General features: G+C 40.4%; 2 protein-coding genes and 2 pseudogenes across 2 annotated transcripts; 2 read left to right on the plus strand and 2 right to left on the minus strand.

Moving 5' to 3' along the window:
• Positions 1-33074: 33074 nt before the first annotated feature.
• On the plus strand, positions 33075-35803 carry Sp8 (Sp8 transcription factor). The gene is made up of 2 exons (XM_041639071.1): positions 33075-33193; positions 34221-35803. Exons 1-2 carry the CDS (start codon positions 33173-33175, stop codon positions 35709-35711), a joined length of 1512 nt encoding a protein of 503 aa, XP_041495005.1. The 5' UTR covers positions 33075-33172; the 3' UTR covers positions 35712-35803.
• A 5758-nt stretch (positions 35804-41561) lies between these two features.
• Abcb5 (ATP binding cassette subfamily B member 5) lies at positions 41562-173591 on the minus strand. The gene is given in 35 exon segments (XM_041638802.1): positions 41562-41665; positions 54084-54270; positions 55518-55549; positions 55552-55620; positions 55623-55647; positions 58868-59074; positions 60678-60878; positions 62724-62869; positions 67594-67598; positions 70429-70569; positions 71352-71452; positions 74761-74967; positions 90796-90879; positions 96641-96718; positions 97043-97144; positions 98335-98413; positions 98415-98476; positions 111405-111545; positions 120208-120369; positions 125000-125067; positions 125070-125103; positions 125106-125171; positions 129914-130107; positions 130901-130903; positions 132915-133044; positions 136515-136625; positions 136911-137024; positions 141717-141745; positions 141748-141869; positions 141942-142133; positions 145993-146047; positions 164380-164530; positions 171517-171576; positions 173236-173352; positions 173448-173591. Coding segments are annotated over 35 exon segments (3723 nt in total).
• A 98118-nt stretch (positions 173592-271709) lies between these two features.
• On the minus strand, positions 271710-275889 carry LOC121438550 (annotated as a pseudogene).
• Positions 275890-280563: 4674 nt separating this feature from the next.
• Positions 280564-281648, plus strand: LOC121438644 (annotated as a pseudogene).
• Positions 281649-288358: the final 6710 nt, after the last annotated feature.

Here is a 288358-nt window from a genome sequence, read left to right on the forward strand (position 1 = left end):
AGCTGTGTCTAGCATAAATTTGAGATTTTACTGCAGCCGAGCTTTGTGCAAACCCTTATAATCTTAGCCCTACCAGAGTCTGAGAATGTGTTATAAGGTTTGACAGGAAACATTTGAAAATGTACTTATGAGGAGAAAGGTAACACAATAAGATTGTTACAGACTGGTTAGTGACATGGCTCCTTCAGGGTGGCAGAACCTTTCTTATCTCTTGGTGAGCTTAAAACCCAGGGAACAGGAATGCTGGCCAATCATCATGACCAAAGTTGCCCAAGTCAGGATTGTAGGTTTATATCCATGCCAAAGAATAGATAAACATCACAGACAAGGAGTGAGCAGAGCAAATAAAGTAGATATATTAAGGAAAAGTGAGAAAAACTCTCAAAGGGAAAGGGTTATTCTGAGAGAGACAGCCTAGGTTGGAGGCCTTCTATGGATGAGATGTATGTCAATAATAGGATGGACATCAAGGTAATCTTCATTGAGATTGCTCTTTGCATGCACTGCATGCCAAATCAGTGTGGATATTTAGCCCAACCAGAAGGGTGACTAGATGTCACTCACTCAGTCAAGAGTAGTTAGGAGTCATGGTTTTCTTTCTCCCTCAACTCAATTTTCTTGCTCTGTAGGCTTTTGGTCCAGGCAAGAACCTTTTTGGGCTATGTGACTAGTTTATGTTTTACCCTGTGTCCTCATCTTGGCTGCTCATGGAGAACTCACTACTTTCTCAGTACTAAGAGGTGTACTCATCCAGGTGGTAATGGCTGCAATCTCAGTACTTCAGATGTGGAGTAGAAGGGTCCCAAACTGGAGACTAGCCTAAACTTCATAGTGAAACCCTGTTGGAAAAAAATTAGGAGACTGATTGAGGATAGATTAATATTCAAATTGATTTATTCAAATATTAACTAGTAAATGAATATATTATTTTAAATTTAAAATGACAAGTAACAGAATAAATTATACTGGTTCTTTTCAATCTATTTCAAACTCACTGATAAAAGATATGTAAAATTCTCCAGATTAACAGTAACCTCATTGACCACAAGCATAGACTCCCTGTGGCTTGGGGGACATGAATACAAAGAGTGATGAGTTTGCACATTTGATTTGACATGACAATGTTGTGGTTAATGCAAAACCACAATGTTCATTGACTTCTGGGGGTCACTTTGTAAATTCAAACTGTTGGCTTAAAAGCACAAGATGGTCTAGCAGAACTGACTAACACTAGTGAGAAAAGAACTTCTGAGGGTCTCTCTCCATCAAGTCTTATGAAGTACTTAGCCAGAATCAAAAAAACACAGCCAGGGATCTGCTAGCAAGAATTACAAATTGGGATCATGCTGGATTTTTTTTCTCTTTTGAAAGGCTGTTTTTTGATTCTGAGGTAGGTAGGCTCAATCACTTTAATCTAGTATCTGTGTCTTGGAATTTGATTGCTGTGGGTTTTGTGATTTCATTATAAATGAGAAAGGCATTCAGTCATGTTGAAGGAGAATATTTATATGGAAATAGAGGATTTTTGCATTGACAATACCTCTACTCCTGGGACTGAAATATATATGACTTTCTGACTGCTGCACTAGGCTCTAAAAAGAAAAAGAAATTTGAAAGAACCAAAGACAGTATGCATTTTGAATATTAATGTTCTTCCTATCTTAGATTAATGTTCAAGATGGAACAAGAGAAGCATAAGAAGCACTATGTCTTACATAAATAACTCCATGTTCATCCAAACCATTATTTTATCATGATTATTTAAAGAACAGTACCCTGACTGAAATATTTCACTGAACATAATTGCCTATAATCCAAGTGTTTAATTAGCTTTGTTTTCTAAAACCTCATGTCTGGTCTAATATTAAAAATTAACTTAGAGATTGATTTTCCAACATCAGACTCAGAGGATAGAAATTAAAAGTCTTCTGAATATCAAAAACTGCCAGAACCAGGACAGAACTTTAACTGAAGGTTCACTTCAAACATGTAGGTCCTGAACCCATCATATTCATGGTCCACTTACTCTTCTTTGTGTGAAACAAGGTGATGTATGTTAGAAGAGAAGCAAAGAGGCATGAAATGCTGATGCTACTCTTGAAGAACATTCAAACAAACAAAAAGACAGACAAGACTTATGAGAAATTATTGATTTAGGCTTCTAAGTGGTCCTGCAACACTTTTTTTTTTTGACTCATAAGCATCATTAAGACCTCAGTTCATTTCAGACTTACATGGAAAGCAATTTCTTTAAAACTCCATCAAACACTCTTTTAAAAACTGCCTCGGACAGGAGCAGGAGTTAAGTCTCAGCAGCTGCGATCATATACTGTTCTTGCAGAGGACACACGTTCAGCTCTTAACGTTCATGGTACAACTGCCTGTAAGTCTAGTTACAAAGAATCTGATGCCTCTAGCTTCCTTGAGCACCTGCAATCACATGTACATCAATACATAGACAGTCACACTTAAACTAAGAAAAATAAATCTTTCTTTTTAAAGTAGAATTGCCTTGTGGTCTGGTGAGATAACGTAGAGGGTGGGGATACTTGCCCTAAAGTGTGAAAGCCTGAGCTTTCCTGGGACACACAACGTGGAAGGAGAAAACTGACTCCTACAAGTTGTCCTCTGATTTCCGCACAGTCTGTGCACTCCCCATCTCACCCTCACAATAGATAAACATGACAAATTATTTCTAGGGATAAAGGGCTTATTTCGACTTAAAGTTCCAAGAGGAATCCAGTCCACCCTGGAGGGAAAGACAGGGCAGCAGGAAGGGAAGGGCTGAGTGGCAGGAACAGGAGGCCGGCTGTTCACAATGCATTTGTACTTAGCAAGCAGAGAACAATGGGCACATGCTGTCAGTAAGTCAGTTCCCTTTTCCAGGTTCTACAGTCCAGGATCCCAGCCAGGGCACGACACTACCCACCTCAATTAACATAGTCAAGATAATCTCCCTCAAGCCTAGCCAGGGCCCCACCCTCTGTTATTCTAGCCTGTCAAGTTAACAGTTAATACTAGCCATAACAAACAGTAATGTGCACAAGCCCCCTTAGTAGGACTCTACATTCTGCCTCAGGGATTCATAATGGTTCATGTTATTTCATCTTCACAACCCTGTGAAAGTAACTGACACTACTATATCATCACTTCACAGAAGGAGGAGATTGGCACTAGAAGATCAAGATGAGCAGGAACTGTAGTTAATTGTCACACCGTTGCACACCTGGATAAAATATCCCATCTTGAAGTTTTTACATCAGAGATATGTGAGAAGCTGCAGTCACTCCCCCATGTCTCTTCATGACACCCCAGCCTAAAGAATTCATGGTTGCAGTGGACAGGCCAGAGTAGCACATCCTAACTCATGAAGAATCAGCATGGGATCCTTAAGGAGATCCCACATTCCTCCTGTTTACAAAGGTGCAAAACTGTAGGCAGAGGTCATGTAACACTGTAGAGCAGTACACGACTTGTATTTCTCAAGTGTCTGCATGAACTGAGAGCCAGAAAATTAAAGTCAGTCAGCTGTTCAATTAAAAGTTGGCCTCTGGAAGGAAAGATGCCAGACGTGGGCCACGGAGAAGAACGTGGACACTGAGTGCACAGCAGATGTCCCTCAGGAATAAAACAGGACAACGCAGCACAGTGCGGGAAACACTCAGAGATGCACAGAGAATGCTAGGGATTTCAGATTTCAAAGACTGTGTTCACCATGTGTCTGCCACAGACTGTGGGGAAACACCTGGACACGCATGCTAAATTCTTGAATTTTATAAAGTATAGTATATATATAAAGTATATATATTTTTTCATATCCTAATAGTCATTGCAGAGATCTTACTGCGCTGATTTAAACTATTTCAGATTATGGTTATTAGATCACTGTTGCTGCTACCTTCCTTGCCTCTGCTACACATGTGGTTTCCTATACTTTGGAAACACTGTATAAGGGTTGTTTTTTTGTTTTGTTTTGTTTTTTGTTTTTTTTTTTTTTAAGTTTTTCGAGACAGGGTTTCTCTGTGGTTTTGGAGCCTGTCCTGAAACTAGCTCTTGTAGACCAGGCTGGTCTCGAACTCACAAAGATCCGCCTGCCTCTGCCTCCCAAGTGCTGGGATAAGGGTTGGTTTTTTTTCTTTGTAATCTTACGAATTTTTATCATTCATTTAGAAGCATTATCCCAGGGGATAAATTGATTTTTACCTGACTTTAAAGACCCATAAATTAAAAAGTAAAATAAAAAATAAAAATATGATATAAAGTAAGTTGGCCTCTGGTTCCAGGAAAGTGGCTCAATGGGTAAAGGTGTCTGCTTAGGAACCTGACAACCTTAGTTCAATCTAGGGGACCTGTGTGGTAGGAGACTAGAATGGATCCCTACTGGCAATCAACACATGTACAACAGTAAGTACATGAAACACACACACACACACAAATAAAACTTTAGAAAAAAAAATTATTCAAATCCAGCAAGATAATTGTCCTTGCAAGTAAAGGTCTATGCATTACGATTTACATGATAATGCATAGGTTTCATGATTTACAGTAAGTCGACAGTGATTCCTTTGACTGAGATAACATTACAGCAATGTGAATTCAGCACAAACCAAGCTTTGTGTTTGTGTCTATTTGCGTCTATATGCATTGTAACTCTTTATTGTGAATCTGGGGATAGTAAGTTATGGCTCCCAGCCATGAGAATGAACAACCAAACTGCAGGGCATGCTCAGCAGCTTAAGTGTATTGTGTATTTTTGACTTTTGGTATTTTCAATTTACGATTGGTTTATTGGGCCATAGTCATTCAGTAAGCAAGGTAGCACTTCTATTGTCCATGTGGTGGCGTTGAACATGGAAACAACAAGGGTGCTGCAGTAGTTGCACACCTGTAATTGCAGCACTGAGGAGAATGAGACAGGAGGATTGACAGTTGGAGGCCAACCTGGACCACACAGTGGAATTCCATATCAAAAGAAAGAAAGGGGGGGGGGGGGCTGGAGAGATGCTGCTCAGTGGTTAAGAGCACCACCTGTTCTTCCAAAGGTCCTGAGTTCAATTCCCAGCAACCACATGGTGGCTCACAACCATCTGTAATGGGATCTGGTGCCCTCTTCTGGCCTGCAGGCAGAGTACCGAGAATACTGTATATATAATAAATAAATAAATAAGTAAAACGCTTTAAAAAAAGAAAGAAAGGGAGAAAGAAAGAAAAATAAAAGAAGAAAAGAGATATATAAAAAGAGAGGAAGGGAGGGAGGGAGGAAAGAAAGGAGGGAGGGAGGGGAAAGAGAAAGGGTCATACATCTGGAATATGCTTATTACTTTATCAGCCAAACTTATGCTGATATTAAAATGATGTAGTTAAAAAAAGACAAACAACACTGAGTTCTAGAACAGAATGGAATGCCTTCCAAAGACATGAGTTATATAAACTATAAGAAAGTATGCATCTTTTTCATCTGACGAAAAGATAATTTGTCATCTTTATCAAGTTTCCATTAATCTACCTATCATTTATCTCTCTATGTACCTATATCTAATAAAAGGGCTGTCTAGTATGGGGTTAGAGAGATGACTCAGTGGTTAAGAGCCCTGGCTGTTCTTCCAGAGGACACAGATTCAATTCCCAGTCCCCACAACTGTCTGTAAATCCAGTTCCAGGGGATCTGACATTTTCACACCAATACACACAAAAATACATATATACATACATGTAGTACGAAGTCACTTGTTTGTTCCCAACTGCTCAGCCCCGAAATAACCACACAGAAACTGTATTGTTTAAATCACTGCTTGGCCTATTAGCTCTAGCTTCTTCTTGGCTAGCTCTTACATCTTAATTTAACCCATTTCTATTAATCTGTGTATTGCCATGTGTCTGTGGCTTACCAGCAAGGTACTGGCTTGTCTGTCCCCACTGGCAGCTACATGGTATCTGTTGAAGGGAGAACAGGGCCCCTTGGCCTGGCCACCCCAACTAGCTTAACCCCCAAAATTATCACACAGAAACTGTATTTATTTAAACACTGCCTGGCCCATTATCTCTAGTCTCTTATTGGCTAACTCTCACATATTAGTTTAACCCATCTCCATTAATGTGTATCGCCACTTGACTGTGGCTTACTGGCATGAGTCTAACCAGTGTCCCTCTCGGGCAGGAAAACCATGGTGTCTGCCACACTGCCCTTCTTCCCAGCATTCAGTTCGGTCTATTCCACCTAAGTTCTGCCCTATCAAAAGGCCAAGGCAGTTTCTTTATTCAACCAATGAAAGCAACACATAGACAGAAGAACCTCCTACACCAGGTATCTCCACGACTCTGCCTCCTTTCTCCCAGCATTCAGTTTAATTTTCCCGACCTAGCTCTGTTCTGCCCTGCTATAGACTCAAAATAGTTTCTTTGTTTATTAAACAATGAAAGCAACACATATACAGAGGACTTCCTACATCACATACACACATACATTTTTGAAAAAGTGCTATCTAGTAAAATTTACTCTTTGGATCATCAGAAACTAGTCACCTGCTCTTTCATAATACATAATTAAAATAGTTATTAAAATTTGTTCAGTTGTGTGGCATGGTAATGACTCAAAATTTACATGTTTATGAAAATTGAGCTGGGTGTAACAGCTCATACCTTTAATCCCCACTCTCAGGAGGTAGAAGCAGGTGAGTTTGAGGACAGCCTTATCTATATAACAAGCTCCAAGTCAACCAAGATACACAATGAGACTTTGTCTCAAAAGGAAATGAAAAGAAAAAAGAAAAAGAAAGAAGAAAAGATGGAAGAAAGAAAAAAAATAAGGAGGTAGCCTAGCATGGTGACCCATGTCTTTGACCCAAGCACTGGGGATGCAGAAACAGACATTTGTAATTCTTTGTAAGGAAGACTCAGAGAAATAATAGTTACCATTTAGTATATACAGACAGTGCAACAGCCATTTCATCTTGTTTTCTCCTTATAGTTACCACAGTTGACTTTACAGGACAAATTAATATATAGAAAACTAAGCTACTGACCTATATCCGTGTTCACATAATCAGAGGTTCCACTTACTAAACCTTAGAATTTTGGATTGCATTAAACTTTACAGCTAAAGAATTAGAGTAGAACAAGTAAGGCGTGTTGGAAATTGTTCCACTTATTAGTGCAGCTATTTCTGAATAATAATAATAACTATTAGTATTTAGTAGTAGTCTGGTAGCTCTTGAGCCCCCAGACTGAGTTTAGCCCTCTGAAGAGTAACAATCTGAAAATAATGCTTTGATTTGAAAATCCTATAAAAACCTTTACCCAGACTGGGGTAGGAGTGCTTGGCTTTGAGAAAGCCCGTGGTTGAATCTGTCATACCCTGGCCCTCATAACTACCTGACTCTTCTAGAAGGAACAAGCTGGCTAGAAAGGATCAGGTGGTGGGCAGGTGTGGTGGTGCATGCCTGGGAGGCAGAAGCGCGTGGATCTTTGTGAGTTCAAGGCCAGCCTGCTCTATGTATTGAATTCCAGGACAGCCAGAGCTACGTGCCAGAGACCCTGGCACAAAAAAAAAAAAAAAAAAGAAAGAAAGAAAGAAATGGGGGTAGGGGATTAATAGAAGATCAGACAGCCACTGTTAGACTACCCAACCCATGTTGTATAAGCCAATGCTATAATTCCCTTTTGAACTATATATTCATCCCATCTGTTCTGTTATTCTAGAGAACCCTAACTAACACACCCTAATATATAGGGTGTATCTGGTATCAACCCTCTTTGTCTCATCAAAATTTCACTTCTCTCATTCCCAACCTTGCCACCAAATCTTATGGCTTAAATATAAGCAAAATTATAACATATAACCCCATTGATAGCCTATGAATAATATGGCTAACGATTGTGGGTTTTTTTTCTTTTTGAGGAGAAAAGAAAAAAGAAAAGAAAAGAAGAAAAGAAAATACAGGCTTTCAGTGTGTAGCCCAGGCTGACTAAACGCAGGCTCCTTCTGCCTCAGTGCTTTGGGAGCATTGGAGTTAAATAGGATGGTTCGTTATTGGTAAGGCACTTTGTTCAAATACATGACAACCTGAGTTTGATCCCTTAAACCTACATAAAGGTCAAAGGAGAGAACAAACGTCATGATGTTTTCCTCTGACCTCCACACATGTGATCATGTACATACACACAACAAAAGTACGGGTGTTGAAATGACTGTTATTTAAACAGATGTACCAAGGTCTTTTAAGTATATGGTATCATACACACAAAAATGTTGTCTTTAAGAGTTGACTGAATTGTTTAATACAGAAATAATAGCACAAATAATAAAAACAAGCATTCATGTCACAAAATAATAACACAAATGTTGGCTGTCTCCATTCACCATGTGAGTCCCAGGTCATCAGGCTTTTTAGCATATACTTGCTGGGCCATCACACCAGCTCCTAATCATATATTTTTGTCTTTCTTTCTTTATGACCCAAATATGAGAAACCTTTAAATCTTCTTTAAAACTTTGCAGCAGTAAATATTTCTTCACTTTGGATCCAAAGGCAAGAGACAATAGACTTCCTACCAGACCGTGTCTAGAAGTCAATCCATCAGGCTGTATCTAGAAGTCACAGTAGCTATAATCCACCAGGCTGTGTCTAGAAGTCACAGTAGCTATAATCCACCAGGCTGTGTCTAGAAGTCACAGTAGCTATAATCCACCAGGCTGTGTCCAGAAGTCACAGTAACTACAATCAAATGAACATGCTCACAGTTGATCAAGGGGCCAGAATCTAACTATCGTCTTCCTCACCAAGGTATCTGCTGCCCATTTCCTGTGGTTTGAATGATGATACCCACAATATTTTCTCTTTATCTTCTTGACTAATGTGAAATAACTACAAGACCAACATTGCACAATTTTTATTTAAGTGATAAAATGTTTAACTTCAGTCAAGATAGTCTGCTTTCTGTTTCAATGATTATCCAGTATGCTTTCCTGCCTACTTTGCCTAATGTCATGTCTTGGCCATACTTTTTCTACCCAACTTTAGGTAATTATAGACAGTGTTCAGCTCTTACCATTTGGTGCTGTATTGGGTGTCTTGTGTGGAGTGTTACTGAATATCCTCACCATGTTGCAGGGCTTTCATTTGGTAAAATCCTACCGTTGTAGGTAGACCTACAATGACAAGAGTTTTGTTAGAGACTTCCCATTCAGTAAAAGAGATTAAGAAACTGAAGATCCTTGTTGGTTGACACATTTTAGGGCAGTACCTACACCCCTGCCTCTGGATATGCAAATCTGTAGGTGACCTCTTTCTCTAAGTATGGATATCATCTGTAAGTTACTGTCATAAAAGGGAATGAGATTCTCTCCTAGGGTTATATACATTTTATAAGTACATTATGTAAGACTCCACATTGCTAATAGCCTTGCTCTCAATACTTTCTTTACTGGCTTGATGAAAGCAACAGAGGCATGACATGGGACTGTTGCAGTCTGTAGCTGCTGGACAGCAAACATACAGGGCCATTAATCATATACTTGCAAGAAGATGAGTTTGGCTAAAATTCTCAGTGATTGTCTTAGACAGGGATTCTATCCTGTCAAGCCTTTAGACACCATTGCAGGCCAGTCAATATTTTCATTTCTGCCTACTAAAAACCCAGATATGCCACACTAGAACAGAAACTGAGGAAGTAAAAGTAGGCTGTTCACTGGACAGTGGTGGCTCATGCCTTTAATCCCAGCACTCAGGAAGCAGAGGCAGATAGATCTCTGGGTTCAAGGCCAGCTTGGTCTATACAGTGAGTTCTAGGACAGCCAGGGCAACATAGAGAAACCCTGTCTCAAAACACCCCCCCCAAAAAAAAGTTTTTTCAATTGTGAGTCTGTGGTAACTTCTTAAATAGAATACAAATGTATCTTTATTTTTGTAGTGATCAAAAGAAAATGTGAGTAAATAGAAAAATGGGGAAAAAATAAAAAAATAAATAGAAAAGTGAGCCAGGTGGTGGTGGCTCATGCCTTTAATCCCAGCACGCAGGAGGCAGAGGCAGGAGATCTCTGTGAGTTCAAGGCCAGTCTGGTCTACAGAGTGAGTTCCAGGACAGGCAGAAAAACACTGTCTCGAAAAACTAAAAATATAAATAATAAATAAATGAAAAATAAACAAAGGGAAATGTAAAATAAAGTTTTTTTTTCTGGGATTTTACAAGACAGTAAACCTATGAGGACTTGATGAATAATGTTCCACAGAAAGACAGGAGTTTTGCAAGTGATGCCCTTATTGTTGGTTGGAGTACCTGACTCTGACTTTTGCACTGGTGAACACTGGACTGTCATTGATTAGAAAGCTTTTAAGAGCAGAGAAGACCTTAGTATGGAGAATATCAATATTTGCCAATGATACCCATACAACAATCACTGTATTCGGTATTTCCAGGACCCTCCTGTGATGCCGAGATTGTTTGGCATCATGCTTGTGCAGTATTGATAATAACATGCACCTTGCTGTATTACTCAGCCTCACTCCACACAGGACAAAACAAACACAAATCGCCAATGGGCATGCCTAATGTCACACATCCACTTGAACTAACAGGCAAGATTTGAACTCAGAGCTACAGAGTCACATCATTTCTGAAGCAAGGGTTATTTTGGGAGCTGTAAGTTGAGGCACAGGCTGGGACCTTATCCTGGCCATGAGCCATCACTAGTGTAGTGTGCTCTGGTGGCAGAGGTGTCAGCTATCTTAATTCCTAGAGAAGGGAGACAACTTTACAGAAGTTTCTCCCAGGTGAAGCTTTTCAGGGCTGTGTCTCCCCCTCCCTAACCTTGCTGGCCTTCCTAACAGGTTGATTTTCAAGATAATTTTTAGTACTAACCCTGAGGAGAAATCTGAGCTCCATAGTAAAGCACCTATTACACTGGATTCCTACACATTTTAATCATAAAGATGAATACTACTGAAGATCATCCCCCTTTGACTCCTGATATTAGATTTCTACAAAAAAATCCTCAGAATGAGTGGATGGCCCATTGCAAGCTCAGGGATCCAAGTTTAGGTCCCCAACATCCACATAAATAATAATAACAAGTGGAAGACTTGTATGACAAGAACTTTAAATCTTTAAAGAAAGAAGTTAAAGAAGACACCAGAAAGTGGAAAGATCTCCCATGCTCTTGGGTAGGCAGAATTAACATGGTAAAAATGGCAATCTTACCAAAAGCAATCTACAGATTCAATGCAATGTCCAGCAAAATTCTTCACAGACCTCAAAAGAACAGTACTCAACTTCATATGGAAAGGCATAAAACCCAGAATAACCAAAACAATCCTGTATAATAAAAGAACTTCTGGAGGCATCACAATCCCTGACTTCAAACAAGCTACAGTACTGAAAACAGCCTGGTACTGACATAAGAACAGACAGGAGGACCAATGGAACTGAATCGAAGAACCAGATATCAATCCACACATCTTAAAACACCTGATTTTTGACAAAGAAGCAAAAAATATCAAATAAAAAAAGAAAGCATATTTAACAAATGGTGCTGGCATAACTGGATATCAACATGTAGGAGAATGAAAATAGACCCATATCTATCACCATGCACAAAACTCAAAATCCAAATTAATCAAAGACCTCAACATAAAGCCAGCCACACTGAACCTTATAGAAGAGAAAGTGGGAAGTACACTTGAACACATTGGAACAGGAGACCACTTTCTAAATATAACCCCAGCAACACAGACACTGAGAGAAACAATTAATAAATGGGACCTCCTGAAACTGAAAAGCATCTGTAAAGCAAAGGACACAGCCAACAAGACAAAATGACAGCCTACAGAATGGGAAAAGATCTTCACTAACCCCCACATCAGACAGAAGTGTGATCTCCAATATATACAAAGAACTCAAAAAATTGGTCATCAAAAGAACACATAATCCAATAAAAAAAAATGAAGCACAGACCTAAGCAGAGAAATTCTCAACAGAGGAATCTAAAATGGCTGAAAGACACTTAAGGAAATGTTCAACATCCTTAGTCATCAGAGAAATGCAAATTAAAACAACTCTGAGATTCCATCTTACACCTGTAAGAATAGCCAAGATCAAAACACTCATGACAACTTATGCAGGAGAGGATGTAGGGGTAAAGGGAACACTTCTGCATTGCTGGTGGGAATGCAAGCTGGATGTCAGTGTAGCGATTTCTCAGAAAATTAGGAAACTAACTTCCTCAAGACCCAGTAATACCACTTTTGGGTATATTTCCAAAGGATTCTCAATTGTGCCACAAGGCCATGGGCTCAACTATGTTCATAGCAGCTTTGTTTGTCATAGCCAGAACCTGGAAACAACCTAAATGCCCCTCGACTGAAGAATGGATAAGGAAAATGTGGTATAATTGCACAATGGAGTACTACACAGCAGGAAAACAACAACATCTTGAATTTTGCAGGAAAATGGATGGAGCTAGAAAACATTATTTTGAGATAGTTAACCCTGACACATAAAGACAAGTATCACATGTGCTCACTCATAGGTGGTTTTTAAACATAAAGCAAAGAAAACCAGCCTACAATCCACAATCCCAGGGAACTTAGACAACAATGAGGACACTAAGAGAGACATACATAGATCTAATCTACATGGGAAGTGGAAAAAGACAAGATTTCCTAAGTAAACTGGGAGAATGGGGATCTTGGGGAAGGGTTGAAGTGGGGAGGGAGAGGCCAGGAAGGGAACAGAGAAAAATGTAGAGCTCAATAAAAGTCAACAAAAAATTAAGTATGACAGTGTATGCTCTTATAATGCCAGCAGTGTGAGAAACAGACACAGAAGGATAACGTGCTTGTCAGCCAATCAGACTAATGGAAATTAGCCAGTTCCAAGTAATGAGGTGAAGTGATAGAGTTGGATAGAGCATTCTCCTCTGGCCTCTGCATATGTGTCCACGGGCACTAATGCCCTCACATACACAAATAAGAAAACCAATAAATATAAAGGATCCTCTGTAGTCAGTATATGTGAACTCTATGAAAGGAATTTAAGGGGACAAAGGACACCATTTGTGGGAAATGTAGTGGTTGAGAGAAGAAGACATGCAGCATGGCAGCTTGGTGAAGGAAGTGGGGCTTTGCTTCTACTGAACTAATAGTCATTTTTCTGCCCAACCAGACTGAAAACAGTTTGTTGGCCATGTTTTAAAATACCAAGACTTGACCCACAAAAGGGGGGTCTTTACAATTCCTAAGGAATTGTAAGAGCAGATCTCAGTGAACCTAAATTATTTGGCAGCAGTCCAGTGTGAGCTATTCCATTTATGTGCATATGGCCTTTACTCATTGATCTAACTTGCTTCTTTCCTATTGATATTTGAGATGTTCAACCATTACTAAAGACCTACGGGAATGAGCTAGAGCAGAGTGTCTCTTGTAACCTCTCATGAATACACCAAATAACACATCCTTAGTTCATGGCTTTCCAGTTTACCTACAGGTTAGTCATCTACCAAGGCTCTGATTTGTGTGTGTCTGTGGGGTGTCAAAATTTCCACATGCCAGACCACTTTAATCAATATCTAAGAGTCAATTCCAGATGCCAGGATTGCTCGAACCCCAAGAGAAAAATGAAGTTAACAGCCAAAGTTAAGAACTACTGAAACTTGAAGGGTGAAGCCAACGGGTGTGACAGGCAGGCAACACATTCACACATTTAAGTCCATATCAGCTGTGTGTCAATGGCCAGATAGCACCTACGAGATTGTTTAAAATAATGATTATGGTAAAACACCAAGGACCAAACTTAACAAAATGTTAAATTAGACTCAGTTTGGTTCAAGTTCAATGTTTTCCATCTTCTTTACATTGACAAATTGAGCTTCTAAATAATCAAGGACTACTAATTTCCCCCAACAAATAACAAGCAATTTTAAAGTCCCATTTTGTCATCTCTCTCTTCCTCATGTACCTTCTGTCCTTCCTTCCTCTTTCTCTCTGTCTTTCTTTCTCCTTCTTGTCTTTCAAAAGGAAGTGGGTGACATTGAGAAGCTTCACACATTGTAAATGAGCACTTTACCATTGAGCTTCATTTCCAATCTCCAATCCTACAACTCCTTTTCTTATTAGATTTCATTCAGCATTAATTCATTACACCTGTTCTGTTATCAGCGTGCAGGGGGACTATATATGCAGAAATTATACCTGTTCTGTTATCAGTGTGCAGGGGGACTATATATGCAGAAATTATACCTGTTCTGTTATCAGCGTGCAGGGGGACTATATATGCAGAAATTATACCTGTTCTGTTATCAGTGTGCAGGAGGACTATATATGCAGAAATTACACCTGTTCTGTTATCAGTGTGCAGGAGGACTATATATGCAGAAATTACACCTGTTCTGTCATCAGTGTGCAGGAGGACTATATATGCAGAAATTACACCTGTTCTGTTATCAGTGTGCAGGAAGACTATATATGCAGAAATCTTAAATTCTGCATTATTTATATAACTAGGATTCTTGGGTAAGCAGGTGCACAGGGGAAAAACAAAAAATCTCAAAATGAACAGATTTTTCAAATAGAAATTGTCTTCAAAATTATTGTTTATCTAATTATTTGTGTTTTCTATGTCTTCCTGGGAACCTGGCTCACTGTCAAGTGGCTATGAAACATACTTCATGAAACATGACCTCATGAAACCTCCCCGTGGAGTGACAGAAACTGCGGGACTTAGAACTACCATAGCTCTTTTTCATCTGGGGTGGTCACAGACAAATCCAAATACACACCACACAAAATGCACACACCACATGAAACACACACACACACAAACCATACTCAGATGAAATTTGATCTGCATGATACCAATTCCAACTCAAAGCTGGAAAATTTGGCCAGAATTCACTCAAATAAAAATCATTAGACTTTGCTACATTCCAATTCCTGTGAGAAGGCTAAAACAATAGTGCTGAATTCATAGAACTGGCTACTTTTAAACACAAAGGACTCTGCTTATGTCCACAAGTCTTATTTGGTCAGGCAACAGATTAGTTCCTATTTAGAAGGAAACCAAAATAGAACCTTCTGGACTGTTCTACCCTCTTCCTTTTCCTAACTGCTTCTGTCTATGCAAACACACCAATGTGGACATAAGTTATGACTACAAATTGACATTATTGTTTTATTAACAAGTGTGATCCAGAGTAGAATAATTAAATAGGAACACATAGTAAAAATCAACATTTCACTGACCTTTTAAACTGAAAAGTTCTACTCTACAAAGGGGAGACTGATGGAGGAAGGTCATTGGTTAAAAAAATAAAGAAACTGCTTGGCTGGCCCTCATAGGTTAGAACACAGGTGGGTGGAGAAAACAGAACAGAATGCTGGGAGGAAGAGGAAGTGAGCTCAGACTCGACAGCTCTCCTCTCGGGAGCAGACGCCTCAGAAGAGATGCCATGCTCCGCTCTCCCGGGCAGACGCAATTCAGCTCCGACCCAGGATGGACATAGGCTAGAATCTTCCTGGTAAGCGCACCTTGGGGTGCAACACAGATGATTAGAAATGGGCTAAATTAATATGTGAGAACTAGCCTAGAAGAGGCTAGATAGAAATGGGCCAAGCAGTGTTTAAAAGAATACAGTTTGTGTGTTGTTATTTCGGAGCATAAGATAGCCAGGCGGCCCGGGTGCTGGGGACGCAGCCCTGCCACTCCTAATACAACAGAACGGCACCCAACGCTCATATTTCAAAAGGAGACAATACAATTACATGATAGTACTTGTATGGGCTTGCTGAATGTGAGATGAAGCCTTGGCTGGCAAGTGATTCTTCTCATCCTTTCCACTTTAGAGAAGACTGAGAAGAGCAGAACGGCTGTAGTGTCTCCACTGAGATTCAGTGGGGAATGGAGTGACAGATGCAGGGCTCATGCCCCAAAGTGAGCAGGCTCTAGTCCCCCACAAACAAAAGAAGGTCACAGTCTCAGAGTCTCATTTATTTCAATAACATGTTTTAAAGCCAGCTGCCTTTTTACATATAAGAACCTGGTATAAACCAGTATTTACTTACCTGTTCTTGAATGCCATCTCATCTGATTAGCCAAGTAAACAATGTCCCCTACTTTATGACCATTAACTTTATGTTCTATTATACTCTGGTAAGTATATACTGCATATAATTACTTTGTACATTACTTCAGTTCTTGTCTCAAGTAAAAATTCCTCTAGTTTATCTTAAGATGACCATCAACAACCTCAAAAGTAGGGCTGGGGTACAGTGGAGAAGTAGGACACCAGAACACCTATCTAGCATCTGTGGAGCCCTCACTTCAATCCCTGATACACACAAAAAGAGAAAGCATGAGAAGTAGAATTTTATATCTTAAAAATACCTCATATTTTCCCCAGGATTTGTCTGGTTTCTGCTATTGCTTGTGGGAGAATGGATCCCACAGCCTAGCACTGCTGGGTCCCTCCACTGCATTACTCCTCAGCCCTCGATTTCTTGGCACAGGGTCTCCCTTGGTAACCCAAGCTGGTATGGAATTCATGAGTTTGTAATTACAGCTAAATGTGTCATCTACATAAAACACAAACAAACAAAACCATTCCTGGTTTAACCAGGTATGACTTACTCCCAGAACTGGGGAGGCAGATGTATGTGGATCTCTAAGTTTGATGCCATTCCTGGTTTCTATAATGAGTTCCAGAGCAGACCAGCCAGAGATGCATAGTGAGAATGAAATCAAAGCAACCCCCAAACTCTTGGCCTTGTTGGCTTTGTCTTCTAACAGGTCACTATTAATAAACCCATTGAGCATGTATTGTGTGGTCTCCCACATGCTGTCATGGCAACTTCCTGTGCTTTTTTTCTTTTCTCACTAGGGACTATTCGTATCTTACAACTAAGTGTGACTATTGCTTAAGTGTGTCTAGAGTAGATGCTCAGTAGTATTTATTACTGAGTGGGTCCTCAGAGACTTCTGTATAGTTGGCAGGGCAGCAATATTTTTATTTTGTAAATAAGCAAGCAGGGGCTTGAGTGGAATCATTGATCCATCAACCAGCCAGCGGCAAAGCACCGACATCATTGGCATTAGAAAGAGAGAACAGCTTTGCTAGTTTATAAGTTGGCGTCCATTTCATTCATAGCACATAGTTTCTCCAAATGGATGGAAAACTTAATCGGTTTTAGATAGAAATATGTTAATTACTTTTTGAAATATGTAAATTTCTTTAAGTTGATCAGTAATAGTAAATTTCTCAGGGCCAGGAACAGTAACCATTAGCAATGGTCAGAAAGCATGATTTTTCCTTGTATGTGCTTCCTAGATTTTATAAAAGACACAAAAAATATGTATGTATATTGGCCAAGAAAGCAAATGTGAAACTATCTAGGGAACAAGTGGACGATCAGAAGGGTGGGTAGAAATATTTACCATGTACTATATACAATGGAAATTTAAAAATTTAGGCTCTTAATGCATTTTATTTAGTAAAATAAGCAAACTTTCTAAGGAAGAAGGAGGAGCATGAATTCAGTACTCAGGGGAATTAGGCGGGAGAATAGCCAGCTCTAGGTCATTCTGGGCCGGATAGTATGGCTATTAGTGATTTCTCTATTGCTCTTCTAAAGCACATGACCAAGGCACCTTGCAGAAGAAATGGTTGATTTGATTATATGATCCCAGAGGGTTCAGAGTCCATTATGGAGCCAACAGCATATAGGACAGCAGGCATAGAAACTGTGGGTTAATATTTTGAACCCCAAGTAGGAAGGAAGTAGAGAGCATTCAAGTTCAAAATTGCCCCAGTAACCAACTTCATCCAACAAAGCCACACCTCCTAAACCTACCCAAAGTGTTCCACCAACTGGGGACCAAGCATTCAAATGCTCAAGACTATGAGGGACATCTCATACAAACCCCCACAAAGACTCTATCTCAAAAAACAAGCAAGAAGTGATGATAACTCCAGAGGCAAAGGCACCTGATATCAGGCCTGACAATCAAAATTGGACTCTCAGACCCACTTGGCAGAGAGAACTGATTCCTGTAACTTGTCTTCTGACCTCACATGTGTGCTGGGATACACATGCACACACAAACACCACACACATGCACACACAAACACCCCCACCACCACTACCACCCCCTCACACACAGGCATGCATACACAAACACCACCACCACTACCACCCCCACACACATGCACACAGAAACACCACCACCACCACCACTACCACTCCCCACATGCACACAGAAACACCACCACCACCCGACATACATGAACCACCACCACCACCACTACCACCCCACACACGCATACACACACAAACACCACCACCACCACTACTGCCCCCCCCACATACACACACAAACACCACCACCACCACCCCACAGACATGCACACACAAACACCACCACCACCACTACCGCCCCCCACATACACACAGAAACACCACCACCACCACTACCACCCCCACACACATACACACACAAACACCGCCACTACCACTACCACCCACAAACACATGCACACACAAGCACCACCACCACCACAACACACACACACATATGCACAACAAACACCACAACCACCACCACCCTCACACACACACATACACACACAAACACCACCACTACTACTACCACCCCCACACGTATGCACACACAAACACCGCCACCACCACTACCACCCCACACACACATGCACACACATAATGTAAAAAAAATCTAATTAAAAAAAGAGAGAAAACAACCAAGGTACACTATATGGCATAGGTCTATAATAACTCTGCAGGCTGAGGCAAGAGGATTGCTGTGAGTTTATGACCAGCCTGAGCTACATAGCATGTTCCCATTCAGACAGAGCTATTCAAGATCTAGTCTCAAAAAATAAGCAATAACAACAAAAGCATAATTTATAATGTATTATTGTTATGATGTATTATTTTATTACATATAAATATGCACTGTAATTTGTTTGTACATGTTAGATTCTAGTTACTATAGATGAGATTCTGGTTAACCAAGCCACACCATAGTTCTTTAACAAGCTTAGCACAATCATCATTTTCTTACTCTGCTTTAAAATATAGTTTTGCGGGATGAAAAAAATATTGAGCTACTGAAGGAAATATTTAAAAATGTGAACTACATAAGAATAAAAGAAAACATTAAAATAAAGTGAATTCTTTGGGGAGGTTGTTTGTTTTGTTTTTTGAGACAGAGTTTCTTTGTGCAACGGCTCTGTCTGTTCTGGAACTCGCTCTATAGACCAGGCTTGCCTGAAATTCACAAAGATCTGACTGCCTCTTCCTTGAGGATTAAATGTGTACACTACGAGACCTGGCTAAATTAAACTGAAATAATAAAAATAAGAGTGAATTAGACCCAAGGATGTAATTATGTATATAAAATAATTTGATGCTCCCATTAAATTTTACATAAGGCTGTATGAATTTCACACCTAACAAACTGCAAAAATTCATCTACATTTATTTAAAGATGGGCTTCAGCTCCAGGAATACCATGCAGTTTGAAGTTGGTTTTTATCGGAAGAGAGAATAACGCTAATGAGTGACTACTAAGAGCAGCACAGTAATTTACAGAGGTAAATACCTAATTACATCTATTTCCCAAAGTGGGATAAATCACACCTTAAGTTATATAATAATTTAAGGACTTGTACGAGACAAGAAGATGTACTTGATATTCCTCAACTAATTACTTTTAATTAACATGTCTATATTATAAAAAACATATGAGAATATTTTAAAATTAAAAATGGAAAAATATTCAACGCAAGAAGCATATGGATCTGTACAGCTAGAGGCAACTTACCATTGGAGAGATGAGAGGTCCTCCTTCCATTTCCCCATCAAAACTAAGTCTAGACATTCATAATTACACCAATTAATTGGCCATTTTGGCTAAATTATGTAAATTGTCTACATACACTTCTCAAAGTGCATAACTACCAATGCTATTCTCACTTTGGTCAAGTCTGTACTACAGAGCAAAATGAAGTGGATAATTTAAGGCAATTATTCTGATACTTTAGATCAAACATTAATTAAGGTAAAAACATAGATTTCTTTTTTTAATTTGGATTGAAATATAAATGTTCTGCTTGCATGCCAAGAAATGGCTTTTTAAATTGTTTTTGAAATCTGATTATATGGCACCTTTGTAATCAGAATTTCTAAGTTTCAGATAACTCTGATACCTACATTATAGTATAGTATTTTATAGTTATTTATACCATTGTTTGCTTAAATCTTATTTTCTAAGTTCATAGACAACATTGATAAAATTTATTGATGTTCTTAACACAAAAGTAAAGTTACTGGAATGCTTTTAAAGCTCAATGAATAGAATGTCAGAAGGCATTATCTACAGTAGCTTTAAGGCTATACAGAAAACACTCTCTGGGCAGGACTCACACACTGTCCAGTGTTGCTGAGAGGTCTAGAGATGCTCATGAATAAATAAGCCATCAGATCCTTATATCTAGCCAGAGTAAACAGCACATGACATTATCTGTCTGTCTGTCCGTCTATTATCTATCTATGTCTATGCCTCTATCTGTCTATCTATCTATCTATCTATCTATCTATCTATCTATCTATCTATCCATCCATCTTCTATCAACATTCAAGCAATCACAAACTGACAACCAGAAGCTAAGGAAATGTGTTCTTTAAAATGAAATATTTCCTTGAACCATTATTTTCAACTTTTTTGTTGCTTTGAAATTTATCAAAATAAAAAGTTGGCCAAAAAGTACATTTTTAAGCTCCACATAAAATAGCTAATAAACATTCAGTACCCATCAAACCCCCACAAATATGATATGCCCAGCACTGAAAATTCTGCAGTCCTTCATTTCTTAAAATCATACTGTGAAATCTATACTAAAAGATTCTTTCCAATAGGCCTTAAGTGAGCTCTTTAAAATATCCCCAAGGTTTCCCATGAAGGGTATAGTTAAAGAGCATTCCACTTGAGATGCTAGCCTGAAAGGCCCTATAGAATTGCAGAGTATCATTATTAAGCAAATGTTCCTGGGCCCTTGGGTGGTTCACTTAAAACACATTTCACTGTATTGAATATTCAATGCCAAAAGCACAGTGTTCAGTGTTAAGATTTGCAATTTAAACCCAGTTGGGAGAAGTAAAAGGTCTTGTAATTTGCCTATGCTGTATTGCATTGATGTAGTAGCTTTCATTGATAATTAAGTTCCAAAAATATGAGTTAGATTGCGGGAACAATGGGGAAAGCTAACCTTTCCATTACAGCTTTAGCTCTTGACTTCTTGTATTTAAGATTACAGATGCTCCATTAAATCGACTTTGTGTTTAATCTCCTCTTGAAAAACAGTGAATGCAAGTCCCCAACTTTCTTCCCTTTGAGAGGACCCAAGTATTTGACAATGAAAACTACAAGGCTCAAACTAGATAATTAACACCACCCACAGGGGATAGAAAAGTTCAGTGAGTCTTTTTATGGATAGTTTTTCCCAACTAAATCTCTCTGGGTTGGAATGTCAAATTATATTTCAAGCTAGATTTTCAAAGAAAAAATTTAAAGAAACCAGATTTGAGAGGATAGGGGTGTGCTTAATATGATAAAATCAATTACATTCGAATGTAAAATCGTGCTTTTTAAAAATAGTTCATTGAAATCACTGACATTTGGTAATTTGCTGTTTTAACACCTTTTAGGTCCACAAAATAATACAGCACAATACAAACGTGCAAGGCATAGGATTGACTAAAAGTTAAAATTTATAGAGCAAAAGACCAGAGATTGTCGTTAAATAAAAAAGGAAATCCGGCCTTGTGAGTTATGCCTGTAATTCCAACCACTACGGAGGCTGAATCAGGAGGATCGCAGCAAGTTCGAGGGCAGTCTGTATCAAAGAAAACCAAAGTTACTTTTCTTTGAATCTACACATAGGTGCTAAGACCCAAAGCTCTGATCCTGCTCTTGAAGTGGGGAGTAGCATGTTGGACAGAGGCCTCCATCTTAACTGAAGCAGGAGGATTACCTCCAGCTTTTGGTCAGTCTCAAACTGTTTCCGCAGGGAAAATGAAGTGGGTTCGCCTGCAGTTGACCTGCAGGAGAGTTAATCTTCAGTGGTGAGATCGCGGGGCGCTCTGGTACCGGTGGGGTCCTCGGCCCACCTCTACCGTGAAGGACGATAGAGAATGAACAGTGCAGCGTGCTTACCAGTGCCTTGCCTGGACCAGCAGCATGGGTAGGTAGAGCGTGGAAACGTGGCAGAAATTTACATTACCGGGAGATAGCCCCCAAACTTAAACTGACCCAGCAACTCGCCTAGTAATTGGAATAGCCCTATGGGCGACGCTGATACATAATTCCGTACATAAAAATCAGCACCTCACTTTTCAAAATGAGCCTTTAAGTCCCATCAAGACCCGAGAGGGAGGTTTTAGCCACAGTGGGTTCAGCTATTGCAGGGGCAGGGAGGCCCGTGGCCGCCTGACCCGGCGGCGACCCCGCGCTCGCACCCCCACCCCGCGCCCGCCTCCCGGGCCGCGCGGAGCAGGTGTCAGGTGGGCGGCCCGGGCTCGACGGCTCCTCCCGCGGCCGCGCGTGCCAGCCTCAGCCCCTCCCGCCCCGCCGGCCCCTTTGTCCGCCCCGAGGGCGGCCCCTTCCCGCCCGCGGGGTGTGCGAGCTCCCCGGAGGAGGGTCGGAGGAGGGCCTGGGAGGAGCGGGGAGGAGCGGGGCGGGCGGCTGAGTGCAGGGGTGGGAGCTGCGGCGCACCGGGAGAGGAGCGGCTCGGTGACCCTCGCCGCAGCCGGTGCGCAGCCGCCGCCCCGGGGCGCGCCGGCGCTTCCCCCTTGGCGGTGTCCGCTCAGCACGGCGGGGGAGCGCGGCTAAGCGGAGGGGAGGGCCGAGGGAGGGCCGGGGCGGAGCCCGAGCGGCAGCGAGCAGCCCGGGGCGCGCGCCTCCGTCTCTCCAGACGTCGGAGCCCGGCTGGGACGCTTGCGCTCCCGGCCTGGGGAACGCGGCTCAGGAAAAGGAGGGAGGGCGAATCTGCAGGAAAGAGAGCACAAATGCTGTGACTGCCGGGGACGCTGAGTATTCGAGGTGTCTTTGAAGCGATCTTCATCCCAGGCTCTGGCCGACTGGCCGGGAAGCCTAGACGACCCCGTCTGAAGCTGTCACACTTCCCTCGACTGCTACATTCTCCACCGTAGGCCATGGCTTTCTCAGGCGATGGTGGGAAAAGTGGCCTTCCAGTCACTTTCACTCCACTCCCCCAAGGTCCGCAGGCGGCTGAAGTTGACTGCTCTCCTGGGACGCTGCTGCAAGGGAGACTAGGTGGCTGTCTCCCGCGGTGAAGGAGACAGGGAACTTGTCTTCCTCTTGTACCACCCCATTTCCTCTCCATCATTAGAATCTTCCAGTATCTTAGACATAGCCTGGAAACTGCTAGCCAGGTAAATCGATACAGCAAAAACGTCCAGGTTCACAGGAAACGGAAAGTCGGGTCTACTGTGTCAGGCACTGGGACAATTAACTGCAGGAAACGCGGCTCCGGGTGATTCTCTGTGTGCAGGCGTCCTCACTGGGCCCTGCCCTGGGGACACACAGCAGCTAAATGCCTTGGATACACTTGGTGTCCAAATCTTTCCCAAGAATGTGCTATGGGAGAAGAAAATTCTGCTCATTGTCGCTTAAGCAAAAGTGTACTTTTGACTTGGTTGGCATTTTGCCTAATACGATTATTTATGAATATCGAAGACATATAGTGAAGTTTTAAACAGCATATGTTAATTAACTATTTCAGTTGTATTTGATAACGTTCATTAAAACACCAAATGGATTAACACATATCCACTCAGTGCCCTAATATCGGTCAAGAAAAGAACAGCACAGGTAGCTTTTAACTTAAAAACTTGCATATGTTGGTTTGCTGCGGGCTCTTGGCTTGCTGCAGCCTTGTTTCTGAGGCTACCTCCACCTGGTCAGTACATTAGTTCTGACAGTTACTTCCCTTTCCTCCTCCTGTTCTCAAAGACTAGGGGATTTCATAACCAAGGGAGACAAAGAATGTGAGTTTGTTACTGTCCATATGTCAAGTGTACAGGCAATGCATAGCACTGGTGACAACATTGTGTTTGGTGACAACTGATTTTCCCTACCGCACAAAGGAGTGGGGGTCAGGGGAGATGTCCAGGTTGGAATATCATTGAGGCACCATCTATAGAAAAACTGTCCTTAATAGCCACCCTTTGAAAGTAATGGACACTCCATTTGAGGGCTGTAAATACCACGTGTGGACAGAAGAGCTGTGGGTCTGTGTTCTACAAATGTTTGCTCTCTTCAGTATTGATCAAAGACCAATGTGCCCGCCTTATGAAGCTGCATTGGACAATTACAGAATGACAATAATCAATTCAACTTCTTTTAGTTAATGAATCTTCTCCCCCCCCCCCCAAAAAAAAAGAGCTAGGGATGAATTGTGAAAAGAATGGTTCATTTTAATAAAGACAAAAGAGACAGAAGGAGGAATGATATTGGCTGTGGCCGGTTAAGTGCAGGCAGTGCTTGAAAAAAAGTTTGATCCTCATTCCCTCTGCATTTCTGGGCCTTAGTTTGAATTTAAATGAGACAGACTCCTTTGGTGGCCAGCAGGGGTTCTTATCATTTGAGACAGGGAATCTTCTGGGCTAATGTTGATGAAGTGGGTGATTTGAAGTGTTTGGAAGAAACAAAGTTTCAAAACGTAAATCAAATTGGAATAATTGGTTGAAGATGTTTTAAAGTTTCCAACATTCATTACTTTTCTAATTGATAATTAAGAATGAAGATTGTATTTCCTCTTAATATGTAACCACTGCTTAATACAGGCCTAAAGAAAATCAAAAACAAGAAAGAAAGGAAGGTAAGGGAGAAAGAAAGAAAGAAAGAGAGAAAGAAAGAAAGAAAGAAAGAAAGAGAAAAAGAAAAAAAATGAATAGTACCTCTGTTCTCTCTAGATGGGAGGTTTTTCTTCTGGGATTGGAAGGGGGAACTTGGTTCTGATGATAGTGGAGTCCAGTGCCCTTGAACCCAGTGGTTGTAAAATTTCCCTGATTTGTGTGGATTTAAAAAAACAAAAAAACCTTAGCATCTCTTAAAGTGGAGAAGGTTGCTGCAAAATGAGTCCCTGTGTAGGTGTATACCCTGTTGCCTGGCTTTCAGCCCACGAATTCTAAATTCAGATAGAAAAGAGCCTAAGGTGGCTAATGCCTCTCTAAAGAGGTGACTGTATAGACCAAACATCAAACAAAAGTAACCCTCTTTGCCGGCAGGACAGAACTGATGGAAATAATCATTTGGATCCCAGTTTCCGTCTAGATCTCATTCAAAAGCAAAACTGTTATTTCTTTAGGAGGAGACAATATGAGCTTGTGGCCCCTTGGACCAATAAAATCAGAACTCGCTGACTGCAGACTGAAAATATCCTTAGAGAGTATCTTGTGCCAACACTCCCATAGAGCAGAGAGGATCTGCAGACGGGGGGAAAGGGAGTGAGTGCCCACCTTAGTCTGGTGGGGGGCAGGACTCCTGGCAACAGATCACCTTGAGATGTTCAGCAAACGTGCTGAAATTTCAGGCTTTTATGACCAACACAGATACCAAATTCTCCTAGGTAGTTCTCACGTTTGATTTAAATATGAGAAATGCCTACACAGCCAGAGAAAGGGTGGGCTCTCAATTCCCATCCCCTGAAGGTCATTCACTTGAAGCAAAGCTAGTGCCACACAGGTGCAGGCAGCAAGTCCTCCTGGATAGCTTTGGGAGTTCTGTTCTCATTTGTAGTTTACAAATCCAGTAAATTTCCAAGAGTTTGATGGTGTTTTCATACACTTCTTGCACTGTCAGCTTTCTTCCAAAATTAGGTCTTCCTTTCCTCTTGGCTTGCTTTACTGAGAAACATGTGCACCCACACATCTGGACTCTTATGTGGGTAGGAAACACTAAGGAAAACAAACTAGATTTGAAACCTAATGAAGATAGATTTTAGTTAAAAGTCCAAGAGAAGCCCAGAAGCAAACATTTCAATATCCTTCATACACAGGCAGGCTAAATATCTCCTCACAAGAATCCCTGACCCTCGTGTCTTATAAGGTGACTCCTCATATTCCCATTTGAGAAAATAAAAGTCAATACAAGGCTGTGCCCAAGTTTTTTTTTTGGGGGATTCAATATTCTAAGCAAAATATGCTCAACAGATGATAGTGGAGATGAAGCCAGAAAACAACTCCAGCTTTTTAAACTGCCAAATGAGACATAAAGCTGCATTGTAAAAATCATCTGGAAAACAGGTTTTCCCATTGAAGTCGCTATGTGTTAATTACTGTGAGCTGGAAGGCTGGAGATCGAACGCCTGGAAGCCGACTTTCACCCCGCATACGTAAACGGAAAAAGTGCTGAACGGCAGCCAGAGGGCTCTTGCCTGGACTCATTGCCATGCATGCCTCGACATTAATATGTGTTCATGGAGGGTTCGTACAGTACGAGGTGTTATTTCCTTATAAAGAAACACCAGGTCTCGCTTTCCATTCTTCTTACAAAATTATTCGCATTATTTATGCTACATTGAACGATCTAATTTCTTCGTGATAGTCAGCTAATTGCTCTGGCAGGTAATTAGAAGCGGTTTACAACGCAAAGGGCTTTTGCATTGCCCTTCGGATTATTAAGTTGCGCTGTAAATTATACTATATTTGCTGGGGAAAAATTCTTTTGAGCAAGTTCTCTTCCTGCGATCCGAGATGAAATCACCCCCACCCCTCCCTAGCCACCGCCACGGCCACCCCCCTCCCCTTTTCCTGGACTCAGAGTCGAATGATTCTAAAGCACGCGATTTTGTTCGTGTTCACTGGGCCGAAATAACGTGGCCATTATGGCCTGAAATGGGCCAGGTTTGAAGCGAGCTTCCTGCGCGCCTGCAATATCCAGCAGGCATGTGGGAAAAGAGCGGCTTAAATGGGGACATCTGCTCACTGCTGCTCATCTTACTCGTACAGCCAGGTCAGGTTAAGAGAATAACCTGTTCACCACCTTTTTTCTTGTTAATAAGACTATTAGAAAAAAGCAAGAACATACACACAACAGCACTAATTGACTGCCATATAAGCAAAGAATCACGTACACACACACACACACACACACACACACACACACACACACACGGTAGCAACAGCTACAAGAGAAACTGTAAAACATAACCACTGAGTGATTTAGGCAGAAAGGCACAGAATTTCCTGCAGAAAAACAACCCATGACAAAAATCTACATATGTAAGCTCAAAAAAACGCTCCCTATAGAAATGGATTTGTACAAAGGATCTGAAGAACTCATTTTAAGAAAATTAAGCCAAAAGTAAACTCCAGAGACCATTTTCTTGCTCGGGTTTTTATGTATTTTGGAGTCCCCACACTTTTTGGTGGTGGTGTTTTAATCTGTGCGATGAGACCAAAGAAGCATCCTGGTTTGCCCTGTGTTTTAGAAAGGGAACTGTAACCCTGATCACAAATGCCCCCATTTTCCAACCGTGTTCTGGGATATGAGCACACGTGTGATGAAGCCCAGAGACCTAGAGCAGCTCCTAGATTATTTGTAATTAGACACTATTCCCAAAGTAACATTTATCTTCCCGAAACTGCGATTGCAATTGTCAACCGTCTGGAGGAAATGCGGCAGGGTGAGCTGGGAGCATTGCTTCTTCCAGGAACTGAACAGAATGAAGAGAAATCAATAGTGCTGAGGATCAGGATTTAGTAGTTTTTAACTCTGCATGTTAGCTGTGAGAAAGTAATGTATAATATCAAAAGAGAAAACAGCCCAAACAAATCTATTTCAGAAAAAAAAAACCCACAACCCTCTCATCTGAATATCTAAGCTGCTTTTTTTATACACCAAGCTTGCACAAGAACAGTAACACCATCCTCCACAAACAAGCAAACCCTCTTCCTTATAAGTGTTTCTTTCATTTACATGATGAAGAAGGATGGGATGTTGTGGAAGTGATTATCAATTTCATCTATAGGCTGGGAAAGATGAATCAAAAATAAATCATAGACTATATGTCTGCCTGTAGAACTAGAGCAAGGCCACACTAACATGGTATGAAAATTTGAGCACATGTGGAGACAATAAATAGGAAGTGTGGGTTTTTTTTTCTTCATTTAAATAGGTTATACACAGATAGTGGAGGGCTGGGGAATGTATCTTGGTAAGTTCTCTCTCTCTCTCTCTCTCCCTCTCTCTCTCTCTCTCTCTCTCTCTCTCTCTCTCTGAACCTAACTATTTGTTAAGACGACTGTTTGATTGTTTGATGCATGGGGAGAAGCCCTTGTCTTCTGACTATATGCAATTTGAATTAGTCAGCTAAAAAGGAAATCAAAGTGCATAATCCTCTAGGTTAAACCGGTAAACATTTTTTTAATTATAAAGTGTTCCTAACTTTGAATGCTTTAAAATAACAGAAAAGAAAACCTACAAATATTAAGGAGAAATGGAAGAATATATCGAGTTGATTCAGAAAAAGACAAAAAGCAAAGAAAATGCTCTTTCTCGTTTATTCAAGAAATAATGCTTTGTAAGAGTCCCTGGGGCAAGTAGCTCAAGAGTCACGGGCGGCTTCGCTATGGCCAACAAATGCATCCAATTAAGCGATGCCAGGAAAGTAGGGACCCGGCTGTAAATGTGGCCGGACAGTTGAAACCGAATAACCTCACTAATAGGGGCTATTGTTCAGCGTGGAAGTTCCCATTTTCCAATCAGGAAAATACAGCCTTCTCTCAGCTCCAGCCGACTGATCCCTTCCCACCTACGGCTCAACAATCTGCCACCAGCGAGGGGCTTTTATTACGTCCTTTCCCAGGAAATGTCAGGCAAGTTCTTAAGTAAAACCACCCGAAAACAGGGATGGCCTGTGAAGGGGGCCCTCAGGAATCCACAGGTCCACGCCTGGCCAGGCTTTCTTTTCAACAGGAAAGAAACTTTGACCATAGAATGCCCAGTAGCCCTCACCTATTCCCACCTGGCTCAGCCCTCTCCTCCCGTGGTCACTGGCGTGCTTGCCCGGCTTCACGCTTTATCTAGTAGCCCTCTGGTTTCTGCGCCAGGTGCCCCACACTGGGGAGAGGGCGAGGCGGTTCCTTCTTGTCTTGCCTGCCAGGGTCGCGCCGCTGGCACCGCGCTCGCTTGCTCGCTCGCTCGCGGAGGACACCCGCGGGTCGGCTAGGCGAGCCGGGGACTCGCCGCCAAGTCTCAGGCAACTCCTCCGCCAGCAGCTGTCTTAATCCGTACCCTGCAGAGGTACGCGCTCAGTTCTCGCGCCTTCTCCCACTAGGCTTTCACTTGTCTTCCGACCTCCGCGCCCCCCGCCCCGTCCCTTTTCCCCCTTTCAGCCCATGTTTATGTAGACCGTACTTCTATTCAAAACTATATTTGTTGTAAATGCTTTGCCGAACAGTTGAAAGCCTGGCTAGCTTTGATATTTTCAACTATAAATCTCCATTTGTACTTGGTGATTGCAAATGATTAACTTGTCTCGGAATCTACACATTTTAATCTATTAACCAAGAAACAGAGGCATATCTCACTCCTCTTTCTCCGGAAAGAAAATTCAGAGATCAAAACCTCTGATTTGATCTTCAACCCCGCCTGCAAAAAGACACGCAAACCACCATCACAAAAAAAAAAAAAAAAAAAAAAACCCTCCCTTTCTCTGCTCCATCTAAAGAGATGGTGATGTATACTGTAGCCGCAAGGTGTTAAATATACTTGAGCAAGTAGTTCCCGGGATGTAAATTAGGTCCTAAAAGCTGTTGTCCAAATCGAAGAAACAGAGAAATTAATCTGGGAGACTATCCATCATCACCGGTAATAAAGAGAGAGACATGGATGAGACAGATGATATGATTAAGGGGCTGTGGTCGTTTTAATTAACTTTTTGCTGTCCTGTAATGATCAAACTGGTCACCAGACCCGGTCAATAAGCATGTTAATATCAAACAAATAAAACCAGGGATGATTAAAAACCTCCTGGTTTATTAAATTTGAAATTCAAATGAAATTTATGCTGCAGATGCATACAGAATGCTAATAGATTCTTATCTTTATTGATAGTGGATCCCACAAGTTCTCAAGGAAACAGCACACTGTGCACTGCTATTCCTTCCAGCACAGTAAGCTTCTCCTTGGGTAGGGGAAACTTGTCATTGATGTCTGGAAATCTGCACTTCCTGTATTTCTTCCTCCTTTTCTCTAAACATCTCAGTTATTACAGTACAACACTGCAAAGCAGTGAGCAATTCCAAAACAGGTGAACTCAACTCTGCCCTCAGTGGCTTAAACAGGCTGGCAGTATCTGTCATGAGCTACATAGAGTTCTCTTCCGTGGTACAGGATTCACGTGTGCTGGGATCACTTCTCCAAAGAGTGGAGGAGTGCCTTTCAGACGAGTTTCATTTAAAGTAGAAGCCAGCCTGTGAGTGTTTTAACTTGACAGCCTCATGATACAAATATTAACCGCTTCTTGGGGGGGGGGGCAAAAGATAAGCAGGAGGAAGTGGAATGTGTAAATGTTGATGTGTGTATGTGTGTGATACAGTATACATTAGTGACACACTGGTATATATTTTACTAATGAAAGCTGCACATTACATTACAGAGTCCCCTAAGCTGAAAGCAAACCTCATACAAATGGAAGAATCTAGTATTTTCACTGAATTCACACCAACATTGTGACTCATTGTCATAAGAAGAATGACATGTGATTATAAATGCATTTATACAAATGAAATATTTTAAGAGTTAGCTTAAAATTGAGTAGCTCAAAATTGTAGTCACATGATGCTGAGTTTTTCTAATTCCTGGCAGTTTTGAGGAAACAGTAGTTAACGCCTCTGTTTACTCTCATGATCAGCATTTAACTTTTTAATAGTCTTGCCTCTTTCCCTTCCAGAAGCTAGGAGGATAAATAGCTAAAGTAACTATTCTCATGAAGGAGTCCTCCTTCAAAGCACTTCCCTCCACCTTTGAGGATGGTGGTATTGATTAAAGTTAAACCCCAAATTTGAACAACTATATATTAGGTTCTTAAAATGAATATCATTATAGAAGGAGACCAAAGCAATGAAGTTAATTCTCTTTTATTTGTTAAACGGAGTTCCCTCCTTCCCCCACCCCTTCCTCCTTCTGGGCTGGCCTGTCACGCCTTCTCAACAAGCTAAAATCATTCAGAGGGGCTTGCAGGGAGAAACACAGCATTTATGATAAGCATCAGGCTTCAGAGAAAGAAAGCAGTTCATTAATTTACTTCACACTTACTTCAAAGTATGTGGATGTCCCTTAGTCCCTTAATCAATAGATGTGCAGTCAATACCTGCATATGTGGAAAACAGGTTCAGAAATGCAAACTCCTGCATCACCAAACATCCCCCTCGACAGTGCAGGTGAAACTTATGCAAATGATGAAGCTTGATTTGGACTTCAGCAAAACCCAGAAGGTATTTTTTAATATCTTTAGAAGCTGCATGCAATACATTTGAGGAGAGAGAGAGAGAGAGAGAGAGAATCTCCCAAGTAAAAACAGAACAGTTCTCTCGAGTACTCACATTTTAATCAACTCCCTCTTAAAATTAGACTTCTGAGAGTTTTCCTAACAGGGTAAAGCAGAAATTACTGTGGTTTTAAAAAGCATGAATATTCAACAGGACTCCAAGGACTGGATTTTCCCTTATTCTGGTGTTGGCCTTTTTGTGGTTTAAGGAGTTTGATTGTGATGACCAGCGAATTGTAACGACACTTCTGAAGGCAATTAATATTAAAAACAGCAAGCAAGTGACAAAAAGGCAGCAAATTGGAAGGAAGTGCACACGATGCCTCAAGCACACTCATAGATGGTGTTCTCAAACTACCGACGCCACTGAACCCGAGCCCAAGTTTTGTCAAAAATTCACTTCCATTCTTACATAAATGGAGCCAACAGATTTCAGTCACTCTGATTTCTCTGTCAGAAAGGCACAGTGGGGTTTCCTGTGAAAACTTCTAAATTGGGTAAAATGCTCCTCAATTTCTCATCCAATTGGGTGGGGGGGAGACACACCCCTTATACCTAATTCTTTTGTAATTTTACTGCACGCTGCGGGGCAAACACACCTCCTCCAGGACGGGCACTTCCAAAGCCACCTCGGAAAAGGGAGTAAGGAGTGACCAGATCAAAGTAACGACTGGAAGGCGCAGGCTCACACATGCCCCACACCACCCATTTCTCAACCTTTCAATTTTCCTATCTGGCTGAACCGTCAGGAAATGGAGGGTAAGTATCAAGATTTTCTTCAAAACTATACTGATAGAGTCCAGGAAGCTAAGAAAGAGAAAAATCACTGTATCTTTTATGTTCAAGGAAGCAGAGAAAGTTAGTAATTGAGGTATGGTTTGGGAATATTTATTTACCCAGCCTCACTCAACTTCGCAGTCAGTTTCTCGAGATCTTCAATCTCTCAGGAACGTACACTTTATTGTATTGTTCCTGTTCCCCACCCCCAGCTTTGGTGAGCGCGCGCGCACGCACACACTCCTCTTCCCTCTCCATCTGGAGCTCACAGTCGCACACCCACTCTCCACCGACACTTAACCCGGGATTGAACGCACTGCCGCTCCCGATTTACTAGGCTAAAGGGACTCAGTTACGCTACACACTTCCCAGCTCTGTCCCCTGCCCCTCTTTGTCACACGCTCAGTTACCCCCGCCCCCCATATACACTCCTCCGGTGCTTGCACGACGTCTGCTCGCCCCTTCTTGACCACGTCCTTGAGACCCTGACCCAGTCACCCCTCCGCTCTCTGTACTGCTCTCTCCGGGGATGGGTCACACTCGCGAGCACTTTGCACGCGCGTGCACACGCACATTCTGCGACACTCTCACCCCCTCCCGCCGGCGCCGATGACCTCACGGCGCGCGCAGCGCGGCCCGGCGAGGTTGCAGATTGGTTGGCCGCGCCTCCGCGGCACTTCAAAGCCGGAGAGGGAGCTACAATTGTGGCGGAATGGGCGGAACTGATCATTGTATTGCACACCTCTAAAAAAAACACTGCCTCTGATTTATCAATATAAAAAAGATCCTCTGAGAGGAGGAGGGCGCTTCTGTGTGATGGCAACTTCACTTCTAGGGGTGAGTCTCAGGATCTTCTCTCTCTGGTTTAATTAGTTTCCTTTTATTGCCGATTGGAGGGGGTTAAAGTCTCCCCGGCCAGGCCACGGGCTATCAGTCTTTCTATTGAGAGCCCCCCCCCCCCAGCCCCATACAAGTGAGTTCAGAGAAAAGAAAGAGGGGGGAGAGGAGGCAGAGCTACTTTTTTTCAGCACAGGAAAGGTTTGGAGGGCATTGAGACCCGCCACCTCGCAGCGCCCGGCCGCTCCCTGCCCGGGAGACCGCGTAGCCCCTAAAACACTCGATTTTGGAGGGGGAACGCGAGTAAGTTTTCTCCCTCCTGGGCATACTGCGGATTTTTCCCCTTAAATTTTTCCTCAGCCCGCCCTGTATTGCAGGTACGTTGAACTCGTCTTATTTCTATCATTGTAGATACACTAAGAAAGAAAGAAAGAAAGAGAGAGAGAAAGAAAGAAAGAAAGAAAGAAAGAGGAAGGAAGAAAGGAAGGAAGGAAGGCTGAAAAAGCGAGTGAGCCTTACAGTTCGGCCTCTTTGGGCCCGGGAGAAGCAACCAAGGATGGGTTGAGGGGTACTGGAACAGTATTTTCAAAGCTCTCTCCGGATTGCAGAGTAGCGATCTTAAGCATTTAAATGCAGGCCAGTGATTTCCCCAGGTGGCACGGCCAAGGGAACTTCTCCCGCCCCAGTCTGGACTTTCTGTTCGTTTGATCAAAAGCGTCTAGGGCTTTGTGCACACAAGAGTGTTGTCTTAGGTGAGAATTCTTGTTAAACTCTTCTTTAGCGTGGCGTTTTGCTCCGGAATTAGACGCCCCAACCAAACTTGTTCCCCTCCTGTAGAGTAGGAGGCAGCCTGGCGCCGGGGCAGCTGGGGGTGTCAGGTGAGTTGGTGGCGGCGTGCCGCAGCTAGAGATGGGGAGCAGTGGGGCGTCTAGAGACTACTAGGGGACTAATGCACATTTCTTCCCTCCCCCACCGGTCCTTTGCCCACCACCCCTCCCCCATCCCTCTCCTCCGGTCCGGGTCTCAGGAAGAACCGAGGTTGGGATCCACTCCTCTGGCCATGCTTGCTGCTACCTGTAATAAGATCGGCAGCCCCAGCCCGTCTCCCTCCTCCCTGTCGGACAGCTCTTCTTCCTTCGGTAAAGGCTTCCACCCCTGGAAACGCTCTTCGTCCTCCTCCTCCAGCAGCTGCAACGTAGTGGGTTCCAGTCTCTCCAGCTTCGGCGTGTCTGGGGCCCCCCGGAACGGCGGCTCGTCCTCCGCAGCAGCAGCGGCGGCGGCGGCAGCGGCGGCTGCCGCGGCCCTGGTGTCCGACTCGTTTAGCTGCGGCGGTTCGCCGGGCTCCAGTGCCTTCTCACTCACCTCCAGCAGCGCCGCAGCCGCGGCCGCAGCAGCCGCAGCGGCCGCCTCCAGCTCGCCCTTCGCCAACGACTACTCAGTGTTTCAGGCCCCGGGCGTCTCGGGGGGCAGCGGCGGCGGGGGCGGCGGCGGCGGCGGTTCCGGGGCGCACTCACAGGACGGTTCCCACCAGCCGGTGTTCATCTCCAAGGTGCACACGTCGGTGGACGGGCTGCAGGGCATCTACCCGCGCGTGGGCATGGCGCACCCGTACGAATCGTGGTTCAAGCCCTCGCACCCGGGCCTGGGCGCCGCGACCGACGTGGGCTCCGCGGGCGCCTCCAGCTGGTGGGACGTGGGCGCTGGTTGGATCGACGTGCAGAATCCCAACGGGGCGGCTGCGCTGCCTGGCTCTCTGCACCCTGCCGCCGGGAGTCTTCAGACGTCGCTGCACTCGCCGCTCGGAGGCTACAACTCGGAATACTCGGGCCTGAGCCACTCTGCTTTCAGCAGTGGCGCTTCCTCTCACCTGCTCAGCCCGGCGGGCCAGCACCTCATGGACGGCTTCAAACCGGTGCTGCCAGGCTCCTACCCTGATTCGGCCCCGTCGCCGCTGGCCGGCGCGGGCAGCTCCATGCTGAGCGCCGGGCCCGCGGCGCCGCTGGGGGGATCCCCACGCTCGTCCGCGCGCCGCTACTCGGGCCGCGCCACCTGCGACTGCCCCAACTGCCAGGAGGCTGAGCGGCTTGGCCCCGCTGGGGCTAGCCTGCGGCGCAAGGGGCTGCACAGCTGCCACATCCCGGGCTGCGGCAAGGTGTACGGCAAGACGTCGCACCTGAAGGCGCACCTGCGCTGGCACACGGGCGAGCGGCCGTTCGTGTGCAACTGGCTGTTCTGCGGCAAGCGCTTCACGCGTTCTGACGAGCTGCAGCGGCACCTGCGGACCCACACGGGCGAGAAGCGCTTCGCCTGCCCGGTGTGCAACAAGCGCTTCATGCGCAGCGACCACCTGAGCAAGCACGTGAAGACGCACAGCAGCGGCGGCGGCTCGGCGGGCTCCAGCGGCGGCAAGAAGGGCAGCGACACCGACAGCGAGCACAGCGCTGCGGGCAGTCCGTCTTGCCACTCCCCTGAGCTGCTGCAGACCCCGGAACCCGGTCACCGCAATGGCCTGGAGTGACTGTCGCGCAACCTCCCACCTGGCCCTGTCGGGCTCGTACGCCTGGCCCGGGCTCCAGAGTTGGCTCACCGTCTTTCGCTCTCTCCCCAATTCCCCGTTTCCCCTTTCTCCGGCTTCGCTCTCCAGATTTTATGAAAGGGATGTGGACAGTAAGTAAGCCCGCATTTGCGGCTGGAGCCCTGGCTCTCTCCTGCAAGGTGACAGAGAGTTCTTGCTCAGTGGGAACCCGCTCCTCCAGCTCCCGGCCGGCGGAACTTCGAGGGGGCAGAAGCCTCTGTAGAACAGGGTGAATGGGGTGTCTGATAGACCCGCCCCCGGCCTCTGCAGCGGCGGAAAGCTCAGTGCTCTAGCAGCTTGAACAGAAGCTGCAGGGAGGGAGAAGCCGAAGGTCGGGCAAAGCACCCTGCCCGGACCCCCGAGTGCGCCCCTTGTACCACTGTCCCACTTTGAGCACTGCCCTGCACGCAGGCCTACTGCACCCTGACCGGGTTAGCAGAATTTAGCTCTCCCCACTCAGTTCTGCCTAGCTCTTATGCGTCCTGCGGGTGAACCGCTGCGACTTGTGCGAAGGGAAATCAATGCCGCTACCGGTTTTCATCTCTGCGACTTTTTCTTTCTTTTTTTTTTTTTTTAAAAAAAAACAAACTGAAAAACTGAGAGGAAAAATAAACAAGCAACCTTCCTCTTGGCTTCCCGTTTAAATACTTTTTCTCTGCCTGTGAGCACGTCTTTCCAAACTGCTATTACCGGTCCAAAAGTTGCTTTGGTGGCAGTAACTTCTGGGGTGGGGGTGGGAGTGAGGGTAGGTGTCTTTTTCTTATGCAAAAATACCCCCTTTCCGGTGAGAGCAGATTAACCGCCTTCGTGTTTGTCCCTTTCTACCTCGTTTTTTCACCATTCCCGAAAATCTTCTCCCAATCTTTTTTATTTCTCCCCCTTTGGGTTAGTTCAACAGTCAATTTATCTACTCATTTCTGTAAATTATTGCAAGTCGTTTAATATTTTCGGATTAAACTTTTTTTGTGTTTTAAACTCAGACGAAAAAGCTATCGTTTATTTCAGATGAGGCTGCAGTTTAAATGCCAAAAGAGGGAAACAGTAAATAAAATTGAAATTCTTTGTAAAATATATCTGAACCTAATGGTTTGTACAACTGAAAAGTCGTTCTAGGTTAGTTTCCCATTAGACACGACTCTGCCGCTGTGAGGTGTGAGGCACATTGTCCAGGAGACGATTTTGTATAGTATTTTTCTTGTACATTACTTCCGGTAAATATTTGAAAATATATTGAAGTAAACTTGATTTTTTTTCTTTTTTTGTCAGAAGAAAATATTAAGAGTTATTCCTGAGGTTCTGATGAGCTGCAGGTTTTTTTGAACTCAATTCTGGAGGTGCAGAGCCACACCCGCACTTTTCCCGGCCTAGTTTTGCTCGAATATGAATTTAGATAGGTATCAAGCTGTAACTAAGACACTGTTTGATAAATGTTGGATGACATTTAATTTAATGGAGCATGTACTTATTTGCATTTGCTGGCAGTCCAGGAGTAGTTAAAGTGAGAGTTCTTCTATACTTCATAATAACGGGGTCTGGCAAACCCATGTATTAAATAAATTGTCCAAGTGATACTCGACTAACTTTGGCCTTTGTGTATTTCCTAAAGGTGATATTGTTAACTGTTGACAAACACTTCTGACACTACATTTAAGTGTTGTTTGCAGAGTCTGCAAACTAACTATTCATTGTAATGTTGAAATAATTTGGATATTTCACATTGAAATGAAAAGCCTTTCTCTGGAACATTTTAGACTTGCATTTTAAATGCATGAAATGTAATTGATTTATTTGTAATATTTTAAATGGTATTAATAAACTCAGATAAAAGACTAGGTCAGTTAATTTGTATTTTTTTCCCTTTTAAAACTATGGGCATTTGCATTTTATCTTCAGTTTTATGTCTAATTTAAACAAAATATGACCCTGTTTTTTGGTAATATTTAAGTATTTGCCTTTAAGATAATATGTAGATGAAAGGTCTATTTGGCAAAGTTGTGTTTTCTTTGTTTACCAAGATAAAGATTATAGTGTCTAAGATATGTAATTAATTATTTACCATTAGATTTAGCTCATAGCGTCAGGATTTATTGATCTCTTAGAACTTGTAGTAATTTACCAAACAATTCAAAGAGATTTTATGTTGCTGCTTCCTTCTCCGGCTTCAGAAGGCCTCAGGTTGTTGGCCTTTGATTGCATTTAGTGTTTAAAAGGCCAAGACTTAACATGAAAGATCAATATATCTAAAATAAAAGCATCATTTGGAGATCACTTCTGTTGTTAGGAGGCAGAGGAGGTCAAGCTATCAAAAGCTTGTTTTTTGGCATTCTGTCATAGCTAAAGAGTCTGCAGAGGTAAATATTAGTAGATTCCTGTTGAAATGAGTTATCTGTTCTTTAAAAGTCTCTAAACAGTCACCAAAGAAAGGGAAGGTTAAACCTTAATCTATCTACGAGGCTATTGTTCAAAGGTGTCAATGATGCCAATAAAAAGCATTGTCTTGTTATGTCTAAGTGCATTTAAGCAATGAGTGTTCCTTGAGCCATACTTTGAAACATAATATACTTTAAATGTTGATTGATGTTATATCAAACTATTTCACTATTAGATTAATATTATTTTGAATCAAACTGAATAAAAAGTTAGTGTGTTGAGATTCTGCTAAGTTTAGCTTCTTTCTTTCTGTTCACATACTCCTCACACTCAGTACAGTCTTGGTATTCATCTTGAATTGAAAAAATTTTCCTAGAAATTTATGTAAAGTTATAATACACAGAAGTAAAAAATGCAGCGGATTATAAATCCTATAGAAAGTCTAACCAAAAGCAATCAGGTTTGTAGTTCAATATGCTGTATATACTGTTGGTGTCCAATCAACAGAGTCTTCATCCAGCTGTCCACTCCACTCACACTCAAGTCCTTGTGGTCAGAGATAAACAAGTTAATTTGATATTTTGGGATACTGTGGCTCTAAGAAATGTTTGCTAAGGAAAATAAAATAGTTTCTGTCACCTTTTTCCTAGGACACAGTTTAAGTGTTTCTTTTTTGTTGAAACTTGCAGTAGCTGAGGGATGCGGAGAGGCCACTTCTACAGTTAATATAAAGGCAGGTAAGAGGCCAGCTGCTTGGTCCTTTCATAGGAATGAATATTTGATTGGAGAGGTGGATTGTCTGAGAAATGATTTCTTTGGGGTGCAGAAAGCAGGGCTTATTGTTGTCTTGTAGGTGTTCAAACTTTCACTTTCTTTTCTTCCCTCGGTTTAGCTTGAATTTAGTTTAGTTTTATTTATTTATTTTTTATGTGCGGGGAGCAGTATTTCTAACTTAGTCTCACAGAGTGAGCAGAGTCCTCTTTGGGGCTGAACAACATGTGTCTTTGGGGAGGAAGGAAGATGACACACAAAGGGGGTTCTCTTCTGTGTGCTGATAATGGCTAGAAACTCACTGCCATGAAGCCAGAGAGGCTGTCACTTTGAACCAAAGGACAAGCTTCCGGGCTTGCAGATCAAGGTAGAGTCAAACTAGCTGTTGACCCAGAGGTCAGGCCGGCCTGTGTCAGCCCACCCTCCAGAGTCTCAGAAGGCACTGCCCCCTCCCCAAGGACTGGTGCTATTCAGCCCTCCCGGTTCCTCCCTCAAGCCTTCCCCAAGCTTGAGTCTGAACTTCCCCACCTTGCCTGCTTTTCCGCTGACTTCTTTATCACCTTTCTTTTTAGACGAACTTGTTCACTTAGGTACCTGACTTAGGTGAAGCTAGACTAAGATATTTTATGTAGGAAGCCTGATTTAAACCAATGTGGTAGTTGGTCTTCCACAGGAGTGATGCTGGAGACTGTTCCTGGGCAGGCTTGTGTCTCCACTGCCCTTTTCCCCTGTCTTGGTGTAAGGACCCACAGCTACCAAAGCCCCGCAGCAGGCAATGAGCGGCCCTTGCATCTTAACTATTTCAGCCTACCGTTTTTGTCTCCCCATGGATCTTTTAGTCAGGTTATTGAATGACAAAAAAAATATTTAAAAAATGAATGTTTTATTTGTTAGAGAAGATTACCTCACAAGTCAGAGGATAGGGGTGGGGCGCTGGTAATTAAAGCAAAAACATTTGGGGGAGAAAGTGTAGAATTAAATATACCCAGACTGCCTGAGATAGTAGAGACAAATACTCATTTGTGTTTCATATAAATGAGGCAGTGATTTGATCCCACTATCTATTTTTAATAAAGTGTGGTTTTAAATTTTTCTGCCTTGAACAATGTTGCAGGCATTTCTATTTCATTTCTATCGCTCCCCCTACATCACTAAAATAACTACGTATTCTAATTCTCTATCTCCCCTCTGCCCCCTCCACGCTTCTCTTTCAAAATAGCCTTAAAGTTTTACGACTGACTTTCGAGAAGAGATGTTGTGTAAGGGGGTAATGGAGTACTCTGCGGATTCGTGGCGCAGTTCTCTGAGGCCATCTTCCAAAGGCTCCGCTCAGCACAATGGTTGCTGTTATTTAAAAAACTAAGATGCAGAATTTGCTTGCGCCTTTATTTCCTGCTTCCGGATTAGGGGAAAGCCAGTAATCCCTGGGTGTCCTGGACCTCAGCCCCCTTTTTCCAGGGGAAGAGTGAGAGGCCACCACGTAGACTCTCTCTGGGAACTGAACTTTGATTCGCTGCTTCAGGGGGAGGGAAGAAGTCTATTTTATTTTAGTCCTGGACGCGTGTTTAATTTAATTTAATTTTCTATGGGGTCTCTTGGCAGCAGGGAAGCAGCCTTCTACATTAGTTTTGGTTCCTAAGGAGAGTCCTAGAACCCTGGGGACAGCGTAGGGGCTCGAATCACCTAGCCCTGGGCATAATGCCTTCCTCACAAACGCGTCTCCTAACGTTAGTTTTAAAGCTCGAATGCTTGGGTTCTTGTTTGAAGTTCACTTGCCAGTGTGGCTGCTCAGGCCGTGAATTCTACAGAAGGCTAACTGGAAGTCAGTGTGACCTATGCTTTACTGAGTCCCTCCGTGTTCCTGGGGTTCTCTGAAAACAACCATGGGAGCCGGGGAGGAGTTCCCAGCCCTTTCCTCCGCCACCCAAGGCTCAGCTTGGCCTCTTCCGTCTGCAGGCCGCTGCCCGGAAGATACCTAGCCGCCCCGGGAAGGCTCCCGGCCGCCAAGCTGCACTTGTGCCGACTGCTTCGGGGTAGCGGTGGAGGCCTAGGGTGTCAGTGGCAGTTTTGCCGGGGGAACCTCTGGGATCCCGCCGCACACAAAGGCTCCGCGGCTGCCCGAGCCTTCTGCGCGGACAGCGAGCGCCACCCTGTGCCACGAGGCCGCTCTGCAGAGCCGGGGCCTAAGGCTCCAGCAGCACCTCACTCCCCACTCCAAAACCTCTAAGTCTGGCTCAATGCGAAAATGTGCTGTGCTTTTTTGATTTTAGGAATCAGTTTAGCGTCTAGGAGAGAAGAGATTCGGTGGGAAGATACAGACTCATAGGACCTTGAGCAGAACAACAAAACTTTTCTTAAAGCGTTGTTCCTAAAACTCAACCATCTCTTTATTTCTTGCTTTTTCTCTGCTCTCTCCCTTCTAATCTTTGGGCCTCTAGGTGCTGGGAGGCGGGGTGGGGGTGGGGGCTAGCAATCAATTTTCTTCAGGCTATATCTTGGTGATAATTTAAAGGAGACCAGAAGAAGATCAACCACTTTGAAAGAGCCCTCTAAGGGTCCTCATTTGGAGAATGTACCTGCAGCCTGCAAGCTATCTGAGGGAAGGAGCTGGCATTTAGCAAAACTCTAGGCCCTCTGTCATGGGTGTTTGTGTTAACTGGGATCCACTCTGTATCCTTGACTGGTCAAGGATGGCGCCCTCAGACTGAGTGAGGCTTCTTCTGGAGTACTAACAGGGAACGCTCCGGGATGCATACCTGTGCAAGACAGAGCTCTCAAGGTTACTCCATTGATTTCACACGGACAGCGGAGCAGCAGAGAGTCTATATTCGGTGCGCAGTGTGCCCAGCGCAAGCAAAGCAAAAGAAAGCTAGTAATGCAGCCACCAACAGCTCTAGAACATAATTGGCAAGTCCCCCTACGGAGCACCACCCTCCTCCCTGAAACCAGCTGGTGGTGCGAGCTCCCCGCCCCCACCCCCACCCCCGAGTCCGGAAAGCCCGGAAACACTGGAATGCCGTGTTCTCTCACCCTATTGTGCCTAGGTGTTGCAAACCACTGAAGTACAGAGCTTCGTGCTTTGATCTCATGGCCCTGCCATTCTGTAGCACAGAGGGGTGGGTTTAAATTAAATTTCTTTTTCTGCTGATAAATTCTAATGGGCCTCGAAAGGTGAATAATTATGCAGTAACATTTCATGGGTTGTTGGAGTGGGAATTCCCACTGCGCTGTCACTAGGAAAAGAATGCTCAATGCTAAATGAAGCTTCGCAAGTAAGCCACAAGTGTCTTTCAAGACCCCTGCCGATAATCCAGGCCATTTTTACTTTTATCTTTCTCGCCTCTGCTAAGCAGTGTCATTTTTTTCTTACATTCAAGGTTTTTTTTTGTGATTAAAAATATTGGAAACAATCAATACTTAAAAGTTTTTTTTAATCAATACTTACATAGTTCTTGAGAGTAAAAAAAAAAAACTGTGTTGTTGATTAAACCATGACAAACACATGACCTTGGCGAAAGCTGAGGCAGTGTTCTGGCAAAGGGAACACACCCAAGCTGAAGGGCCACCTGAGATTTGCCCTCACACTAGATTTAGTTCTGGCTCTCCCTTTTTTGCTTTTATTTTTGGGTTTGTTGCTGCTGCTGCTTTGTTTTCTTATTTGCAGAAAAGTAACCATTTTTTTAAGAGGTGCCTGATCACTAGTTTTGTACCCACATAGTTCAGAAGTGGCTTCTTCACTGGAGAAGGTGTAAACGAAAAAACACCTTTGTTGCTCCAGGTTCCCTAGCTGAGGAGGACTATATCTTGGGGATTTTAATTTATATTTAATCTTATGCCAAGCTTAATAAAAACTGTCAACAGTTTGGACACTGTAAATGTAGCATGGCTATTTAATATCAAGAGGAAAGCAGTCCCTAAACCTAAAAATAAAAGAACTCTAAATTTGTCATTTAAAGCACAATGAAGCCTTTCTTGTTTTTTTTGTATTATTATTATTATGAAAATCCCTGTTCTTCATTCGCACCAGCGTTCAATTCCGTACTGTTTTCCTTGTTTAGTTTGTGTTCTTTAAGTTTCTTCCCTGAAATGAATTGAACTCCCACAAGCATCAAGATTTCTAAATCAACACATAGAAATCAGAGCCTGCTTATCAAGGTTTCGCTCCTCTCTTGGCAACCGTTTGAAAGGCCCAAACAATGAGTTGATTTACATTATGCTCACTTCACCCCGAACTCTGTGCAAATGCTGGATACTTTCAATAATTCACCTTAGGTTATCTTTATGTCTGTGGGGAACCAATCCTTCCAGCTCTCAAGTTTTTGGCCACTGCATTTTAAATCCTGAAATAGAAGAAAGTAGAGTGCCTCCGCTTCGCGGAGTTCAAGTAATTGACTAGTTCAACTGAAAGGAAAAGGTTTGTACTGCCCAATTTTGCACCCAATTTAATGCCCCCAATTACATGGGGACCCTGTCATCAGGTTTCCCACCACTTCAGGAAGCTGGGTCCTTGCTTGTATGTTTGTTGATCAGTGCTTGTTCCCCCTGCATACCTATCCCTTAGTTCAGCCCCACCCCCTTCCCTAAGCAGGTTCTTTCCCCATTCAATTTAGCCAACAATGGCCTTTGTAAAGGAAGGAACTTTGTGGCTGGTGGAAATGTATTGAAAAGAGATTTTTGTTGCCTCTTACATTTTAAAAGGATCGTTGAGTTATATCTACTCTAACTTGTTAGATATGCGAACTCATCATCTGGGAGAAAATAATTGTGTAATATTATGTCTTACCTCAACTTTAAATGAGCTGTATTAGGTTACACACATACAAGACACTTCCCAAGTCCTTGGTAAGAAACACACATACATGACACTATCCACGTCCTAAGTTAGTACGTTACACACATACATGACAGTTTCCATGTCCTCAGCAAGTTACACACATACATGACACTATCATGTCCTCAGTAAGTTACACACACACATGACACTTTCCATGTCCTCAGTAAGTTACATACACATGACACTATCATGTTCTCAGTAAGTTACACACATACATGACACTATTATGTCCTCAGTAAGTTACACACACATGACACTACCATGTTCTCAGTAAGTTACACACACATGACACTTTCCATGTCCTCAGTAAGTTACACACACATGACACTTTCCATGTCCTTAGTTAGTACGTTACACACACACATGACACTATCATGTCCTCAGCAAGTTACACACATACATGACACTATCATGTTCTCAGTAAGTTACACACATACTTGACAGTTTCCATGTCCTCAGCAAGTTACACACATACATGACACTATCATGTTCTCAGTAAGTTACACACACATGACACTATCATGTCCTCAGTAAGTTACACACACATGACACTATCCATGTCCTCAGTAAGTTACACACACACATGACAGTTTCCATGTCCTCAGTAAGTTACACACACACATGACACTATTATGTTCTCAGTAAGTTACACACACATGACACTATCATGTCCTCAGCAAGTTACACATACATGACACTATCCATGTCCTCAGTAAGTTACACACACATGAGACTTTACATGTTCTCAGTATTGACATATTTAAGACAATATCATAGTTTAAGTACTGTATTAATGACTGCAGATCACTAAAGCCACTTAACAAATATTTTGAGAACAGAACATTGTGTGTCCTGTATACACATTTTATAGGAGGCATGACACATTTTCTTTAGTATGTTTCAATGAAACGTGTTACCAGTGACATGTGTTTATTTGTGTGTTTTAGTATGAATACCCAGAAAGTCAGATTATTTAAGTTTTTCCATTCTTAAAACTCTACTTGTTTTGCAGGGAGGTTACTTCCACAAAGGTGTGCTGAGTACCGGTGGGAGGGAGACAGTGCTTATGTCTGCCACTTCTTCAGTTATTCTTTGGTCTGAAGTTTGGGTATGTTAAAATTTACTTAAAGGTGAACTATTGGCTATGGGATCTTAGGTAGTATACAGAATTTCCATGGTTCCCCTCACCCAATATCTTATCCAAAAATTTTAAGAAAATTTATCTAATTTAAGTCTATAATTTTATTTCATGTGTGGACAGCCAGATTAAAAACAATCTGTCAGTGCTGGGCAGTGGTGGTGCACACTTTTAACCCCAGCACTCGGGAGGTAGAGGCAGGTGGGCCAGCCTGGTCTCCACGAGCTCTTTTCAGGACAGCTAGGAATGTTACACAAAGAAACCCTCTCTCAAAAAAGACAAAAAAACAAAACAAAACAAAAACCTGTCAGTATTCCTTTCTTTTTCTTTTTTCTTTTGTTCTTCCCTTTGAGATAGGGGTCCTGGCCATCCTGAATCTCACTCTGTAGGCCAGGCTGGCCTCTAACTTAGAGATCTGCCTGTCTTTGCCTCTTGAGCAGGTGCTAGGATTAGAAGTGTGCGCCATCACTCAGCTATGGTCAGTATTCTTACTTTAAATAATTAAATGTACATCTTTAGCAGCATTCTATTTATAATCTATATTTTAAAATTTTATACTTCGAAAGGACTTATTTTCCTTAATATTAAAATACAAGCAATTTAATGATTTCATTTATTTCTTCTTATTTTTTGACTTGATTTTTAGGTTATGTTTGTTTTGGAAATTGAGTTTGTCAGAGTCCAAAAAAGGTTTAAAAATTGGGCCTCTCTTTTTTTTCTGTCTGTCTCTCTCTCTTTTCTTTCTCTTTCAGTACAGGTTAAGTTTGTCTTTTATATTTAAAAAATTGCATATATTTTTGTCTTGTTCAATTAAGATTATAGAAAAAAATAAAAAAAATTCTAGTTAGGAAATCTTCTCATTTGACTAGATTTCCAGCAAAACACTAGATAGTGAGTTAAATTTGAATTTCAGGCTAACAGCAAATATTTAAAAAATATAAATGTACCTTCCACAAAATTTGGATCGTGTTTATACTAAAGTTGTACAATAGACTTTTTAAAATATAAAAGTTTGATAGAAGCCTTGACTTTTTATTTTGCTATTTAAAACTAATTTTTAAACTAGAACTGAGATGACATCATGTTCCCACTTCCTCCTCAACCCGTGTCTGTTCTCCTCCCCAGCCTCACTCCTCAACTTCCTGACCTCTTCTTCTTTAATTGGTATGGTTTATATCGATATGCATGGTAAGCAGATATATCCTGGGGCCTGATATGTAAACTTCTGATAAACTTTAGAATACAAGGAAGGCACAGATTACTGTAGGATAAGAGCGTTTAAAGATGCGAGGTAGAAATGGCCACATTGCTCTCCCCAGGAGGACAAAGCAGCTTCGACTCCAGCAGACAGAAATTAGTTTCAAGCCACAGCCTTTATGACTGAAAAAGCATGGGATAAAACCGGACTCTCTGAACTTGGCGAACAATGAGGGCTGATGAGAAGCCAAGGACAATGGCACGGGGTTTTGATCCTACTTCATGTTCTGGCTTTGTGAGAGCCTAGCCAGTTTGGATGTTCACCTTCCTAGACATGGACAGAGTGGGAAGGACCTTGGACTTTCCACAGGGCAGGGAACCCTGACTGCTCTTTGGACTGGAGAGGGAGGGGGAGAGGAGTGGGGGGAGGGGGAGAAGGGTGGGAGGAGGGGGAGGGAAATGGGAGGCTGGGAGGAGGGGGAAACTTTTTTTTTCCTTTTCTCAATAAAAAAAAATATGGGCAAAAGAAAATTCAAAAGCAAAGATAATGCTTGTTTTCAAAGTTTATGTTTAAAACTCTTACCTAAACATTTTGTATATAAACTCATTGGTTTTTGATTTTTTTTATTTCTTGAATTAACAAATTCTTTTTGAGATGCTGATGCAGGCTGTGGATTTTCCCTTAGAAAATACATTTCTCAGCCTTTAATTCCAGCACCCAGGAGGTAGAGGTAGGTGGATCACTGTGAGTTTGAGGCCAGCCTTGCTTATAGAGTGAGTTCCGGGACAGCTAGGCTACATAGACAAACCCCGTGGTGAAAAGCCAAACCAAAAGCAAAGCAACAGCAAGCAAACACCAACATGTCTCCTACACTCTCCGATGCCTGTCAGGGACCCACTGGGCTCCACCGGGGAGCGAGCATATTTGTATGCTGCACTAAAATGGGACTCATTTCAGAAGTATTTGTTGGACTTGAGTCAAGAAAAACTTCTTTAATCGCTGCTTCAGTATTCCACCTTAACAAGAATTAATGCAGAGAAAGGAGGGTTAAATTTTGTCTGACTACACTGTTGGGTTCTGGATCTTCATCAAAGAGAAAAACTGTGAAGTACTACTCAAGTTCAGAATAGGACTGAATGCTGGGATTTCCATCGCTCTGACTAGTTCTGGCTATGTTGGGTTTGTGATATCATTTTTCAAATGCTTTAATTTTGTGTAGGTTAATGTCATAAGATTTCTGCCAATATATGGGAACATGCCAAGTCATTCTGGGCTGTCACAATTGTACATCCCAATTAAAAAACAATTGTAGCACGAATTATAGAAAACAGAAACAGATATTGGGGTTCAACCTGAAGATCAGAACAGCAAAGCAGCCAAGCCATTGGAAAGCTCTTACCTCTAAGAAATCTTCAGTCTGAAAAAGAGAGTTCCTGTCTTCTCCTGTCCTATATTCCTCTCTAGTGCTGGGATTAAAGGTGTGCACTGCCACCCAGCCTCTCTGACTAACTAGTGTGGCCACTGGGATTAAAGGTGTGTGCCATCACTGCCTGGTCTGTATGGATGACTAGTGCAGATGTTTTACTCTCTGATCTCCAGGCAAGCTTTATTTATTAAAATACAAGTGAAATATCACTACAAAAATTTTTGTTATTTGAATCAGTATTTAGCAAAGTGTATGTGTGTACATGTGTAATGCTGGAGATAGAATCCTGGACTTAGTACATGCAAGTCACATGCTGTGCATCCACAATGCTTAAGGCAGTATTTATTTTAGAATATTTGGAAAACCAGTCTCAGCAATCCAAACCTCAGTAGCACCTGGACTGAGAGCGGAAACTCAGTTGAGTTGTGGCCCTTACTGTCACTTTCTTCCAAATCTTAGCCATTGTTTTACTCAATATTTATGCTTCTACTTAAAAGACACCCTCCCCCAAATTCAATGTTGTAAATCTGTCCCTTAAAAATAATTTTGTAAGCCTTTTACTCCTGGTAGGGGACCTGTGGGCATCTGTTTCCTTAGTGCTTCACTTGTTTTCACAAGATTGTTATCAAGATCTGATTTAGAGGAAGGAGGGTGATGATGTAACTGGGCTTCAGAAAGAAAAAAGAGGTTAGGATAAGACCCTGAAAGTGAAGATAGCAGAGACGATTCAAAAGTCTGAAACAATCAGTGTAAACATCATATCTAATATCTCCATGCACTGAACACTTGTGACAAAGACTGGGAAGCCTGAGGCCTTGCTGGGTATCAATGTTGGAGGCACTGTATTTCTAACTCCCCTGTGTTCCAGTAAGGATGGATAAGAAAAATGTGTGGAAGGGATAGAAAAAACACGCTTCCACACCAAGATGTTAACCAAAGATGAAAAGCATAGGCTTTTGTTCAGAGATTTGTGCTTTGACTGCCTAAGGAAAAGGCACATCAAGAAAGAAAGGAAGGAAGAAAGAAGGAAGGAAGGAAGGAAGGCAGACAACAAAACAAACAAATAAAAACTTTCCATCACAGTTGCATCTAGGAGGGATGTTAGGTTAGCTGGTGGGATTCCATTCAGAAGGGATGTTGGGTTAGCTGTTGGGATTCTAAGCAGAAAGGATGTCGGCTTAGCTTGTGGGATTCCAAGCATGAAAGATGTTGATTTATCTTGTGGGATTCTAAGCATGAAGGATGTTGGCTTAGCTGGTGGGATTCCATCCATGAGGAATGGTTGGTTGATTAGCTGGTGGAATTCCAAAATTACTCTAGCTTGCGTCAAGCTGACATCAAACTCCCAGCACAATAAGGTTTGAGTTGAGCCAAGGCACCTAGACTCAGCCCTCTACTGAGAGCATCAGGACTGTGAGCACACTCTTCAGGCTCCAACAGAGTCTATGCTGCTAATCTTATGCTCATACTAAGTGCCAGAAAACTCCATTTTACAGTTCATTCTGCAATTCTTAGTGTCCCATGCATGAATTTTTCAGAAGTACTAATCAGTCATTTACTTCTTCTCTGCTTCTTTGAAGATTTGTTCTGTCCCATGCTGGGAAATCACACTGGTCTTGCTGAGTTTCCATGCCTGTTGTTCCGTGAATTCCGTCTGTCTTGTAGAGTCAGGCTCTTTGTTAGTCTTCCTTGTTATGATACACATCTCTAAGAAACTGAATAGTGCTGGGTCTTGGTGGCACATGCCTTTAGTCCCAGCACTTGAGAGGCAGAGGCAGGTGGATCTTGGTGAGTTCGAGGCGAGCCTGGTCTACAGAATGAGTTCCAGGACAGCCAAAGTTATACAAAGAAACCCTGTCTTGAAAATACAGAAAAAGAATTTTGAAGAGTAAAAGAATTTATGAAACTGGTACAGTCAAATTTGTGCTTAAACTAAAGCTTGGGGACTAAGAATTTGCACTCTTCTCTTATTTAGGGTTTTGTGAGAATTCGATGATGAAATATGTCTTTCTTCTGTTCCTAATCAGATTCCTAGAGTGTATTTCATCATTTATTGTCTGAGCAATGTCCTATAGCCTCCCTCCTCCTTTCCTTTTCCCTCATTATTCCCTTTCTTCATTTTCTCTCCAAGTCTTTGCTTCACAGTCGTCTACAACATTTTGGTAATTTAACAAACATCAACCCTTTCCTAGAATTTCTCCTTGACTATCAATTGAGCAGAAGGGATTTCTTAGCCATGTACATTTGTGGTTTGTAAAAGTTAATTAATTTATTTATACTCATGCTGTATGTGCATGTACAGCTGCACACCAGAAGAGGGCATCTGATCTTAGTACATATGGTTGTAAGCTACCATGTCATTGCTGAGACTTGAACTCAGGACCTCTGGAAGAATAGCAGCCAGTGCTCAGTGCTCTTAAACTCTGAGCCATCTCTCCAGCCCCTACACTTATGGTTTTAAAGTGAACTTTTAAGTTTCTATAATTATTATTGATAGGGAGATTAGGTTTGCCACAACACGATCATATCTTTTACTCCTATACCTCCACTTTAAACTTTCTACTTCCTCCCTGTGGTGGTCTGAATGAGAATGCCCCCTATAAGCTCATATATTTGATACTTGGTTCCCAGTTGGTGTAGCTGTTTGGGAGTTGTGGCCTTGTTGGAGCAGATGTGTCATTGGGGTGGACTGTGAGATTTCCAAAGACTCATGCCATTGCCCCTGAGTTCTCTCTCTGGCTCAGGGTGTGAGCTCTCAGCTATTTCTGGCTCCACACCTTCATCTGCGATTGTGGAATGATTAAATGTTCCTTTGTTGTTGTTATTTGTTTTATAAGTTTCCTTGGTCATGATATTTTGTCACCACAATAGAAAAGTAAGTCAGTCCCTTAACTGTTTCTTATGGGTAAATTTTCTAGACAGCCTATAGTGCCACTTCACAAATTCTTTTGGAATAAAAGCTCAAACAAAAGACAAATACGCGAGTTGATGTTAATACGGTACAAATTTCATGTGGTCATATGACATCTCTATGTTCCATGAGAAACAGAAATATGCAGTGTAGAAAGTCAGTTCGTTTGCTTTGGCCTAAGTAGAGTCAACAGGAAGGCACACTACAATCTGAGTAAGAGGTGGTAGGGCACACTGCTGTGACTACATCTCTAGATGTTTCTGCAGTGTGTCTTCCCTCTCTGGACACCTTCCACGTTGAACCTAGGGCTTTCTTGTCTTTTTCAGTGTTACCCAGTGTTTCATCTTTATGTCTCTTACTTCATAATGATATCCGATCCCAAAGGAAAAGGAGAAGCAAGTAGCTGAAGGTCTTCAGACAAATTTGAACTAAGACGAGCCTAAATAAGTGAGAGGCTGTCTGGCAGAAATCAGTCTTTTTCAGGTCACAAATCCTTACAATTAGGAAATATGCCTATTTTAGTTACTTTTCTATTGCTGTGATAAAACACCATGACAAAAAGAGACTTGAGGGGACAGGGGAAAGGAATTGTTTCAGGTTACACTTCCATATCACAGTGCATCACTAAGCAAAGTCAAGATAGGAGTCACTGAGGCTGTGGAGGAACACTGCTTACTGAGTTGTCCTCAAGGTGTGCTTGGCCTGTAATCTGCTTTCTGTTACAATTCAGGACGGCAACAAAGACAGCACTGCCCATAGTGAGTCCTCCCACATCAATCATGCATCAAGATCCTAATAGGGACATTTTCTCACTCAAAGCTCCCTCTTCAGAAAGGGCTCTAGCTTATGTCAAGTTGTTATAAAACTAACCTGCACAAGTGACCCATTATCAACCTGATACACAAATGCATCACTATTCAACTATAACCTTTCCTTTCTTGTTCACTCTAGGATTTCATAAAAGTATCAAGACCTCAATATAAAACACATTCCAAACGTTAAAAGTCCCCATCTTTAAAACAAAGTCTCTTTAAATGTCCAAAGTCTCTCTAAAATTCTAAAGTCTTTTAACTGTGGACTCCTGTAAAATAAAAATTGTAGCTAAATACTTTCTCTTCAAGAGAAAGAGCAAAGGCACAGTCCCAGTCAGCCCAGATCAAAACCAGGATCCAGCAGTGTCAGGCTCAGCATCAAGTTTCCCGGACTCACCGTCTTTTTTTTTTAATTAATTAATTTTTTTTAAATTAATTAATTTATTTATTAAAGATTTCTGTCTCTTCCCCGCCACCGCCTCCCATTTCCCTCCCCCTCCCCCAATCAAGTTCCCCTCCCTTGTCAGACCAAAGAGTTTCTTTCCCTGTGGGAAGTCCAAGGACCTCCCACCTCCATCCAGGTCATCCAGGTGAGCATCCAAACTGCCTAGGCTCCCACAAAGCCAGTAAGTGCTGTAGGATCAAAAACCAGACAGAGACCCACATTGGAGCACCGGACAGAAACCTCAAGGTCCAAAACAGGAACAGAAGGAGAGAGAGCACGAGCAAGGAACTCAGGACCGCGAGGGGTGCACCCACACACTGAGACAACGGGGTTGTTCTATTGGGAACTCACCAAGGCCAGCTGGCCTGGGTCTGAAAAAGCCTGGGATAAAACCGGACTCACTGAACATAGCGGACAATGAGGACTACTGAGAACTCGGACTCACCGTCTTATAGACGCCAAAGATCTTGAAAGAGTGGACGCAGCGCACACAGCACTTCCCCTAGGTTTGGGGAGTGTAACTCATGGCAATTCTTAGAAAGAAAATATTTAATTGGGGTGGCTCACTTGCAGTTTCAGAGGCTCAGTCCATTACCATCTTGATGGGAGCATGGCCGGTGCAGGCTGATGTGTGCTGGAGCAGGAGCTGAGAGTCCTATAACTTGCAGGCAATAGGAAGTTGATTGAGACACTGACTGGGTGGTATCCTGAGCAGAGGAAACTGCATAGCCTGCCTCCACAGTTTCTGTCACACTTCCTTCAACAAGGCCCTACTCAGCCCAGCCAAGCCACACCTCCTAATAGTTCCACTCCCCATAACATTATGGGGGCCGATTACACTCAAACCACCACAGTTCCTTAGCCCAGTTTTAAATTTCTCCCCGTTCTTGTGGCCCTGGCACATTTGAACCATCAGGAGCTTTGACTATCTGCATGAGAGTTGCACAAAATTGTGCCATCGACATCCTGTCACTGCAGAGAGAGGGTCTCAGTAGTCACTCCTGCTCTCTGAGGGTTTATAGTGGTTGCTGAGTATATGTGTATGTGTGTGTGTGTGCGTTCACGTGCATGTGTGTGTATACTTGTGCATGCATGTGACATTTTTGTCAGTAGGTAAATTGCCTATACTCTTGTAAGGAAACCCTTCCCCCCACGTTTCTGCAGACAACCCTTATTACACCCATGGTGTAACGCACAAAAGGACATGAAACTGGGAGGGAGTTCCTTCAAAAGAGCAAGGGGATCAGCAGATAGGATGGATAAATAGGGCATCAGGGAGTGAATGGGAACAAAGTGCATCCAGGTACAAAAATGTCGTGAGGAAATCCATTACTACATATAACTAATATGTCCTAAAAACCTTTAGAAAGAGAGGAAGTAAAGATGTCCTTATGTATTTAAGTGGAAAACATGACTCAGTTAACTGATATTGCCATTTATATAGAATTTATAAATCATATGCTACATATTATTAAGTACATATAGATTTAAATAAGCTGTTTGATAACAATACAGAAAAGCATTTTAATTTCTCACCCATAGTAGAAGTACCTTTTATTTTAAGTAAGTATTCACACTTCAGTAAGCCAACACCCAAAGTTTGGAAGGGAATCTTTAGGAAGGACTGTATGAAGTCTGTATTACCTGGGACAGCTTGAGCCATCTTTCCTGTACAGCTCTTTAACTCCCCACCCCTGCCCACTGAGGGGCTGTTACAGGCCAGGGCAAAGGGAGACACAAACAGTATGCTGACATGCTACAAAGCTCAGACTTCCCGAGGAAAGATGCAGCAGTCCCCCAGGACTAACCAGCTGCATCCTATCTTTCAGCTAAACTCTTTCAACTAGATGATGTTCTCCCCAATTTCATCACAAAACTTTGCCACAGAAATGCTCATATTCTGCATAAAACTGTTTACAAGAAAATGTGTTAGGATATTTTTATGAAATGAGAGATAGAGGTACCTTTTCCAGGTCAACTTTGTAAACTCAGTCTGTCTTTTTTCTAATTTTAAATTTTATTTTATGTATATAGTGTTTTGTCTGCACATGTTGATGTGCCTCACGCACATGTCTGGTACCCACAGAGGCCAGAAGTCGAGTGGATACTCTGGAACTGAAGTGGTGGTGCTTGTGAGCCCATCATGTGAAGGCTGGGAATCCACCCCCAGCATCAACTTCCTCCAAAAGAACAGCCAGTGCTCTAAACCACTGAGCCATCTCTCCAACCTCCCTGATTTGCTTTTCATAATCTGGAGAGACACTTGAACAGAACAGTCATGTACAAGAGTGTCAGGATTCTAGGCATAGACATTTGCAGTGAGAGACCAGAGCAGACCAAGTATTACTAAGTACTCTTTACATTACATAAAGATCAAAATGCATGCAAGGCTGGTAACTTCTGTGCATACCCTGTGCAGCTACTAATCCAAAGTATGTGTCTCTGTCTCTCAGGAGCTCCTCATGCGTTCCCTGCTCTTTGATTTTTCCATTTTGTAGAACTATGATCAGATCTGCATTCTGTACTGTGGAGAGTCTGTGAGCCACCACTAGGCAGGTCCTCCCTCTCCGGGCTTTTTCAAGGGCATGCTGAACCACCTGGAAAAGAAAAGGACCAAGTGACTGCCAGTTTGGAGCAGATGTTCATAAGTATGCCTAAGCTCAGCCATTAAGGTAATCTAATGATATTTTTTGTTGCACTTGCTTATTCTCAGAGGAAATGTCAAAATGTGGTGGTTTGAAAGAAAATGGGCTCCTAAGGCAGTGGCGCTATGTAGGGCCAAAATTATCTCAGAGCCTGTACCTTGGAGGCCCATGAGACAGAAAAAAGCCTGGCTCAAGTTCAGGGCCTATACTCTGAGGCCTGTAGGGCCAAGAAAAGCCTGGCTCGAGTTTGAGTGAGGATGAGACAGCAAAAACTAGGTAGACATTCCTCTAGCCAGGGGAGGGTATGGCTGCCTCTCATAGGCTGGAGGCACCCTTACATCACAGAGTGTCCCTTAACCTTTATAAGCAGACACTCACAGTAATAGACTGAGTTCCTGCTTTGACTCCACTCCCTATTGCATCTGATTGTCCTGCATTGTGGGGCTGCAGGCATGGGCAGATAGCACACTCACATTTCCCTGGGAAATAAGGAGGCTCAGAAAGCCTAGCAGCACCGTTAGGAAGTGTGGCCTTGTTGGAGTAGGTGTGCTATCATTGAAGGTGGACTTTGAGGTCTCATGCATGCTCAAGCCGCACCCAAAAAGACAGACCACTTCCAGTTGTCTGCTTATCAAGATGTAAAACTCAGCTCCTTCTTCAGCACCATGTCTGCCTGTATGCTGCCATGGCCCACTAAAACGATGGACTATAAGCCACCCAATTAAATGGAGAAAAAGTACTCAGAAGAGGACTGGGTTCGAAGAGCATTATGACAGCAGGTGTAATTGGAATGGTTATATAGGTAAGGAGATGGTCCAAAGCTCAATGGCAGGATTTCCATACCTGTGCCTCTTCGCCACCTTGTTTTGTTCTCACCACAGAAAATGTGGGACAGTAGGATAAGCAGAATGGTCTCTCTAGAGCAGTTTCTTGCTTCAGACACAGACTAGTTGGTTTCGTACCAATTGAGAAGAAGTAACTGAAAGAGGACATCTTCCTTGAATTTTCTTGACTGGACATTCAGATTTAAACCCATTTTGATAGGAGAGAGATTCAGAGGAGAAAGCCTCTTCAGAACCTGGTTGCTTGGCTTCAACCCTCTCTCTGCCATCTCTGGGACTTCATTTACCCAAACTGACCTTGGTCTTCATGATATTGCCCACTCCCATTTGACATGAAAAGACAAAAGAAGGTGGTACCTTCTCGCTCTCAATGTCAAGGGCTGAAGTAAAATTTTTGGCTTTCGGAGAAGAGCCCTTGCAATAGCCAGTCTTTGTTTCTGGCTCCCAGAGAACTGCACTCTCTCAGTCCAACCTGAGTGTTGTATTTCTGTCTCAGGAACATGCCATTAACAAATAAAGCACTTTAGCAACTGTGGGAGACAGACATTTAAGCAGTTCAGATTTCTCTACTCTTGAAAAGGGGAGTCCCAACAACAGCTGAAATCTATTCTAGGTTCTTTCTGCACCCCTGACCTGATCCCCAGAAACAAACCTTTGCTGTTAGACTTCTCTAAAGGAACTTTCTGACTTCCTCTCTAGTCTCTCCTCTCTTCCTTTCCTTTCTTTCATTTTCATTATTGAGATAGAGTCTCACACAAGCAGGCTGGCCTTGAAGTCTCCATGTAGCCAATGATTGTCCTGATCTTCTGACCCTCCTTTATCACCTCTTGAGTATTGGGATTAGAAGCCTTGAAAACATTCTCCGTTTATGTGGTACTGGCGATTGAACCCAGGACATTGCATCCTAGGCAAGCAGATTACCAAGTGAGCTCCAGCTCAAGTTCTGACAACGGAAACCTCAGAATTAAAGCACAAGAGGAAAAAAGTCCAAAATATTTAAAACTACCAGGCAAAGCATGAGGTTTCCTCTACGAGCATGTCCGCAGATGGCAGGATGCAGCCCTTCCTGGGTATGTGTCTTCTGCAAGTCAGAGAGGCTGACATTTGTGTCCCGCCCACACCGGATGCTCAGGATCACTTTCCACCCCTCTCAGTGTATCCACAGTGTTCCTACCACTGCTTCAACACGAACATCTGTCCTCACCAGGGGCCGTTCTCGTTCTTCTGCTTTTTCTCTTTTTGAGCCAGGGCCTCGAGGAAGTCAGTCTTAAACTTGTTGTGTAGTTGAGACTGCTCTTTAGTGCCCCTCCCTCTACCTCCCAATGCTAGGATTATCATATATAGGACCACACCCACTCCCATAATGCTCTATGAATTCCTGGAAAAGCAAGCAGAAGACTAGCTTTCTACTGCTTCCCTATCTCTTTAATTTTAGTTAATTAATTAATTAATGTTTATGGTGTTGTGCCTGCCTGTGTGTCTGTAAACCACACTGTGCAGTGTTCTTGAAGGTCAGAAGAGTACGTCAGATTCCCTGGAACTGGAGGTTCTCCTAACTCCCTGTCTCTGTCACTCCATGTCATCACTTACATTGCCACTGAATGAGTAATTATCCAGATCTAATCATTCCTATACACAAGCCTTCAGGAAGTCTTAGCAACTATTAAGGGTAAAATTCCTTTGCTTGCTGGACGGTTAGTCTTGATTACCCACTAATCTAGACAACACGTGGGAAAGGAGTCCCAGTGAGGGATTGTTTAGATCAGGGTGGCTTGTGGGTGTGTCTTTGGGTTATCTTGCTATTTTAACTGAGGTGGGAAGACAAACCCACTGTGGGTGGCAGCCTCCCTAGGAAGGGGGGCCTGTTATGTGAGTAGACAGAGGGACTTGAGCACCTTGGACACATTCTTTGTTTTCTACTCTTCACTGTTCAGATAGATTCCTTTGGCCTTGACTTCCCCAAGGTGGTGGGCTGTAACCTGGAACTGAGAGCCAACAAATCCTTTCTACCTTAAAGCTTTCTTCAGGGTATTTACAGAAGCTGAAGGAACCAGACTTGCTATTTAAGTGTTCCATCACACCGCCACACACTCTTAAATGCTACACTTGTGTATCTTCTTTTCCCTAGTCCAACCCCTTATCTAGATCCATTCTTACTTATGACCTTTTTGATGTACACTGTCTTGGTGAGTTCTGGGATTCCAAGTGTGAGTCCCCACACTGGGGACCACATCAGTCGTCTCTGTCGCCATCCCTTTGCTCAGATCATATCCATGGGCTCACAGCAAAGAGGGTTCTTTGTGAGTTTCAGTGATTTCTGTATGTGTAGGACTGCACTCTGGTTGTCAGTCATCTTCCACAAGCTCAGTGCTTTGCAAAGAGTCAGGCTGAGTAGCTGCGTGTTGAGTAATAAAATTAATTCCAAGCTGTTTGTGTAGGGACGAGGAAAGGAAGTACAGGTTTTGAGCTATGAGGACATGGCAGACAGGTGAGTACAGGCATTTGAAAGAAAGGTAAAATAAGTCCTCAGAAACTGATAAGATGGCAACCATTAAAATGGCTAACTAGTTCCTGAAGGAATAAGATCGCTAGAATCTAGCTGTCTGGGAAGAGTGCAGTGCCTGCTGTATGTGGAGCTTTGTCATAGTGAGGATTTCCAGAAAAACTAGCCTTGTCTTTCAGAGTTTTACATTGATACTGAGGTCTTATATTTAGACAGATGTTGAGATAGTTTGTTTGCTTTAGAAAATCTATTCTTGGCCAGGAGAGGTGCCACATACCTTTAATTTCTGCACTTTTGAGGCAGAGGCAGGTAGATCTTTGCGAGTTCCAGGCCAGTCTGATCTACATAGTTAGATCCAGGTCAGCTAGAACCACATAGTGAGATCCTGCTTTAAAAAAAAAAAAAAGCTTCTGGTAGTGGTGCCCACCTTTAATTCCAGTTTCTGGGAGGCAGATGCAGGCAGATCTCTGTGGGTTTGAGGCCAGCCTGATCCAGCACAACCAGGGCTACACAGAAAAATGCTATCTTGAAACACACACACACACACACACACACACACACACACACACACACACGGTGTAGGAGTTCCTTCTGTTTGTGTGTTGCTTTCATTAGTTAATGAATAAAGAAACTTCCTTGGCCTAGTTGATAGGATAGAACATAGGTAGGCGGAGAAAACAGAACTGAATGCTGGGAGGAAGAAAGCTGAGTCAGGAGAAGCCATGGATCCTCTGTCTCAGAGGCGCCGGTTAGAATCTTGCCAGTAATCCACAGCCATGTGGCGATACAGAGATTAATGGAGATGGGTTAAACTAATATGTAAGAATTAGCCAATAAAAAGTTAGAGATAATGGCCAAGCAATGTTTAAATTAATACAATTTCTGTGTGGTTATTTCGGGTGTGAACTAGCTGGGCGGCTGGGACGAACAAGCGGGCCCTCTCCATGAAACACACACACACTCTATCTGAAGGAAACACAGTAAAGTTCAGAGAGACACCATGTCTTTTAGTTCCTACCATCACCCGAGGCAGAGTGCAGCACAGAATGACGTAACATGTGAAAGCCCAGCACATTAATATGTGTGGCTATCAGACATGGAAAAAAAATACATGAAATTGTCAGGTTTGCTTTTTACATCTAACCTTGTACATCAAATAAGAACTCAGCAGCTTTGTGGCTCAGGATTTCATCTGTTTTCTTACCCTGGGGATGCCTTCTATGAAGGAATGGATGTTGGCTGCATCTGCGACTTCTTTGATTTCCTCTAAGGGCACCATGCGGCTTCTATCACCATAGGCGATGTTCTCAGCGATGCTGCAGTTGAAGAGCACAGGCTCCTGGGAGACAACGGCTGTCTGGGAACGCAGCCACTGCACGTTCAGTTCCCTTACATCAACACCATCAAGCAGCTGCAGGAAGAGACTGGAGACTAGTTTGGTAAGATTCAGCAGCCGTGTCATATTACACTTCATGGTATTCACACATAAACACATAATAACTAGAAGCCTAGGAATTCAAACTATTTTGCGAAGTGTACATTGCCAAAGGATGGTTCATAAATCACCCGCTGGCCAGCAGCGCTCAGCTGCCAGCTCATTGAAAGGTTGATTCCAAACATACACTTCTAGAAATGACCACAGAGATTGGAGTTTATCTAGTCCTCTGTCTTGAAGTAAAATAAAAAATGATTAACCTCCCCCTTGGGTATAGCAACACTCCATTACTGATGTCTAATAAGAGAGTTGGCACACGTTGATAAGCAAGTCCACCTGTAGAGATGGGCACACTCCCACAGTCAGCTGTTGATGAACATGCCTTCTGTGTGCCCAGGACTCTGGGCACTGAGGAAGTAATACAGTGCAAAACTCCCTGTGACCATGATAGTATATATTCTAGCCGACAGCCATTAATTACACCAACAACTCAGAAAGGGAAGGTGATATGAAGACAGGGTAATCGGACAGAGATAGACTGAGGCAGAAGATGTTTAGGATGGCCATGGAAAGTGACTTTGAGATGAGACACAGGCAGCACTTGAGATACAGTGAGTAGGTGAGGGGAACCGCAGTAAGGAAGAAGACAGAAGTTGGGGAGATGGATATTCAGCACTCAGTGAGAGGCATGAGGAGAGGAAGTTTGGAAAAGGAGGTAGGGGCCAGACAGTGAAGGACTTTCATGGTGTTAAATCTTGCTTTTGCTTAGCGGGGAATCATCCTCCAATGGTTTCAAGCAGGGAGAGTGTATATGTTACACTAGACGCCACCTAGTTCAAGGGAGTTTTATGTACTGCTCTGCTTTCCAAATGTTTGTTGATAATCCATAATGGGGAAAGACTGCAGATTATAGGAGGATAGGACTAGCATGACAGCCTGAACTATAACTCTCTGAGGGAATAAACGTTGTGTGTATGAGAAGGGGAGGAGGGTGGGGGAGATGCAATAGTGGTGAGAGACAGTAACAGGGACTGGAACACGGGCACACAAGATCCAGTAGACACAAACAAGGTAAAGAAGGTAATCGTCGGGTTCAAAGGAGGAGGAAATCATTTCTTTTTGAGATCAGGACTCTCAGCTTAGTGGAGATTAATTGGAAAATGCCTTAGCCTTGCAACAGGTCTTGATAGATGGGGGAATCAAGGCCAGTGAGATCATCCAAGGGGTGGAAACCATTATCAGTCTTAAGCCAGAAGGGGTAGGGAGCAGTGATACTGTATGAAGAAAACCTGGCTTTCCTTCACACCCATATTCCAAAAGAATCCCACAGCTTCTAAGGTAAAAATCATGGTTGTCAGGAAAGCTCAAGACACCGTGGGTCATTTGTACTTAATTTCAAAGTCCTCCCCGCTAGTTTGGATCTGGACCTGATGTTTTCTTTGCCAAGAGCAGAGCAGAAGTTTTGTTTGTTTGTTTGTTTTTTAGGTTTTGTGTTTGTCTACTGGGTAAACCTAGACTTCCCTGCACATTTAAAGGTTTATCACTATCCCTCAGCTTAGGTAATTTAAGTCCATCTTACCACTTGTCCTTTCATGGGGTCATAAAATCTTTACAGCAGTTGAACACAAGTGCTTTTTCCACAGCCACTGCTTCTACCAAATGCCACAGTCTTCCCTTTCTTAATGCTGATGAGGGACAGGTCACGGAGGATGGGAACTTCAGGGCGACATGGATAGAAGAAAGAGACTTCTTGAAATTCTAAATTCCCTTTGCAGGTGTCCTACGAAAGGAGGAGATATTTACAGGGGACTCTGGAAGGTTGCACCCCATGGCCATGCCCTGAGTAAGTACTGCCGATAAACTGTACTTGTTTCCACACCATTTCCACTTTAAACTCATTGTCTCCAGAGAGCTGCTACCCGATGGCTGGACCTCAACAGCATCTGTGTTTTATGCGTGTGGTTCTCACTGCTGTCAGTGGTGGACTACCTTCCCCCAAATCATAGGTTCCTTCAGTTGCCAGGTCTGTTGACTAGCTGACCAGCTTTTCTAACTAAACTTCTTCTTTTATTAAATTTATTATATATTTGAAAACCCTTTACTGCTTAACTCAGAAATGCCAGGCCATATCAACTCTGTGCGTACCTTTTATTTTGAAAACTTGACTATGTTTTATAGTTAATATATGCTATGCTTTGAACTCTGATCTATATATTTAGTTGATCATTATTTGGCAGTAATACTCAGATAAAAGTTTAGTATTCTCTGTTTTTTTCAAACTCTTTAGTCATTGGTGATTTTTATGTAAACTAATACTTTTCTCTGCCAATGATATTCTTTAAAAACTTTCCAGAACTATAAGTAGAGTATATTAACTGTTTTTTTTTTAATTTATTTTTGCTCCGGTTTTTACGTTGTTTGTGTTAAGCCTTTCTCTCTCTTTCCTCCCCTCCTTTTCCCTTCTTGTTCTCTTCTTTCCCCTCTCCCTTCCCGTGTGTGTGTTTCTGGAGATCAAGGTCAGATCTATATACATGCTAAACACATACTCTACCATGGAATAACACACTCTAATTTTATTGAAGTATGTTTGGCTTTTGCTATCAAGGCAGACATAGACTAAGGCTGGATTTTCAGACAAATCCCTTCTCCCTAGTCAGGTTAATCATCATGTGTTGTATTCTGAACCTAGGAGGAAAAGCACAAAGGATGTTTGACTGGGAAGGGGGCTCTGTGGAGGAACACTTGCTTAGCATTCAAGAAGCCCTGGGTTAGGTCCCCAGTTCTATGTGTGCTGGGTCACATTTTTGTGTCCCTAGTGTTTGGCAGGTGGGTGTGGAAGGATCAGAAGCTCAAAGATAACTTTTAGTTACGTAATGAGTGTGAGGCCAGCTTGCACAACAGATGTGAGATCCTGTCTCAAACACAAGCAAACAAATATACACGAAATATGCTTAATGTTGGGTAGGTGTGGTGCACCTCTTTAGTTCCAGCACTCAGGAGGCAGATGCAGGCAGATCTCTGTTGAGTTTGAGGCCAGCCTGATCTACAGAGCGAGTTCCAGGACAGGCTCCAAAGCTACACTGAGAAACCTTGTCTCAAATCCCCACATTGCCTCCACAAAAAAAGCAATGCATCTAGCTCCAAAATATTTAGCTCTCTGATGCTTATTTTTCAATACTCATGGTCTCTTGATGTTTGCAGTTAAACTTATGTATACAATTTAATAAATATTCAGTTGCTTTTTTCCCTCTTATGTAAATATATTTCCCATGAAAACTTATGTTTGACATAAAAGCATTATTACCTTGCAGATGTGATTAGAGAAAAAATTGAAATTTAGCCAACATTCATGCAAACATGCAAGACCAAAACCATTGCTCTAAATATATTTTGACTTAGTAATCAATCTCTCATAGAACATTCCATGGCATAGGGCTAAAGATTTCTTTTAACATAATATATACTTTAAGAGTAGAAGTGAGAGAGAATCCATTCTAGGGGCGTTCTTTCTCCTTTGTAGTGCTAAAATTTGTCCATACAAACTTCTGGCACCTGATCTTAGAATATTCTATGTCAGCAATACTCATACTAAGAAAGTGAACGTGTAAACTCTAGTTGCACTTACTAGTTTTCTCCCCGCTTGACTGCAGCTGTCCATAGTTGGTTTCTTTTTCAGCAAAGCAAACAGATGTGCAGCTTCAACTTTGGCGTTTGAATATTCTGGAGTCCAAACAAGTGTTTCTCCAATGGCTAGATAAGACATCAACAGAACTTGGGAGAAAAGGAAGAGTGGACAGAAGGCAGATAGCATTCCTGACGCTGAAGGCTCAACAATGGCTTCTCGTTGGAGCTCTCTGCCAGGTGCTCTGTAGGGCAAAACAACCTTTGAATTTGAGTTATCTCAAAAATTCCTCTTTTGATTAGTTATCAAAGATTCCAATCAGTGAACGTGAAACCTTTCAGCCACTCTGATAAAAGGTGTGCCTGTTGGGAGATTTGGCAGAGAATGCACTGACAATAGGGAGAATGTGTCCCTGGTGGTGAGGTCTGAGGCAGGGCCCTTCTTTGTTTGCATGCAATGTAGTTACACAGGTGACTGAAGCTGGGCTTAGATTAATCCTCTGCCTTAGAGATAAACTGTTTAGAGAGCAAAGTATGGACTTGCACTTTCTTCCCCTTTCTGTGGTGACCAAAGGACACTTCAACCAAGCCTGAAGGAGGAGCTGTGTGATCTTGGAGTTTGTTGTAGATTCTGATCTGTTTCGACACGTGTTCATTAGAACCTGGCAAATAGGCCAACGGTCTTGGAATTGTGATCTAACATGTGGCTAAATGTTTTCCTATTATTTTTCTGTTTCATTTTAGATGTAAAAATAAAAAACAATTCAATTACAACTGGACACAGTTCACTAGCAACATTTAAACACCAGGCCAAAGGGCATGGGGAACCCAGCTGCTGGCTTGCTTTGATCCATCACAGACCTATCTTGGAGGTTTGGCAGGGTAGTGCCTCCTTTAATCCTAGCACTCAAGAGGCAGAGACAAGCAGATCTTTGTGAGTTCAAGGCCAGGCTGGTCTACATTGCAAGCTCTTGGCCAGCAAGGACTATGTAGAGAGACACCTTGTGTCAAAATCCAAACCAAAAAACCAAGTATGTCTGGATTCTTCTTGAATGTCACCCTTTCCACTGTGTGACCTCCCGAAGGGTGGGAGCTGTAATCTCTTTAGCGACCTTGACCTTAGACCCCAAATCCTGTTACTTGTACAAAGAAACAGGACATATAAAAACAACCAGTTTACAGAGTATCTGTTGCTAAAACCACTGTTGTCAATAGTTTTGAGATACCAAATGTTTTTTCACTTTTTAAAGAAATTTTTATGATTCATAATGCCATTTAGAAACTAAATATAAAGTGTAACAAGAAGTCTTGTCGAATTTAGGTAGCATGTTAAACATGCCTGATTGTTGTTATTTGATACAATATAATTTATGTCACTTAAGGTATTCTTGAAATTACTGTACAGGCCAGGACTGTCTTGAACTTGGGATCCTCCTCCTCAGTCTACTGAGCATTGGGGTTACAGATGTGTGTCTCTGTGCCCAGGTGTATTTGTTTTAAGTGCAAGCAAGTGTCAGGCTGGATCAAACTGAAGTCAGGATTTAACAAGTGAGGTGGGAAGAGAGTGGCACTAGGAGTGTGCTGACATGGGCCCTAAATGTACAGGGGCTGGGAACCAGCCTGGCGTGTGTCTTAGTCACTGTTGTATGCTGTGAAGAGACAACATGATCAAGGCAGACAGGGCTTCTCTGTATAGTCTTCGCTGTTCTGGAACTTGCTTTGTAGACCATGCTGGCCTTGAACTCACAGAGATCTGCCTGTCTCTGCCTAGGATTAAAGTTGTGCACCACCATGCCCAGCTTCAAGGCAATTCTTATAAAAGAAAGAATTTAATTGGAGACTGGCTTGCAGTTTCAGAGGCTTGGTGCATTATTATCAAGGTAGGGAGCATGGTGGCACACAGGCAGACATGGTACTGGAAAAGTAGCTGAGAGTTCTCCATCTTGGTCCTCAGGCCCATCCCAAGTGACACACTTCCTCCAACAAAGTCACACTTCTTTATCCTAATGTTTCAAAAAGTCCCACTCCCTGGTGACGAAACACTCAAATATAGGAGCCTATCTGGGTCATTCTTACTAAAACCCACCACAGTGAGGTTTACTATGTGCCCTAATACCCATCCATCCCAAAGTTTCCACTCTTTGAGTCATTTTAAGCATTAGACACAGATACCCTGAAGTTTGTGTGTGTGCCAGGTCCCTCTTTAGAATGCAAGTGTTACTACTCAGAAGGGGTTTCTTTTAAGGCCTTGTTCTTGGGGAAGGGCAATGACCAGAAGAAAGGTGAATAGAGCAAGAAGTCCCAAGACAGAAAGCCCTAATACCATGCTTTCTCATTGTATGAGGGGAGCTAGGACTGGCAGGCTTTATCCTGAGGTACCTAGATGGAGAGTGTGAGTTCTGTGGTGATGGGATACCTAAGGGTTAAGCCAGGGACATCAATCTTCTTGATTTCCCCCATTTGTGTCTGTATAAAGCTAGGTCAGTGTCCACATGCCTAAACATCTGGATTGTTATTGGATTTGCCTAGACTGACTCACCTAGCAGTGAGCTAAACTCAAGCCTGTGTAACTCAACAGGCATTTATGTAGGGCAACCAGGGCTGAACTCCACAATACAGTAAACAAGCTCCTTCAAATCCTGCCCAAAGTCCTGGGGCATCTGGATGGAGGGCTACCCAGAGAAATGCACTTTCAATCTGGGCTCAGCTCACACAAAGATGAGCCACAAGAATGGTGAGATGTACTAACATATTTAGTTACTAAAGAACATTAATTAATTCCATTAAGCAAGAAGCATACTACAGGTCATAACAGAGTTTTTTTGTTGACACAAATACGTAAAGAAGGAATTAAAGAAGACTCAAACAAGTTTCCAGTGTATGTCGCCCAGGCTGAACTTGAACTGAATTCACTATGGCGCTAGGAACTACATGCTCTATGCATGAAGCTTCCTTCTCAGCCAGTTTTCTCTTTTAAAATTAGTTTTTGACTGGCATACAAAGTCATGAAGTTCATCATGACATTTTCATATATTCTTTGACTTCATAGTTTTCATATGCCTGTCTTGTTTTTGGGAAGAAATCTTAACACAGCATATGACACTCAATCCATCCTGAAACCTTTTGGGTTGGATAGCGTGAGGGAGAAAGGTGAGGAGGGAGTTAGGAAGGAGCAGCCTAGCACTCCGAGGGGCTATTCCTTCTACCTTAGTTCTCTAACATGGACAACACTGCATCCTCTCATCCACTGGTCCTTCTGAGCACATATGAACACTGTGAAACACCAATACCTATTGTAACTGTTAAGATAAAAACAGAATTTACAAAGTTTCTTTCAATAGAAACAATCCCCTAAAACACAGGCATGAGTGGTTCCAATTTTAACAAAAAGGATCCAAATGGGAGTGACCAGCATATTCGCTGAGCTTAATCATGGTGTCTCTCCTGAGCCCAGCTCCAGTTTGTGTTCCTAAGCTGGGTTCCCAGTATCACATCTAAATTGATGGTATTTGCCTTGCAGGTGTGACTGGATTTCTTTTCGAATCTGACTCTTAATTGTAAGCAGGAGCCAAGCATGTCTATGTTGCATGGTGGTTGTCAGAATTAAATGCATAAATGATATATGATACCTGGAAGTGTTAACAAAGGAATTTGTGTGCTGTTCCTCTCATGGAATGAAGAACTACTGGGACACTCTGCTGGGAAATGAGCTTCCATCCTTTTGGAGAAATCCCGTACACAGCAATTGTCATCACAGCAGTCGATACCCTGGAGTGTAAGGTCCTCTTCGGGTGGAACGTACAGGAGCTGTCATCCTGGATGTGCTCATTGAGAGACTTTCCCTGGCTCAAACTCTTTCCCCTTCATCCAGATTGAACCCAGTGGTCCTCTCCTCCCACTTCACATCCTTCCATGATGGATGGAGGAACACTGCAAGCCACCGAGATTGACTTTGTATTCCGGAGCTTGGGAAAGTTTTCAAGTTCATGATACGATCTGACCACCTAGGAGGTAATTAGGCCAGGAACTTCCCACTGCACAAATTAGGAAACTCCAGCCTGTGAAATGATGCAGCTGGCCCAGGATCACACAGATTTCCATGTGAGCAGGCCTCCTGCCGACCATGTTTCTCTCATGTGCCGTGCTTTCCGGTGCTGAGCGTGGTGTCTGCCTCATGTTTTGATTCATTAGTCTTCAGCCCTGTCCTGGCATCTGCAGAGGCCTGGATGTCCTCTCTATTTTGACTTCTCTTTATAGATGCCTTCTCTGTTAATCTAAACGGTTTATGTGCCTTTTCTTCCAGATGCTGCCTATGGAGGAGCCAGCAGAAGAGGGCCACTGTCATGCAGGGCCCAAGCCAAAAAAAATCTTTCCTGTGTGCTAACTAAGGTGACCATCTGAATTTCAAGGATCAGTTCTTGTATGCAAAGATGGATGTAAAAGCCTAATGAACTTCTTTCTAGCCCTTGGTGTTTTGAAGTCTCAGTTAGCCGTTAATATCATTAAAAATGAAGCTATGTTGTTATAGTTCTGATTGCTACATTTAATATTCAAAGTCCAGACTAACTTTCTGTTGAGAACTGTTTTTAGATTTTGAAGAACAAGTAACATACACAAACACACACATACACACATACACACATCATATACACACATACACATACATACACACACAAACACACACATACATACAGACACACATATACACACATCATATACATACATACATATGCATACACACAAACACACACATACATACAGACACACATATATACATACATACACACACATACACATATCATATACACACATACACACATCACATATACACATTCACACACTTATACGCATACACACATCACATACACACATACACACACTTATACGCATACATACATACACACACATCACATACACACATACACACACATCACGTACACACAATACACACACATACACACACACAGAGCCTTTATGATTACTACAATGCCCTGTACTGATTTCTTTCCTCTTGCTTACATGCAGTGCTTAGTTAGCATTGTCTATGCATACCATAAAGATGGAGGTGACTCACAAACAGAAGAAAACCTGAAGTGGTTGTGGTGGGAAGGTCCAGAAGCCTCTGCGGGTCACCAGAGGTATCCGGTTGGTATTCTGAAGGCACCTCAGCTAGGACTTTGCCTAGTGGCATTAATGGCAAACCTTTCATTTTTGCTTTTGGACAGAGTCTTGTTATGTAGTTCATGCTGGCCTTGACCTCACTACATACCTAGGTTGGCTTCCAACCTGCAATCCTCCTGCCTTAGTTTTCCAAGTTCTAGGATTACAGGCTTTTGGTAGGATACCTACTTTATTAATGAAGAATGAGACAGGGAAAACTAAGCTTAGTTTGTATTCCCCAAACTGTGCGTTAATAGTGAAATAATCAACTGTGCCTGGCCAAGCTAACAGAGAGGGATGTTTTACTACCTTCTGAGTATGAGGCCAATCCTTAACTCCTAACCAAAAGTCAACAGAATAAAGATGCTATGATCTTGTTTAAATGCTCATTTTAGGGAAAGCTCTCTGATTGTGGGGATGACACTAGTCAGCTTTTGTCACAAGGCATGCATGCTCCCCTTTATGTAAAGAGACCTTTCCCCTCAGCCACAGCCACAGACTAGGATTGCATGAGGAGATTGTGCTGTGGACCCTCTGCTCACCTCCTTTTCTAAGCACGCTGCCCCTTCTGGAAGAGACTGCTTATCTGCACCTTTAATTGTAAACCTTGAAAATATACTCATGTTTTATTGGTGAAAAGTATGCTTTTATTATCATTTATTTTATGTGTTATGATTGTGTGTGATGGGGGTATGAAATGTGATACAAGGGTTAATTTTAAAGATGAAAGAAAATCACAAAGCATAACAAAAAGCAAAGAAAGAGTAGTGACAAAAAACAGGCGGCAAAGATGAAATGTCTGCTGTGTAATATGGCAGGCCGACCTCCACTGCTCTAGCAGCTAACATCAGACACCCTAACAGCGCAGGGCTCTGGGTACGTACAGGAGCTGAGGAGAGAGCGCCAAGAGGACAGCACCTTCTAAGTTTCCTGTAATCGAACTTTCGGAAGACAATGTACGGTTAATCCTGGGAGTGGCCACATGATATCAGAACCAAAGCAAAGGACTAGTTCAATGAGGCCTGTGAATTGTATAAATTAATCCACGTGATTCTGGGTTTGTTTCTTGTTAATCTGGCAAACTAGTCAAACAGGCAAACACCTGAACTATATTTTTACGGATTTACACAGACAGCACTCCACATGTAAGAGAGAGGAAAATGGAACACGGACCCTAAACGTTTCTGTTTCTTTTTTCATGATAGGAATTCACTTTGTAGACAAGGCTGATATCAAACTCACAGAGATCTACCTGCTTCTGCCTCCTGAGGGCTGGGACTAAAGGCATGTGCCACCAGCAGTGGTGTGCCATCCTCCCCCACTACCCCACCCGGCTCTGTTGGAGTTTTCAATACAGAGACTTGTTTGAGAGGAGCCTTGCCCCTAGGCAACAGTGAACAGCGGTTCCTTGTGAAACGCGGTTCCTTGTGAACCTGCCTTTACTGCTAACTGGTAAGATTTGGGAATGCTGATTTGGTGACTTGAAAAATGTTTCTTACCAGTGATTAGACAAGAATGTCCTAGGATAGTTACAAATAAAGATGTTTTTGTGAGAGTAGAAAATAAAAGTTATCTGAAACCACATGACTTCAAATGAGTTTTGATCATTTCTTTTGATTGAACATATCCTCAAATTACAATTACTTCCCAGCCATGGTGAAGTTCCGGGGAGGGTCAAGAGCTGTGGGAGTCAAGGAGGAGCCCCAGGGCTTCCTGAATACCCTGGGTGCAGAACAAAGTCATTATCATTAGGAACAGCGCCTAGGTTTAATGTGCAGGGCACAGGGGGTTAGTTTAAAAAATTATAGATTTTTTTGTACTTGTAAGTGTCTAACAATGAGAACTGTGATATAAACAGCAACATTTCTGGCATTTTAGACTCAGGCAGCTGAAAAAAACACTCAAAATCTTTTCGATTGCAGTAGTTAGATGTTTTTATCGAGTGGAGAAAGTCTTCATGGTTTAAACAGGCCCTGAGAGTACAAGCCACTTTGGGAGGAAGCTGCAACAAGGCAGTGGCCAATTTGTGATGAGACATGTGTGTATAAGCGCTGACTTGGGTTCATACTGATGAAAGCCATCTCCTCCCGGGGAAACTCCGTGTAGTCTCTGAGTTCCCCAGGACACCAAGAAACCAGATTTGCTGCTGTAACCCACATTGGAGTGAGCTAAACCTGGGAGCAAGTTACTTGGGAGTTTACCACAGATCCTTTGCATTGCATCAGTATATAATACAGTGCACGGTTCAACATTAGTGCAACAGGTACAGTCATGCAGTGTTTCTTATCATTACACAGCACCAACAAAAACAACCTGACTTAATCATTGTACAATGGAGACGCCTGTCAAAGCAAAACTATCACAGCTCACCCTTTAAATAAACACAAATGTTACTTGTCAATTAAAAATAAAACAACACACATACTATGCATACACTTAAATGTTTTAGAAAGCCTTTTCCACAGGGGAACTAGATGAGACTCCTCCCTAAGCTAGACATGCATGTGTGCATAACACACGTACAGGGTTTAAATATTTGCACAACTCACGTGAACATGCCTTCTGGTGTCATCTGTCCAGCTCGAATCAAAGAGGCTTCAAAGGGAAATCCTGCTGAGTGGGCGAAATACACAAAAGCGTGGCCGACCGCATAACAGCTTCCAGTGATGTGTGCTCTCTTCAAGACATTTCTGAAACACACAAATACCAAATTATGGAACGTGGATGATAGAAGGTCAATATAGTAAACAGAGTGATGAGTGTAGAGGACTTTGAAATGCTCTAATTCTGTGCATATACATTTCTCTAAGAATTATAAGGTTATCACAGAGAAGACAGGCAATTTTCTCTACAGCTGTAGGTAGTTTACTGTAACAGCACAGCCTTTACTTTCTAATGAGTGGACATGTGTCATGAAAGAACAGCTAATGTAAGAACTAAGGAGTGGTGGCTCAGTAGTACTTAGAAGTGTTTTCTAATTTCCAACACGGTCTTACATTAGTAGAACATAGTGACTATTAATAGGTGGTGTAGACCACAGACGTCAGTGCAAATGAGTACAAATGATCACTGGTAGAGTAACACAGAGAACCAGAGGCAGTGTGATGAGGAGGGCCTGTTAAATAAGCACCATGTACACATTTGTTCAAATGTAAACTCTCTTAGATGTTTAGTGTAAAAAGGTGAGGCCATCCCATTTTCTTTTTTTCTTTTTTTCACATGTCATTTCCTCAATGTTCTTTCAGAAATAAGTTGACCCTGTGCCAATGGTCACATGGGGGGACCTACACTTCTTTGTTGTGTTATCCCTTGATGTTCTTATTTTCTCTTGGTGAAGTCACTTGAGAAGTTAGGATATGCTGTTCTTAGGAAAGAGTAACATGGAAATAGCTTAGCAAGCACCAGAAGGGTCGTCACCCTGAGCAGTGTAATTCCAGGATGAGAGCCGGAGACAGACTTGAGCTATCATCACCTGTGTCGGGTCTGAAGCATCTCCTTGTACATTTGTTCAAAGGCATTTTCTCGTGTTAAAGATAGTACAGTACATATGTTCTCCACAGCTTCGGTTGCAATCTTAGAAGGTGGCACAATAAAATATGAAAATAACATTAGTGATGTTAAACTCCTTGGTAGTGAATTCCTGTCTGGGGATACAGTCTTTCCAGTCAATAAGTTTTTCCTGGCAATTATTCTTACCCCCACCCCAATAAGATAAAAATTGCTTGATGGAAATTTCTTTTGAAAAGATTTAATTCATACATTTTAAGGACCTTAAGTCTTCACTGAATTTAATTTTATTTGTTTCCCCAGTGGGGAAATCAAACATTGGCAGGCATGTTCCCATGCAAATGGCTTCTTATAAATTATGAAACAGTCCTTACAAAAGATAACAGACAAGTCAAGTAAATAATTATCCCATCACAGAATTGTAAATCATAGCCAAACAGGACTCGGGAACAACCCAACAAGGCACCACACAAAGTGGCTGCAAAATGCTTTCTAAGACAAAACTAGTTCTATTTTGAAGTCTAGAAACTCAAAAAAGCAATTCAAGTATGACTAATGTTTCTTTGTGTTTATGTAGTATTAAAAAAGAATGTAATGACATGAGTTTCAGAATGGGAAAGGGAAGGCTTCTGGCTTAGAATACCATGTAAATCTGAGAGTGGGTTACCTTCAAAGATAGATTTTGTGTTACCACATTTTGTTTCAGACTGCCCCTGTAGACGGCCATACAGGGCACCCAGGTGCACACCTCACATTTATTGAAGGACATTTTGGGGTTGCCAGAGTTGACTAGATGGTTTTAAAGTACTAGGATTCTGCTCTCAGTTTACATGTTCAGTTGTTTCAAATTCTTATTAACTTTATTAATCTCAAAGAATGCTTCACTTTTCACATATGTTGTTTACAAAGAAAATGACAAAGAATGCTGGAGTCTTGCTCTAGAGCAAAAAAGAGAGGAACATTAATAAGAAGCTCTTTGTGATTATTTCCCACAGTCTAGAGTATAACATCACTATTGCAATTTAGAAAATACGCTAGCTTTTTAAAATGTATATGAGTGTCTTGCTGTCTACATGTCTGCATCTGCATACCATATGCATGCCTGGTGCCCACAGATCCCATGGAGCTGGAATTATGACAGTTGTTAGTCACTATGTGCGTGCTGGGAACTGAACTCAGTTTCTTTGGAAAAGCAGCAGGAGCTCTTAATCATTGAGCCACCTCTGAAGCCTCAGGAAATACTGTAGTCTTAAGAAAAACTAATAAAGCCATTTTTATCAGAATAAAGAGAAACATTTGATGATTTCTTTTAGTTTACATAAGCAAAGAAAAGAAAGGCTAGCATATTTTATTATTAAAAATTTAAATTTACATAGATTAATTGATTGTGTATATGCACTTGTGTATGGGAGGGCATAAATGGGCAGGGCAGAGGGCAGCTTTGGTTCTGTTCTTTTCCTTTCACCGTGTGGGATTCCAGGATCAAACCCAGGTCATCAGGCTTGGCAGCAAGTGCCTTTACCTACTGAGGCATCTCGCTGGCCTGGTCTATATTCTAAGTTGGTCTTTGGTAAGTTGACTTGCTGAAAGCAATAGGGACAGACTCAGATTGCCTAATTTAGCAGCAGTTACTTATTGTACAATCTCGGGTTAATCTCATGACTCAAAAATAAACTATCAAAGGGCACATTTATAACAAAAGCTCATGACAGAAAAAAATGAGAAAAGAAATCTTATTAGTGTCTCAATAATTTAGAAAATATTCAAATCATCACCATTTTAAAAACATACATGGAAGGCTAAACAACTCTTCACTGTCTCTGAGGCAAATATTTGCTAAGTAGTTCAGTTTATTCAGTACAAGCAGACATTCCAACGCTCTTTCTTTTTCTAGTGTAAGAAATGTGGAAAGGTCCAAGGGTTAGGCAAACCAGATCTCTAAGTAGCTGTCTACACTTAAGAATGTGTGTGATGTTTTATCCTATGGCAGCTCTATTCTAGTTACTACAATGTGGACTATAGATGACATTGTTATGGTTTAAATAAAATGCCCCAGGTCCCAAAGCAGTGGTAGGCAGTGGCACTCAAGACCACGGCAGGCCACGAAGGCAGCCAGCTGGGTCCCAGGTAGGAAGCTGAGAGACCGAGATAAATAGACACACCATGTAGAGTGAAGTTAGATATTTATTTAGTGGGTTATGGCAGGGGAAGGGAGGAAGGGGGAACAGCAGAGAGAGAGAGAAACAGAGAGGGGAGAAAAGGAGAAGTAGGGGGAAGGGAGAGACAGAAGCAGCCTCTTTGAAAGAGAGATGGATAAGGAGAAGGACTCTGGCTGCAGGCAGGCAGGAAGATCTGCCTGCCTCAGCAGTAGATGGGGGGCAGTGGATGGGACTTGTCTCTTAAAGGGACAGGACAGACCATTACAGACATTTAAGTTATTTTCATATTCAAAGGATGGCAATCAGCTTTGAAGCAGTAGGAAGAGAGAAAAAGCCTAAGGCCTGGAATACACTGCAGCTTCTAAAACTCTGTCACAATAAAAAGGACTGTAGCATACAAAGCAACCCAAACAAAACAAATGTCATCCCCCTAACCAAAGCATTAAAACACATTGCAAGAGTAGGAAGCCCAAGACAGTAAGGTTTGCTAGCTACTAGAGGAACGGATGAGCAGTTCTTCCACCAAATGACCTCTTTTAACACAGATGGTTACTCTATGGCAGTGTTTTCCTAAACCTCAGACATAATGCTCACTTTTTTGATCCTGAGATCCTGAGATGCTTAAATGTGCCAAAGGATTTTCTATATATTTGCATGAATTATTTACTTTGATTATAAAAAAATGATAGGTAGTATTTAGGTATTATCAATTTCATTGTCTTGTATTCAGTAGCTGTTAGATTTCTTGTACATTTTGAGGAATAAAATACCCAGAATTATTGTTTGCAAACTTTTAATTATTCCGTAAATAGAGGATAGGGAATCATGGCATTATAAAATCCCCCTTGACAGTAAGAGTAATAGCAGATGACACTGTTATGTATGCTTGCTATCTTCTGGCTGCCATTCTAAGTGTTTTCTATAACGATGCTGTTTTGTGTAATACACAGATCTGTAAATGGATTTTTTTTTGTCATCCTTGCTTTTCAGAGGAGCAACTGAAAGGTGGCAAATGTGTATCTAACATATTTGTGCCACACATGTAGGACCTGGCTCAGCTCTGTTCTGAGTCCTAGACTACATTGCTGTAATATACCCACACCTCGTCCAGCACTGATCTACCAGCATTTCGGTATGTATACAGCGCTCTGCAGACTCCTAAGAGACGAAGTTATAAACATGCGACTAGTGAGGAAAACAGAGCCTGTCCTTTACCTTTCCAGCACTCTTGCATTCTTGCTTATTCCTGCTGGCAAATCCAGCCACTGCCGCAGTCTCAATCATCCCTGTAGGTGGAGTGAGTACAGGTGCGAAGCTGAGCATCAGGAGAGTCATCTTCTACCCGTGTATGAAGGAGATAAGAGCAGACAGCACCATGCTGGTCACATCTTGGGTTATGATACCAAGTTTTGAAGTTGCTGCCTAGAATCAGACATATTTGGGGCAGGGCATGAAATTTAGAAGAATTCTTATATATTCCTGTAAAATAAGGTGTTTTTAAACTTTCACTTGGACTTAACTATTAATGAGGACACATATTTTGTGAAACCCTGGCTAAGGAATCCTTTCATTTCCCACCTTATATTCAGGATTGTCAGCAGCACAAAATGGCACCTGTTCTCACTGTGTAGGAAGACTATAGGAGCTTTGGATTATTTGAAATTAAATATGAACTGTTCTGTTGGTTTTATTTTTTGTTTTTTCAGATAGGATCTCTACACACAGTCCTGGCTGTCCTTTCAGTCACTGAGCAGACTGGCCTCAAACTCTGAGAGATCCTCCTGCCTCCAGCTGAGTGCTGGTGTCATCACCATCTCCCACAAGCAGGACCTGCTTAAAAGTCACACTGAGAGGTCTTTTTAGATGTGTGGGATTTCACGCTCTGATTCTAATTAAATGTCTTGAAAATTAAAGTAACAGGTTTCTTTTGTCTCATTGAAAGGTGTCCCTGCTTTCTTGCACGCACACACACATACACACACCATATACATACCCTATCTCAACCCTAATTTATAGTGGATTTTCTTTTAAATAACTGGTCTTATTATTACTGTTTATTATTATTATTATTATTATTATTATTGTTTGTGTGTGTATATGCTACTCACATGGAAAGGTCAGAGGATAGCTCTGTGAGTTATTTCTTTCTTTCCAGTTTTATATGGGTTCTGAGATTCTAGTTGTGGATTGAATGACAAGTGCTGAGTCATCTTACCAGCTCCTAACTCAGAAATGACAAGTGCTGAGTCATCTTATCAGCCTCTAATATAGAAACATGTGAAAACAAAGCTGGCACTTGAAGAAGGAGCAGAGTGATGGGCACTGTGTACTATAATAAAGCAAAGAAGTAAGAGTAAGTTAGTCTTTCATGAAGAATTTTTTAGTGTTTGTTGTTATGAAACTGCACTGACATTTATTTGGTATTTTAAAGGAAAATAAATATCTTAATATTTAATACCATTAAAGTACCAGTTTTACAGACTTACATAATTACATGCACTTAAAATTTAAGTGCCTGGAAAACATGTTTTAAATTGCATATATAAACTTTGTAAAGATTCCATGTATTATACCTAAGTAAAAGAATTCTGTTTTTTCCTTACATAGTTATTAAAATCAACTTTTTATCTCTAAAACAATACTAGAATGAATTGTCTGTTTCTATTTTAACAAAATTTCTTTATGTAATCTGTAAAGCTGAGATTGTTGTGTAGCTTTGGCACAGTTAACTCTCATATGACTTCCATCAGTCTGTCTTGCTGAGTCTCAGCGGTAGTGAGCCACAGGTACCTCCAGGAGTCCTAGACTATACACTTGAGGGAGCACTGACAGACAAGAGCACTTGTAGGAGAGCGAAGAAGGCTCATCATCATGGAAGATCTCTGCTGCTGTGCTCATTATCACTGCTCTGGCCCATGGGCTGAAATGGGAAGCAGTATGAGTGTGTGCGTATGTGTTTACTTACATAATCTCTCTCTCTCTCTCTCCCCCCCCCCCCCCCCCCTTTGGGTCTTACAGACAGGATTTCTCTGTGTAGCCCTGGCTGTCCTAGAACTCGTTCTGTAGACCAGGCTGGTCTCAAACTCACAGAGATCTGCTTGCCTCTGCCTGACAAATGCCGGAATTAAGGAAGTGAGCTACCAGTGCTTAGCGTCTAAAATTTCTTGGGTCCAAGAGTCTCTGTAGTTCTCACAAATTCTGACCCAAGGCTACAAGATTGGTCAGTCTCCTTCTTTCCTTCTTTTTTGTCTCTCTTCACAAGGGAGAAATAGGGATCTCCTTTTTTCTTCCTCCCCTCCTGCTCCTTCCCTTCCCCTCCACTTTTCTCTTCTCCTCTCCCCTCTTTTTCCTTTATCTGTTTGTGGTTTTTTTAAAAAAAAGTATTTATTTATTATGTATGCATGTACACCTGCAGGCCAGAAGAGGGCACCAGATCTCATTATAGATGGTTGGCTGTTGTGATCTAGCTGCCTTTACTCCCCTTGACCAACAGCAGAATTCCTTGTGGTCTGTAATTGACAAGGATGTTTGTGTTCTTTCTGGCTGGTGGTTTTCTACACAAGCAGTAGAGGTATAAAAGGCCTTTAGCTCAGGGCGAAATAAAGGTTGCTGTTCTTCCACCGGAAAAGAAGCCTCTGTGTCTCAATCCCTGCATCTAGGCTGCCATGGTATGGCAGTAGGCCACCATGTAGTTGCTGGGAATTGAACTCAGGACCTCTGGAAGAATAGCCAATGCTCTTAACCTCTGAACCATCTCTCTAGCCCTTTTATGTGTTTTAACATGAGGTTCCATATTATGATTCTGACTGGCTTGGAACTTGTGAAAATATTCCTGTTTCTGTCTCTTCAAGTGCTGAGATTACTGGCATGTGATACCATGCTTGACTCTTAATTTTCCTTAATAGACTTATCTCTCCATCTATAACCTATTGACTATCACAATGACTACTTTTTCCTGCTTGGCACCATCTTCACCTTGCTCTGGGTGCTCCACCCATGTTTTTGATACAATGCCTGCATGCCTGGTTCATCATATCTAGGCTCTAGCACCTACCTTCCTTTTCCAACAAAGATAGAATACCAGCATTCAGCTATTACATCATATAGTGTTCAATGGAAAGATTAGAGGTTCTCTTTTACTCAAGTATGTGCTTTAAATAAGATATTTATCATTTTCTTTTTTATACTTAACAGATTGGTCTCATTAAGTAAGGGCGTAAGTGGCAATATTAAGACAGAAAAAGAGGTGGAAACATCGTAGTGCAAGGTAAGAAAATATTCCCAAAATAATCTTTAAGTAAGTAGAACTGTATAGTTGTTATATAAGCACTGCATGCTTAATGTGGTGTCAGAAGCCTTCAGTCTTAGCACTCAGGAGTCAGAGGCAGAGGCAGATGCAGGGGGTCTGTATAAGTTAAAGCCAGATTGTTCTGTATAGTGAATTCAGTAAATTCAAGCTATGTAGTGAGTTCAAGACCAGTGAATACTATGTAGTGAGACTCTGTCTTAACATCCTCCCTCCACTGCCACCAAAGAAAGCCCAAACAAAGAGCAATATTGTCAGGAGCCAATTTCCCCCCCAAATTATTACAGGAACCATCACCCTGGGGAGTCTGCAGAGAACCCCACACCCCCAATTGTATTGAGAACTGTTCTATTGATAGAGCCTACCCCACACCCAATTATCTGTTAATAGAGAGCTATCTGTTAGCGGAACCCGCCCCACATTCCAAACTATCTAGAGAACTAGGTATGTCAACTTGTGACTTCCTGGCCTACGTGACCTGACCGAACGTAACCTCCTGGCCTACATGACCAACGTGAACCACGCGGCAAAAGTCCAGGCCCCTGTGCCCCCCCCCCAAATTCCTTATCCTATATAAGCTGTAACCCTGTCTCTAATAAACTGAGACTTTTACAAGAACCCCGCTTGACCTCCTTCCTCTCTTTCCGCCCATATCTTCCAGATAGCGCTTCTCCAGGACCCTGTAATTACTGAACTGCCAGGCGGGTTACAACCCCTAGACTGAGTAACCCTCCAAGGCAGAAAACACAATATTTCTTATGTCATATGAATGTTCCTTCAGTGGGGACCTTGATACTTAGGCAATGCACTAAAATGTTAACTTTCTTTAGTGTTATGAAGAAAAATAATAAGAATAGATTTTCACTGTGTGGCCCTGGTCTGGAACTCTCAGTGTAGACCAGCATCCTTAAACTCATAGAGATTCTCCTGGTTCTGTCTTTCAAGGGATGAGATTAAAGGCATGTACCACTACATTTAGCCAGGCACCTGATTTTTGGCAAAGGTGTCTAAAAATATTTATTGAAGGGAAGACATTGTGGGTTGACTAGTATTCATGTTAACTTGACAGAGCTAGAGGCATCTGATGGGGGGCGGGGCTGAGTTGAGAAAAATGATGCCATCAGTTTGGGCTGTAGGCGGGCCTCTATGGCATTTTATTAATTAGTGATTGACAGAGAAGGGCCCACAATGGGAGAGACACCATGGAGCTGCCGGATCCAGATGCTGGGAATCTTACCTGGTAAGCCACTGCCACATGACGATACACAGATTAATAGAAATAGGTTAAATTAATGTAAGAGTTAGCCAATGAGAAGTTAGAGCTAATGGGCCAGTGTTTTAACTAATACAGTTTCTGTGTGATTATTGGCACCCACATGACCATCTAAATCCACATAAAACCTGAGAGCGCTTGAAAAGGAATTCTAGATAAAAAATAATACAGAGTTTAACACAGCTTCTTGCTGTTTGCTGGCAACTTGCTGAAGCACCTTTAAGAGAGATTTTCCTGATTTAGCCATAGTAGGAAAAAAGCCACAGCTGTCTTAAAATGCTGGCTTTCTGGGCTATGCTGCCAGGGTGACCTCTGGCTCTTTCGGGAGACCAACTATTTGGATGGGATTTTTGAGCAGACTGCTGCTGCCTGCTTAATGGTAACGTGGACCAGCTTTGTGTCTGTAACTGGGGTGGTGCACGTGGCTCAGAGACACAGGTGGCTCCACCATGCTGGACTGTGCAGAGTGAGCAGGAAGTACCATATATATCATAGTAATAGTACAGCTTAAGTTTTAGACTGTGCATAGCAAGCAGACAGTGCCATATATTCCCTACTAATAGCACAACTTAAGTTTTTAAGAAGCAGTTTTCATTTTAAGAAGTTCTCGTGGACAGTAAAGAATTACAGATTCACAATAGGACAGATTCAGACATAAAGGGGTCACAGTGTTGGATAAATGTACGTAGGCTTAGAAGAGAGAAGAAAAAGAGTATGGAGGGTCATAAAATAAAGTCAATGATTCAATAAAAAAGGGTGTAATGTAGTTAAAGAGACAGAGTACAGACAGTCATAGATTAAAGGAGTAAATAAAAATAAGCCAAGTAAAGATGGAAAATTCACAGAGAGGCTGGATTATGTATATTATTGTTTTTTTTTTTTTGAATTTTTTAACTGTGAAGGAGCTAAGCACAGTGAGACATTACATTGTATGGGCTGCTAAGCTAAACCAGCATGTATATTATAAAGGTATCATGACTTCCACATTTGGGTCTAAGGATATGTTGCTTTGGAAAAAATGGTTCTTCTTTTGTTTCCACAGAGGATGAGAACCTGCGGATTCGTTCCAGGCTAATATGGTTTGATAGACCACATCTCCTTGAAAGGTCACAGTGAACAATCCCAAAAAATTATTGTCACCCAACTGCTGACTGAAACGAACCTAACGCACAGGATACACCATGAAAGACCTGATTAACAGCGCCTGCAATCAGCAGAAAGCAGTATGGACAAATCTACACCCATATTCTCAAATATTGTCTATAAATGTTTGTTTACATTTAAAGGAGGATATGATATAGATGTGAACAATTTGCATTGGTATGGATCTTGGTTTATTGATACAAATTTAAAGTAAATTTTGCTATATGTATATGTATTTCTGATCTTGATTAAGGTATTGTGTTTGTGTAGTTCACTTAAAATATGTATAATTAAGAAATATAGGTTAGTACATAAGATTTTTTTAGATGTATAGATAAATATTTTAGTTAGAGAGTTACTCTCTAAATCTTTCATAGACCTTCAGAATATGGCATTTAAATGCTTTAAAACTTTAGGACTTTTCATGACAATGAGACACATCTGCTCCTGGCAGCACCAAGCTACTTCAAGAGGAAAATGGACATTGAAGAGGCTCCTTATAGTGTTGGTTAGCCATTTGGGCAAGAATCTGCTCTTGCCTGGACTGCTTAACTGGACATGCAGGACCCGCAGAGAAATGACTACTGAACTTGCCTAACGGTGAGATGATCCTTCTGGGTTCCTGATTCATGAAAGAGTCTGCTAGACATTCTGCAGGACACAGAAGAAAGTGACTGACAAACTGCCAATATAGGTGGAACTGTCTTTGAAATTTCCTGCTTCATGGAAAAGTCTGCAAGATACTATGGTCCCGTAGGCTGAAGATGGATGCCCCAATGATACAGAAGAAGTTTGGGTGACTCTCCAGGCAGTGAGATGTCTCTGTCATTTCGAGAATTTTGGAAGTTGCTTACAATGCACTTCCTGTTTACTTAGGTAATTTTATATCCTTCTGGAGTCTTTGATGGAGTTGAATAATAGCTATATATTATACTTATAATTTTCCTTAGTTATGATAAAAGATCAAATAGATATAAATATTGTAATTGTAATTCTTGTTTAATATCTGTTTTGTTATATGTAATTTTACTATGTTAAAGTAAAAGGGGAGATGATGTGGGAGTACCCTCAGTGTGCTGCAAATACCATTAATGAATAAAAAAAACTGCCTTGGCCTGTTGATAGGGCAAAACTTAGGTATTCAGAGAAAACAAAATGTCATTCTGGGAAGAAGAAGGCAGAGTGGGAGAGATGCCATGGAGCTGCAGATGCTGGGAATTTTACCCAGTATGCCACCGCCATGTGATGATACACAGATTAATAGAAATGGGTTAAATTGATGTAAGAGTTAGCCAACAAGAAGTTAAAGTTAATGGGCCAAGCAGTGTTTCAATTAATACAGTTTCTGTGCTATCATTTCAGTTCTGGGTGGCCGGGACAAACAAGGGGCCCTCCTCCTATAGCCCAGCCCATTGTGGGTGATACCATCCTTAAGCTGGAGGTCCTGGGTTATATAAGAAGGTTGGTTGAGCAAGACATGGAGAGCAAGTCAGTAAGCAGCACTCCTTAATGGCCTCTGCATCAGTTCTTGCTTCTAGGTTCCAGCCTTGTTTGGGTTACTGTCCTGACTTTTGTCAGCAATAGACTATGATGTTGACGTGTAAGTTAGATCAAATACGTCTTCCCTAGGTTGCTTTTGGTCATGATATTTCATCATAGCAATAGTAACCATAACTAAGACAACCTCTTCAGCAAATGATACCTGGAAAATAAATGCTCACATGTAAAAGAATAAAAGTATATCTTCATTTCTTACCTTGAACGAAACTCAACTCCAAATTGGTCAAGGATATTAATTTTGACCAGAAATCTGTGATGGAGGAAGATAGATTTTCTTACAGACTTAATGGGTTTTGTAAAATTATGTCTTTCCCAAAGTATAGAATGTCTAGTAAACTATAGAAAGTGATTTGGGGGAGGCAGAGAGATGACTCAGAAGTTAAGAGCACATGCCACTTTTCCAGAGGACCTGGGTTCAATTCCCACCACCCATATAGCAGCTCATAACTGCCTGTAACTCCAGTTCCAGGGAATCTGATACTCTTATTCAGACACACATGCAGGCAAAACATCAATGCACATAACATAAAAATAAATTATTTAAGAAAAAACAGCTAAAGGGGGCATAACTGGTAAGAAAACTATATACAGAGGAGTGGCTAGCCTGGGCAAATTAAAGGGATCTTAGGATGCAATTATAGTAACATTCTACATGGAAGAATTTCTGCTTCTGGCCAAGATGGAGTAACATTTATCTTTTATCAGAAACACAAAGGAAGTACGTGGCAGGATGGTGTTTAAGGTATTTGATATAAGGTAACCAGTGGCAAAAATGGCAGACATACATAATGATTGCCTCAGCTTCTTCCTTTAAGTTTTCAGAGCAGTGCAGAGATGTGAACTGAAGCAGAACACTGTAGTAATAGGAGCAGCGGGGCTGCGTCCCCAGCACCCTGGTCGCCTGGCTAGCTTATGCTCCGAAATAACAACACACAAACTGTATTCTTTTAAACACTGCTTGGCCCATTAGCTCTAGCCCTTACTGGCTAATTCTGATATCCCGATCAACCCATCTCTAATAAACTGTAGCACCGGTCTTACGGGGAAAGATTCAGCATGTCTGACCTGGAGGCTTGCCTCATCGCATGCGTCTGCCGGGGAGAGGGGAGCATGGCCTCTTCCTCCCAGCATTCTGTTCTGTTTACTCCTCCCACCTATGTTTTAACCTATCAGGACCAAGCAGTTTCTTTATTGCTTAACCAATGAAATCAACAGATTGATATATGACACTCCCACATCAGAACACAGCAGACTGGTGAGCAAGCGGAGGAGCTGAGGCATCAAGATCAGCTTACAGAATATTTACCAGAGAGGAAATAGGGCTAAACTGAGGCAAAGCAGATAATTGATGGAAGGTGCTTTTTTGAGTATTTAACTAAAATATGCATGCATGTGAGGACTGGGTTGTCCAGAGAGGGCCTGGCTAGAGAGAGTTGTGACTCACAGGACTCTGGGTAGAGTGCACAGAGTCATGTTGCCTTGGAAGTAGACTTCAGCCGTGTTGAACAAACAACATAAATACTTGAAAGGAACGAGCCCTTCCCAGGTGATTTTAACTTATTGAAAAATGACAATCAAGAATATATAAGAAGATAATAATACCTGGCATCTAAATTGCCAATTTCCTAATGTGTAGTATCTAATAAAAAATAGCCAGGTGTGTTAAAAGTAGTACAGTGAGACTTATAGTACGGCCAGAATACATTTTAGAGTACTACTCAGCAGTAAAAAACAAGGACTTCTTGAATTTTGCATATAAATGGATGGAAATAGAAAACACTATTCTGAGTGAGGTAAGCCAGACCCCAAAAGAGGAACATGGGATGTACTCACTCATATTTGGTTTCTAGCCATAAATAAAGGACATTGAGCCTATAATTCGTGATCCTAGAGAAGCTAAATAAGAAGGTGAATCCAAAGACAAACATATACGCATCCTCCTGAATATTAACCTTCATCAGGTGATGAAAAGAGACAGAGACAGAGACACACATTGGAGCACCAGACTGAAATCTCAAGGTCCAAATCAGGAGCAGAAGGAGAGAGAGCACGAGCAAGGAACTCAGGACTGCGAGGGGTGCACCCACACACTGAGACAATGGGGATGTTCTATCGGGAACCCACTAAGGCCAGCTGGCCTGGGTCTGAAAAAGCATGGGATAAAACAGGACTTGCTGAACATAGCGGACAATGAGGACTACTGAGAACTCAAGAACAATGGCAATGGGTTTTTGATCCTACTGCACGTACTGGCTTTGGGGGAGCCTAGGCAGTTTGGATGCTCACCTTACTGGACCTGGATGGAGGTGGGTGGTCCTTGGACTTCCCACAGGGCAGGGAACCCTGATTGCTCTTCGGGCTGATGAGGGAGGGGGAGTTGATTGGGGGAGGGGGAGGGAAATGGGAGGCGGTGGCGGCGAGGAGGCAGAAATCTCTAATAAATAAATAAATAAATAACGAAAGAAGTTAATCAGCTGAAATCACTCCAGAACTGACGGAGGGTTAGATGCTGGGTTTTCTCGCTTATACATAGACTTAGAAAACAGCAAGCTTATAGAAAGAGAATAACACTGTGTCTATCAGAAGCTGACCCTTAAACACTATGTTTTGCAGCCATAATATGTCATGGATCACTGTGTGTTCTAATTATATCACACGGTTTTTGGCTTGTATGCTATGACACTATGTACTACAAATACAAAAAAAATTTAAGTATTACGAAAGTGACACTTACCATAACACTCTCATTTTGTAGAAAAACAAAATTCAGAAAAAAATAGGAAAACTGAAATGGAATATTAGAATTTTCTTCCTAAAATATAAAAATGAGACTTAAGCTAATTTTGTAAGTGGCCTATTTACCAGTCAAAATAATCATGCATAGATAATAGTTAAGTTAATCACATCTGGTTGTATCAGGGGAAAAGAGGTGTCCAGGATGCAAACCTTGGTTAATAACTGCTCTTCAGAGTTGAAGATACCAAAAGAGCAACATCAATAGTAAATTTTTGATAACTAGATTATTTTAATAGCCAATCAGATGGCACATACTTGCTATCTTCGGAAGCTGAGGCAGGAGGATACTGAGTTCAAGGATATCCTGCTCTACATAGTTTGAGGCCAGCCTAGGTTACATAACAAAACTCTTCTCTCTCTCTCTCTCTCTCTCTCTCTCTCTCTCTCTCTGAGTGTGTGACAGTGACTGTTTCTATATTAATATAAAGATATGGAGATATAAAGATTACACATATAACGATTTATATGCAAAGATTCTTCTTTGCAGTGGGTTTCCTGGCTCACAATGGGTCTGTATATGTTAATGCCACTTACTACTCGGTTTGTTTCTGCTTTGACACATGAAACTTAACGTGACTGAAATGTTAAGAATTTCTATATAGAACAACTATACATAAGAATACTTACAGAACCTAAGAGAGAACTATGTCAATATAACCTGAAGTGGAATCTGCTAAGACGGTACTATAAGTGGCGGTAGTGAAAATATATATGAGAAGAAATAACGATTAGTTGGACAAACAGACAAAAGCTTGCCATAAGAATGCACATTGTATTTACTCATTGTTATAATTCATCAGTGTGCTTTTTGTGGAAAAAATCATTGAATTTACCAGATTGTGCTACACACTTGATCATTCTTAATAAACTTAGCCTAAAACCTCAGGACAGGACTGTAATTATATGTCAACTTATACTGTGCTAAATAAAGTCATTTCAGTGACTACTAATGTTGCTTGACTCAAAAGGACTATCAAGTTGTTTTATGTACATCCCATGTCAGAGTGAAATCAAGAAATGAGGTCAGCATTGCCCAAGTTAATATGCCAGCACAAACTGATCAGTTCATTGGCTCTGGAATTAATAAATAAAGTCAATGTTTATGATTTCTTGAGGCAACATAATTATAGCTTCAATGAGCTGAGCTCTTGGCATCAGGATTGGGTGTGATGATGGCACAGAGTGTGCACCATGGCGTCAATAACATGCTTTTTTGTGTGTGCAAAACTGAGGTAAGACTTATGGTTGATGACAGAGTTACTAGAATTCATAGAAATAATTATAACTTGTAATTGTGTAGAATCTAGCTTCCAAAAGAAACTAAAATGGATTTATACTTTTATTAAAACTGCTTATTATATGGGAGTATGTTGATAGATATGTGGGCAGAAAGCCATTACCTGGGGCTAAAACAATAGCAGTTAAAGAGGCTGTGTTCACTTCTTTTAGGAAAGATTTTGTCATGCTGTGTTGCTGTGTGACTACACCTCACCAAGATGTTCTGATCATTGTTCTCAAAACACCAGAGCTTCTGCTTCTGCTTCTGCTTCTCCTTCTTCGAGACAGAGTTTCTCTGTGTGGCTCTGGCTGTCCTGAAACTCACTCTGTAGATCAAGCAGGCCTTGAACTCACAGAGATCTGCCTGCCTCTGCCTCCTGAGTGCTGGGATTAAAGGTGTGTGCCACCACGGCCCTGCTAGCATCAGAGCTTCTAAAAGTGATAGTAAGAATATTTGTCAGCAGAAAAAAAAAGAATTTGTTGGGCAATTCAAAAAAGCTAATTGTATGTACACATATAATATAATATATAATATATATAATATAATACTATTATATATTTTGAGCTAAAAGTTTATGACTAAAACATATTGTTTGTTATTAAGGATCTGTTTTATGGAAATTCACCCTAATAAACATAGCAAACTTAACTGAAATTGCATCATACAGAAATTGGAATATGATTTACCTACATTCATATGATAGAAATATGGCATGAAATTATTTCTAGACTTATCTCTAGTATCTTTTCTTGATAAAGGAATTAGTGAGCAAATAAGGCGGGCAGGCCATTCCTTATCTGCTAGGAAGAGTATCCATCATGGTGGATGTGAACTCACTGTTATGAAGCCAAGCAAATATTTATGTAAACTCAAATCACTCTCACACCTCGACATCTTTTCTCATTTTATCTTTCAAATTCATTGAGTTCACAGTGTCTAGGACCTGATCATTTTTCGATAGTTATTGATTTTTGAAAAGGATCTATTTCTTTTTATTTTGTGTATATGGGTGTTTTGCCTACATGTAGTGTCTGTGCATACTTGGTGCTCTTGGAGGCCACCAGAGGGCATTGGGAGCTCTGGGATAGGAATTACAGGGGGTTGTGAGCTACCATGTGGGTGCTAGAAACCAAACCCAGGTCCTTTACAAGAGCAACTTAAAATCTGAGCCATCTTTCCAGTCCCATCACAATGAATTTTGATTAAAGTAGAATGTTTTGACTTGTTCAGAAGTTGCTGTAGGGGCAATATTTTCAGTTGCAATAAGGGAGTTTCATTGATCACCAGCCCTAATTAGATGACTAAAAGGGTCAAGCTGGGCAATGTTCTGTTTTTTAATTTTATTTTTTATTTATATGCATGTGTCTGTGTATGTTGTGTGTGTTTGCATACACATCCTTGTGTAAATGTCAGAAGACAGCTCTGTGGAGTCAGATGTCTGCTTGCATCTTCATGTTGATTCTGGGACTAGAATTCAGTTACTTGTAGTAACTGCCTTTATCTGCTGAATCCTCCAGGCCCACTAGCAATCTAGTAATATTCTTTTTCCTTTTCTCTTTCTTTCTTTCTTTCTTTCTTTCTTTCTTTCTTTCTTTCTTTTTCTTTCTCTTATAAAGGATTATAAAATCTGATAAAGTATTTCATTCAAAACATTTGAAAGGTAGTAAGAAAAAATAGCACATTAGCACAGTAAAGAAAAAATACCACTTTTGTGGACTGGGGTTTTGCATGGACTTGCCAGGACTGGCATTTCTGTCTAGGGTTGCAGCTGGCACCTCAGATGCAGTGGTTGTACCTACCACCCTGTTTTCTGTTACACAAATACTGTACTTAATATGTTTGCACAGAAAGGTCTTCAGCCCCATTTTAAAATTGAAATCTCATCCAAAGAGGCCTTATTATCTGTTAGAGTTCATATTCTAACAGAGCTTTAAACATTTATCTTGGATTGGGATGATGGCTCAGTGGATTTGAAGGTCTAAGTTCTGGTCCCTAGCAACCATATAACTTAACCACACCTGTATCCACAGTGCATAGGAGCTGGAGATAAGAGATGGCTGGCGTGTGCTGGTACTGGCTGAGCTCCAGTTTCAGTCAGAGGCCTTGTCTCAGGGCAATAAGAAAGAGTGACGGAGCAGGGTACCTGACATCCTCCACTGGCCAAATGTATCTGGGCATGCATGTACATGCACACACCCACACACCTGCATTAACAAAAGCAACCTCATTTAAATTAAGACTGTGATAATTTGCTTTGTACTCATTTTCTCAATTATATTAAAATTTTATTTGTTTTATAAAGGTTAATTTTATTAAAATAATTTGAAAAATGGTATTTATTCTATCATCTATCATCTATCTGTCTATCTATCTATCATCTATCTATCTATCTATCATCATCATCATCATCATCATCATCATCATCATCATCATCATCTCTTTGTCTAATGTCACCGTGTAGCCCAGGCTGGCCTTAAATTCACTATGTGAAACAAGCTAGCCTGTAGCTTGGAGCAATTCTCCTGTTTCAGTTTCTCAAGCACTGAAATTACAGACATAAACTACCACACTTGTTTAGCAAGTTGTTCTTTTCCTCCTGCAACAACCCAATTCCCGCACTTACTCGAGCATCATGCTAAGTGTGATGCTACCATTTCCGTGACCTGAATATGATGAATAACATTTTCTTTACCTGTGATATGACAGGCTGGTGTTATACATACTGTCTAACATGATCTGCTTAACAATTCACACAGAGTACACCCCTAAATCATAATTACTAAATATCCCTTTATGTAAGGTCTTAGTTTCTGGGGAAATGGGAATTAAACTTTTGTTTCATTAATATTTCTGGTGCTGGGCAAAGTGCATGCTTTTAATTCTAGCGTTTGGAGGCTGAGGCAGGATGGAACTTCATGGGCTCAAGGCCAGCCTGGGTTACTTAATGATGCCCTGTCTTAAAACAAAGCAATGAAACAGTCTGTGCAGGGTGTGTTTTCTTTCCTCTTTCTAATTTCTTGTTCTGTTATTTCCTTGTGAACTCTTGATTCTAATTCTTAGAATCTTTTTAGTTTTAGATTTATTCTAATACACGGACCCTGATCTCAAAGATATCCTTCAGTCTTTCCTTAAGAATTCCCTGTTGGGTTCACCTTCTTATTTAGCTTCTCTAGGATCACAAATTATATGCTCAATATCCTTTATTTATAGCTAGAAACCAATTATGAGTGAGTACTTCACATGTTCATCTTTTTGGGTCTGGGATACCTCACTCAGGATAGTGTTTTCTATTTCCATCCATTTGCATGTAAAATTCGCAAAGTCATTGTTTTTTTACCACTGAGTAGTACTCTAATATGCATATATTCCACACTTTCTTCATCCATTCTTCCATTGAAGGGCATCTAGGTTGTTTCCAGGTTCTGGCTATTACAAATAATGCTGCTATGAACATAGTTGAACAGATGCTTTTGTCATATGATAGGGCATCTCTTGGGTATATTCCGAAGAGTGGTATTATTGGATCTTGGGGTAGGTTGATCCCAAATTTTCTGAGAAATCGCCACACTGATTTCCAAAGTGTTTGCACAAGTTTGCATTCCCACCAGAAATGGATGAGTGTGCCCCTTACTCCACAACCTCATCCGCCTGGATATGGGAAGTAGACAAGATTGCCGGGCAAAAACTGGGAACTTGGGGGTGTGGTGGCATGAGGATAAGGGGAATTGGGGTGAGAAACATGAGAAGGGGAGGATTGGGGGAGCTTGGGGGAATGGGATGTTTGGGATAAAGGAAGGGTGGACATGGGAGCAGAGAAATAAATATCCTAATTAAGGGAGCCACCTTAGGGTTGGCAAGAGACTTGACTCTAGAGGGGCTCGCAGGTGTCCAGGGAGATGTCCCCAGATAGTACCTTGGGCAACTGAGGAGAGGGAATCTGAAATGACCCTATCCTATAGCCATACTGATGAATATCTTGCATATTACCTTAGAACCTTCATCTGGCGATGGATCGAGATTGAGACAGAGACCCAAATAGGAGCACCGGACTGAGCTCTTAAGATCCAAATGAGGAGCAGAAGGAGGAAGAACGTGAGCAAGGAAGTCAGGACCACGAGGGGTGCACCCATCCACTGTGACAGTGGAACTGATTTATTGGGAGCTCACCAAGGTCAGCGGGACTGGGACTGAATAAGCATGGAATGAAACTGAACTTTCTGAACATGGCGGACAATGAAGGCTGATGAGAAGCCAAAGACAATGGCACTAGGTTTCGATCCTAATGCATGAACTGGCTTTGTGGGAGCCTAGCCTGTTTGGATGCTCACCCTCCTGGACCTGGATAGAAGTGGGAGGACCTTGGACTTCCTGCAGGGCAGGGAATCTGGACTGCTCTTCATTCTCGAGAGGGAGGGGGAATGAGTGGGGGGGAGGGAGAGAGGGAGGGTGGGAAGAGAAGGCAATGTGTGGGAGGAGGGGGAGGGAAATGGGAAATGGGGAGAAGGTGGAAATTTTTTTTCAACAACTAAAAAAAAGAAAGAAAAAAAAAAGAATTCCCCGTTGGCCATGATACTCTGGGTCTCCTTAATCGTAGGTCACCTCAGCATAACACACAGGTAGACACAGACACACATTCATAGATACACATACATACCACACATACTATGCTATTTAACAAATAAGACCACAGGTCTGGAAAGAAAGCTCAGTTGGAAAAGACAACTTTTGCCAAGACAGATGAGCTGAGTTTATCCCCAGGCTTCATTTGGTGGTGGACAGAATCAACTTCAGAAAGCTGTCCTCTGTCCTCCACATGTGGACTGTGGCTCATGCTCACTCACACAGAGAATGCACAAATGTAATAAAAAAATTTAAGAATCACAATCCACATACCCCCTGAATCTGTGCTACATCCACGGCTAAGGTTGTGGTCAAGGCTCCCATGATGTTTTCGCTATCATCATACCAGGCCTTATCCTAGAGAGAGGGGGAATTGACACATGCTTAGGAAAACATTCTTCTCACATTTGTGATTTTTCTGTCCAGTTGGAAAGAACATAGTTGCCTCTCACTTTCCCGTAAGCACCACGGATCAACTGACTTCTGCATCTTGTTCATAAAGCATTATGTTTTGTATAGACTGAAGAATGTAAGGCTGAATCACTGATGCATTACCATATTACAGTATGTAGAATGTAGAATTAGAGACGTAGGAAGATTACTGTTTGAAATGGTTATTTGCTGCTATAGAGATCGGCAGTTTTACTCCACAGGAACTTTGTGAGGAACAGATTAGTCATTGATTTAGGTTTTTGGTATTGGGGATCAATGCTCAATGCATGTTCCATGCCCATTAGCAATGAGCCCTATAGTTACAGCATTCTATTTGCAGAGTCATGTTCAGTACAACTTAGAAACATCTTCAGTTCTTTTTTCCTAAACTGATCAGTGATTAAACCAACAGCAACACCTACTCTCTCTTTTTCCTTTAGGACTGAGGTACGATCTCACTGGGCACTTTCCATTACTCCCTCAGTTTGGTAAGCCTTAGCTACCATGAAACAAGAATTGGAAGGTTGAAAAACTGCTGCCTAGAAGCGTGGAGTCTGAAAAAGACAGGAAAGAAACACAAGCAATCAAAGAACAAGGTAAGAATTGATTTTATCTCAGCGACGAATAGAGAGGGCGCTTCCAAGCACTTCTCAACCTGAAGAAATGTTTCCTTTCACTAAGCGTTGCCTCCCGCTGATGCAGAGTCTTATGAATTAAAGACCTGTGGAGATGCTGACAAATATGCTTCCTTAGAACAAAAAAAAAAAAAAAGAAAAAATGAAAAAAAAATTAAAAAGAAAAGAAAGGTAAAGAAAGAAAGAAAAAACTTTTGGTTTTATACAACCCAGCCAGGTTACCCAGTGCTGTCAAGGAAACCAAAATAAAAGAGAAGCAGGCTGTGCAGGAATTGTGCCGTGTGCTAGAAGAATGATCTGTGGAGAAAGGCGACAAGAGTTGGGTGGGTGTAACTGTGTTCTGGAGCCACTCTACTTTTCTCAAAGGGTTCTCAGGTGTCTTTGGTGACTATTGTCTGTGAGCGAAGCACCGCGGCAAGAGGCAAACTCTCAAGCCTGACAGCTGCAGTGTGGAAACAGCCCTGGAACCGACGGAACTGTCAGTCTGGATCACTGGCCAGAATCTTATGTTTCAGATTCTGTAGTAACTTACTATACTGCAGAATTAACAGTCTCAGCTACTTGTCCAATCAACAGTATGTTCAAACTGCTTTTCTGCATGTAAGGATTTGTCTTCTTGTGTATGCAATCTATGCCAAAATATTTAGCAGATTTTCTGGAATTTAGCTGGCATTGAGTGAAAACTGGCTTACTTTTTGTCCTCCCAGAGATAAAATAAGTATAAATAGAGGCTATCAGGAATTTTGACATACGTTTTCCTATTAATGATATTACTAGAAACAAGAATACAATCACACTCCAAGGAGACTGTGGCGTGTATTCTTTTCTGTAGTTGTTTCAGCTGCCCTGGAGTAAGATTTTGTTTGTGTTCTAACAAATGAAGCTTGCCTGAAGATCAGAGTGCAGAGCTAAGCCACTCGAGGCCAGACAGTGGTGGCACATACCTTTAATCTCAGTATTCGACAGATCCATGTTAGTTCAAGGCTACCCTGGCTTCCACGAAATTGATCCAGTCTGAAAGAGAAACAGATCTCACACAAAGGTGATCCCAGCACTAGGGATTACATGCCTTTAATCCCAGCACTAAGAAGGTGGAGGCAAGAGTGATAAGACTGGGCGGAGAGAGGAATATAAGTCGGGAAGAGACACAAGCTCAATGCAGTCTGAGGAGCAATGCAGTCTAGGCAGTAAGTCTGAGGAGGCAGTCTGAGGACAGGATTTCCCCTTTGGTCTGATGATTGGTAGAAGTAAGAACTCTCCAGTGAGCCACCTCTCTCTTTCTCTGATCTTCAGCATTAACCCCTATATCTGGCTCTGGGTTTTTGTTACTAATACAAATTAGAATTTGTACTACACAGCCACATGAGGTACTATGTAACCCACATTTTGTAGATTGGAAAATGGATATAGTGAGGGAAGGAAGGGCTAGGCCAATAGCACACAGCTGGCAAGTGCCAGCCCCAGGTTTTGAGCATCAGTTCTTAAGAAGCTGTGTTATTTTTTTCTGCCTCTCATCTGACATGTTCTTGGTTGTGTTTTATTTCTTGCTTCTTAAGCTTTGGGATTTGTTACCACACCTTTTGGAAGAAGCTTCAGGCTTCTGGAGACATCTAAATGACTGTCTTCAATGCTATTAGCTGATGGCTGAAAGGCTCATTTTTATCAAGAATTCCTAAACAATCCAATTTACAAAAGAAATAAAAAAACCCCAAAACAGAAAACAAAGCAACCCCCTTAGACAACAACAAAAATCCCCCACAAAACTTCAAACCCCCACAGCTCTGTAGATCAATTACTGACCACTGAAAAATAGAAGGATCAATATTTTCTATAGTGGAAGTTAGGAACAATCAGAATAATTTTTCAGCTGAAAGGCTCTTGAGTAATCACATAAAAGATAGATTGTATACCTACAGAAAGCCACGCCCGATTCTATAAACATGTCTACTTCAGTGAGATTCCAAAATGGTCATAAAAAGGAGTTGCAGGCCTCAGCACGCTTTGTCAGGTTTCAAAGTTCTGTCTTAGCACAGAAACCCAGGCAATGCAAGTTAGGGAAAATCAGCAATGCCACGAAGGCACTTACAAAAAAAAAAAAAAAAAGAAAGAAAAAAAGGTAAAAATGTTGTGCCTATACCAGCTCCTCCATCAAAAAAAAAAAAATGCGAATATAAGAAGCCAGAAGGATGCTGAAGGACATTGTGAGAAAGAGAAAACATGGAGAGACGGAGGGGGCTGAGTAACGATGGCTAAGCAGCACATGGCTTCTTTGTCCTTGTGGTGTGCTTTCCGAGGGCAGCACTGACAGTGTGTGGCACAGCAAGTCCTCCTGAAGAGTGCTGCTGTGCTCGTGGCCTTCGCATGGTTAATGCTAAAGGGTCCACGCTGCTTCGTGCCAGACCACCAGAAGGTCTGACAGCATTCTCCAGGTTACAGTGCTTCAGGATCTGACATTCTTCATGTTAAAATATTGTGAAGAGGGTCTGAAGAGATGGCTCAGTGGTTAAGAGCACTTATTACTCTTTCATGGGATCCGAGTTAGGTTTCCAGCACGCAAGCCAGGCAGTCCAACAGCCTCTCACTCCAGTTCTAGGAGCCCTAAGCCTCTGGCCTCTGTCACCTGCATCCACTTGTACATTCCCTTACAGACACACATGCACACTAACATTTACACACACCCTTACAGACACACATGCACACTAACAGTCACACACACCCTTACAGACACACATGCACACTAACAGTTACACACACCCTTACAGACACACATGCACACTAACAGTTACACACACCCTTACAGACACACATGCACACTAACAGTTACACACACCCTTACAGACAAACATGCACACTAACAGTTACACACACCCTTACAGACACACATGCACACTAATAGTTACACACACCCTTACAGACATACATGCACACTAATAGTTACACACACCCTTACAGACACACATGCACACTAACAGTCATACACACCCTTAGAGACACACATGCACACTAACAGTCACACACACCCTTACAGACACACATGCACACTAACAGTTACACACACCCTTACAGATACACATGCACACTAACAGTTACACACACCCTTACAGACACACATGCACACTAACATTTACACACACCCTTACAGACACACATGCACACTAACAGTTACACACACCCTTACAGACACACATGCACACTAACAGTTACACACACCCTTACAGACACACATGCACACTAACAGTTGCACACACCCTTACAAATACACATGCACACTAATAGTTACACACACCCTTACAAATACACATGCACACTAACAGGTACACACACCCTTAGAGACATATATGCACACTAATAGTTACACACACCCGTACAAACACACATGCACACTAACAGGTACACACACCCTTAGAGACACACATGCACACTAACAGTTTCACACACCCTTTCAGACACACATACTTAATAGTTACACACACCCTTACAGACACACATGCATACTAATAAGTACAAATAAACTACATATTTAAAAATATTCCATGACACCGAGAAAACATAAAAATCTACATTTGTCTTGTGAAATATCAAGATATTCAAGAAACAGCTAAAAACTCTATGAAAACAAATATACTTCAACTGGGGAAAATGAAAACTGTAAGTCAGTAATTGCAAAATATAGTGTTAGTTAATTACAGTCTCACCTTGATTAAGATCCGAGGTGGAGACATAATGTGTTAGTAAGTAAAGAAATATAAATTTATTAAGAGTTACATGCAGGGGTTAGATCTATTTTTAATTGTTTTAGATTGGAGGCCGATTCAAATGTAGACAAAGCTCTGAGCCAGGACCTTCCTGCACAGTGTGTGTGATGGCCCTCCCTGCTGGGGGCTCAGTGCCTTAGTGTGAGAAGCGAGGATCGAGGAGCGAGGAGCGTGGGATTTCTTCTTGTGGCAGCCCCAGACTGCTAAGAAGATGTAAAAACTACTTTTGACAACTCCCCTGGAATGACAGTAACTCCATTTCTGGAAAGCAAGTGACAGACAGAAGCTTTTCCACCAGCTCGTGGCGGAGCCCGGTCCACTGTAGCTGCTCGTGGGAGATTAGAACTTGACCGGCCTAGTTTAGCCATTTCTGAGAGAGACTGCTCACGGGCAGCGGTCTGACCTGCCAAGCACATGGATGCTGTCTGAGGTGAGGACTTTCTCCCCAACAGCTGAGAGACCCTGTGGAGCAGGAAAACCCTCACCTGCCCATGGAGACCTAAGGGAATGGCTGACTCCTGCCCTGCTCTTCTGAGGGCCTCAAGTTTCTTGTAACTTTTAATTTGTGCTCTTTCTTTCTTATCTCCTAACACAAAGTGGTATGTTAAAGAGAAGCTGGGTGGTGGTGGTGCACACCTTTAATCCCAGTACTGGGCAGGATGAGACAGATGGATCTCTGTGAGTTCGAGGCCAGCCTGGTCTACAAGAGCTAGTTCCAAAACAAGCTCCAAAGCTACAGCGAAACCCTGTCTCGAAAAACCAACCAACCAACCAACCAACCAACCAACCAACCAACCAAACAAACAAACAAACGGAAATCGAATGAGATGAATACTAATAGACCTGAAATCTTTGTTTTAGTTTCAATTTGAATGTGCTTTGCTTTGGGAATTTTTAAAGAAAATTATGTGCATGTGTATGTGTGTGCACATGAGTGTGGCTCCTCCAGAAACAACAAATGATCACATCTGTGATCAGAATCAGAATTCCCTGGAATCAGAATTATAAGGAGTTGTAAGCTATCTGATGTGGATTCTCGGATCTGGTCTACTGCAAGAACAGTATGCATTCTTAATTGCTGAACTGTTTTTCCAGTCCCTGTACATGCTTTTAATAGAAGAATATGTTTATAAGAATTCTGATGACAGATTTTAGCTACTTAGAATAAAAACAAAAATTTATGCTCTTCAATGATCTGATAGAGAAACTATATCAAGAAATGAGAAAGAACTAAAGGTTAGCATTGACAACAAATCTCGATTAAAAGAAAAAAATTCCAGTAGACATACAATAGACCTGATACAACATGGCTTGAAATGCCAAATGTCTTAATCTCACGGCTAAATTTCCCTCTTCTTGGCCATAAAACAACCCCTAGGAAACAAACAAAAAGTTCTTCAGTTATTCTTAACTCTCTTTGTATCAATCAGTTTTTTTTTTAAGATTTATTTATTTATTACATATACAGTATCCTCAGTGCTTTTCTGCAGGCCAGAAGAGGGCACCAGATCTCATTACAGATGGTTGTGAGCCACCATGTGGTTGCTGGGAATTGAACTCAGGACCTTTGGAAGAGCAGGTGGTGCTCTTAACCACTGAGCCATCTCTCTAGCCCCCTCAGTTTATTTTCAGCTGAGAAGAGAAGACCATGTAAACAAGGAATCCTGCCCAGGGCTGGTGAGTCAGTTAAAAGTTTACCTGCATCAGGTTCACCAAGAGCAGCAGAGCCCAGGATGATCAGGAGCATGGAGTAAGTTCCGCATCATGTTTTAATGTGGTTTTGTTGTCGTTTTCAAACATCTGAGAAGGAGCAGAGTTTCCATCAGAAGCTTGGAGGAAAGTGCAAACAGAAAGCATAACATGTCCACAGACGTCAGCATTTCCCACAGAAATTGCAACACACGGAAAAAACTATGCATTTCTGGGCCAAAAAACTACTCTGTTTACTTTTAATATACATGATAAAACTAATTTACTTTTAATTTCCCTATCTTTGCTTTGTAAATGTATCAAACCAATGAGTCTTCTACTATCATAATATTTTTTCCTTTTTATTATTATTTGAATTTTTCTTCCATCCCTCCCTTCCTTCCTCCTTTTCTCCCTCCCTGCTTTGGGTATGTGTGTGTGAACTGGAGCACTTGTGTATAGGCCTGAGGGCAACTGTGGTAGCGGGTTCTTGCCTTCTGCCTTATTGAGGCAGGGCACCTTCTCTGTTTCTGTAATACACACTCTAGTCCACCCATCCACTAGCTTCCTGTCTTTGCCTCAGTTCTTGTCATAGAGTGCTGGGTTACAGATGTGTACTGCATTTGGTTTTTAATGAGGGAATGAGACTCAGGTTGTCAGATCTGTACCTGCTCAGACAGCGTTCTGACCCTATAATATTTTTCAGTGAGGTCAGCAGTTTAAATTATTATTTCTAATAACGTCTAGTAACTCATATTTCTTAATATTCATCAAAAAGTGAGACCTTTGTATGTGCTCCTAAAAGTTGCTCACAAAGTTAGGTATTAGACACACACATTGCTGTGGAAGACAGCTGTGCACAGGCTGCTAAAACAGTGTAGGGTCTAGTGACTTCCTCAACAAGTTCACTCTTCTGGGGCTTTGGCACAATCCCAAACTTACATTCCCTATTTCTGAGCTGGCTGGTAATAAAAATTTGTCATTGTTTGGACAGGTTGGAAAGAGAGAAGCTGTCTCTGTCTTTTCTTGCTTCAGTGTTTAGGAATGCTGATACAACACTGCAGTCAGAATTAGTAAACAAAACAATTTCTTTACAGCTCACCCAGGCAGCAGCACCCAGCTGGACAGAGTGAGCCAGCTATGGCCCATCTCTCAGGCACAGCTGCGGCCCTTCCACCATGGATCCTGTCCTAGGGATGACCACTGTAAGCTCTGTGTCCCCCTTTGCAGATCACTGTGCTCAGCTCTGTTCTCTGACGATGCTTGAGTTGTTAAAGCATAAACAGGTGAGTGTTACTGACAGCGACTAATTTCGCAAAGATGATAGAAAACGTTGGGTAAACAGACCCAATTAGGACAGAAGCCAGTGTGCCCACAACAAAAAGGCCATTCAGACTTGTTTAATTTAGGTATTTTTAATAGTGAAACTTCAGGAAGAATTGTCTATAAATAAAACAAGTTGATTAAGAACAATATCAGTCTGAGGATATAATGGAACCCAGAGAAGTAAGGCAGGACAAAGAGAAGCACACTGGAACCTAGCAAGTAGAACAGATGGCAGTGTACAGTTGTATTTTTCTTAGAAAAATTTATCAGTTTTATTACCAATGATGAGTCTCATACATAAAGGAATCTTACATCAAAGTGATGATTTATACAATGTCAGCTTTTGGAATTCCACTCAGTTGTTATCACTAAGAAAGTACAAACTGGGCCTGGAGAGGTGGCTCAATGGTTGAGAACCATGATTTGATTCCTAGGACCCACATAACCACCTGTAACTCCAGATCCACGGGATCTGGTGCCCTCCTCTGACCTCCTCAGGCACTACACACATGTGGCGAACAAACATACATGCAGGACAACACAAAAAGCAAAATAAAAAAGAGAAAGCAAATATTAGATCACATGTCATGTAGCTAAGAATCACAAGAAATAACAGAATCAATTTTCCTTAATCTTGTCAGACTAAATTCAACGCTCTAAGCGAGGACAAGGGTTAGGCAGGAAGCCTGCAGAGAAAGTGCAGGAGGTCAGCCTGGGAAGTGTTCCAGTGTGGTTGTGTGACATGGTGTGAGGGCATGCACACTGCAAGGGGCTTGGGCTGTGTGCTCAGAGCCAAGACTGGAGTGATGGAGCCCCATGCAGTACAGGTGAGATGGCCAGGAAAGCTGTGAGCCCATTGCGTGTTTGATATTGAGTTCAAAGTTAGCTGTCATGCTTTCAGAAACGTTTTACTGTTGTCATTTTAAAACAATTTTTGTGATCCCAGCATTCAGTTCCATGCCCCCATACGCAGTTTTGAGGCACAGTTTTAAAAGGTGGATTTTATTTTTCCTCTAGGATTTAAAAAAAAAATGCAGGTTTTTTTTTTTTTAAAAAGTATTGCTTAAAAAGAGTTAAGTAGATAGAAAAGAATAAAGTAAGACAAAATCAAAATGAAAAATCCCTGAAAAGTCACAAATAATGTCATATCTAATATATTACGGATTATAGAATGTCTTAAGATAATCTGATGTAAAAATATGAAGTAGGTATTTTCTTTAGAAACACAAACAAGTCTGATAAAGTTAAATTTCATCTTGAATTTTATTGAGTTATAATTTGCAAATAGCCAGTTACACAGACATCTGTAATTTACTTATCACCAATTGCACATGTGTGTGTATTTTGGGAGTTTAGAAGTAGCCTGTTATTGGTGAGTCTATTAACACAATTACATAGATAATACAACTTCCATGGAAGGACCCCCACCTTGGCCAGCCAAGTCTCTTCAGCCTCTGGTTGCCATCAGCTCCTCATCCCGCAGCTCACACTGGCTCTGGTCCTCACTGTTTCCTCTTTCCCTCACTTTGTCCTGGGGATGGTGCTGTTTATTTATTTTTTTAATGCTTTTAATTTTAATTTAATGTTTTTAATTCAAGAGTTCAAGTTCTATAGAAGATAATTGGTTTATAAATACTTCCAGTTTATGGTTTATCCTGTTACTTAAATCTGCTTTATAAAAGGAAATGTTCTTCACGAATAAAGTCTGATTTATTCTAATCAGTATGTTTTTGGTAATCTAGGAAATATTAAAGTCATAAAGATTTTCTACTGGGTATTCTCACATAAAGTCAGTGTTTTTACATTAGTAAAATGTGTGTGTGTGTGTATATACACGCACATCTATGCATGCACATGCCACAGGGTATAGGTGGAGGTCAGAGGACCACGTGCCAGAGTCTGCCGCCAGAGTTGGCGACTGCACTCGGCTGTCAGAAGACTTTTAATCACCAAGCCATTTTGTCAGCTGATTTTTTGTTTTGTTTTATTTCACTACTGATTGTTTTTTTTTTATTTATTTTTATTTATTTTTTTTTTATCAAATGCTAGATGTTGTGAACTTTACTCTGTTGGTTACTGGAAATAAATAAAAATTCCTATGGTGACCTTTGACGACATCCACAGCGATGAACAATCTTACAAGAGTTTAGTTCTTATATTCAAGGGCTTGTGAGAAAAGTTTTTTTTCCTCTTCATTTAGATTAATGACCTCTGATTTCTATCCAGAGAGCTTCTCTGAGCTTGGGGGCTATATACTAAAAACAAAACAAACCAACCAAACAAACAGAAAACTAAACAGACCATAAATAAACAACAAAAAACAAAACAAAATCTCCAAGAATAGGATTTAAAATTGAAAATTATTTTTTTAACTATTTAAAAGTTTAATTTTATTAATTTAGTTTGCTCACATGCTTGTATGTATGTGCATATGTGTCATTGTGTGTCTGGTAAAGACAAGGCTCTTTTTTTTACAGGTCTTGTCAGCCTGAAAATTATTTTTATGGGTTTATACAAATAAACCTTTACAAAAATCAAAGTGAGAGAGAAGAGGGGGAAGTCTAAGTGTGAACGCCATGGAGTGTTGTAATATGAGCGGCGGGCTGCTTCCCACCACCTGGCTAGTTTTATACCCGAAAAAATTACACAGAAACTGTATTCATTTAAACACTGTTTGGCCCATTAGTTCCAGCCTCTTATTGGCTAGCTCTTACATATTGATCTAACCCATTTCTAATATTCTGTGTAGCACCACGGGCTGGCTTACCAGGGAAGATCTTAACCTGCGTCTGTCTGGAGTGGGAGAATCATGGCGACTCCCTGACTCAGCTTCTTTCTCCCAGCATTCTGTTCTGTTTACTCCACCTATCTAAATTCTACCCTACCAGAGGGCCAAGCAGTTTTCTATATTACTTAACCAATGAAAGCAACAGATAAGATACAACACCCACCTCCATCATTTCCTCTTTTTCTATTTAAACAAAAAATAAGGCTTTCATTTTAACATAGTAAAATTACATACAGCAAAAACAGTTATCAAGCAATAATTATAGTTACAATATTTATATCTATTTTATCTTTTATCATAACTAAGGAAAATTGTAACTATCCATTCTTTAACTCCATCAAAGACTCCAGAAGGATATAATATTTCCTAAGCAAACAAGAAGTCCAAAACTCTTGAAATGACAGAGACATCTCGCTGCTTGGACAATCATCCAAAGTTCCTCTGTACCATTGAGGCATCCATCTTTGGCCTTCAGGCCCATAGTATCCATGAAGCAGGAAATTTCAAAGACAGTTTAGTCATTTTCTGCTGTGTCCTGCGGAACGTCTCACAGACTCTTTCATGAAGCAGGAACCCCAAAAGACCATCTCACCTTTAGGCAAGTTTAGCAGTCCTCTCTCTGCGGGTTCTTTGTGTCCAGTTTATGCATCAGTCCAGGCAAGAGCAGTTTCTTGCCCAAATGGCTATCAAGCTCCATAAGGATCCTCTTTGATGTCCATCTTCCTCTTAAAGTAGCTGGTGCTGCCAGGAGCAGACATGTCATGAAAAGCCCTAAGTTATTAAAACATTTAAAACGCCATGTTCTGTAGTCTTTGAAAGATATGAAGAATGTCTATCTAACTGAAATGTATCTCTATATATCTAGAAAATCTAACTAACATGACTACAAGCTTTACTATTATCGATAATTATCCATTAGTAACCTATGTTTCCTAATTGTCACAATACCTTAATCAAGATTAGAAATATGCATATACATATAACAAAACTGACCTTAAAATCCATACCAATGTAAATTATTCATATCTATATCATATCCCCCTTTAAATGTAAAAGAACATTTATAAACAATATTTGGGAACATGGGCGCAGTTTTTTCTCTCTAAACTGCTTTCTGCTGAATGGAGGGATCGTTAATTAGGTCTTTTATGGTATAACCTGTGTGCTAGTTTCATCTCAATTGGCAGTTGAGTGAAGTAATTTTTTGAGGGTGTTCACAGCAACCTTTCAGGAGGGCATGGTCTATCATACCATATTGGGAGAGAAGAAATCCACAGGGTCTCATCCTTTGTGAAAACAAAAGAAGGACTTTTCCAAAGCATCATAACCTTAGATCCAAATTCTGGAGTCAAGATACCTTTAGAACATATGTGCAGGTTCAGCTTAGCAGCCCATAAAATGAAATGTCTCTCTGTACTTAGCTCCTTCACAGTCAAAAATTTTAAAGAAAACACAATAATACAAAGAATCCAGACTCTGTGTGAATTTTCCATTTTTACATGGCTTATTTTTCTTTATTTCTCTTAATCTATAACTATCTGTATTTTTATTTTCTCTCTCTCAAGTCTACGTATACTCATCCAACACTGTGATCCATTTAGTGATCTGTCTGAATATGTTTTATTGTGAATCTGTAATTTTTTACTATCCAGGAGCAATTTTGATTTGCGCCTTAAGTGCTTAAGAATCTAAGATGTGGCCCAATTTGCCCCACCGCCCTCTTTCTGCACATAACATCACCCAGGCCAGCCTGTCTGGGCACTGGTTCCGAATCCTCAGGGGCACCCAAGCGGGCGGGAATCTCTTTGTTTCTATGGCCTGCCTGCACCAAGCAGGGTAGGTGCTTTGTTTGCGACCTGCCCACCAGCACGGAGGCCTGATCTCTCGGCACCAGGAGACCCAGCCTTGGGGAGACCCAGCATTGGGGAGAGACAACGTTGGGGAGATCCAGCATTGGGTAGGCAAGGAGACCTGATCCGGTAAAGAAGATCCATAAGGGAGCATTTGGAAGAAGAGATGGGTAGATGCCAAGGCAAGAATTCGCCCAACAAGCTGAAAAGCAACATGAAGCCACCAGAAACCAGCGACCTCACAACGGGAGGACATGAACACCTTAATCAAGAAGAAGTAGAAAAGGTTGACTTCATGAAAGTGATTGACGCCCTTAAACAGCATGTAAAAAATGCCCTTATAGAAATGGATGAGAAATATAACAGAAAGTTTGAAGAACTGAATAAATCAGTGAATGATACCCTAGAAAACCAAGGAAAAACAATCAAACAGATAATGGAAACGGTGCAAGACGTGAAAACTGAAATGGAGGCAAAGAAGAAAACACAAACAGAGGGCCGGCTGGACATGGAAAATTTAAGTAAACAAACAGAGTCTACAGAAACAAGCATAACCAACAGAATACAAGAGATAGAAGAAAGAATCTCAGATTCTGAAGATACCATAGAGAAAATGAACACTCTGATCAAAGAAAACAGCAAGTCCAACAAACTCTCATCACAAAATATTCAGGAAATATGGGACACAATAAAAAGACCAAACCTAAGAATAATAGGAATAGAAGAAGGAGAAGAAGTGCAGCTCAATGGTCCAGAAAATATATTTAATAAAATTATAGAAGAAAACTTTCGCAACCTAAAGAAAGATATACATATGAAGGTTCAAGAAGCATACAGAACACCGAATAGGCTGGATCAAAAAAGAACATCCCCTCGCCATATAATTATCAAAACACAAAGCATACAGAATAAGGAAAGAATATTAAGAGCTGCAAAGGAAAAAGGCCAAATTACTTATAAAGGTAAACCTATCAGACTTACACCTGACTTCTCCATGGAAACCATGAAAGCCAGAAGGTCCTGGATAGATGTACTTCAGAAACTAAGAGACCATGGATGCAAGCCCAGATTACTATACCCAGCCAAGCTTTCGTTCACTATAAATGGAGAAAATAAAATTTTCCAGAATAAAAACAAATTCAAACAATACGCAGCCACAAATCCAGCCTTACAGAAAGTAATAGAAGGAAAATGACTAACCAAGGAGTCCAACAATGACCACAATAACTCAGACATCTAGAGACCCTTCACCAACACAAATCAAAGAAGGGAATGACCGGAGTTAACATCCACTGGTCATTAATATCACTTAATGTCAATGGACTCAACTCACCTATAAAAAGGCACAGGCTAAGAGATTGGATACGAAAACAGGATCCAACATTCTGCTGTTTACAAGAAACCCACCTCAACCACAAAGACAGGCACCTACTCAGAGTAAAGGGCTGGGAAAAGGCTTATCAAGCAAATGGACCTAAGAAACAAGCAGGTGTGGCCATACTAATCTCTAACAAAGTTGACTTCAAACTTATATCAATCAGAAGAGATGGAGAGGGGCATTTTATACTCATAACAGGAACAGTTCAGCAGGATGAAGTCTCAATTCTGAACATCTATGCCCCTAATTTAAAAGCACCCACGTACATAAAAGAAACATTGCTAAAACTCAAGGCAGCCATCAAACTGCACACACTAATAGTAGGAGACTTCAACACTCCTCTCTCACCAATGGACAGGTCAAACAGACAGAAACCTAACAGAGAAATAAGAGAATTAATGGAGGTAATGAATCAAATGGACTTAACAGACATCTATAGAATATTCCACCCAAATAGGAAAGAATATACCTTCTTCTCTGCAGCTCATGGAACCTTCTCAAAAATCGACCACATAGTCGGTAACAAAGCAAACATCCACAGTTACAAAAAAATATTAGTAACCACCTGTGTCTTATCAGATCACCATGGATTAAAGTTAGAATTCAACAACAATGCTACCCCCAAAAAGCCTACAAACTCATGGAAACTGAACAGTCAACTACTGAACCATACCTGGATTAAGGAAGAAATTAAGAAAGAAATTAAAGTCTTCCTGGAATTCAATGAAAATAAAGAAACAACATACTTAAACTTATGGGACACTATGAAAGCAGTCCTAAGAGGAAAGTTCATAGCACTAAGTGCCCACTTAAAGAAAACAGAGAAAGCTCACATTGGAGACTTAACAGCCCAACTGAAAGCTCTAGAAAAAAAAGAAGCAGACTCACCTAGGAGGAGTAGACGACTGGAAATAATCAAACTGAGGGCTGAAATCAACAAAATAGAAACACAGAAAACAATCCAAAGAATCAATGAAACAAAAAGCTGGTTTCTGGAGAAAATCAACAAGATTGACAAACCCCTATCCAAACTAATCAAACGGCAGAGAGAGAATTTGCAAATTAATAAGATCAGAAATGAAAAGGGGGACATAACCACAGACACAGAGGAAATTCAGAGAATCATTAGATCTTACTACAAAAGCCTATATGCAACAAAACTGGAAAATGTAAAGGAAATGGACACTTTTTTATATAAATACCATATACCAAAGTTAAACCAGGACCAGGTGAACAATCTAAATAGACCTGTTATTCGCGAAGAATTAGAAGAGTTTATCAAAAACCTCCCTATCAAAAAAAGCCCAGGACCAGATGGTCTCAATGCAGAATTCTACCAGAACTTCCAAGAAGACCTAATACCTATACTCCTTAATGTATTTCACAATATAGAAACAGAAGAGTCATTGCCAAATTCCTTTTATGAAGCTACAGTTACTCTGATACCAAAACCGCACAAAGACTCAACCAAGAAAGAAAATTATAGACCAATCTCACTCATGAACATCGATGCAAAAATCCTCAACAAAATACTGGCAAACCGAATCCAAGAACACATTAGGAAAATTATCCATTATGATCAAGTAGGCTTCATCCCAGGGATGCAGGGCTGGTTCAACATACAAAAATCTATCAATGTAATCCAGCATATAAATAAACTGAAAGAAAAAAAACCATATGATCATTTCATTAGATGCTGAAAAAGCATTTGACAAAATTCAACATCCCTTTATGATAAAAGTATTGGAGAGATTAGGGATACAAGGGTCATATCTAAATATAATAAAAGCTATATACAGCAAGCCGACAGCTAACATTAAATTAAATGGAGAGAAACTTAAAGCCATCCCACTAAACTCAGGAACACGACAAGGCTGTCCACTCTCGCCATACCTCTTCAATATAGTACTTGAAGTTCTAGCAATAGCAATAAGACAACATAAGGGGATCAAAGGGATTCGAATTGGAAAGGAAGAAGTTAAACTTTCGTTATTTGCAGATGATATGATAGTGTACATAAGCGACCCCAAAAACTCCACCAAAGAACTTTTACAGCTGATAAACACCTTTAGTAATGTGGCAGGATACAAGATAAACTCCAAAAAATCAGTCTCCCTCTTATACACAAAGGATATGGAAGCAGAGAGGGAAATCAGAGAAGCTTCACCTTTCACAATAGCCACAAACAGCATAAAATATCTTGGGGTAACTCTAACCAAGGAAGTGAAAGATCTATTTGACAAGAACTTTAAGGCATTGAAGAAAGAAATTGAGGAGTATACCAGAAAATGGAAGGACCTTCCTTGCTCCTGGATTGGGAGGATCAACATAGTAAAAATGGCAATTCTACCAAAGGCAATTTATAGATTCAATGCAATCCCCATCAGGGTCCCATCAAAATTCTTCACAGATCTTGAGAGGACAATAATCAACTTTCTATGGAAAAACAAAAAACCCAGGATAGCCAAAACAATCCTATACAATAAAGGATTGTCTGGAGGCATTACCATCCCTGACTTCAAACTCTATTACAGAGCTACAGTAATGAAAACAGTGTGGTACTGGCATAAAAACAGAGAAGTTGACCAATGGAATCGTATAGAAGACCCGAATTTTAACCCACAAACCTATGAACACCTCATTTTTGATAAAGGAGCCAAAAGTATACAATGGAAGAAAGCAAGCATTTTTAACAAATGGTGCTGGCATAACTGGATGTCAACCTGTAGAAGAATGAAAATAGACCCATATCTATCACCATGCACAAAACTCAAGTCCAAATGGATTAAAGACCTCACTATCAGTCAGAACACAGTGAACCTGATAGAAGAGAAAGTGGGAAGTACCCTACAGGAGATGGGCACAGGAGATCGCTTCCTATGTATAACCCCAACAGCACAGACTTTAAGGGCAACATTGAATAAATGGGACCTACTAAAACTGAGAAGCTTCTGTAAAGCAAAGGACACTGTCACCAAGACAAATAGGCAACCTACTGACTGGGAGAAGATCTTCACCAACCCCGCAACAGACAAAGGTCTGATCTCCAAAATATATAGAGAACTCAGGAAACTAGACTTTAAAATGTTAATTAACCCAATTAAAAAATGGGGCATTGAACTGAACAGAGAATTCTCAGCAGAGGAAGTTCAAATGGCCAAAAGACACTTAAGGTCATGCTCAACCTCCTTAGCAATCAGGGAAATGCAAATCAAAACAACTTTGAGATATCATCTTACACCTGTCAGAATGGCTAAAATAAAAAACTCCAATGATAGCCTTTGCTGGAGAGGCTGTGGAGGAAGGGGAACACTCATCCATTGCTGGTGGGAATGCAATCTTGTGCAACCACTTTGGAAATCGGTGTTTCGGTTTCTCAGGAAATTCGGGATCAACTTACCCCTGGACCCAGCAATACCACTCCTGGGAATATACCCAAGAGATGCCCTATCACATGTCAAGAGCATTTGTTCAACTATGTTCATAGCCGTATTATTTGTAATAGCCAGAACCTGGAAACAACCTAGATGCCCTTCAATGGAAGAATGGATGAAGAAAGTGTGGAATATCTACACATTAGAGTACTATGCTGAGGTAAAAAACAATGACTTCTCGAATTTTGCATGCAAATGGATGGAAATAGAAAACACTATCCTGAGTGAGGTATCCCAGAGCCAAAAAGATGAACATGGGATGTACTCACTCATAATTGGTTTCTAGCCATAAACAAGGGTCACGGAGTCTACACTTGGTGATCCCAAAGAAGCTAAGTAAGAAGGTGAACCAAAGGAAAAGCATATAGTTGTCCTCTTGGCTATGGGAATTAGACAAAATTGCGGGGGAGAAAATTGAGATCTTGGGGGTGGGGTGGGATGGGGGTAAGGGGAGATGGGGAGAGAGGGGGGAGAGGGGGAGAATGGGGGGGAGCTTGGGAAAGGGGGAGGATTGGGATGAAGGAAGGTTGGATGGGGGAGCACGGAAGCACGGTTCTTAGTTAAGGGAGCCACCTTAGGGTTGGCAAGAGACTTGAACCTAGAGTGGCTCCCAGATACCCAAGCCGAGGTCCCCAGTTAGTTCCTTGGGCAGCTGAGGATGGGGAACCTGAAATGACCCTATCATATAGCAATACTGACGAATATCTTGCATATCATCATAGAACCTTCATCTGGGGATGGATGGAGACAGAGACAGAGACCCACACTGGAGCACTGGACTGAGCTCCCAAGGTCCCGATGAGGAGCAGAAGGAGGGAGAACATGAGCAATGAAGTCGGGACCACGAGGGGAGCACCCACCCACTGAGACAGTGGAGCTGATCTATTGGGAGCTCACCAAGGCCAGCTGGACTGTGACTGAAAAAGCATGGGATAAAACTGGACTCTCTGAGCATGGCCAACAATGAGGGCTGATGAGAACCCAAGGACAATGGCACGGGGTTTTGAACCTACGTAATGTGCTGGCTTTGTGGGAGCCTAGCCAGTTTGGATGTTCACCTTCCTAGAAATGCACGGAGGGGGGAGGACCTAGGACTTACCACAGGGCAGGGAAATCTGACTGCTCTTTGGGCTGGAGAGGGAGGGGGAGAGGAGTGGGGGGAGGGGGAGAAGGGTGGGAGGAGGGGGAGGGAAATGGGAGGCTGGGAGGAGGAGGAAATTTGTTTTTTTTTTCTTCTCTTTTCTCAATAAAAAAAAAAGTTAAAAAAAAAAAGAATCTAAGATGTGACATTCCTAGGTCAAAAACAGGTACTGCCTGCTTGCCCTGCCCAGGCGAACATGGCAGAGCTGCTTATGCCTCTGAGCTGTGGCAAGCACTGTTCCAGGCACACAGCAAGTCCACATTGGAGCCACCCTCAGCAGTTTAATTCTGAGACTGAGCGTGCAGCAAAGAAAATCTTTTCATCCAAGTTACAGCCAAATCTGACATGCAGAGCACTGCACAGTCTGAAAACACCTCTCTGTATAGCGGCAGGAATCCACCATGCTCTTCCGCCTGCCTAAGCCTGATTCTGCTATCTGCCCAGGTGCAGGCAGGGAGCGCTGAGCCATGGGCATGGTCTCAGAGCACTCTCCTTCCGATCCCAAGTGGGAACCCAAATATCCAGTCCCATAAAAGTCATTGAAATGCTTTAAAGCCAGAGTTTGCACTGGTGGCACAGCCCCAGGAAGCCGCACATGCTTGTATGTATGTGCATGTGTGTCATTGTCTGTCTGGTAAAGACAAGGCTCTTTTTTACAGGTCTTGTCAGCCTGAAAATTATTTTTATGGGTTTATACAAATAAACATTTACAAAAATCAAAGTGAGAGAGAAGAGGGGGAAGTCTAGGTGTGAACGCCATGAAGATCACATAGTTGTAGCTAAAGTGTGAGACAACTATGGCTGTGTCACATAGGATATCAGAAGGACTGGGGTCCGCAGTCCAGACCTCAGGCAGAGAACTGGTGGCTGAGAGGGAGAAGGTGAGCTGGGAGTCAGCAGAAAAAGCTAAGGAAGAGCATTAATCTGAATTGTTGAGAGAAGAATGGTTTTCTAGTTTGGGAGATAAGAATGGGCCCAAGAGAGCTGTTGGGTGATTGGCAGCTGGAGACAAAGACACTGAAGCCCCACAGAGGAACTGTCCAGATGAGGGACCTCTGGCTGGAGGTTACCAAACACATAACAGCACCCAGGGGCCGGTAATGGGGCCTGAGGAGAGGGAGAGCCTAGAGTTCAGGGAAGCCCGGGGAGGGAAGATGCTTATGAAAAGTTGTGCTGGTTGGTTGGTTGGCTTTGTTTGTTTGTTTCGTTTCCTTCGATTTGACTCAATCCAACACCATTTGAGGGAACCTCAATTGAGAAACTGCCTCCAGCAGACTGGCCTATAGGCAAGCCTGTGGGTGATTTTTGTGTGGGCAGTGTCACCCCTGGGCAGGTGAATGTATAAGAAAACAAACTGAGCAAGCCGCGGGGAGCAAGTCAGTAGCAGCCTCCATGGGCCTCCGCTTCAGTTCCTGCCTCCAGGCTCCTGTCTTGAGTTCCTGCCCTGAGTTCCCTTCATGAAGGACTCTGTCAGCTGAAATAAACCCCTTTCTCCGAAGTTCCCTTTGAGCATGGTGCTTTTCGCAGCAAAAGAAACCTAACCAGGGAAGGTATTGAAGACCTTCAACTGTGGGTCTGGAAGCCATGGTGGGTTAAGTGGAAGGAGATAAATTGTGAAAGAGAAATGACACCGGGTAGGGTGGTGACTGAAGAGAGTACTGAGTGGTGCTGGGGGCAGGGAGGGACACAGCAGGGTGACCTTTGTACTGGGAGCAGGGAAGAGGACGCCTGGGATCAGGTACCCCTACCCAAGGGAGCTGCTTAGAGACCCAAACTGCAGCTGGCAGCTGGTCTGTTTCCAGGCTGTTGCAGCGGGAGTAGCCAGTGAAAGAGGTGTTGAGATTAGTTAGAACCCCTCTCCACCATGACTCTGCGCAGAGAAGGTGGGCAGTACGTGAATGAGCAGTCCAGAGACTGATGCTGAGCTGTTTGCGGCTCTCAAGGTCATTTCCAGCATAGGCTGCCTTTTCTTCCCTTGATAGCAGGCTTGCCTTCTATGGCTATTCACTTGCTCCTAGTCCACAAGGCCCCGGGGAAGTCCCATTGGATGCCCTCTATACACAATATCCGGACCCAATTTAATCTGGGGTGGCCCTGGTGGTGTTCCCCACACCTCAGGCTGCTGTTTTTTGTTTGTGTGTTTTTGGTTTTTCTAGACAGGGTTTCTCTGTAGTTTTAGAGCCTGTCCTGGAACTGGCTCTTGTAGACCAGGCTGGCAGGCTGCTGTTTTAACCCCTGGTTTGCCATGTAGGAAGAAACAACATGCCTTTATAAGACTTTTTTCCTTCCCAGCAAAGACCTTTGATAAAAATGTGGTTCAGTAGATGACCTCCTTAGTGTCGTGGGCAGTGCGAGCAAATGTGAACTTAATGGCACAATACTATTTTATTGTACATCAATTATAAATTTCATAAGGATTAATTGGGTATTGGAGAACATGTATACAAGCACTACCTTTTGATGGTGGATGACTTCCTCAGACTTGTCAGCACAGAGGGATTTGGAGCTGCTCACATCACACAGAGAAATAGAGCTGCTTTTATCCTCAGTGGAACACGTCTTTGTCTCCATTTGTTCATCAGCTTTTTTAATATCCTTCAACAAAGAATGTATCGGCTGTGATAACAATGCCTTAAAAACACAAAGGCAGCATAGGGAGATAGCTCAGCTGGTAAAGTGAGGACCCTATTTTGGTCTCCACAATTCAAGATTTTAAAAAAGCTGGGAATGACGGAATGTCCTTAGTATCCTAGTGCTGGGACGGGAGGAAAGGGAGCTGCAGGATGGGTTGGGAGTTGAGGGAGGGGGACAGCTGGAGGTGAAGATGTGCAGGGATAGACAGAGATAAGTCGATCCTTGGGGCTTGCAGACTTGCTAGTCTAGCCTGCTTGGTGAGTTCTAGGCCAGTTAGAGACTCATTCTTAAAAACAAACAAGCACATATGCACACATGCACACACACAGGAAAAAATACAAAGGTATTTGTTGTGTCACAATAAAGCTTGTGTGTGTGTGGCCAGGACCTGAGATCAATCTTAAAAGACAATAATACTTTTCTGGCCATTAACCACAGCCCAGTCCAGACTGAGACTTCAAAGCAAAATGGGTCTGTGTGCATTGGGACTTCTTGAGAATTAAAAAAAAAATACAGAGAAATCAAACTAACTATGAGTAAGTATTAAAATATACATTCGGGTTAAATTATAAGATAGATTGCACTGAACATAGTTTTTCTTTTTCTTGTAATTTAGAAACATGAGGGCAGTTTCGTGAGACCCCCAAGCAGAGCTCTCCAGTGAGCTGGCAGGAGAGAAGCCTGAGCTCAGAGAGGCAGAATCAGGGAGGCAAGGATAGGACCACATTCCAGGGATGGTCGGATTCCTCAGCAGTCTGGGGAGCAGTTAATGAATTACACAGAGACACAGTAACTTGAAAGTCTGTAGTTACAGGTACTTTTACACTATCACCTTCTTTTCTGTTATTTTTCCACTGTGGAGGAAATCTTTTATTTGACTATTCTTTTTTGTCCAGAGTTATTTAATCAGTGGGAAATTTAAAATAGAATTTAACCTGATTTCATAGTAAAGCTTTCTAAGGAGGAATTCTGTTATTGGTCAAAGACAACTCATTTTTCTAAGGTGCTTGCTAGACAAAAGAACAATGAGAGTACGTGATGTTAGAGATTCTAGGTAGAGACAGGAAGATTAGGGCCAACCAAAACTGAAGATGTATGGAAAGTCCTTACAGAAATTCACTAATTTGTAAGGTAACTAAAAAACACAATTGAAAATAAAAAAGAGGAATTTGAACATAGATATCCTGCATGGGTAAATAAAAATCTTAGTGCCAGGCCTCAAACACCTCCTTACAACTCAAGGAGTCCCCAGAGGCTTCCAAAACAATATAGGCTGTTGTCTTTACTTTTGGTTGCTCAGCAGAACCAGATGGTGAGACCTTGTTGTTGAAAATAAAACATATTTTGTTAAAAGACATAGAGAAAGCATACTATGACTGACCTAAGAACTTCCTTCTTGCTGGCTGGCTCTCCTAGTGCAGGAAGGCTTTAGATAGGGAGCTGGGTGGTGGTGGTGGCCAGGAGTGAGCAGTAAAGGCAGCAATAGTCTTGCCCAGCACTGGACCTGAGTACCTATCAGTCAAGGTGCTACAATAGCAGCATGAAGCTTATTGGGGTAACCAACTGCTTTTTTATTGGATCTGAGACCTGGAAACAGGAGGGAATTGTTGTATAATTTTGTAAACAAGCTTAAAAACCCATGGATTGAATGGTCATAAGTCTTAGAAGGGAACATATGTCGTATTGTTAAATGAACAATACACCAAATTGTCTTTTAAATATTTACGCTTGGGGTTGGGGATTTAGCTCAGTGGTAGAGCGCTTGCCTAGCAAGTGCAAAACCCTAGATTTGGTCTTCAGCTCTGAAGAAAAAAAGAAAAGAAAAAAGAAATATTTATTTTTATATTCACAGATTAATGCTGCTCTCAAGCTTGGCTAAAGACAATAGCTTCTGCAGTGGCAGCAGTTAATGCAGAGACTGATAGCTGGCTAAGATGCTGAGAATAAGTGACTGTGGAGTGCCACCTCAGGGCTGAGGGCACATAGTAGAAGAAAAGGCAGAGGACTTGGAAGAATGCTGTGAATGCCCTTGTCTGGACACGACACAGCCGTTCTATTCAGTAACTCACTTCAGCCATGATTACTTGAACAAAATCAAGCCAACAAGGTCAATCAATATTCCAGCAGGCAGCACTAACTGGACTCAGAGGCTTACAAAAAAAGAAAAAAAACAAAAAGAACTGTACATAAAGGTGGGAGGGGGTTGTGGGGAGTATATTTGGAAGTTGGGGTAGAGAGGAATATATACATTGTATACATGTACAAAATTGTCAAAGTACACATAAAAGATATTCTGAAACGTCCGTCTGAGCCACGAGTGGGTAGTGCATGCCTTTACTCCCAGTACTTTGTGAGTTCGAGGCCCCAGCGTGATCTACAGAGTGAGTTCCAGGACAGCTAAGGCCACACAGAGAAACTCTGTCTCAAAAAGCAAAACAGAAAACAACAAAAAAACAAACAAAACAGAAAATTTGCATCTGTACTGGATTAATTTTTTTTTAGAATTTTTTTTATGAAAAAAAAATTGCCCAAATGCGTATATATGTGTGCCTGGTGCCATGGAAGTCAGAAGACAGAATCAGATCCTGCGGAACTGGAGTTATGGATAGTTATGTACCATGATTTGAATACTTGGGAGAGAACCCGGGTCCTTTGCAGGAGCAGCTCTACTCACTAGGCCATCTCTCTAGCGCCTCTGTACTTGATTTTATTTCATACGCACTAATATACAAATCATTCCAATAAGAATTAGTTCATTATTAATGAATTGATTACTGTATTTTCCTCATGTTAGGGATTAGAAAATAGAAACATAAAGAATTTAAGACATTTATTCTTGGCCCTGAAAGTGTAGCCTCCCAGAGTCAACTGGCAGTGACAGAACTCATTTCTCAGCCTCTGTGGTACTTCTCAAATTTTCTTTTACCCATGTGTATGTGCTCGCTCTCTCTCTCTCTCTCTCTCTCTCTCTCTCTCTCTCTCTCTCTCTGATAGAGGAAGGTCATTGGCTAAAAAAGGAACTGCCTTGTCCCATTTTATTGGTTAGAAGATAGGTGGGAGAAGTAAACAGAACAGAACGCTGGGAGGAACAGGAAGTGAGCTCAGACTCCACAGCTCTCCTCTCGGGAGCAGACGCCTGAGAGAGACACCATGCCCCGCTCCCGGGCAGACACACGCCATGAAGCTCCGACCCAGGATGGACTAGGCTAGAATCTTCCCAGTAAGACCAGTTCTCACAGATTATTAGAGATGGGTTGATCGGGATATCAGAATTAGCCAGTAAGGGCTAGAGCTAAAGGGCCAAGCAGTGTTTAAATGAATACAGTTTGTGTGTTGTTATTTTGGGGCATAAGCTAGCCAGGTGGCTGGGGTGCCAGGGATGTAGCCCCCCGCCACTCTTATTACTACAAATTGGTGCCCACGTGGACAACTGAATCCACAGAAAGCCTGAAAAAGCTTGGGAAAGAGTAAAGCATGTTTTCTTGATAGTGACAATTTCTCGGATCTACTCTACTTGCTAGAGGCAAGCAAGCGCCTCATTTAATACAGGCTTCCTGACTCAGCTTTAGCTGCAAAACCCTGCAGCTCATTAAGAGGTCCTGCCACGAAACACTTAAAGATGTTGACGAAAAGCTGAACGCATGCTTTTCAGTTTTCAGCCGTAGCAGGAAAAAAGCTGCGCCATTTAAAAATGCCGGCTTTCTGGGCTGTCCTGCCAGGGCAAACTCTGACTCTTTTACGCAGGTGGTTCGTGCGGTTTGCAAGCACAGGCTGCTGAAGCTCATTTGCTGGCAGGGACCTTGAAATGCCATAGAGTTGTGGCAGTAAACATGCCTACAGCCGGTACCTCAGCCATGAGGCTGGAAAGCTAAGGAATGGACTGGATCTAGCTGGCAAAGCCATGCCTTTAATCCTACCCATATTGCTCAGTAATTTAAAGGCTTGTGTGGTCAGAAAAAGAGAGATATACAGTAAAGAGAGATTCAAAGACAAAGAAAATTTCTGAATGATTTGAAGTGTGTTAAAAATATATGCAGACTAAAATTTAAAGTTCTTAAAGTAACAAAAAAAAAAGGAAGAGAGTTGTGTGTGGTACACACCTTTAATCCCAACACTTGCTAGGCAGTGGGAGATAGACCTCTGTGACTTCAAGGTGTGGTAGCACATGCCTTTAATCCCAATGCCTGGGAGGCAGAGACAGGCAGATCTCTGAGAGTTCAAAGACAGCCTGGTCTACAGAGTTACTTCAGGTCAAAGATACAGAGAACCTATCTCAAAAAGCAAAAAGTTAAAAGTAAAAATAAACAAAATAGAGGTTAAAATAAAACGAACAAAGATGGAAAATACTCAGAGAATTTTGATACTGTATGCTATTATGCTCTCTTTAAATTATTTAAATGCTGAGGAAGGAGCAACAGATGCTAAAAGATATTTATTTATAAATGCTGCTAAACTAATCCAACATAGATACTTTGAAATGCCTTGACTTTGAAATTTGGATCTAAGGACATGATGCTTTGGAAAGGAGTTTCTTATTTTGTTTTCACAGAGGATGAGACCCTGTTCATTTCTTCTATTCTGATTTGGTATGATGGACCACGCTCTCCTGAAGGGTTGGTGTGAACACCTTCAGAAAATTGCTTCGCTCAACTGCCAACTGAGATGAAACTAGCACACAGATTATACCATGAAAGACCTAATTAATGACATCCCATTCAGCAGGAAGCAGTTTGGAGAGAAATAACTGCGCCCATATTCCCAAAAAATGTTTATAAATGTTCTTTTACATTTAAAGGGGGATATGATATAGATATGAATAATTTGCATTAGTATAGATTTTGCTTTATTGATAGAGATTTAAGGTCAATTTTGTTATATATATAAGTGTTTCTGATTTTGATTAAGGTATTGTGATTGTGTAGTCCATCTAAATATGTACTGTATAATTAAGAAATATAGGTTGTTAATGGATAATCATCGATAATAGTAAAGCTTGTAGTCATGTTAGTTAGATTTTCTAGATATATAGAGATATATTTTAGATAGACATTCTTCATGTCTTTCAAAGATTACAGAATAGGACATTTAATGTTTTAATAACTGAGGACTTTTCATGACAATGAGACACTCTGCTCCTAGCAGCACCAATCTACTTCAAGAGGGAGATGGGCATCGAAGAGGCACCTAAGGGAGTTTGATAGCCATTTGGGCAAGAAACTGCTCTTGCCTGGATTATTGCATAAACTGGACACAGAGAACCCACAGAGAGAGGACTACTGAACTTGCCTAAGGTGAGATGATCTTTCGGGGTTCCTGATTCATGAAAGAGTCTGCAAGACATTCTTCAGGATAAGCAGATAGTGACTGCCTTTGAATTTTCCTGCTTTATGGAAATGTCTGCTGAATACCATGGGCCTGAAGGCTGAACATGGATGCCCCAATGGTACAGAGGAACTTTGGGTGACTGTCCAGGCAGTGTGATGTCTCTGTCATTTCTAGAGTTTTAAATGTTGCTTTTTTCTTGTTTGCTTAGGTAGTATTGTATCTTTCTGGAGTCTTTGATGAAGTTAAGAATAGTTAGTTATAGTTATAGTTTTCCTTAGTTATGATAAAGATTATTGTAACTTTTACTTGATAACTGTTTTGTTATATGTAATTTTGCTATGCTAAAGTTAAAGCCCCCCCTTTTTTTTGTTTAAACAGAAAAAGGAGAAATGATGGAGGAAGGTCATTGGCTAATAAAGGAACTGCCTTGGCCCATTTTATTGGTTAGAAGATAGGTGGGAGGAGTAAACAGAACAGAACGCTGGGAGGAACAGGAAGTGAGTTCAGACTCCACAGTTCTCCTCTCGGGAGCAGACGCCTGAGAGAGACACCATGCCCCGCTCCCGGGCAGACACACGCCATGAAGCTCCGACCCAGGATAGACTAGGCTAGAATCTTCCCGGTAAGACCGGTTCTCACAGATTATTAGAGATGGGTTGATCGGGATATCAGAATTAGCCAGTAAGGGCTAGAGCTAAAGGGCCAAGCAGTGTTTAAATGAATACAGTTTGTGTGTTGTTATTTTGGGGCATAAGCTAGCCAGGTGGCTGGGGTGCCAGGGATGCAGCCCCCCGCCACTCTTATTACTACATCTCTCTCTCTCTCTCTCTCTCTCTCTCTCTCTCTCTCTCTCTCGTGTGTGTGTGTGTGTGTGTGTGTGTGTGTGTGTGTGTGTATTTGTTTGTGCTTGTGAATGTGGAGGCCCAAGACCAACACCGAGAGTCTTCCTTGTCATTCTCCAATCTTCAAGGCAAGGACTAGTTGGACAGTTGTGTATTGGGCATTCTATTTCTTCTGAAATGATAGGCGTCCCACCCCGCACTCACACACTGGTGGGAATCTGGGCTTACAGCCCCACCCATTGGTGGTAATCTGGAATTACAGTGGTCTGCCACTCTGGAGGGGATCTGGAATTGTGGGATTGGGGGGTACCACATGGTTCGAATCTGGAATCTATCTGGTCTTCACACTTACAATTATTAATAAAAAACTAAAGATGTGTTATTCTAAAGAAAGCCTAAGTATCCTGGTTCTTAAAGATCTCAAAAAATGATGAATTTGACCCTCAATTATGTTCTTTTCTTACCTAGTTATATTGGTTTGGAAATATTAAACTTAGTAACTTTATAAATTAATGCCTCTAAGACAGCAGTTCTCAACCTGAGGGTTGTGATCCTCTTGGGGGTCACATATTCGATATCCTGAACATCAGATATTTATATTATGATTCAGAAAAGTAGTAAAATTACAGTTATGAAGTACCAGTAAAACAACTTTGTGGTTGGGGGTCACCACAGCATGAGGAACTGTGTTAAGGGTGGCAGCATTAGGAAGGCTGAGAATCCCTGCTCTAAGGAATGAAAATGATGTGAATTCAGTGTCAAGCAACATCTCAGATTTATCTATCTGTCTGTCTATCTATCTATCTATCTATCTATCTATCTATCTATCTACCTAATCTATTATCTTTCTATATCTATCTATCTATCATCTATCTATCTAATCTATTATCTATCTATCATCTATTTACTCTATTATCTATCTATCTATTTATGGTTTTTTGAGACAGGGTTTCTATATATAGCTCTGGCTGTCCTGGAACTCACTCTGTAGACCAGGCTGGCATTGAACTCATAAATATCTACTTGCTTCTGCTTCCTGAGTGCTGGGATTAAAGGTTCGTGCCACCACTACCTGTCCTTACTTTTCTTTTTAAAGGAAATACAGAATATGGACAAATATGAAATAAAATAAAAATCAAGTAGTTAAGCAAGTAGATTGTACTTTCTTTGTTTTGATTTTCTTTCAGTGTGTATAGATGTGTTGTATGTAAGTACAAGTGAATGTGCACATATGCACATGTGAGTGTGCACATGTCTGTGCATGTACATGTGTGTAGGCCAGAGTGTGCACGTGTCTGTGCATGTAATGTGTATAGGCCAGAGTGTGCACGTGTTTGTGCATGTACATGTGTATAGGCAGAGTGTGCACGTGTTTGTGCATGTACATGTGTATAGGCAGAGTGTGCACGTCTGTGCATGTACATGTGTATAGGCAGAGTGTGCACGTGTTTGTGCATGTACATGTGTATAGGCAGAGTGTGCACGTCTGTGCATGTACATGTGTATAGGCAGAGTGTGCACGTGTCTGTGCATGTACATGTGTATAGGCAGAGTGTGCACATGTGTGTGCATGTACATGTGTATAGGCCAGAGTGTGCACATGTGTGTGCATGTACATGTGTATAGGCAGAGTGTGCACATGTGTGTGCATGTACATGTGTATAGGCCAGAGTGTGCACGTGTTTGTGCATGTGTATAGGCCAGAGTGTGCACATGTCTGTGCATGTACATGTGTATAGGCCAGAGGCTAAAACTGAGGAGTTTCCTGCATTGTCCTCCATCTTACTTTTTGAGGTAGAGTCTTTCATTGAACCTGGGTTCCTGAGTTTAGCTAGACAGTCTGACCAATGAGCTACAGAGATTCTTCCGTCTCTGCCCATCTCAGAGCTGGAGTCTCAAGTGGAGCCACTGTGTCTTTTCAGCACCCTCCCCACTTTAAATGCAAAACAACAAAATCAACCAGGGTCTCACTGTAGCGAATAGCAGGCCTGCTCCCCTATTGCAACAGTTTCACTATGCGTCCCAGATTGACCTTGAACTCACAAAGATCCTCATGATTCTGCCTCCTGAAAGCTGGGATTACAGGTCTGAGCCACCATGCTCTGTTTAAGATTTTATTTCTACCTTCTGTTTTGTTTTCATTACTATTATGCTCTAGCCCTTCTGCCCGGCTTCAAGAAACTTCAAATATCGTTCTCTCACTGTCTCTAGTTATTTTCCCAGCACTCCTCTGTCTGCATGAAAGGCTGATCTTTCCTTTTCAGCTGCACAAGGAAGTGTTTGCTTTTGTCTATTTATTTCTGCACTGCTGTCCCATCCCTCTGGCTTTCTTCTTGGTTTTACCCCCAACTTTGCAGCCTTCTAATCACTTCCTTGAGGTTTGTAACCCTGTCCCCATTGGTCTTGCTGCCTATGTTACAGAGATACATGCAGATATAACATCCTGTAAACACTACCTGGGTCATGGCGAGTGGGTAATACAGCCCCTGCTTTGCCATTAGTCCAGCATGAGTCCCTTTCTCTGCTACCATGCCGTTCTTCATAGTCACAATCAGGTCTGCCCCACGAATACTGGAAAGCGGGTGTGCTACCAAAATTGTAGTCCGACCTTTGCTCGCCTACTGAAGAGAAGGTGTGGAAATAAGCAGACGAGAGTAAGTGATCTCTGCAAAAGTCAAGACAACTAATTTTCACAGTATTAGTTTACAAGGAATCTTATCCTGGGATATAGAAAGTCAGAATATTTAGCAGATTAGAAAGGCCAGTAGAAATTAGAATATAAAAAGTAAAAGTAATTTAGTCTAAATGGTGTTTCTCTCTCTCTTCCTTGGAGAGAGAGAGAGAGAGAGAGAGAGAGAGAGAGAGAGAGAGAGAGAGAGAGAGGCCATAGTATCTTACCACTGGAAAGAAACCTAACAAGAAATTTTTAGCAGTCTTACCATAACATTAAAAATGATCTAAGATTTAAACTTAAAGTTATCTTCCAAATGAACATGTTCTTTACAAGTTATGTGCAGACTCAAGGTAAAATATGTTTTAAAACAATTTCAAGTACATAGAAAGATACACACAAGGGCATTGATAGATACATTTCAAAACCAATCCATCAGATCACATGGGCAGGCCATTACCAGCATCCTGTCACTGCCACCGCTTATACACCAAAGGAGACCTCTAGCTTATTCCCATTCTCTCTCTCTCTCTCTCTCTCTCTCTCTCTCTCTCTCTCTCTTTCTCTCTGTACACATTTGTGTGTATTTATGTAATGGAATCTGCAGTCTTAAATGTCTGAGTCTTTGGGTTCAATATTATGTTTTTGAGACTAACCATTTTGCTTCCCATACCTAGTTCCTTCTCTTTGTGTGTTTGCTTTCATTGGTTAATGAATAAAGAAATGGGCTTGGCCTAGTTGATAGGGCAGAACTTAGGTAGGCAGAGAAAACAACTGAATGCTGGGAGGGAGAAGGGCAGAGTCAGAGAAGCCATGGATCCTCCGCCTCAGACAGATGCCGGTTAGAATCTTGCCGGTAAGTCACAGCCACGTGGCGGTACATGGATTAATGGAGATGGGTTAAACTAATATGTAAGAGCTAGCCAATGGGAAGTTAGAGCTAATGGCCAAGCAGTGTTTTAATTAAAACAGTTCCTGTGTGGTTATTTCGGGTTTGAGCTAGCCGGGAGAGTGGGATGAACAAGCGGTCCTTCCTCCTACATATGGATATAATTTATCCATTCTACTGCTAACTGGGTTTGAGCTGTCTTTAGCTTTTTCTACAATATAGATTTTTGCATGTCTTTACTTAGTGAACAAATTCATAAAGATCTATCATTGTACACCTCAAAAGGAACTGCTGAGGCATAGGGTGTCCAATCTATAGAGCCCCACGAGGCAGGAGAGAGCAGGCAGCATTCTATCTGCACCAATGAGTTGATCTCTTTTTGTCAGATAAATGAGTGCTATTACATTGAAATCTTTATTTACATTTTCCTAATGGCTAATGCAGTTGACCAACTTTTCAACTGGCTAGTGAAAATATGTACACTGTGTTTTGTGATTAGCCTAAATCTTTTGCCCTTTTTCCTTTGGGAGCCATCTTTTTCTTCCTAATTATCAGGAGTTGTTTGCACAGTCTAGTTATGGGACTTGGTGAGAAGCTATGTATTATCACAACTGTTTCTCCCTCATATGAGGTTTTCTTCTCACGCTAGCTGTCTTCCGATGGATAGAAACATCCGATTTTAGAGATGTCCACTTTAGTGACTCATCTCTTTTCCAATTGTGTCTTTTGAGTCCTATTTCAAAATATTACCCTCTGTCACACACAGATAGTTTTCTGTCTATTTTTTTTTTATTATTGTGCCTCTCATGTTTAAACCTTTAATTTACCTGGAGTTGATTTTTGTGCATGATGTCATTGTTAGGTTTTAATTAAATGAGTGTTCTAGTGACCTCATCATAGGTAAGGTCTGTTTCTGCCATCCAGGGCACCTGTCACTACACTACGATACTCTGTGCTAGCTGGCATACACCAGAGCTGAAACAGTTCTGTGAACCCATTTGAGCCTCTGAGCTTGTTTTTCTGCACTTACTAACTTTGAGCTCAGTGCTTCCCATTCAAGCCCGGCCCAGGAGCAGGTGCTCAGCAGGCACACTGCAAGTGATTGTCCGCATCACTGCTCATCTATCACAGACATTTAATTTTCTTATTTCTAATTCTATTATCCTCCACTTCAGAGAAGGAAAGTGGAACTCTGAACACCAAGAAGCTTGTTTTGATCCCCTGTCAGCCCTGGAAGGGTGGTGTTAGGCTCAGATGCAATTGCTTCCTCCTCCCTCTGAAAGGATATGATTCCTGAGGTGAAGGAGGCTTGTTTCAAAGTCTCGTAGTTCCAATCTATAAAAACAGGAAACTCTTCAAAGCATTGGTGATTCAGAATCAAAACCAATGAAATCATGTTAGAATGCTACATGGGAACTGCGGAAGAAAATTAATGTCTTTTGTTATGACAATGTTTAAAATATCTGTAGGAAAAAAGACTAAATAAGATATGTCAAAATATTAATAGTGCATGTATTTAATTATTGTACCTATGAATTGTAATTTTTTGAATTTTCAGATTTTTATTTAATATAAATGTGTAGTGATGAGGTGAGCAAGCCTCCTTTTCATCCCACCTGGCTCCCGCATGGCTAACTTAGCCCCAGAAATAACATCATATAAACTGTATTCATTTAAACACTGCCTGGCCCCTTAGTTTTAGCCTCTTATTGGCTAATTCTCACATCTTGATTAACCCATTTCTAATAATCTATAGCACCACGAGGTGATGGCTTACAGGGAAAGATTCAGCATGTCTGACCTGGCTACTGGCCCCATGGCGTCTGCCTCACTTCCTTTCTTCCCAGAATTCTGTTCTGTCTAATCCACCCACCTATTTTCTGACCTATCAGGCCAAGCAGTTTCTTTATTAATTAACCAATGAAAGCAACAGATAGACAGATGACTCGCCTCCATCATAAATGTACTGTACTTTTACTTAAAGTGATAAAATAATTAGGGAAAATGTTTTCTGTCTGAAAGGTTGTGTCCCCATTGTAATCTCTGCATGCACACAAACGAGCCCATGCCATCATGAAAAACGGGAAATAGTTCCTTGGTGTGAGTAAGATCTTTTGCTAGTTTTTTTTTTTAAGCATCTCATGATGTCTGGGAGAAATAACTATTGGGATACATTTAATTTATTACTATTCAGGACAGTAAGGCAGAGCACAAGACTGAAAGCTTTCAACATGACTGTGAATTATTATGTGAAAGAAATCAGGAGCGAGAGACAAAGACTGGAAGCCTCTACCATCACCAGGGCTAGAATTAAAAGACAGACCCTGTGAAGAAACCTGGATACACACAAAACAAAGCAAGCCCATGCCAAGCCCAGCCGGCTTGGGGCCACTGTGCTAACTTTTCTCTCAGCTCTAACCTGTTCCTCTCTGGGAAATGTATTTTTCTTGATAAACTTCCTCTGTTTCTGCTACTATCCTCCTGCTCCTGTCCAAACCTCTTGTTTCAGGATGCAGAGACCTGGAAATCCCAGAGGCTGCCCACTGAAGCCAGTATCTCTTAACATCACTAGGACATTCTTGGTGAGAAAAAAGAGGAGACTAGAAGATGGGGGCCATGCAGTGACACCTTGAGAATACTTGAGTCTATGCTCTAGGATTTAGAACATTAAAGATAAGTGAGTTACTATCCATGTTCAGATGACACTAGAGTGTTCTTCTTGAGATTTGACTTTAAAATTCCGTAGAAAATTAAGCTGGGCTCGAGAATTGTAATCACAGTCATTGTTTGCATTATGCAGATCTTTTTAATAGTTTTAAGTCTAAAATATGTTAAAGTATCTGTGAATGTCGTATATGTGCATATATTCACACACACACACATATATCTGTGTGTGTGTATGTGTGTGCTCACACAAAGTTGTACTTATGAGGGTCGACAGACAACTTCCCCCAGATCAAACTCAGATCATCAGGTTTGTCATCTCAGCCTTTACTAACTGAGCCATCTCATTGACCCGATATCCACACATTTGCTAAGAATGTATACACATACATAGGTAGTCCATAAACAAACATACATTATATCTATATACATATATGGTTGTATCTATATACATGTGTGCATAGGTACATGCATATTTTATATCAGCCAATATAGCTACGAAAGCAGTGATGGAATAAATGGGTTAGTAATGAAGAATAAAATGTGTCATTAAGAAATGAGGCTGGGTCACTGAGTGATGTCAAAGTCATTATAAAGTCTCTCAGATTCCAGTACTCTGCTTTAAGTGAAATTGTGTTAATGTGAATGCCCTTATGAGGCATTAAAGAAGAAAAGTTATTAAAGAAGAGAAAAATCCATCAGTGTGAATAGAAGAAGCAAAAGACAACCATTGCTGTTTCTGTGATGAGGATGTTTCTACAGGAAGGTGAGACCTGCTGGAATGGAATGTTATACAGATTGATGGCTTGTGTGTGTGTGTGTGTGTGTGTGTGTGTGTGTGTGTGTGTGTATGCTTAATGTCAATTGTAGCATTTATTTCTCCAGGTCACACCCTGGACCCATACCAGAGGAACTCTGGGAACTGCAAGCTGGTATCCAAAGAACCCCAAATCTGCACTTTCTTGTACTTAAAAACAACAGTGAACCAGCAATGTGAGACTCAGAAAAGATTCTGTCCACTTACCTTCTCCGGTGCAGTTTGAGCAACTGACTCACTTTCTGTGTCAAGGGCAGATGTAGCCTAGTCTAGATCAGAATTTTGGGGTTTCAAACTAGCACTCGAGCAATGATGATATTCTCTGTTTCTGGCCTCCGCTCATCTGAGCTCCTTGCTCCCCCACTAGTGTGTTGAATTTCTAATGAGATACAGAGAGGGAAAGGCACATAGATAGAAGGGTGATTAAATGATTAGAAGGGGAAATGACAAGCACATTTTGTGTTTTGATACCAGCTAATGACTGCTTTAGCTTGGCCATCCAGACTCTTTGATCTGATCATTGTAAAAACGAACATCTCTGAGAAAAGGTCCTTGCAAAGACAGTAAGGAAACGTGACTTCGGACCAAACCAGATAAACAGAAAAATTCTTAATTGTAGTGAATTTTCAAATGTCTTTTAGATGACCTCAGAATACTTTAAAAAATATATGAAGCATACACTGTAATATAAGTATTTGTTCACAGTTTGATAGGTTCTCTATACTTTTCCTCTTGGAGACTCTGAAAAGCAGGATGACAGAATGAATGCCATTTAGTAGGGTGTGGTGCTGCCCACGCGGAAACCCAGTGCTGAGAAGTCTGGGCAGGATGCTCAGGAGTCAAGGCCATTCTCAAGTCAATGTTGGGTATAGGAGAACTCGCGTTAGAAACAAGCCCAAAAGTATGGTATGGTGGTGTATGGCTTTAATTCCAGCACTGAGGAGGCAGAGGCAGGTGGGTCTCTGTGAGTTCAAGCCAGTCTTGTTTATGTAGTGAGTCTCAGGACAGGAAGGGCTCTGTCTTAAACAAACAAAACAAAAGTAACAACAACAAAAAAATCAACCAACCAACCAAAACAAAAACACCACACAAAGCCCAAACAAGCTGAAACAAAATTTATCACAACTTCTTTTTTAAAAGCCTTATTTTTTTGCTAAAAGTATTTTTCAGTCTTGGGAAAAATTTAAGGCTCTGTTCTTTATTTATTTCTTGATAAATGCGTTTTTAATAAATTGAGCATTATTTTATTATAGTGGGATAGCTTCTAACATCTGTGATCTGTATTAGTCATATTCTGTTGGATTTTGGCACACATTTCAACAAGGATAGAAGTTTAAATATTCTTTCTAAACATTTAATTTCTAGAGACTTTTTTCTCTAAAAAAATGTTAGTCTTGGGGCTGAAGTGATGTCTCAGTGGTTAAGAGTACTTGCCACTTTGGTAGAGGATACACATTTGGTTGCCAACATCCACATGGTGTTAACAATCTCCTGTAACTCCCGTTCTCAAGGATCTGATGCCCTCTCCTGCTCTCCATGGACACAGCACACATGTAGTGCAGACAACGAATCAAATACTCAATAAATGGACACATTTTATGGATACAGCCCTGTTGTTTTTGGCAAACAAGTTTCTACAGCATGCCACTGTCACACAGTTACTGAACAGAACACTACTGTGACCTACAAAATCTCAGGATCTTTTTGAGTCAAAAGCAGACATTGTTTCAAAATATTTACATTTGGTTTCCATAGTGCAAACTTATGTATCTGTCTGTCATCTCTCTCTCTCCTCTTTTTTTTAACTTATTTTTGAGAGTATTTAGTGCAGATCAGGGTGACCTAAAATTTGCTCTGCAACCCAGGATGACCTTGAACTGTTTTTGTGTCTCTTTTCCCGCCTACACTTCCCAAGTGCTGAGATTACAAGCATGGGCCATAATGTCAGGATTTATATATGTGGTGTTGAGAATTGAACCTGGGGCTTCTTGCATGCCAGGCAAACCAGTGTGGTAGTGTTGTGGGTTTTGATCAGTGTGGTAGTGTTGTGGGTTTTGATTTTTGTATTTTACATTTTTTTCCTTTGGTGATTTCACACATATGCAATGTATTTCGATTATGTCTACCTTCTAGGACCTCAGACCATCCAACTCCCAACTCCTCGTGGACTCTCTCTGAGTTGGGTTCCAAACATGAAGCTCCCTGTGCCCTGCAGTTGGTCAAGCAGAGACATTCAGAACATGTTCTGGTACCGTGTGTCTAGCCGTTTCAGTTTCTAAATGGTGGTTTTTGAAAGAAGGTCTTAATTTAATTTAATCTTTCTCGTGTTTCTTTCCTCTTCTCTTGGGTGTTGGGGGAGGTGGGTGAGCCCAGGGTCTTGTGCACTCCAGGCAAACACTCCACACTAAGTTACATCCCTAGACTTTAGTTTCAGTTCTTTTTGTAATATTTTTAAGAGAAATTTCCTACATGTGTACAATGTATCTTGATCATATCCTCACTCTGTTTCGGGGACAATGTCTTATTTATTATCAGCTCAGACTTCTCAGACACGACATTCTCCTGCCGCTACTCAGACAGACACGACATTCTCCTGCCACTGCTCAGACACGACATTCTCCTGCCACTGCTCAGACAGACACGACATTCTCCTGCCACTGCCTCTGGATCACACATGCTTGGCCAGTTTAGTATTTCTTTTTTAAGATTTACTTTTTAAATCTTTATTTGTGTGTGTGTGTGTGTGTGTGTGTGTGTGTGTGTGTGTGTGTGCAGGTGCCTAGGGAGGCCAGAAAAGGGTACGTGGTCCACTGGTACTAGAACTACAGGTGGTTGTGAGCTGTCCAGTATGTGTGCTGGGAGCCAAATTTAAGTCTTCTGGAAGAGCAGCAAGTGCTATTAACTGCTGAGCTGTCTCTCTCCTTTCAGTTTACCCCTCTAAACAATAGCACATAGCTTCTGAATTCTTTGCTTATTGCAACATTGTGATTTTCTTCTTTCACCTACACTATTAATTAATTATTCTTTTGAGACTGTCTTACTGTATAGCTCAGATTGTCTTGTACTTGCTAAGTAATGTGGGCTGGCCTCTAAATGGTGATCCTCCTGCATCAGCCTACTGAGTGCTTTTCTAAATTTTCATTTTTGAAATCCAAGCTAATATTTTGCTCTATGACAAATTAATTTTTTGTGTGTGGCGTGAGCAAAACCTACACAGCTCTTTGGTTGTCTTATTCCAGGACCATCCATTTACATTTTTTTTCACCTGCTTGATTCTATTCCACTTGTTAAAAATGGGCACGTGGGCTGTTTCTGGAGCCTGCTGCTCTGCACATTGTCTTGCCCTTACACTTCTGCAGTAACCACTTCCAAGTCTTCTCTTGGACTAGATGCTGTGAGTGTCTGCTAGTTTTGTTGTTCTGTTTTTAAAGCTGCTTTGTCTACTTCTCACATTTTGATTTTATAAATACAAAATGGTTTTCCTACACATATACAAAAGATTCATGGAATTCTCTGACTGCTGAAGAATCAGATTTATAGGTCAACTTGGGAAGAATATATCACCTTAAAAATATCGAATCTTTAGTAAATAAGGTACAACTTAATTAGGACCTCTTTCATTATTTTGGTCAATCTTTTATTAAATGTACTTTTAAGAAATCTTAATTTTGATGATATTTTGAACATTTTAATTTTTAAATTATGTTTGCTACCTTTTAATGATTCAGTTGATTTTTAAAGGGCGTTTGGGGGTCATTAGTTGGTTGTTTTTTCTTTTTTTTAATGTGTTTGGCAGTTTGTGTCTTCAAAGGGGTGACCCTTTCCAGGTTGTTTTGTCCACAGGCCATGGAGTACATAGCATCCCCATGTGGTCAGTGATGAGGATCTGTGGTCAAGAATGACCTTCCATTGTTGTTCCTCTTCCTTTATTCCTCCTTCTCCCATTCTCTACTCCCCTCTTTTTCCTTCTTCAATTCCCCCTTCCCCTAACCCCTTCTCTCTCTCTCTCTCTCTCTCTCTCTCTCTCTCTCTTTTCCTCTCTTTTCTAGTTAAAACACGCCTGTGAACTTCAGTATTCATCATGCTAGCGTGTAGTTTCTCCTTTGGATTACAGCATTGTGAGTTACTATTAGGTTTGCTGTGAGGAGCATCTTGTCTATAAATGCTCTTTTAGTAAAGTGAGCACTAACTTTTAGAGTTGGGTTGAAGAGCTCACAGAATCTGTCCCCAATCTAAGTGAGAGGCAAGAGAGCACCGTGTGTTATAAGGAAATTCGCTGACAAGAGTGAGGTCAACAAAAGGAAATACCTTCTCAACTACAGGGGAAAAGCCTTTAAGCCACTTGTTATATTTCTGACTTACATTCCTTGCTAATTACTATGATAAATCATGGCATAATATACATTATTTTAAAAAGAGTTATTTTGTTATAATTAATGTAAATATGTCCCTCAAAATGAATGTTTTTTGCTATTGTGACTTTCTGGAATGATGAATTTTAGATGTACTTTAATTTCAACTTTCAAGTGTCAGATTTTTTTTTTTTTATAATATATCTTAGTGGGTGCATCCCACAATTTTTAAGTGGTTCTGATTAACTTAAAAACAGGATAAGTAGATAAATGATTTAATAATTACCACACAATGCTCACTGATACATGTATTGTTGTCAAGAATTTCAAATTTATTATGTCTTTTTACAGTTCCCCATTTCTTATGCATTGTTTATTTCTTCTCCTCGGTCCCCTCAACCTTGCTCAACAATCCTGTGTTTGAGCGCGCCTTTCTCATTATTAACCACTAGGTGGCGGTACAAACCAACATTTTTGCAGAAACCATTTCTCAGCTTGCGCTCAGGATTTTCTCGAATTTCTTTGTCCTGCTTTAACATGGGTATCATTCTCTCTCTTTAAGGTACAGTGAAACACAATAAAAATTAAATATAATAAATAACTTTTGCAACTGGTCTTTCTCTTTTGGACTTTAGAGCTTTCCCTTCTCTGCAGGTGTTGCATCTGAAATACTCCCCACATCAACCCTGGCACTGTACAATGTGAGTTAGCCCGCCCTGGGCTGTGCGGAACCCAGAGGTGCTCAGAATCCAGGCAGCACCATGCTCACCTTAGGGAAGGCCATTATGAAGTCGTAGGCATTCGCCTCCTTCGCTGCCTGCTCTATCTCTTCACTAGCGCCTTTACGCCCAAACTTAATATTGTTACCAATGGTGGTCCCAAACAAAACGGGCTCTTGGCTGACCACTCCGATGTGCTCTCAGTAATGCCTCACGTTTTAATCTCGGATGTCGTTCTCATCCACTGTGATGTGCCAAACCAAAGAACCAAGCAGGCTATGATGCCGTCTGAGGTCTTGGCTTTCGACTATCTTCTTAAACTAAAGAATAAACCGAAAAGTAGTAATCTTGGCAAGGACTAGCTATATTTTGGTAAAATATTTATTGTTCGAATAACACTGAGTTTTTTTTTTTCCCTGGTAGATTGGAATCAATAAATCTTCAAGAAACCACCAATTTAAAATCCCATGAAGCCACAAATTAAGTATTAGTAAAGTTGTCAATAAGATACAGGCACACAAACACTGTAGGTGCTACAGATGTTATTATGGAGACAGAAGCCATCAACTTTGCCGTTTTCAGACTGATGGCACCGCTAATATTCTAGCCTTCCTCATTTCTCATTGCAATGTTCTAGCCTTCTAATTTCTCAGTGCAATGTTATATCTAGTCTTCCTAGTTTCTCAACATCTGTTCAATCACAAAATACCAAAGTTCCTTCCACTCATCGTTTTAACTCATAGTAAATAAGCTATCTTCCTAGGTGGCACTGTTACCACAGCATATTCTAGGGACAGGCCTAGATGTGGCCATCAGACTCCACTCCTCACAGCCTGGCATTTATGTGAGACTGGACACTGCTTTTCCCTCATCCAGTGATTTCTTTAGTCGATATTAGCATGGACTTGATGTCTATAATATTTTAAACTTGAACTGAGATGTGCAATTTAAAAGAGACTAGCTTCTACAAGATTTTCTTTTTAAAGACATCAATTGATGTTAAGGAAAAGCATCAAGAATCACGTTCCTGGGAATACCAGCTTCAGGCAAGAGTTAATGCCAACATTATAGATTACGGACAATGAGAAAGAGTGGGCCAGAGGGATGGTTCCGCAGGTAAGGACATCTGCTGTATGAGCCTGTCCACTTGAATTCGATCCTTGGGACCCATATGACGGTGGGTGGAGAGGAGCATTTTCTGAACTGCACACATGATCTGTAGCTTCTGTCACCCCCTCCCGGGCACTCTCTTGAAATAGGAATAAATACAATTTTAAAAGAATAAGCATGCATTCTATAGAGATTTCTCTTCTAACACATTTTGAAATTCTATTTTTCTGTTGTTTGCTGTGCCGTGGCATTCCAGGCACACACTCACTAATACCACTCAAGTACAACTTCAGCTTTTGCTCTCTCTCTCTCTCTTTTTTTTTTGAAAACATAGTTTCACTATGTAGCCCAGGCTGGGTCTAAACTCATGAGATCTCTTCCTCAACATCCTGAGTGCTAACATTTTAGGTATGTAGGTATGTATCACCATGCCCAGCTAAATTTTGAAATTATTTAGAAGAACTAGTATGGTAGTAGGAGTGAAATTGGCCTCATGGGCTCATGGGGACTGGTGTTATTGGGAAGTGTGGCATTGTTGGAGGAATTATGTCACTGGGGGCAGGCTTCGAGGTCTCAGAGGCTCAAGCCAGGCCTAGTGTGGCTCATTGTCCTTCTGCTGCCTGCAGAACCAGATGTAGGACTATTCATCCCGTACCATGTCTGCCTGCTGCCAGTCTTCCAACTATGATAACAATGGACTAAACCGCTGAACTGTAAATCAGACACAATTAGATGTTTTCGTTTCTAAGAGATGCCATGGTCATGGTGTCTTCACAGCAATGGAAGCCCTCACTAGGACAACTGGCACCACAAACCCTGCTATTTTCCCTCCACTCATTAACCTTGAACCTGGTCCATAGTCTATTTACTCTCTTTGTTGTCAATCTACATGTAAGAATGCGGACTCCAAAAGGCAGAGGCGTTTGTCTGCTTGCTCACTGTAGGCTTCCCAGAGCCCAGACACACCAGGAGCACATCAGCTGAATGAAGAGCTGCACAGGAAGGAGACCAGCCCAGCTAGTCTCAGTGTCACTGTAAATACTGGGAGTTGGCACAGCTGGTAGTATTTCCAAATTCCATTCTGTGTACATGCCTTTTCTTTCTTTTTGTGTATGTGTGTACATGTTCATGTATGTTTGTAGAGACCAATGTTTGTGTATGCATAGAGACCAATGTTTGGGTATCTTCCTGGATCACTTTCCTCCTTAGTTTTTGAGATAAGGCCTCTTAGGGAATTCAGAGCTCACCAATGTATCCACACTGGCTGGCCAGCAAGCCCCAGAGATTCTCCCATCTGCACTTCCCCAGCACCAGGGTTGCAGATATACATTCGGCCAGCAAGCCTCACAGATTCTCCTGTCTCTAGCTCCCCAGCACTGGGGTTGAGATGTGCGTCTGATGTGGGATTCCCCTCTGTATGCTGTGAGTACCACTGGTTGAACAAGAAACTGCCTTGGCCTGTCATAGGGCAAAAGAGTAGAGCAAGGCAAGGAAAACTAAACTGAATGCTGGAAGAAGGAAAGTGGAGTTTAAAGAAGCCATGGAGCCAGAGACAGTTGTGCCAAAACTTTGTTGGTAAGCCACAGCCACATGGCAATACACAGATGAATAGAAATGGGCTAAATTAAATGTAAGAGTTAGTCAATAAGAAGCTAGAGCTAATGGGCCAAGCAGTGATTTAATTAATACAGATTCTGTTTTGTTATTTCAGGGCTAAGCACCGGGAACAAACAAGCGCCCTCCTACAACACTCATCTGGCCAGCAAGACTCCCAGATCCCCCTGTCCTTACTTGGCTGGCACTGAGACTGCGGATGTGTAAGCCAGGCCAGGCCTGGTTTTAAGTGAGTGCTGGGAATACAGCACCTGTGACCACATAGCAAGCCCTGAAACACTGAGCCATCTCCTGGTCTCTTTCCCCTGGTTTTCCTAGCGTTTGTACTTACACAGCCTTCTTCGGGGTCATATAGCCTCTGCAGAAGCTGGACTGTTGTGCTCTTGCCACTGTCACTGGGACCAACCAAAGCTACTGTCTCTCCAGAATTAATCTTGAGATTGAGACCTTTGAGAATCTGTTTTGTACACAGAAAATGATACCATTAGGTATTCTAGACAACATGTGCATTCAGCTAGATAGTTCATTTGTAACATAAACAGAAAAATTCTTATGTAACAATAAACAATTCAGATATTATATTTATTTGTATAATATTTCATTTATATCTCCAATAATATATAGTTTGGGAGTATAATGTTTAAAATTTTCTCTATACAAAGAGGAGATATAATTTAAGAGTTATCTAGCTACAACTAGCTAAACCATTCACTTTTTTTGCTTTTTTATTAGCATATTTTAATTGTACAAAAATAAAGGGTTTCATTGTGGCATTTTCTTACATACATATAATATATATTGATCACATTCATCCCTTCATTTCTTTACCTTTCCTCTTCCCTCCCTCTCCTTGAATTCCTTCCTCTTTCCAAAGAAATATTACAATTTTTCCTAAACACGTATGCCTGATGTGCATTCCATGTATATAATATTATATGCATGTGTATGCATACACATGGAGGCCCGAGGTTAGCATCAGGAATATTCCCCAGTTCTCTGCATTAAATATTGAGGCAGGGTCTCTCTGAGCGTGGAGCTCAGTATTTTAGGGAGCCTGGGGTGACTAGCTTTCTCTGCCTCCCGCATGCTGGGATTAGGGGGAGGCTTTAAGTGAGGGCGGGGGGGGGGGGTTTGGACCCTGATCCTCATGTTTGAATAGTGAGCACTTTACCAACTCAGCCTCTGTCAAGCATGCAAACTTCACATTTTAACTGAAATATCTCACATAAATCTTTTTTTTTTAGAAAATTATTTATTTTTATTTTATATGCATGGAAGTTTGCCTGCATGTACATCTGTGTGAGGATGCCAGATCTCCTGGAACTTGAGTTATGGACAGTTGTGAGCTGCCATGTTGGTGGTGGGGATTGAATCCTGGTCCTCTGAAAGAGCAGCCAGTGTTCTTAACTGCTGAGACATCTCTCCAGTTCTCTCTTACACGAATCACATGACAACTAAATTAAATTTTTATCTTTTAATTTGCACAGATTAAATCTTGACGGTAACTTTGAGTTATTCAACAAAGATCTCCCTTAGAATAAGTCTAACATTTCTACAAGGTATATTCAAGAAAGCAGTTGGCAAGCCCACGGGGCGCAAGTGAGGTCTTACCAGTTCTGGTCACTCACTTGGATCTAAGCACACATTTTAGCACAGTGGAGATATTTACAAAATTTTCTCCATGTCTGAGAGTCACTACCAGGCTTTAGTATCCCAGGACTTGCTTTATGGGAACAGTCTCACCAATGATAAGAGCTGCCTACTAATAGCCTCCCTCAGAGAGTTTTGCTCCAACTGTGTGTTTTCAGCTCCAAATGAGCCTTTTCTTTTCACCTCACCATTTGTAAAGAAACAAATATTTAAATAAGCACAGTGTGAACCCTCCAGTGTGCCAACCAGCAAGGCAGCTTTGGAAAGGAGATGAGCACCGTGGACTAATGAGAGGGTGTGCTCCACGTACACTTTCACCTCAGCCTGGTTTCCCTTCTTTCCATGGAAGAATGTGTCCTCACTTAAAGCCAGTAGGCCTTTATGTTCAAAAGTTAATTTAAGTGTGGGGAGATGGCTCAGCATATAAAAATGTTAACCACACAAGCCAGATGATTTGGGTTCAATTCCTGAAACCCATTTAAAAAAATTCAATGCAGTAGATTTGTAGATTTTACCTTGGAAGATCATAGGCCAGCTAACATTGGGTATTCATCAAATCAGCAGAAATGAGAGAGGGACCTGTTTCAGTAAGTGGGAATGAGAACCATGTCCTGAAAGCTGAGCCGTCCTCTGATGTCCATGTGTGCAAAGTGGCGGGTTTCTCCCTCCCCAACAATGAGTTTAAAACAACTGCTTACCCAAATATGGTGGCACACACCTGTCCAAGTTTGAAGCTGACCTGGGCTACATAGTGAAAACCCAGTTTCAAATCAAAGAAACAAACAAGGAATTGTTTAGAACAACATGGCTCAGAGCACTATAATGGCACAATTGATGCTCCGGGCCCAGAAGCCAACCTGAATATATATTCAAAATATATAATACTATATAATAAAATACTACTTTAATTTCAGTCTTGTGAGGTGAAAAGGCAAAACCTTGTGCAACAATAATCAGTGACAAACAAATAATAAAACAAAAGACTTTGATGAGAGAATCCCTGTAAAAGAGATAGAGAAAAAACAAGGTAGTGGGAGTGGACACACAATTTTAACCCAAATTCTGTAAGGTGATTTGGTATGATTAAGGAACACTGATGCAATAGGAATCTCATCTGGCTCACTTAAAATTGTGCCCCCCTTTTCTCCTAATTATGGATTTTGTTAGTAGCTGCCTTTTGCAATCTTTAACAATACTATTTTATGGGTGGGTAGCAAAGGGACTAAACATATTAATTAAATGTAAGGACAAAGTTAACAGGAAAGACAGATATGTTTTTCCAAGAGCTATTTGGGTGTTAAAGATTAGTTTACGGAGTGCACTCCAGGAGGGCAGTAAGCTAGACTGTAGTCCCCTTCTAAGAGTGAGACAGACTCTGTGCGTGCGTATGCTCGAGTGTGCACGTGCACACGCCTGTAAAGTGAGAGGAAGTGTATCAAAGACACAGTTGCTGATGCAGTAGAAGCCTCAGAGCTGAAAGAGGGGAAGGCCTAACAAGTGCATAATAACTGGTGGTTGGAACTCCCAGGTCCAAATGCAACTGGATAATACCCAGGTGCTACCAGGAGGTGGCAGCATTCATTAATCCAAGACATTTTGGTGTGCTCAGAAATACAGAGCGAGGAAACACGGAGTTAAAAGTGCCTAATAGTTAACCATAGGAGAGAGGCTGGAAAAGATAAACCACTGTCCTAAGAGATATTTGCCCATTTCTTATCAGTCAGCCTTGCTTTTAGTCTAATTGGCTCTCTAAGCAATTAGCCAAAATGTGGATCAAAGTTATCGCAGAGAGGGACTGGGGCTTGTTGGGCAAGCACTTGGCATGCAAATGTGAGGCTGGTAGTTCTCTTCCCAGCACTCACAGGATTGCTGGGAGGTGTGTGGGCAGCCCATCATAATCCTGGGCTTTGGGATCCCTGAGCAAACTGGCTAGCTAGACTGGATGAACTGGTGAGCTTTGGGTTCAAGTGAGAGATCCTTCCTCGATATGTAAGGTGGAGAATGACCAAGGAGGACACCAAATGCTGATCCGTGGCCTCCACAGACATATGCACACATGTACGAGCACACCAACAAGTGAACATGCATACACACGTATCACACATACACAAACAAACGAATCTTTTAAAAAAAAATCCCAGCCCTGGTCCCACTGCCTCTAGAGTGATGACATTTATTTGGGCGCAGTCCATCTTTGGGGGGGGGGGATAAGGAGAAAGAAAGAAATATTCTTGTCAGAAGATAATGTCAGAAAATATGCAAGTGAACTTAAGTTACCTGGACAGACTGTCTTGATGGATAGCTGAAAGAAACATTTTTAAATTCTTTACTTCCTTCTACACATTCAGGCTTATATCCAGTTGTTGAGAAGTTATCTATATTGGGTTTCTTGGAAAAACAAAGAGACTGTTATACATCTTTAAAGGGCCAAGCTGATAATGCCTCTCTCCCCAAATACTTTAGAGATGAGCTTTAAGTTTCTTTTCAAATTTTCTTCCTGTTTTAGAAGTGCATGAAGTTAGCCATGAAGTTTTCAATAAGACCCATATTCCCCACAAAAGAGTTAAAAGCAGTTTTTCATCCTATAACCAAATGACCACTAAGGTTTGAATGAAAAGAGTGTGTCTGTCTTTTGGGCTCCTTCTTGCAGTAAGGACTGCTATATTTCAAAGCTTTATCAATAACCTGAAAAATATTTAAGACAGCTCCACGGGCTATGGTGAAGGTTTCCAAGTGAGGGGCTGCAGATCCAATGCAATAACTACTATGGATCACACTGAAGAAAACCTACAGAAACAGAGCAAACAACAGTCACCTTTCCGCAGTGAGAAAGACGATGGGAAGGAGGACATGTGTAGCCTGGGTTCACAGAGAAATGCGAGGTAACTTAGGTAGGAATGTGGAGAGGTGATGAACTATCTTGGCTTTTTCTTAGGGCGACTCTCCACTCAACAGTTGTGTCATGGGTATGTGTCTCTACAGCTGCCTGTGCTGGCCCACGGGAAGCTGCCAGCAAGCAGCTCTTGCTGTGCATTCCTCCCCTCCATCGTGGCCTTCGCTGGAAGCTTTAGCAAGAGAGTGATAGAAGTTGATAGCTCAGAGACATTGTGTTGTTTCCTGTCCCTGTTTTAAAAACTGTTCCAGTCAGCCAGGCAGTGGTAGCACACACCTTTAATCCCCACACTCTGGGGATGCAGAAACAGGTGGGTCTCTGTGAGTTCAAGACCGGCCTGGTTTATAGAGGGAGTTCAGGACAGGTATCAAAATTCTGGAGAAACTCTGTCTCAGAAAATCAGCTGTTTCTGTCATCTGTCACTGGACAGCTGTCCATATTTAGAAAAATGCCTATGACACTATGACAGAACATGTCAAAGAAGGACAGAATTCTACAAAGTAGATGTGGAAACTAGAGGAGCAAAAATTAGATGCAAATTCTTCATATGAGATGAATGAACTTAAAGCATTAACTATGAAAGTCTCAAATCTAAAAGGTGAACTTAGTTGAAAGAAGATGTATGATAAGACAAGAAGACCAAACAGAAATGGAAGCAGTAGACCAGGTTTTTTTGCTCAGCTAGCCGGACGTTCCCAGCCTGAACTGATGTGTTTGCTGTTGAAACTGAAGAACAACTCCATGAGTTACAATTTCACACGTAACTGTAGCAGTTCAAAGGACCTGGGTTGCGAGGTTGAAAAGGGCTACGTGAAGCTTTCTTTTTTCTTAGAATTTATGTGTATGTGTTTCTGTGTGTGTGTGTTTGGTGTGTGCATCTGCGCAGGTGTCAGAAGAGACCAGTGGGCATGGGGTCCCCTGGAGTTGGAGCTGAAGATATAGGCAGTTATGAAAAATTTCCATCCCAAATTGTCCTGGAACCAAACCCGGGTCTTCTTCAAAAGCAGTTCAAGCTCTTAACCACTGAAGAATTCAATTATGACGATGATTCTTCTGAAAGCACAATCCTTGGCACTGTTAAACAAAGAATGAATCCGCTGTGGTTTGAATGTGAAATGTTCCCCAGAGGCTGAGCTAGTCATATTTTTGGGGAGTCTATGGGATCTTTAGAACTGGGGTCTAGCTGATGACATAGGCTCCTACAGGTGGGTAGAGCCCACTTCTGGCTATTTTTTTCTCTCTTTCTATTTCCTGGTCCTTGGAGCTAGGAGGCCCAGACATACCTTTTCACCACTACTGGTTCTCTCCTCTATTTATCCTGTCATGGGTGGACTAAAACAAGCTATGAGCCAAAAATAAAACCTCTCTCTTTTTCTTGTTATTTATGCCACAGCAGCACAAAACTAATGGCTAGTTTCTTTTTTCCAAAAAAGATTTTATTTATTTATTAATTTATTATGTATACAGTCGTCTCAGTATTCTGTCTGCATGTATGCCTGCAGGCCAGAAGAGGGCACCAGATCTCATTACAGATGGTTGTGAGCCACCATGTGGTTGCTGGGAATTGAACTCAGGACCTTTGGAAGAGCAGGCAGTGCTCTTAACCACTGAGCCATCACTTTAGCCCCCCTGATGGCTAGTTTTAAATTGTCAGCTTGACATATCTAGAATTCAATCAGCCTGACCTGTGAGCATGCTTGTTGAATAATCTCTTGATTATATTAGTAAAGGTGGGGACACCTGCCCATTCCAGGTGGTCCCATTCCCTTGGTCATGGGTTGCACAGGAAAGGAGAAGGCTAAGCACAAGCATGCAACATTTTTCTCTCTGCCCTTGACTGCTGCTTTGATGCCCCTGCTGTGATGGACCAGGAACTATGAGTGAACACAAACCCTCCTCTCCTAAGTTGCCTTTGTCAGAGTTGTTTGTCACAGCAGCAGGAAAGGAAACCTGGGCATTAACCACTTGAGTATCTGAGGAAGTGACAATTTGCCGGGCACCTCACCCACACACGATTTAAATCCTGAGTCTGTCCATGACCCAGTATCTACATCCTTATCTGACTTTTCCTTCTGCTAGGAAAACCCTACTGTTTTCTCTGTATTTGAAAATCTTCTTTCAGCTGTGGGTAGTTTTATTGGTACAATGGGGAGTATCTGATTTGGGAAAGGACATTAGAAACATTAGTTTTATGTCCATGGGACATAGATCACAGGATTATGGCAGAAAGAGGAGCTTGGATTCTCATATGTTGGGGAATGGTCTTAAAACTATTACTGTTCATACATGCTGGAGTGTGTTCAGCAAATATTTACAGCACTCAACACCAGCAGGTGAGACAAAGTGAAAAGGAGACCATTACTAGTGATGGCAGTAGGTGCGACTATGGGGCTCTCTGATTTCTCAAAAACCTAAAATAACTAGCATCTATTCCTCAGTTATGATCCTTTTGTCAAGCTTTTGTAGTCTTAATTAGTAAAACAGTTCAGTGAGAGGGAACAACAGTAATACAATTCAAGTCGGGGCTTTGATATTGTCTACTACCTGTTTCCAAATTTCAAAGTCTATTTCATGCAATTGGAGTGTATTTGGTGTACAGGAAGCTTGAGTGGCAGGTAAAGTCATGGGAAGGCCTAAATTGAATACTAATGTCTTGATTAGAGTTATTATTGCTGTGAGGAAAACCATGACCAAAAGCAACTTGGGGAGAAAAAGGTTAATTTTGTTCACAGTTCCATATAACATAGCATAGCATAGCATAGCATAGCATAGCATAGCATAGCATAGCATAGCATAACATAGCATCATTCAAAGCAGTGAAGACAGGAACTCAAGCAGGACAGGGATCTGGAGGCAGGAGCTGATACAGAGTCCATGGAGGCGTGCTGCGTATTAGCTTGCTCCACAGAAATTGCTCAGCCTGCTTTTTTAGAGGACCCAGAACCACTAGCTGAGGAATGGAAACACCAACTATAAACTTGGGCCTCCCCCACTGATTGCTAATTAAGAAAATGCCTTAAAGCTGAATCTTATGGAACATTTTCTCAATTGAAGCTCCATCTAGGAAGACTCTAGATTGTGTCAAGTTGATCGAAAACAACTATTCATTTTCTGAGTTTACTTAAAAAAGACAATTATCTTCACAGAAAATCCCTAGAGGGCAAACACCACACTTTGCTAATACTTGCACAGTGTGCAGTATTGAACATTCATAAACAGTTGCCAAATTAAACTTAACTGAAGGGGATCATCCACCCTAATGCCTCTTATCATTTGGGGGAATCTTGGCTCTCATTTGCTTGCTCTACCATTAGTACAATAGTGAAACATACACCCCTGTGCACCCCTTTATAGCTTCTCATGAGCGGAGAAGGATCTGCTCCTGGTAACACATTCTAGGTATTTTTCCTATCAAGTGATCCTTATTTCATGCAATCTTGAAATAAAAATGAGGATTACAAGGTCAACACCAGAAGCCAGAATATTACAGCCCTATTGTCCAATGTTCTTCAGAGGGATAGCCAGTGTACATTGTCCCTGTTCCCCCAAAGAACCCCTCATACTCTAGTGAACTCATACTGTGTTGAGCAACCTCATTGAAACACATTGGGTCATGTGCACAGAAGATGTGACTAGTGCAAGGGGATGAGAGTGAGGGTGACAAGAAAGGGTACTGAGGTAAATATGATAAACCACATTTTATACATGTATGAATAAAACATATTGTTATGTAAAATTAATATATGTTCATAGAAATCTTTAAAAATATCTGTTGTATAAATAGCCAAGCTTCCTTTTAAGAAATCAGCCAATCATGGAATATTTTTATTGCTAGAAATCTTTGATTGGACTTGTATAATGATAGCAAGGGAGTCAGGAGATTTTATGAATTGTATTTTTGAAAAATGAGTATTAAAAAATTAAAAGTAATAGTGCCTTTGATGTAAGTACTGGGCATGGCCACTGGAGAGCTGCAGAGACATGATTCTGAGAGATTACACAGAGATACACAGACATACACAGTAGCTTCAAAGCCAGATTGTGGATAAAATCACAATCTTCTGGTACATACACTACAACATTGCTCAGAAAGCAATTGAGAATGAAAATAGAAACTTGTGTGGAAAGCTAAAATATGTTTACTTAGGTGTTAATATATATTCTGAACCATTTAAAGGTATGTAAAGTGTAAAACTGAAGAGACTGATATCACGCAGTATTTTAAGTTTGTTACTTGAGGGTTTCTAATCTTCAGTTCCACAGAGTACGTTCATTGGGAGATTTCAAATACACAAAGCTCTGTCAGCAACAACTTAATGTCCAATGTGTAGTCCTCCCCTACCTTTGCTGCCCTTTGAAGCAGCACTAGGCTAGTTTTTCTGTTAGTAAGATATTGATGAAAATCACATCTTAGTCATATAATTTGAAGATATAAAAGTAATTACTGGTTAAATAATTAGAGGTCAATAATCTCTCTTATACTTTAGGACATACAGAATAAACAGAAACACCCCTCTCTCTTTTACAAACTTGGTTAGGTATTGGGCTCATTCTGCTGCTGCCAGCCCCCGACCTTGCTTGCTTACCCTCGAGCACATTGCTGACGAAGCCATATGACAGGAGACGTGGACAGAACCACCAGGGAGGGCTTCATCACCAGGCCAACAGAAAACCCAGACATGTTCTGAAACAGCAGTGCCATCTTATCTCTAACGCCATCACAGATTTTGTTGATGTCACTGCAACAAAGAAGGTTCCTGTGGTTCATTTACGCACACACCAAGTCCATACACTAACTGTATTTCCCTTACCCAGCTATGCGAGTGTTAAGTTCACAGATGTCACTACCATCAAACCAGCTGATGTCTTGTGCCAAAATTGAATGAAAGAACTGTTTTCGAATTCTTCTGGTTTGCTGGGCAGTGGTTATGACCCAGAAGGAAATCTGTATGTAGCCAAAAATGAGGGCAGTTGCTCCTATCCCAACATAGTACAGAGTCAACCTGAGGGAAGATGATTGGAACATTCGGCAGAAGCATTGCTTTCCCCTGTGAGAAGACAAAGAAAATCTGTCCGCAACTACTGAAAATAGAAAAGAGAACTAATATTTGATGAAATTTATTCTGGAACCTAGAAAATAACTAAAAGCACCAATAATAACAGAATGAACAAATATTAAATAATATTCTAAGTTTTTCTTTACAGCATCTAGAACATATTTTGATGTTATTAGTAGAAACTACTACTCTAAAATCTGTTTATTCTATCTTCTTCAAGTATTTATAATTCTTTCAGGTGGAGACATTACGTTGAGGTAATTAAGATAGGTCCAAGTGGAATAAGAGGGGAAAGAAAATGTTACTATTCACAAACAACTAACAGAAGGTGTGTGTGTGTGTGTGTGTGTGTGTACATATGTAACCCTTATTCTAGAATTCAATGTAAGGAACTTATGTTAAAGTAAAGGCTAAATATTGTGGGTGGTCATTTTATGGATCATACTACGGAAGAGTTGAAAGGAGTTTTAACACTTCTGGTGGTTTGAATGTAATTGACCCTCATAAGCCTGTAGGGTGTGGCACTATTAAAAGGTGTGGCTTTGCTGGAGTAGGTATGGCCTTTTTGGAGGGAATGTGTCACTGTGGAAGCAGGCTTTAAGGTTTCATATGTGCTCCAGCCACGCCCAGTGATCATACCACTTCCTGTTGTCTGCAGGTCAAGATGTAAAACTCGTTCTCCAGCACCATGTCTGCCTGCATGCCACCATGTCACACCGTGATGACAATGGACTGAACCTCTACAACTGTAAGCCAGCTCCAATGAAATGTGTTCCTTTATAAGAGCTGCCATGGTCATGGTGTCTCTTCACAGCAATAGAAACCCTGACTAAGTCAACACCTAACTAGGAGGATAGGTAAGAAGCAGGTTATTTAATAAGCACATATAGGGAATGTACTGTGTGAGGTTCTAGAGCTGTACTCATGTGCAATACAGATACTGACATTCTGGGGACAGTGGGACATAAAAGAAAGGTTCAGGTGTACTTGAAGGGAGCAAACGGGATAGGTCACAGAGTAACTGGTGTGTAAGCATGAGTTAGAAGAGCTAGCACAGATGATAGCATGCTTAGGTAGAGCAGTGTAGTCAGGAGAGTGCCCTTCATGGAATAAGACAGATTTTCAGGTATTAGCAACAGTTCTGGTTTGAACATATTTTATGTCCTGAAATGGGAGTCTAAAGACTCTAGGACTGGAGAAGGCTGGAGGTGGAATTTGGAAGCCAGAGCTTCCAGGCAGAATTCCAACAAACAACCTGAGCAAAATGACTCTGGGAGACAAATATTAAACTATAGGTTAAGAAAAGAGGGACAAGGCCTAGTTCAGGAGTTCTGCAGACAGGTGGTATTTACCCTGAAGAGAAAGAGCCTACAAAGAAAGTAAGTTGTTGGAAGTCAAGGGAGCTAAGCACTTAGAACTAAAGAATAAAATAAGACTGGTGTCCATTGAAGATTTAGTTACAGATTTGTCTAGTACTAAACTTTGCAGCATTCCCAATTGAGGTTTAAAAAGGCTACTCTGTCATCTTAGTTAGTTTTCTGAACAAAACCCTACCATTCTTCGGGTCTCATTTTTGTGCTTCTGTTTATGTCTTTGCTGTTGATAAGCAGTCTTAAGCATCAATCCAAAATGGCATCTTGTGGAATGGTGGTACAGACTTTCAATACCATCAGGAGGCAAAGGCAGGTAGATTTCGGGGAGGTCAGGCCAGCTAGCTTAGTGTATACAGAGATTTTTATGCTGACCAGGGATACATAGTCAGACAGACCCTGTGTAAAAAACAAAACAAAAATAATAATAGTTTCCTTTAAAAAATTGACAATGACATTTTAAAATGTTTGTAGGACTCAGAAGATCCAGGATCATTTTTAAACATGAAGTTGTTCTGGGCCTTAATTTCTGATTTTATTTATTAATTAAAACGATTCTACAGTAAAGAAGAACACTGTCTGGTGCTAGTGTAAAGACAAATATATTGATAATTACAAAAATTTAAAAGTTAGAAATTAATCCTTATAGTTACAGATAGTTGGCTTTTAGCAAAAGTAACAAGTTGTGTGGGTGAGAAAGTATAGCTGTGTCCTTAAAAATATGCAGGGACAACGTGTGAGAAAGATGAGGGTAAACCTTTCCTTCGTCAGAAAGTAAGTCAAACTGAACCACAAGTCTTCAGGTAAGGGATAAAACATGCAAACGTCTACAAGAAAAGCAGTAATTCTGGGTTTCTCAAAGAATTCTAAAGTTCTGAAGCACAATTCATAAAGAAACTACTCAATAAATTGAAATTCATCAAAATGTAAAACTTTTGTGTTTCACAATAAGTCTTTAAGAAAATGGAAGCTTGGTGGGAGAGAACAGTTTGCCTTTCAAATCTGGGAAAGAACACGTATCCAGAATTTGTACAGAGCTCTTTCAGCTCAATCATAAAACAGTGCTACAGTTTAGAAAATGTGTACGTCACAGAACATCAGTCAACAGGAGCACCTCCCCCAACACACACACACTGAGTCCATAAAAAACGATGGAGACGAGGAAGTGGATTTAGATTTATTTAACTTCAATTAGTTTGTATCTATGGAGACACATGAGGCTGTGCTTAAGGACTTTACTCTTAGACCTAAAAGAAAGATGACCATGAGTTCAAAGCTACTCTGAGCTATATGGAGAGTTCTAAGTCCCAGTTGTTCAGACCATTTTAGACTACAAATAAATGAACAGTCAAGGGCCAGAGAAAATACTAGGTGTTGTTCTGGTCTGTTGGCAGATTTTAGAAAGCTTAGTGATAAAGTATAGAAATCCTGTGAAGAGAAGCACTAACTCTGCACGTGCTGGTGAGTAAAGTCAAGCTTACTGCCAACTCAGATTTATGAAACAGATGCCTTTATGGCTTTCCTTTATCCAGACTTTGTGATTGTTAATCTGGGTACAACTTAGTCTCAATTAAACTTTATTTTAAGAAATACTCGCTTCACTGTTTCCCTCGATTCATCTTCCACCTCGCTTCCTTCTAACGCCTTCCTTTGTTTTTCTTTTTGTGATGCTGAGCCTCAAACCCAAGGCCTTACACATGCCAAGCTCTCCCAGGAAATTCTATTGCTAGCTCATCTTTCAAATTCTAAAATATATTTAAATTGCATTTTTCTATAACAGTTAAAAAGAAAATAATTTTTTTAGGAGAGGAAAAATAAATCCTTTATCTTTTAACAGAGGTATTGAGGTACTGCAGTTCTAGGGGCAAAACTGGCAATAGAAACACAGATCCTTACTTTTCTGTTGTTGACAGTTTTGCCACATAAAACTCAGAAAATATGACCACATACTTTTTATTTTTAATTCTTTTGTGTTTGTAAAGTATTTATGTTTATGCACACACGTGTGTGCTTTCACATTCAGAGGCCAAAGGTCAATGTTAGTTGTTTCTTTGTGCTCCATCCTATCTGTTAATACGGGGTATTTTGTGGAAGAAGGAGCTGGCTGACTTGTCTATACTGTCTTGCTAATGAGCTTCAAGAATCTGTCTCCCTCATGCCCGACTTTAGAGAGGGTGGCGGGGGCCTGAACTCAGTTCCTCCCACTCACACAGCAAGCACCTTACTAAAGGAGCCATCTCCCCAGACTCATACCCTTTAAGTATATGGGAAAATTATGTACTCATTATACTATATATGGGATGAGAGAAAAGCACAGTTACTTTAACCACTTATGTTTATGTGAATGATTAAGGTTTCCAGTTTTTTTCTTATAGATATTGATTGGATAAAGTAGCAAACAAGAAGTAGGAACATAATTCTTTATCTGGACTTACGTAATGATATCTTCATTCACCTTCTTTTGAGACTGAGAGCAGTTCTGATAATTTGCTGCAAAAAGGTTTTCTCTTTTTAATTATAAAGGAAATTAACAATTAGCCATAATGTTTCATGAGTGTTCCTCCAAATCAAATAGACGATTTTTGTTTGTTTGCTTGCTTTTATAGAAAATGAAGTTCTTGTCCCTGGTTTCATGATTCTTTGCTGCCTATGTTTTTAAAGGAGAACTTGCAAGAGCTATCTCTTCTCTCCAGAACTATTTTTCCAAAGTGAGAAGTAAGAGAGAGCACTGAGCTTGCAGCTCACAGAAAGTTCTCCTCTAGAACATTTAATAATTCACTGCGTGCCAGCAGGTTCACAGCATCCCACCTCCTGCCCATGGTTACGCTTTTTAGAATTCAACACGTTCCAGAGAGAGTTGTCATGGCAAAAAATGGACACAAATCTCATTGAAACATATTGGTGTCAAGCTTAGGCCCCAGCACCTTGCATCTATCCTAGACCCCTGACCCTGAGAGTAAGCACTCTGAACCCAAATCCCAGAAGGCCAGGTTCTGACCCCTCCCTGAGGGGGGGGAGGTCAGGACCATGCTCAAGATTATTTAAGTAAACTCCCAAAAGAGGAACATGTGGTCTCCTTTTCTTCCTTCCAGTGGTCCCGTTGTGCAGCTTTCCGGTTTTCACAGAAAAAAAAACTGGAAGCTTCAAAGTCCTTTATCTGTTATATCCCATATAATAATGTCTGAATTTATTTATGTGCAAATAGTCATTCACCATCATTCCATTTATGGAATTGTGATATAATTATAACTAGCCTATATCAAAAAATCATAATTGATGTAAAAGGAATGAAGATAATCCTAATAGAAATAAATAATTTAATTATAATTATTTATTTCTATTATTTCTAATTATTTCTATTATTTCTAATAGAAATTAGATTTAACCTGACTGCTAAAGATAATCAACACTGCCTCTAAAATGGTATCACATTGCAATAGAAATAGTGCAATCTCAATTTTGAGATTATATTAATAGAAGTAGTCTAAGCAAAAGTATAATGTCTGCACAAAAAGGAATAGTTAATCAATAGTAGTTACCATTTTTATTTTGTTTGTGGCAAATAAACAGTCCTCCTTTATTATTATTATAAGCATTATTATTATAAGCATTAATAATTAGCAAAGCTTTTGTTAAAATATTCAAAGATGATGCCTTATATTCCTACTTCTTTTAAAAGATTTATTTATTTTTATTTTTATTTTATGTATATAAATGTATTGCTTACATGTATGTGTACCGGGTATCCATGGAAATCAGAAGATGGCATCAGATCCCTTGAAACTGTGATGTGCTAGGAACTGAACCCACATCCTCTGAAAAAATAGCAAGTGCTCTTAACCACTGACCTACTTTTCCAGTCCCCAAACAACTCTTTAGTAATGTATAATACAAAAATATTGTCCAAAAAACTTATCTAAAGTATTTTGCTGCACTGATAAAATACAGCACTACAATATCTGTTACATATGCACCACATGTTCCTAACTAAAGCAAGTGTCTTATTGTTGTTATAAGACACTGTTACTAAGGCAACTTATAAAAGAAAACATTTAGTTTGAAGTTCATGGTTCCAGAGGATTAGAGTCAATGGACATCATGTTGGGGAATGTGGCACCAGGCAAGCAGGCACGTCCTGGAGCACTAGCTGAGAACTCACATCTGATTCACATGCATGAGGTAGAGAGAAAAAGTGAGGGGGATGAAAAGGAGGAGGAGAAAGGGAGGGAGGAAGAGAGAGAGCAAGCTAACTGGGAATGGCATAGATTTCTGAACCGTCAAAGCATACCTCCAATGACACACCTCCTCCAACAAAACCACACCTCCCAAACCTTCTCAAACAGTTCCATCAACAGGTGAAGGCATAAGTCATAAACAATCCCATACCTGTTTGGAATTATGATTAATAGGGTGGTATTTATTTAAAGGGGAAAAAAACTTACAGATCACCGTTTCAGACAACAGCCCTCTGCGCAATCAGGGAACGGAGCAGGAAGCAAAGAGAGTGAGAAGGGAAGTAGCCGCTTTTTTAAAGGGAGAGAGACCAAGCCCCAATGGGCTGGTATCTCAGCAGCTATTGGCTGGAGGAGCAGAAGGACCTCCTTTTGTTTAAGTAAGAGAGTTCTAAACCTACTACAAAATTATATAAAATAAATATAAATATCCTATTCTAACTAGCTTAGGTCTTGTATAATAAATAACTTGGCCAAGTCATGAGAAAAAAGTAACTACATTTATATAGTCTTCAACCCCATCAAAGATCTGAGAAGGGAAATAATGTTACCTGGGTAATTAGGAAGTTCAGTAAAACAACTTCCAAAATATGCAACAAATTACAGTGACAACTAGCTACCTGGGCAATCACCCAAAGTCACGTTTGCAACGTTGAAGCAACCAACTTTGGCTAAGACCTAACATAACTGACATACCATTTTCAAAGGCAAGCAACTTTTCAAAACTATCTTACCCTGTCTTGGCAGGATATGAAAGTCCTGTTTTATCCATTGATGCATGCTCTGTAACTCTGTCAGTGGTTGAGGTATGGGCATTTCTTTGCCCAAAGGCCAGTTCTGCCAATAAGAAAGGCTCCAGGTGGAGTGTCTTTGGTGCTTAACATTCTCTTGAGAATAGAGCAGTGTTGCCAGGAGCAATTGTGCCTCACTACCACAAAACTCTGAGTTAGATTAAAGGTCATTTTCTACAGCTCTTTGAAGAGGTTGAAGATTTTCTATCTATACTGAGTATAATCTCTATGTATCTAAAGGACCTGATTAGTCTAATTATAAATGACAAACTTAGAATACTATTGATCTATATAATTCTCAATACCTATCTAACTTAAAAACTAAGACAATAAACGACTGTGAAACAAATGAGGACAATGACCTTCAAATATAAACAATGTACAAATATACATTGCAATATGGTAAATATATATCAATACACAAACAATATATAAGTATCTTAATCAGAGGTAGAAATGTACACTGCAATATGGTAAATATATACAATATATATCAATACAACATATGTCAATAGATAAAAAATGTTTTAAACAGAGGGAGAAACATGCGTGCATACAATAGTCAATATAATTTAACTTTGTATCAATATACAAGAATCGATGCCAACCTATTTGTCTAAAAACAGTAACTCATAATTACAAATCTATTATCCCATCATCCCTCTTTTTTTTCAAATTGATCCCTGAGCTTATAAAATTTCTCCCCCAACCCTCAACCGTATACTAATTATAATCAACCCCTAAATGATGTCCCTAAACCCAAGGGCAAACTTTACTGGGAGAGGGGACGTCGTCCTCTAGAATTACTTCCAGCTGTCATGTGGGCGAAGTTCTTTCTGGGGGATCCTGTGAAAGTAAAATGATGGTTAAATTTCAAGATCAATGTCTTTTAAAATTGCCAATAGTCTCTGAGTATTTTGTGCAGGTCTGGCCAAAATGTTGTATAAGATGTGCACCATTTCAGCTAACCAAGTTGGAACTGTCTTGTGCAGCTGGTACCCAAAGCAGGTCTTGTAGTAGCGCTATCAGTATCATGACATCATATCAACCAGGTGGAGTTGTTGTTATGGGGCCCCATCTTCTTCCTGGAAACTTCAAATGTCACGTCAAAAACCCTCATTGTTCATTGTGAAAACCTTAAACATTAATCATATAGACATATATAGACTATATATATATATTCAATGAAAGGCATGATAGATATATTCAATGAAAAGTATTATAGATATGAAGAAAAGCAAAGATGTTTTCTAAACTCATATTTCTTTCTGTCCCATATCAAGGCTCTTGACATGAGACAGAAACTACAGAAACTCTGGGTTTTTCTCTTACTAATAGGGTTGGAATTGGAGAGGGACTGAGCCAGAGTCCAAATTCAAAACCAGCTCTATAAATATAGAAATATGGTTTAATATATTTTACTTACACAACCTATTCAGTTTTCTTGATATTTCCTATTGGGCAGGTATTTTTCCATCTGTCAGTATCCAAACATCGAGGGTCCCTTGAATTTCTCAAAGATGAGTGTTTTCCTGTGGAGATAAGAACAAAACCCTGCCCCCATTCTATATGTTTTTCTTACCACCTGTATGAATATCATCATTGTGGATGAGTTGTCATTTCTCCTTTCCAAGAGGTTTCTCCTCTTCAAATCGAACCTTTATTAATTTTGATGGTATCCACAATTTTTCTTCTCCTGTGGAAACAAGAGCAAAATCCCTTCCCCAACGTAGCACATCTCCTGGCTTACATTGAGAGGTCAGCACATCTTTGAAGTAAATCGGTTGATTTAGTTCAGCAGACTTTTCCATTATCCAATGTCTTTCTGCTGCTGTTGTTCCTTTCTCATTAGTGTTAAGAAAATTCAAGGTTAATAAAGCATTATGTAATCTATTTCTGGGGGTATTTTCGGTCCCTTTCTGTTTGTTCAGCATATCCTTTATAGTACAATTTGATCTTTCTATAAATGCCTGACCTATAGAATTATTTGTTATACCTGTAATGTGTTTTATAATATAATAATCAAAAAAGCATGTCATTTTCATTTTCTTTTTTTTATTGAGAAAAGGAGGAAAAAAAAACAAGTTTCCACCTCCTCCCAGCCTCCCATTTCCCTCCCCCTCCTCCCAACCTACACCCCCTCCTCCCACCCTTCTCCCCCTCCAACCACTCCTTTCCCCCTCCCTCTCCAGTCCAAAGAGCAGTCAGGGTTTTCTGCCCTGTGGTAAGACCTAGGACCTCCCCCCTCCGTCCATATCTAGGAAGGTGAACATCCAAACTGGCTAGGCTCCCACAAAGCCATCATATTACGTAGGATCAAAACCCCGTGCCATTGTCCTTTGCGTCTCATCAGCCCTCATTGTTCGCCATGTTCAAAGAGTCCAGTTTTATCCAATGCTTTTTCAGTCACAGTCCAGCTGGCCTTGGTGAGCTCCCAATAGATCAGCTCCACTGTCTCAGTGGGTGGGTGCATCCCTCGTGGTCCCGACTTCTTTGCTCATGTTCTCCCTCCTTCTGCTCCTCATTGGGACCTTGGGAGCTCAGTCCAGTGCTCCAGTGTGGGTCTCTGTCTCTATCTCCATCCATCACCAGATGAAGGTTCTATGGTGATATGCAAGATATTCATCAGTATTGCTCTAGGATAGGGTCATTTCAGGTTCCCTATCCTCAACTGCCCAAGGAACTAACTGGGGACCTCGGCATGGGCACCTGGGAGCCCCTCTAGGGTCAGGTCTCTGGGAGCCCCTCTAGGGTCAGGTCTCTTGTCAACCCTAAAGTGGCTCCCTTAACTAAGAATTGTGGTTCCGTGCTCCCCTGTCCAACCTTCCTTTATCCCAATCCTCCTGTTTTCCCAAGGCCCGACCTCCTTCCCTTCTAACTTTTCTCTCCCCATCTCCCCTTACCCCCATCCCACCCCACGCCCAAGATCCCAATTTTCTCCCCGGCAATTTTGTCTACTTCCCTTAGCCAAGACGATAACTATATGTTTTTCTTTGGGTTCTCCTTCTTAATTAGCTTCTTTAGATTCACCTATTGTAGACTCCGTGATCCTTATTTATGGCTAGAAACCAATTATGAGTGAGTACATGCCATGTTCATCTTTTTGGGTCTGGGACACCTCACTCAGGATAGTGTTTTCTATTTCCATCCATTTGCATGCAAAATTCGAGAAGTCATTGTTTTTTACCGCAGCGTAGTACTCTAATGTGTAGATATTCCATACTTTCTTCATCCATTCTTCCATTGAAGGGCATCTAGGTTGTTTCCAGGTTCTGGCTATTACAAATAATACTGCTATGAACATAGTTGAACAAATGCTTTTGTCATATGGTAGGGCATTTCTTGGGTATATTCCCAAGAGTGGTATTGCTGGGTCCAGGGGTAGGTTGATCCCGAATTTCCTGAGAAACCGAAACACTGACTTCCACAGTGGTTGCACAAGATTGCATTCCCACCAGCAATGGATGAGTGTACCCCTTCCTCGACAGCCTCTCCAGCAAAGGTTATCGTTGGTGTTTTTGACTTTAGCCATTCTCACAGGTGTAAGATGATATCTCAAAGTTGTTTTGATTTGCATTTCCCTGATTGCTAAGGAAGTTGAGCACAACCTTAAGTGTCTTTTGGCCATTTGAACTTCTTCTGTTGAGAATTCTCTGTTCAGATCAGTGCCCCATTTTTTAATTGGGTTAATTAGCATTTTAAAGTCTAGTTTCTTGAGTTCTCTATATATTTTGGAGATCAGACCTTTGTCTGTTGCGGGGTTGGTGAAGATCTTCTCCCAGTCAGTAGGTTGCCTTTGTGTCTTAGTGACAGTGTCCTTTGCTTTACAGAAGCTTCTCAGTTTTAGTAGGTCCCATTTATTCAATGTTGCCCTTAATGTCTGTGCTGCCGGGGTTATACATAGGAAGCGATCTCCTGTGCCCATCTGTTGTAGGGTATTTCCCACTTTCTCTTCTATCAGGTTTACAGTGTTCGGGCTGATATTGAGGTCTTTAATCCATTTGGACTTGAGTTTTGTGCACGGTGAAAGATATGGGTCTATTTTCATTCTTCTACAGGTTGAGATCCAGTTGTGCAAGCACCATTTGTTGAAGATGCTTTCTTTCTTCCATTGTATACTTTTAGCTCCTTTATCAAAAATGAGGTGTTCATAGGTTTGTGGGTTAAAATCCGGGTCTTCTATACGATTTCATTGGTCGACTTCTCTGTTTTTATGCCAGTACCACACTGTTTTCATTACTGTAGCTCTGTAATAGAGTTTGAAGTCAGGGATGGTAATGCCTCCAGATGATCCTTTATTGTATAGGATTGTTTTGGCTATCCTGGGTTTTTTGTTTTTCCGTATAAAGTTGATTATTGTCCTCTCAAGATCTGTGAAGAATTTTGATGGGATCTTGATGGGGATTGCATTGAATCTATAAATTGCCTTAGGTAGAATTGCCATTTTTACTATGTTGATCCTCCCATTCCAAGAGCAAGGGAGGTCCATCCATTTTTTGGTATTCTCTTCAATTTCTTTCTTCAATGCCTTAAAGTTCTTGTCAAATAGATCTTTCACTTCCTTGGTTAGATTTACCCCAAGATATTTTATGCTGTTTGTGGCTATCATGAATGGTGAAGTTTCTCTGATTTCCCTCTCTGCTTCCATATCCTTTTTGTATAAGAGGGTGACTGATTTTTTGGAGTTGATCTTGTATCCTTCCACATTACTAAAGCTGTTTATCAGCTGTAAAAGTTCTTTGGTGGAGTTTTGGGGGTTGCTTAAGTACACTATCATATCATCTGCGAATAACGAAAGTTTAACTTCTCCCTTTCCAATTCTAATCCCCTTGATCCCATTATGTTGTCTTATTGCTATTGCTAGAACTTCAAGCACTATATTGAAGAGGTATGGCGAGAGTGGACATCCTTGCCGTGTTCCTGAGTTAAGCGGGATGGCTTTGAGTTTCTCTCCGTTTAATTTGATGTTAGCTGTCGGCTTGCTGTATATAGCTTTTATTATATTTAGGTAGGACCCTTGTATCCCTAATCTCTCCAAGACTTTTAACATAAATGGATGTTGAATTTTGTCGAATGCTTTTTCAGCATCTAATGAGATGATCATATGGTTATTTTCTTTCAGTTTATTTATATGCTGGATTACATTGATAGATTTTCGTATTTTGAACCAGCCCTGCATCTCAGGAATGAAGCCGACTTGATCATAATGGATAATTTTTCGGATGTGTTCTTGGATTCGGTTTGCCAGTATTTTGTTGTGGATTTTTGCGTCGATGTTCATGAGTGAGATTCTCTTTCCTGGTTGAGTCTTTGTGTGGTTTTGGTATCAGAGTAACTGTTGCTTCATAAAAGGAATTAGGTAATGATCCTTCTGTTTCTATATTGTGGAATACATTAAGGAGTATAGGTATTAGCTCTTCTTGGAAGTTCTGGTAGAATTCCGCATTGAAACCATCTGGTCCTGGGCTTTTTTTGGTAGGGAGGTTTTTGATAACAACTTCTAATTCTTCGCGACCAACAGGTCTGTTTTGATTGTTCACCTGGTCCTGGTTTAACTTTGGTATATGGTATTTATCTAAAAAAGTGTCCATTTCTTTTACATTTTCCAGTTTTGTGTTATACAGGCTTTTGTAATAAGATCTGATGATTCTCTGAATTTCCTCTGTGTCTGTGGTTATGTCCCCCTTTTCATTTCTGATCTTATTAATTTGCGTATTCTTTCTCTGCCGTTTGATTAGTTTGGATAGGGGTTTATCAATCTTGTTGATTTTCTCCAGGAACCAGCCTTTTGTTCCATTGATTCATTGGATTGTTTTCTGTGTTTCTATTTTGTTGATTTTAGCCCTCAGTTTGATTATTTCCAGTCTTCTACTCCTCCTAGGTGAGTCTGCTTCTTTTTTTTCTGGAGCTTTCAGGTGGGCTGTTAAGTCTTCAATATGTGCTTTCTCTGTTTTCTTTAAGTGGGCACTTAGTGCGATGAACTTTCCTCTTAGCACTGCTTTCATAGTGTCCCATAAGTTCGAGTATGTTGTTTCTTTATTTTCATTCAATTCAAGGAAGACTTTAATTTCTTTCTTTATTTCTTCCTTAATCCAGGTATGGTTCAGTAGTTGACTGTTCAGTTTCCATGAGTTTGTAGGCTTTCTGGGGGTAGCATTGTTGTTGAATTCTAACTTTAATCCATGGTGATCTGATAAGACGCAGGTGGTTGCTAATATTTTTTTGTAACTGTGTAAGTTAGCTTTGCTACCGAGTGTGTGGTCAATTTTCGAGAAGGTTCCATGAGCTGCAGAGAAGAAGGTATATTCTTTCCTCTTTGGGTGGAATAATCTATAGATGTCTGTTAAGTCCATTTGCTTCATTACCTCCATTAATTCTCTAATTTCTCTGTTAGGTTTCTGTTTGATTGACCTGTCCATTGGTGAGAGAGGAGTGTTGAAGTCTCCTACTATTAGTGTGTGTGGTTTGATGGCTGCCTTGAGTTTTAGTAATGTTTCTTTTACATACGTGGGCCCTTTTATATTACGGGCGTGGATATCCAGGATTGAGACTTCATCCTGATGAATTGTTCCTGTTATGAGTATAAAATGTCCCTCTCCATCTCTTCTGATTGATTTAAGTTGAAGTCAACTTTGTTAGAAATTAGTATGGCCACACCTGCTTGTTTCTTAGGTCCATTTGCTTGATAAGCCTTTTCCCAGCCCTTTACTCTGAGTAGGTGCCTGTCTTTGTGGTTGAGATGTGTTTCTTGTAAACAGCAGAATGTTGGATCCTGTTTTCGTATCCAGTCTCTTAGCCTGTGCCTTTTTATAGGTGAGTTGAGCCCATTGACATTAAGTGATATTAATGACCAGTGGTTGTTAACTCCGGTCACTTTTTTAGTAGTAGGGTTTGTGTGTTTCCCTTCTTTGAGTTGCGCTGGTGAAAAGTCTCTAGCTGACTGAGTTATTGTGGTCATTGTTGGACTCCTTGGTTAGTGATTTTCCTTCTATTATTTTCTGTAGAGCTGGATTTGTGGCTACGTATTGTTTAAATTTGTTTTTATCCTGGAAAATTTTGTTTTCTCCATTTATAGTGAACGAAAGCTTGGCTGGATATAGTAGTCTGGGCTTGCACCCATGATCTCTTAGTTTTTGCAGTACATCTATCCAGGACCTTCTGGCCTTCATGGTTTCCATAGAGAAGTCAGGTGTAAGTCTGATAGGTTTATCTTTATAAGTAACTTGGTCTTTTTTCTTTGCGGCTCTTAATATTCTTTCTTTATTCTTTATATTTTGTGTTTTTATTATTATATGGTGAGGGGATGTTTTTTTTTGATCCAGCCTATTTGGTATTCTGTATGCTTCTTGAACCTTCGTAGGTACCTCTTTCTTCAGGTTGGGAAAGTTTTCTTCTATAATTTTATTAAGTATATTTTCTGTACCGTTGAGGTGCACTTCTTCTCCTTCTTCTACTCCAATTATTCTTAGGTTTGGTCTTTTTATTGTGTCCCAAATTTCCTGAATGTTTTGTGATGAGAATTTGATGGTTTTGCTGTTTTCTTTGATCAGTGTGTTTATTTTCTCTATGGTATCTTCAGTGTCTGACATTCTCTCTTCTATCTCTTGTAATCTGTTGTTAGTACTTGTCTCTGTAGTTCCTGTTTGTTTACACAGATTTTCCATCTCCATCCTTCCCTCGGTTTGTATTTTCTTCATTGCTTCCATTTCTTTCTTCAAGTCTTGAACTGCTTCCCTAACCTGTTTGATTGCTTTTTCTTTTTTCTCTTTGTTTTATTGCGTGTCTTTGAGTGATTTATTAATTTCCTCTACCTTTTTGTTTGTAATCTCTAATTGTTTATGGCAGTTTTTCACCTCCTGTTTAAGGTCCTCTATTATTTTCATACAGTTCACTTTTGAGTTGATTTCTTCTATTTCTTCAGGAGTAGGGTGTACAATTCTTCTTGTTTCGGGATCCCTGGGTTCTGGTGGTGTCATGTTGCCTTTCAGGTTGTTGGAGGAATTCTTGCATTGGCGCCTTCCCATCTCTTCCTTCAAATGGAGCCAGGAGAGGCCTGGTGTCTTGGTCCAGTCTTTGCTGTGATTGACTCTCTGGGTATATCTCTTCAGTGTAGAAGCAGGAACCATTCCCGTCCCGATGGGATTCCTCAGCAACCGTCCCATCCTGATGGGATTCCTCAGCAACTATACAAGGCCGCCGGTAGCCCAATGATCCTGGGCCAACAGGATGAATGGAGCAAGGGGGAGTATCCAGGAGCACGCAGGAAGCCTGGCGCCAGAGCTGAAGGTGCCCAGGTTCCCTTACAGGGGACCCTGAGGCCTGCCCGGTAGGCAGGCACTCACCACTCTGGGTGGGTAGCCTTAGTTTAGGAGCTTAAAACTGTACTTGAGCACTGGTCCTAGCATACAGCAGGGCAGGGTTGGGGAGGGGTGCTGGGGGTGGCTGGGTCGTGCGAAAGAAAGACAGCCCTGCAGAAGGAGCTGGGGGAGGGGGGGTTGTGCTCTCTTCCGGGACAATCCGCCCCTGGATAGCAGACACTCACCCGTCCAGATGGACGGTATACCTGTAATGTGTTTTATATTATAATAATCAAAAAAGCATTTCATTTTCTTAGATACATATTCTGAACCGTTATCTGTCTTTATTTGTGCTGGTATACCCATGATGACCATAACTTCCAATAAATGTGTGATTACCGAATCAGCCTTTTCTGAGCTCATGGCAGTAGCCCATTGAAAAACTGAATACATGTCTATGGTGTTGTGTACATATTTTAATTTATCAAATTCCATAAAGTGGAACACATCCATCTGCCAGATTTCATTTCTCTTAGTACCTTTGCGTTACTCCCTGCAGGCAATGGTGTTTGATTATAGAAAGAACAAGTAGGACATCTTTTTATAATGTCCTTAGCTTTTTGCCATGTAATGGAAAATTCTTTCTTTAGGCCTTTACTATTGACATGATGCTTTTTATGAAATTCTGAGGCCTGCAACACACTTCCAATCAATAATTGATCAATCTCAGCATTGCCTTGTGCTAGAGGACCAGGCAGACCTGTATGGGACCGGATGTGTGCTATGTACATCGGACAAAACCTGTTCCTGATTATGTTTTGTACCTGGATAAACATTGAAGTCAACTCTGTGTCATCTGGTATAAATTCAGCAGTTTCAATATGCAAGATAACTCTTTCTGTATATTGTGAATCTGTAACTATATTAAGAGGTTCTTTAAAATCCCTTAGCACCATAAGAATGACATATAATTCTGCCTTCTGGACAGAATTATAAGAGCTTTGTTCCACCTTACTCAATTCATCTGACTTGTAACCAGCTTTTCCTGATTTATTTGCATCAGTATAGAACGTACAGGCTCCAGTTATTGGCGCATCACGTACAATTCTAGGAAGAATCCAAGAAGTTCTCTTTATGAGATTAACTCTACCACTTGTGGGATAGTTGCTATTAATTTCTCCCAAAAAATTAGCACAAGCTCTTTGCCATGGTTCATTGTCTTCCCATAACTTTTTTATTTCTTCAGTAGTAAAAGGCACTATAATTTCTGCTGGGTCTATACCTGCTAGTTGACAAAGTCTCAGCTTACCTTTTATAATTAATTCACAGACTTTTTCACATGTTTTTAATTTTTACCCGGTTTATTAGATATAAATATCCACTCTAAAATAATATCTTCCCTCTGCATTAGAATCCATGTAGGAGAAATTCTGGAAGGCAATATGACTAGGATGCCGCTAAGATTTGGGTTCACCCTATCCACATGTGCCTCCTGTAATTTTTTTTAACTTTTTTTTTATTGAGAAAAGGAGAAGAAAAAAACAAATTTCCTCCTCCTCCCAGCCTCCCATTTCCCCCCTCCTCCTCCCACCCTTTTCCCCCTCCTCCCACTCTTCTCCCCCTCCCCCCACTCCTCTCCCCCTCCCTCTCCAGCCCAAAGAGCAGTCAGGGTTCCCTGCCCTGTGGTAAGTCCTAGGTCCTCCCCCCTCCGTCCATTTCTAGGAAGGTGAACATCCAAACTGGCTAGGCTCCCACAAAGCCAGCACATTACGTAGGTTCCAATCCCCGTGCCATTGTCCTTGGCTTCTCATCAGCCCTCATTGTTCACCATGCTCAGAGAGTCCAGTTTTATGCCATGCTTTTTCAGTCACAGTCCAGCTGGCCCTGGTGAGCTCCCAATAGATCAGCTCCACTGTCTCAGTGGGTGGGTGCTCCCCTCGTGGTCCCGACTTCTTTGCTCATGTTCTCCCTCCTTCTGCTCCTCATTGGGACCTTGGGAGCTCAGTCCAGTGCTCCAGTGTGGGTCTCTGTCTCTATCTCCATCCATCGCCAGATGAAGGTTCTATGATGATATGCAAGATATTCGTCAGTATTGCTATAGCTTACCTTTTATAATTAATTCAGAGACTTTTTCCACATAAGTTTTTTAATTTTTTACTTGGTTTATTAGGTATAAATATCCACTCTAAAATAATATCTTCCCTCTGCATTAGAATCCCTGTAGGAGAAATTCTGGAAGGCAATATGACTAGGATGCAGCTAAGATTTGGGTTCACCCTATCCACATGTGCCTCCTGTAATTTTTCCTCAATCATTGTCAATTCCTTTTCTGCTTCAGCTGTCAGTTTTCTTCTGCTATTCAAATCTTTGTCACCATCTAAGGTTTTGTTTAAATGAACTATTAGATCAGGTGTTATCCCAACAGCTGGTTGTAGACTGGAAATGTCTCCTAACAATCTTTGGAAGTCACTAAGAGTCTTTAACCTGTCTCTCCTAATTTGTGCCTTTTGCGTTTTAATTTTCTCTAACCCTATCCTATAACCTAGGTAATTAATAGATTTTCCTCTTTGAATCTTTTCAGGGGCAATTTGTAATCCCCACCTAGGCAAGACTTTGTTTACTTCTTCAAACATCCTTTCTAAAGTATCTTTATTTGTATCAGATAACAAGATATCATCCATGTAATGATAAATTATGGATTTGGGGAATTGTTTACGAATTATTTCCAATGGCTTACTTACAAAATATTGGCACAATGTAAGACTATTGAGCATACCCTGTGGGAGGACAGTCCATTGATATCTCCTATTAGGCTGAGAATTATTATAAGTAGGCACTGTGAAGGCAAATTTTTCTCTATCCTTTTTTTGTAATGGTATAGTGAAAAAACAATCTTTCAAATCAATAACTATAACAGGCCATCCTTTTGGTAACAGAGAAGGCAAAGGAATTCCAGATAGTAGAGGGCCCATAGGTTGAATTACTTTGTTGACAGCTCTTAAATCTGTCACCATTCTCCATTTACCAGATTTCTTTTTTACAACAAACACAGAATTCCAAGGGCTGGTTGATTCTTCGATATGGTGAGCATCTAGTTGCCCTTGCATCAGCTGTTCCAATGCCTGTAATTTATCTTCAGCTAGAGGCCCCTGTTTGATCCATTTTGGCTTCTCAGTTAGCCATTTTAAAGATAGGGCTGTTTGTACCTCTAAAGGTTTGGTATTTGCTGTTCTTGTACAGCCTGAATGGCTGGTGACCTTTCCCCATAACACTTCATCATATCTTTCCCAGAAAAATGAGTTCCTGGAACTACAGGAATGTTAATCTGGATATTCCATTGCTATAGCAGGTCATGGCCCCATAAATTTATTGCAATATTGCCTATATATGGCCTTAGTCTTCCTCTTTGCCCTTCAGGCCCTATGCATTCAACCCAGCTTGTGCTTTGTTTTACACGAGATAGGGTTCCAATTCCCAGGAACTGAACATCTACCTCTTGAAGAGGCCAATTCAGATGCCAAGATTCTGGAGTAATGATACTTACATCTGCACCTCTGTCTAATAAGCCTTCAATAAAAGTGCCATTTATACAGACTCTGAGCTTTGGTCTTTTATCATTAATAGAAGTCTGCCAAAATATACGTTTACTCTGTCCCACTGGGTTTTTTTTTACTCATCCTCCAAGCGTAATTCATCATGTATTACTTTTTACAGCAGAAATTGGAGCTTTTAATTTTCTTGGTGAGGCATTGTCTCCACTGTGACTGGGAATGACTGGGCCACTGTTGGCTTGGGGGCCTCTAAGAGGCCTCTCAAGGGGTTTCCTGATATGATATCAGGTTTCCCCGTCTGTCTGTTGTTGACCTGCATTCGTTGGACCAATGTCGGCCTTTACCGCATCTCCTACATATACCTGAAGGCCGAGGTCTCTTATTTTTGTCATTCCCAGAAGAGATATTATTCCTAGAAATTCTTTGCTGCAATCCCTTTGCAAATGTCCTAACTTACCACAATTAAAACACCTGGCAGTTTGATGTCTCCTCATTGCTTTGGAAATCACTTCTCCTACCCAAGATTCATCATTATAGCTAAACGTCTCAACATTCATCGTATGCTGAATCCATTCATCCATAGGTGCTGATCTAAACTTTAAAGGCCCATTTATCTTTTTGCATTCTATGTTTTCATTCTCAAAAGCTAGAGATTCAAGAAGTGTTCATCTAGCTTCTGGGTCTGTTACCCCTATGTCCAGAGCCTTAATTAATCTTTGTAAAAAGTCAATAAAGGGTTCTCTCTGTCCCTGCCTAATTCTGGTATATGATTCAACCTTTTTTTGCTGTATCTTGTATCCTATTCCAGGCTGCTTGGTGACATAGACACAGTACTTCATCGTCATAAAGAGCTTGGACCTGTGGATCAGCATATTCTCCTGCACCAAGAATTTGATCTTGGGAAATCTCGACACATTTTGCTCTTCCTTGCTGTTCCATATGTTTGGATTCTTCTCTGAAATAAATTCCAAACATCAAGGAAGGTCCATTATCTAAAACTGCAGACACTAACTGATGGAAATCATGGGGGGTAGCTCTAGCATTAGAAGCCCAAGTCCTGATCTTTTCCTTTACATATGCAGAGTGCAAGCCAAAATTAACAACAGCTTGCTTAATTTCTTTCAGATCATTCACTGCTATTGGCATCCATCTAGCTTCTTTGACTCCCTTTGAGCCTTTAGAAGTTGATGCTTTGTCAGAATTAAGTATAGAGTATGTCGCTAAAACCCTGGGTAAGCCATTTCTAATAGCTGGTGGAGGCATTGTATCCTGTTGTTGTGCCTCCTTACTCTGTTCACCAGTTCCAATAATTTCTCCAATCTTTTCAAATCTTTTTATCATTGTCTCTCTTAAATCCTGATTCTCCTGACCTGTATATGTTTCCAGTGATTTCACTGAGGTATCAATTTTTTGGTCCCCATTCTGCACCTGTAATTCCAAAGCTTTAATTTTTTCCTTCAAAGATAACATGTCCTCATTAAACTTTTTTTGTATATCATGTAGATTCCCATCTTGGAGGTACATTCTGTCTGTTACCTTATCAAAACTTTGCGATAAAATCTGAACGTCAAATTCAACAGCCTGAACCCTTTCAGGTCACTTTCTAGTACCCTTGGATATGGAGTCAATTTTGTCTGTCATGGTATCCACTTATTCAGATAATCTCTGATTTTCAATAATTTTAATCCTATCAATTATCTGTTCATTATTAGTTCGTAAAGATTCTATTGTTCTTAGGAGTGCCATATTCTTCCTTAATGATAGAATATGGAAAAGAAAACTGAAACCTAATAACAAGCAAATTAAGGTATCCCCATAACCATTAGTAAATACAAATTTACTAATCCATTGTATTAATAAAAACAAAGCAGTAAAATCTGTGTTAGAAACGAAAACTGCCATATTACCTATTATCCAGCAGGTGGCTCTGTTGCCGAGTCACGATGAAAATGGGGTCCTGTTTCAGTGTCTGCCTTAGTAGATGTTAAAAACTGGAAAATGCGAGTTTCTCAACAAAGTAAATGTAATTAAATCAATTCCATAGATGGAACCAGAAACCCAGAATCCAGGGGTAGAGAAGAGCAACCTGGAAGCCGCTTATGCCTCCACATGACAGAATCGCCCCGAGGGGTTGTAGCTTTTGGCAACTGCTTGCTCTCTGGTTTGTGCCACTCAAGTGCTGTGCTTGCAAGGGAGATTTAAAAATGACTCAGAAAAGAGCAAACCATGCGGGCAGAGACTACGGTGGAACTGTAGAGTTTAGATCCACATGGGGAGGCAAACGATAGGGTGCATGGGGACTTGAAGTCAATCTGAGGTGTCTAAAGGGAAAATATAAAGAACTGCAGCAAGAAAAGCTGGCTTCACGCACAAGGCACAGGCCACAAGGCACAGGCAGTGGCTGAGGGAGGAAGGGCTTGGGCCAAGCTGAGCTGGTGGCAGGCAGCTGAGTGGGGGATGGAGGGGTCCTAAAACCAAACGTTGGGCACTAGATGAAGGCATAAGTCATAAACAATCCCACACCAGTTTGGAATTATGATTAATAGGGTGGTATCTATTTAAATGGGAAAAAACTTACAGATCACCATCCCAGACAACAGCCCTCTGCGCAATCAGGAAGGAGTCTAGTTGCTGGAAACAGAGCAGGAAGCAAAGAGAGCGAGAAGGGAAGTAGCCGCTTTTTTAAAGGGAGAGAGACGATGCCCCAATGGGCTGGTATCTCAGCGGCTATTGGCTGGAGGAAGGGAAGGACCTCCCGCAACAAACAGGTAACCAAGGAATCAAATATATAAGCCTATGGGGGCCATTCTCATTCAAAGCACCACAGCAAGTAAGACAATTATAGAATACATCAACCCAAATAAATACTACTAGGAAGACAGTCTTAGGCTGCTGGGTTTACCATTCCCTCACTGAGGACTGACAGTCAGAAAATATCTACTCAGTGAACTGATGAATCAGTATGCACAACAAAAGAATTTTAGCTTATATCACTAAAATGTAAATGTCTTTGTGATGGGGCACAGGTGTCTTCTTGATCACAGATCACTAGGGAAACCAGGAATGTTAACCATACAGGGATCCCTCCTCAATGGAGGATATAAAATACCTGTTTCCTGCCCAGAGAACTGGGAGTGGATATTGTTAATGATGGAGTGACCTTTTTGCTATCTGTGGTGCCAGAACTCATCCACTTTTTGATATAGAGGCAGACCTCACTCAAATGCCCCAGAATGTCTCTCCCAGACTCTCTCATCTTAGACCTTTATCTTTAGCTAGAGAACCCATCCTCTTGGTCTTTGTAAAGGAGTTTCTAATTAGTCATACCTAAACTTTATTGTGCATCTGGAATTGGAATGATTGTTGCCCGGAAACTTTTCCCCAAGCTTTACTCTGTTTCAAATATGAGAACAACCTGAATTCCCCAAAGTCTGATTGAGGTTGATGAAATCAATATGAACTGGGTTTTCATTCTAATCTCTTTGCAGGTTCACTTCACTGCCTGAACACCTGCAGCATCCCCCTCATTTTTGCATGCACTTTGTGTGTGTGTGTGTGTGTATTCACACATGTGTCTGTAGGTGCATGTTTCCATAGTCCCATAAAGCAGTTTTTTCTCCCTCCTCTCCTCTTTTTCTCCTCTATCTCTTTTTATTCCCTCTCCTCTTTTCTTCCTTTTTGTCCATTTCTACCACCACTTTCTCTTGTCCTCGCTCCTCTCTCTTCCTTTCTCCTTTTCTCTTTCTTTCCACCACCCTTATATAATTTTGCAGACACACATCTTATTGGTGTTTTTCTCAAGAGCACTAATACAGACTTTGGTTATTTAGTACCAAATAACATAGACTTAAGTTTATTATACAAATATTGTTTTATAATGATCTATAAGATTAATGTTTGACTACTTTAATGTGTTTGAGTCTCCAGTAAAAGAAAAAATCTTGAACTTACTTCTGTTAGTTTGGAGTAGGCATCCATTAATAAAATGATCACTTATTTCTCCTCAAACCAGAGACGTTAAAGGTACAGTGGCTCCATTTACCATGGATGCTAGTATCCCCAGTGTTGTGAGTGCAATGTCCAGATTATCAGCAAAGCGGAACTGAGAAAATAAAGCATAGAAATGTTACTGCTGTGAAACTCGAGCAAAACTGCTAATAGCTCATTCCATGAAACAAACGTTACCTCACCAACTGATTATAAGATTAACTTGCTCATAAAACTACAGGCATGCCTTATATGTACTGTGAAAAGGAAACAAGCAAGCAATCTTAGCTCTTAAGGATTCACAACAAGGTTTGAAATAGGGCTGAAAAACAAATCAGCCCAAGCAATACAAGCTATAAGAAAACATATGTCAGATCCTATGTGGGCATAATTCCAAATTTGGAATGATTATTTTAAAGTGCTTAATGAAAAGCCAGTCATCAAATTTTCATTTATTAGCATTGGTGTACTGCCATCACTAACCATAAGCATTCTGCTGATAAAAATGTGAGTAATTATATGTTTGATTTTTTTTAAAAGTTTCTCAAATTAAATTTGCCCCCAAACAATTCCTGTCTTGTAAACAAGGGTCAACAATGATTTACAGGGGTATTGGTAGCTTGACGGAATGCTTGAAAGCCAAGCATTGGAATGCTCTGTCTTGTAACAAGTATCCACAATACCAATTTAAAATCAAACCACAATGAGACTTGTGTGGTGAGTTTTCCATCATGCTGAGAGAGGAAAATTCAAGGGAATGCTGAGCTGCATTAGATGGGAAGAGCAGCAGGCAGGCTTAGTGAATACTATGTGTATGTAGACTGCATATTTTCTTCACTCTGCAACAGCTCAACAGTATTTATGAAGTAACTGTCTTAGCATTTTGTCAGCACTACACATGATAAGATAAATGTCTGTTCCTGTCTTGCACAACCATAGTGAGATTAAAAATTCTGAGAATTTCATATATGGATATATTTCATTTCTTCCCCCTTTCTCTCCCATCACTAAGTCCTCTCACTCATATCACTCCAAGTCCATCTTGAATTCATAGTATCTTCTATAATTATTATTGTTCCACATATACACACCCATCTATACATGCATAAATACACATACTCTCTACATACTACAAAATCCATTAATGTTGTCCACATGTTTATATGTTTGGGGTGTATTGCCTTGTTGGCAAAGTACTTCACATTCTGATACTTCCAAGGATTTTAAATTTTGAAATACTCAGAACTTGTTTCATGTGTGTTGCTGTGAAAGATAATTTTGGTTGTCAACTTGACACACTTGGGAAGAAGAGACCTCAAGTGAAGAATTGCCTTCATTGGAAGGCTCTGAAGGCATGCCTGTAGGAGGATTTGCTTGACTGCTAATTAATGAAGGAAGGCCCAGTCAACTGTGGGTGCTACCATCCCTAGGCAGTTGAGTCTGGGCTATTAAATAAGTTATCTGAGCATGAGTCTGAGAACAAACCAGTAAGCAACATTCCTCCCTGGTTTCTATTTCAAGCTTCTGCTTTATTCTCCTGAGTGGCTTCCCTTGATGATGGACTATACATGTAAATTGAAATAAACTCTTTCTTCTCCCTGTTGCTTTGGCCATGACATTTATTACATTGACATAAACCAAACTATAGCAGTGACACTAAGTGAAGATATTGGTGTTTGGGGATAGAATGCAAGAAGATATACATGACAGCTGTCTTAGTTAGAGTTATATTGCTGTAAAGAGACACCATGGCCAAGGCAATGCTTATAAAGAAAACCATTTAATTGGGTCTGGCTTACAGTTTCAGAGATTTAATCCATTCATCATCATGGCAGGAAGCATAGGCAATGTGCAGTAGACTTCCACACTGGTTGTATCTTGAGCAAATATTACACTTCCTCCAACAAAGCCACACTTACTCCAACAAGGCCATGCCTCCTAATGGTTCAAGCATTCAAACACACGAGTCTGTGGAGAGCAATATGTAGTAATTAGGGGTGGCGGGGCTGCGTCCCCAACACCCCAGCTGCCTGCCCGGCTAGCTTATGCCCCGAAAAAACAACACACAAACTGTATTCATTTAAACACTGCTTGGCCCATTCTCTTCTAAGCTAATTCTCACATATTAATTTAGCCCATTTCTAATCATCTGTGTATGGCACCCAAAGGTGCACTTACCAGGAAGATTCTAGCCTATGTCCATCCTGGGTCAGAGCTTCATCCCGGGAGCGGGGCATGGCGTCTCTCTCAGGCGTCTACTCCCGTGAGAAGAGCTGTGGAGACTCAGCTCACTTCCTCTTCCTCCCAGCGTTGTGTTCTGTTTACTCCTCCCACCTATCCTCTAACCAATAAAATGGGCCAAGGCAGTTCCTTTATTAGTCAATGACCTTCCTCCATCAGCAATATCTGTTTAAAACACCAATACAATATTCTTTGTACATAGTTCCAAAAAATATGTGTTGGTATATTTTCTGTCACAAAAATTTATATAATAATTATTTAAAACTCTTTGTACCAGCTTGACTTCTCCTATAGCTCAAGTATGTGGAATTCAGCAATACGATTTTTGTATCAACTTCTGGAGGGAAAGCAAGAGCAATGCCAATATTCTTTAATGTTTGGGGGAGGTTAATGGGACCATAATTGTAGACAGAGGCTGCTTGTTTATTCCCAGCTACCCAGACCCCAAATAATTACACAGAAACTGTCTCAACCTTCTGGATCATGTAGTAGATGTGGCAAATGCCAATATTGGACCAATGAATGTAGATCAACAAAAGACAGATAAAATAACCCGATACCACCAGAAAACTCCTTTGAGGGTACCTCTCACAGGCCCCCACATCAAACATGGTCCAGTCATTCCCAGTCACTGTGGAGGATATATCTCATTAGGAAAATTTTAAAAATCCAGTGCCTGCTATAAAAAAAAAACCCGTACTGTTCTGGATGCTAAAACAGACATGGAGGATGAATCAAAAATTCCAGTAGGAAATAGGAAACACATATTTTGGCAGACTTCTATAAATGACCAAAGACCAAAACTAAGTGTGCTTATAAATGATCAAAGACCAAAGCTAAGTGTGCTTATAAATGACATTGTAATTGAGGAATTACTGGAGACAGGTGTAGATGTCACTATGATTACTCCAAAATTTTGGCATCTGAATTGACCTCTTCAAGAGGCAGATGTTCAATTCCTAGGAATTTGAACCCTATCTTAAGTGAAACAAAGCACAAAATGGGTTGAATGCAAAGGGCCAAAAGGAGAGAGAGGAAGGCTGAGGCCATATGTGGCTAATATCATAATGAATTCATGGGGCTGTGACCTGCTACAGCAATGGAATACCCAGATTAACAATCATGTAGTCCCAAAAACTAATGTTTCTGTGAAGGATATTATAAGGTACTATAAAAAAAAATGGTCACCAGCCATTCAGGCAGTACAAGGACACAAAGCAACTAGCAAACCATCAGAGGCACCAAAGACCCTACCTTTAAAATGTTTAACTGAAAAAACAGTATGGATCAAACAATGGCTTTTAACAGACAACAAAATGCAGGCTTTAGAAGAGCTTATACAGGAGCAACTAGATGCTCAACATATTGAAGAATCAACAAGCCCAGGAATTCTCCAGTATTTGTTGTTAAAAAGAAATCTAGAAAATGGAGAATGGGGACAGATCTAAGAGTTGTTAACAAGATAATTCAACCTATGGGCCCTCTACTATCTGGAATTCCTTTGCTTTCCCTATTACCTAAAAGATGTCTTCTTATAGTTATTGATTTGAAAGATTGTTTCCTCACTATAACTTTACAGGAAAAGAACAGGGAAAAATTTGCCTTCACAGTGCCTACTTATAATAATTCTCAGGCTACTAGGAGATTTCAATAGACCATCCTCCCACAGGAAATGCTTAATAGCCTCACCTGTGCTAATACTTTGTAAGTCAGCCATTGGAAATAATATGTAAGCAATTTCCTAAGTCTATAGTCTACCATTACATGGATGACATATTCCTATATGATTCAAATGTAGATACTTTAAAAATAATGTTTAAAGAAGTAAAGAAAGTTTTGCCTAAATGTGGACTACAAATTGCTACTATAAACATGAAGAGGAGATTCTGCCAAATACCTAGGTTATAAAATAGATTTACAAGAAATTAGGATACAAAAGATGCAAATTAGGAGAGAATAATTGTGGGCTCTTAATGATTTTCAAAGATTGTTAGGAAACATTTCCAGTCTATGATAGGATGTTGGGATAACACCTTATCTAATAATCCATTTAAACAAAAGCTTAGCCGGGCGATGGTGGCGCACGCCTTTAATCCCAGTACTCGGGAGGCAGAGACAGGCGGATCTCTGTGAGTTCGAGACCAGCCTGGTCTACAGAGCTAGTTCCAGGACAGGCTTCAAAGCCACAGAGAAACCTTGTCTCGAAAAAAAAAAAATCAAAAGCTTAGATGGTGACAAAGACTTAAATAGTTTCAGGGAATTAACAGCTGAAGCTGAAAAAAATTAACTGTGGTTGAAGAAAAATTGCAGAAGGCACATGTGGATCAGGTGGATCCAAATCTTAATTGCATTTTAGTCATATTGCCTTCCAGAATTTCCTCTACAGAAATTTTAATGCAGAAGAAATATATTATCTTAAAATAGATCTTTTTACCATATAAACTAACTGAAAATTAAAAACTTATGTAAAAAAGGTACATCTCTGTACATCTGCTGCCCAACGTGGGTACAAGCCCTCCCTCACCTATCAGGACGACTCATCACTTCTTGCTTCTGCCTTTCCAGCCAGCACCCAGACTGCCCCACCCATAGCACACTGCTGTAACCTTTCCAGCCTCCCAAGTTTTTTCCCTAGAGTGATCTCTATATCCCCAGGCTGTGCACAGACCCTGTTCTCACCCTGTTCATGACTCACAGCTGCTGGTAAGTTTGGGTTCCACTAAAAACTCTCTCTGTATATAAAATTTTTTTAATTGACCAATAACACGAAAAGAGGCACCAAATTCCAGGAACTAGGCTTTTTATTTGATAGCCTATGCCAATCCAGTAAGGGATTGTCCCTCTATTGTAGGGTAACTTCATTTTAACTCTTTTTATATGTGCATATATATATATATATATGCATGTGTGTACATACATACAAGTATATATATACTTACACACTTATATACATATGCATGTTTATATATACATGTGTGTATACACACATATAAAAGTTTCTACAGTAGTAGGTGTCCATATGGTGTTTTAAAAGTTGTTATGCTACTCATCCCTTCTTAGTATTTTCTCTTCTATGCTCACTCTCACCACCCCCCCCTAACCACTTTTTGTTCCATTAAAAGCTTTATCATTTCTGACTAGGAGGTGTTATTCTAGCTATGGGGAGAGAAAAGAATCAGCAAACTTCACCCAAATGTAAACCCTCTGAGCTACAATAACAACTGACTTGGCAAGATATGTCTAATGGTGTATTAGTGACACAAACATCATGGGCATAACCAACTACTTTCTGAATGGATTTAAGGTCTGTTCCACAAATGTAAATCAAGCCTTGTACTGTCAATTGGGCAAAATCCAATGGCTTGGTAGGTTGCAGACTTTAGGGGAGAACCTAATAGTATAATTCTGATAAATGGATATAGAATTAAACTGTCCCCAAGATCTATATTTATACATTTAGTGCATTTCTTAACTCTCATTAGAGAAACTTCTTTTTTAAAGTATATCGTAATTAATACAGGAACCCACCACTGATCAATATGATGAGAATAAGAAACTGCTGAGTGCTTAGCTTTAAGTAGGATCCTCCCTCTTTCCAAATCTCAGGAATCTTTGTGGAAGAAGAAGCAGAAAAATTTTCAAAGAATATAGTATTAACATCCAGAGGGTAGCATTTTACAGATATGACATGGCTATAGCACACATGAACTCACAGTTTTTGGGACTGCATGCCCAAAAACTACACAGGATAAAGCCAAACAAAATCTCAGAATGAATTCAGAAGAGGTCCATGAAGTCCCACCCTTAACAGGAGCCATTGACAATTGATGACTTTTAAACTACGGAGAGTTAGCTGTCTTCAGGGATGATGCCATAAGAGGATACCCATGTTACAATAGAAAGTCCTGCATCCCCACATATACTGGCAACACCAAGTGGACTCAGAGGATTGTTATAAAATGGCACTTGAGGGTGGGAGAGAATGATGGTAGGAAGTGATTTGGAAAAAAAATTGAAGAATAAATTGGAGGTTGATTTGATCAAAATTCATTATATACATATATGATATTCTCAAAGAATAAAAAATAAAAAGAGACATTTAAAAAAGAATTTGTATACTAGCAACATACATTAATGCATATATATTAGAATTTTCTCCAATGCAAACATAGCGAATATCATGTGTAACTGTCATTGTTCTTGAGCATTTATGGTAGTATTTATGCCCATCACATCTAGAACTTTATGCAGCTGGAAAGCTGTGCAGATACTGCATGTTTCTCTTATCTCTTACTGTGAAGCCTCGAGACAGTTTTATTTTTGTCATTTTGGAAGCTCACTGTGGTGGTTTGAATAAGAGTAACCCCCATAGTCTCATATATTGGAATGTTTAGTCACCAGAGAGTAGAGCTGTTTCAAAGGATTAGAAGGATCAAGAGGTGAGGTTTTGTTGGAGGAAGTATATCACCAGGTGTAGGCTTCGAGGTTCCAAAAGCCCATACCAGGCTTAGTATCGCCTCTCTCTTTCTGCCTCTGGATCAGGATGTAGGTCTCAATTACTTTTCCAGCACCATACCTGCCTGCCACTATGTTCCCTGCCATGAAGACAATGAACTAACCCTCTGAAACTGTAAGCAAGCCCCCAGTTTAATGCTTTCTTTTATAAGAGTTGCCATGGTCCTGGTGTCTCTTCACACAACAGAGAATTGGCTATGACAGTCACTATGATGAATCCCTTTCTGTTTCCCCATTTTTTTCCACACAGAGGCTGTAAATTACCAAACAAATGTGAGCATCCCATGTGCTACTGTAAATTTCCACAATTTCTAATGCACACACTTGTGTTCTGCTTTTGCTTACTATTTCAATAGGTCCAACAGTTTGATTTTCTGCTTTTTTTTTGGCAGTTCTTGCAGAGGTCTGAAAAATAAATATGAAAACAGAAAAGGTAAGTATTAATATAATTTGTAAAATTCTCCAATTAACATTTTGCCAAAGTGTGAAATATTACCCTTGACAGCAAATTTATGCAAATTATTAAATTTCAAAAGCTGATTTAATGAGAAGGAGTACATTTTTTTTAAAAGAAAAATCACTGGAAATTGGCAATAGCTCTCTCTATAGAAATGAATGCATGCATCTGGGGGTGAAAAATGTTTGAATTATATTAAAATATGTATAGCGGATAACATCATTGTAACCATTTTAAACATCAACGAGGGCACCCAAAGCATTGTTTACACCATCCACAGAAGTCTTTTTCTTCTGCAATCTGACTCCCTGTGCCTCTTGAAAACCTTTCCTTGTCCTATTCCCTCAGTCACCATTCTGCTTCTTGTCTCTATGAACCTGACAGCCCTTGATGTCTCATTCAAGTGGACTCATGTGATACTTTCCCTTGTGTGGTTGCTATAATCTCGCCAAGACTCACTTAGCAGGATAGCTTTGGGTTTCCTCCATGCCACAGTCTGTCAGAATTCCCCATCCCCCATTTTAAGGCAGATTGCTATTCTTACTGTTTTCCATGTCCTTTTAGCTCCTCACATCAGTTAACATGCACTAAGAGTTCTTGCATGCTTTGGCCATTGCTACCCATGCTTTGAAGACTATGAATATATACACTGCTTTCAATCTTTTGGGGTGCATGAGAAGATGGAGTTGCTAAATCATATACCAATTATATTTTTAATCAAAAGATTTTTATTTGAGGTGTTTGTGTGTGTGTGTGTGTGTGTGTGTGTGTGTGTGTATGTGCGTGTGCGCATGCACGCTCCTGCCATAACACATGGATGGAGGACAGAGAATAATTTTTGGGAGTTTTCTACTTCCACTGTGGGATCCAGGGGTTGACCTGCAGGCATAACTCTTGTCCAGCAAGCAGTTTTAGCCACTGAACTACTTTTCTGGCTCTGTGTTTTAAATTTCAAGGAAGGGTGTGTAGTTTCTTGCCATTTCCTAGGGGCAGCCCAAGAGTCTGCTGTTCACACCCTCACCACCACTTGGTCTTTTCTTCCTGACAGTTGCATTCTGCTGAGCATGAAGTGGAAAACAAAATCCCTACCATCTCTAATGCGGTTCTGCAGAGTAGTTGTGAGATCTTTGCAAGTAGGGAATTCTTTTAGGCGCATTTTGTGGGACACTCGGAATTTCATCGTCTCTTTGAAAATAACTCAATTCACATTTGGGGGACGCTGGACTGCAACACGTGACTTTTGTACATTAACTTCCTACCACACATGCACATTTCCGAAGCACATAAAGCATTTTAAGAAGGGAACAGTGTAAGTTGTCATAAAGGTGTCCTTCCATGTCTTCTCTCCAGCTTTGATACTCCTCTGTCGGCCTTCATGAATGACCAGCTGTGCAAATTTCTGTCACTGTGATTAATTTCTGTGACCCTTCTTCTGCCTCAGGCTAATGGTTAATTTATGTACAGGCCAGTGTCCTGGGAAAGGCATAGACAAAACAGACAAACAAAACCCTGGTGCTTTGAAAGTGTAAAGCCATTTTCCTACAGCTAACCTCAGCTTTTGACCTTCACAGGGTTTACGTCAGTTTATATGACTGTTTCCTCTCTACCAGAAGTGAGTGAGGAACCACAGGCTGCCTCCCGTTCAGCTCTCCAGCTGCCATTGTGCAGTGTACAACAAGGTCGTCAGGGTTGCTGAACACAGGCCCCGTGTGCTCTCTGTTTGGCTGCAAGCCGAGGAAAGTTAGTGATTTAATAATTAATTTTATTTGGCCCAAAGCACCTACATTTCTGTTCTTGGTGTCAACTGAGTCATGCCTACCTCGTCAGAATTTTGCCCAGATTTTGAGGCCAGAGCCAACTCCTTATTCCAGGAATCTGGCTTTTCAAAATCATCCAACCTAGCCTTTAATCCTTGCCACGGTCTGTTTTCTTGCATCCCTTCTGCTCTTTCAGAATGTGCCATATTGTTTATAATTTAATTCTTCTGAAATAAACTAATAATTTTTAATAATAGCATGAGTAGGTGAAGTTTTTCATTTGATTGGCATACAACAGCATTCTACAGAATTCACACTGCCTGGTCTTCCCTCTTGTATGAAGCATTTGCCTAAGCAATTGATCTTATATTTTGACATTGAAATTGTGAATCTTTCACCTCATTCTTAGCTGAGAGTTGGAGTTCATGGAAATTTTAGAATTGGAATGAAACCAAGGAAGTAAAAATGGAGGATGTACTGTTGTGAAAATATTGGGTTTCATTCTCACTCTGCCACTGGTTTGATTTTAGCTGGGGAAACCTTAAAGCTACCTAGTGTTTAGGGTTCTCTATAAAATGTGGAGTATTTTTTGAAATCTAGCAGTCTGAGGAAGTGGTTTTCTGTTTTGTCATTACCTAGTTGTATATTCCACCCTAGGTAGATTTATAGTAAAAAAGAGCAGTGTATTTGGAAAATCTACTCATCAGTAGACATTAAGTACCACATATTCTTCATTGGGTGATGCTTGTCCTAAAATCACCATTGTGGACATAAATCATTATTTCACTACTAATGAAATATGTCATGACTAATCTCATTTGTTAGGGTATATAGCATAGCACCCTATACTGAGATGATACTAAAGTTATGGTGTAACCTTGAGAGGAATTACTAATAAATTAAACAGTACCAAAGCATATGACAGTGCTAATATGCTTTCAGATAGTGGGAATCTTAATTGAATAATTGTGTGCCAATTAGTTAGAAAGGAATGGAGCACCAAGATGAAAAAAATACACAATAGTGAGTATAGTAGATACTGCTACTTGCAATAGTGACATTATAGCTTCTCTAATTTAATATATACAAAAGAAAAATGATGAAATAAAATTCAAAAATATTTGGTAAATATAATTTACATATTATAAAACTAATTATTATATAATAAAACCCATATATTCACAATAAGAAGTCATATTAAATTTCACCTTGCTAAGAGCAATCTTCTGTCCGTTTACACAAAACTCATGTGTGGTTTTTCTCTTCAGCAAAGTTCATTCCTTTAATGAGTGTGCTTAGCCAACCTTGTATTCTGGTCAGACAGCTGTAAATAGCTGATATCAGCAGTAAAGAATTTCCATGCAAAGCACATGGTGTTCTTCACATGATGCTGCCCTTGGAAACAACATGAGCAAAGAGAATCCAGAGCAAAATAAGTACTCTTTGAAAACATTGTTTAATGATTGCATACCTAGTTTCTGTTGGCTAGTTCTAGAACACCTTTAAAAATAGCTGAAAAAAAAAATTTCTCTAGTATGCTGACAGCTCATTGACAGAACAGGCATTAGTAACAGTCCATGTGTGCACTGATTCTGCTGCCTCATTACTGCCCCTAGGACGTCCTTCTGTGGTTGCTCTTTGTCAGATTTGTATTATGATCAGTAACATTTGACCTACCTTACAAATCTATTACCTTGCTATATTATATGTCTTACTTATTACTTTATAAATTACTTGCAAAATATAAGTTTATATGATGCACCAGTTATTAGTTACAAGTTTCAAAAAGGTGTTTCTTTTCCCGAGGAGCTTCCAACATCATCTTCCCCAGCCATACCATAGTCTTATCACTCAGTGTGTCCCTGAATCAGCCGCTAGGTGCTATGTGGGACAATAATGGCAAAGCAGAAATTTTAAGTCTTTTGATTGTGTCAAAATATACATAATATAACCATTACATTTTATTTTTTTTATTATTTATTTATTAAAGATTTCTCTCTCCTCCTCGCCACCGCCTCCCATTCCTCCCTCCCTCAATCAACTCCCCCTCCCTCATCAGCCCGAAGAGCAGTCAGGGTTCCCTGCCCTGTGGGAGTCCAAGGACCTCCCACCTCCATCCAGGTCTAGTAAGGTGAGCCTCCAAACAGCCTAGGCTCCCACAAAGCCAGTACCTGCAGTAGGATCAAAACCCAGTGCCATTGTTTTTGACTTCTCAGCAGTCCTCATTGTCCACTATATTCAGCGAGTCCGGTTTTATCCCATGCTTTTTCAGACCCAGTCCAGCTGGCCTTGGTGAGTTCCCGATAGAACATCCCCATTGTCTCAGTGTGTGGGTGTACCCCTTGCGGTCCTGAGTTCCTTGCTCGTGCTCTCTCTCCTTCTGCTCCTGATTTGGACCTTGAGATTTCAGTCCGGTGCTCCAATGTGGGACACTGTCTCTGTCTCCTTTCATTGCCTGATGAAGGTTAATATCCAGGAGGATGACTATGTGTTTGTCTTTGGATTCACCTTCTTATTTAGCTTCTCTAGGATCACGAATTATAGGCTCAATGTCCTTTGTTTATGGCTAGAAACCAATTATGAGTGAGTACATCTCATGTTCTTCTTTTTGGGTCTGGCTTACCTCACTCAGGATAGTGTTTTCTATTTCCATCCATTTGCATGCAAAATTCAAGAAGTTATTGTTTTTTTTTTTACTGCTGAGTAGTACTCTAATATGTATATATTCCATACTTTCTTCATCCATTCTTCCATTGAAGGGCATCTAGGTTATTTCAAGGTTCTGGCTATTACAAACAATGCTGCTATGAACATAGTTGAGCATATACTTTTGTTGTATGATAGGGCATCTCTTGGGTATATTCCCAAGAGTGGTATTGCTGGGTCCAGGGGTAGGTTGATCCAGAATTTCCAGAGAAACCGATACACTGCTTTCCAAAGTGATTGCACAAGTTTGCATTCCCACCAGCAATGGATGAGTGTACCCCTTACTCCACAACCTCTCCAGCAAAGGCTATCATTGGTGTTTTTTATTTTAGCCATTCTGACAGGTGTAAGATGGTATCTTAAAGTTGTCTTGATTTGCATTTCCCTGATTGCTAAGGAAGTTGAGCATGACCTTAAGTGTCTTTTGGCCATTTGAACTTCTTCTGTTGAGAATTCTTTGCTCAGCTCAGTGCCCCATTTTATAATTGGGTTGATTATCCTTTTACAGTTTAGTTTCTTGAGTTCTTTATATATTTTGGAGATCAGACCTTTGTCAGTTGCAGGGTTGGTGAAGATCGTCTCTCAGTCAGTGGGTTGTCTGTTTGTCTTAGTGACAGTGTCCTTTGCTTTACAGAAGCTTCTCTTTCTCAGGAGGTCCCATTTATTCAATGTTGCCCTTAATGTCTGTGCTGCTGGGGTTATACGTAGGAAGTGGTCTCATGTGCCCATGTGTTGTAGAGTACTTCCCACTTTCTCTTCTATCAGGTTCAGTGTGTTCAGACTGATATTGAGGTCTTTAATCCATTTGGACTTGAGTTTTGTGCATGGTGATAGATATGGATCTATTTTCATTCTTCTACAGATTGACATCAAGTTTTGCCAGCACAATTTGTTGAAGATGCTCTCTTTTTTCCATTGTATACGTTTAGCTCCTTTATCGAAAATCAGGTGTCCATATAACCTTTACATCTTAACCATTTTAAGTGTAGAGTTCAAGGTCAGTGACATCAGTTTCCTGTGCAGTTTTGTATAACCAGTATAACTAGCTGCCTGCAAGTCAGGTTTATCCTCCTAAAGTGAGTTGTGTATTTAATAAGCAATAACTCTTCCTCTGTCCAATTTTGATAAGCTTTGTAGATAGAAACTACTCATTTGTTTTCCTGCTGCCTACATCCAAAATAATCACACAGAAACTATATTAATTACAACATGGCTTGGCCAATAGCTTAGGCTTCTTATAAGCTAGCTCTTACACCTTAAATCAACCCATTTCTATTATTCTGAATAATGCCACAAGGTTGTGGCTTACTGGGTAAAGTTCCAGCATCTATCTCCTTCAACAGCTACATGACATCTCATTGCCTTCGCCTACTCTCTCTCTCTCTCTCTCTCTCTCTCTCTCTCTCTCTCTCTCCCCCCCCCCCCCCCTCTCTTCCAGCCTGACTATATTCTGCCCTGCTATTGGCCAAAGCAGCTACTTTTATTTTTTTAAAAGAAAACAAACTATCTTTTTTTCATTATACATACCAATCCAAGTTCCCACTCTTTCATCTCCTCCTATACCCTCTACATACCCTTCCACCCCACCCCCATCCAATTCTCAGAGAGGGTAAGGCACATTGCTTTGGGGAAGGTCCAAGACCCTCCCTACTATATGTAGGCTGAGCAAGGTATCATCCAAAGAGAATAAGTTCCCCCAAAGGCCAGTACATGCAATAGGGATAAATCCTAATGCCACTGCCAGTGGCACGCCAGTCTGCCCCAGTCATGCAACTGTCAACCATATTCAGAGGGACTAGTTTGGTCCTATGCTTGTTTTTTCCCAGTCCTGCCAGAGTTTGTGAGCTCCCATTATCTCAGGTAGACTGTTTCAGTGGGTGTACCCATGAAGATATTGACCTCTTTGCTTATAGTCTCACTTCTTCCACTCTTCACCTGAACTTTGGGTGTTTGCTCCAGTGCTCCATTGTGGGCCTCTGTTTCTGTTCCCATCAGTTGCTGGATAAAGGTTCTGTGGTGACATTTAAGATATTCATCAGTCTGACTACAGGAAGTAAAGATTAGGCCCTCATTCCTCTATTGCTTAGGGTCTTAGATGGGGTCATCCTTGTGGATTACTGGGATTTTTTCTAGAGCCAGGTTTCTTGCTAACCCTATAATGGCTCCCTCAATTAAGATATCTCTTTTCTTGCTCTTTTCTCTGTCTTTCCTCCTTCTTGACTATCCCATTCCCTTAAGTTCTCCTTACTCCTTCTTTTCTCCCCTTCTCTTCCCCTTCCATCCTCCCTTCTCTCCCTACCTCAATACTCCCAATTTTGTCAGGTGATCTTGTCTGTTTCTACTTTTCAAGTGGAGCTATATATGTTTTTCTTAGGGTTCACCTTACTATTCTCTTGGATCATAGGCTCAATATTTTTTTGTTTAGAGCTAGTATCCACTTATGAATGAGTACATACCATATTCATCTTTTTGGGTCTGAGTTACCTTACTCGGGATATTGTTTTCTAATTCCATCCATGCAAAATTCATGATGTTTTTTTTCCCTCTGAGTAGTACTCCAATGTGTAAATGTCCCACATTTTCTTTATCCATTATTTGACTGAGGGACATATAGGTTGTTTCCAGGTTCTGTGATGTGGGAAGGTCATTTGTCAATCTGTTGTTTCATTGGTTAATCAATAAAGAAAACTGCTTGATCTGATAGGTCAGAAAATAGGTAGGTGGAGTAGACAGAACAGAATGCTGGGAAGAAGGGAAGTTAGCCAGATGCCATAGCTCTCTTCTCTTAGGCAGACGCAATGAAGCTCTGGCCCAAGATGGACGTAGGCTAGAATCTTCCCGGTAAGCCACCACGACTTGGGTTAATCAAGATGTGAGAATTAGCCAGTAAGAGGCTAGAACTAATGGGCCAAGCAGTGTTTAAAAGAATACAATTTGTGTGTTGTTATTTCGGGGCATAAGCTAGCCAGGCGGCCCGGAGCAGGGTGGCAGGAACCCAGCCTGCAGCTCCCTTCTACAGTTCTGGCTATTTCAAATAAAGCTGCTATAAACATATATGAACAAATGTCTTTGTAATATAATTGAAAATCTCTTGGGTATATGCCCAAGAGTGGTATTGCTGGATCCTGAGGTAGGTTGATTCTCAATTTTCTGAGAAACTGTCATACTGATTTCCAGAGTGGTTATACAAGTTTGCATTCCCACCAGCAATGGATGAGTGTTCCCCTTACTTCACATCCTCTCCAGCATAAGCCTTCATTGGTGTTTTTGACCTTAGCCATTCTGACAGGTGTAAGATGGTATCTCAAAATTCTTTTGATTTGCATTTCCCTAATGGCTAAGGATGTTAAACATTTCCATAAGTATCTTTTGACCATTTGAGATTCTTCTGCTGAGAATTCTATGTTTAGTTCAGTACCCCATTTTAATTGGGTTATTTAGAATTTTACTGTCTAATTTCTTGAGTTATTTATATATTTTGGAGATCAGTCCTTTGTCTGATGTGGGGTTGGTGAACATTTTTTTCCCATTGAGTAGGCTGCCTTTTTGTCTTATTGACTGTGTCCTTTGCTTTACAGAAGCTTCTCATTTTCTGGAGTTTCCATTTGTTTATTGTTGCTCTCAGTGTCTGTGCTACTGGGGTTATATTTAGGAGTGGTCTCCTGTGCCCATGAATTAAGACTACTTCATGCTTTCTCTTCTATCAGGTTCAGTGTGGTCAGACTTATATAGAGGTCTTTAATCCATTTGGACTTGAGTTTTGTGCATGGGAATAGATTTGGATCTATTTTCATTCTTCTACATATTGACATCCAGTTTTGCCAGAACCATTTGTTGAAAATACTTTCTTTTTTCCATTGTATAATTTTAGCTTCTTTATGAAAAATCAGGTGTTCAAAGGTATGTGGATTAATGTACAGGACTTCGATTCTATTCCATTGGTCATCTTCTCTATGCCAGTGCCAAGCTGCTTTCATTACTGTAGCTCTGTAATAGAGCTTGATGTCTGGGATGGTGATTTCTTTGGAAGTTCCTTTATTTGCTTGGTTTAGCAGTCTGGGCTCGCATCTGTATTCTCTTAGTATCTGCAGCACATTTGTTCAGGACTTTCTCGCTTTCATGGTTTCCATTGAGAATTTGGGTGTAATTCTGTTAGGCTTACATTTATATGTTATTTGACCATTTTCCTTTGCAGCTCTTAATATTCTTTCTTTATTCTGTATGTTTTGTATTTTGATTATTATATGGAGAGGGGACTTTTTGTTTTGATCCAGTCTATTTGGTGTTCTGTAAGCTTCTTGTACCTTCATAGAAATATCTTTCTTTAGGTTGGGAAAGTTTTCTTCTATGATTTTGTTTAATATATTTTATGTGCCTTTGAGCTGGAGTTCTCCTTCTTCTGTTTTGGTCTTCTCACAGTGTCCCAGAAAATGATGGAGGAGGGTCATGTGTCTATGTGTTAATTTCATTGGTTAATAAAGAAACTGCTTTGGCCTTTGATAGGACAGCAGCTTAGATAGGCGAAGTAGACAGAACAGAATGCTGGGAAGAAAGGAAGGGAGGCAATTGCCATAGCTCTCCTCTTCGAGATGGAATCAGGCTAGAATCCTTTCCAGTAAGCCATGACCTCGTGGTGCCACACGCATTAATAGAAATGGGTTAAGCAAAATGTAGAGTTAGCCAGTAAGAGGCTAGAGGCTATAGGTGAGGCAATGTTTAAAAGAATACAGTTTCCGTGTAATTATTTTGGGTAAAGCTAGCTGGTGGCAGGGAGCCCTCCCGAAAGGGGGGAAATAGCCCGCCGTGCCACTACACCCAGATTTATTGGATGTTTTGTATCAAGAATTTGTTGGATTTAAGGTTTTCTTTGACCAATGAGTCTATTTACTCTATAGTATCTTCAACACCTGAGATTCTTTTTTCCATCTCTTTTATTCTGTTGGTTACACTTGTTTTGGTAGTTCCTGTTCATTTATCCAGATTTTCCATATCCAGAATTTCCTTGGTTTGTATTTTCTTTATTGCTTCTCTTCAGTCTTAAAGTCTTGAACTGTTTGCTTTACCTGTTTGATTGTCTTTTCTTGTTTTTTTTGGGGGGGGGGTTCTTTGAGGGAGTTACTAATTTCTTCCATTTTTGTTTGTCTTTTCCTCCATTACTTTAAGGGAGTTTTTCATTTCCTCTTTAAAGGTCTCCATCATTTTCAGAAAGTTATGTTTAAAGTCTCTTTCTTCTGCTTCTTCTGGGTTAAGATGATCAAGTCTTCCTGCTTTATGATCACTGGGTTATATTGTTACCATGTTGCTTTTTAGGTTGTTGGATGAATTCTTGCATTGGTACCTACCCATCTCTTCCTTCAAATGAGGCTGACAGTGTCTTTGAGTCTTGGTACAATCTTTGCAGCGTTTTGGATCTTTATTAGTCTGCTCTGTATGGTCAATGTCTGTGTCTTAGGAAGCCTCTGAGGTCTCTCTAAGCCTGCTCTCTTGGTCTTCTTGCCTAATTTGCTCCCTTGGTCCTCTCTCTTGGTCCCTTCATTGCTGTAGCAAGTTCTTGGTCCCCTTAGTATTGTAGCAATCTCTTAGTCTTCTCAGTACTCTAGAAAGCTCTTAAGTTCCCTCACTATTGGAGCAAGCTATGTTTCAGAGTTTTACTTTTAAGTTCCTTCAGTATTGGAGCAAGTTGTGTTTCAGGAGCTTCTTTTATTAACCAATGGTAATAAAACATGTTCACAGCATACATGGGGAATCCCACATCACTCTTTGGTATATTCTGCCTCTATGATTTTGCCTCTTTAAGTCATCTCAAAGAAGAGGAACTATCATCTCGACCAACTTATTCCCTCAAGTTTTCCTTTTTCTTCCTCGTCTCTCCTCCTCCTCCCCTTCCATTGAGAAGGGAGAATGACAGAGAAGAAGGGCAAGGAAAGAGATCTCTTGATAGAGGGACCCATTATGGGGCTAGCAAGAAACATGACACTAGAGAAATTCCCACAAACCCACAAGTATGACCCTAGCTAAGACCCTAAGCCATAGTGGAGAGGGTGCCAGAACTGGCCTTGCCCTGTAGTTAGATTGATGGCTACCTTAATTGTCATCATAGAACCTTCATCTAGCAACTGATGGAAGCAGATGCAGAGATCCACAGCAGAGCACTGGGCTGAACTCCCAAGGTCCAGTCAAAGAGAAGGAGGAGTGATAATATGAGCAAAGGGGTCATGATGGGAATACCCACTGAAATAGCTTACCTGAGCTAATGGGAGCTCACCAATTCTGGTCTGACAGTGGGGTTAGGGTGGAAAGAACAAGGATAGGACCAGACTAGATCTTTTGAATGTGGTGTCGGTGGTATGGCAGGGGCAGACTGTGGGGCCACTTACAGTGAAACCAGGATATATCTCTACTGCTTATACTAGTTTTGTAGAACCCATTCTCTTTGGAAGGATTCCTTGCTCAGCCGAGATACAGTGGGAAAGGGCCTTGGACCTGCCTCAAAGCAATGTACTAGACTTTGGTGACTTCTCCTGGGAAGCCTTACTCTCTCTGAGTAGTGGAAGAGGTGGGGTGAGAGAAAAGGTGGAGGGAATATGAACTGGGATTGGTATGTAAAATGAGAAAGATAGTTTTTTAAAAAATAAATAAATGAAGGGGATCTGTAAATATATTTCTTTTTACGTTTGGCTTTTTTCACGTAGCATGTTTTACAGTTCAGTTGTTTATCAGAATTGAATTCTCTTTGTGATTGAATTATTACTCTGCATATGCTACTTCTGGGCTCTTATAAATAATAATGCTGTAGAAATTTGCATTATAGTTTCTATTTTAGTGACCTTTCACTTTGCTTCATGAATCTGGAAGCAGATCATAGTCTGTGTTTATGTATTTAAATATTTGCCATTCTTCTTGTTGACACAGTGCCACTTTACATATGCAGAAGAAACACACAGATGTTTCCATTTCTTTATATCCTCATCGACACCCGTCATGCTTCGGTACTGATAAAGGTAGTCTTAAAAGGTGTGAAGTGTGGTATCCACGTTTTTCATTTCCCTCCTAAATAGTGATTCTGAAGAGCTGTCAAACACTTATTGACCATTGCATTTTTTTTTTTAAGAAATGCTTTTACTCCAACTTGGTTGATTATTGTTAAAATTACAAAATAGTGTCAACTTTCATTAAGTACTCTTTCTGTATCAATTGATAATTTGTTTCTTGATCATTAATGTTGTGTATCACATTGATTTATTTCTATGTTGATGTATGTTCATAATCTAGGCAACAAGTTTCACTCATGGAATTTAACAATTTTCATATGTTGGTTACATTTTGCTACTATTTTCAAGGCTTTTTTTTTACATAAGTACTGAATTAGCCTCCGATTGATGTGACATAAATAATTTATAAGGACAAAAATTGTACTATCTTAAATTTTTCAGAAACCAGGCTATTTTTATTTCATTCCTGTGGAAATGCAGAATGTCAGGGATTTATGATGTAGCAAAGTTTATCATGGTTTTGAGGAGGGAGAGAGAGAAGAGGAAGCAGAAAGGGGGTTGGGAGGAGTGAAGAAAGGGGAGTGAGGAGGAAGGAAAAAGAGCAGAGAAAGTTGAAGGATGAAGAAATTGGAGTCCCAGTGATCCATTCAAGGTTATAAACCATTTGACCCTATTTGCTTCTAATAATATCCAATTTATGGTGGTCTTTTACCCCTACCTTGGAGGTGTGCAGGTCTTTGACACATGGCCTCTGGGAGAACTTCAGATCCAAGCTGTAGGTAGTATTTGTAAGAAGCATTGGTCCATTTTGTTTTCTTGTGGTATAATTAGTTATGCTGTTAGAGGACAAATTCGAAAGCGTAACAGCTTCAATTTTTATTGAGAGTTTAAAGAGAAGTGCAGTTATTTTGTGAATAATTGGTGGGATTTTCCAGCAAAGTCACCTGGTTCAGTTCAAGCCTAGTCTGGTCTATAGAGTTCTAGGCCAGGTTGGACTGCAGGCTGTGGTCCTGTTTCAACTTTTAACCAAAACAAGTAACTACCTGACTTCTTTTCACGTGCGCGCGCGCGCACATACACACACACACACACACACACACACACACACACTTTCTCTTTGTCTAGAGAATCCTGACTAATTTATCTGGCAGGAGAGGAAGTTATGTGTGAACAGTATAAAGAGTATTTAATTTAGCATCTGAGGACTCTGAGAAGAAACAGAATGGCCTCAAAAGCATTCTTTCATTTCAGATTAGGATGTTCTGAGGTGCATTCTGTGAGGATGGCTATGATTGTGCCAAGAAAAGGTGCCTGGAGGAAGAACAGGGGTAATTTCAAGAATACAAGATGAACTGCCTCTCAGTAGAGAGATGAGTTCAGTCATTAGGTAGATAAGATTGTTCTAGGCATTGAACCAAAGCTTTATGACAACTACTATAATTTTCAGAGAACAATAGATAACCAAATATCTATATATCATAGAATTAATTTGATGTTATAGTAGACAAAATCAGGACAACTCGGGATGGTTGAGTTTGTGGTGGCAAGAGAGATATTTTGGAGCAAGACAAATTAAAGGAAGATTGCCAGGACAAGGAAAAGTAAAAAGTAAAAATTTCAGTAATTAAATTGTAGGAACTGTCATAAAAGGTGGCAGTGAGAGTCTCGAGAGAAGGATGGTTTGTGGTCACGGTAGGTGACTTACACCTTTACCATACAAGTTGCCTTAGCATGAATATCAGCATTAACCTATTTGACTTACAGACTGAGATGGGGCAATCAAAAATTGCCAATCTAGATCTATCCTCTCAACAGTCATATGTGTGGAAGGAATAATTGAGCTTACTTTTATATTCTGATTCTGTTATATAAAATTATGGAGAAGAGCTATAATATGGCTAAGTGTGTCACTCCTAGAGTCATCTATCTGTGCAACAGGATTTTATGCAATCAGGGAGGCAGTTTATAGAATTTTGTCTGCGGCACCTGAAAGAACAGGCAAACTACAGTTTAGCACTGTAGACAAACTTACTTCAGTTTCGGTGTACATGCAAACATGAATGACACAGAGAGCAATGATCTAAGGAGGGCTGTGTGAGTTTAGAAAAACATGACAGAAAACATGTAAATAAATGCCAGTAAGCACATACTAAATAGAAATAGAGCAGCCCTTTCCTAGAACTGTCTCAGAATAAACCAATTTAAATACAGTGCCTGCCATGTTTATTATATAGAGGAAGGCATAAAAGCAAGGCAGAAGGCCATACCCAGATTCAGTGTACACTGACCAGATTGAGTTCTATACTTATGTTCTTACACCCAACAAGAACAAACATGTGTTATAAATTGAATATAAATGTTTGTCACAGAAAGCATTAAATCACGTCCAAGAACAATCCAAGGAACAAGATGAAAGGCCCTCTGCCTTTTTTTATTGGAGTCTTTCTTGCAGAGGGGCATTGTTCACCATGGGCCATTCTTCTGACCGTGTTTTGACATCAGTTTCTGCCTTCTCTAGTACATTGAATGTGTTTGCCTGCTAACCGTGCACAATGAGTGCTGTGAAGGAGCAAGTGCCTACTTTCTATGTAATCTATCAAGGATGTCTTTAGAGCAGTGACTCTCAGTCTGTGGCTTGTGACTCTCTTACAAGGGTCTCCTTGGACCATGGGAAAAGCTATATTTCTGTTGATCTTAGGAACTGAGACACCACTCTCCTATCCATCCCCATGCTGGTCTACCCATATGCAGATATGCCCACATAGGAGTACCCACTGTGATGACATTATTGCGCCAACCCTATCATATATACTCCAATGGTCTTATGTGGAACTGTCACACATATGTAGAGAGCAGCTACTGTGTTGAAAGTAGCAATATTGAGGTAAAAATGAAACTTCATGAATTATAATTATTTATAAAATCATCAACTACTGTATATATATGTATATATATATATATATATATATTCATATCTATCTACCTATCTATACCATGGGAACTTAACTTGGAAGCTGATCAGTCTTTTTACATTCTGCTGTGGTTGATGTGAATACTGCTCCCTGTGATAGTAACAGGTATGCAAAAACCAAAAAACAACAACATAGAGATTGGTAAATCATAGGGAACTTTAATGACTGTATTGACTGAACTATGCCATGTTATCACCTTTTGTACCATTAAAACTATTGTTATATATTATTTTCATTGGAGAACTATCCCATGACAATGGATTGTGTATAGAAGAACATTAAGGAAAGAAAGTATAGTGAGGATTTTTTATAATATGGTTTTACCTCCATAGCAGGACTCGAGTGTGTTACTTGTGAAGTTCGATCAGCCTGATCTAAGGGGCTGAACATACTAAAATACCATTTTGATAACAGCATTTGAGCTTTGCTTGCAAGGATAAGCTTTGCTGACAAAGAAACCAACTATTTTGAAACCAATGCTGATGGACTCAAGAAAGCCAAATTTGACACTGGTAGCAAGTACTATCAACATGATATAGCATCCATTGAAGCCTCATTTTTGGAAGCACTCAGAATCACCAAGACTATGAAACCTCACACCAAAGCTGAGGATTTGCTGTTGTTAGCAGTCAAAGACATTGTTCAAATTATAATCAGATACAGATTTGTTATACACTTGAGTGTAGAAGAATATATGACATGTCTGCTGATATTCTTGACCAGGTGATCCAGGAAATTCAATCTGTTCCACTACAATAATTAGTATCTAGCTTGATGGATCTACAGATGTTGCAAACTCCCCAGTTACTAGTTTATGTGATGTATATTTATAATGGCAACTTTAAAGATGAGTTTCTTGTTTGCAAACTTCTTGAAACAACAATTACTATATGTGGTATATTTGACACAGTTGATTCATTTTTAAAAGAGCATGAGATCTCTTGGGGAAAGTTTGTGTTTACACAGATGGTGCTCTAACTGTGCTAGGATGTTGATCTGCATTTCAACTTTTGGTACTGAATGAGTCACCAAAAATCATCAGAACTCACTGTATGATTCATCGGCAAATATTAGTAACGAAGACAATGCCACGAGAGTTACACGAAGTCATGGAAAGCATGAATTCTGTCAGGTTTGTAAAGGCGAGCACTTTCAACATTCGGCTGTTCTCTCAACTGTGCTACCAGTTGGTTACATGAGCAAAGCTCCGCTTTTTCGCCCTGAAGAGAGATGACTGTCGAGAGGAAAGTTTTAAAACATGTGTGTCTATTGTATAATGTTCAAATCAGGGTAAACATATTTATCTACTAAAACATTATTACTTTCTGATGGAAACTTTCAGACTGTTGTACCACGTTAGGGAATATGGAATTGTGACATTTTTGACACATTCACTTCTAGCCCATTAAAATACATATTCCAAGAAGTGAGATTTCGGATCATGTGGAAGTTACTCTTTTAGCATTTTGAAGACTTTCCATATTGTTTTCTGTTATTGCCATTCTAATTTATAACCCATCAGTAGTGTTCAACTGTTCCCTTTCTCCACCCTCTTATCATCAACATCTTATAGTAAACCAACTGATTTTTTTCAATTGGTAGAAATTCAGAAAGATTGAAACTAATTTTAAATATACATTATAGGTCATTGATTAGTGACAGTGGATAAATCTAAGAGAATTTTCTGTAAAGTGGCTTCAATGGCACTTTTCAGCTGCTATGGTTCCCTTGTTTGTCAGACCACTAAGGATATGAGTCCTGTTGGTCAGCAGGCATCTCCCCTAGTGCAGCCATTTGAGTAACAGACACAGGCTCTACAGTACTGGTTTATGTAATATTTGAGTATAGACAATTGCTGGTTCAAATTCCTATTAACTTATGCAAAAATCCCTTATGTGATAGTCATATAGTTTCCCTTTCAAGTGAAATTTAAGATTCAAGGATTCAAATAGTCAGTGTCTGTTGTCAGCAGTCAGTGGTGATCCACCCATTGCCAATACTCCACAGCTGGGAAGACTCTGCATCAACATGCCTGGCCTCCTTTTTCTTCTCTTCCCTTTAAAGTTTCTTGAGCCTGGATGCTGAGTGATCCTTCCATGTGATTTTTCACTCCCTCTTGTTCTCTGAAAAGGGGAGACTTGAAGGTCCTGACAGAGGTCACTCATGGAGAACTTGGTGTATGTTCCTTCAGAATTCTTTGGAAAGGAAGGTCTCCCAGAAGAAGGGATTTGTTTTTCAGGAAGACAGGCCAGGTAAGCTGTCAGGAACCAGGAGTTTTAGGAGTCATTGTCCAGTCTAGTGAAGACCATTGGGAATGGCTGGCCTGGAATGTGACTGGATAATTTGTGACAGGACTCAGAGCATGACTAGGCAGAGTTTAGATGTGCTATGTTGTATGGCAGCTATTGCTCAATGCTCTGAGCCTGGGCTAGAATTTTCCCAAACGTTTGGGATACTCTTTTGGTCAAAGCCTACCAGTACTGCAAGGAGTCTTTACAGTCTACAGAATCTTCAAACCATGCCTTCCAGAGTTCTCTTCAGAGATGTGGAATGAGCTCAGTTTCTGTTTATTTAGAGGGTTCTGTCAATATCACATGGAGAGCCTGGAAATGTGTCTTGCCTAGTGCCTAGAAGCGAATTTAAGGTCTTTCTTCTGTAGAAAGAGCAAGACACAGTCTTGGGGTACTGTTATTGGGGTACTAAGCTGGTGCTAAACACTTCTTACTAAATGTTCTGGAGGCAACACTAAGAACTTGATGAGACTAACCTAGATGTTGACACATTAGGTTCTCAACAGCAGGGATTTGGTCCCAGTTCTTCCTCCTCATAATGGCTTGAGGACACATGTGTCAGTCATATTCTGAACTTTATATGGCTGTGGTGATGAGGCATAGGTTCAGGGATCTGAATAGGAGGTACTGCGGGGGGGGGGCATAGGTCAGCTGCCAGATTGCCTGATAGATAGCAGGCTAGTCTGAATACAGTCTGTCTGGAACAATCTCTTTCTGTCTATGTGAATAAACAGTAACTGGATGGATGACCCAGATAGTCCGAGTTCAGCCACATTCACACAGCTTTGCTGTTCACTTTTTTGGTGGTAGGAAGGTCTTCTGCTGTTTTTCTTGCCTATAGCTTTGGTCTGTCTGTCTTACTACCTGGCTTATTAGCCCTGAGTTGTGAGGATTCTAGATCTTTTGTGAGTCCTGGGAGCTCAGAAAATATAGGACCATGTTCCCATGTCAGTACTTGACAGGATAAATCCTTCCTCTTTCACTGTGGTCTAAGTGCCCACAGTCTTTGCATTTCACTTTGGAGATTTACTCTGGTGGCGGAGCCATGTGTTCAATCAGTGTCTCTGCTTTTTTAGTATAGTACGAACTTTAATGGGTTGGTGGTATGATGACCTGCCTCCTGTCTCATGCCTGTAGAGTCAGGTTTGCCTTCTCCAACTCTTGATTTGAGAGTTCTTAGATTTAGCTATCTTCCTACTTCCTACCGTTCTCTGAGAGGTGGTTACTAGAGGCACAACACAAGAAAGGATGTTGCTTTCAGGACATTTGGTGGAAAGAGGAATCTAAATCAATTGATTCTGAAGGTTAATTTATACCTTTATTTTTTATGTTCTTCTTTTGTATCTGATCAACTTGATTTATGATTATTTTGTCTAGGTATTTTGCATTTATACAAATAAAGGAGATTATTTTGTAAGGAAGCCACTTGTTGGTTCCCAGCTGCTCAGCCCCAAAATAATGACACAGGAACTATATTATTTAAATCACTGCTTGGTTAACTTACATACTAACTCTTACATACTAATTTAACCTATCTCCATTAATCTGTGTATCATCATGAGCCTGTGGCTTACTGAGTAAAGTTCTTCTTCATATCAAATATCAGTTATACCCACTGAATAATCTCCTACTATTCCCACTGCTCTGGTCTCTGGTAGCTGATGTTCCATTTTCAAATTCTATGTGATACTATGTCCTAAATAGCAATGAGATCATGTAGTGTCTGTCTTTCTGTCTTTAACTTATTTCACATAATGTATTTTTAAAGTTCACTTAATATATCTCCATGTTGTAATTGTTAATATTTTATTTTTATGGCTGAATAGTATTCTATGGCTTATATATTCACATTATCTATCTATCTATCTATCTATCTATCTATCTATCTATCTATCATCTATCTATCTATCTATCTATCTATCATCTATCTATCTATCTATCTATCTATCTATCTATCATCTATCTATCATCTATCTATCTATCTATCATCTATCTATCTATCTATCTATCTATCTATCTATCTATCTATCTATCATCTATCTATCATCTATCTATCTATCTATCTATCTATCTATCTATCTATCTATCTATCATCTATCTATCATCTATCTATCTATCTATCATCTATCTATCTATCTATCTATCTATCTATCTATCTATCTATCTATCATCATTCTATCATATATCTATCTATCATCTATCTATCATCTATCTATCTATCTATCTATCTATCTATCTATCTATCTATCTTTTATCTATCATCTCTCTCTCTCTGTCATTATCTATATAGTCACGTCTTTCTCTCGTTGATTGCTGAGAGACAACTAACTTGATTCCATATGTAGGCTTTTGCTAATGATGCTGTAGGAGCCCTGAAAATGCAGTCTGAGTCTATGTACTCTCATTTCTTCCTGTTTTCTGGGGTAGGATCATTTTAATTTTAGTTAGTCTACCTTCACCTATCGGTCTGTCTATCATAATGATAGCAAATGCTAAAATATTTGATAGCAAAAGTCAGTAATTCTGAAGATGAAACAATTGTTAAACAATTTAAAATAGTTAAAATAAATTTGGTCTTAATATAAAAGCTGCTACTTTAAAAAACATTAAAATAATTACAATTTTATTAGACTGATAAGGTAAACATAAAAGTTTGCTCAATTTTTATGGAATTATTGTTTACAATATTCATAATCTCAACAATTTTACCAATGTAAAACATTTTATTTTAAACTTTTAAACTATATTTGAAACATGATTTCATTCAATAAAAAATCACATTTGGATTGTTTCTTCTAAGTATTTATGAGAAAGAATAAAGAGCAGAGTATCACTTTCTTATAATCCAGAGGACGAACTGCCAAACTATATACATTTTTGGATAACACGAAAACTGTGAAGAAAAGGAGAAAGTATGAGAGAAAAACATTGTTGTCTGCCCCAAACCTCAGGTAGATGTTTGTTTAATAAGACAACAGTTCCTGGTGATACCCAGAGTGCCTACTAGTGAACAATGATTGGAAAGTGTGATTCTTTAGTCTGTGCTAGAGTTTTTATTTGCATCACCACTTAAAGAAAAACGTGTAGCTGTTCTTTCAAAGCAGAAGTTTATTTAGTGATCCCATGTTCCTAGGATTGATTTTGAACACAGTGACTTTCTGGTATTGTACAGATACGGCCAGGTTCATGGATGGGTGCATTCTGACATGTGTAAGATGTGGGAACCAGAAAGGAGTTAAAGTTGCTTTAAAAAAGCTTTTGTGAGAAAATGTCTTTACTGACTCCATCGACTTCCTACATCTCATGGCCTCCAGCATCACCCCTGTTCTCAGCAGCCTCTGCTTCCCACATTTCCCCTGAATTCTAACCCTTGTCTCTAAAATCCATGGGAATAGAATGTTTAGTTTACTTTGGTTTGAGCCTAAATGAACTCTTTAAAGAAACCCATTAAGAATCCTCCCACCCTGAAAGTGTTCTGCCAAGACTAACTGAAAACCACAAAAGATTTTGGGTTGGTTCTAAATTGGAACCTGTGTGGGCCTTAAACTCAATAAAAATCCATTTTTATCAGAGGCTCAGAATATTAAACATAGGAACACAAAGTCATTTTCTAGGCCCAAGAGAATGTGGGACAAAACCATGAAATTCTACAAGGGAATTCCTCAAATGGAAGATTTTTCTTTTTCCTTTTTTCCCTTTTAAGTTAAATGAAAAAAAAAAAAACCACAGAAATTTCTCTAGAGAAAGGGTGGGTCTTCGAGAAATAATCCAACTCCTACATTGAATCTTTGTGACCTGGGCCTGGCCTCTTCATGCCTCCTAGTTCCTCGGGCAAGGAGTGCGCATAGTGCTGACTGACCCTGCGTCTGCTTAGATTAGGGAAAAAATTCATGGTTTTATTATCTAAGTCTGCAATGATAGAAACAGCTTCCCTGATAAGAAGGTATTTTATGCAGTATGAGAATAATTATATGAAATTTTAATAAATAGTAGATATGATAATGAAGAAGAAGAAAGTAATATCATTAACAACTGAGTTTTTAGCCCTGTTTTTTACAAGAGTTGATTGAGGTTAGAAGATATTGGATTGCCTAGATAATGCAGCTGTTCAAGGGGGAACAGCTAAATTGCCTACATCCAAAATCTTTATTCTGAACCGTTTTCTGCTGTATTTCTACACGTCCAAGACTCACCATTAGTACTACTGTTTACAGGTAGTTGTAGAAACTTTCCTTGCTTATCTCAAAGGCAGGAGAGTCCTCACATACTCTCTCGGCCCAGTGGTTGCTCAGTTTTATCCTGATGACTCTCTGAGCAGATGTTCAAGGCAGCAGGCTGGGGCTGAACTTCAGTAGCCCTGCTACCCCGTGTCATTTACTTCACAGAGGCATCTGTGAAGGGATGGTGAAGTTATGTGTGAAAGTTTTGGAAACCAGAGAGCAATTAAAACAACAGCAACAGCAAACAAACAACCCCCCCAAACAGCCCCAGATCGCTGAGTTTCTGTGCCCTGATGCCCTCTGCTCTGAGAACCCCAGAATTTGAAAGGTGCTAAGTAGGTACAGACAATTGCTCATTAGCTTCTCACCAAAATTTCATAAAAAATGTCACTGTAGCTTTATCTTAAAGATGGGGGAGAGAAGATTCTAATGCTTAATTTGCCATTTGTCATTGACTGACCTAAGTTTTATGTAATGATATCTGAGGCTGGAGAGAGGTCTTAATTCAGAGAGATGCAGATAAACATATGTTCATGGACCTATGCATGAGTATATACATTCACATGTGCATATGACGCTAATTTTACAAAGTCAATGTTTAAAATCTATCCTGAACTACATGTAATTTTTGGAAAATGCACCAAATTAATTCTTTGGGGTCAGGAAATAACAGCCAATTACACGAAGAATCAAGTGTGTTAGTAGTGTCTTCTACGAGTAAAACACTAAGCTTGGGCCGCTGCAATAAGCTAGCTCATGCACGGTGGCTAGATTCTGGTCCTCTTGCCAGTGCCCTCAGATTGTCCAAGCTTCACCCCTGTCTCCCATATATGGAGGGCCTAGCTTGGTTAGGGCAATTCTCTTAAAGTCAGTAAATTCTTGGTTTCTCAAGGCATCAAAAAAATCACACTAAAAACATGGTTGCTGGAGGGGGAGTTTTATATGCTATTGCTATGAAACAGGACAGATGTTTGAATTCATAACTAAGGCATATGTGCTGCGTCTGTAAGAGTTTCTTAAACACTAGGACTCTTCCAAAGTAGTAAGAGTTAAAGGGATTCTAAAAAATAGTTTTATGTTCTTAATATACTGTGTATTATAATGACATTTGTCGTCTAGATCTATCTAGCTTACATTTCTACATGTGGCCAAAGAGAAACGAATTGGTTTTCTTTCTCAGAACACTAGTTACTGGTGAGTGATGGAGGAGACCAGAGGAGGCTTGTCAGCCTGAACTGTTTTGCCTTGAGAACTGCACTTCAGATTTGGGGTAGAAAGTTGGCGAAATCTTCTCCAAGTTCTTAATGGATAGCAGCCTCTGGAACGTAGATCTACTGTCAAAGGAGACAGAGCAGGATAAGAGAAGGAGTCAGAGTCCAGAAAGATGGGAGGAGGCATAGAAGGCAGAGGAGTTACCCATTTTCCAAATGGTTTCAACCAGTCTTTGTAAAACACCTGTGATGAAGTTGGTGTTTTCCCAAAGTCTGGCTTCAAGAACCATAATTCTTTCCTTAGGATACTGAAGAGCCATATTATGAAGGACTGCAGTGGCTTTAAAGGAAATGCTCTAGTCGAAGCAAGTCCACCTACCTACCTTACTCTTCAACCTTTGAATGTTTTAAATATCAATAGCATTGCATACTCTGGAGTATTGCTTACGACCATTAGCTGCAAGCCATAGAATACAGAGAAAACTAGCATAAAATGAAATATGACTTCGGGTAAAGTCAGACTCGGAGACTGGTTACACCTGTCCATGTGCAATGCCTGCTGCCTGCTGGGGCATCTCTTCTCAGCGTTGGGTTCTCCTTCAGGTGCTCCTGAGTAAAGAAAAAGCACAATTCTGGAAGTTGGCCACAGACACTGAAATCTTGAAAGTTAGTTAGAAAGCCCTAAATTTCCTTGCTTTGGCTGTCTCTGGTGGTGTTTGTTCTCTAGGGATACTGCTTTCTCTTGGAATGACCCTGCCATCTCAACTGTGAAAATGAATGTGTCCATTGCTTGATAAAGATCCATGGATTGTATAAAGGGAGATTCTTTTAATAGGTTTTCCTTGTTTTGTTTTAAAAATAACTAGCCAGGCAGTAGGAACACATGCCTTTGATCCCAGCACTTGGGAGGCAGAGGCAGATGGATCTCAGTGAGTATGAGGCCAGCATGTTCTACAGAGATCAAAAACAAAACAAAAAAACACACAAACAAACAAGAAACAATAACAAAAAAATCATAGTTTAAGAAAGTCCATTCTTTTTTTAATTGATTTTATTGAGCTCTACATTTTTCTCTGCTCCCCTCCCTTTCTCTCCCCTTCCTTTCAACCCTTGCCCATGGTCCCCATGTTCCCAATTTACTCAGGAGATCTTGTTCTTTTCCACTTCCCATGTAGATTAGATCCATGTATGTCTCTCTTAGGGTCCTCTTTTTGTCTAGGTTCTCTGGGATTGTGAATTGTAGGCTGGTTTTCTTTGCTTTATATCTATATACCTATATATCTATATAAATATCTATATGATGTTTTCTAGATCCATTAATTTGCCTGCAGAATTCAAGATGTTGTTAATTTTTTCTGTTTTGTAGGACTCCATTGTGTAAATGTACCACATTTTTCTTATCAATTCTTCGTTCGAGGGGCATTTAGGTTGTTTCTAGGTCTAGCTATGGCAATTAATGATGCTATGAACATAGTTGAGCACATGTCTTTGTGGTATGATTGAGCATCCTTTGGGTATATACCCAAAAGTGGTATTGCTGGGTCTTGAGAAAGGTTGTTTCCTAATTTTCTGAGAAATGACATCTAAAGGAGCTGTACCAGCTTGCATTCCCATCACCAAATGCGTAAGTGTTCCCGTTACTCCACAACCTCTCCAGTACAAGTTGTCATTAGTGTTTATGATCTTGGCCATTCTTTCAGGTATAAGATGGAATTTCAGAGTTGTTTTGATTTGCATTTTTCTGATGGCTAAGGATATTGAGCATTTCCTTAAGTGTCTTTCAGCCATTTTAGATTCCTCTGTTGAGAGTTCTCTGTTTAGGTCTGTACTCCATTTTTTTTATTGGATTATTTGTTCTTTTGATGATCAATTTCTTGAGTTCTTTGTATATTTTAGAGATCAGACCTGATCAGTCTGATGAGGGGTTAGTGAAGATCTTTTTCCATTCTGTAGGCTGTTGTTTGGTCTTGTTGACCGTGTACCTTGCTTTACAGAAGATTTTCAGTTTCAAGGGGTCCTATTTATTAATTGTTTCTCTTAGTGTCTGTGCTCCTGGGGTTATATTTAGTGCATTCAAGTGTACTTCCCACTTTATCTTCTATGAGATTCAGTGTGGTTGGGTTTATGTTGAGGTCTTTGATCCATTTGGACTTGAATTTTGTGCATGGTGATAGATATGGACCTATGTTCATTCTTCTACATGTTGATATCAAAAAAGTTCATTCTTAAGATCTGTGGCATTAAGTTATATTTCTAATCTAACAACAGGTCAGGATACTGTAGACTGTGTGGAGCCAAGGTGTGGAGGAATGGAAGGGGTGAAAAAGACTCATGACTTAAAATCCGTCTTGGAAGTGTGTTTTTGAGCTACATGTTGGTGAAGATGTGACCACAGATAAAAGATGTGACCACATGGTAAGCCTGTTTTGCATAATTTGTATCTATAACAACTTTTCACAGGAATCTTTGCTGTTTTCTTAGTTGAAAATAGATTATTTTTATACAATGTATTTTGATCATAGTTTTCTGTCCCCCAGTTTCTGTGAGACCCTTTTCCACCTCCACTTACCCAACTTTATATTCTTTTTTCTCTCTTACTACAAACAAAATAAAACACCCAAAATAGGACAAACTAAACAGAAAAAAAGCCAAAGATAGAACAAGAAACATGGAGGCTCTATCTCTCTTTCTTTTTTCTCTCTCTCTCCTACACAGAAATCTCATAAAACATAATTAGAAACCATACTATATAAGCAAAAGACTGTAAGGTAAAAGAATGCCCAGGCAAAGCATTATCAAACAAACAACAATCAAACAAACAGAAAACCCTTCAAAAATACCATTAGGTTCATTTTTGTTGGCTGTCTACTACTGAACATGGGGCCTGCCTTTAAGTGTGTTTTGCATACCCAGTGAAACTACAACATTGGAGAAAACTAATTTTTTTCCTTTGTGAGTGGTTGTCAATTGGGGATAACTTCTAGGTTAGGGATTGGGGTTTGTGTCTACTTTCCATCTCAGTACTGGAACCCTGTCTGGTTTAGACCTGTATAGGCCCTGTGCATGCTGCGACAGTCTCTGTGACTTCTACTGTGTTACCTCTGTTGTGTTAGAAGGCCTTGTTTCCTTGGTGTCCTCCATCCCCAATGGTTCTTACAATCTTTCCACTTCCTTTTCCATAGTGTTCCCTGAACCCTGAGGGTAGAGATTTAATGGTGACATCACATTTAGGAATGAGTATTCCACATTTCTCAGTGTCTGTACATTGCTCAGTTATGGTCTCTGCATTTGTGTCCATATTTTGTAGGAGGAAGTTTCTCTGATGACGACCAAGTGAGTCACTGATCTATGAGGACAGCGGAACATCCTTAGGAGTCTTTTTACTGTTCCTTTTCTTTTCAGACAAGTAATATTTGGTTTTACCCTATGTTTCTGGCTATTAACCTCTGGTTCTTGGTCATTGTAGGACCCACCCATGACAAGCTCAATAGAGGCCTGAGTCTTAGTAGTTTACCCTAAGGTAATACCTGGTTCCAAGAAAGACCACAAACTGAAACCATCCAGGCACCACCTAGGAACAGACTATCCAAAGAAAATTCCTAGCTTTCCAACCATTGTAGATAAGATCACCTGCCAACACACACTCATTGCTTTTCACCAGGATACCCCTAGACAAATGTCAGCCAATCGGGGGTCCTGAACCTTTGAAATCCCTTACCTCCACCTTTGCTACTATGTGTTAGTACACAGAGAGTCTGAATTTGCAAACTTGAGTAAGAATAAAGGTTCTTTGCTCAGTCTCCTAGTTGGTTTTGGGGGGACTCTGTGATCTGGACATAACAGTCAGCCAAGCAGTATCAGGTATGGGTTCCATCTCATGGAGTGGGCCTGAAGTCAAATCAGACATTGGTTAGTTACTCGTACAAGTTTTGTGTTGCTATTGTACCAATATATCATGCAGGCAGTGTTAAGTCCAAGTTACTTATCCCCCAAGAAGAAACTCCATGGAACTAGATTCCAACGCAAAGCGTAAGAGGGTTTTTAATATTCAAACTCCCTCACTGTTTAGTCCTCCAGTTCCAGGCCCCCCACCCTTAACTAATTATTTTACTTTCTTTCCCACCCCTAGTTTCTTACTCTATATCTAATTTATCACAGGAATCTTAAGATTGATTAAGATTATTTTGAAAAAAAAATGAAAAAAAATGAAAAAAAAAAGAAAAAAGAAAGAAAGAAAAAAAGATTATTTTGAAAGAATTTAGAGCCATACACTCATGATAGCTATCTCTGGGCTTTGCTTTACTCATCAGCAAAATAACAGTTGCCTGATGTCGCTGGTCCCTACAGAGGCTGATTTCCAGGCCTCTTCAGAGGTGTCATGCCTTGGACACTGGTATGAGGTAGATCTGTGTCGGATCCATTTTCTATTTGCTGCAGCACTTTATGTGAGTAATTCCGAGCACCAAGCTTCCAAAGGATATTTAGTAATGTCTAGGGAACACTTTGGATTGTCACAAGTGGTGATAGGTGGTGGGGTTGAACCTGTACCTATGGAACTCACCCTAAAATCTGCTGTATAGAACCATACTACAAGGAATAATCCATATAACGTCACTAGAAAACTCTGTTTTGGTCAAATCCTTAAGTTGACTTCTGTACTTATTAATATGTCTCTCTATTTTCCTTTCTGATTCATTATTTCTATTCCCTTTCCCCCAGGTTGAGAGTAGGTGAGACAGCTGTAAACACATGGTAGGAGTGAGACAGCTGTGAACACATAGTGGGAGTGAGACAGCTGTGAACACATGGTAGGAGTGAGACAGCTGTGATCACATGGTAGGAGTGAGACAGCTGTGAACACATGGTAGGAGTGAGACAGCTGTGAACACAGTGACAGCTGTGAACACATGGTAGCAGTGAGACAGCTGTGAACACATGGTAGCAGTGAGACAGCTGTGAACACAGTGACAGCTGTGAACACATGGTAGGAGTGAGACAGCTGTGAACACAGAGACAGCTGTGAACACATGGTAGGAGTGAGACAGCTGTGAACACAGAGACAGCTGTGAACACATGGTAGGAGTGAGACAGCTGTGAACACATGGTAGGAGTGAGACAGCTGTGAACACAGTGACAGCTGTGAACACATGGTAGGAGTGAGACAGCTGTGAACACAGTGACAGCTGTGAACACATGGTAGGAGTGAGACAGCTGTGAACACAGAGACAGCTGTGAACACATGGTAGGAGTGAGACAGCTGTGAACACAGAGACAGCTGTGATCACATGGTAGGAGTGAGACAGCTATGAACACAGAGACAGCTGTGATCACATGGTAGGAGTGAGACAGCTGTGAACACATGGTAGGAGTGAGACAGCTGTGAACACAGAGACAGCTGTGATCACATGGTAGGAGTGAGACAGCTGTGAACACATGGTGGGAGTGAGACAGCTGTGAACACATGATGGGAGTGAGACAGCTGTGAACACGTGGTAGGAGTGAGACAGCTGTGAACACAGAGACAGCTGTGATCACATGGTAGGAGTGAGACAGCTGTGAACACATGGTGGGAGTGAGACAGCTGTGAACACATGATGGGAGTGAGACAGCTGTGAACACGTGGTAGGAGTGAGACAGCTGTGAACACAGAGACAGCTGTGATCACATGGTAGGAGTGAGACAGCTGTGAACACAGTGACAGCTGTGAACACATGGTAGGAGTGAGACAGCTGTGAACACATGGTAGGAGTGAGACAGCTGTGAACACAGAGACAGCTGTGATCACACGGTAGGAGTGAGACAGCTGTGAACACAGAGACAGCTGTGAACACAGAGACAGCTGTGAACACATGGTAGGAGTGAGACAGCTGTGAACACATGGTAGGTGTTAAATGGTGATTACTCTAGATCCAAACATTATCTTCAAAGTGACAATAGCAGAGAGGGAGGTCTGTCAGTGATGGCAGGCTGGCTGTGACAGTGGAAGGGACACCACAGCTATGTTGTCACTTGGAAGGCATGGTTAGAAATAAAATATTGCTTCCCTAACCCTTTGTTTCTGTTGACTTTTTTTCTTGTGACCTTGATGATAAAATTTCTTGAAGGGCACAGAGTACACCAACATCTAGGTTAGGGTTAGGGTTAAAATTATAGTGTTAGTCTTAGGGTTAGATTTAGATGTTGGGGTTAGGGTTTTAGGGTTAGGGGATTAGGGTTAGGGTCAGAATTAAAGTGTTAAACTTATGATTAGGTTTAGAGAGTTGTCTGAGTTTTCTCTCCTGCCTGGTCCCCACATCATTATGTCTCAAAGAAATAACACAGAAGTCTACATTAAATATAAATTGATCGACCCATTAGCTCAGGCTTATTATAAACTCTTATAATGTATGTTATCCCATTATTCTTTTCTATTTTAGCCACATGGCTCAGTACCTATTTCAGTGGGGCAATCACATCTTGCTTCTTCTGTGGCTTGATAGGGCTGCAGAGGACTGGACTTTTTCTTTTCCAGAATTCTCCTGTTCGCTACTTCCTTTATGGTTGTCCCATCTATACTTCCTGCCTGGCTACTGGCCAATCAGCATTTATTTAAAATATAATTGACAGAATGCAGACCACTGTTCCACACCAGAGATTTAAGGTTAGGGTTAAGGTTAAGTACAGAGGGTTATTTTTAGGGTTCTTATTCCTATAAATCAGACAAACTAAAGTATGACTTTTGTGTTACACTTCCAGTCTGGATGACTTGCCTTCCTGGAGTCTAGACTCTTCATCTGAACAGATACAGTAATTCTTACCCCAATCATAAACCATGCCCGAAGCCTCCAATACATGCCACATTATGCCATTCCAGGTCACAGAAAAGATGCCACTTTTTTCTGCTGTGACTATCTGTAGTCAAGGTTGTGTTGTTGCTTTAAGCACCTGTCTTTTCCTCCTCTGTATACAGTTTCTTCTAGTAGGGCCAACTTCATTGTTGCTTCCTTGTGAGCATGTTTATAGCCATTCTTCCTATTTGAAACCAGCCATTTATCGTGAACAACATGGTTCAGTGGGTAAGGCACTTGTGTCCAAATGATGATGATCCCTGGAGCTTTCTTGGTAGCAGGAGAGAATCAACTCCTGCAAGTTGTCCTCCGACTGCCACACACGCCACCTCATGCTTATGATCATGCACTCATGTACATATATACAATAAATAAATAAACATTTAAAAAATAAAAAAAGTTATTTAAATTTTCAGCAGAATGGAATAGATATTTAAAATCCAGGACAAGAAACCACTTCCCTGAAAAAAATAAAAAATTAAAACAGCAATATTTCTTGAGTGTAGATTTTAATTCTTCTGAAATGAATGCTATGCTTTAGCGACTCCACTTTTCATCTAGTTTATATCAGAAGCATCTGAGGCCCATAAAATACAGAATATTCCACTTCAGTTCAGCCTTAAGGAGCTAGAATGCCTTGGAGGCAACTAAAAGTGTATCTTCCTAAGGGCCTTCTTGGGTTGTGGGATATGAAGTGAGGTTTGGAGACAGACACTGGCCAGAACTCTTCCAGCAAAGCTCTCCATTCTGAAACAATTAAAAGCAACAACAACACAAAACAAGCCAAAAACCCAAAACCTGACACTAGGTTTTCCTGAGCCTGCTGGATGGGACCTCTGGGAAAGATGGGTTGTGATGCAATCATAGCTGACATCAGTGCAGACTTGAGCCTAAACTTCAGAGATTGTAGCCTCTAATCTTGGACTGAGAGTCCTAAGCAATCTACTAAAGTTTATACCGTGTGATGACCTATTTCATTTTCTGCACTTACCTACCATGCTCTTCTTCCAGCCCCTTTCCCAAGAGGAGTGTTGGCTCTCTGACACTTGCTGTAGCTCTGTAATTATGTCATAAGAAGAACATCTCTGCTAGCAGTTGCCTCTATAGCAGGGTCCCAGGATGAAAATGACTTGGAATACAGAATTTGCAGTCAACCTGCAGTGCCCATCCTATGTATAGGAAATAGACCTCCGTTGCTTTAGCACCCTGGAATTTGAGGTTACTTAAGCCCAGGGTAACAAACAAGAAAGTGAGGAGTATAGATTTCTATGAGCACCCTGCTGAACTGCTCTGAGAAACAGATGGGAGTGTTTGCTACCTCTTTCAGGACTGCCACTTGGAGTGGGCTTGTGTTCGTTCTCCTTGCTCAGCATGGAGAACTCAGAAGGCCTCTGGCCTAGCAATCCAGATGTTCTCTGACATTTTTAAAAATGCCTTGATACCTGTTCTTTGTTGCTGCGGTAAAAGGCTGACTAAGAGCACTTTAGTGGAGAAAAGTGTTTATCTGGCTTACATATTCAGACCAAAGTTCATCCCTTGTAAAATTGAACAGAAACTCAGGTAGCAACCAGAAGCTGAAAGTATGAGGGGAACCACTGCTTGCTGGCTTACTCAGGCTCATGCCCAGAAAGTTTTCTTCTATAGCAGAGGGCTACATGCCTAGGGAGTTGTGCCACCCATAGTGGGCTGGGCCCTCCTGTATCAGTTAAAAATTAAGATAATCCCCAAAGACATGCCCACAGACCAGTCTGATCGGAGTAGCTCTCAATTTAGACTCTTATGGTTTAAGTAAATTGCTACAGGATCCCCAAGTGGCTGCAATGGGTAGCGGGCCATGAGACCACACTACAGGTCTCCAAAGTGACAGCAGGCAGTGGACAAAGGGTCTCAAGACAATGACAAGCCACAAAGTCATCCAGTCTGAGGCAGGAGCCCATGAGGGGCAGTGAGTCCCTGGCAGGGAGCCACATAGCGGGTGAGAGACAGAGAGCAGTCAGTGTCAGGCAGGGAGCCGCTGTTCCTTGAGTGGGTCCATAGACCATGCCACAGGTCCCCGAAGGCAACTGATCCTAGGCAGAGAGCCATGCGGTAGGTGAGAGACAGAGACATGGATATGCTCACCATGCATAGTGAGGTTTGATATTTATGTAGTAGGTTATAGAGGGGAAAGAGGAGAAGGAGAGAAGAGCAAAGAGAGAGGCAGAGAGAGAGAGAGAGAGAGAGAGAGAGAGAGAGAGAGAGAGAGAAGGGGGAAGGGGAGAAGTGGGGAGAAGGGAGAGACAGAAGCTGCCTCTTTGAGAGGGAGAGGGAAAAGAAGGGACACAGACTGGAAGCCAAAAATCAGTTTGCCTCAGTGGACAGGAGTGGGGGTGGGGGAGTGGGGGCAGGACAGGGGAGGGGAGGGAGTAAGTGTGGCTTGTCTCTTAAAAGGACAGAGTAGATCATTCCATAGACTACCTTTGTAGGTAAATTTAGGCTATGTTAAATTGACAGTTAAACATAGCTAGGTAACTGTCCCTTATGTAGACTACTTGTGGGGTGAGAAGTTGATATTTGTCTATGAGAAAGAAAATTAGCACAGACAATATTCTTTATATAAAAAGAATTGTTGGCCAGTGATGTTTTTAAAGAAAACATATTTTAAAGGGGTGAGTGTTATTCATACATTGCCTGCAGAGGGCAGGAGACATCTGCACAATGCTTGCAGGGTGTTTTGTGATACACTTGTTTGCCCTGTTTTTTTACTTTCTCAGATCCAGGTTTCTGGAGTGTGCTGGATAGTTTTTATGTCTACTTGACACAATCTAGAATTATCAGAGAGGAAGGAACCTCAATTGAGAAAGTGCCTTTAAAAAACCAGGCTGTAGGCAGGCATGTAGGGCATTTTCCTAATTAGTTTTTGATATGGGAAAGCAAAGTCCATTGTGGGTGGTGCCACTCCTGTGCTGATTATTCTGGGTTCTACAAAGAAAGTAGTCAGACCAAGCTACAAGAGAAGCCAGTAAGCAGCACCCCTCCATGGCCTTTGTTTTAGCTCCTGCATCCAAGTACTGGCCCTGACTTCCTTCATTGATGGGCTACAATTCAGAAATATAAATTAAATAGCCCCTTCCCAACATTAACTAGAATATGAGTTAAATGATTATTTCCATCTGCTGCCTATAAAGACGATCGTTGTCTGTCACAGTTCTTCTATTTATTTATTTATTTTTATTTATTTATTTACATTTTGAGTTCTAGGGATTAGAATTCTTGTTTTGCAAACTCATTTTGTAACTATAAGTAAAACTGGGAGATATGATGTAATTTATTTAGGATTAGAATCACTTAGTGACAATTCCAAGTGCATAAACCAAGAATTCAGTTTTATAAAATATCAGATTGGATAAAAGAAGATTCATTTGTTGACTGCATGATCCAGGTCAGAATTTTATAACCTAAGATTCCTTTTACTATCCTTGTATTCTCAGTCCCTGCAGTGACTTAGGAAGATGCCTGTCATCTCTGCTTGTTGGAGATGCCAGGCTGTCACAGCAACATGACTACCACATAATTTCAGTGAGAAGAATTGACATTAGATCCGGGTCCCTTGGATGTCACAGTCCACCAGCTTTGCTCTGGAGACACAGCTATCCTCACACTGATCTTTGAAATGAGTTTCTGATTTGACCATCTCATGTTTCTTCCTCAATTACATATTTTATATCCAAAATAAATATTTTTTCACAGTAACCTCTATCTCTACAGGAAGCAGGGAGTAAAAGGTTGCATAATTGTCACAATAACTTACAGAGGAAAGGGAAGTTGTGGTTTGCAAGAAGCATGCAGGGAAACGTCAGCATGTCTAGAAACCATTGGTCTTTGGGGCAAGGAGTGGGAGTCACCAGGCACAAAGAGCACGTAAATATGTGGTTGAAATTCCTTTATAAACATTAATTGTTAGTGGGGGATAATTTGTTTCCATTAACTATCTGTAATAATTTCTTTATTCATGCCTTATTGCTGTTGTCTGAAGAAGCTATGTAACCTTCTGACCACTAGATATCACTGTTGCTTACAAAACAAAACTGTGTCAGCTTCAGACAACCCAAGTGTCTGTGTACTCTTGACCTGTCTCTCTTGTTTGCTCTTTAGCTAAGAGTTGTGGATGACATCCAAGATCTAAAACACATGCTTCCTGTCCACAAGGAACTTGTGTTTGGCCCCATAGAAGCAAACTGAACTGATACAAACAAATTCAAAGCATCACAAATATGGACATTCATGTACTACTCCTTGCAGATATTCAAGGCAGAGGAAACAAGAGCTGTGAAGTCACAGGGAGAGAAGAATGTGAACTGCATGGCCATGGAAATACATAGAGTGGGATATGTGTGGATTCTAATGGAGGATTAGGAATAGGGTAAGGGAAACTCATCTTAGATAGGTGGTAGGGTATAGGTCCTAGTCTGGAGATAGAGTTTGGGCAAGAAAGGGTGATCTGAGAAAGAGTCCACTGTGGGCATGAACAAACAAATTTTTTGCATCACAAAAGGTCAGAGGCCTTGAACTTACATTCTACTCTGCCTCTGTCTCTAAAGTGGAGTGATGTGATTGCAGCTGCACTTAGGAAGATGGACTGTAAGTGGTAGAATGGAAAGATCTAAAGAGAACACGCATTGCTAAGGAGGGAAGAGAATAGCATCTGTAGTCTCCAAGAAGTGCAGTGTGGCAGGAGGTGTGGAACAGCTACTGACTGTCTCAGGCCTATCTGCTCCAATTACACATTCTGCAATGGAAGGAGATTAAAAGCCCACAGACTTCAAACTTGTCATGGTTCTTTATGCTTTTTCAGAACAAGGTCTCTCCTGGTCTCCTGACTCCACACAACACTCTGATCTTGGTATTTGACTTTACTGTCTTCTTATCTCTTTCTCTCCTGCTCATATTTTAGTTTCAGTTCAGCTGTCACTTCATAAAAGCCTTCCTTGGTGCACGGTGACTTATTTCTAATACAGCATATATAGAGCATGTTGTAAAGTCACCTTCTTTTTACTATTCACTGTCACTTAATTTTGCCACTGTGAAGTAATCCCCAAAGCAGACTATTTGCAGAGGAAAGAGGGTTATTTGGTTCTTACAACTTTGCAGGTTCCAGGACAAGGTGGTGGCATGTGGACCTTTAAACCATGTCACATCATGAAGGGTGGTATTGGTAAGGAAACATGCATGAGGAAGTAATCATACCTCAAACTGTCAGTGGGAAGAATACCAAGTGAGGCCAGGCTCAGATTTTTTAACAACCCTTGGCAACTCTTCCAGTTAATCTAAGGACCTGAGTTCTTCCTTCTACTTCCCCTCTTTTGGGCTCCATAGTCTTGCCAAGTACTGCCACCTTGAAGCTTTGGCTTCTAACAGATGAATCTTTCAGATCCTCAAGCCAAGAGTAAACCACAATACTCTTATAGAATCCATATCTTTTCCTTCATAGAACAAATCTATAGAGGGAATCCCCTTTCCACCCCATAATTATGTGATTGTGTGATTATCCCCATCACTCATAAATTCCATGGTAATAGGATCTGCATATACATTTTTTCACCATTACTTTTGTTTTTATCACTCTGAGAGATGGAATAGACTCACTGTTTCCCTATTCTTGTGATCCCATGAAGGAGACAGGGCCTGGTTAACAAGCTCTAAAGTTTGGAGTCTGAAGACGCTAGCTGAGCAGAGCCTGCTGCTTCAGTATCACTCAGAACTCCAAGGTCTTCGGATGGCATACAATACTACCACTAACGTTCTGGTCCTTGTAGGGTATAGACACATTAGGCTTTGATAGTCTGTTACAATTGTTGAATTGTTGAATTGAAAAAATAATATAAAATTGAATGAGGTCAAGCCATTCTGAGAGCACTGTCACAAATAATGAGGGTATTTCATAGAATTGTTGTACAAAATTATTAGGGATTTCTGGTCAAGTCATCATCGTGGCCTTTTGTAAAGGAGGTCTTTAAGGTAGCCTTGAAAAATCCATTGAAACTTCACCTGAAAGAGTCAAACTCATGCCGTTGGATAAAGTTGGGAACTAAGTTTGCACTGTAGTCAATTCATGAACGTATTGTTTGCCGTGTGGCTGAGATACAAGTGTTTTGTATGGTGACAACGGTTCTTCACACCCAGCTTGCATGAATGACAAATTCTTCTCTTAGCTGTACGCTAACCTCCTCTTTGCAATGACCTCATGAAGTTAGTAGAGAGATAAGATCGGACAAGGACAGACTGAGTAATAGGAAATGATTTTATTTCCATTTATATTATTTTTACATCCTTAGTTGTGTCATGCCCTGTATTTGAAATATATTCAAAGTCACAATTCTCATTCTATGTGCTTTAGGTGCTCCTAAAACACCTTCACACCCCTCCAAATGCTAAAATTTTTCCTCCTTGCTTTTAATTCAGGTGGCATTTTTGTGGCTCTCTTAGCAAGTAGACTATTGTAAAAGTGACTCTGCATGACTTGAATGTTAGATCCAACATGTGTTATGGCTTCAAATGGACTGCTCTCTCAAGGATGCTCTTGAACACTCTGGGAGAAACCCCAAGGACAGGTGAGGGGAGAAGGTCTGGCAGCTCCTCTTCTCAGCTAAGGTCTCGGCCTGTCTGCCCATGCTGGCTCACATGGAAGCACATGTCCAACCAGTCCTTGCTCCTCTTTTCAATCTGTGCCAGACACTACCAGGATAAGCACAGGTAACCTGACCCCATCTTTCCCATCCCCACTGCAGCTTCACAAGCAATACGACTGTTACTATAAGACACTGAGTTCCTGACTCGCTTGCAGGGAACTGGAAAAATATAAGAACCTAATAAAACTGTATTTAAGCTTGCTTTGGCCCCCTTTTGTTGTTGCTTTTTAGACCTGAAACAATCTCTTTCCTCTTAACCTATTCTACCGTCTTAACATCAAACTTAGCCTTTGTGATCAACACAGCTGCAAATCTTAGAAATTGTTCCATGATTGTCACCAAATGCCTTTCCTTTGTGTATAAATATTAGTTACAGACATGCCTGATGCTTATTTCAATCTGAACACTTAGCTTTTTACTATTTATCTTTGTACCACAAATCGTTGTAGATCCAGAAACCGAAGCAGTGCCTGGTTCTACCACCTTTGCAGGTTTCATTAAGCTACTGGATATCTTTAGGACTCCCTTTCCTTATCTGTGGAGGAAGATAAGAAGGCCAGCTCATGGTTAGGGTGTGGGAATTAAAGAATAAGTCATGTAAGGTGCTGGTACACAGAAAATGCTGCACCAAATTTGCTGTTTCAGTAATTAGAGCTACCTGAAAAGAGGAGTAAGCAGTCTTCACTGCAGAAAGCAGGATGAGTGAATACTGGCCTGCGACCCTCATCAGAATTCTGCACTTTATGTTCCTGCTCTTGGCAGCTAAGAGCTCATTACCTTCTTATCGCTGTATCATTTTCTTTACACATTGATCTCAGCAGGAGACTAGGTATATCTTAGAAAGGAGATGTTCTTTGGATTTATAATTAATTTAAACTCATAGCAAACATATAACTCTTCAGAGACAAGGCTTAAGGAATATAATGCATTTTTTAAGTTCAAAAGTTTGTTTGTGGTATATAAATATAGATTTGAAAGTAACAGGAAATGGGGATTTTGCCAAGATCTGTAGAAACTATTCTGATAGCAAGCCCCAAATATCCCCTCACTTCTCATCTCAACTTCATCTTTCACACAAGGAAAGAACTGATGTATCTCAGAGTTCCGTGGTTTGTCTAGGAGAAACTACAAGTCCCTTAGAATTATTTGATTATTTTAACTGACATAGCAGACTCATCACAGAATGATCACGAGCCTGAAATAAGAAACCCTAAAGTCTGCACACAGCCTTGTGAAAGAGAGGATCTGACAGATAGATGTACAGAGAGCTGAGGGACAGACTGAACTTGACAGACATGGGTCAAAACAGAAGATGTGTGTGTGTGTGTGTGTGTGTGTGTGTGTGTGTTCAGAGTAATGACTAGAGGGCATTCATAGTGTCTCCAGCCATGAGAACAGCACTCTTTGAAAACTTTCTAGCTCTTCGGACACCTAATCTTAAAGTATTTGGCACGATGTTAAATTTGAAAATGCAGGTGAACAACTTCAATACAATTTATTTAGGCAGAGATTCCTTTTGTCTTCAGTTATTCCCCTCAGAGTGAAACAGATCCTTCCAGCTTTAAGTGAGTTATTAGCATGGCTATATTTAGACAGAATGGCATCAAGATTCCTCTGCCAGCTTAGTGGGTTTATGGTCATCTATTGACCATTTTCTGTATAGCCCTTCATCAGTGAGAACCTCTTGCATGTGATTTCCTGGTAGGCTAAACCAACTCTCTCCAAGAAGCCAATAAAATAGACTTCTGTGGGGGCCAGTAGAAGTGGCCTTTCCTCCAGCTGCCTGGTTAGTAGGAGTTGCAGCTCTCGGCAGCAGCACATCTTATCACTCTCATCTGGAAGAGCACATGCTGTTCTTGACGATCTTGGCAACACGCTTTATGAGAAAATTTTATGCAAGATGTTTTTTTCCAGTGAAAACTAAACCATGAGGGTCAAATTCTACTTTGCACTCAAGATCCATGGGTGAACACTGCGGCAGAGGCTGTGTCGTCCAGAGACCGTATTCACAGAAGGGAAGCACAGGTGGCAGCGCAGATCTGAGAAGCACTGGCCAACCTGCTTGCCTTCTTGCTCTTGTTTCCACATCTGCAGAGGACCTGTATTCTTTGCTCTTCAGCTTTCTTTTTTTCTAAAGCAAGCAACAAAGGGCTTGCTTTGGGTTAAGTGAGAAAACATATGTTAGCAAGCATAATGCATGGCATGTTGGAGGTTCTAGTGAATGTGGGCCTTGTAAGTCATGTTTATTCTTAGTTCTGATTTGACAATGGTACGAATATGGGGAATCCTGGTTGGAGCTGCACAGACATTTCCTAGTGCCCTGTCTGCTTTGTAATCAGAACACCGAATGACTACAGCTTGGGAATTGCAGCCATGCAGCTTACACACAGGGAATGAATGATACATGCCAGGATGCCCACAGCTGGGCACATGCATTGATGTGTGGCTGTAAAATGTGAGACAAGCAGCTTGTCGCCCCATTCTGGCAGGCCAGAGTGTAGAAGTCTTGAGAGAGAACACATGCAGAGCAGAGTTTGGGAGGGCTGCTTTATTCTTCCATAACCCATTCGTATAACGTCCCTGGGCAGCTGGATATTTCCATTTTATTTTTCAGATGTTATTTTAGCTACAGTCATGCTTTTTTGCTACAATTTCTGGAGATTATTACTGCTGTTATTATTACTTTTTTCCCTAAGAATTGAACCCAGGGCTTTATGCTAAGCAATACTTACTACTAAGCGATGCTCCAAGCCTTCCTGAAAATGATGGAATCATTGTTTATGCTAGCCTGTACTCTTTTAGCTTTTGTCATGGGGATTTGTGTCTGTGGCTATGTGGCTATATTATTTTTAGCAAATACTACAAATCAAAATTATGATAAAAAGATTATTTTAATGAATAAAAAAGGATTATTAAAGAATGGACTCTGAGACTGTACGATACTAACCTGGCTCTCCACTTCCTGCTTTGCACTTGGAACTCACATTACTGATATGTGCTTCCCAGTTTTTACCCATAGAAGAGCTATTATTAAGGTTTAGCTCAAAAGATTTAATTTACATAAAATTAATGGTATTTCCCCCTTTAAGCTCTTAGAACAGCTCTGGGAGCTCTAAAAGTTATATAAGTATTTTTAAAGAGCTATCTTGTTTTTAATTTTATGAGCAAGTGAACACAGAGGATGAAGAGGCAGAGGTACAGGCAGTTGTGAGCTGTTGTGTCAGTGCTGGATTCTGCATTCCCAGCAAGCGTTTTAACCACTGAACCATCTCTTTATCACCTATATGAGTATTTTTCATAATTTATTTATTTTTATTATTTTCTGTGCATTGGTGTTTTGCCTGCCTGCATGTCTATGTAGGCTATCAGATTTTGTAATTACAGACAGTTGTGAGCTGCCATATAGGTGCAGGGATGTGAATCCCAGTTTTCTGAAAGAGCAGTCAGTGCTCTTTAACTGCTGAGCCATGTCTCCAGCCCCTGTAATTTTTAAAAAATCTTTTAACTCATATTTTATGTATGAGTGTTCTGCTTATATACCTGCATGCCAGAAGAAAGCATCAGATCCCATTATAGATGGTTTTCAGCCACCATGTGGTTGCTGGGAATTAAAATCAGGACCTCTGGAAGAGGTCCAGTGCTCTTAACCCACGAGTCACATCTCCAGACCTACATAAATATTATTAAGTGAAGGAATTGTACAGGTTTAACTTCTGACAGATTTATTTATTTATTTATTTATTTATTTATTTATTTATTTATTTTACTTGGTTCTTTGTACCCAGTACAGTTATTACTTGTTCTGTTTTTGTAGATGTTAAAATTTGTCAACAAAATGTAGTTTCTACTCAGTTTTCACATATGAAAGTTTTTGTTACAAGTAGAATTGCGGGTCTTCTTTTGTTTTCACAGAGGATGAGACCCTGTGGATTGCTTCTATCCCAATATGGTATGATAGACCACGCCCTCCTGAAAGGTTGCTGTGAACACCCTCAAAAAATTACTTCACTCAACTGTGACTGAGATGAACCTGGCACACAGGTTACACCATGAAAGATCTGATTAGCAGCACCCCCATTCAGCACGAAGCAGTTTGGAGAGAAATAACTATGTCCATATTCCAAAATATTGTTTATAAATGTTCTTTTACATTTAAAAGGGGAAATGATATAGATATGAATAATTTACATTGGTATAAATTTTACTCTATTGATATAAATTTAAGGTTAATTTTGTTATATGTATATGTATGTCTGACCTTGACTAAGGTAGTGTGATTGTGTAGTTCATTTAAAAAGATAATATATATAGGTTGTTAATGGATAATCATCAATAATAGCCAAGTTTGTAGTCATGTTAGTTAGATTTTCTAGATGTGCATAGATGTATTTCAGATAGACATTCTTCATATCTTTCAAAGACTACAGAATATGGCATTTAATGTTTTAATAACTTAGGGCTGTTCTTGACAGTGAGACACATCTGCTCCTGGCAGCACCAATTTACTTCAAGAGGAAGATGGGTATCGAAGAGGCTCCTTATGGAGTTGGTTAGCCATTTGGGCAAGAAACTGCTCTTGCCTGGACTGTTGCAGAAACTGGACACAAAAAACCCTTCAGAGAGAGGACTGCTAAACGTGCATAAAGGTAAGAAGATCCTTCTTGGTTACTGATGCATGAAAGAGTCTGAAAGACATGCTACAGGATACAGAAAAAAGTGACTAACTGTCTTTGGAATTTCTTGCTTCATGGAACTGTTTGCTGGATACTATGGGCCTGTAGGCTGAAGATGGTTGCCCCAATGGTACAGAGGAACTTTGAGTGACTGTCCAGGCAGCAAGATATTGCTGTCATTTCTAGAGTTTTAGAAGTTGCTTATTTCTTGTTTACTTATGTAGTATTATATCCTTCTGAAGTCTTTGATGGAGTTGAAGAATGGATAGTTATAGTTTTCCTAAGTTATGATAAAAGATAAAATAGATATAAATATTGCGACTGTAATTCTTACTTTATAACTATTTTGCTATATGGAATTGTACTATGTTAAAATGAAAGCCTTTCTTTTTGTTTAAACAGAAAAGGGGGAAATGATGTAGGAAGGTCATCTGTCTATGTGTTACTTTCATTGGTTAATAAAGAGACTGCCTTGGCCTTTTAATAGGGCAGAAAATTAGGTGGGTGGAGTAGACAGAACAGAATGCTGGGAAAAAGGGAAGTGAGTCAGACACCATAGCTCTCCTCTCTTAGATGGACACAGGTTAGAATCTTCCTGGTAAGCCGTCACCTCATGCTGCTACACACATTAATAGAAATGGATTAATCAAGATGTGAGAGTTAGCCAGTAAGAGGCTAGAGCTAATAGGCCAGACAGTGTTTATATGAATACAATTCGTGTGTTGTTATTTTGTGTGTAAAGCTAACCATGCAGGAGCCGGGACAAAAAGCAGGCCTGCTTGCCTCATCACTACATTTGTGATAATAGTCATATCAGTTGTAAGTTAAAGCATTATCTTCAAGTTAGATCAAAACATGAGAAAAATGCTGAATTATTCTCTTCAGATATTTTCAGATTATTTTACATGCACTATGGAATATGCTATTACAACCTAATTTTCTTAATACTTTAAATCATTTTTTGTTATGAATTGTATTAAAACAAAATGCAAACATGCGGTCACATGCCAAGTAGGGACTGTCAGAACACAGTTCTGAGTGCTTATGAGAAAACGCCAAAAAAAGAATCTTGCAATTTCAGTTTCTTAAAAAACATAGGATTATTCTTGGAATGTGCTTTTGTATCTTGCCCAGGTGTCACAGATTGGAAGAGTTTGCTTTTAGATTGTTCATTACAACTGACTACTGTTATTTGTTCATGTGCCTCTATAGAAAAGCATGTTTTGGCCATGCCTGGCATGTCCACATGATTGGACACTTTACTCATATAATTCTTATCCTTCAGAGTATAAATTGTCTGATGCTCTGAATAAAGTTTGCTATTGCATGAAACTTTAGTCCCTCTCATTTTAGGCTCCACCCTCCAAGGGTCACACTGCCTCTAGAGCAGTAAACCGGAACAATAAAGCAGGTCAGAAAAGTCCTGTTACAATCTTTCTCTTTTACAGAGTGGTCATCTTTTCCCTATGAGACCTGTTATTTATTCAATCTATAGTCAGTCACCCAGCAGATAGCAGCCACCTTCTGGGCAAAGAGATACAATGGGGGCACAATGACAAAGCCCTGGCCTCATGGAACTTACTTTTTAACAGTGGAACATGGAAAAAAGTAATGAACACATCAATTGCATTGAAGTGACAATGTGTTTCTGTAGAGAAGAAAAGAGGAGTAGATAAGATGGCTATGTTTGGGTGGAAACTGGGGCAACCTCATGGTGATGTGCTTGGGTGTCTGAAGGAAGATGCCTGCATGGCATGCCTAGCCATGGCATATGAGCTCATGCATATCTGAGATTGAAGAGTGATGGTTCATCTAGGATAATCCGTGATTTGTTGACCCCAGCAAGTGATAGGCCTGTGACTTTCTCTTTGTGTGACATGGAAAAATAATGGGAATTCTTGGGCAAAAGAATGACTTGACCCAAGTAAAAAGACACTGTGTGGAGTTTTGACACACCGTCATGTCAGCTAGGTGACTTAGGGAAAATTATTGCTATCTTTAATTCCCTCGGTATTCTTTCCAGTAAAATTAGACATCTAGATATGTTAACACACACCTGTAATCTCATCTACTCAGGAGGCTGCCATTATGAGTTCAAGCCCAGCTTAGGCTATATAGTGAGACGTTGTCTCAAAGCAAAGCAAACATACCAAAAAAAAATAAAGGAAATCAAAAACAGAAAAGAAAAAGAATTAATAAGACATGTACTACATGAGGCTAGGATAAGGATCAAGAAACCAGTATTTATAAAGGATTTTGAATTGTATCTGGTACTTTTCCTATGTAAAGGTGTTTTGACAGCACCATTTTGGCTGTGATGTGGATGACTTACTGTGTATGTTGGGGTGCCAGGCAAGGGTTCTAGTTGAATGAAAGAAACCTGTTATTTAAGAATTTAACATGATAGCAAGGCTGACATAGATGCAAATGGGAGCAGTGAGCATGGTGAACCTTGGCTGTACTTGAGTGATATTTAAAAGTAAAATTAGTGGAGTAGAGCTGGAGTGTGAGAAGACAAGGATCAAAGATGCTCTCAACATTTCAGCTTGATCTAGTGAAAGAACAAAACTGTCATTTCCTGAAGACAGAGAAGATGAAGTAAGGTGACATCCTTTGACCAGGGAAAGAAAGGATCATTCAGCTCCTTGGTGCTGAATGTTTTAAAAGGATAAATCTTTCCTTATTGTTTTTCAAGATTATTAAAGTGCAGTTTGAGAGTAAGTTTGGAAACTGTTTGGCTTTTGAAAAACCCAGAGATCGAGTCTGAGACAGCGATTTCCAAAATGACCTGGGCCAGAGCAGGCCTTGGACAATGAACTCCACAACAGCAGAAGGGTATCCAGACTAGGGTCATTTGCAGAAGCAGGACTGGGCCAGTGACCTAGGTCAGAGCATGACTAAGGCGGTGAGCTCCATAAGAGCCGGACTAGGCCAGCTACCTAGGCCTGAGCAGGCCTGAGAAAGTAAGCTCAATGGAAGCGGGAGCGAATCCAGACCAGGGACATTTCCAGATACAGGACTGAGCCAAAAAACTGGACCAGAGCACATATGAGACAGCAAACTCCACAGGAGCAGGTACAGGGGAGCAGCTGATGAGCAAGTGGACCAGAGGCAGAGACAGCTGAGGGTCCAGGCTTGAGTCTTGGAACTCTGAAGGAGTAGGCCTGAGCCAGGACCTCTGTGGGTCAGGGAGTCAGTCTGGCACATGAAAGGGAGTAGGCAGAAATCAGAAACCTCTGCCAGTCTGAGTGTGAGTCTGGGACCTCTGAGGGAGTAGGCCTGAGCCAGATCCTCTTCAGGTCTGGGTGCACCCAAGTCTGGGACCTATGAGGGGAGTATATCAGAACCAGAAACCTTTGCAGGACCAACCCCAAGCCAGGGACCTTTGTAGGAATGGATTCAGACCAGGGACATTTACATAAACAGGTCTGAGCTGACAACCTAGGCTAGAACAGGTCTGAGACAGCAAACTCCAAGGGAGTGGAGCAAAACCCAGGAGTTCTGAGCGATCTCGAGGAACATGGAGTGACTGTGGCATTGACTATAGCACAAGGAACAACCATCTGAGCCTTGGATTCACTGGCATATAGAAGATTAATCAACAAAATCACATATAGCTCCAACCACACCTATAAGAGGAAAAGATGAATAGAAAAGGTAAGAATATATGCGACACCATAAAAAGTAACACGACACCAGTAAAACCTAAAGACCCTACAACAGTAAGACTTGAACAACCAAATATAGATGAAACAAAATAAAATAACTTCAGAAGAATGTTTGAAATTCTTAAAGAGGAAATGAGAAATTCCTTTAAAGAAATGGAGGAAAAGACAAACAAAAAAATTGGAAGACATCAACAAATCCATTAAAGAAAACAAAAAAGCAAACAAACAGATGAAATAAATGATTCAAGACTTTAAAACTGAAAGAGGCAATAAAGAAAACACAACCCAAGGGAACTATAGAAACAGAAATCATGAGAAAACAATCAGGAACCACAAATACAAGCATAAACAGCAGAATACAAGAGATGTAAGAGAATCTCAAGTGCTGAAGATACAACATAGGAAATAGACTCATCAGTCAAAGAAAACATTAAATCTAATAAAAGCTTAACCCAAAATATTCAGGAAATATGGGACACCATGAAAAGGCCAGACCTAAGAATAATAGGTATAGAAAAAGGAAAAGAAGTTCAACTCAAAATACAGAATATATATTTAACAAAATCATTGAATAAAACTTTCCCAACCTAAAGTAAGATATGCCTATGAAGATACAAGAAGCATACGGAACACCAAAGAGACTGGATAAAAGTCCCCTCACCACATAATAATCAAAACACTAAATATACAGAATAAAGAAAGAATATTAAGAGCCATGTAACATATAAAGGCAGACCTATCAGAATTACAACTAACTTCTCATTGGAGACAATGAAAGCCAGAAGGTTGTGGTCAAGCATCATGCAGACATTAAGAGACCATGGATGCCAGCCTAGACTACTATACCCAGCAAAACTTTCAGTCATCATAGAGGGACAAAACAAGATATTCCCTGACAGAACCAGATTTAACCAATACCTAGCCACAAACCCAGCACTACACAAAATACTAGAAGGAAAACTCCAACCCAAGGAAGTTGGCTACATCAACAAAAATATAGACAACTGATGGTCTCATAGCAGCAAATTCCAAAGAAGGGAAAAAACTCACAAATTAAAGTCACCAATAATGAAAACTAAATTAACAGAAGATAGGAATCATTGTTCATTAATATCCCTTAATATAAATGGACTCAACTCACCTATAAAAAGGCATGAGCTAACAGATTGGATATGAAAAGAGAATCCATCCTTCTTCTGCATACAAGAAACACAGCTCAACCTCAATGACAGACATCATCTCAGAGTAAAGTGTTGGAAAAAAAATATTCCGGTCAAATGGACCTAAGAAATAAGCTAGTGTAGCTATCCTAATATCTAACAAAATAGACTTCAAACTAAAATCAATCAATAGAGAAAAAGAATGACATTTCATATTAGTCACAGGAAAAATACATCAAGAAGAAAACTCAATACTGAACATCTATGCACCAAATACAAGGGCACCCTCATATGAAAAGAGACACTTCTAAAGCTTAAATCATACATTAAACCACACACACTAATAGTGGGAGACTTCAACACTACACTCTAACTACCAGACAGGTCAGTCAGACAAAAAATTAACAGAGAAGATGTTATGACTCAAAAGGACTTAACAGACATCTATAGAATATTCCAACCAAACATAAAAGAATATACCTTTTTCTCAGCACCTCATGAAATCTGCTCAAAAATTGATCACATACTTGGTAATAAAACAAACCTCAACAAATACATAAAAATTAGAATAACCCAATGTACCTTATCAGATCACCATGGTTTAAAAGTAGAATTCAACAGCAATACTAATTCCAGAAAACCACAAACACATGGAAATTAAACAATGCTCGCCTGAATCACCAATGTGTCAAGGAAGAAATAAAGAGAGAAATTAAAGACTTCCTAAAATTCAATGAAAATGATCACACAATATACCCAAATTTATGGGACAAAATGAAAGCAGTGTTAAGAGGAAAGTTCACAGCACTAAATGCCTACAAAAAGAATCTGGAAAAATCCCACACTAGTGAATTAACAGAACATTTTAAAATTTAATAACAAAAAGAAGCAAACTCACCTAAGAGAACTTGGTGCCAGGAAATAATTAAATTGAGAGCTGAGGTAGAAAAGAATACAAAGAAACAATACAAAGAATCAATGAGACAAAGAGTTGGTTCTTCCAGAAAATCAACAAAATAAACAAACCTTTATCCAAACTAACCAAAAGGTAGAGAGAGAATATCAAAATTCACAGAATCAGATATGAAAAGGAAAACATAACAACAGACATACGTGAAATCCAGAGAATCATCAGGTCATATTTCAAAACCTGTACTCCACAAAATGGAAAACTTAAAGGAAATTGACACCTTTCTGAATAAATATTACTTACCAACATTAAATCAAGACCAGATAACCGGGGCTGGAGAGATGGCTCAGTGGTTAAGAGCATTGCCTGCTCTTCCAAAGGTCCTGAGTTCAATTCCCGGCAACCACATGGTGGCTCACAACCATCTGGAAAGAGGTTTGTTGCCCTCTTCTGGCCTGCAGACATACACACAGACAGAATATTGTATACATAATAATAACAATAAACATTTACTGTATCTATAGAGATTCTTCAGGCTAAGCACAATACTAGCAGCTTTTGGAGCCCATATTTAGCGGCAGGAATGATATGAATACCATATTGTTTATATGTATATGTGGCCAATTCTGGTAGTCATTCATCATGTTGATAGTTTGATGAAAACTAATCGAACAGTCTCACAAAATTTGCATTTATTTTTATTGACCCTTGAAACAATGTCCTATATGTATAGAATATCTTTCTATCTAGAAGCTACAAACATTTTTTTCAACCTTTTGGCTTTGCAAATGCCTTTATATTAGCTGACTCACAAGATCTGTTTTGTTCCAATTTTGAGTAGCAGAGTTATCTTTTATTAGTATAATAAAAGGGATGTTTACATTCAAAGAAAGTCATTGTGGTCTCTTCCTCCTTGGCATTGACCACTCTGTATTATGCCTTATATTTTAAATATTTGTATCCCTTTGGAAACCATAAACCTCTCCAAGGGAGTCAGGGTCTGGTTTAGAGTGGTGTCTTCAGTCTCCAAAACTATGTCTCACATTAAGAAAATCTACATTTTTGAAATATGCACACAATCAATGCACATTGCTATCATTTAAATTCATAAAGAAACTGATGTTATATGAAGTGTTATATGAAGGTGTCGTGGGATGAACTTTGAGACTGCTGGTTCAAGACCTGTCTTGATGATGACCTGTCAGGAGTAGAAGGGCAAGCCATTGTCAAACCTGCAGGGATGAACATAGCTGTATAGAGCTCCATGATGTGAGCCTCAAGAGGGAACAGCTAGGGAAGCTTGAGTGAGGAGGGGGGGATGAAGTATTTCAGGAAAACTCTGTTGTACTCTTCAAAAACAATGTCCCATTTCAGATATGGAGAGCATTCACTGAAAAACTTTCCTTAAAAATCAAGATCTTGCCGGTCAGTGGTGGTGCACCTTTAATCTGAGCACTCAGGAGGCAGAGGCAGGTAGATCTCTGAGTTTGAGGTCAACCTGGTCTACAGAGGTAGGGCTACACAGAAAAACCCTGTCCCAACCAACCAACCAACCAACCAACCACCTTCCCAAACAACCTTCCTCCAAATCAAAATCTTTAAAGATGTGAAATTCTTTGAATAAGCATTTTCTTCTTTTACTCTTTAAGAAAGACCTTTGATTCTTTTTCTAGGACATCAGATTGCAAACTTAGTTAAAGTGGTTAACTGGTAGATTATATTGTATTTTGTTGTTGTTTTCTGTTATTCAAGATTAACTCTAGAGCCTCAGGTTGGAGCTGTATTCTCAAACTTCTTTTTACTTTTTGAAACTGAGTCTCATTAGTGATCCAGACTGGCCTTGAACTTGTTCTGTATCTTATACAGTTTTTGCATTTGTGATTCTCCAGCCTCATCCTTATAAGTAACTGGTATTACAAGCCTGCACCACCAATTCTGGCTGATCTCTGATTAATATTCTCCTTAGCTCATGCCTTTCCTTATACCTCCTTTCAGATGGCAGTTTCTACAAAAGATATTTTTATGTAGCTCACATTACTTCTGTTTATGTATGAGGCAGCTGAATACTTTTAAAAACAGAATGGTGATTGCTGACACCCCAGTCTCTATCAATGTACTTCTCTTGATCTGCCCAGAACAACCTCTTCACTGTGAGTGGCCAGGAAGATCTAATGTGTCTGGCTGCCTTAAAAGCTTAAGGTGAAGCAATATCTGAGTTGCTCATCAGTTTTCTCATTTTATTATCATTTAAATGTTTATAATATAGCCTTCTTGAAATTTGCCAATGGTTTCCAAATAGAAAACAAGCCAAAATTTTTTTTAATGAAGCCAGTCATTTAAGTGAACAAAATCAATTTGAACATGTTACTTTTAGTCTAAACACAGAATGTATTTATGTTTTGCACGAACAGTGTCCAACTAGAAAAAGTTGAAGAGCTTTAGTAAAAAATATTCTAACTTTGAGAGAAATTGCAGTAATTTCCTGTTTTGAGGTCACATGAACTACACTGAAAAGTTTTTTCTGTGCTTTTGTTGACTTTGGTTGAAAAATCTATTTGATTATAAATATCTTTTCAGTGATATTAGACAATTAATTTTGAAGTTCAATTTAAGAAAACATTTCACAAAAAAGTAAGAGAAAGCTTTTGGGGACCACTGCGGAGAGGTACGGCTCACCCTTCCCACCCATGGATCTTTTGTTGTCTTCCTCTCTCGTTCCTTATGCACTACTTATTTTATTTATTTATTATAGTAATTTATTATAATTGTTTGTTGACAGTAATAATTTATTCTCAAGTGGAAAGCAGTATTTTTGAAAAAGTCCTTTAGGTATTATTATTCTCATAACATGAGATCATGAATAAATTTTCATGTAGGATTAATCTAAGCCATATGTGGTGCAAGCATTTTGGTGGGCTATATATCGAAGGTGGGTGACAAGCTTTGTTGTTGAGAACATACTTCATACTACCTTCTTCCTGTGCCTAAGATTGCTTTCCTAAAGGATGTTCTACTTCCTGTTGTAAAGATTGGATATAGACAAATGATAATTGTTTATATTATGGGGCACAAAGTAATGTGATAATGCTTGTTCACAATGTGGAATGACTGAACCGTGTATATTAGACTATACAAATTAATGTTGAGTCAAACTTATCCTTCATTCCTTCAACCTAACAGAAAAGTTATATCTCCTGGGTCACCAATATCTCTTGGGTCCACAAACCCTCCGGCCCCTGACAGACACAGCTCTGGGTTTTGTTCTATATGCTCATTAATATTTTTCTAAAAAGATATTTAAAACACCTAGAAGATATTCATTGCCAACGTATCTTTGGTGCTGTAACTGTCCCCTCAAACTAATAGCAAAGTAAAATCAGAGGAAAATATGTAATAAATAAGCTTAGTTGTTACGATGACCGTAGCAAATCATCAAATGTTATCAAAAGTTCATGGGTTCTAAGGCGATGTCAAGGTTCCAACAATAACCTAAGGTTAACATTGCTTTTTTGTTACTTGTTGAGAAATTAGAACATTTGATTTAATAGTAGAATTACTTTGCTAAACTAGATGTCCAATACCAGGTTAGACTAGGGCAATGGTGAGAAAGAACAGAGTCTATACTTTTTTATTCAACTTGGTGAGATCTGAGGAAGTTAGACCAGAAAATGGTACTTATGATTGTCCAGGATTTACAACTCTGTACAGATGAGGGACACAGCAATTCCAAGGACTTTTTTTTGCCACTGAACTTACCCCAACATCCACAGAAGGTAGATCTCAACAAGGAGACAAATTGCAAAAACTGTATAAGTCAGCATCAGATGGGAACAGATATAGAGACCCACAGCCATTAGATGGTGAGAGAATCTCAATAGGAGGTCTCCCTCAGGTTCCTCCCCTCAGAACCTGAGGAATTCCTCAGATGAGGGAAAGGAAAGATTGTAGGAGTCAGAGAGGATGAAGGACACGAGTAGAATATGATCAACTAAATCAACTATCCAGTGCCCGTATGGACTCACAGAGACTGAAACAGAATGCATGGGGCCTGCAAGGGTCTGCACCAGGTCCTCTGTTGGCTTGGTATTTTTGGGAGGTGGGGGAATTCTAACAGTGGGAGGAACCATTTCTCCTCCTGGAACTTTTTTCCTCTTATAGGGTTGCCTTGTCCAGCCTTGATATGAGGGCTTTTGCCTTGTCTTATTGTGTCTTGTTTTCACCTGTTGTCTATTGTCTTTTGGAGGCCTGTTCTTTTCTGTAGGGAGATGGAGGGGGAGTGAACATGGGGAAGGGGGTGGAGAGAGCTGGGAGAAGTGGAGGGAGGGGAAACTGTGATGTATTATATAAGAGAAGAATCTACTTTCAATAAAAATGAAAAATAACAAAAAATATAAAAATACAGTGGGTTTCTGTATGTGTTGCTTGTGTGCATGATATAGCTTTATATATATCTATATTTATAATATGTGTGTGCATGTGTGCATGGTATATCTATATCTATATTTATAGTGTGTGTGTGCATACATGCACAGGTGCAGATGCATGTGTTTGAGATCAGCTGTCTTCCTTCATTGCTTTCTACCATAGATTTCAGACAAAGCCTCTTAGTGAACCTGGAGACCACTGATTTGGCGAGGTTGGCTGGCCATTGGCCTTCAGGGACTCAGCTATGTCTGCAGCTCCCCCACTCTAGTTACAGACCTGTATTACCATCTCAGGGTTTTCTCTCAGTGCCAGGGATCCAAACTTAGGAACCTATCCTCATGCAGCAGCACTGTACTGAATAAACCTCCATCCCAATCCCAATAATGAGCTTTATTGCGGCACTTCACACATGTGTACAATCTACTTTGGTCATGTGTACTTTCTCATTGATCTCTTTTACTCCCTTTACTCATGTCCCCATCCTCTTTGTTATATAGAGTTTCAGGTATAGCGCTAATAACAAAGTGCAGAAATGAAAAAGCAGTTCTCAATTGGTTGGCATATTGGTCTCTTCAAAATGAAAAGTGGCATATGAGTTTTAGTAGGTGAAAGACCAAAACTACTTTCTATTCTGTAATTATTGTGAGCTAGATCTGCTCTTTTTCCATAAGACCTCCTCTGCAATTTTTTATAATTTATTTATGATTGAAATATTCATTTACATTGAAGATATTCGGAAAAGATGACATATAAAATGAGGGATGAACTGACTTTGTAAGAGCATGGCTAGATGAATACTGTTGATTCTCTTTGGTTGAAAACATGAAATAGTACAAATGTGCCTTCTGAGTTATGCAGTGATTTTCTGGAGGGTCTTTAGCTAGGGAAGAAGCAAAGAAAACATTACAGTGCCAGAACAAAGATATAATCCAGTTGTTCCTTTGGTAATTAAATAGGAAATAAGAAATTTACTTTTGAAATAGTCCCTTAGGACTATGAGTGCATGAATCATGTAGATTCATTCAGTTCATCTTTGCTGAGAGTAAGACTTGATTTAGCTCAGCTAATTATGAACTTTTTAATAATACCTTGGATATGTCCCTGAAAGAGACATCAAAACAGACACTCTTTATCTCAAAGTGTTTCCACCTCATATTAGGTAAACAAAAGTACACAATAACAAATAGAAAGCAACATTGTATCCACATCATAGCTGATACAAAGTAGAGTTCAGAATGTAGAATGACCACTTCCTATGTGGGGTGTGAAACAAAGAAGGCTTTGTAGAAAAAAAAATGTTATGTTGGGGGGAAAGAAGGCAAAACAAAAACAAAATGTTGCAGGTAGGTAAGTGATTAAACAGGATGATAGAAAATGTGAATCAGTCCCAAGAAAGCATGCCATATGGGGTAGAGCTTTAAGTAGGAGAAAAGCCAGGTGTTGTGGTGCACACCTTTAAGCCCAGCACTTAGGAGGTGGAGGCAGGTAGATCTCTGTGAGCTTGAGGTCAGCCTGGTGTACAGAGTGAGTTCTGGTACAGCCAGAGTGGTTAAAGAGAAACCACCCTGTCTAAAAACAAAACAAAACAAAACAAACAACAACAAAAAAAAAGAAAGAAAAAGAGGAAGGAAGAGGAGGAGGAAGAGGAAGAAGAAGAGATACCAACTTTAATAAGTCTCCTGACGGCCAGTGACTTTATACTTATTTTCCAAAGCAGTGAGATGCTATTAAAATTCATGGAATTGAAGAGTGGCCAATCAGTTCAGGGTGCAAACATGTAGAGAGCACAGATCAGTGGATGAAGCAGCAGAATTCAGTAGTTACAATTATGCTTCAGTCATTGTGTGAGTATATAATTGTCTTCATTTAGAAGACGAGTGTCTGGGAGATGAAATTTCTTTTTCAGATTGGTACAAATGCACTTTATAAAGTAATGGTATCTATAGGTATATACACCTTAAAGTAGAAGATAGGATGATGACTAAGGGATTTGGATGATAGTTCACATAAAAACAGAAGCTCAACTTGGGAAAAAGCCTGAAGAAGAATCTACTTGGGAGACAGTGAAAGAAGGTATATGACTTCATGTCATGAGAGTTACACTAAGTGACAACTAGTGTTCAGTCCACCAGAGGGGTGATTCTCTGATGGAGGCTAATCCTGCCCAGACAAGGCCTGAAGGACCATCGACTCTGGAAAATGTTACTCACTTTTGTAAAAGTAGCTTGATGTCTCCCAAATACCTGCATTATGATGTGTAGATGTAATCTCATAATTGTATCTTGTTTTACAGATACATATATCTGTGGGCGGTCAAGAGGATGACTTTTTATTTGGCTGTATAATTATATATATACTGGGATGTGCTTCATAACTGGATCTATTTGTCTCACAAGGACTGTGGACATTTAAAAGTCTGAATTGTTCTTTTGTTCAGACTAACTGCGCACAATTAGCTCATTTTCACCTCAAAGCAAGTCCAAACTAGACTAAAGATTTTTCATAATTGGATCATAAGTTTGGAACTTCACAGCTATTCACAAGGTCAGAAATGCAGTTGTCTAACCAAGGTTGCTACACAAAGCACCCTAAGAAAAGCTTGCCAACTCTTTTCTTGCCAGTCTATTAACAATAGACCCATGTCTCAAAGTCTGCCACTGGGCACTGCGCCCCTTATCTGGTTACAGTTTTACTCCCTGAAACCATTGTGTTGCTATAGCAATGGCAACACCTTATTGCTTACCCTAGGAATGTGCTTTTTACCAACGAGAAGTAATTCTTGTAATTTTGTTATAACTTCAGGCTCCTGGGAGAAAGAGAGTTTTGAGGGAAAAAAAAAGCTAGGAAGAATTAGAAGTAGGGCAAGAGAATTAAAATACAACATGTGTGAAAGTTTGTTCGTTCACCCTCAGATAGCCAGAGAAAAAAGTCCTTTTTGCTTATAGCATCTGATTCTGTATTCTGAAAAGTGTCTTGGGCCTGGACCCCAAAGGCTTTCATTTAACTTCAGAGATGAATGACAGAAAATGACCAAAAATAAAAGACAAGGCATTCAAAAGAAAAATCTTTGGAAGAGTACTGGAAGGGCGCAGAGGACAGAGAAATTAGTTCCACATTGAAGGTCTGTTGGCTGTGATGGCTGAACCTCAGGGTGGACATGTTAAGCATTAGGATGAAGTAGTGGTCAGGAGGGTGGAGCAGAAATTAGCTAGAGTTACACACATAAATATGGTGTCTGGATGTTGAGTAGTCCGCGAGAGAGCCTGCAGACAGTAGTCCATGAGACAGCCTGCAGACAGGTGAGCAGAACGCAGTGGGGATAAGAAGAAAGCCTCATTTTTGCCACATTTTGCTCATTATCTGTCAAAAACTAAAGAACAAGTTTTGAAAAGTAGCCTGAAGTTTTAGCAATGTGGGTGTCATATAGCTTGGTTCTTTTCCAGTTCTGCCAACCATCAAATGTAGTCAGACAGTCAGCTCTTATAAGCAAACATACCATGTTTTTATTATGAGCTTAGCTAGGAGTGCTGACAAGAGAGACATTCTGACTGAAAGTGGGATCACTTGCAACTAGGAATGTGTGAGTGGGGGAATGGCAATACAGAAATCAAATATGAGGGAGAAAAGGAAAAATCCAACTGAGAATATTCTTACTGGACCATTTTATGCACTGCTGATGACCCCACATCTCATTTGCCGTGCTTTCCTTAATCTGATACTAAAATTAATTTATATTTTCTAAGTCCACAAAACCAATGAGAAGGAAAAATAAATGAAAGCTGTCCAGGGCAGCAGAAAGCAGTGCAGAGATAAACCTGTTTTCCTTGTGTCAAAAAGGAGGCCAAGAGTCTCTCCTTATATTTTAGGGTCCAGTAGAGTTATTTGTTAATAAGACTGCTGTCAAACTTACCTTGTTATGATGGCATCGGCAGTTAAGAAGGTGTGTGTTACACACAGTTACCTAGAAATTCATTGTTCAGTGAAGTTTATCTTAATTTACACACTGTTCTCACATTTTATGATCCTTTTTAAAAACTGTTAATATTTCAGAGTTTTGGAATTTATTTTCTGGTGGTAAATTGCCAGAACCTGAAGAGTAGCATGCATTTTCATCAGGATCACTTTTTACTGAGACAGTTGCATCAAATGTTCCAGTGTGGCCATCGGCTTAGATGCTGATGTTCTCAGACATTCTGATTTAGGAGATCATTGGTGCCGAAATGAAGCATCTGTAAAAACAGGAAGAAAAAGGCTCAGTAGCTTTGGTGACATATTCTTGTATTTAATGGTTCAAGTTCCTCATCTCATAGACCTATTTTCTAATAGGTATGTTTAGAAACTATGCTTTAATTTTGTGATATATGGCAAATTCAGCATAGTTTCTGAAAATAAATAACTTGAAATTAAGTCCTGAAAAACAGATCTGTGAATTTGATTTACAGTTAAAACATAATGGCTCCTTTGGCCTAGTCTGTCTGAAGATGACTTAATAAGGCCATAGCAGCATTGACATTTTATACGCCAACTTAAAAATGAAAGCATAAGACACAAGGTTGACTAGAATGTCGAAGTGGGCTCATTTTTTCAATGAAGAAAAATATCAAGTACTAGTCATTGAATACCAACTCTGTCTTTTGATATCTGAATGCAGCAAAGTTACTAGACTCTTCTGAGACAAAGATAATGTCTGTGTGCTGTCACTAGTTCTGTGGTGGGTTAGATTAGAACACATCTATAAAAGCACCCAGCATCCTAATACTCAAGAAATAATTAATTTCAGTCACTAAAATAGTTGAAAGAAAATGTCCCTAGGAGTGTGCTACATCAGTGGGTAGAGGTACCCACAACACAGACCAGCTAAGACATCTCTAAAGCGCAAAGTACAGGAGCAATCTAAGCTGACAGACAAAACCAAGTGCCAACATTTCAGGTTAGGTCTGTATGAAAAGTAATGCTTCTAATCACTTTATCTAAACATAGTATGTCTGCTAATGGCATTCAGGCCACTTGCTGAATGAACTAGAATGGCTTTAAAAGAAACAGTAAGCTATAGTTACATGTTATTAACATATTACTTATTAAACATTAACACATTTAATTAGCATTTTATAAATAAAAATGTATAACTTGTTAATAAGGATTCCATGTAAATTAATGTTTGCAAGAGAATCAAAGAGAAAAATTTGAAACGTTGTAAATAGTATTTGAGACATAACAAGCATGTGTTGTGTTGTTTTAAAAATAAAATTTTAGAGATTGAATCTATCTGAAAAAACGGTTCTTATGAATGATTCTTTTATGCATTTCAAATTTGTTCTAAATTATCATTCCACATTTTTCTGTTTTATTTACTAAAAGGCATACATAAAATTTTATTACAGAAACAGAAATACATTTAACACAAAGTGGTTCATAAATTATAGAAAAATGTGCCCTTATAACTCCAGCAGCACAGACATTAAGGGCCTCATTGAATAAATGGGACCTCCTGAGACTGAGAAGCTTCGGTAAAGCAAAGGACACTGTCACTAAGACACAAAGGCAACCCACTGACTAAGAGAGGATCTTCACCAACCCCACAACTGACAAAGGTCAGATCTCCAAAATATATAAAGAACTCAATAAACTAGACCGTAAAAGGCTAATCAACCCAATTATAAAATGGGGCACTGAGCTGAACAGAGAATTCTCAACAGAAGAAGTTCAAATGGCCAAAAGACACTTAAGGTCATGCTCAACTTCCTTAGCGATCAGGGAAATGCAAATCAAGACAACTTTAAGATACCATCTTACACCTGTCAGAATGGCTAAAATAAAAAACACCAATGATAGCCTTTGCTGGAGAAGTTGTGGAGAAAGGGGTACACTCATCCATTGCCGGTGGGAATGCAATCTTGTGCAACCACTTTGGAAAGCTGTGTGGTGGTTTCTCAGGAAGTTCGGGATCAACCTACCCCTGGACCCAGCAATACCACTCTTGGGAATATACCCAAGAGTTACCCTATCATACAACAAAAGTATATGCTCAACTATGTTCATAGCAGCACTGTTTGTAATAGCCAGAACCTGGAAACAACCTAGATGCCCTTCAATGGAAGAATGGATGAAGAAAGTATGGAATGTATACATATTAGAGTACTACTCAGCAGTAAAAAACAAGGACTTCTTGAATTTTGCATACAAATGGATGGAAATAGAAAACACTATCCTGAGTGAGGTAAGCCAGACCCATAAAGAGGAACATGGGATGTACTCACTCATATTTGGTTTCTAGCCATAAACAAAGGACATTGAGCCTATAATTCGTGATCCTAGAGAAGCTAAATAAGGAGAACCCAAAGAAAAACAAATAGGCATCCTCCTGAATATTAACCTTCATCAGGCAATGAAAGACAGAGACAGAGACCCACATTGGAGCACTGGACAGAAATCTCAAGGTCCAAATCAGGAGCAGAAGGAGAGAGAGCACGAGCAAGGAACTCAGGACTGCGAGGGGTGCACCCACACACTGAGACAATGAGGATGTTCTATTGGGAACTCACCAAGGCCAGCTGGCCTGGGTCTGAAAAAACCTGGGATAAAACCGGACTCGCTGAACATAGCAGACAATGAGGACTAATGAGAACTCAAGAACAATGGCAATGGGTTTTTGATCCTACTGCACGTACTGGCTTTGTGGGAGCCTAGGCAGTTTGGATGCTCACCTTACTAGACCTGGATGGAGGTGGGTGGTCCTTGGTCTTCCCACAGGGCAGGGAACCCTGATAGCTCTTTGGGCTGACTAGGGAGTTTGACTTGATTGCGGGAGGGGGAGAGAAATGGGAGGCTGTGGCGGGGAAGAGACAGAAATCCTTAATAAATACATAAACGGAAAAAAAAGAAAAATGTGCCCTAGAATTTCTTTCTCAACACCACGAATTTTCACTTAAAGAAACTAAACCCAAAACACCCACACCAATGTGCATCTAAATCCTCGAGTGATACTCCTTAATTAAAGATGGCTTACGGGCTGTGCTTGTTAGGAAGCACATTGAAGCGTTCATTAATACTTTACTTAAAAATTCTATGATAATACTGAAAAAAGTCACTACCTGTCAATAAGAATGTGATTCCTTAAGAATGGGATTTCAGAAGGGGAAGCTGATGGTGGCTAAAAGTTATGAAAGTTAGAAAGAAGATAACTTTTCTTACTATAAAAGTTTAATTCATATATTCAGGTATTTCACTACCTTTGTTTGAAGATACCTAGGGACACCTAGTGCAGGGTGTGTCGAGGCCAGGATGCTGTGCTGAGGAGCAGTTTTGTTTCAGCCTTCTCTGAGGTTACTGGGAGACTTGTTGGGTCAGTGGTTCTTGATACTCTTCCATCGGTTGATTCTGATAGCATGATTTTGGCCATTCTTCCCTTTCTGAATAAAATGTAAAACAGTCAAACATCTGAATGAAACAGTCTACTTTCATAGAAATGAAACTTCATGATGTAGTAAATGCTTGTAAAGATGTTTCAAAAATATGATTTGAAGGTTCGCAAGACCATAGAGGGAATGAAGTTTATTATTTTCACAGGCTGGTGACTTGAAGACTTTTATCCATATCATTTTTACTTTTAGCAGAAGTTGTGTAACTAATTAGGAAAATGAAACTGAAGTGTACTGTGGGCTGAATTGTGCTCTTCCCTAACTCTCATGCTGAAATCCTAACCCTTCCACTTCTAAATGTGACTGTATTAGGTAAAGAAAGTTTGTAGTAGGGCTCTAATCCAGTCTGAGTGCTGTCCTTATAGGACATAAGCAGAGAGAAAGGGAGGACACGGGGAGGGCAGCCACCCATGAAAGACAGACTGACACCCCAGGAAAAGTCAGAGTGGGCTGCAGCCTCCAGACTGTGAGAGACACATGTTTATTTTTTTATTATTATTATTTTCAAGACAGGGTTTTTCTGTAGGTTTTGGTTTCTGTCCTGGAACTAGGTCTTGTAGACCAGGCTGGCCTTTAACTCACAGAGATCCACCTGCCTCTGCCTCCTGAGTGCTGGGATTAAAGGCATTCACCACCACCGCCCGGCTTGCATGTTAATTTTTTATGGCAGTCCAAGAAAACTGTGATGACAATATGTGTAGGTCTTTGAAGAAAAAGCATGGAAAGATTCATACTTTCATAAAAGTAACTGTGTACTTGTTCTGCTCTTGCGGGGACCACTTCCTCTTACACTTTATTCTCCTTTCACATGCAGGCTCCTCAAGCTCCTTTGACCTCTTCTTTTTTTTTTCTCCTTGGATTTCTAGCTGTTTCTCTAGCCATCTCTTGGTGTGTCTTGCAGGAAAATATGACAGAATCATTGACTTTAAACTGTTCTGCTTTGATAAAGAAAATGTGCATAAAATGCACAACACATAACTTTCTTGACATTTTAACAGGTGACATTTTAACATGTGAACTATCAGTGTTAAACACACTCACTTGTGGAATGATCTTCAGCAGTTCTTAGCCCTGCAAAACTGGAACTCTGCTCTAAGCAATACCCATCTTTCATCCTTTCCCATAAGTTCCTGGCAGACACATGGCTATCTCACTCATCTTTTGCTGTGACTCACCATGCCTACCAAGGCAATTTATAGAAGGAAGGGTTTGTTTGGGGTTAGGCTTGGCAGTGGTGAGAACGCATCACAATAGGCAGGCATGCTGATAGGAACAAACACAGCAAACCGACCTGCAAGCAGTGGTTGGCAGTAGGCTTTGAAACCTCAAAGCCCCCTCCATTCACACATTTCTTCCAGCAAGAACACACCTCCTTAGCCTCCACAACAACTCCACCTCTGAGGATCAAGCTTTCAAATGTCCTCACAGGGGACATTTTCCTTCAAACCATTACACACAAGATCTCTTTTTCTGTGACTGGCTTATTTCACCTTACACAGTGCCCTCAAGAGTGGGTCTGTGCTGAAATAGGCAAGGATTTTCTTTTCTTGTAGACTGAGTGATGCTGCATATGACATACATACCACATTTTATTTAACCCTTCACATGCTGATGAAGTTTTTGCTTTTCCCTACCTCTTAGCTGTTGCTCAGAGTGTGGATATACAAATATTGCTGTACAATTCTGCTATTTGGTCTGGTGAGATGGCTAAGAAGGTGCCTGTTGACCTAAGTTGAATCCCTGGCACCCATGTAGATGGAGAAAACAGGTTCCCAACAGTTGGTCTCTGACTTCTCCATGTGCTCTGTGGCACACGCATACCCACACTCATACATATTCTCCTCTCCTTTCCTTTCCTCTCCTCCCCTCCTCTTCTCTCTTCCACTCTCTTCCTCTCCCTTTCATGTCTCCTTTCCTTCCCTTCCACTCTCTCTTCTCTCTCTCAAACACACACACACACACACACACACACAAAAACCACAATAACACCAATAATAATAAAGAATAATATAATAAAATATAAATAAAATAATAAAATATAAATATTCTATTTATAATGCAGCTAAAAGAAAAAGATTCTGCTTTTAATTATGTTGGCTATAGAACTAGAAGTAAAATTGCTCCATCTTACATTAATTCTATTCTTCGGCTCTTGAGGAGCCATTGTTGTGATTTCATGATGACTGCTCCTCTTTATGTTCCCCTCCCATGTTCGTGAGGCTTCCAGTTTCCCTACGTTCTGCCAGCTGTTACTCTTTCTCTGTAATAGTCATTTTGATAGGCAGTGCTAATATCACACTATTGTGAGTTTCGTATCTTTTATGTTTACTGGCAATTTGACATCTTTGGGGAAGTGTCTGAGTCCTTTTCCTAATTTCTCTCAGGTTATTTTATTTATTTTTGGTGTTTAATTGTTTTTACATATTCTGAGTTTTAACCCCTCACTGAAAAATGGTCTTCACTTCATTTTGTATTTGTGTCCTTTAATCCATGGACTTGTTCAATACAATCCCATTTCTCTATTTTTCACTTTTGTTTCTTATATATGAGTGTCAGATCCTGTAAAATCCAATCTCATGAAGATTTTTGGCTAGGTTTTGTCCAGGAATTTTATAATTTCAGCCCTTGGTGAGGGCTTTAGTCCATTTGTGGTGAGTTTTATGCATGGAGCAATGCAATGAAACTTCACCCCTTCGCATGTGTCTTTTCCTTTCCCTAAGACCATTTGTTGAGTAGCCGTGCTCTCCGCACTTTATGGTTCTGGAATCCTTACAGAAGGTTATATGTGCTTGGCTCCAGGATTAAATTGTGTGGTCTGTTCGGTTTTTCTGTATGTCCATGCTTATGCCAGCACGTCACTGTTTAGATTACTGTTCTAAACTATTTGAAATAAGGAAGTATGAGACTTTTGTTCTTTTATTGAAAATTTATATTATTGGAGTCCTTTGTGGTTCCTTATGAATTTTAGAATTGCTTTTTTCTGTTCTGTAAAAATAGCTTTGTGATTTTGATAGGTATTACATTTAATTTGTTTGTGTCTTCAGAAGTATGTAAATGATAAACTAATACTCTTTCCAACTCGCTTGCTGCTTCTTCTGTCTCATCCATGTCTGTGGTTTCAGAATTCAGATCTGTTACTTCTTTAACTTCATTCCTAAGTATCTGACTGTTTGGGTGCTATTGTAAATGGTACTGCTTTTCTGAAGTTCCTATTTAGTTTGCTTATCTTTGTTAGAATATTTTGTTCTGTTTTTTTTTTCTTTCGGTTCTGCTAATTTCTTTTGTTAGGTACAACAGGGTTTTTCTTTTTCATGTGTATAGAATGTTTAGGATGTTATAAAGATAATTTCATGTAATGTCTTCCAAGCACAATGCTAATTTTATTTCTTCCTTTACTTGGAATCTTTTTTACCCACCTTTCCTCTCTTTTTCTGGCCTAACATTCTAGCTTGGAATTTTATGCTAGTCAAGTAAAAGTAAAGGAACCAGGTTTTCTTGTTCTGTTCTTAGTCTTACATGAAAAGACATAAGTCTTTTCCTATTGACTATGGTATTGGCTTTGCTTTCCCATCGCCATATATCGTCTTTATTATGATGATGTGCTATCCTGCCCTGTTTTTAGTTTGTTGAGTGTTTTCATTATGACTAGATGTTGAATTTGGTAAAAAATAAAAAGTAAATGGTCTGCATCAGTTCAGATTGTAACATGGTTTCCTGGTCCTTCGTTTGCTTAATATTGTACTCACTATTATTTGTATGTGGAGTTATATTTGCACTGTGGGAATAAATTACATTTTGTCATGTGCACAACTCCTTTTACTGTGCTACTCAGTTAAGCTTGTTGATGTTTTATTGACTAATTCTATTTCTGTATTATGTTCATGTGGGATAAAGGTTTATAGTTTTATTTTTTGTGGTGTGTTTGCCTGCCATGTGTATCTGGATAGTATTGGTCTCATAAAATGAGTTTGGGAGTGGTCTTAGCTTCTTTTGTATTGTGGACAGCAGCTGCATATAAGAAGAGATTTATTTTTTGATAAATAATACTTTTCATGTCCAAGCACCCAAGGTAAGGTAGTCAAATATACTTAGTATTTTGTGGCTATGATATAACATAGCAGAAGACATCAGACACCAAGGGAGGAAGTCAAGGAGCTAGACAGGGCCTTTAGCACACCCCATCATCTGCTCCAAATGCAGTTCATTCTGTCTATCAGTGCTTGCAGACTGATTGGAACTCTGTCACTTTTCACTTGCTTTCATTTCTATATAGATCTGACCACTTCTCGGTCTCCCCACAAGCTTCAGTATACAATCCTTAAAAGGGTACTATCGAATCCATTGCAGGAGTGTTCCCTCATTTTCAATTTTTTGAAGACTTTGAGAAGGATTGGTATTAATTATTCTTTAAGTATTTTGTAGAATTCTCTGGTGAGGTCATTTTCTTCTGGGCTTTGCTTTGTTGGAATTTTAAAAAGATTTTTATGTTACAATCTTCCCTATACTCATAGGAGAACAGGACTTTCTATCTCATCTCTCTTAGTTGTGGTAGTTGCTGTATTTCTAAAAACTTAGGTATTTCTTTTACTTTAATTCAATATAAAGTATTTTTGAACATTCCACTATAGCCCTTTATTTCTGTGACATCAGTTATGCCATTCCCTCTCTACAGAAGAAAGTGACTGAACTGTCTTTGAAATTTCCTGCTTCATGGAAAAGTCTGCTGGATACTATGGTCCTGTAGGCTAAAGATGGATGCCTTCAACGGCACACAAGAACTTTGGGTGACTGTATAGGAAGCGAGGTATCTCTGCCAATTCTAGAGTTTTGGAAGTTGCTTACGATGCACTTCCTGTTTACTTAGGTAATAGTATATCCTTCTGGAGTCTTTGATGGAGTTGAAGAATTTATAGTTATAGTTTTCCTTAGTTACAATAAAAGATAAAGTAGATATAAATATTGTAACTGTAATTCTTGCTGGATATCTGTTTTGTTATATGTAATTTTACTATGTTAAACTTAAAGCCTTCCTTTTTGTTTAAACAGAAAAGGGGAAATGGTGTAGGAGTTTCTTCTGTTTGTGTGTTGCTTTCATTGGATAATAAGTAAATAAACTGCCTTGGATTACTTGATAGGACAGAACATAGGTAGGCAGAGTAGATAGAACTGAATGCTGGGAAGAAGGGCAGAGTGGCAGAAGACATGGATCTCCTGTCTGAGACAGATGCTGGTTAGAATCTTGCCAAAAAGCCACAGTCATATGGCAATACACAGATTTAATTGAAATGGGTTAAATTAATATGTAAGAATTAGCCAATAAGAAGTTAGAGCTAATGGGCCAGGCAGTGTTTAAATGAATACAGTTTCTGTGTGATTATTTCAGGTGTAACCTAGCTGGGTGGCCAGGACAGAACAAAAAGGTCTGCTCCCTGCAACACCTCTCATTTCTGATTTTAATTTATTCTTTGTCACTGTCAAATCTGAGTAAACACCTATTTATTTCATTGATAGCTAATTGTAGAGAGAAAACTCGTGGAGTTTTTGTCCTGTCTGTAAAATGGGCCCAGAATGTTCTGTATGGGCTGCTGAACCCCACACAGCATGCCACTTGCTCTTTACAGTCTTGTACTTGGTGCTTAATAAATAGTATTGAGTCAAGAACTCACTTGCTTTTCATTCATTGCCTAAAAACAAACCCTTTTACCCTTGAAGTCACTCACATCTACCGCTTAGGAAGTGTGTCTCTGGCTGTTTCCCTAGTTTTTATACCATTTTCTCTTGCTTATATGGCCATTTGTTGTGCCTGTTTTATTCTGTAAGGGCAAATTACTTGGGTTGGAGAGATGACTTATCCACTAAAAACACTTGCTGCTCTGCCATAGGACCTATGATTTGATTCACACAGCACCTGCATGGTACCTCACATCTATAACTCCAGTTTTAGGGGATCTGATGCCCTCTTCTGGCTTCTCAGGGCACCAACAGATAAGTGGTGCACAGACATACATTCAGGCAAAATACTCAATACACATAAAAATAAAATAAAAATTAAAAAGAAAAAGACAGATTACTTTTACAACCCTTCTATTATTGATTTCATTTTTTTCCAGAAGAAGTGGGTATTTATTTAGCAGGTTATGGAGGGGAAAGAGAAAGGGAGAAGATGAAAAGGGAGAAGAGCAGAGAGAGAGGAAGAGAGAGAGAGGAGAGAGGAGAGAGAGAGAGGAGAGAGAGAGAGAAGCTATTGACTTCATTTTACAAAAATTTAAAGTATTAAAATATTTCCTTTCTTTTATGTGTATAGTGTTTTGTCTGCACAATATGTAGGCAGTGTCTGGAGAGACCAGAAGAGGGGATCAGATCCTCTGGAAATAGAGTTACAGAAAGTTGTGAGCCTTGTGAGCCACAGGAACTCAACCCCAAATCCACAAGAGCAGCAAGTACTCTTAATTGCCCCCTCTATCCCCTAGTAACTCCTGGATTTTGAGTTGGTAACTTGGTAGAGAATTATTTTTAAAGCATAATTTTTTTTAAAAAAAAAAAAACTATTAGAATAATTTCAGTCTCTTCACCTAACCATGAACCCAGATTTTATATCACTGTCTCCATAAATTTAAAACCCTTCACTAAAGTGAAAGTCAATTCTAGTAAAGTACCTGCTTTACTAGATATGGTTTCAAATTTTGAGAGGAAAGGAATACCTTTCTTTTTTCCTTTGACTTCTCATGTGTCGGTTGGGTAGGCTTTTGTTTGAATTACAGCTTGATTAGATATAGCTGACTTTCAATTTTGACCCAATTATGGACTCTGAAAACAATTATAGGTATGGATAATGAATTTTATATTAAATTCTAACCCAAAAGCAGCATTTGGCTTCATGAACAAAGAAAAAATCATTGATTCCCTTGATGGAAACATCTAGTGCATTATTGGCATTATTATTATCCTATGAATCATTGTTGTACAAAAAAGAATGGGATCTGGGTGTTGTTCCTTTGTGGAACTACAGCTCCCAGCGTTCCTCTGGACCACGGACACATTTCCCAGAAGGCCTTGCATTCCTCGTTAAAAAGCGAGGGTTGCTACGATCCCGCCCCCTTTTCCTCTCTTTTCCCGCCTCTCCTGTTGTGTCTGAACACCTTTACCTGCCCGTTGTGACCCCTCCCCCATTAAAAGTACACCCACGTGGGACCTCCGCATGTCTGTGTTTTCTTCCCTGTGTAATGTCTTTACCCTCTAACCCGCAGACAAGAAAACCAGTCAGAAATTAGGAACAACATTGGTGCCATCCACCGTCGACTCGGTAACCTTTCCGTCCCGGTGCCTGAGGCTTTGCCTCTGGGCTTCACCGGCACAAGGTCTGAACCGACCGCCTGCAACCACCTCCACATGTTTACCACGGCCACCTAACACCGACTGACCCTTCACAAACATGGATCCAGAATTCACAGAGGGCAGACATCTCCTGATGACCCACTTCATCAACCAATGCTACTCAGACATCAAGGCAAAGCTCAGAAGTTTGGAGAAGGGTCCCCTAACCCCACAGGCACAGATCCTGGAGGTGGCTTTCAAGGTGTACCACGCGAGAAACGACAAGACCCAGAACCACTGCCACGTGATCACCGTACCTGCCCGGCCAGCCGTGGAGATAAGCTGCCAAGCTTAAGGACACCAGGTTCAACCCCCTCTACTCCAGTCTAAGGGAGACAGCGGTCCCCTCTGTCGCTGTGTTAACACACCCTCCCTTCTTTAAATTCATAAATAACCATCCAGCTGTCGTTACAGATACTATCATCAAATACGGAGTCAAGGGCTCAGGTGGTAAGCAGATTCTCAACAAAGCTCCTCGACATAACAGGTCAGCCGCTGACTGCAGCAGTGGCCCCTGAAATGTTAAGGAATATACCGTTAAAATCTATTTCTTTTAAGACACTTTCTTTAAGCTCCAGGACACCAGCCCGACCCACCTAAACAAATCAAACACAAGCGGATCATTAACGGAATAAGTATCATTTAATTTTTTATCGTTCTTAACCCCTAAGACTCCCTCACCCCAGATCTCCTCTCCCCTTTAATTTTTTTCCTCTCTAATGCAACTTTTGTCTTCCAGCATCTTAATGATGACCCAGCTACTTCAAAAGCCAGACAGGTGTGATTTCTTCAATCAGTCACCTCAGACGCCAGCCAGGACTTCAAACGCCAGCAGACATCGGCCACCCCAAGACTTCAAACACCAGCGGACATCGGCCACCCCAAGACTCCAAACGCCAGTGGGACATCGCCAGAATAATCGGACATTCCCTGGATCCCCCGATGCCCAAAGCAAGCAGGAAGCAGTCATGAGAGACCGGGCTATGCCCCCATTCCCTACCCTTTAAGGTCCCCCTATTTTTTTTTATTCAAACCAAAAGGGTGAAATGTTGTTCCTTTGCAGAACTACAGCTCCCAACATTCCTCTGGACCACGGACACATTTCCCAGAAGCCTTTGCATTCCTCGTTAAAAAGTGGGGGTCACTACGACCCCGCCCCCTTTTCCTCTCTTTTCCCACCTCTCCTGTTGTGTCAGCACACCTTTTCCTGCCAGTTGTTACCCCTCCCCCATTAAAAGTACACCCATGTGGGACCGCCGCGTGTCTGTGTTTTCTTCCCCGTGTAACATCTTTACCCTCTAACCCGCAGACAAGAAAGCCAGTCAGAAATTAGGAACAACACTGGGTGTGCAGAGAAGTAAGCATTATTACACTTTTTGAAAATTGTTTGAGTTAATTCCAAAAATGAGCAGAAAATTCAGCATCTCCTATGTTGGATTTTATTATTATGTGGGAGTAATACTAAAGCCACTTGATTTAAAATCGCTCCATTCAGCCTTTACCTCTGCCAACAAGAAAACTTTGAACCTCAGCAATTGATTGGAGCTTTGTTGGTCTGTTTGGGCTTCATGTGCTTCTCATTCCTGGGCTTTGGCTGATGAGCACCCACTGTGTGGTGAAGGGAAGGCCTGACGATCATAAATAAACCACAGACTCACATCATGTCCCTTTCAAAGCAGGTCACCAGGCCAAGCCCAAATTAATGGCACAGTGGAAGTGTTAACTCTTCCTCTAGGAAAGGCAGGCAAGGGTCAACAGGGTTCAATAATCATGCACAGTGATTCAGTCTCTGATGAGAAAATGCTGTGGGAATACTGCCAAGCCTTCCTGTGCAATCCTATAACATGTACAGTACATCAAACTATAAATGTCAGACTACAAATACCTCATTTCTAGTCAAAGAATTTTATAAACATAAGATAATTTTGAGTCATAGATTCCTTTATTCAAAATGATGCTATATGATAAATCCAGAAAGTAGAAGGATTAGAATGGAGCTGTGGGTGCTGACCTCTTCTGTTCCTTTTCATTTCTCTGAAGTCTTTTCTGGGCCTTCCTGGAAACTCCTGAGAGGATTCTGCAAAGCATATCTTAAAAATCACCAGTGTCTTGCTTCTCTGAGCAGGCGCCACAGATGGTAGGAGGTGTTGGGTTACAAAATATGCAAAATGTTTGGATGGGTTGGGAAATGTTAAGCAGAGCTGCAGGAATTCTCAGAAGCTCTAGAGTGTTGACGTTCCTTCAGAACTTCTGTGAAGGGAATGAAGGTCTCAGAATTCCCAAGTCTTTTCTAAAGTAATTCATTGTTTTTGGATAATATCTTAGGAAAGACTATACTAAACAGTCCTCTCTGGTAAAAGCATATATTTTGGTAGAAATATATAGTAGGGCAGAAACTCACAACAGGATTACTGCCTGTGCTTTTCAACATCTGTTTAGTTGCATTTGGAGGAGTCTCTCTGGTCATGTTATTGGGTTCTTCCTATGACCTGGACATACTTGGCCTATGATGTAAATGCTTCTGTGGGTATTTTTTAACCTTTGAGAACAATAAGCCCGGTCAATGCCTTTGTTAGAAACTGATGTGAAAGACATTGAGTGGCTGTGAGTGACTGGTTTCACAAAATGAATGAGGGACTGTGTGAGCTGACCTGAAGCCACAGTGGTCATCACCCACAGAATTAGCAAGCACTCAGGGATTTCCTCTCTGATGTATTTGAAACTCCATTCATGAAGAAGATAATGGATGTTGAAAACTGTCATTTCCCATAATATACCAAAATACACAGATTACTCATTCCCTACCCCTGCTTTGGTTCACAAGCAAATAGCTGTTATTAATCTGTGTAATTTGTGTCCTAGGTTACTGTTTACAAAGATCAGTGGACAGGCTAATATACCACTAGAAGGTAGATTTGAGCCAAGTTCTACTCAGAATTTCATAGGGAGGGTATATTCTCAAAAACCTGATGGCATAAGTAATAAAGATCCAAGTTCCTGTTTTTGAAATGTATATATATTAGAAGAACATATGGGTAAAAGTATAAGCATGGAGAAGCAGACTCTGTAAGTTTTTCATCCCTCTTTGACACCTAAGTTGTTAATGTTTTTATGAAATAGTAAGTAACTACTGCCATATGAGGAGAATCACAATTAAGAATCCAGCAGTGGTATGTCATATTTCATTAAGAAAAACCTTGTTAAAAAGAACTTTAATTTTTTATGTTAAGCATTGTACAATAATGCATTTAGTAATATGTATGTAATTGCTATAATTACTACATATTAAATATGTACATATGCAATATGTAAATGTATATAATAAAGTTTTAATTTCTACTTAAAATATTAGAAAAGAATTGCTCATGTTTCTCTATTACTTCTTGGAAACTCTAATGTAATTTCCTCAGAAAGGCCATTTCTTAAATTCTTTAACTTAAGGTTTTTCATATCTTCTCTCTTCCATGATAATAATACTTTCAGTGATGTGTAAGGAAGTACTTAGATTTTTTATTTAATGTTAAGCTTATTCAGGAAACTTTAGTCTATAGGCTGCAGACTGTGTTTGAATGAGGTAAGCCAGTTTAAGTTCTGGAAAGCTTCAGGAAGCCTAGAGAGGTAGGACAACTAATTGCCCTTGGAAAAATGTGTTTGCTGTCCAGGATGGGTCCCACCCAACTCCTCCCCCTTTATGTTACAGGGACTGGTAATCAGGGTCAGGCACTTCCTGGTAGAAGGAAAGATAAACAAGGAATTCTTAAAACAGAATTGGTCCAGGAGGTGTGAAGGTGAATTTGTCATCATAGACCTGTCAGGGGAAGTTTCTGTTTACCATCTTAAGTGCATTCATGATGGGAATGGCCTGATGCCTAAAATTATGAGATGTATTGACAGACAGTTCTGACTTATATAGCACATGTCTGTAAGTCAGGGTCAGAATCCCCCTCATTCATGCCCCAAGGATGCTGCTTTTTCCATTTACCTACACGCAGTGAAAGAGCTCAGGTCTTTTGAGTCATGTGGTTACTTGGCTGCTCTGTTTTGTAGGGTGTGTTCTATAGCTCTGCTCATACTTTTAATAAATCTGAACTTTGAGTTCTGCTGCCCGCCTGGTCTAAGTCACTGAGACATTAAAATCCTGGACCTCATGCCATGCAACACCTGGGACCCACTCTGGTGACAGGCATGTCTGTAGTACTGAGCACAGTGCTCATCTTAGGGTACCCATTCAGTGCTTTCCACAAATGACTGGCAATATTCCTGCGATTGTAAACATCACTGCCTTTATCCGGGTTAGGCAGATTTAACACGAGCTTAATGTGCTGGATACATGAGTTTGCTGTTTCCTACCTCAGAGTCCTCTAAAGTCTTCTTTACATAACAAGACCCACCTGTACAAGCACAGCTCTAGGTTTGTCAATAGCTGGTTGGGTCTGCATTTTTAGGGCACTTTACTTTCTTCTTCGTGGCTCCACCTCTGCTCTCATTTAGCATTCCAGGCTCCCTTGGTCTCCTGCCTTGCTTCCCCTCAGTTCCATGCTGTGTGGACTAGAACATTCTCTGCTCCAGCTTCATCCACTTTCCATCAGGATAAACATCCCACCATGCTGCCATACTGGTTGGTGAACTTGAGACAGTGGAGCCTAAAAATAAAGCAGACTAAAGTCTTATGCTATAGCCAACTTTATTTAGGACATTAGGCAATTTATATTCTTAGCATTAAACAAGGTTGTCTGAGCACTTCACTTGAGTTCAAGCTGTATCAAGTCATAAGAATAACCCATGCTTGGAAACATCATGCAAATAACAAAAGTAAACAACAATATGTAACCTGAAGGAAACCCACTTCTATTAATAGACCAGGGAAGGGCACAAAAGCAAATTCCAAGAACAGAACTCTTGTCTATTTACTTGGAGTTTTTGTTGTTGTTTTTAAAACAAGTGCTCATCATATAGCTTCATTCTTTTTGAAAACTCGAATTCAAGGATGTTGAGACTTATGCTAAACAGAGCTTTCCATTCTGGGAGCTGTGAAGAGACTTACATTAATTGTAAATGCTTGACCAATAAATAGCTCAGGCTTAACACTAGCTAAATTGCCCTTACATTTTAAGTTAGCCCGTATTCCTTACTTACACTCTGCCACGTGGCGGTACCTTTATTAACATGGCTTATTCATCTCACACTCCCTCTTCATCTGGGTGGAGACTCCTATGACTCTGCCCTCCTTCTTCCCATTATTCTGTTTGGCTTTCCCACCTAACGTCCTGTCTGGCTACTGACCTGTCAGTTTTTTACTAACCTATGGGAGTAATACATATTGACAGTGTGCAGAAGGATTATTCCACAGCAATCTACTCAATTATAATGTACGCACAAGCCCCAGCTCCACACACACATACAGCCTGGATCACAGGCTGTGAATTTAGTGCTAGCCTCTGTAGATGGACTTCTGGGAGGCAAGGTCACACTTCCCTTCAACATCTGTCCTGGCTAGTTTTTTATTACTGTGATAAAGACCATGACCAAAAGCAACTTGGGGAAGAAAGGGTTTGTTTCACCTTACACTTTCAGGAAACAGTTCTTCACTGATGGAAGCCAAGGCAGGAACTGAAGGCAGGAACTGAAGCAGAGCCATGGAGAAATGCTGCTTTCTGGCTTGCTCGCTCTGACTTTCTCAGTTTGCTTTTGAAAATATACCCCAGAAACACTTGCCCAAGGTTCACAGTGGGCTGTGCCCTGCCACATCAAGAATTAATCCAAAAAAAAAAAAAAAAGAATTGAATACTCTACAGGCTTGCCTACAGGTGGCGGCATTTTCTCAATTGAGAGTTTTCTTTCAGATAACTCTAGCTTCTGTCAAGTTGAAAACAAAAATAGAGTAGCATAACCTCTCAACCTGAAGTCCCACCGCTGTCACCATTGTACTTCTTGCAAATGTACTGGTCTTATGGGAACTGCTTCCCAAATAGTGGTAATCCAATTCCTAGGTGTTGTTACTTACAAGTTTATGTAAGTAAACTTCCCTGGGCTGCTGTGCACTTAAATCTTTCCCTCTTCTTAGCAATTCTAGCTCTGCTAGGGAGATGTCATGTCTTCCTTTGGGACAGCATAGAAGTAATAGGCGATGTTCTGGGACATGGCAGTGTTAGGCCTAGGGCTACGGCACCCCATTCATAATCCTCCCTTATTGGAAAGAACACCATATCTGTCTATACTTAAATACATAGAGTTGATGGTGTTGGTGTAAAGGAATATTTTTCCCAGTGGAGAGTTCCTCTTTTTCTCTTCTGATTGATTTTAGTTTGGTCTGTTTGTCAGACATTAGGACAGCGACAACTGCTTGTTTCTTGGCTCCATTTGCCTATGGCATTTTTCCTTCCTTCACCTCTCAGGGGCCACCTATCCCTGAAGGTAAGAGAAGTTTCTTGTGGACAACAACAACAACAAAAAAAAAAAAACACATTTTGTTTCTTAATTCATTTAACTAACCAGTATCTTTTCATTGGGTGACTGAGGCCATTAATATTTAAAGTTATTATTGAAAGGTGTGAGTTAATTGGTTTTTGTGTTATTAGTCCTATTTTGTGTTTTAGTGATTATATCTTAATTTGTTTTCTTTCTCTACCTTCTTGGATGTGCTTATTCAGAATGAAGAAAAGGTAAAAAGCCCTGAGGCAAGACATAAATAAAGAGAAGCTTTTCTTTGTCTTGCCTGGTCCTGTAACTTCTTATAAAATAATCACTCAGAAACTAAATATTAATTATAACCATTTGGCTGATGGCTCAGGCTTATTACTGACATTTAAATTAACCCATTTCTATTAATCTGAGTATTTCCATGTGGTCTGTTACCTACCAGTGATGCTCTGACCTCTTTCTCTTCTGGTGGCTGCTGGTATCTCTCTCAACTCTGTCTTCTTTCTCTCTGTATTCAGTTTGGCTTTCCCTCCTAGCTATATTCTGCTCTACCATAGGGCAAAACATCTCTTTTCATCAACTAATAAAAGCAAAATGTATTCACAGTGTACAGAAGGATATTCCACATCGTTTCCCCTTTTTCTGTCTAATCAAAAGGGAAGGTTTTAACTTTAACATTGTAAAATTACATATAAGAAAGGTATCAGACAAGAATTACAATTACAATATTTAGTCTTTTTATATTTGAAAAAAGTAAAGAAAATATTCTACCATCTATCCTATCTCTGTGATTCTAACATTTTATCTTTTAAAAATTTATCTTTTAGCATAACTAACGAAAACTGTAATTATAACTCTCTGTCTTCAACTCTGTCAAAGACCCCAGAAGGATTTAATAATACCTAAGTAAAGAGGATGTGCATTGCAAGCAACTTCCAAAATTCTAGAAATGAGAGATATATCACTGCCTTGACAGTCACTAAATTTATTCATGGGGGCATCAAACCAGGTGGTGGCGGCTCATACCTTTAATCTCAGAACTTGGGAGGCAGAGGTAGGCAGGTCTTTGTGAGTTCAAGGCCAGCTTGATCTATAGAATTATAGAATGAGTTCTAAGACAGTCAGGGCTGTTGCACAGAGAAACCCTGTCTCAAAAAAACAAACAAACAAACAAACAAAAAACAAAAACATCCACCAACCAAACAAGCACACTAAAAACCAATCCAAAAAAACAACAACAACAACAACAACAACAAAAAAAAAAACCTCCCAAAACAAAAAACAAACATTGGGGCATTTATCTTCAGCCTAAAGGCCTAGAATATCTGGCAGACATCTTCATAAAGCAAGAAATTTGAAACTCTCCTGCTTATATTAGCAGTTTTTCAGTCACTTTCCTCTGTGTCCTACAGAATGTCTGACAATTTCTTCTCTGAAGCAGAAACCCCAAACGACCATCTCACCTTGTTTTGACAAAGTTTAGCAGTCATTTTCCTGCTGGTCTTGCTTGTCCAGTTCATACAACATTTTTTTCAAGCAGTTCAGGAGAGAGGTAGCCTTGCCACATTGACAGCAAACTCCGTAATGAGCTTCTTTAGTGCCCACCATCCTCTTGAAGTAATTAGTGCTGCCAAAAGTAGAAAAGTATAAGTTCTTAAGACATTTTAAATGCCATATGATGTAGGCTTTAAAGTGTTTGAAGAATACCTATCCATCTGAAATATATCTCCGCATATATAGAAAATCTAACATGACTATAAGTTTGACTATTCTAGATGACTATTAATTTGTATTTTTAACTATACATTACATTTTTAAATGAGCTGCATAAACATAATACCTTAAACAAGAGTAAAAATATACATATAGTATAACAAAATTGACCTTAAATTTTTATCAATAAACTAAAATCCATACCAATATATTTTGAGATTATCAGCGTTTTTTTGGATTAAAGTAGATTTAACAGTTACATTTTTCATCATTTTTATATTGTATCCCCCTTTTTTCATCAGAAAGGGATTTACTCTTTTAAATGAAAACAAGCATTTATAAACTTTTTTTCTTTTGGAATTTGGGTATAGTTTATTTTTAGTACTTCTTGATGACTAGGGGCGTTAGTACTTCCTGCTAATCTTATGGGGACCTTGAGAAAATCTAGAATTATGGTCAAGTCCTGTCTAGGCTATTTTGTTAGGTTGGTACATCTCAGCCAGTAGCTTTGAAGCTGTTCTGGATGTTGGATCACCTGAGCCATGGTTCCCACTGGAGACCTTTCAGGGGGTCTTATTTTATCAAACCACATTAACCTGGAAGGAATCCATAGCTTTCCATTTTCTGTGGAAACAGAAGCAGAACTGCTTCTCCAAAGCAATGTATCTTTTATGTTCCATTTTACAAATATAGTTTTTGATTTTTGCTTTAAAGTTAAAGTATTTTAAAAATATTTAGGTTGGTATATTTTATGAGTATCTCTTTCAGTCTCACGTCTCTCAGCAGCTGTCTTTTGCTTTTACTAACCCCCCAAAAATAAAAATCAACACAATGCTATACAGGATCCAGACTTCTTGTATATTTCCAACTTTTTGTGTGGTTTTTCCTTCTTTATTACTTAATGTCTCTTTAAAGGCTTTGTTATATTTTTAAAGACCATATATTTCTCTCTTTATACCTATTTTCTTTCTTTCTCCCCAAGCCTATGTACATTTTAAACACACTGTGACCCATTTAGAGTTTTTTTTGGTCTGAATCTGTCTTTATTGTATATCTGTAATCTTTTTTTTTTTTTTGATTACTGTTTTAAACTGCTAAGTGGGTGTGGCTAGGACCAAAGCAACAGGGAAAGAGGTTCGACTGTTGACTCTATCCAATCTGGCTTCAGGTACCCAGGAAAGTCACACTTACACCCCACCCCACCCCCAAATGTTGCCATCAGGTAGTGTGCTGCCAGCCCACAAACCCTTTTTGTTAGTATGAGTAAAAAATAAATCTACCATACTAGACCTTATGGAAATTTGAGAGTCACACATTGGGCACCAAATGTAGCCAGAGGCTTTTCTGTTCTACTTGCTAGTTTCTGTATCTGTTTCCTAACCTAATAATTACTCAGAGGCTTAATATAAACTACAATTGTTTTTTCTGATAACTCAGGCTTATTGCTAACCAACTCTTACATATAAATTAACTCATTTCTATTAATTTCTTTATTTTTTGTTTTTTTTTTTTTTTCGAGACAGGGTTTCTCTGTAGCTTTGGAGCCTGTCCTGGCACTAGCTCTTGTAGACCAGGCTGGCCTTGAACTCACACAGATCCGCCTGCCTCTACCTCCCAAGTGCTGGGATTAAAGGCGTGCGCCACCACCACCCGGCTCTATTAAATTCTGTATCATCACATGGTTCCTGGCTTACCAGTGAGTCTGTGACATCTTTCATTTTCAGTGGCTGCTGGCATCTCTCTCAAATCTACCTTCTTTCTCCCTATATTTATTTGGCTTTCCTTTCTAGCTATAATCTGCCCTTCCATAGGCCGAAGTAGCTTTATTCATCAACCAATAAAAGCAACACATAGTCACACCATACAGAAAGACATCCCCCATTACAGAAACAAGTTAATTTAAGTTTTAAGAGCTGATGGGACCAGCATAAGACTAAGCATTTGTATCTAATAAGTTTCTGTGTATTGACTTGGGAGCTTGTTGGTGACCCAAGAGAAAGCTTGCTACAGATATAGCTTTATGGTTACATTTTTTGGCAGTATGGCTCTGAGTGAGTATCTTTTACTTGAAATGCTTGAAAAATCACCACTTTGAGTATTGATTCATTCCTAAAATTAACACAACATATGCTCACCAGTAGAGTTCCCTTTCTTCTCATCTTGTGAACTTGGAAAGACCTGTTTTGTATGCTAAAGGAAGCATCTCAGCCATCATCGCTCTAAATGCCCATCTTCAAGTTTGGAGTTGACCAGTGCATGATTATGGTTTTACCTTTTGACCATCTCAAATCTTGTTTCAGGTGTTGAAACCCGGAGTTCCCAGTCTGTGTCTTCCCATCCTCTAGGTAAGCTCTGATCTACTGCAGAGATTCGCATTCTTCTAGTTTCATATCCCCTTTTCAGAATTGAATTACTGTGATCTTTTAAAATTTTTATTATTTTTTGTCTATGTCTGAGTCTGGCTGTGTGAGAGCTATCATTAGCCAGTATAGAACAAATGACAACTCTAAGGAGTTGATTTTCTTCTGTCGGCTTATGGGAATCAGGGCTTGAACTAAGATGTTCATTCAGGTGCCTCTGCCCACCTAGTTAGCTTACCAGCCTTGGGTTACCATGTTTATCTTCATGAGCAAAGTTTACAGTGATCCCTAGATTCTACACTTGAAACATACTTGAAAGTATTTCTGATGCTGTTCGTTTATGGGCTGAGTTGAGTAGTAAGGCCTTAGAATATCCAAGTTATTTTTCATAGGAAATGCATATTTTGGAATGCTGGAGAGATGGCTCAGTAGTTAACAGAACTTGATGTTCTTGTATAGGACCCAGGTTTGTTTCCCAACGCCCATCTATAACTCCAGTTCCAGGGGTATCTATTTATTGACTTTCTCTGATGTCTGTTGGCTGGGCACCACCAGGCATGCATGTGGTTCACACAGATACATGCAAGCAAAACAGTCATACACATTCAATAGGATAAATAAATCTAAAAGGAAAAAAATACATGATTTACAAGAATATTTTACACAAAAATGAAAGATAAAAGAAAATAACTACTCCTTCACCCTGAGTGCTACAATGCAGATGAACAAAGCTGCATGTTCTGCATGAGCAGCCTTTTCTGTACATGCCATGCAAGTCCTTGACCTCGGAGCAACATCCCCAGGTTACAACCAGCCACTTAAATGTGTACTTTCTAGGATTAAATTAAAATGACAAGAATTCGAAACACAGCAATTAGATCCAAAGCTCCAGAGAATATGACTTTGAATCTGTGTGGAGAGAAACTGTCACAACGCACATTCTGTTAATAAGTGCTGTGACTTCAGCAGAGAAGCTCATGAGTAGTGCGTTCATTCATGCTCTAGCTGAGGGCTCACAAAGCCCTTCAGGAAGGGACGCCTCAGCCAAGGCCTTCTGCTGATACCAGTGTTTGCCTTCTACACATTTTTAAGTTGACCTCTATAGAGCTTGTGATCTTTGTGGGTGTACAGTGATCCTGTTCTTGAATCCAAGATTTTTTTTAGATTTCATTAATATTCAATGTTAATGTGTTTCTGTAAATATAGTTACATATTTTGATATGCATTTAATAAATTACATCTGTTTAATACTTCAAAGTGACTTTCCATATATTGCCACTTGATCTCCAAAATGATTCTATGCACTTAACTTTTTTATTTTATTAATGAAGAAATGAAGGTTTGAAAATGTTGGGAGATCCACCCAATGCTAGACAGCTAAGAAACAGCAACACCAGCACCTAAAGCTAGGTCTTTGATTGAAAAAACAAAGAATCTTTTAGTTTCTTTCTACTAGGTCATATTTTTCTTAAAACTTTAAAAAATATGCTTTTATTTCTTTTTAAATTTATGTGTATATATGTTTGTGTCAGTATATACACACATGTAGCTTAAGAGGGGTTTGGGATGTCCTCTAGTATTCTCTTATTCCTTTAATGCAGGAGTGTTTTTTTCCCCTGAATTTGGGGCTCTTCTTTTATGTAGTAAGCTGAAAACGATCAGACTTCAATCCTCCTGTCTTTGTCCTCTAAGAGCTGGGTTATAGGGTTGGGCAGAATGGTTGACTTGTTATGTCAGTGCTCAAATCTGAACTCAAGTCCTCATGACTAATCACACAGTAAGTTTTCTAACTAACAAACTATTTATCCAGACCCTTACAGATTTTTATCATATGAGTATGTATGAAGTTGAAGCTCTTGTTAAGACAACAGGATGATTTCTGACATAGCTAACAGGAAGATACAGAAAAAGAACAATGACCATCTCACTGCATATTGTGACAAAATGAAATCTAGAGTCTAGTTCTATGGCTAAGGAGGATATGTTAACTTTGATTAAACAACAGTTCTTGACATGAAACAAATGACAGGTAACTGTAAACATCTCAGGTCTTCTAAGTGCACACACAGGAAACAAATGGCAGGGCCAGTGAAACACTAGTAACCCAGGATTTCGTTCAAAGCTCATACTTTTCTAAGAGATAAAGAAAAAATAGAAACAATTTTGTCATTCAGTTATTTAGAATGAGTTGTGTTGGCTGAGCCATGTGGCTGTTATTATGTATGTGGATTTTACATCATTTTAAAAATTGAAGCTTGTGTGTGTGTTTCACAGTTTAGTTCATATTTATGATATAAATTAGAAATACTGTAAACTTCTCTAATCACATTTTCTTGAATTTTCTGCTCCCCAAGCTACTGAGAAAGTCTTGGAAATTGTTCGTCTTCACTTCCTTGTGAACGTCCCTCTCCCCTTGTGGATTATTTGACATCATGTAGGTGGGCACATTAGAGTTGTGGCTAAATGCTAGTATATAGTGGTCAAATGCCATGGAAATAGAATTAGCGTTTTCTTGGAGATCTGAATTAATGTATTGATCCATGCTAAGACCAATCCAGTAGTCAGTCTGAGCTTAGAGGGAAAAAATTCTGTTTCTTGAGGTCTTTCACAGGGGCAGGAGGACTTCTGCAGTTGGAGTGTGTGTTCAGCATGGGCTTGTTGTTTTGCAGATCATAAATTACTGTGATAAAAAGAACTTGGGTAGATAAGGGTTTATTTGGCTCACAGTTTTAGATTCCAGTTCATCGGTGCAGGGAAGTAGCAACAGCAGTACCTTGAGGGGGCTAGTGGCATTACATTCCAATTCAGGAATAGAGAGAAACAATGTGCCTGAGTGCTTACACTCAGCTCCCTTTATTCACTGTGCAGTACAGACTCCGCCCACAGTGGGCGGGTCCTCCCATCTCAACATAATCAAGGTAATCTCAGAAGAAATGCTTGTGGGCCAACCTGATCTAGATAATCTGTCACTGATATTCTCTCATTGGGGAATTCCACAATATTTCCTAAATTAATTCTCTTAAAATCCAATTATATTATTTGGAGCATGCATTCACAGATGGATATGTTTCTTCACAATATTTCCAAAGTATAACTCTAGTTAAGAGTAAACTTAGGGATTTTGAAATTTTTTAAAGTGCACTTTAAAGTTTTTAAAAACCAGCAAGCTGATTAAAAATAAAATGAGTACAAAACTTTGCACAGGGTCTAGATTTAATACTAAGTCACAGTTTTACCATCTTGAGCTTTCTTTTCTTTTTTTTTTTAATTTTAAATTTGTGTTTGTTTACATTGGTGTTGTTTGTTGTCCAAAACACAAAACCCAAAAATTATTGAAGTGGGATCTATCCTTTTCCAAAATATGGTACAAACTTAATGACATAAAATAATAGATGTGATCATCATGACATTTAGGTAGGAATTGCTGGCTGTTTCATTTAGCCTCTTCTTCACAGGGAAATCAAAGACCTTCTCTTTTGTATCTGAAACTGAACACAACCTCCAAGAGTTGAGCGAGCATGTGGACTTTCCCAGCCCCCAGTCCCGACATCAAATAAAAACCAAGCATGTGAAACAACATGACTGCTAAGAAAGCACTCCAAAACAGGAGTGCTGGCCAGCTTCTGGCGTGGCTCAGGAATATTTCCATTTACATCAAGTTTTCACATGAGAGTCTTGCATTTAAACTCTGAGCAGCTGTATATCTGAGGCTTCAGAAACTTTGCTTACACACGGTTGACAGTTGTGGAGTTGGTAGCCTCAGTAGAGCAGTGGGCTGTGTGTAAATGCACAGACCTCCTTTTCAGTGGAGTGAGGAGACCTCTGTGTTCTTCCACAAATATTTGAGAGAAAGGGAACTACAGGCCATAGGCGTAACAAGAAAAAAATGAATGAGTTCTTCAAAAGTAAAGGTCAATATGATTTCCCCTGCAAAACACTGAAAATTCAAAATGCTTATTTTTTAAAAAGTGTAAAAATCTTTGTACTAAATATATGCAAATACTTTATAAGATTCTATTAATTAATTAGTGTGTGTGTGTGTGTGTGTGTGTGTGTGTGTGTGTGTAGACAACTTTCAGGAATTAGTTGGTTCCTTCCACCATGTGGGATTTGTGGTTTGAACTTAGGGCATTAGGCTTGCTGGCCAGCACCTTAGAAACCTATGTGTGCAGTCACCAAACCCTGATTTCTAAGCTTCTTATGGCAGTTATTTCTTTATTGTTTTATGCTTCAAAAATCTCTATGAACTTTCTGACCTCCCTTGTAGATCAACTTGGTTTGCATTGTAATTCACTTTTAAAGAATGTTCATAGGATGTTACCAAGGAATGTGGTTGCCTTCTTGCCTTGTATTTAGATACTGCTCTAATGTAGTCCCCAGAGTAGCTCTAGTAGAGAATCTTTGGTGTTTCAGTATTATAACTAAGAAAGTAGAGAGGCAGCGCTGTTGAGCCACGTCACTCCTGTCACAAGGCTTAAAAGTAGCAGAGCTTGGTTTACACTTTAGGCTAGGGAAAACATTACTATAAACTCTATCTATCCCTGGGAGCAGGCCTACTGCCTGAGAGAAATAAACACAAAGTAGACACTGGGAAATATCACTTATAGAATTTCTGCATCCTTTCTTTTGTGTCTGTAAGTAAATGATCAAAGTAAATTAAAAGCAGATTCAGAGGCTGCCCTGAATGCAACCAAACAAAATGCTGCAAACAAAACCAGGACTATACATTTATGTAAATGTTAATGATCGATCATTTCCAGTAGTATTTGCTTCCGCTTCATTCCTCTTTGATGACTATACCATTCTCTCCTCTGGAAAGATGATTGCTGTTTCTTCTCCATTAGAAATTCATTTTAAGTTAAGAGTCTCTTTAAGATGAAAAGTTCAGAGACACCAAGAAGCTAATAAATCAGAGAATATTCTTTTGCATTTCACCAAGGATCTATATTTAAAAAGATGAATGTATAAGCTACCTGACATTGTTGTTTCTTTCCATCCTGTTCCTCAGAACTGCTGTTATGTAGGGAGGAGAGCATGTCCTTTGAGCACTTGCCAAGCACTTTTACATCCAGTAATAGCCTGTTCTTTATGTGCCCATGAAGCCAAAGCAGAAGCTGCACAAGCCAGCATGGATTAAGTTTCCTGGCATCTGCATTCCAAGCTGCCAGAGAATGGATAGCTCAAGTGGATTGCTGCTGCCTGGAACATGGCACCTGGTATGATAAACTTATTTGTAAAGTGTTGAATTTCCATTTTATTTTTCCAAACAATTGATAGCCTGTAGCGGCGTAAACGAATGCAGACAGAGTGTAAAAATATATATATAGCTTTAATGTAGAAATAGACTTACAGAACCACCGTTCCTGCGGAGACCAGGAAAGCAGAAGCTAGAGCTCGGAGCTTGCTCGCCAAATTTATAGGCAGACATTAGCCCGAGGCGAACACTCCCCTTAAGGGGCGGGACTTATCCCTACATCTCCCCTTTTTGTCTAAATAAGACAGAACTAAACCAAATACAACTACATACAATAACAACAAATAATAAATACAACAAACAATATTGAGAACAAAAGCTTTGCTAAACATTCTATCTCAAGAAGTCCAAATAATGTAAAGAGTAACTACAATTATATAATCTTCAACTCAGTCAAAGATCTGAGAAGGGAATAAACACTACTCAACAAACGAGATATATCCAAAATGTGCAACAATTGACAGAGACAACTGACTACCTGGGCAATCACCCAAAGTCTCGCTTGCAACGTTGAGTCAACCAATTTTGGCTAAGGCCTAACATAACTGACATACCATTATTAAAGGCAAGGAACTTTTCAAAACTATCTTACCCTGTCTTGGCAGGATATGACAGTCCTGTTTTATCCATTGATGCACGCTCTGTATCTCTGTCAGTGGTTGAGGTATGGGCATTTCTTTGCCCAAAGGCCAGTTCTGCCAAATAGAAAGGCTCCAGATGGAGTGTTTTTGGTGCTCAACATTCTCTCGGGAATAGAGCGGTGTTGCCAGGAGCAATTGTGTCTCACTATCACGAAACTCTGAGTTAGATTAAAGGCCATTTTCTACAGCTCTTTGAAGAGGTTGAAGATTATCTATCTATACTGAATATAATCTCTATATATCTAAAGAACCTGATTAGTCTAATTATAAATGACAAACTTAGATGACAATTAGTCTATATAATTCTCAATATCTATCTAACTTAAAGACTAAGACAATAAACGACTGTGAAACAAATGAGGACAATGACCTCCAAATATAAACAATGTACAAATATACATTGCAGTAGGTAAAAATATATCAATACACAAATATTATATAAGTATCTTAATCAGAGGTAGAAATGTACACTGCAATATGGTAAATATATACAATATATATATCAATACAATATATGTCAATACATAAAATGTTTTAAACAGAGGTAGAAACATGCATGCGTACAATAGTCAATATAATTTAACTTTGTATCAATATACAAGAATCTATACCAATATATTTGTCTATTATCCCATCATCCCTCTTTTTTTTTTTTCAAAATGATCCCTGAGCTTATAAAATTCCTCCCCCAACCCTCAATCATATACTAATTATAATCAACCCCTAAATGGTGTCCCTAAACCCAAGGGCAAACTTTACTGGGAGAGGGGACGTCGTTCTCTAGAATTACTTCCAGCTGTCATAGGGGCGACGTTCTTTCTGGGGGATCCTGTGAAAGTAAAATGATGGTTAAATTTCAAGATAATGTCTTTTAAAATTGCAAATAGTCTCTGAGTATTTTCGTGCAGGTCTGGCCAAAATGTTGTATAAGATGTGCACCATTTCAGCTAACCAAGTTGGAACTGTCTTGTGCAGCTGGTACCCAAAGCAGGTCTTGTAGTAGCGCTATCAGTATCATGACGTCATATCAACCAGGTGGAGTTGTTGTTATGGGGCCCCATCTTCTTCCTGGAAACTTCAAATGTCACTTCAGGAAAAACTCATTGTTCATTATGAAAAACTTAAACATTAATCATATAGACATATATAGACATATATATATATATTCAATGAAAGACATGATAGATATATTCAATGAAAAGTATGATAGATATGAAGAAAAGCAAAGATGTTTTCTAAACTCATATTTCTTTCTGTCCCATATCATGGCTCTTGACATGAGACAGAAACTCCAGAAACTCTGGGTTTTTCTCTTATTAACAGGCTTGGAATTGGAGAGGGACTGAGCCAGAGTCCAACTTCAAAACCAGCGTTATAAATTTAGAAATATGGTTTAATATTACTTACACAACCCATTCAGTTTTCTTGATATTTCCTATTGGGCAGGTATTTTTCCATCTGTCAGTATCCAAACATCCAGGGTCCCTTGAATTTCTCAAAGATGAGTGTTTTCCTGTGGAGATAAGAACAGAACCCTGCCCCCATTCTATATGTTTTTCTTACCACCTGTATGAATATCATCGTTGTGGATGAGTTGTCATTTCTCCTTTCCAAGAGGTTTCTCCTCTTCAAATCGAAACTTTATTAATTTTGATGGTATCCACAATTTTTCTTCTCCTGTGGAAACAAGAGCAAAACCCCTTCCCCAACGTAGCACATCTCCTGGCTTCCACTGAGAGGTCAGCACATCTTTGAAATAAATCAGTTGATTTAGTTCAGCAGACTTTTCCATTATCCAATGTCTTTCTGCTGCTGTCGTTCCTTTCTCATTAGCGTTAAGAAAATTCAAGGTTAATAAAGCATTATGTAATCTATTTCTGGGGGTATTTTCGGTCCCTTTCTGTTTGTTCAGCATATCCTTTATAGTACGATTTGATCTTTCTATAACTGCCTGACCTGTAGGATTATTTGGTATACCTGTAATGTGTTTTATATTATAATAATCAAAAAAGCGTTTCATTTTCTTAGATACATATGCTGGACCATTATCTGTCTTTATTTGCGCAGGTATACCCATGATGGCCATAACTTCCAATAAATGTGTGATTACTGAATCAGCCTTTTCTGAGCTCAGGGCAGTAGCCCATTGAAAACCTGAATATGTGTCTATGGTGTGGTGTACATATTTTAATTTGCCAAATTCTGCAAAGTGGAACACATCCATCTGCCAGATTTCATTCCTTTGGGTGCCCTTTGGATTAGCCCCTGCAGGCAGTGGCGTTTGGTTATAGAAAGAGCAAGTAGGGCATTTCTTTACAATCTCCTTAGCTTGTTGCCATGTAATTGAAAACTCTTTCTTCAAACCTTTGCTATTAACATGATGTTTTTTATGAAATTCAGAGGCTTGCAGCACACTACCAATCAATAATTGATCAATTTCTGCATTACCTTGTGCTAGAGGACCTGGCAGACCCGTATGGGATCGGATGTGTGTTATGTACATAGGGCAAAGCCTGTTCCTGATCAAATCTTGAACCTGGAGGAACAATGAGGTTAGTTCAGTATCATCAGGTATAAATTCAGCAGTTTCAATATGTAAAATAACTCTTTCTGCGTATTGTGAATCTGTAACTATATTAATAGGTTCTTTAAAATCCCTTAGCACCATAAGAATGGCATATAATTCCGCCTTCTGGACAGAATTATACGGACTTTGTTCCACCTTATCCAAGTCTTCTGATTTGTAACCTGCCTTCCCTGATTTATTGGCATCAGTATAGAATGTACGGGCTCCAGTTATTGGAGCATCACGGACAATTCGAGGAAGAATCCAAGAAGTTCTCTTTATGAAGTTAAGCCGCTTGCTTTTTGGATAGTTGTTATTAATGTCTCCCAAAAAATTAGCACAAGCTCTTTGCCATGGTTCATTATCTTCCCATAATTTCTTTAGTTCATCAGCAGTGAAAGGCACTATAATTTCTGCTGGGTCTATGCCTGTTAGTTGACGAAGTCTCAGCTTGCCTTTTATAATTAACTCAGAGACTTTTTCCACATAAGTTTTCAGTTTCTTACTTGGTTTATGTGGTAAAAAGATCCATTCCAAAATAATATCATCTCTCTGCATTAAAATTCCCGTAGGAGAAATTTTTGATGGTAGTATGACGAGAATACAATCGAGCTCTGGATTCACCCTGTCCACATGTGCCTGTTGTAATTTTTCCTCAATCATTGTCAGTTCCTTTTCTGCTTCAGCTGTTAATTCTCTGGGACTGTTTAAATCCTTATCACCATCCAAGGTTTTGTTCAAATGAATTATTAGATCAGGTGTTATTCCAATAGCTGGTCGTAGACTGGAAATGTCTCCTAACAGTCTTTGAAAGTCATTGAGAGTCCGTAGGCGATCTCTCCTAATTTGTGCTTTTTGTGTCTTAATTTTTTGCAAACCTATTTTATAACCTAAATAATTAACAGAATCTCCCTTCTGAATCTTTTCAGGAGCTATTTGCAATCCCCATTTAGGTAAAAGTATCTTTATTTCTTCAAACAGTCTGTTCAAGGTATCCATGTTTGAATCGGATAACAAGATGTCGTCCATGTAATGGTATACTATAGATTTGGGAAATTTCTTGCGTATTATTTGCAATGGTTGGTTCACAAAATATTGGCACAGGGAGGGGCTATTTAACATACCCTGGGGGAGAACGGTCCAGTGGAACCTCCTCGAAGGTTGAGAATTGTTATAAGTAGGCACTGTGAAGGCAAATTTTTCTCTATCTTCTTTTTGCAAAGGTATAGTGAAAAAACAATCCTTTAAATCAATAACTATGAGAGGCCATCCTTTTGGTAATAAAGAGGGCAAAGGAATTCCAGATTGCAGAGGGCCCATAGGTTGAATAACCTTGTTGATGGCCCTGAGATCTGTCACCATTCTCCATTTACCTGATTTTTTCTTAACCACAAATACAGGAGAATTCCAAGGGCTGGTAGATTCTTCTATATGTCCAGCATCTAATTGTTCTTGTACCAGCTGTTCTAAAGCCTGTAACTTTTCCTCAGCTAAAGGCCATTGCTTTGTCCATATTGGTTTCTCAGTCAACCATTTTAGAGGCAAGGCTGTTGGTATCTCTGAAGGGACATCAATTGCTTGTTCTTGTACAGCCCGAATGGCCGGTTTTCTCCGTTTGTAATATCTTTTAATATTATTCTCAGAAATATAGGCTCTAGATTTTGCAGGAATGTTAATTTCGGTATTCCATTGTTGTAATAGGTCACGACCCCATAAATTCATTGCGATATTGGCTACATATGGCTTTAATTTTCCTATTTGTCCCTCTGGCCCTATACATTCAACCCATCTCGTGCTCTGCCTTACTCGAGATAGGGTTCCAATTCCCAGGAGCTGAACATTTACATTCTGAAGAGGCCAATACGGATGCCAAGATTCTGGGGTAATGATACTTACATCAGCACCTGTGTCCAGCAGGCCAGTAATAAAAATGCCATTTACACACACTCTCAGTTTAGGTCTTTGATCATTTATAGAAGTTTGCCAAAACACACGTAACTTATCTTTCTGATTATTATTGCTTGTAACAGTAGGCATGGGGCTTCCTAATTGTCCTGATGAGGCACGTTCTCTGCAGAAACTGGATATGACTGAACCATGTTTGCCATGGGGGCCTGTGAGGCCCCCCCTCTCACGTTTCCCGGCTGTATCAGGTTGCCTTGTCTATCTCTTGTAGACCTGCATTCATTCGTCCAATGTCTGCCCTTTCCACATCTTCTACATAAACCTGAAGGCTGAGTCCTCCTATTTCTGTTATTTCTAGAAGATGCATTATTATTATTATTTCTGAAAGATGCATTATTATTATTATTATTATTTCTGAAAATCCGTTGTCTACAATTCCTTTTAATATGACCCATTTTTCCACAATTAAAACATTTGTTATTCTGGTGTCTCCTTTTACCATTGGAAATTGCTTCTTCTACCCATGCTTCAGTGCTATAATCAAATGTATCAACATTGAGTGTATGCAAGACCCATTCTTCCAAAGGCGCTGATCTGAGCTTTAAAGGCCCCAAAATCCTTTTGCATTCCACATTTGCATTTTCATAAGCCAAAGACTCAATCATTATACGTCTTGCTTCTGGGTCAGATATCCCTATTTGTACAGCCTTAGTTAATCTTTGTAAAAAGTCACTAAAGGGTTCTCTCTGACCCTGTTTAACTCTGACAAATGATTCCATTCTCTGTCCTGGGTCTTGTACCCTCTCCCAAGCCCTTAAGGCTGCTGTAGTACACATGGAGAGTGTGTTTTCATCCAAATTAGCTTGTTCCTGAGGATCGGAAAAGGGCCCTTCACCTAGAATTTGATCTAGGGAAATGTCAATTCCCTTCGCTTTTTCCTGCTGTTCTAAGAGTCTAGCCTCTTGCCTGAATAAGCATTTCCATTTCAATTGCGGTCCACTCTCGAGTACCGCAGAGCTCAGCTGGAGCCAGTCCGAGGGGGTTGCTCTGCTTGTCGTGGCCCAAGATTTTAGCATCTCTTTAACAAAAGAGGCTTGCATCCCAAAAGTCATGACAGCCTGTTTTATTTCCTTGAGATCATTCATACGGACAGGCTCCCATGTATCCTCCTTGATGACCCTAGGGTTTTTGGAACCAATCACCTTCTCTGTTGTTATTACTGGAAAGGCAGGTAGAGCTGTAGGTAGAGCTTTGTGGAAATTGTCCCAGAGAGACTTACCCACAGATGTAGTTAAAATTTGCCTTTCTACCCTTTGCTCTTCTTCATCAGAATTTAGAAATTCCTCAATCTTTTCAATTCTATTCACCATTGCCTTCTGCAATGTCTGAATCTCCTGTCCAGAATTATGTTCCAAAGCCTTCATTGAGGATTCTAATGTATGAAGTTTGTCCGTTAGAGATAACATCTCATCTTTGGACATAATTTTTATGGCATAAACCGTGCCTTCTTGTATTGACAATCTTTCCGTCAATCTGTCATAAGCTTTAGACAAAATCCGATTGTCACATTCAGCAGTTTTGATTCTCTCAGTTAATGTTTCATTTCCTACAGAAAGGGACTGAATCTTATGGTCCAGATCAGCTGTTCCCTCTTCCATAGTAATGAATTTCTCCTTAACATCAGCCTGAAGAACTTCAACCTGATTCTTGAGAAGATTGTTATCAGCCTGGAGAACTTCAAACTGATTCTTGAGAAGATTGTTGTCATTCTCAATTGTTTTTAAGCGTTCAATCTCTACCTTAAGAATCCTGGATTCGTCTCGTAAAGACTTTATCATATTTCTATTATCAAACCATTTGGTGCCAATGAAAACTACGAATCCCAGAAGGATCCATATATGTGGGGTGATAGACACCTCTTGTAAAATCTCCCACATGGTACAATTAAAAAAATCATTAAATTCTTGAACAGTAATGTGTTCAGACATTTTATTTATAAAAGAAAATTTTTTTACCTGCAATGATCGGTTCCTGCCAGTGGTGGTCTCTGTGTTTTTGGAGCCTGTCCTAGAACTAGCTCTTGTAGACCAGGCTGGCCTTGAACTCACAGAGATCCGCCTGTCTCTGCCTCCCAAGTGCTGGGATTGAAGGCGTGTACTACCAAGGCCTGGCAGGCCTCAAACTCACAGAGATCTGCCTGCCTCTGCTTCCCAAGTGCTGGGATTAAAGGCGTGCTCTACCACTGCCTGGCCGGCCTCAAACTTGTGATCCTCCTGCCTCTGCCTCCTTCAGCAAATCCTACCAGCGTGGGCCACCACAACCGGCCAAGCCACTTTGTAACAGACCAAATCTGACGCTGTGGCAGCTTTTGTTGCAAAACCGCAAGTACTTGAGCTTCTGCTAATTCAGGCAGTGGGGTTCCGCTGCAAAACTTAGCCAAGGCAGGCAGAATGGGCCTGTGTCGCCGAGTGTGTCTCGGACTCGGCACTGGGGCCGGGAGTCACGAACTGAAAAACAGCACCCGGGAGGGTGCTGTGTTAGCTATGGGGCTACCCGCTTGAGTCGGGGGCAAAATAGCCCGACGTTGGACGCCAAAATGTAGCGGCGTAAACGAATGCAGACAGAGTGTAAAAATATATATATAGCTTTAATGTAGAAATAGACTTACAGAACCACCGTTCCCGCGGAGACCAGGAAAGCAGAAGCTAGAGCTCGGAGCTTGCTCGCCAAATTTATAGGCAGACATTAGCCCGAGGCGAACACTCCCCTTAAGGGGCGGGACTTATCCCTACAATAGCCAGCTGAAGAAAGCTTGGAATGCCCAGCTGGAAAATGCAGCTAATAGTGAGTATAATATATTTAGCTGAGAAAAAAAAATGATCAAATATAGTTTTTGAGAAAAAGAGGTAATATATTTGGCTATGCAAAATATATAGCTTTGCTCAAAATAGCTACGTGTTATTTAAGGCTGAGAACATCAGCTCCCCTTGGCTCTAACTCTACTGTGCACACCTATACGCTCTATCATTATCTAGTGAGAGTTTTTCATGACTTCTCAACACTATTATCCACAAATGTACGTCACATAGTGCTTATGAGTAATTCTAATAAGGATTTCATTAGGGAGGTTTGGGACTTGTGAATCCTGAAGGCTGTGATAGAGTACAGGAGTTTTCACATCCATTTGCTGAGGAGAATCTATTGGTCCTGTGATAGGAAGCTCTGCAGTGTCAGTAGAATGTTTCATGTTTAGAATTTTTCTTTTGGTTACTCAGTAATAATAAGGCCAAATAACAAGACCCCTCTCATGTGACACAGGTTCAAACATTCTCAGCTTCTTTCTCTTCCCCAGTGTTTGCTTTGGTTCTTTGCAGTGAACCACATCTTTCTAAGTTGTGACCTGTGCTCTAAAGATAAGGCCTCTGTGAGGAGATCTGTAGAGTGTGCCCTTACCTGCCACATGCACTGCTCTAGAATGGTCCATCTGGCATCATTCTTATGACCAGATGGTTCAGGGAATTCTCGGGGGGAACATGGTCTTATGTTTTAGTCCACTCTAATCCTGCTTGACATCTGTAAGACATGATAGGGTGCACCATGCTCACCCTTAGCCACCTATATTATTATGTTAAGATGATTTCAAAGAAAAGAGGAAGTGCCTTGGATAGGATGACTGGTCTTTGGTTTACACTACATTTTCCTAAACCCTTCTAGAGAAAACCAGCGAAGCCCCAGGACTTGGGAGAGTGTATGAGTGCAAGTGCTGAGGTGCAGGGTTCTAGTAAACACAGATGAACTGGTTTGCTAAGGCTTGCGGTGTAGGGTTCTAGTAAACACAGATGTACTGGTTTGCTAAGGCTTGAGGTGTAGGATTCTAGTAAACACAGATGAACTGGTTTGCTAAGGCTTGAGGTGTAGGGTTCTAGTAAACACAGATGTACTGGTTTGCTAAGGCTTGCACAGTACAGTACCACACACTGACTGGCTTTTAACTCAGATGTTTCCCTGTCTCCATTATGAAAGCTAGAAGTTGGAAATCAAAGAATTCAATGTTTTTTTTTCTGAGAGTTTTCTTAGTTTTTTGATAATTGTTTTGTTACTATGTCTTTTCATGACTTATTTTTTTCTGTGTGTTCGTGTCCTAACCCTCATGACAGAATCATATAAAATTGTGCCCTATTCAAATGACTTCACTTAATCACCTCTTAAATTCTGTTTCCAAGTGTTTCCATATCTGATGTGTTAAGGTTAGTACTAGAGACTTTTCAGAAACAAGGGAATATTGTAAAATTTCACACCCAAAGAATATGTTTAGTGGTGTTTAATCCTCACTTTACTTTTCCATGGATTTCTCTAGATTTTAACAAACCTGATGATCTGGACAAAGGTGAACTTTTGATTTTGTTATATTTAATACACAATCAAGGGAATAGATTGCTTATATCCATTTCTCAGAGTTGCTTTACTGTTCCCAATTCAAAGCATGTATCGGAGTTGATCATCTGTCCCTTTGCCTGAGACCAGTGCTAATGGCTGCACGGCTGCTCTTGGTTGTGCTGAGGTGTGAGGAAACCAGTGTCCCAAAATTTCAACATCTTTTCCTTTGCCAATACTGACATTATTGGTCAGAGCACATGAATGTAAGGCTAAAGATGTTCTTGGCACCGAGGACTTGAGGGAATTAGACTCAGGTCACAGCGGTTTGACTAGAAAAGGAGGGCAGAGTCGTAGGAGTCTACAGTATAAGCACTCAGTCTCTGAATTTCTATATTTATAATAAATGTCTTATGTAAACATTTACATTTACTGCTGTCTTTAGTTGGAACAAAGGCAAGAACAGTTCCAGGAGGTGGGAGGCTGGACGTTGCCATTGCCCCTGCTTACACTCTGTTTAGAAAACCTAGGTTTCTACTTTTGAGTGAATTCTTATCTATAGTAACTCAGAGTAAATTCTTAGTGTATGATGCTTTGGAACAGTAAGACTTGCCCTTGGTTAAAGATTAGGCCATTTCAAAAATCATCATCAGAAAGAAAAAGTTAAGCTCAGCTGTGTGATGCACATCTGCAAAATGCAGAGGACTGGAAAACTTGAAAACAAAGTCTTGTCTCTTTTCCATTATCAGAATTTTAAAATGGCTCTAAATTGTTGTATTCTTTGCCTGCTTATTGGAGAGGGCTATTCTGAGGAGGGAAGGGGTGTGATGAGGTGCGTGTGTTGGCTTCCAGCACTGTTTGCAAGTGACTGCCCCATATAGACGTCCTGGGAATGGGGAAGCAATCATGTGTGTAGACAATTTGCATTAAAGCAAATATGGTAATGACATATTCAGATTAAAATATCACTGAATGAAGGCCAGTAGGACAGTAGCCATCTCACTAGGTCACTGTAAATGAAGGTTGTGGACTGCTTGTGGCACTCAGTCTATGTGCATTGTCTTCCTGGCCATAACAGAATACTCTGCTTTGTAAGCTAGTGTGCTCTCTCAGGACAGCACTAACACATCCCTCACGGCCTGCACTTCTCTCCTGCTACCATCCCCATCTTCCCTACCACAACTATATCAAGATGCTTGCATTGGGGATTCCTCTTGGTTTCAAAGTTCTATGTTCCCCGTTCCTTTGGGCTTCAGTGTTCAATGACTTGCTAAGAGAGAAAATAATTTTATCAGCTTGGTTATCACAACTGACTAATCCTGAAAACAGATGTCCACATGCAAATAGTGCCAGGCTGCCAAACCTCAAAGCCATCCTCAGAAATATACTTCCTCCAACAAGGCTCTGCCTCCTAAAAGTTCCATAGGCAGCACCACTAGCTGGGGAGAAAGTGTTCAAACACATGGTCCTAAGGGGGGCCTAAACTGCAATTAAAAACTCAGGTATGCTGTATATATGCAATGTGTAAATTATATCAATTTTGTTGCTGAAATGAACACACACCACACCACACACACATACACACACACACACACACACACACACACACACACACACACACATATTTAGATTGTACCTTAAGCAATGCTAACACATTTTTTAATTTAAAAGGAAGAGAGCTTAGTTGGTATGTGAAGAGTTAAATATATGAATTCCTGAGGCTGGGGAAGGAGCTTCGTGGATCAAGTGCCTGCCTCGCCAGCATGAGAAGCTGAGTTCAGATCCCAGCAATACATAGAAAGCCAAGCATGGCAGGATTCATTTACAATTCCAGCACTTCGGCAGAAACAAGGAAGGTCCCAAGGATTTTCCGGCTGGCCAAGCAGTGAGCTCCAGATTCAGTGAGATAACCCCATCTCAGAAAACAAGTACAGAGCAAGAGCAGACATCTGACACTGACTTCTGTCTGTCGTATGCATGCACGCAAGTGTATGTGAACTTCTGTACTGGCACACACATTGTATACACAGACAAACTCACTCACTAACACATATGCACAGACATACACAAAGAATTCCTGTTAAATATTTCATAACTTAACTATTCTAATTTGGATTTTTTCAATTGTCTAAAAATTCTGATGCTGTATCAAGTACTTAGTACATTCAAGATATGTTTGGAGTGAAAAATACAAAATGTCACTTGGATTTAGTATCATGCATCTTCATGTATACTATGTCTCAATTTTCATATTTTAGCTAGAAATATGTAATTTTGCCTGATTTTTTATACATATTGGTTGACTGTCTTTCATATGAAGACTGGACTACACCAGATTCCTCCATGAGCATGTGATGTCAACTTTATTTATTTATTTATTTTGGTTTTTTTTTGAGACAGGATCTCTGTAGCTTTGGAGCCTGTCCTGGAACTAGCTCTTGAAGACCAGGCTGGCCTCGAACTCACAAAGATCCGACTGCCTCTGCCTCCTGAGTGCTGGGATTAAAGGCATGAGCCACCACCACCCAGCTGTCAACTTCAGGTTCTCACTAGCATTGAAAGGCAGCTATGCTCACCACTATACCACCAAAATTCTACCATCTTACTAGTCCTGGAAATTACCCGATTTTGTTGTTTGATGTGGGATTCAGCTCTGTATGCTATGAATATGTTTTATTACCATTGGTTATTATTAGAATCTGTTTGGGCCAGTGACTTAGTAAAGCCAGGTGGCAAATCTGAACAGAGATATAGAGAGAAAGTAGGTGGAGTCAAAGAGATGCCTTGTAGCTGCCAAAGGAGAAAGATGCCAGCCATCAGCCAGAGCCTTAGCAGTAGGCCACAGCCTCAAGGTGATTCACAGATTAAAAGAAATGGGCTAATTTAAGATGTAAGAGATAACTAGAAATATGCATAAGTTATTGGCCAATCAGTGTTGTAATTAGTATCATTTCTGTGTTATTTGGGTCTGAGCAGTCGGGAAACAAACAAACAACCTCTGTCTACAGTTGTTGATAATCTGAGAGGTTAAAATGATCTCGCACAAATCTGTCTGTTTCCTGATAATGAGTGGCATCTTGAAATAACTTTAAAAACAGCGGTTTTTGTAATGCATTCTCTTTCCCGTCCTGATCTAAGATGCTCAAAATAGGCTCCCTTGTCACTTTCTGTCGTCAGATAATGGGCATAATTATAAACTTCCCTAGGGCTCAAAGAACAGAATGTCCAACTTTGTAGAAGGGAAAGCAATAAACAGGAGAACCTCTTTCTTCTGTATTACTTTTTATTTCTGTTTTTATTATCATTGTTAAGAGGTTTTTCCTATTCTCATTTTGTTAAAAGGACAACTGTTCTAGAAGCTTTATATAAGTACATAACATTTGGAATTTGTGATTAGTTACAGCCCCAAAGCACAAATAATATAAAATAATATAAAATATGCTTCTTCCTGAAACAAATGTTCATTTGCCTTCTTGAAATTTGCTGTTTTCTGGTTACTACTTAACTCTCAACAGAAAATTTATTTTGTTTATAAAGCCGTTTGGTCACTCTAAAGAAATGGATTTAGAAAGTATAATTTAACATCAAGCTTCTCTTAAAGGTAGGAGCAAGTATGGTGGCAAAAGAGCTCATTAGAAACTGGTTATTCCCCAGGATGGAGGGCAGGGAGCTGATTATACCCAGGATGGAGGGCAGGGAGAAGTTGAGGGTTGCAGCACAGTTCAGAGTTGTGCTGCATAAGGGGAAAACTACCACAACCTCACCCTCTTCTGTTCTACTTGGGCACACACACACACACACACACACACACACACACACACACATATATATATATATATATGCAATAAATTTCTCAAATTGAAATGCTTCACCTATTATGTAGTTTTCTTTAATTAATCTTTTTAGGGATAGTTACAGAATGAACTAGAAAATTTCTTGCAAATAAGGATCTTTTATTTCAAATATTTTCTGCAGACCTGAGGATTTGGGGCTTTTATTCCTTTATGTAAGTCCAGGCAACACATGGCACTGTAACTAGGTGATGCAAATATCCCTTGTTCTTTTATTCTAGTCAGAGCTGTCAGAACTCTAATGAGGAATGATGAAGCAGACCAGCCAGTACATACTTCCTTCAGCCTGTCCCATGCTCTTCTTGCTTGGTTTTCTTTCCTCTTCAATGTACTGCTTTATCTAGACTAACAAGTTTAAGAGTTTTCTGATAATGCAAAAGATTTGGTTCTGCAGAGGAGAATGGAGGATGCCTCCTACCCTCAAAGCTCCTCAAAGATTCCCTGTTCTAAGCAACTACAGTGTCTCAGGTTGTAAGCAAAGCATTTTTAGAACAGTATATGCTTTAAAAATAAAATGCTTTTGTGATTTTTGTTTCTTTGCCTGTTTCTGCTCTGTGGCAGACGGTTTATATTTTGTTTAGAATACGTGTAGACGGTCTAGAGTCTGGTATTTGGAAGCTTGTCTTTTCCCTTTGCACTTTGATACCATGTTTATTTATTTTCTTCGATTTTTTCATATGCTTTTTTGAGACAGAAAAAGTATCACTCACCCTAACTACCTTTTAGAATTTTTGTTGGGAATCAAATAACATACCAGAGTAAAAGTATTCCATAGTCTGTAATATTAGGCAACCATATACTGAAATTATTTTGCTACAGTTTAAGTTAACAAAAATTTACTTTTAGAAGTCTTTCCCCTTGTTATTATGGTTACTTAAAATTGAAGATAGTGGCAAAGTAACTTTCATAGATTTCTCTAAAAGGTGTATGCTGAGTGGCTCAGTTGGTGAAGTGTTTGCTGCTCAAGCATGAGCACCCAGCTTTAGATCTCCAAAATACATGTAAAAAATGAGCATTGCTGACTTCACAGGCAGAGACAAGAGGGTATCTCTTGGGGGTTCCCTGGCTGAGGACACTAGTGCTCCGGGGTCAGTGAGAAACCCTGTCTCAAAACAATAAAGTTTTGAGTAATAGAAAAAATGGATGAGCATACATATCAACATGCACACACACACACACACACACACACACACACACACACATACATATACACATGCACATACAAACGCATGCACACAAATATAATACACACAGGAAAAAGATACTAAAGAGCTAGTAAAGAGAGAAAAGTAGAAATTCTGTTGCTGGTTACTCCTGGGAATGTGGGATAAAGCTTAGCTGGTAGAGTGCTTGATTGCATACTATACAAAGATCCCTCAATGCCATATGCACTTGGAGTGTTGTTGCACACCTGTAGTCCCAGCTTTAGGAAGATGGAAATAAAAGGAAGAGGACCTTAATATTTTTCTCAGTGACATGGAGAGCTTGCATAAGCCTGATGTCTATGATACTTTGTCTCAAAGTAACAAAATTATTGAATATATATGATAATTTTGAGGGTGGAGCTATGAACTCAGTATTTTACATGGTGCTGCCAATGTAGTCAAGACAGAATTTATTTTTTTATTATGTTACTTTTAGATCTTCTCTTTTGAAAAGAGTGAAAATAGTTCACAATATTTCATTTTGAATATGAACAAAGCTAGCTCCAAAGTCCTTGTGCTTAGTACCATCAGTCTGCTCTTCTTGTGGGAAGGTGCTTAGTTGTCTGTCTTACAAAAGAGAAATCTCATTTATCATGACTGCATCTCACCATCCAGCTGGTTCTTTGCCAGCTCTCCACCACTTAATGGAGGCTGAAACAGGCAAATAGTTTATGCACTGAACATAATGATTCATGTGTTGCAGCTGTGGCCCACACTCGTTAATAACTGAATTTCTTCGGTGCCACACAGTTTTCTCTTTCTCAGCTTACCTTTTGAGAAAATGTTAACTCTTCAGTTTTATGGATGAGTATGTGAAAGTTAGTGAATTTTAGTCTTTAAGAAGCCATTATTCATAATAGATGGAGTTGTTAGGAAAAGAATACTGCTTTAAATATCTTTCTGAGATTTACATTAAGAAAATTATAATTTTCAAAGTTTTCAGAGAAATTATTCGTGCTTTCATTTTGGGGGGAAGTTTGGAATTACAATTTTTTAATTTCCTTCCATTATAATTTATTAATTATGGCCTGAATATTCCAGAGTGGTCATCAATAATCTTCTGAGTAATGATTCTGAATACTGTTTTTTTTTTTAACATTTGTCCAAATGTTTTTATGCCATTGAGTGTGTTGTAGAGGAAATTACAACTGGTTCAAATCAAGAAGCAAGGAAGCAAAACTACAGACTCTTATTGGTGTCTGTAATGCTCAGAATTAAAGTGACAAAGCCACATTGATTCATACTTTGGAGCTACATGTATCCTTGAACAAAAAACAAATGCTTCCTATGTCTTTGGTGTTGACAGCATCAGAACACTCTCAGACTTCATAACAAAAAGAAATGTGCTTGAACACAGAAATGGAAGCAATAGAAACATTGATTTCATCTTAAGGAAATAAAATATGTACTTGTGTAAATGACTTCAAAGGCCACATGCATAACTTTTGACATATGATTCAACTTAAAAGAAAGTTTGTAAATGTCTTTCCATTGGTTCTGATGACTTCAGATGCAGCCGTTAGCCATGGTCTTTCCTGTTGAAACAAATGAATCTGACTAGCCTTTCAAACATTCACTGTGTGGCAGTGCAAGGATACCGTCTACTGGCTGCAGTCAGACTTCTGTTTTGTTTTTATGTGTAATCACTATTAGCTTTGGTGGGGGATGCTGTGTTCTGAGTCTCTTAAACATAAATTTTATCTCTTTTTTTTCCCTGTGGCTTTCAGTGCTTCAGTGCCCAGAAATTGAGCTATAAAACAAAACGTTTTCCAGATGTTCTTGTTAAGTGTCTAGGTGTGGTTTGAATTCCCCTAAGCTGATAGACTTCTGAAAGTTGCCTTGATCATGGTGTCTTGTCACAGCAATTAAAGTTTGATAGAAATAGGATGTGCACATGGAATCAGTATTGCTGTACTACATTTTATCAAGTGTGGTATGTTAGTTAGCACTTTATCATTGAGACTCAATGCAGGGCCTGGGAAAGGACTCAAAGGGTCAGGGTGCTTTTTGCTAAAACTGATGACCGGAGTTTGATTTCTATGACTCCCATCTTTTTTTTTTTTTCTCAAGTTGAGGTAGGGCTAAGCTCCTCCTCTTGTATTAAGGTTGGACAAGGCAACCCAGTATGGGGACTAGGTTCCCAAAAGCCAGCCAAAGTGTTAGGGACCTGTTCTTAGTTAGGAGTTCCACAAATAGACCAAGCTACTCAACTGCCACATATATGTAGATGGTCTAGGTCAGTCCCATACAGGCTTCTTAGCTATTGGTTGAGACTCTGTGAGCTCCTATGAGCCCAGGTTAGTTGTGTCTGTGGATTCTCTTGTGATGACCTTAACATCCCCTGCCCCTCTCTTTTCAACAGGATTCCCGGAGGTTCGCCCAGTGCTTGGCTGTGGGTCTCTGCATCTGTTTCCATCAGTTACTGAATGAAGGTTCTCTCACTCAAGATGATTTTTTTTTTGGTTCCATCCAATTTCAAATTTCCTGATGTCATTGTTTTTAATAGCTGAATAACGCGCCATTGTGTTAATGTACCACATTTTCTTTTTATCCACTCTTTGGTTGAGGAGCACCTAGGTTGTTTCCAAGTTCTGGCCATTACAAATAATATTGCTTAAACATAATTGAGCAAGTGTCCTTATGGTATGATTGAGCATACATTAGGTATATGTCCAAGAGTGGTATTGCTAAGTCTTGATGTGGACTGATTCCCAATTTTCTGAGAAACCGCCATATTGAATTCCAAAGTTTGATGGTGGGAGTACAAGTTTGCACTCCCACCATCAGTGGAGAAGTGTTCTCCTTGCTCCACATTATTTCCAGCATAAGCTGCCATCAGTGTTTTTGATCTTAGCCATTGTGACTGGTATAAGATGGTATCTAAGAGTCATTTTGATTTGCATTTCCCTGATTGAGCAGTTGTTGAGTAGTTCCTTAAGTGTCCTTTAGCCATTTGAGATTCTTCTGTTGAGAATTCTCTGTTTAGATCTGTACCCCATTTTTAAATTGGATTTTTTTATTGAGTTCTTTATATATTTTAGAGATTAGCCCTCTGTCAGATGTGGGGTTAGTGAAAATCTTTTCCCATTCTATAGGTTGTCATTTTGTCCTATTGAAAATGTTCTTTGCCTTACAAAAGCTTCTCAATTTCATTAAGTCCTATTTATTAATTGTTGATCTCAGTGTCTTTGCTACTGTCATTCTAATCAGGAGGTTGTCTCCTGTGCCAAAGAAGTCAAGGCTTTTTCCCCACTTACTTTTCTTTCAGGTTCAATGTAAGTTGATTTATTTTGAGGTCTTTGATCAATTTGGATTTGAGTTTTGTGCAGAATGATAGGTATGGATCTATTTGCATTCTTCTACTTGTCATTATCCAGCTATGCCAGCACCATTTGTTGAAGATGCTCTTTTTCTTTACATTGTATAATTTTGAGTTGTCAAAAATCAGGTGTTCATAGTTGTGTGGACTTACACCTGGGACCCCATCTTGAAGCAACAACTGCTATTTCCAGTTAACTTTTTCTCTGCCTTATGTTTGTTGCCTCGAGATGCGAACTCTCAGCGACTGCTCCAGTGCTGTGCCTTCCTGCTGCCATACTCCCCACTCTGAGGGCCGTGGGCTTCTCTGAAACTATAAACCCTCAGTAAGTGCTTTCTTCCATGAGTTACCTTGGTCATGGTAATTAAGACACACACCACAGACCTAGCCCTAACCCCAGTTCAACACATCTGTACATCATTGTATTAATACTTCGGTTTAATGCATGCCATTGATTAGCTCAATCTATCTTCCATTCTTGATCATGAGGTTGATACAAGAGGTAAGAAAATTATTTTATTAATCTATTACTTAATATTTGAAATACTGTATATATTTAAAATATTGCAAAACTGAATAAATGAGAAGAGGAGGGAGATTATGAAGATAGGAACATGGTAAAATATAGGGAGTATTAACTAAGGGCCTGGAAACCCCTTGTCATGTGATCTATGACTATGGACTCCCCCACCCCTACCCAAAACAACAACTAACGATTTCCCATGATCCTGTGAAGGGGAGACAAGTCTTCTGTACCATGTGCTAAGTGGATGGATTATTTTTTTATTATTATTTAAGACCTTTATTAACAGGTGCTTGTAGTTTGTTGACTTTTTTTGAAAAAAATCAAGTTGTAAACTTTTTATTACAAATTAAAAATGAAGTTCTTAAAAATCTTAACTTGACCTGTTATGAAACAATTTAAAAACCATTAAAGGCGTATTGAGAAAAACCAGACCTTTTTTTAAAAAAAAAAAAACACATTTGCCATTACCAAAAAGAGACATCTTTAGGTAAAAATAACAAAACCCCCATGCTGCATAGATAATGCATAGTTCTAGCGTACCTGGTCAACGGGCAAAAAGCAAGCACTTAAGGCCTTCAGCTCCAATCTTTGTTCATTTTTTATTGCTGGAATTTCATATTTGTTTCTTCTTGTTGGATGACCAAACCGGATGATGGTAGAGATGGTAAGCCGGCATTACTCAGCCCCGTCCTGCTCTGCCTCGGGAGCGGACGAATTCTCAGCTAGTGGATCGGCTGCTTTTGTCTCTTTGCCCTCTTGTGGTTTAGGGTTCTCTGGGCGTCTGCATCAGTAATTGAAGTTGCGGCGATACCGATATTGAGGTGGCTGCTGACCTTTGGTCTTGTCTCCTTGATTTTCTTTGTCCTCTTCATTGCCGTCCTCTCTAGGCTGTCTTTGGCGAGGAGGGCCCCAGCGAAATCGTGGTCTGTAACCCCGATACACATTCTGTCTCACTGGTCTACCTTGCTCTCCTGCACCCTGGTTGTCAGCACCCTCCATCACTTCTCCTTGCACAGGAGGGTTGGAATATTGTGGTCGATGCCCATAGGGTCTCCGCAAATAGTAAGGTGGGAACCTTCGCCTGCGATAGGGCTGGTGTTGTTGGGCTTGGCCTTCAGGAGCGCTTTCTCGTTCTTTCCCCCACTCTCACTATTCTGGTAATTCGCTAGTAATTACGTGGAGGACCCCTACGACGTGGGTAGCATCTATAATGGTTACGGTCTGCTGCGTATTTACTGCCTTGAACTGGAACTCCACTAGGGCCTGTAACATTTGCTGCCTCCGCACCCTTTTTTCCTTCAACAACGTCAAACTCCACAGTCTCTCCATCTCCTACACTGAGAAGGTACTTCCTGGGGTTAGTCTTCTTTATGGCCGTCTGGTGTACAAATACGTCTTCCTTGGTTGTCATTCCTGTTGATGAAACCGTATCCGTTCCTTACATTGAACCGTTTTACTGTTCCCAAAACCTTCTTGCGATGACCTTCTAGTCCCTGCCAGCGGGCGCTGCCGACTTGAGGCCGCCCGGCCGCCACTCCCAGTGGAAAGGGGCTTGGTGTTGGCAGCGCTGAGGGCAGCGGCGGGGAGGGGGGGAGGGCGGCGGTGGGGAGGGGAGGAGGGCCTTGGCGGGTGGGGGGGGCACAGGGGGCGGCGGGGAGAGGGGGAGGCGGCGGCGGGGGAGGGGGCGGCCTGCGGCTGCTGGGTCTCAGCCTCCCTGCTCAAGGTTGCTGTGGTGGTGACTGGGGCCGCGGTGACGGCTGCGGCTCCTCCTGGGGTGTGATGGTGACTAGGCCAGCGGCAGCGGTGGGGCTCTCAGGGCTCTCTGGGGTCCGCTGTCCACTCCCGCTATGGATCGAACTCGAGTGGATGAATTATTGAAGTTGTTATTTAGCATTGGTTTTTACGTATGTAAGAGATAATGGTAAATACATTTCCTGAAGATTTAGCTTTGGAATTTTGAGAATGTCAATATTTTCTCACCTTATTGGTCAAGCATATTTTTCAACAGTCTAGATAGGAAGGAAAGGAGAGAAGATTCCATTTTTAAGTGTTTGTTAACAAATTCATATTTCTTTGAAAGTGGGATAGGAGATGCTGTTCAATCTTTGCTAACATTATGTACTACACTCTAACTTATTCTTTCTCTTTTTAGATATAAGTATTTTCAGGTCTGAATTTTCTCATTTCTTAATTGAACCAGTTTTGATCATTCCATTTTTTTTCACTTAGAATTTTATCACCATTTTCTGTCCCAGGATCCCATGAATATCAAGCTACTTTTTGACTACTAGTCCCCAAAGTAAGTGAGGTTATCAAATCATCAGTATCAGTATACCAGAGAGCCTTTAATAGAAATAGTATGTTAAATACTTCTTTGGCTGCTACTGTAAAATATGTAACAGAGAAGCATCTTAAAGGAGGAATATCCATTTTGGCTCATGGTTTCAGAGGACTTGATTCATAGCATTTCACATCTTGGTTAGACCAAGAAGCAAGGACCTGACTCAGAAGCAGAAGTGGGTCCAAACATTAAAGGCCGACCTAGTAGGAAGTCCTTCTTTAAACTAAGCCCTGTGTTCCAAGCATTCCGTGACCTTCAAACATCCACTATCATTTTCAGATTAGGTATTCAAATGCATGAGCCTTTGAACTGGGAGCATTTAAATTTCAAGAGATACTGCTCTGCTCCTGGCCTCCAGAGGCTCAGCCATCTCACAATTAAAAGTGTTTGCAGTCCAACTTCAAGATTCTTCCCAATCTTAACCGTCTCAACACCATTCAGAAGTCCAAAGTCTCTTCTAAGACCCTAGGCAAACTCTTTTTTTTTTTTTTTTTTTTTTTCCGAGACAGGGTTTCTCTGTGGCTTTGGAGCCTGTCCTGGAACTAGCTCTGTAGACCAGGCTGACAGTGAGCACCTGAGTAATGGAAAAGAAAGTTATTTCCTTCTACTATACATTGGAATAAGCACTTCCATTCCAAAAGGGAGGAATTCGAGTATAGGAGGGAAACAATAGATCAATCTACCAAGATCTGTCACCACTTCAAGTTATAGCTAGGTTCCCTTGGACTCTGGCTACAGTAGTCTCCTACTGTACTGCTGTGCCAGGGAAGATATTTCCTTTGTTATCTTTATTTAAGAAGGATACCCCAGAGATTTTCTCTATTTGTGCAGTGTTTTCTCAGACACATTCCTTTCAAATGGAAATCCTTTAATGACTTTGCATTTTCACCCTCAGGGGACTTCCTAGGTGCTTATACTTTTAAGCCACCTTTTTTTTTTTTATTATCCTAGTGAATAGTTCATGGTTTCTTTTAATAATTAGGGTCACTTTGGTCATATAGCCTCTGAAAGTAGGACTAGGAAAAACAGGGATGTTAAACACAAAGGTTTGTCTCTTCAAAGGGAGAGATGTATAATGTGTTTACCACCCAGAAAGCAGGCAACAGAGGTGGTTAATAGCTTGGTGACCTCTACACTATTTGTAAGATGGAGACCACACCACATCCTCCCTCAGACCTCACCTGAGCACTCTTCAGCTTCAAGTGGAGCCCCTTCAGCCTCTGGGCCTCCCACCCAGCAATCTCCACACAGAGATTTGAGTAATGAATTTGTTGCCCCAGATCGAAGACCTTGCTGTTCATCATGTTGGTGCACTGCTTCTATCCCATTGTCAGGAATGTGGAAAAATTTCCTATTTGTCAGTGTACTTTGGTGTCATATATATGTGGCAAAGCCTCTTGAGCTGTTGTGCCCACCTGGCTGACTGACACATTGGTGCATGATGTGGGATTCCCCTGTGTATTCTGTGAATAGCATTGGTTAATAAAGAAACCATCTTAGGCCTGCTCAGGGCAGAATAGAGGTTGGCAGAGAAAGCTAAACTGAATGCTGGGAGAAAGAAGGCAGAGTCAGAAGAAGGCATGTAGCCCTGCCAGAGACAGACACCAGAACTTTACATGGTAAGCCACAGTCACGTGGCAATATACAAATAATAGAAATGGGTTAAATTAAGATGTAAGAGCTAACCAATAAGAAGTTAAAGCTAATAGGCCAAGCAGTGATTTAATTAATACAGTTTCTGTATGGTTATTGAGCAGCTGGCAACCATCAAGCGGCCTCCTCACTACAGGTGCCCATCTAAAGACATAAGTACATAAGTAGTAATGACAGTAAGTAGTACATTGGTGGCTGGATAAACTGGGAGCCCTTCTGCAGCCTAATGTCAAACCGGCTGGTGTTCATAATGATGTGATTCAAGTACTGTTGCTGCTTTTCTCTGCAGCCCTTTGTCGTTGCCTTTCCCACCACTTTACAAAGACACATTTGGAGTCGGGACCACGAGGCGTGCACCCACCCACTGAGACAGTGGAGCTGATCTACTGGGAGCTCACCAAGGCCAGCTGGACTGTGACCGAAAAAGCATGGGATAAAACTGGACTCTCTGAACATGGCGAACAATGAGGGCTGATGAGATGCCAAAGACAATGGCACGGGGTTTTGATCCTACTTAATGTGCTGGCTTTGTGGGAGCCTAGCCAGTTTGGATGTTCACCTTCCTAGATATGGACGGAGGGGGGAGGACCTAGGACTTACCACAGGGCAGGGAACCCGGACTGCTCTGTGGACTGGAGAGGGGAGAGGGAGGGGGAGAGGAGTGGGGGGAGGGGGGGAGAAGAGTGGGAGGAGGGGGAGGGAAATGGGAGGCTGGGAGGAGGTGGAAACTTGATTTTTGTTTATGTTTTTTTTTCTTCTTTTCTCAATAAAAAAAAAAAAAAACAAAAAAAAAAACAAAGACACATTTGGATCCGGGTCAGTTCCCATTACAAACTGACCATTGTCCTTTAACAGGTCCATGTTGTTAATATATTAGTTGACCACAGCCTTGATGAAGTTGGAAAGGGTGTTTTAACTGGCGCCAGTTCTTTATAAACTTGTTCATCTTGAGTGTAGAACCCAACTGCATGAATGTGTACAGGAAAACCTCATTACCAGTTTAATGGAAGTCAGGGACAGTAGAGAGGTCCTTAGTCCAGTTTCAGAGCCTGGCTTCTTTCTGGGCATTGCATTTGGACAGGAGCTGGATCTTCATCTCAGTTCAGAATATCTATGATGGGCCCTTGTTGAATTGTATGGAATTCATGGCAGAGGACCGAGTGTAGGAGTGGACAGGGAAGAGAAGGAACCAGAGCCAAGCAGATCCAGATGTGGGGCTAAATTTTTTTTAATTATTTATTTTTTAAAACTATCTTTTCTCATTTTACATACTAATCCCAGTTCCCTCATTCTCCTCTCCTCCCACTCCCTCCACCTTCCATGTACCCCCATTCACTCCTCAGAGAAGGTAAGGCTTTCAACTGGAAGTCGACAAAGTCCAGGACATGCTCTGAGGAAGGACAAAGGCCCTCTCCACTATATCTAGGCTGAACAAGGTATCCCTCCAAAGAGAATGGGTCACAAAAAGCTAGGAATAAATGCTGACCCCACAGTCTGTCCCAGCCATACAAATGTCACCCACATTCAGAAAGCCTAGTTTGATGTTATGCTGGTTCCCCTACTGCTAGGCCATGGTTGGTGAGCTCCCATTGGCTCAGGTAAACTGTTTCAGTAGGTATCCCCACTGTGGTCTTGACTCCTTTGCTCATATTATTGCTTCTCCCTCTTTGACTGGATTTTGGAAGCTTAGCCCAGTGCTCTGCTATGGATCTCTACAACTTTTTCCATCAGTTGCTGGATGAAGGGTCTATGATGACATTTTGAGATAGTAATCAATCTAACTACAGGGCAAGGCCAGTTCACGCTCCCTCTCCACAACTATTTAGGGTCTCAATTGGGACCATCTTTGCAGATTCCTTGGAATTTCTCTAGTTTCTAGGTTTCTTGCTAGCCCCATAATGGCTCCCTCAATCAAGATATCTCCTTCCTTACTCTTCCTCTCTGTCCTTTCCCCATCTTGACCATCCCATTTTCTAAATTCCCCTTTTTCCTTCCTTATATCCTCTCTTCTCCTCCTACCCCCACACTCCCAGTTTTCTCAGGAGATCTTGCCTATTTCCGCTTCCAAGAGGAATCCATATATGTTTCTCTTAAGGTTCTCCTTGATACCTAGCTTCTCTGGGGGTTGTGGACTACAGACTGGTTGTCCGTTGTTTTATGTCTAATATCCACTCATGAGTGAGTACATACCATGCTACTTATTCTGGGTCTGGGTTATCTCACTCAGTTCCATCGATTTGTATGCAAATTTCAAGATTTTTTTTAACTACTGAGTAGTACTCCATTGTGTAAATGCACCACATTTTCTTTATCCCTTCTTTGATTGAGGGGCATCTAGGTTGTTTTCAGGTTCTGGCTATTACAAATAATGCTGCTATGAACATAATTGAGCAAATGTTCTTGTTTTATTGAGCATACATTGGGTATATAATCAAGAGTAGTATTACTGGGCTTGAGGTAGGTCAATTCTCAATTTTCTGAGAAATCGCCATATTGATTGCCAAAGTGGTTATGCAAGTTTGCACTCCCTCTAGCAATGAAGGAGTGTTCCCTTTACTCTGCATCCTCTACAGTATCTTAGCCATTGTGATTGGTATGAGATGGTATCTTAGAGTCATTTTGATTTGCATTTCCCTGATGGTTAAGGACGTTGAAGATTTACTTAAGTGTCTTTTGGCCATTTGAGATTCTTCTGTTGAGAATTCTCTGTTGAGTTCAGTGCCCCATTTTTAATTGGGTTACTTAAATTTTTTCATGTCTAATTTCTTGAGTTCTTTATATATTTTGTAGACCAAACCATTGTCTGATGTGAGGTTTGTGAAGATCTTTTCCCATTCAGTAGACTGCCTTTTGTCTTATTGACTATGTCCTTTGCTTTACAGAAGCTTCTCAGTTTCAGGGGGTCCCATTTAGGTATCTCAGTGTCTGTGCTACTGGTGTTATAATTAGGAAGTGGTCTTCTGTGCCCATGTACTGAAGGTTACTTCCCACTTTCTCTTCTATGAGGTTCAGTGTGGCTGGATTTATATTGAGGTCTTTGATCCATTTGTACTTAAATTTTATACATGGGGATAGATATGGATCTATTTTTGAAAGACCCTCAGAGAGGACCTTTTCCTCCAATGAAGTCCCCAGAACCAGGACACTCCGACTCCAGACCACAGGATGCAATTAGCAAGAGGTTTATTGAGTAAACACAGGTACCTGTGGGCAGCAAAGTCTTTCGGAAGACTTGCGCACCTGCAGACTGGGGGGAGGTCTTTTTATAGGGAAGAGCAAAAAGCAAGTTTACAGAAGCAAAAGCGTGGTTATCAGTTGACTGGAATGAGGCGGGGGCATGAATGGTTTCCTCTCTCAGCATGGATGCCTGGCAACAGTCATCCTGTTCCTATCTTTATAGATATCCTGTTTTGCAGTCAACCTGCTTTATTGATGTCCTGTCTTATTGACATCCTGCCTTGCAGTCTTCCTATCTCATAGACACCCTGCTCTCTCAAGCACATGGGATGTTCTTATGAGAGCAGGCTGGCTGCTGATCCGGAGAATTTTTTTTTTAAAGCAAACAGGACGTTCCCCCGGGAGCATGCTAGCTGCGGGTTTTGAGGAGGGGGTCTGTAGGGTCTTTCAATTTTCATTCTTCTACATGTTGACATCCAGTTATGTCAGCATCGTTTGTTGAAGATGCTTTCTTTTCTACATTGTATAATTTTAGTTTCTTTGTAAAAAATTAGCTGTTCATAGGTGTGCAGATTAATTTCTCAGTCTTTTATTAGAGTCCATTAGTCCACCTGTCTGTTTTTATGCCAATGCCAAGCTGTTTTCATTACTGTAGTTCTATAAAGTGCTTGATGTCAGGGATGTGATACCAGAAGTTTCTTTCTTGTACAGGATTGCTTTGGCTATCCTGAGTTATTTGTTTTTCCATATGATGTTGAGTATTATTTTTTCGAGATCTGTGAAAAATTGTATTGGAATTTTGATAGGGAATTTTGTATGTAGATTGCTTTTGGTAGGATTGTTTTTTTTTTTTTAATGCTGGTACTACATTGGGACTAAAATTTTAAAACGCTGTCCATACTTTCTTCTTCATGTAGGCCCCATGTATCATAAGGGTACCATATCCTTCTAAAACAGTGACATCAACTGGAGGCCAAGTATTCATAAACATCATGGGAGCTGGGAACATTTCAAATTCAAATGATAAACAAATACACCTAATGAGGCTTTCTCAGAACTACCAATTAGCATTTGTGGCAACCACAAATATGGATCTTAACAGTTCCTCTAGGAATTTACAATGCACTGTAAAGTTTGAGAAACCCTAATGTCTGGAACATTGTCAGAGTATGTAAGCTATAAGTAACGTTGGAAAGAAAGCAACATGACCATCCCAATCAGTTAAAACACAGAGGTGGTATGATGACCAAATATAAACCCTCTTCTCAGACTATCACATAAGGTAATCCTACTTTTACAGAACACTGTTGTTGAATATCCCTTTATACTGTGTGAAGATGTGTCACTGTGATTGATCTGATAAAGATCTGATGGCCATTATCTGGGCAGGAAGAGGTTAGGTAGGACTTCTGGACAGAGAGCTCTGGGAAGAAGAAAGGAAGAGTTGCCAGTGTAATGCAGAGGAGCAAAACATTCAGGAGGAGAGATAAAAGCCACAAGTCACATGTCAGCAGGGAGATGAATAACAATGGGGTAATTTAAAAGCTAGTGGGGCAAGTCCAAGCTATAGGTCAAGCTTTTTTTTTTAAATTTATTTATTTATTAAAGATTTCTGCCTCCTCCCCGCCACCACCTCTTGAGGGAGGTCAAGCTTTTATAATTGATAAGTCTCTGTGTTATTTTGTGTGAGTGTGAGCTGGCAGTCTAAAGAAAAATCTGGCTACAGAACACTAGACAACTAACCTTTATTTTTGGATGACTTTTTGTAAACGATCAACCATTTTGATTGTATAAACCTCTGTAAGAAAGAAGAAAGATCTATAATGGAATGTCTAGGAATAAGGAAGAAGCATAGAGTCACTGTGGGTGGGAAGGAGTTAAAACATGAAATGGTTAAACTTTAAAGAGGTGAACCAAGTGGAAAACATGAAAAGCCACTCTTTGTTGTTTGGCTGTGAGCTAGTCATCATGCTGGTACCATGACAGTACTTTGCAAAGTTGCTCATGAGTTCAACAAAAAAGATGAAAGAAAGCAAAGGAGGTAAGGGTGGGAGAGATGAAGTATGGAGATGAGTGTCTGGGCTGTGTATATCAGCTAAGACAGGAGAACTATGGAGCACATTAACTTTCCAGAAGCAGGACTGCAATCTCCAGTACTCTCTACCAATGGCCTAAGAATTCCACACAAGGAGGAAGGGATCAATTGCATGTCTCTTTCATTGCAGATTTCAAGAGAGGCTGGGGGCATGTCTTAGTAGATGTATGCTCATAAGAGAAAAAGTGAATTAATTAATAATACAAAGATATAATGAGCTTTTCCACGTGCGAAAGCCTGAGACTCGTGGAGTGAGGGATGCCGCTGATTGCCGGGAGCCGTGCGACCAGAACGCAGTGATGAAGCCAGGTTTCAGCCCCCGTGGGGGTGGCTTTGGTGGCAGAGGAGGCTTTGGTGGTGACAGAGGTGGTAGAGGAGGACGAGGCAGACGAGGAGGCTTTGGCGGAGGTCGAGGAGGCTTTGGTGGAGGCCGAGGTCGAGGTGGAGGTGGAGGTGGAGGCTTCAGGGGACGAGGAGGTGGAGGAGGAGGTGGTGGGACGAGGTGGAGGCTTCCAGTCTGGGGGCGGCCGGGGTCGAGGTGGTGGCCGGGGAAGCAAGAGAGGAAACCAGTCAGGGAAGAATGTGATGGTGGAACCACATCGTCATGAAGGCGTCTTTATCTGTCGTGGAAAGGAGGATGCCCTTGTCACAAAGAATCTGGTCCCTGGAGAGTCTGTGTATGGGGAGAAGAGAGTCTCTATTTCAGAGGGAGATGACAAAATTGAATACCGAGCCTGGAACCCTTTCCGTTCCAAGCTGGCAGCAGCAATCCTGGGCGGTGTAGACCAGATCCACATCAAGCCAGGGGCCAAGGTGCTCTACCTCGGGGCAGCCTCAGGCACCACCGTCTCTCACGTCTCTGACATCGTTGGCCCGGATGGTCTGGTCTATGCAGATGAGTTCTCCCACCGTTCTGGCCGGGACCTCATCAACTTGGCCAAGAAGAGGACCAACATTATTCCTGTGATTGAAGATGCCCGACACCCACACAAATACCGCATGCTTATCGCCATGGTGGATGTGATCTTTGCCGATGTGGCACAGCCAGACCAAACCCGGATTGTGGCCCTGAATGCCCACACCTTCCTGAGGAATGAAGGACACTTTGTGATTTCCATTAAGGCGAACTGCATTGACTCCACAGCCTCGGCAGAAGCTGTGTTTGCATCTGAAGTGAAGAAGATGCAACAGGAGAATATGAAGCCCCAGGAGCAGCTGACACTTGAGCCCTACGAACGGGACCACGCTGTGGTTGTAGGTGTGTACAGGCCACCTCCCAAGGTGAAGAACTGAAACTCGGAGCTGTCTGGATTCGAAGAAATGTGTGTTGCTACTGTTGCACGTGTATTTTTTTTCTATTAAAAGACTCATCTGTCTGAAAAAAAAAAGATATAATGAGATGCAAATAAAATTGTCTAAGAAATTATTTGTTCTACTTGTCCTCTGTTAGTGAAAGTAACAAATTTAATGAAATTATAGACTAGTTATAACTGTCATTTATGAAAGACTGGTATTCGTGTTAGGATGAATGTACTGAATTTCTCAGAGGCTCATTTTTAGTGGTAGTATGATTTATTTTCCCAGGTGAAATATTACCTCCCCTTGACTCATTTAAAAAAATAGTTTGTTTAAACTGTGTATATATGTGTATCTGAGTATGTAGACTTGAGTACTTCAAAACCAAGAACAGAGCTTGGATCCCTGGAAGATGGACTATAGGAAGCTGCCTCATGTGGATGCTGGGAAACAAACTTGGGTCCTCTGAAGGAACAGTATATGTTTTTAACTGCTGAGCCATTTCTCCAGCCCCCTCCTCTTGACTCTTGAAGGAACACATAATGTATGCCCAAGGATAACAACTCCACTCACTACATTTTCATTAACAGTCTCACATTGAATGTGTTCACTCATTGTAACAAAGAGAGGGGCCTGCTTGTTGGGGTTTTCTGTTCTGCCCCACAGCTGTTTAGCCCCAAAGAAAATCACACAGAGATATCTATTAGTTATAAAGCTGATTGGCCCATTAGGTCAGGCTACTTATTAGCTCTTGTAGTTTATATTAACCCATTATTCTTATCTATGCTAGCCACATGGCTCAGAACCTTTTTCAGAGGGACAGCTCACATGCTGCTTCTTTGGTGGTCTGCGCAGGACTGGGAGGAATCAACTTCCTCCTTCCCAGAATTCTCCTGTTCTCATTGCATCATTTCCACTTCCTGTCTGGTTTTTCCACCTATACTACCTGCCTGGCCAATCAGTGTTTATTTAGAACATGATTGACAGAATACAGAAATTTCTCCCACACCAACACATGATAGTCAGTTAGAAATCATACCAAAGAAATGTTGAGGGGAGTAAAAATCATTAACAAATGTAACTGGGTTGAAAGTTGAATACCACTGAGGTTTCCAAACATAATCATAGACATGAAGGAAGGTAGCACAGCCCTGATGTGGAGATGTTGAGCACATCACTGAATGAAGAAAAAGACACTATCGTGGACATTACAATTGTCATCTTGAGTAGGTCACTCTACATTCTGAGACTCAATTTTTATCTATGTGAAATATGAAAGTTGGAGACTTAGGGTGAACTAATACAAAAAGTATATTCATGTCTAAGTAGGTTTGAGCAATAAGGCCATTGACTCAAGGGGAAGATAAAGTGGCTTAGAACACTAATGGTTTAAAACACTAATCAAGCACAAAGAGGGCTTTCCGTGTCTTAAGCCACTCCAGTTGAGGTAGACAACTCTCCTGTTTTTAGTTGGACTAAGCTGAGAACATTTTAGTTCCCTTAGTATATGTAAAATGTGTGAAAAAGGAAATAGAATTGTTGGAAGCTAAATGAGATAATTAATATTCATATCTGCAAAGCTTTTTGCATAGTGTCCAATAGAGCTCAATAATTAGCTAATTTGAGCCATTATAGAATCATTTTAGAGTGTGTCACAGCTCTCAAAATTCAAAATGTTTCTTCTCATTATGACAGTATCTAAAAATTTATCAACATGGTATTACTCAAATATAACCCTCACATTCATGTGTTAAAAATCTTAATTCCCATGGACAGTAATAGAAATTTTGATAATCACTAAGTTCTCTTGTTCAGTCTCCTAAGACTGGATCAGTTGCCATGGCAGCAAGTAAATAGATAGTGGTAAAATGTGGAGATGAAGCCACTTTATCTTCCCCTTGAGTTGATGGCCCTATTGCTCAGATCTACTTGGACCTGAAGGGAAAGGAACCTGGCAGTTCAGGCTTCAGGGATTAAGCCTGTAGGAAAACCAGTATGGCAGGCAGCATGAAAATAGTTCATGTGTGTTATGAAACTCAATCCCTGATTCTTCCAGCAGCACCCTACAGGCTCTGATTTCCACACTACCTATAACCTCCTTCTAATTCACTAAGCCTCAGCCTCATTTGGATCTTCCCTTTCATGGAAAGAATTATGCTTGATCCTGCTTTTCACACATACCTTGTTCTTTGTGTGATGAGTTCATGCCCAGATCTTCATCTCCTCTAATCTTAATAATTCCTTAACACCTCAAAAGACATTTCCTTGAGACTAGAGAGATGCCTCAGTGGTTAAAAGTACTTGCTGCTTCTTCAGAGGGGTAGAGTTCAGTCTCAGTTCCTAAGCTCAGTAGCTCAAAATCTCCTGTAATTCCAGTTGCAGGGAGTCTGATGCCATCTTTTTGCCTCCAACACACAGGTACCCACACATATGTGCACACACATGCTTACACACACACACACACACACACACACACACACACACACACACACAGTCTTAAAAGGAAGGCATTGCTGAAGGAAGTGTTACTAGACTTCCTAGATGGATTAGGATGTTTCCCACTATAATACGTGTTGCTGTTATTAAATATTTACCTTTTTCTTTTTCTAACTGTAGGGCCCACAGGTCTACCCCTTCTCCCAGGGTTCATATTGAGGATAGCTTGCAGTTTCTGGCAAAACATCTTGTTTGTTCCTGTGCTCCCTGTGCCCACCCTGGTGGTTTAGCTACAGGAGAGTTGTTTGCCTTGTCTTGAGCCTGGTAATTTCCCACTTGCCTGGGGCACTTTTACTGTGTAGCATTTATGTATATAAGGCTTTCTCTAAGCTTGAATAAATGGCATTCTGCATTTTCTCTTCACGAATGACCCACATCTCTTGTGTTCTTTAATCTCCAGCCCCTTGCCCAACTCGTGAACTGTCCCATAGTGCAGGCACTATACTAATAATGAGGTTAAGATCCAAGGCCTTGGCACTTACTAGGCAAGCACACTGCCATTGAATTAAATCCCCAGCCCTTTGCTTATTTCTTCCTAGAATATTGTATTCTTGTATGTGAACATGGAGATTTTTTTGTCTACTTTATCTACCATGGATGTCCTCTTTCTGTGCATATAAACATCAAAACCCAACAGACAGTAGTGGGGAAAAGAGTGAACAAATACATGAATAAGTATTAGTGTGTGTGTGTGTGTGTGTGTGTGTGTGTGTGTGGTTTATTCAAGCATGTAAAACCATCATATATGGCTATGAAACTGTTACACAAATAGCAACATGAGAAAGAGTAATCTTTAATTGCTTTTCTTTCCTTGTATATGTTTCTGCAGTGCTTTATGTATATAGGGAGAGAGAAAGAAGAGAAAGAAAGAGGAGTTGGGATGAGGGGAGAACATGAATCAGGAGCAAGAAACAAAATATTAGCTTGCTCTAGTTGCCCATTCAAATGTTAGCTTGTTGTAGTTGCCCATGTTTGCCATCTTAATATGTAGAGGCTAAAGCAGGAAGATTCCTGTGAGTTCAAGGCAAGCCTGGGCTCTACAATGAGGTCCAGGAATGTCTTGGACACAATAATGTTGGAGGAGGCTGCTCTTTCATTTCCAAGCTGCCCAAACTCCTGAAATAATCACACAGAAAACTGTAATCATTGTAATATTGTTTGGTCAATAGCTTAAGCATCTTTCTGGCGTACTCTTATATCTTAAATTAACCCATTTTCATTATGTTATATTTTGCCAAGAAGCTTTTAGCCTACCAGCAAGGTTCTGACTAGTGGCTCGTATCTTTCTCCTTTGGTGGCTTGTTAGGTACCAATTTGTTGGCAGAGACTGCTTGTTCCTTCCTGGCCACCCAGACTACTGAAATAATCACTCAGAAACTATATTATTTAAATCACTGCTTGGCCAATCACTTAAGTGTATTGATAGCTAGCTCTTATATCTTTAGTTAACCCATTTCTATTATTTTACTATGAGATTCATGGCCTACTGTCAAGATTCTGGCTGGCAGCTTGTATCTTCCTCCTCTGGTGGCTCCATGGCTTCTTCCTGACTCTGCCTACTCTCCCTCTATATATGTCTTTCAGCCTGGCTATAGTCTGTTAAGCCATTGACAGAAAGCAGGTTCTTTATTAACCAATAAAGCAACACATATGCAGAAGGACTTCCCACACCATTTCCCCTTTTCTGTTTAAATAAAAAGGAAAGTTTTAACTTTAACATAATAAAATTACATACAGCAAAAGAGGTATCAAGCAAGAATTACAGTTACAATATTTATATCTACTTTATCTTTTATTATAACTAAGGAAAACTATAACTATATATTCTTCAACTCCATCAAAAATCCCAGAAGGATATAATATTACTAAAGTAAACAGGAAGTGCATTGTAAGCAACTTCCAAAACTCTAGAATTGACAGAGACCTTTCACTGCCTGGACAGTCACCAAAAGTGTCTATGTAATATTGGGTCATCGATCTTCAGTCTACAGGCCTATAATATCCAGCAGACTTTTCCATGAAGCAGAAAATTTCAAAGACAGTTCTGCCTGTATTGTCATTTTGTCAGTCACTTTTTTCTGTTTCCTACAAAATGTCTGGCAGACTCTTTTGTGAAGCAGGAACCCTGAAGGATTGTTTTACCTTCATTAGGCAACATCAGCAGTCATTTTTCTGTGGGTCCTACATTTTCAGTTCATACAGCATAACATCAAGCAGTCCAGGCAAGTGAAGTTTTCTTGCCCACATGGCTAGACAACTCCATAAGGAGTTTCTTCAATGCTCATCATCTACTTGAAGTAGATTGGTGCTGCCAGGAGCAGATCTATCTCACTGTCATGAAAAGTCTTATGTTTTTAAAACATTTTAAATGCCATATTCCATAGGTCTTTGAAAGGTTTGAATATTATCTATCTAACTGAAGTATATCTCTATATATCTAGAAAACCTAACTAAATGACCACAAACTTGACTATTTTAGATGATTATTAACCTGTATTTATTAATTATACACTACATTTTAAAATGAGCTGTACAAACACAATTCCTTAATCAAGAGTGGACATATACATACAAAAATAAACCTTAAATTTGTATCAATAGTCCAAGATCCATATCAACACACAAATTATTCATATCTATATCATATACCCCTTTAAATACAAACAAACACTTATAAGCAATAATTTTTGGGAATTTGGGCATAGTTCTCTTCAAATTGCTTTCTGCTGTTTTTTGGGTGAAGTAATATTTGGGGGGGGGGTTATGGAAACCTTTTGAGGCATCTTGTTCTATCAATCCACATTAGTCTGGAAGGAATCCACAAGTTCTCATCCTCTGTGGAAACAAAAGAATAATTTGTTTACCAAAGCAGCCTAACCTTACACCCATATTTTGAAGTCAAGATATCTATATCTATCTATCTATCTATCTATCTATCTATCTATCTATCTATCTATCTATCCATACAATGAAATGTCTCTCTGTACTTAGCTCATTCACAGTCAGAAAATGATGTGGGAGTCCCCTCTATATGTTGCATTGGAGAGACAGAGGCTCATACTTATAAAGAATTTCTTTTTGGTCAGATCCCTTACATGTCAACATTTCATTTAAAATTCACATATTGTGTTCACAACTAGTCTTTTAACTTTTCAAATAGTTTTAGAAATCACAAGTGAGACATAATAATTAGGCATCTTATAGATTTTACTTTTTTCTCCTAGGTATTGTTTGGAATAGGTGATATTAAGCAATGAAAATATTAAATGAAGCACAAGGTAAGATGCAATAAGTGCCTTCCTTAGGACATGTTTGAATAAATCCCTCCTTTAGTACAGAGACAGGCTTACGAATCACATATAGAATTAACTGTACACACAAGCATGCATAGACAAGATGTCCCAGAATGGGTATAGAAATAGCTATTGGACTTGCATTGCTTAAGCACTTAATTGTCTTTTCTGTAGACTGTGCCTAAAAATACTGAAATTTTCTTTCTAAAATCATTTCACACCACAGATTAATTTTTCCTCATTTATACTTGAATCAGCAGCATTGGGCTGAAGGTTCCCCATATACATTTTTTCCTAAGAGTCTTTTCTTAGGGTATTTTAAGGTTCTTCTGTTAGTCAGAACCATGATTTTAATAAAGTTGAATGAAAATCTAATTATGCTTTCTAGTTCAAAGTTGATTATAATTTTTCAGTGTTTAGTTTTTAGTTTCAAATGTACTCTCTAAGAGTAAATAATAAACCAAAAAGCTAGAAGAGAGATTTTGGAGGTACTTGCTTAGCCTATTGCCCTCAACTTGCAGAAACCTCTTTACTAAATTGACTCTCTGGTTTGGATCTTGCAAAGTCACAGGGTCACAGTATTGGTGATCAGTGCTTAGTTATGCTTACAGTGAATATAAGGATCGGGCAGAACTTAGGTAGACAGGGAAGACAGAACTGAATGCTCGGAGAAGAAGGCAGAGTCAGAGAGACACCATGGATCCTCCAGATATAGATGCTGAGAATTTTACCCAGTAAGCCACTGCCGTGTGGTGATATATAGATTAATAGAAATGGGTTAAATTAATATAAGAGTTAACCAATAAGAAGCTAGAGCTAATGGGTCAATCAGTGTTTTAATTAATACAGTTTCTGTGTGGTTATTTTGGGACTATACTTATTCTGCTATTCTTTATCTACTTGAAAACACTGAGCTCTCTCATTCTTCTATGCAAGAATAAAAAAAAGAAAGCAGCAAACTCCCAACCTACTT

This window comes from Microtus oregoni, unplaced genomic scaffold (genome assembly GCF_018167655.1).
Source record: "Microtus oregoni isolate MIOR12 unplaced genomic scaffold, Mior012 000056F_ref0000123, whole genome shotgun sequence".
In the NCBI taxonomy this organism is placed as follows: domain Eukaryota; kingdom Metazoa; phylum Chordata; class Mammalia; order Rodentia; family Cricetidae; genus Microtus; species Microtus oregoni.

Excerpts from the sequence above, each read along its gene's own strand:
- Sp8 (XM_041639071.1), top strand. The coding sequence starts at position 33,173 with ATGGCAACTTCACTTCTAGGG. Across the intron at positions 33,194-34,220 it reads TGGCAACTTCACTTCTAGGG|GAAGAACCGAGGTTGGGATC; the intron begins GTGAGTCTCAGG and ends TCCGGGTCTCAG.